Genomic DNA, 267,995 nt, shown 5'->3' on the forward strand with positions numbered 1-267,995 from the left:
AAAATACATTAAAGGACTTTTTTCTTATAAAAGTACATACCAGTCTTGATGGAAGGAAATTATGGCCTGTATCTTGCCATTGCCTCAACCACATTGCCAGGGTGGCTGCCAATATCCTATGAAACTAATTGCATCTAAAATTTCTTCATATGGAAGTTGCAAATCAGTAAATAATTCTCAGCAATTTGCCACCAGATAGCTAGGAGCATTGCAATATTGTTACTTTCCTAGAGCCCAATGAGTGTACACAAACAGGCTAATTACCCAACCCTTACATTGCAAAATTACCACCTTTCTGTTCTGTCCATGGAAAACAAAGGGCATTTCCTGTTGATTTTAAAAGAAATGTCTCATTGAGAGCTTGGTGTCTTAGAGATAGTATTTAAAAAAAAACAAGTCATTTTCAAGAATTTTTTCAACTTAAATGAACACATCATTCATTATATTTGAGTGTTTAATGATATTTAGGTGCTGGATGGAACAGTTAAATTTAAAAATGTAATAATGGCTAACCATGTAGGAAAAATCTGCGGTATTTGGATTTCATTACAGGAAAATATGGAGTTAGTTGATTTAGACCCAAAAAGAATATTACAATATTTCTCTGGTGAAAATCCCAGATGAAGCAGAGTTCATGTGTCCTTAGTCAATAGAATACCATGGCAGAAGCATAAAATGCAAAGAAAGATGAATGGAATGCTTTGTATCCGGAGGACACGGGTAGGTAAAAGTTATTCTATTCTGATCACATCACTCCTGGAGCATTTTGACCAGAGCTGGGGACTGAAAAACTGTCTACGATATAAAGAATACACATTTTATTATTGTCTGAATAAAATGCACAAACCTAGTTTACATTCCACAAATGCTTAGATGGTTATTGCCCAATTTCAACAGATTATGACTTATTAATAATATTTGTTTATAGAAAAAAAATGGCTGCATGTGTTTGGAAAACACCCAACAGCAATTGATGCAGAATTTAATGTTTCATCTAAAATGTATAGGTTTTGTTAACCAGTTGATTAGCCATTTTGCCATTAAATGGGAAACTGGTCTGAGGAGAAGAACAGTTCACCCCTGATATTAACTCAGGTTTTTTTTTGCACGCTGACACAGATATTGAAAAGCATAGCAAAAAAAAAGTATTATTCGCGAGCATTCTTTTCACATGAGAAACTAGTCATGGATTCGTGAGTTGAACTTTTCTTGCAACTTGGTGATATATTACCCTTGATGTGTATCCACTCTTTGCAAGGTGGTTTGGAGTAGCATAAACCAGTGGTCAAAGGTAACTTGGTTCTTTGCATTTTAAAAATCAAATCAACAGTACAAATTCCTCCTCTAGGTGTCATCTTGGTGCAGTTGGTAGCCCTCCCCTGGGCTTGAGAGACTGAGCCAAAGGGATTCATGAAATAACAGAATGACTGCTTATCAAATGCTCGAACAATGAAAGCAGCTTGGCAGCGCCTACCTGTTGCAAGGGGCTAGGAGATACTCCGGCAACATTCTTTGCTCAATCACCAATAGAATAACAAAATTATCAATCTTATTCATGAAACATTTCTGCATAGAAACTGTTTGTGAAAATAGGAGCTGCAGCTCAGAAATAGTTGATTCTTTGATATGTTCTGAAATTCTTTCTTTCTTTCAAAAATAATGGCAGTTACAAAATCTTGCAAGTGGAACACTCCCCTGTAGCAACACTTTGCAAATCAAATGTTTGGCTGGTTAAACATTTGAAATACTTCTGGGCAGCTGTGGACTATGGGCCCGAATAGGAAGACGTAGCTTTGTTTCCTCTCGTCGCAAGTGTAATGACAGATGGTGACTGGAAATTGTTAATTTTATCCCAGTTGTGTGTCTTGGAGCCTTTCACGATTCAATAATTCACCCGTGTTTTCAAAGATAAAAACAATCTGCCATTAAAAGTCGTGTATCATATACAAATAAAATAGATGATTAACAGAAGTCGATCAGTCAGAGCATATGTTGTCCTGTGTAAATGAAAGGGGAAAGAAAAACATTTATATTCTGCCGTGTTCCTGTGGGAAAAAAATTTTCTCTCTCACTGACAGTAGATGGTGCTCTATCAATAATTTCATTTTTTTACATGCATGAATCAGAATTTATTGTCATGAAATCCAGTATTTTGTAGCAGCGTGGTAGTGCAAACATTCATATTATAACCATCTTACGACATCACCCTATATATAAAAAAAAAATTAAAATAGTGTACAAAAAGTAAGGAATCTGATGGGAGCGGGGACGATGATGTCCTTGTGCCATTGAGTGCTCGTCTTCAGCCTTCTGTACCCTTTTCCTGATGATAGAGTGAAGAGGATGTGACTTGGGTGGTGGAATCTTTGAGCATCTTCCTGCAACCAATGCAAATGCTTTGTGGGATATGTTCACAGTCGATGATTCGTCTGCTACTGGACATTGAATGGCTGAGACTGGAGGGGAAGCCCTCAAACGACTTAAGGGTGCATCATTTCTCCCTCCCCTCCCAACCCCAGGGAGCCACAGATGTGTGAAAGAAAAATGGTAACACATTTGTATACAGAACCTCAATGACATTCAGAATACATGGAGCAAATGACACCAAAGCAAAGAGCTTTTGCACTTTTTATTTGTATACATTTTGTTATTATGATTAAAGTTTATGTATGGGAACAAAGCTCAAATTTTTTTGAGCAAAAAGACGTTTTATATTGAAACACCAAATGATTTTATTGCAATTGAGTCTGATTTCTCAAACCAAGCACAACCTGCTGGAGGAACTTAGCAAGGTTGAGCAGCATCTGTTACAGAAAAGGGATGGTTGACGTTTCAAGGTGAAACTCTTCAGGGAAGTTGTACAGGGGCAGTGTAAAGAGGACAAGGTGGGAAGGGTGAGACAAGGCCCCCACTCAGGATTGGCCAATTAGGTAGAGGGAGAATATGATGGACAGCACCAGAGGACTGGCAGGTGCAAGACAATGGGGGGGGGGGGGGGAAGAGAGAAGCAAGAAAGGGTCAGGTGGATGAAGATGAGTCACATAGGTGGAGCAGTTGATTAGAAGGAAAAGGCTGCCAGAATCTGATAAGTAGAGAAGATGAGGATCAGGTTATAATGATAAACCAGATGGAACTGAGGAGGAAGGGGTGCAGAGGGTGAGAGCAGAATCCAGTGGAGATATGGGGCTGGGGGAAGAACCAAAGAGAAAGGAGAATGACCTCCTCAGGGGTACTGTGGAGAGCATTCTGGCTGATTGCATCACTGCCTGGTATGGAGCCACCAACTCTCAGGACAAGAATAAACTCCAGAGGGTTGTTAATTCAACTCGCGACATCACGGGCACCAAACTTCACTCCATCGAGGACTTCTACATGAGATGACGTCTTAAAAAAGCAGCCTCTATCCTCAAAGACCCCCACCATCCAGGCCATGCCCTCTTCACCCTGCTACCTTTGGGGAAAAGGTACAGGAGCCTAAAGATGACTACTCAAAGGCTCAGGGATTGCTTCTTCCCTGCTGCCATCAGATTCCTGAATAATCAATGAACTAAAGATGTTGCTTTACTTTTCGTGCACCATTGTGTTCTTTTTATATAGGGTGATGTCGTAAGACGGTTATAATATAAATGCTTTGCACTGTGACGCTGCAGCACAATACCGAATTGCATGACTTGTTCAGGACATTAAATTCTGATTCTGTCTCTGAATGGGTGGGGGTGGGGGTGGGGGTGGGGGTGGGGGGGGGGCTAGGTGGTGGTTGTTAATATTTCTGAATTACATTCCAGCTGGTCTGGAACAAATTCTGCAGTTACAATGCAGTGATCCACCTCATTTGGGTTACAAGTGGGAAAGCAGTCTCAGTAGAAATACACATTCACTGAGTTTGGGTACAAGTCAAGTGGAGAAAATAAGAAATTCCTGCCACGTGCTCCCAATTCAAGCAATCTTTTCTTCTTTGGCTTGGCTTCGCGGACGAAGATTTATGGAGGGGGTAAACGTCCACATCAGCTGCAGGCTCGTTTGTGGCTGACAAGTCCGATGCGGGACAGGCAGACACGATTGCAGCGGTTGCAGGGGAAAATTGGTTGGTTGGGGTTGGGTGTTGGGTTTTTCCTCCTTTGCCTTTTGTCAGCGATCTAACTGCACATTATACCACGTGCAGACAAATCACCCTCTACGAGCTTTCTAAGAATCCATCTTTTCTGACCATTAGCATCTCTGAAGATTTCTGAGGACGGAGCTCATGTTTAACCCAACTATTTTATACCAGGATGTTCAATATTACAGCTCAATACAAAAAGAAAATCCAGAGGGTCAGATATACCTCTGCCTATCTCTTTCTGCCCTTCTCTGTCATCTTCTGTCCATTTCTCTCTGCCCTCACTTTTCATACATTGGCAGGCTTTTGTTCTCATTTTTTTAAAACCAAAAATAGACTTTATTGACAATAAATTATTTCCAATAAAAATCATTCATAGTCTCTTTGCGCCCTTAATGTCATGGACATACATTCCCATCATTGTACATTCTTATGTAAGCTCTTTATTAACACCGTTGCCACCACCATGGCACCTAGTCATTACTCCTCATTAAATGATTGAGGGGCTTTCCCTCAGTCTCAACCCAATGCCCAGTGATGGAAGTATTCTAGACTCTGATCCCTCCCCACATATAAATCAATTAATTACTATTATAACATAAGGTAGGATAATTATAATTAAACCCAGAAATCCACTTACTAAAAAAGACCTTAAAACTAATCTAACCCCCTCCCTCTAATCAAGGTTACAAAGATTGATCAAGTCACGACCTCCAAAAATGTTACACTTTTCACAAAATGGATCAACATCCGCATAGAAATATAAACTCAAATATTAACTTCAAAAGACATGGGTCCATTTATGGAATATTGCCATAATTTAAAGAATGAAGGTGTGTTTAGATGCTCTGGTGCTGTGCGGTCTGGTTCCAGGTTGATGTCACTTGGTTCCCACATATTTTTTTTAAACCTTGGTCAGTGGTCGAGGTTTTGATTTATTTTTCTTATTTTTTGTTTGGGATTTTAAAAAATTATGCCATCAACTTTTGTTCAACTATGAATAACGTAAGCATTGATAAAATTATTACCGAAGGAGAAGAGAAGGAAAGATTGTAAACCATTTTTTTAAAAAACATTCTATAACTTTCTTGAAATGAATTTATAATTTCATCTTTCTTTCCTTTGTTTTCTCCTTTTGGTTGAGTTTTTTGATATTATGCTTTGATATACTATTAACAATGTGCTCTGGATTTTTGAATAGTGTTCTAATTTGGGAAAAAAATCTTTTAATTACATTGCACATTGTTCAATTGTTTATACTTCAAATATTAATTAACATTTTTAAAAAAGAAAGACAAAATCAGCGACTTAAATCAAAACAAAGTAAATGCTGAGGATTTGTAAATGAACAGTGGCTACCACGTACACAAAGCCCAAATAGGTGATGGTGGGAACAGGAATGGGGTGATGGAGGTATATGGGCAAAGGAGTTTGGAGTTAGTGATGTTTATTCTCCTCTGCTATCTTTATTTTTCTGAGTGAGGGAGCATCAAAGTACATTTGGCAATACATTGTAATAGGGATTTAGGAACATTCTGAAATGCCAGGTGCATCCTCTTAAATCTGGTTGGGTGGTGCCTGAACAACAATCTTGATCTCAATGGCATCAAGACCAAAGAGATTCTTGTTGATTTAGGATGCACTGTGGAAATAATACTGGCTGGTTGTATTAGAACCTGATGGCAACTCAAGTACCCAGGAATGCAGAAGGTAGAAACATAGCCAGGCCCATCACTGGTTCTCATCTCCCATCTATTGAACTGTGTGCACCAATGCAATTCACTTTTTTTTCCACTAAAATTATTGTGAATATTTATTATCTATGTATTTAATGTCCCTTTTTATTTAATGCAATAGTTTGCTATTATAGTATTTCTTTCTAAGTACCTGTCTGGCTGCGGCAAGTCAGAATTTAGGTGCATATGGACATTGTACAAGGTGGATGACAATAAAGTCATCATTATAGATCAATGGTTCTCAACCTTTTTCCACTCACATCCCACTTTTTAAGTATTCCCTATGCCATCGGTGCTCTGTGATTAGTAAAGGATTGCTTAAGGTGGGATGTGAGTGGAAAGAAAATGGTTGAAAACCACTATTTTAATCGTCCCTCATTGACTCGTTATGTGCACGGTTCCAGAGTTCCAAAGGAAATGGGCCAATGACCATTTTTCTCAAGCCAGTAACAATTGGATCTAGAGCAGTGATTCTCAACCTTCCCTTCCCAGTCACATCCCTTACTAATCACTGAGCATTTGTGGCATAGGGATTATTTAAAATGGGATGTGAGTGGAAAGAAAAAGGTTGAGAACCACTGTGATATAGATGATGTGGATCAGGGTCAAGAGAGGGCAAATATTTAAGATAGTGTTTGGAGTACTAATCTAGGCGGCTTGGTGATTTCAGGCTTCAAATGTATTGCTACAGCTATCTATGATGCTTGTTCCATTATATTTTTAACTTGTGTCATAGATGGGGTAAAACATTTGCAAACAAGAGGTGATTCACACTCCACAGAATACCCATTTCTCCCTTGAAATCATCGGTTCCTGGGTTTCTGATCAGAGGTGACATTGTTCAAAGTCCAAGAGATGACGCTTGTGTTGCTGGCCACCCGAATGTTAGTTGCTGTTTAACATCCCAAACAGGTGTTGTCCAAAAGTTGCAGAGTGTGGGGGTGTGGATTTCTTCATTGTCCAAGAAGTTTCAGAGAGAATAGAAAATTGTGTAATTTTCCAAAAATGTCATGACATCTTCATCTTATGATCTAGGAATTATATCAGTGAGGACTGGTGACCCTGTGATATTGTCTAAAAGGAGAGCATTAATGTCCAAAAGTTGTTCAAAGGTTCGTGAGACAATGTTAGAACATAGAACACTACAGCACAATACAGACCATTCGACCTTCAATGTTGTGCCAACCCATATATTCCTTAATAAAATTGCTAAACCCTCCCTACCTCATAACTTTCTATTTTCCTTCCTGTCATGTGCCTGCCTAGGAGTCACTTAAATGCCCCTAATGTTTCTGTCTCCACCATCATCCCTGGAAAGGCATTCCAGGCACCCACAACTCTTTTTTTTTTAAATCTTACCACTGATGTCTCCCCTAAACTTCCCTCCTTTCACCTTCTATGGATGTCCTCTGTTGTTTGGGCGCCTGTCTACGATTTGCTGATACCTTAATGAAAGGTTCAAACCCAAAACATTGGTTATGCTGCTAAGTTTCTCCAGTAATGTGTTTATGTTCTGTAAATAGTTGCTTTTGCAGTCATTTGAAGAATGACATTGTATATATAAATGCTCATTAGAATCCATCAGCCCTGGAAAATTGCATAAACACTTTGTTGTAAGTATATCTTTTATCTTTTAATGGGCCTTTACTAAAAAAAAATGTTTAAAATTCACAAGTCCTTGATCTACGTTTCATGTTTTATTTCCAAAAATTATGTCATGACACAATTTTCTATTCTCTCTGAACTGACTTCAGATGATTGTTCTGGATGATGCTATGGTTTAACACATGTTAATACTGAAAAGAAGACTGGTTTTGGCACCACACCCTATGGATAAGGATCAGAGAGATAAAACAGTAAGGTGTTTAATTCGGGAAGGGTGAATTACCATAGGATGAGCCAGGAACTGGGGAGAGTATATTGGGAACACATTTTCTTGGGGAAAAGGTCAGAAACAATGTAGAGTATGTGTCAAAAGATGCGAGACAGCTATTTAAATGGAAGCATATACAGTATAAGGTTTAGGGACCAAAAGTCAGGAAGGGCTCATTGTAGAGCTCGTCGAAAGAACCAAAGACTTGTTGATCCAAACCAAGGCTTTTATTAGCAAAAGACCGGAGCTCTTCACAGGTGGCCGACCAGTCCGGAATGATCCGACCTGGCTAGGGACACAGCCCTTTAAGGCCCAAACAATAGGTGTGGCTTAGCTCTCAGCCAATCGCTGTAAGCACAGTCTAGATACAGTAACTATATACACTATGTACATTGGTGATAGATCTGTACTATCACACTCATATAGTTATCAAGAAGGAATTTAAGAAAGGACTTTGAAAAGCTAGAAGGCGGCATGAGATTAGGATTAAATGGGATTAAGGAGAAAACTCTGAAAAAGTGGAAAGGTTTTGGAATGAACTGAGTTTATGGCAAATTATGGAGATAAAGATTCCAAAGGATCCAAGAATATTTTTACTTGGAGATATTTATGAAAAGGATATAACATTGAAATTGGACAAATACCAAGAAAAATGTTTCAATATTGCAATAACAACTGCAAAGAAATGTATAGTGATATCATGGAAGGATAATAGAGAAGTGTTATTAAGTGGATGGTATTACGAGATGTGAAATTGTGTTCCTTTGGTAAAAATTATGTACAGTTTAAGGAATCGAGTTGAAATTTTTTATAGTATTTAGAAACCATATATGGATTTTATGGATAATTTTCTATCCACCTCTTCTATCTTATCCACTCCTCTTAATTAGTAAGTTTCATAACAATTAATGATTGTCTATGTGAATATTATTGTATATTAAATGGTAGGTGTTTCTTTTCTTACCTTTTACTTTTGGGTGGGGGGGGATGGGGAGAAAATATATAAACGTACTTTTTTTGTATCATTGCGATGGATATTTGATTAATGTTTTATTCAGGTTACTAAAGGAATCAAGGAAAGAGGATGCTGGGGTGAAGGCAATGATCTTTGCATCCTGCCTGGCCACATGGGGAGGTATCAGAGGACTGGAGATTTGTAAATTGTTTTAAAAAGATAATAAGGAGAATCCTGGGAATTATAGTCAGTGAGCCTTATGTCGGTAAACTATTGGTGAGGATTCTTAGGGACAGGATTTACGACCATTCAGAGAATTATAGTCATCTTGGGGACAGTCAACATAGTTTTGGGAAGAGTAAGTCATACATCATAAGCCAAATTTTGAGGAAGTAACAAATGAAATCTATCCAGGTAGGGTGGTAGATGTGGTGTATATGGATATTAGTAAGGCATTTGACAAGCTCCCCCATGGTAGACTCATTCAGAAAATCGTGAGGCATGGGATGTGTGGCATGATTTTTCTTTAAGGAAACAATGCTGACTTGGGCCTATCTTTTCAGGCACCTCCAGCTATTCCGTAATTTCATCTTTGACAGTCTATTGCAATAGCTTCCCAATGACCGACATCAGGCTAGAAGGTCTATAATTTCGTTTCTGCTGCCTCACTTCCTTCTTAAACAGCAGAGTGGCATTTGCAAATCTCCAGTCCACCAGAGCCATGCCAGATGCCATTGATTCCTGGAAGATCATTACCAATGCCTCCACCATCTCTACAGCACCCTCCTTCTGAACTTGAGGGAGCATTCCATCATGTCTGGGAGACTTATCTACCTTCAGACCACTTAGCTTCCCAAGTACCTTCTCTCTTGTGATCTGGACTTCACTTACTTCTGAGAGAGCTATGAGACGCCAGTGTGCTACTAATGTCTTCCACCATGAAAACTGATCCAAAATATTCATTCAGTTACTCTGTCATCTCCTTGTCTTCCATTAGAATTTCTCAAGCATCATTTTCTATTGATCCTATCATCTATATTGGACACTCTTTTATGTTTAAAAATCTTTTATTATCTTTGATGTTACTTGCTCATCTTTCATAATTCATCGTTTCCTTCCTAATCACCTTCTTGGTTGTCTTTTCCCAGCCCTCGATCTTCCCACTTATTTTTGCTTCCTTGTCTGCCCTCTCTTTTGCTTTTATGTTGGCTTTAACTTCCCTCATCAGCCACAATTGTCTCACTTTTATATAACCATATAACAATTACAGTACGGAAACAGGCCATCTCGGCCCCTTTAGTCCATATTGATTTAAGTGAACTCCAGTAGTCATGCCTACCTGCTCCCTCTCCATAACCCACCAGTTCACTCACATCCATGCACTTATCCAACCCTCTCTTAAATGACAAAATTGACCCTGCTGCAACCACCTCTTCCAGAAGGTCATTCCACTCAGCCACCGCTCTCTGAGTGAAGAAGCTTCCTCTCGTGCGACTCCTAAAGTTTTTCCCCCTAACCCTTAACTTATGACCCCTCGTTCCAATCTCTCTTACCCTCAGGGGAAAGAGCCTATTCACATCTACTCTATCTATTCCCCTCATTATTTTAAACACCTCTATCAAATCCCCCCTCAACCTTCTACGCTCCAATGAATAAAGACTCAGTCAACTCAACCTTTCTTTGTATGCTAGATACTGCAATCCAGGCAACATTTCAATAAATCTTCTCTGCGCCCTCTCTACCTTATTGATATCCTTCTATTCACATACTTATTTCTTTTTAGTATGTGCTTGTCCTGCACTTTCCTCATTTCATGCTTGAACTCTATTCATTGCTGATCGGCTGCCTTCCCCATGAGTGTGATTTCCACTCGACTTTGGCCAGATCCTCTCTCATGCGACTCTAGTTTCCTCCGCCCCACTGAAACACCGACACGTTGGACTCTTGCCTCTCCTTTTCAAATTTCGAACTGAACTCAATCATGCCTTTACCTTAAGCTCTCCAACCACTTCTGGTTCATTACAGTACACAGCACCCCAATCCAGAACAGCCGATCCCCTGGAAGGGCTCATCAACAAGCTGCTCCAAAACACCATCCTGTAGGCATTCCACCAACTCTCTCTCTCCTGAGGTCCCGTACCGACCTGACTTTCCCAATCTACTTTCATGTTAAAAATCCCTATAATTATCTTAACGCTGTCCTTCTGACATGCCTTATCTATTTCCAGTTGTATTTTGTAATCCACATCCCAGCTGTGTTGGGGCCTGTATATAAATGCCATTAGTGTCCTATCGCCTTTGCCATTCCTTAATTCAACCCATTGCGATCCTATCTTTTCAAATCCTATGTCCCTTATTTCCAATTAATATTTTTGCTTACCAGCAGAACCATGCCGCCCCCTCTACCTACCTGCCTATCCTTACAATACACCCTGTATCTCCTATCACTACTGCATGCCTCTTTGCTCTCTCCACTACCGACCCATGTTCAGTGCTCGTGACCTGGTCCCTATGGTCATCCTCCGTCAGGTCATCCTCCCCAAAACGATAAACCGGTTGCTGAGGGGGATGGCCACAGAGTTTTTCTCTACATACTCTCTGTGTCTCCAATTTATCACTCCCTGGCTCTCCCTAATATCATCAAGCTGCAGTTCCAGTTCCTTAACATGGTATCTTAGGAGGTGCACCTGGTACAGATGTGGGCATCGGGGTGTCTCGGAGTCTCCCAGGGACCCCACATCTGACATGACACCGAGCACTAAGCCTAAAGTCATAATACCTAATCTTTTAACACTAATTAGTGTTGAACAATGTACTCACCCACTATAACCCTCACCTCTTGTCTGTTCTTGCTGATGCCTGTTAAGACAAAGGTTTACCTCTCTTCCTTAGACCACTCCCTCGACGACCGCTCTGCTACACGGCTCCTCGCTTCTATGGCTCTTTACAACGGGTCACCTGCTTACACCTCCACCAATCACCTGTCTGCTTGCTTCAACTGACTTTTAAATGTTGCAGATCTGTAAAACACTGGTTAGACCACACTTGGAATATTGTGTTCAGTTCTGGCTGCTTCATTACAGGGAGGATGTGGGAGCTACGGAGAGGGTGCAGAGGAAATTTTTAAGAATGTTGCCTGGATTGTAGAACATGTCTTGTGATTCTTTGGAGCAAAGAAGGATGAGAGGTGTCTTAGTGGAAGTTTACAAGACTATGAGAGGCATTATGTGGACAGCCAGCATCTTTTCCCCAGGACAACAGAGGGGATGACACTTTAGGGGAGACGACAGGGGTATGTTTTTTTACAGAGTGAGTGCCTGGAATGCATTGCCAGGAGTAGTGATGGAGGCTGGTACAATAGGGACATTCAAAAGACATTGAGACAGGCACATGGATGCAAGAGAGAATAGAGGGTTGTGGGTGCGAGGGAGGGAAGACTTAGTTTGTTGTGTAGGTTTAAATAGATCGACGCAACATTGTGAGCTGAGGGACTGTACTGTAATGTTCCAGGTTCTACCTGGCATAAAATACATGTGGCATTAAAAATAGAAAAGGCAAATGAATAATCTTGAAATGTGGCAGTTTTGCTGAGTTTGATCTCACAGCAGATGCTGCAGACTTTGGCGGGAGACCATTAAAATGTAAGGGTCAATTTTCTGCTCACAGCACATCTCAATGCTGTGAAAGCTGAGCAGATCAGCTAACGTCTATGGAGAACTAAGCGCACTAGCTCTCAGGAAATGCATTGAGACAGCATATGAATTGGTTACAGGAGTCATGCATTCACCTCCCAAGCTGCACCACCATCAATGAGATCATAGCTGCTCTGATTATAACCTTAATTCTATTTGTTCCTATGTATCCCTGATAACCTTTCATTGTCCTTCATCAGGAAGCCATTAATACCATTGTACATTGCAAGCTCTGTAGCATAGCAACATTAGTTCCACCCCTCCCCCCCCCCCCCCCCCCCCCCGCTTTCTCCGTGGCCTTGCACATTTCCTCGCCATTGAAGGCCACAATGGAACCATCATCTCTGACATTTGCAAACAGTGGATTCCACTTTCCAAACACACACCACACACAATGTTTACCTTTGCATCACTTGTAATTCTCTTCCCCTTCATTGCATACCTATGTCCTCTTGTGCTGGATCCCTCCACCAATGGGAACAGCTTTTCACTATCCACTCTGACCAGACCCTCCTTAATTTTATGAACTCATAACAAATCTTCCCATATCATCCTCTTTAAGTGAAATGGTCCCAGGCTCTTTAATTTATCCTAGAAACCATTCTCTTGTCCTTTTGGGGACTTTCTCAAGCCTTCTGATGTATGATCAGGAACTGGAGGCTTTTGTTAGCAAGAGCCATGAGTTGTTGGCTCACACTGACCTGGGCTTGAACTGGAGGCAGGGTTGTGGCATGGCAGCCTTTATTGGGGGATAAAGGGGAGGAGTCACGAGCCGGCCAGTGAGAGCAGGGTCAAACACAAGGCCGTGGCATTTACATACACAAATGGTTTCCCCACACTTTCATATCCTGTGGTGACTAAAACTGAGCACAATACTCCAGTTTAGACCAGAGTTTTATTTCTATCGATGAAACCCTGATTTCCGTATGCCCTATTAACCACGTTCACAACCAGCCCCACCAATTTCAATGAGGTGCACCCAAATCTCTAAGAACCCTCCTCATGTTCTGTAGAACAGTATCCTTTATTCTATATATTTTTTCTAAAAATAAATTTTATTAAACAGTAAAAGTATCGACAAAGGAAAACAGGGCAAAAATGTTTGATATTCTTCATGTAATATTGCCATTTAGTTTATATACGTTGTACATTGTGGTTGAACATCTTGTTGAAAAAGAGTTTTTAGGATTAAACTACCAATGCTCTCATTTGGGTTAACTGGAATTTAGCAACTACTGACTTCTAAAAATTACGAAGTTAGAAGATGCTCGCTGATAATTGTGTGTCTTCAAATCCATTGGCATCTCTTCATATGATGAAGGCACATGTACAGTAAGATCCAAATAATGTCCAATTACGGGCTGTTGAGTGGCTGCTGCAAACATCTGCATTTGATGACGGTTTTGTTGTTGTACTGTTACGAGCTCAGAGGGCCCCCAAAACCCAGCAGCAAGACAAATGGTCACTTAAACAAAAGTTGCTTTTAATTATCTTTAAACATGAAATCAGGATCAAATGCTAATATTAACTTCACCCCCTTCTAATTCTAAGCACATGTGTATGCAATGTGTATACAAGTTCCCAAAAAAATTCTTTGATTCACAATCCAATCTCACTTCTCACACCTCCAAGTTCACTGGTTGCAGGCAATTATTCTACTCCACACAGTATTTAACATTTGTCAGGCTTTGGTGCTTAAAAGTAAATGGTTAGCCCTCAGGAAGGTTCTTGTTGGTTTCAGAGAGAGATTTGTTGCTCATTGGACACAAACTGATTCCTTCCAATCAGCCACGTCAGTGTCTTGCCAAAGAAACTTGCCCCGTCAAGGTTTTCCAGATGATGACTGCTTTCTTTCAGGTCACCACAGAGTTCCATTTTGTTTCCCCTATTTCAAGTGAAACATTATACAGCCAGCTATCTCCTCTTGTATGGACCACAAGAGCTTTGACTAGGCTGAACTAAGAACTCGCAACCTGTCTTCAAAATGGGGTTTTTCCACAAGCTTGCCAACTTGTCCTGTTCTAGTCCCATCTGCTGCTGAACTGTAGAACTGAATTCTCTCTCTCTCTCTCTCTCACACAGAGAAAAGCCATGTGACCCTCTTAGACAGCAAACTGCACTCAGACAGCGGTACCGGACACAATCTTCTGAGTTTGTTCATCTGTTGCTTTCCAAAACAATAATCCATTACTCCACAGCATAATCCATCACAGAATGTGCTTGTTCTGTGTATGAGATATCTACCAGTTTGATCTCAAAACAACCTCTATCACTACATTTTCAATGCATATTACAATAAATTAACTTGAAATCTCCCATATATTTTTTGTATGTGGAAGGATGGGCTCAGATTACCAGAAATTTAATTGTTTTGTTTGTGATCTACAAGGTACAAGGTTGACGAAGCCCGCTTCACTTGCCAACAACACATTGTCCCAGGAAAAAGAGCCTGCTAAATTTGTATTCCATCCAGAAATGAATTTCAAATACAAAGGTTATCTGCAAATTTACCAATGACACCACGGTCATCGGCAGAATCACCGACGGCAATGAGGAAGTGTACAGGAGGGAGATGGATCAGCTCGTTGAGTGGAGCCACACCAACAACCTTGCACTCAATGTTGGCAAAACCACGGAGCTGATTGTAGACTTTGGGAAGACATCAGGAGAACACGAACCAGTCGTCATCAAGAGGTCATCAGTGGAGAGGGTCAAGAACTTCAAATTCCTGTGTGATAACATCTCTGATCTGTCCTGGTGCCTCCACGTTATTGCAATCATGAAGAAAGGTAGCCAGCGGCTATAGTTTGTGAGGAGTTTGGGGAGAGTCGATATGTCACCGAAGACTCTTGAAAACATCTACAGGTGTACTGTGGAGAGTATTCTATCTGGTTGCATCACTGTCTGGTATGGAGGTGCCAATACTCAGGACAGTTTTAAAAGAAATTCCAAAGGGTTGTTAACTCTGTCTGCAACAGCATGGGTGCCAGTCTTCACTCCCTCAAGCACATCTATTAAGGGCGGTGTCTTAAGAAAGCAGCCTTTATCCTCGAGGACCCTCACCACACAGGCCAATCCCTCTTTACTCTATTACCATTGGGGAAAAAAGTACAGGAGCCTGAAAATGAGCAGCACAAAACCAGCTTCTTCCCCTCTGCCATCAGATTTCTCAATGAGCAATGAACCACAGATGTACCTCATTTTGTCTTTTCCTTGCACCATTTTATTTATTTTGAAATATGGTTTATTGAAATGTTTACACTGCGCTGCCGCAAAACATTGAATGATGTGGCATGTTCACGATAATAAATTCTGATTCTGAATCCTAAACATTTATTCCTTCCACCAACGTGCTATGGGTGGAGTCTGTAACATCCGTGAGGTGCACAGAGTCGTTTACCATGGCTTCCCTGACCGAGCCTTCCCAATCTCAGACATCTACCACCTGTGAGGCAGGCATATGGGAATGATACCACCTCCAAGCTCCCCTCTAATTGACAATCCATCCTGAAGGGAAATATACCAGACTGCCTTCATTGTTTGTTTTCAAACTTTCAAAGCTCTAACAACCTTCAAGTACAAGATTTGCAGCTCAAGAAGTAAATGAAGTGCCTTGTTAAAGGTGCTCACTGGGAATGAGTGAAGGAACAATATCTGGAAAAAGCTTTCTTCACAATTATCTCCAGAATATTGCAAAGAAATTACAAGATGCTATGCAGTTCATTACAAGATCCAAAGTGGTGAAAGAATGCTAAATGCAATGCTTCTGAGAAGACAAATCATTTATCCGTGTTGATGTAAAGTTCCAAATGAGTCATTAAAACAGGTCTCAAATAGTCAACACAGCCAGGTCTGGGTATCTAAAGGACCTGCAGTTGCTTGACATATTTACATAAATACCTTTTTTCTAAGAAGAGCAGAATTAATTTGAAATTATTTGATTACCCACTGAACTACGGAACTGAAGACCAGTTATGCACATATTTCTGGAAATTTGAATATTTCGGAGGAGAAAAATAAGGAATTGCAAATGAAGTTTGATATCGACAAAAAGGAACACTAGAATGAAAAAAAAATCCTTTGAAATTTTGTTACTCACACTTCAAAGTAAAAATAATTAATATTTCACTTTGTCTAATAATATACACAATGCAATAAAACATTGTTGTCTTTTCTTCCAGTGCCCTCTTATGGTATTATGTCCTTTGTTTTTAACATAATTGGGAAGGAAAGGGAGTCATCACAAATAATTACTCCATTATCTAGAAGAGGACATAATGGCTTCCTTTAAAAAATGGTTTATTTATTCATTTCTAGGAAACAGCCTCAAAGGCAAAAGCAGCATTTACTCTCTGTTCCTCATCTTGAGTTTTTGTTTAAATTTCAGATTTCTGGCATCTGCAGCACTTTGTTTTACCAGAGGGTTATTTGTGTGTTCAATGGATATCAGGCAATGATTTATGACTAAAGTGACTGAGGGAATGGTCGTGTGATGAAGAATGAAAACTACATTGCATTTGTGCAATAAATCATTTTAAAATGGACTAGGTTAAAACATTTCCTGTATTTTACAAAATAAACATAACATTTGAAGCCATACATATTTTTGAAAATTTTATTTATTAAATCAAAATGAAGGCAGTCTGGTACATTTCAAATCAACTTGCTATAACATTAAAAAATAGATACTAAATAATTTTCATTTTTCAGCCCACCTCTCACCATCCCTCACCACTGCAGATAGAAAAAAAGATAGAAAAAAGAAAAGAAAGAACACACTCATCATAATAATTATATAACCACATTAATAATACCATAATATTTCTTGATGAAAATACCATATTTTCAGGGAGGGGGGGATTGAATTAGAAGGTCTGAATTAGACTATATTCATAAATCTCATATAAGGCTCCAATACTTGACAAAATTGATCATAACCATCTCTCATATTATAAGTATATTTTTTAATAATGGGAGATGATATTTTATTTCATTAAACCATTCTTCTATTTTAAGATTATTTTCCAATTTCCACGTTTTAGCTACATACTTTCTTGCCTTTTAGCTGTTGCTAAACTGAAAAGTCTCGTTATATTTATCTAATTCCAACTTAATATCTTCATATATATTGCCCAGCAAAAAAATTATTGGATCTAATTTAACTTACACTATTAATATCTTCTCTAAAATAATATATATTTCTCTCCAAAATTCTTTTGCCTTTTCACATGACCATACTGTGTGCATATTCAAGAGAAAAATGTCTGTATGTATTTTGGTCAATATGCTTTATTGTGTAAAAAAAATTTTTAAAAATTAAAAAAGAAAGAAAAAAAACCACATTGAGCAGAGAGATTCAAATGAAATTTATTCAACGTATGGTGTATAATGCATTTGATGTAAAATAATTATATCGAACCATTTGATATCTAGCATTAATTGTAGTAGATACAATATCTCTATACAATTTCATCCATACTTCTTAAATTTGTATATTTAAATCCTGTTCCCACTTCAATTTAGTTTTATACAAATCCAGCCTATACCCGCACACAATTTGGTGGTAGCCAGCAAACATTCCTTTTGCCCCCATCAAATCTTATACTGATCAGCCTTTACATATAGCATCAGTTATTTAACTCCCTACCCTTATAATTAAATAAAAGTGAGATAAACACATAATCTTTCTGTTTTACTGTCAAACCAAACAGTATACCTCTTCACCCCTTACTGCCCATCCTAGAAGGTTACCCCTTACATCCCATCTTAACAGGCAAAGATTCACAAAAAGCTTTGGCTTCATCAGGATCTGAAAAAATTATGCTTATCATCAAGAAAAATTTCATGCAGTGCAGCAGGATATCTCAAAACAAATGATATCCCTTCTTCCACAAAACATTTTTAACTACATTAAATTCCTTTCTCTTTTTCAACAGATCAAAACTTGTATCCAGATAGAAGAAGATCTTGTTTCATTCTAGATCATTGGGGTGGGTCTTGCCTTCACTTGGCTTTGCTGCTAATTCCAACAGTTTCTGTCTCACCACATAGTGAAGGAAATAAACCAATATTGGATGAGGGTTTTGACCTTCTTGCGGTTTTGGTTTTAAAGCTCTATGTGTTCTCTCTCCAGAAACTGCTGTATATCACACATATACATTTTGACCTCCGAAGCCAATGTGACAGAATATAAATATGTTTTTGGGAGATAAATTTGGGGAAGGTTTTTAGTGTGTAAGAGTATATAGAGGTGTTTGAGAGAAAAAATTGGGAAAGGTTTGTTAAAGCAGGTCACACACAAACACTTGAAAACACAGAATTTTTACAGGAGCTTTTGCAAGATGCTCAGAGACTCGTTATTGATTGTTATTTGCAAAATTCAACAAATGTAACAACAGGCAGTGGCAGCTTTGTCTGGAAAACAGAATTTACTGTCTGGAAGGTCATGTGATCTTTGCAGGCAGAGAGGAGAAAAAAATTCTTTGCTCTCAGAGTTGGAGGGAATGAGAGAGGAGAGACACAGACAATGGTTCGAGAGGGGCAAGCTTTGGAAGACGGCCTGATCAAAGGAGAGGACTGGCTGTCCGGTGTTTCCCTTGGAATAGGAGAAACAGAAAGGAACTCTGTGGTGGATGTCCAGGAACAAGAAAAACTCTCCTTCTGAAAACCAACAAGAACCCTTCTGAGTGGTAACCATTTACTTGTTAGGCACCAAAGCCTGGTGAACTTTATTAATGTTCTGTGCACAGTACAAGAATTGCCTGCAACCAGTGAGATTGGAATGTGAACCAAAGAACTTTGCTGAACTTACACACACGTGTGCTTAGAGTTAGAAGTGAGTCAATATAGATAAGTTCAAGTTTGATTTATTTTCATGTTCAAAGATCATTAAAAGCAATATTTGTTTAAGTTACCCTTTGTTGTGGTGAATATCTATTGCTGGTGGGTTTTGGGGTCCTCTGGACTTGTAACAAGTGTAGGTCACATACAAACATTTAAAAACAGATCTTATTTAAAATATTAGAGCTCTGCTCATGCTAGACATGTTGGGGCCAACAGTCTTTGCAAAAGCTTTGGAGAGTGCCCAAGAGACTTCACTAATGGATTGTTGTTTACAAAAAGGCAACAGATGAAAGAGCTTGTCAGAGCCCCATTCTGTCTGGAGTGGAACTTGCTCTTCTAGGAGGGTTATATGGTTTTGCAAGCAGAGAGGGTAGAAAAGGCTCTCTCTCTCTCTCTCTCTCTCTCTCTCTCTCTCTCTCTCTCTCTCTCTCTCTCTCTCTCTCTCAGAGAGAGAGAGAAACACAGATCAGTTCTTCAGTTCAGCAGCAGCAACTGGGACTGGAACAGGACAAGCTGGCAAGCTTGTGGAAAACCCCATTTGGAAGACGGGTTATGAGTGCTTAGTTCAGCCTGGTCAAAGCCCTTGTGGTCATGCAAGAAGGGAGGATTGGCTATCTAATGTTTCACTTGAAATAGGAAAAACAAAAAGGCACTCTGTGATAACCTGAAAGAAAGAGGTTATCATCTGGAGAACCCTGAGGGGTCAAATTTCTTCAGCAAGACACCGAAGTGGCTGATTAAAAAGGAATCAATTGTGGGTGTCAGTGTACAACAAAACTCCTCTGAAAACTGACAAGAACCTTCCCGAGCGGTAACCATTTACCTTTCAAGCACTAAAGCCTGGTGAACTTTATACATGTTAAATTCTGTGCACAGTATGAGAATTGCCTGCAACCAGTGAACTTGAAGGAATGAGAAGTGAGAATGAACTGTGAACCAAAGAACTTTTCTGAACTTGCACACACATTACATATACGTGCACTTAGAATTAGAAGGGAATTAAGTTAGGTTGGTTAAGTCAATAGGGATAAGTTAAAGTGTGGTTCTATTTTCATGTTTAAAGATAATTAAAAGCAACTTTTGTTTAAGTAACCATTTGTCTTGGTGAATATCTATTGCTGCTGGGTTTTGTGGTCCTCTGGGCTTGTAGCGCCAACAATAAAGTTTCTTTGCCAACCTTGTTCTGTGTCCGATTCAACTTCTACATCTATTAGCTCTTCACTGGGTTCTCTCCCCCACACCACCTCCCACCACCCCCCCCCCCCCCCCCCAGGAGCTGTCAAGTTCAGGATATTTTTTTTTAAAGTTCCTCCGATTCTTTTTTTCTTCTTCTCTGCACAGTCCCTTTTCTGCACAGTCGCAAGGAGTCATGCTTATGCAGTAGATGCTCTTCTTCAGTTGCCAGCAGACATTGCCATGGGAGACTCTGAGTGAAAGAACTCAAGGTCCCTCCTACTCCCTGCCATTCACTGCGGAGGACCAACCTACGAACAGCTCCAGGCTCCTTCTTTGAGGTAGGCCTTAATACTTTCTCCTTGTCTTTTTCTTTTTCTGATTCCAGTGTTGTAACAAGTTTTTCCTTCTTTGGTGGCCTCCCGTTCTTTTCTACAACTTAACAGTTCCTTTCGCTGTCCTTTTAAACTTCTCTGTTTTTTTGGGACACTTTAAAAAAAACTTTTCCGAGGAGAGTTGGGATTACATTACTAACTCCACGTCATCACATGACATGCCCCCCCCCCCCCCCGCCCCAAGGAAATACATTCTCTGACTAAAGTACATCCAGAGACTATGAGTAAGTTTGAAAAGGAACCATGGAATGAATACCCACATGGATACAGAAGGGGGACATAATACCTGGAGTTGGGCTGTTGATACAGACGTATCTTGTGATCTCATTGGGCTAATTCTGAAATGGAGAATTCCCCCTTGGAGGTGAAGAAGCAAGCATCCTATTCCGTGGCTACCTCCCACTAGTATTACGGAAATAGAGTCAAGAATCTAAGGCATAAATAAGAATGGGTTCAAAATACTTAAGAGATAGTCAATTAGTACAAAGAATTGTATCTGATGCCGAGGTTCAGCCCTTTTTGCTGGATGCTGGCAGATACACTGAGATCCTCCATCAGTTTGGTTTTTTTTACTCCAGGTTCCAACGTCTCACATGTTCTTGGAGGCATTTAGTGTCACCCAGCAGATTGGAAGCTTAATGAAAGGCTGGCTTTCACTTTCACTGGCAGTGTGGCTTAAAAGTTCTTCTTTAAAGGTCTAACTGTGGCCCATCGACCCAATCCCAGGAGGTATTCTCTGCATGCATTGTTGTCTGCTGATGTTATGGACCATGGACGCACCCATATAACCATAACCATATAACCACTTACAGCACAGAACAGGCCAGTTCAGCCCTACTAGTCCATGCCGTAACAAATTCCCACCCTCCTAGTCCCACTGACCAGCACCTGGTCCATATCCCTCCAGTCCTCTCCTCTCCATGTAACGATCCAGTCTTTCCTTAAATGTAACCAATGATCCCGCCTCAACCACGTCTGCCGGAAGCTCATTCTACATCCCTACCACCCTTTGCATAAAGAAATTTCCCCTCATGTTCCCCTTATAATTTTCCCCCTTCAATCTTAAACCATACCTTCTAGTTTGAATCTCCCCCACTCTTAATTGAAAAAGCCTATCCACATTTACTCTGCCTGTCCCTTTTAAAATCTTAAACACCTCTATCAAGTCCCCCCTCAATCTTCTACGCTCCAGAGAAAAAAGCCCCAGTCTGCACAACTTTTCCCTGTGGACCCTTTGGACTGTCATCATAAGGGATAGGATTCTGGTGCAGCTGGGTTGAGCCACACAGACAGAGAGAGAATAGCACATTCAGAACGGCAGTTGGAGCTTCTGGAGACTAACTAGGAAAGGTGTGTACAAGGCACATGACTCATGTTAACGAAGGGATAAAAACTACAATTTCAGAACCAAGGGAAGCCATCTAGGGAGGCCTTGCCAAAGGATACGTAATCTTATGGCAATTCAACATCAGTCATTTCTCTCTCCAGCGTTCAGTACGGCGTCCTATTGTTATTCATTTGGGGGAACTGAATTTGGTCATTGAGCTTTGGGATTGAGTTCTGTGGGCTGTATTTTTGGACTGGCTTACTTGACGGACTGACCTGGGTTTTTGGGGGGATTTTTCTCTTTTTGAATATTGGGCATAGACTGTAATGATCTGGGTTATTTTTTTTTTACTTACACACTCTTTATAAAGATATGATATCTGTACATTTATTATCAAATTTAACCCTCTTCAATTGCATCTTTTGTTTGCTGGTTTGTGGCGTAACAAAGAGATCCAGGTTATTTTGTGAAGAATTTCAACCTGAAGTATTGACATTTTCTTCACCCCACAAAAAGTGCTTCTTGAATTGCTCAGTTCCTGCGGCAAACTGTCTTTTGCCATTTCCAGCATCTGCAGTTTCTTTTGTGTCCAAATGGCAATTTGTGCTATTTACATTAAACTAGATACTTGTAAGCCCAATGCCTGCTCTATATGCCCATGAGTCTGCTTCCAGCTCTTTGTCTAGTTTGGATAGAAATGCTACTCCTCCCGTTCTGTCACAGTCAACAACTTTAACATAGCTAAATCGAATCATAGAGTTATATAGCATGAAAACAGGCCCTTCAGTCCAATTTGTCCATGCTAACGAAGCTGTCTACCTGAAACAGTCCCATTTGTGTGCATTGGGTCTGCATTCCCATCCTTGTACCTGTCAAAATGTCTTTTAAAGGTGGTAATTTTATATGCCTCTACCATTTACTTTGGTAGCCTGATTCATAAACCCACCACCCTGTTTGGGAAAAGTTGTACCTCTTTAAATCTTTCCCCTTACCTGAAAATCTATACCCTTCAAGTATGGTTTCCCCTACCCCGGGGAAAAAGGCTGTGTTCCTCATAAGATTTTATATGCCTCTATAAAGTTTCTAAGGACTCCAAAGCTTGCGGAAAAAAGTTACAGCCTTTCCAGTCTTACCTTGTAACTTAAGCCCTCCAGTGTTGGTAGCAGCCTTTTCTGCACTAATTCCAGCTCAAATGATATCGTTCCTATTAGCTAGGCAACCAGAACTGCACACAATACTCCAAGCGTGGTCTTACGCAGTTGTGATATGATGTCCTGACTCTTATACATAGTTGTTACCATGCTTGCCTTCGCCTGACAGGCACTACTGTGTTGGAAATCTCTTCATTATCCAGCAACTGCAGCCACCGTGCATTTCCTTCACAGTGCACACTCCTTACAAACAAATAGGGGGAGGGGCATGCATTAAAATATCAAACCTAATATTGAGATCACAATCAAATTATAAACATGGAACATATGAGGAATATTTTTCTCTTACTTAAAAGCTGAGGCTTCCCTCAGTGACATGAATTGCAGAAAATATTGACCAGCAGTACACAAATTAATTATTTGAGCTCAAGTAAGTTGGGCTAATTGAACTCCTGCAGCAAATATAAGTAAAATTATAGACTGTCCGCAGGACAGCTTTTTAGAGCAACTTGTGGCTGATCTGACTGGGGAAAAGGCAATCTGGATTAGGTGTGTGTAATGAACCAGATTTGATTACCAAACTTAAGCTAAACGAATCCTGGGAGGTAGTCATCAAAATATGATGGAATTCAACCTGCAGGTTGTGTGGGGAAACTAAAATCAGATTGATCAGTAGACCAGTGGAATAGAGGGGACAAGAGCTGGGCAAAGTAGAATGGAAGTGGACGCTAGCTGGGATGACAGTAGAGCAGTCGTGGCTGGAGTTTCTGAGCTCAAAAAGACACAGGATAAATTCATCCCAAGGATGTAGAAGGGACATAAGGGAGGATGAGGCAACTGTGGCTCAAGGGAAGTCAAAGACAGCACTGAAGCAAAAGCGAGGGTGTACAACAGAGCAAAGACTAGTGGGAAGTGAGACGATTGGGATGCTTTTGAAAACCATCAGAAGGCAAGTAAAAAGCCACAAGGAGAAGATGAAATACAAAGGTAACCTATCTAGTAACATAAAAGAGGATATGAAGAGAAAAAGAAAGGCAAGGGTGGACATTGGAAAATAGTAATGGGGGACAAGGAAATGGCAGATGAACTCAATAAGTTTTTTTGTTAGCTTTCACTGTGGAAGATGCCAGCATTAGATGTGAAAGGGGAGTATCTTTCCATGTCATCGCTCACACCAAGATAGGAATCAAATAAAAACAATAAATGAACATTAAGAAAACAAAAACACTTAATCGGATGGGTCAGAAAAACAAAGAGAAAAGGTCAAAGATACAATGCTCAAACAGTCCATTTCCACCAAGTAATTTTTCCTCCTGCCAGTTTTGTTGACTTCTTTTACAGGCACATTAACTGTGGCAAAGTGCTGTAGTTGACAGGCACGCCAACTGTGGCAAAGTGCTGTAGTTGACAGGCACGCCAACTGTGGCAAAGTGCAGTAATTGACAGGCACGCCAACTGTGGCAAAGAGCTGTAGTTGACAGGCACGCCAACTGAGGCAAAGTGCTGTAGTTGACAGGCATGCTAACTGTGGCAAAGTGCTGTAATTGACAGGCACGCCAACTGAGGCAAAGTGCAGTAATTGACAGGCACGCCAACTGTGGCAAAGAGCTGTAGTTGACAGGCACGCCAACTGTGGCAAAGTGCTGTAGTTGACAGGCACGCCAACTGTGGCAAAGCGCTGTAGTTGACAGGCACGCCAACTGTGGCAAAGTGCTGTAGTTGACAGGCATGCCAAGTGTGGCAAAGTGCTGTAATTGACAGGCACGCCAAGTGTGGCAAAGTGCTGTAGTTGACAGGCACGCCAAGTGTGGCAAAGCGCTGTAGTTGACAGGCATGCCAAGTGTGGCAAAGCGCTGTAGTTGACAGGCATGCCAAGTGTGGCAAAGCGCTGTAGTTGACAGGCACGCCAAGTGTGGCAAAGCGCTGTAATTGACAGGCACGCCAACTGTGGCAAAGTGCTGTAGTTGACAGGCACGCCAAGTGTGGCAAAGCGCTGTAGTTGACAGGCACGCCAACTGTGGCAAAGCGCTGTAGTTGACAGGCACGCCAAGTGTGGCAAAGCGCTGTAGTTGACAGGCATGCCAAGTGTGGCAAAGCGCTGTAATTGACAGGCACGCCAACTGTGGCAAAGTGCTGTAATTGACAGGCACGCCAAGTGTGGCAAAGCGCTGTAATTGACAGGCACGCCAAGTGTGGCAAAGTGCTCTAATGTGTGAAACAGAGCATAACTCCATTAATTTGAACATTTGTCATTTATTGGATGATTGGAAATAGTTATGAGAAACAATTAAAGAATTTTGTGGTCTGGCTTTTTATGGAATTCTTGGACACTTTTTTCAAAATTTAATTCTAGAAGAAAGTGGACGTCGGTGTCTAAGTCTCCTTTCATTGAATTAAAATGGAGCTGCTGTGCAAATACATCTGTGTGCAGGGATTTCTCCAGGTATCCTATCTCCGAAAGAGAAAGCTTACACTATAATTAAGATCCTTTGGGCTGCACAGTCCTTTGAGAGCTCTGCCTGGCACTGATAGCTCTTCATGTGTGGGCCTTGAATAGCTGGGGGCAACTTCCAAATAAACTTGCCAGAGTCACCAGTATGGGCAAGCAAATCCTATGGGTCTGGAACCAGCACAGTACTTAACCCAGAATAAAAGCAGATTGATGTGCAGTCATCTTTTGGTAATAAATTTAAATTACCATGCAAAAACTTGCTCTGACAAAGTAAGATTGGTCCTTTGAAGCTGAATAATTTTTTTTTAATCATGTCTTTGATAATTATCATATTAAATGCTTTTATTGAAATGCATTAATATTATTCAATTTTTGCTTTTAATTAAAATAAACATATCAGAATTAATGTGATTAAATGTGTTTTAAAGATGAGTTTGGGAATTCAATTTAATATGGCAGAAGTGAAAAACTCCAGCACATTTTAAAATTAAACAGATGTGATTTTCCCCAGGGTCAAAGCTATAATTAATCATTTATATAACAGTTTATACATGTGGATTCTATTTACCCAGACTCCAATGTTTTTGATGTTTTAATCTAAATTATTCGACTGGCCATCTATAGATCTGTTCAATTTATCACTGAGTTGGTAAAACAAAATAAATAGAAATTCACTTCTATTTTAAATATAAGTATATACTTATTTCTAATTGAAGTTCATTACCGAAACTGTTAATTGTTTCAGCTATTGTTACAGTTTATAGATTTTGCACTCCAGCCCTCTGACAAAGTGGATAAATTTACTGGGCATGCAGTACCCAGTAAACCATTCACACTAGACCATGTTTTAGCTGGTTCATCTGGATCTCTTGGATTTGAAGAGGAGGAGGGTGGGGGGGGGGGGGGGAGGGGAGGTGGGAAGAGTCCCACCTCCAGCAGTAACGTCATGAGAGATGTATTACACACTCTCAGGGCAGTGAAATCATAGGGGGAGTAAAGGACACATGCACTCAATGTATAAAAGATCGTGGGGAAATCTACCACATTGGGCTTCAGACTGTTCAAACTTAGGACAAACCCATAGACCATCTTGTCATTAATCCCTAAACAATAGAGTATAACAACTATTTACATAGCATTACATTGTATTAGGTATTTAAATCTTCTCAAGATTACTTATAATACTACCTGACTGACGTCACTAATGGTACCTGGTCGAGCACTCACACCGCCACAGAGTGATTAGTGAGTTAACTTGGCCGGGATCTGATACTTCCCCCCCCCCCACCCCCCACACCCCCACACCCCCAAGCGAGAGACAGAGCCTGGTTGATTTTTACTCATCTTGCCCAATTGGGACTTTTCACAGCGCCAGATTACCCGCTAAATTGGCCAGTTTAACTCACTTTATTTGGTGGTGTGTGAAACCTTGCACTTTGAACTTCGATGGTTAGTGGAGTAATGTGCGCCGTGGGCAACACAATATCCTGCACTAGCAGGTGCCTGGGAATATAGGTCTTTTCGCTTCAGCAAACCTGAACTTGGCATATCTACTGAAAATAGTCACCACCACCCACCCTCAAAAAAAAATCAGAGCAGTTACCCATTTTGTTTATTTCTACGGATCTAACCTTGATTGGCCGATAGGTTTTCTTATATAGTCAGGACAACGTGAACTATTTTGTAATTGTGGAAGGATACACCCTTCTCACTGTAGTAACTGTGTTGCACCACTGTGGGGTGTATGTGTGTGTAAGCAATTTCCTGAAATGGTGGAAGGCATCAGTAAGTAAAGTCTCTTCTGTTATTTGAATCTTGCACCTCTAAGTTATTTAAGAAGCCTCCCAAGTAACACAAAGACATAACAGGTTCATGAGGATATTTCCATTCTGAATGCAATAGTGTTTGGTCCATAGACTGTGAAAACAGAGATAATTATTTAATGAAATATTATGCCCTTTCAAGCTGCCATGTAAACTGGGGTTAACCGGGCAAGTTGAAAGGGTCTGACCTGCTCAGGGTTATCCCAATCCAACCGGGTCCCTACCCTACCTTGGAGGTAGTCAGGAAACCCAGTAATACTCACCTAAGTCACGTCCTCCTGCAGCTTGAAACCGTAAATGGCCAAGCCGATTGTTCTGGTGACATCAGTGTTTACACGCTGGCATCACAGGGAAACCCCAGGTGAAGTTCCTGCCATGATCGGGAGGGGAGAGAGAGGTCACTGCCATGGGGCCAGAGGGGGTAGATGGTTGCTGTCGCGGGGCTGGGGGGCGTGCCACGATTAGTGGGATAGGGGTCACTGCTGCAGGGTAGGGGAGAGTGGTCAGCTGCCGCAATTGGGGGGGGGGGTGGGAGACTGACAACTGGAGGGGGAGACTAGTGACATATCACTTACCTCGACACCATGGGGGCTGGATTTAAATCGCTGGGTTGGTGATTTACTGGGGCTATCCCCCCTTAGCTTAAAAGGTGCTGTGTAATCGCACCTGGGTTCCAAGGAGGGCTACCTGGGTGCTGCAGTTTAAAAACACTTATTATCTGATCCTTCTCTTCCATTTCTGCACCTTTCCACACTGGCCTCGGGAGGCACTTTCAGGTGGCCAATTGCCCCGCTTGTAAAGCCGCATATTTTGGCAAAATGCGGGTGTGGGAAGGCCACCCGAATGTGCAAGAAGCGAGCTTGGTAACCCTCCTCTGAGAGGGCTAATCCCCGCAGCACAGTGGCCTTCCCACCCATCAGAAGTGGCTGCATTCAGATGACAGTCAGCACCTCTCCCAGTCCCCACACTGTCAGGCAGCCGGTGTGGGCTCCATGCGGTAGGGAGTTGGCCCCTTTCTAAGTTCCTTGGCTCCTAGAACGCTTCCACCAGTGTTGTCTCCGCTCCATCCTCAACATTCATTGGAGCGCCTTCATCCCTAACATCGAAGTACTCGAGATGGCAGAGGCCGACAGCATCGAGTCCACACTGCTGAAGATCCAGCTGCGCTGGGTGGGTCACGTCTCCAGAATGGAGGACCATCGCCTTCCCAAGACCGTGTTATATGGTGAGCTCTCCACTGGCCACCGTGACAGAGGTGCACCAAAGAAGAGGTACAAGGACTGCCTAAAGAAATCTCTTGGTGCCTGCCACATTGACCACCGCCAGTGGGCTGATATCGCCTCAAACCGTACATCATGGTGCCTCACAGTTCGGCGGGCAGCAACCTCCTTTGAAGAAGACCGCAGAGCCCACCTCACTGACAAAAGACAAAGGAGGAAAAACCCAACACCCAACCCAAACCCACCAATTTTCCCCTGCAACCGCTGCAACCGTGTCTGCCTGTCCCGCATCGGACTTGTCAGCCACAAACGAGCCTGCAGCTGACGTGGACATTTACCCCCTCCATAAATCTTCATCCGCGAAGCCAAGCCAAAGAAAGAAGTTCCTTTTGCAAGGTGATGCCGAGCCTGGAACAGAGGGTGTTGGAGTCAGAGCGGCTGGGATCATGTTGGAGACGGGAGAGGGCTGCAGTGACACGGAGTCTGTTGGGGGGTGGGGGGGGGCAGAGACAGAGAGATTGTGGGGAGTCAGAGACAGAGAGAGATTGGGGGGGACAGAGACAGAGAGAGATTGGGGGGGGGTCAGAGACAGAGAGAGATTGGGGGGGTCAGAGACAGAGAGAGATTGGGGGGGTCAGAGACAGAGAGAGATTGGGGGGTCAGAGAGAGAGAGAGAGATTGGGGGGGTCAGAGACAGAGAGAGATTGGGGGTCAGAGAGATTGGGGGCAGAGACAGATAGATTGGGGCAAAGACAGAGAGATTGGGGGGCAGAGACAGAGAGATTGGGGGCAGAGAGAGAGATGGGGGGGTCAGAGACAGAGAAAGATGGGGGGCAGAGACAGAGAGAGATGGGGGGCAGAGACAAAGAGATTGGGGGGCAGAGACAGAGAGAGATTGGGGGCAGAGACAGAGAGAGATGGGGCAGAGACAGAGAGAGATGGGGGGGTCAGAGACAGAGAAAGATGGGGGGGCAGAGAGAGATGGGGGGCAGAGACAAAGAGATTGGGGGGCAGAGACAGAGAGAGATGGGGGGCAGAGACAAAGAGATTGGGGGGCAGAGACAGAGAGAGATGGGGGGTCAGAGACAGAAAAAGATGGGGGGGCAGAGACAGAGAGAGATGGGGGGCAGAGACAAAGAGATTGGGGGGCAGAGACAGAGAGAGATGGGGGGTCAGAGACAGAAAAAGATGGGGGGGCAGAGACAGAGAGAGATGGGGGGCAGAGACAAAGAGATTGGGGGGCAGAGACAGAGAGAGATGGGGGGGACAGAGAGAGATTTCGGGATTGGGGAGAAGGGGGCTGGAGCGGCCGGCGGGGGAGAAGGAAGCGATGCCCCAGCCCCGTGAGTGGGGAGAGAGCGGGGCAGCGCGGGGGACGTCCTGCGCTGGCTGGCCGCCCGACAGTGTGGGGACTGATTTCGTGAGCGGGGCAGGGGGATCAGTGTGGGGACGTCCCGCGCTGACATCCAGCCATCCTGACTTGACAGCCCAAGGGACAGGAGCCGGAATGCGCTCAGATGCCTTGATGTCCTTTCAGGTGGCCCAACGCTGTCACCTGAACGGCAATTTAAAGGGGCCGCTTCTGCTTCTTCACGCCCATTGGGGGTCGCCCATCTCATGGTCTGTTGCCACTCTCCGACTTGATCCCAGCGCCTTTTAGACATTAGAAAGGACACGTTCTCTGCAACAAGTCGCTGCATTTCAAAGCTGGAGGGTAAGATAAAAATTCGCGATCGGGGTTAATTGGACCCCACAATCTGGATTCATTGTTACTGGGTGGGGAGGAAAGTTGAGTGGCTGCAGGATCTTGGAGGAGGAATTAACCCTGGAATCCCAAACTTTCAAGATGACTTGCGGGCAAAGTCGGGGCGGTGCGACCCTCGCCAGCCCCCAGCACCCGCGCCCAGTTGGAAACTCACACTCCACATTGCCCCGGAAAGAGGAACAAGTGAACTCCAGCTTGTTCTGGGCTTCCCATCTTCCTGACAGGCGAATAAGAACAGCAGGTCCAGTAAATGCCGGAGGAGCCCAGCCGGTCTTTTCAGCGTCCATAGGAGACAAAAAGACATCAGGTCTCTGTTAATTACAGGGGGATTCTGCAGCTTTAAGGGTTGGACACGAATATATAGGGAGATCTGCTTCGGCCTGAGCTTGGGTTCCGTGCGGCGAGGGTCGGGGCTGGAACCGGACTGCGACCGGGACCCGGACTTGACGCTGGACCCCGACTGGCGCCGGGACTGGGGCTGGAACCGGGAACGGGGCTAGACTGGACCGGGATCGGGGCTGGACTGGACCGGGGTCGGGGCTGGACTGGGGTCGGGGCTGGACTGGACCGGGAACGGGACTAGACTGGACCGGGGTCGGGACTGGACCGGGGTCGGGGCTGGAACCGGGATCGGGGTCGGGGCTGGACTGGACTGGACCGGGAACGGGACTGGACTGGACCGGGGTCGGGACTGGACCGGGGTCGGGGCTGGACTGGACTGGACCGGGAACGGGACTGGACTGGACCGGGGTCGGGACTGGACTGGGGTCGGGGCTGGAATGGATCGGGAACGGGGCTGGACTGGACTGGACTGGGGTCGGGGCTGGACTGGACTGGGGTCGGGGCTGGACTGGACCGGGGTCGGGGCTGGAACCGGGACGCAGCGGCCCAGGAAGGTTCCTTTCAGCAGTGTTTACTATAGAAAACACGGAAGCGGAAGTCCAGCAAGAAGTTGGGCAAGTTTTAGTCACTTCGGATGTTCACTTTGCGCCACAGACGGTACGAAGCCCGGGCCCCATGCGGTAGGGAGTCGGCCCCTTTCTAAGTTCCTTTTGCGAGGCGATGCCGAGACGGGACGGAGGGTGTTGGAGCCAGAGTGGCTGGGATCATGTTGGAGAAGGGGAGAGGGCTGCAGTGACACGGAGTCTGTTGGGGGGTGGGGTGCAGAGACAGAGAGATGGGGGCAGAGACAGAGAGATGGGGGCAGAGACAGAGAGATGGGGGCAGAGACAGAGAGATGGGGGCAGAGACAGAGAGATGGGGGTAGAGACAGAGAGATGGGGGCAGAGACAGAGAGATGGGGGCAGAGACAGAGAGATGGGTGCAGAGACAGAGAGATGGGGGGCAGAGACAGAGAGATGGGGGGCAGAGACAGAGAGATGGGGGGCAGAGACAGAGAGATGGGGGTAGAGACAGAGAGATGGGGCAGAGACAGAGAGATGGGGCAGAGACAGAGAGATGGGGGCAGAGACAGAGAGATGGGGGCAGAGACAGAGAGATGGGGGCAGAGACAGAGAGATAGGGGCAGAGACAGAGAGATGGGGGCAGAGACAGAGAGATGGGAGCAGAGACAGAGAGATGGGGGTAGAGACAGAGAGATAGGGGGTAGAGACAGAGAGATGGGGGCAGAGACAGAGAGATGGGGGCAGAGACAGAGAGATGGGGGCAGAGACAGAGAGATGGGGGCAGAGACAGAGAGATGGGGGCAGAGACAGAGAGATGGGGGCAGAGACAGAGAGATGGGGGCAGAGACAGAGAGATGGGGCAGAGACAGAGAGATAGGGGGTAGAGACAGAGAGATAGGGGCAGAGACAGAGATAGGGGCAGAGACAGAGAGATGGGGGCAGAGACAGAGAGATGGGGGCAGAGACAGAGAGATGGGGGCAGAGACAGAGAGATGGGAGGCAGAGACAGAGAGATGGGGGTAGAGACAGAGAGATAGGGGGTAGAGACAGAGAGATGGGGGCAGAGACAGAGAGATGGGGGCAGAGACAGAGAGATGGGGGCAGAGACAGAGAGATGGGGGTAGAGACAGAGAGATGGGGCAGAGACAGAGAGATGGGGCAGAGACAGAGAGATGGGGCAGAGACAGAGAGATGGGGGGCAGAGACAGAGAGATGGGGGGCAGAGACAGAGAGATGGGGGTAGAGACAGAGAGATGGGGGCAGAGACAGAGAGATGGGGGCAGAGACAGAGAGATGGGGCAGAGACAGAGAGATGGGGGTAGAGACAGAGAGATGGGAGCAGAGACAGAGAGATGGGGGCAGAGACAGAGAGATGGGGCAGAGACAGAGAGATGGGGGTAGAGACAGAGCGATAGGGGGTAGAGACAGAGAGATAGGGGCAGAGACAGAGAGATGGGGGCAGAGACAGAGAGATGGGGGCAGAGACAGAGAGATGGGGGTAGAGACAGAGAGATAGGGGGTAGAGACAGAGAGATGGGGGCAGAGACAGAGAGATGGGGGCAGAGACAGAGAGATGGGGGCAGAGACAGAGAGATGGGGGCAGAGACAGAGAGATGGGGGCAGAGACAGAGAGATGGGGGCAGAGACAGAGAGATGGGGGCAGAGACAGAGAGATGGGGGCAGAGACAGAGAGATGGGGGTAGAGACAGAGAGATAGGGGGTAGAAGAGAGATGGGGGCAGAGACAGAGAGATGGGGGCAGAGACAGAGAGTTGGGGGCAGAGACAGAGAGATGGGGGCAGAGACAGAGAGATGGGGCAGAGACAGAGAGATGGGGGTAGAGACAGAGAGATAGGGGGTAGAGACAGAGAGATAGGGGCAGAGACAGAGAGATGGGGGCAGAGACAGAGAGATGGGGGCAGAGACAGAGAGATGGGGGCAGAGACAGAGAGATGGGGGCAGAGACAGAGAGATGGGGGCAGAGACAGAGAGATGGGGGCAGAGACAGAGAGATGGGGGCAGAGACAGAGAGATGGGGGCAGAGACAGAGAGATGGGGGCAGAGACAGAGAGATGGGGGCAGAGACAGAGAGATGGGGGCAGAGACAGAGAGATGGGGGCAGAGACAGAGAGATGGGGGTAGAGACAGAGAGATGGGGGTAGAGACAGAGAGATAGGGGCAGAGACAGAGAGATGGGGGCAGAGACAGAGAGATGGGGGCAGAGACAGAGAGATGGGGGCAGAGACAGAGAGATGGGGGCAGAGACAGAGAGTTGGGGGCAGAGACAGAGAGATGGGGCAGAGACAGAGAGATGGGGCAGAGACAGAGAGATGGGGCAGAGACAGAGAGATGGGGGTAGAGACAGAGAGATGGGGGTAGAGACAGAGAGATGGGGGCAGAGACAGAGAGATAGGGGCAGAGACAGAGAGATGGGGGCAGAGACAGAGAGATAGGGGCAGAGACAGAGAGATGGGGATAGAGACAGAGAGATGGGGCAGAGACAGAGAGATGGGGGCAGAGACAGAGAGATGGGGGCAGAGACAGAGAGATGGGGGCAGAGACAGAGAGATGGGGTAGAGACAGAGAGATAGGGGCAGAGACAGAGAGATGGGGGCAGAGACAGAGAGATGGGGGCAGAGACAGAGAGATGGGGGCAGAGACAGAGAGATGGGGGCAGAGACAGAGAGATGGGGGTAGAGACAGAGAGATGGGGGTAGAGACAGAGAGATAGGGGCAGAGACAGAGAGATGGGGGCAGAGACAGAGAGATGGGGGCAGAGACAGAGAGATGGGGGCAGAGACAGAGAGTTGGGGGCAGAGACAGAGAGATGGGGGCAGAGACAGAGAGATGGGGCAGAGACAGAGAGATGGGGCAGAGACAGAGAGATGGGGGTAGAGACAGAGAGATGGGGGTAGAGACAGAGAGATGGGGGCAGAGACAGAGAGATAGGGGCAGAGACAGAGAGATGGGGGCAGAGACAGAGAGATAGGGGCAGAGACAGAGAGATGGGGATAGAGACAGAGAGATAGGGGGCAGAGACAGAGAGATGGGGGCAGAGACAGAGAGATGGGGGCAGAGACAGAGAGTTGGGGGCAGAACAGAGAGATGGGGGCAGAGACAGAGAGATGGGGGTAGAGACAGAGAGATGGGGGTAGAGACAGAGAGATGGGGGTAGAGACAGAGAGATGGGGGTAGAGACAGAGAGATGGGGGTAGAGACAGAGAGATGGGGCAGAGACAGAGAGATGGGGGTAGAGACAGAGAGATGGGAGCAGAGACAGAGAGATGGGGGCAGAGACAGAGAGATGGGGCAGAGACAGAGAGATGGGGGTAGAGACAGAGCGATAGGGGGTAGAGACAGAGAGATAGGGGCAGAGACAGAGAGATGGGGGCAGAGACAGAGAGATGGGGGCAGAGACAGAGAGATGGGGGTAGAGACAGAGAGATAGGGGGTAGAGACAGAGAGATGGGGGCAGAGACAGAGAGATGGGGGCAGAGACAGAGAGATGGGGGCAGAGACAGAGAGATGGGGGCAGAGACAGAGAGATGGGGGCAGAGACAGAGAGATGGGGGCAGAGACAGAGAGATGGGGGCAGAGACAGAGAGATGGGGGTAGAGACAGAGAGATAGGGGGTAGAAGAGAGATGGGGGCAGAGACAGAGAGATGGGGGCAGAGACAGAGAGTTGGGGGCAGAGACAGAGAGATGGGGGCAGAGACAGAGAGATGGGGCAGAGACAGAGAGATGGGGGTAGAGACAGAGAGATAGGGGGTAGAGACAGAGAGATAGGGGGCAGAGACAGAGAGATGGGGGCAGAGACAGAGAGATGGGGGCAGAGACAGAGAGATGGGGGCAGAGACAGAGAGATGGGGGCAGAGACAGAGAGATGGGGGCAGAGACAGAGAGATGGGGGCAGAGACAGAGAGATGGGGGCAGAGACAGAGAGATGGGGGCAGAGACAGAGAGATGGGGGCAGAGACAGAGAGATGGGGGCAGAGACAGAGAGATGGGGGCAGAGACAGAGAGATGGGGGCAGAGACAGAGAGATGGGGGTAGAGACAGAGAGATGGGGGTAGAGACAGAGAGATAGGGGCAGAGACAGAGAGATGGGGGCAGAGACAGAGAGATGGGGGCAGAGACAGAGAGATGGGGGCAGAGACAGAGAGTTGGGGGCAGAGACAGAGAGATGGGGGCAGAGACAGAGAGATGGGGCAGAGACAGAGAGATGGGGCAGAGACAGAGAGATGGGGGTAGAGACAGAGAGATGGGGGTAGAGACAGAGAGATGGGGGCAGAGACAGAGAGATAGGGGCAGAGACAGAGAGATGGGGGCAGAGACAGAGAGATAGGGGCAGAGACAGAGAGATGGGGATAGAGACAGAGAGATGGGGCAGAGACAGAGAGATGGGGGCAGAGACAGAGAGATGGGGGCAGAGACAGAGAGATGGGGGCAGAGACAGAGAGATGGGGTAGAGACAGAGAGATGAGGGGCAGAGACAGAGAGATGGGGGCAGAGACAGAGAGATGGGGGCAGAGACAGAGAGATGGGGGCAGAGACAGAGAGATGGGGGTAGAGACAGAGAGATGGGGGTAGAGACAGAGAGATAGGGGCAGAGACAGAGAGATGGGGGCAGAGACAGAGAGATGGGGGCAGAGACAGAGAGATGGGGGCAGAGACAGAGAGTTGGGGGCAGAGACAGAGAGATGGGGGCAGAGACAGAGAGATGGGGGCAGAGACAGAGAGATGGGGCAGAGACAGAGAGATGGGGCAGAGACAGAGAGATGGGGGTAGAGACAGAGAGATGGGGGTAGAGACAGAGAGATGGGGGCAGAGACAGAGAGATAGGGGCAGAGACAGAGAGATGGGGGCAGAGACAGAGAGATAGGGGCAGAGACAGAGAGATGGGGATAGAGACAGAGAGATAGGGGGCAGAGACAGAGAGATGGGGGCAGAGACAGAGAGATGGGGGCAGAGACAGAGAGTTGGGGGCAGAACAGAGAGATGGGGGCAGAGACAGAGAGATGGGGGTAGAGACAGAGAGATGGGGGTAGAGACAGAGAGATGGGGGTAGAGACAGAGAGATGGGGGTAGAGACAGAGAGATGGGGGTAGAGACAGAGAGATGGGGGTAGAGACAGAGAGAGATGGGAGGGTCAGACACAGAGAGAGATGGGGGGGTCAGACACAGAGAGAGATGGGGGGGTCAGAGACAGAGAGAGATGGGGGGTCAGAGACAGAGAGATGGGGGGGCAGAGACAGAGAGAGATTGTGAGTGGGAGCAAGTGGCTGGGTGTGAGTGCCAGAGAGTATGTGTGTATTCATGTGGGACGGTGAGCAAGTGTATCAGAAGTAGAGTGTGAGTGCCCCACGCTGTCCCGTTCATGCTGCCAACCCTGCTCGGAAAGCGGGTAAAATTACCGGGCCTGCTGCACTCAGGAGCTTTTCCCACTGCACCACGATTGACCAGGTTAATCAGCACCCTGGCATTTTAAGGGCCGGGGGTCCCACCTCTGGCGGCGACCATGCGAGAGCAAGTGGTGCTTTCACACCGCCAGAAGTTAACTCGGCCGGGCTCTGCCCCTTGTCCCCGCCAAGTGTCGGAGGGGGTTGAATTTAACTCGCCCTGCCAGATTGGGACGTTTCACACTGCACAATGACTGGCTACGGACCCGCCACCCAGTTCATCCCACATGTAATTGGCGGTGGAGTGTGAGTGAAGCACGATTGTGACCTAGAGATTCTGTGTGCGAGTGACCGATTAAAACTGAGACAGACTGAGAATAAGAGACTGTGTCTCAGGGAGAGGAACAGGGAGAAGGGGTCTTAGAGTGATGGCAATGCAGTCCATCTCAAAAAGAATGTCTTAAAGAAATAGAAACAGAGAGTGGAAAGACAAATCCAATGGAAGTCTGAGAGAGACCGTATGAGTCTTGGCGAGGGAGCGAGACCAAGTGATAGTGAGGAAATGTGAGGGGTAAAAAAAGATGCAGTGGGAGAGAGAGTATGAATGAGTTAATGGGGCATGTGTGAGTATGGAGGGAGATGGTCAGCATGTGTGAGAGGCAGCTTGCGTTAGTGAGTGGGCACCAGAGTGAGTGTGAACAGAATGAGATAGAAACGGTGAGTGAATGAAAGGGAATGGCAGTGTGTGACGGAGGGATTCTGTGGGAGTGTAGCAGAGAGCTACTGTGAGTGACACAATGAGACAGAGAGAAGGTGTGTGTCAGAGACCTTGAAAGGTGAAATTTTGAGAGTACAGCTTGGATGTTTCTGTCAGGATTAAAGGCAAGGTTAGCAGGCGTAGAGAACCCTGGTTTTCAAGCGATATTGGGGGTCTGATTCGGAAGAAGAGAGAGATGTCTAGACAGCATGGAGCAAATGAGGTCCATAAGGAGTATAAAAATTCAAGAAAAACCTCAAGAGAGAAATCAGGAAGGCTAAAAGAAGACATGAGGTGGTTTTGGCAGACAATGCGAAAGAAAATCCTAAGGGTTTCTACAGGTATATTAAGAACAGAAGTTAGTAAGGGACAAAATTGGTCCCCTTGAAGATCAGAGTGATTGGCATGTATTGAGCCAAAAGAGATGGGGGAGATCTTAAATGTTTTTTTTTCATCAGTATTCAGTCAAGAAACAGGAACGAAGTTGTGGGAAGTAAGAAAAACAAGCAGTGAGGTCATAGAACCTATACAAATTAAATAGGAGGAGGTACTTAATGTCTTAAAGCAAATAAGGGTGGATAACCCCCCCCCCAGGGCTGACAAGATGTCCCCTTGGACTTTGAGGGAGGCTAGAAATTGCAGAGGCTCTGGCAGAAATATTTAAAATGCCTTAGCCACGGGTGAAATGCTGGAGAATTGGAGAGTGGATCATTGTTTAAAAGGGGCTTCAAAAGTAAGCCTGGAAATTATAGGCCGGAGAGCCTGACATCAGAAGTAGGTAAATAATTAGAAGGCGTTCTAAGAGATCAGATATACAATTATGTGAATAGGGATGGTCAACATGGCTTTGTGTGTGGCAAGTTGTGTTTAACCAATCTTTTAGAGCAGTGGTTCTCAACCTTTCTCTTTCCACTCACATTCCCCCTTAAGTAATCCCTATGCCATAGATGCAATCCCTATGCCATAGATGCTCGATGATTAGTAGGAAATTGCTAAAGGTGGGATGTGAATGGGAAGGGAAGGTTGAGAATCACTGCTGTCGACCAAATGTTACTGAAATATTTTGCTTGTGAAAAATTGTCATTGACCCATTTCCTTGGGGTTCTGAAACCGTGCACATAACGAGTCAATGAGGGACGATTAAAACAGTGGTTTTCAACCTTTTTCTTTTCACCTACGTAACACCTTAAGCCAAGGGTGTCAAACTCAAATTCACGGAGGGCCAAAATTAAAAACTTGGACTAAGTCGAGGGCCGAACTAAATATTTATTGAAAATTTTCAACAACATCTGCGTGTTTTCTCTTCTTTCAACATATGTAATGTTAAACTTTTTCTTATTAAAATAAATGTTTAATAATAGTTTTGGATAAACTCTTTCCAGAAGCATTAACAAATGAGAAATAAAATATTCAATAAATAATATTTCTCTATAGAGGATTTGTCAAATGTTGCTAGTCGTGCTGTCGAATAGTAAAATCTGAGGGCTATTGAGAATGTGGGAGAATAACATGATTCCTGAAACAATCAAATGGTGACTGATTGTGGGCATGAACTCTAGCAGGGTTATTTGCCATGCCCTTTTTCCATTGGTACAGATATCCTTTGATTTACACACTTTCAAGTTTTATGCCTAATGAGCTTGTATCCAGGTGCAGGACCATTTTTAACCAGGAATATATTTATCACTGTGACATGAAACTATTGGAAGATCGTTTTATCCTGAGATTAAAGTTCTTAATCCTTACTCAGGCCTGTGTGCGGGAAGGGCGGGGTTTGCGGGCGATCGGGTTGGACAACGACAGTGCGGGGGCATCGGCTCTCGCTGCAGGGCGGCATCTCGGCGGAGCAGCGGCCCCGTCACCGTGAGTCACGGATTGGCCTGCGGCAGGGAGGGGGAGTGGTGGGCAACGGTCCTGGCGAGGTCAGGCCCGAGGCCTCCGGTTTCCGGGTGCTGGGAAGTGGCCTTGGCTTCCCCTGACACCGGCCAGGCCCCAAAACCAGAGTCCACGGTGAGACCTGCAACGTAAATAGAGGAGGTGGGGGCGATTAGCTGGCTGACACAATGCATTCTGGGATTTGTTGTATTACTGTGCATGCGCTATACTGGCGCGGCGGCCAGCGGGCCACCTCTAATACATTTTCAAATGATCTTGCGGGCCAAATATAATTATATCGTGGGCCAAATTTGGCCCGCGGGCCAGAGTTTGACATGTGTGCCCTATGCCATCGGAACTCTGTAATTAGTGAGGGATTGCTTAAGGTGGGATGTGAGTGGGAAGGAAAGGGTGAGAATCACTGCTCTAGACCCAACCCTGCACATGACGAGTCAATGAGGGATGATTAAAGCAGTGGTCTTCAAACTTTTTCTTCCCACCCACAGACCACCTTAAGCAATACCTTACTAATCACAGAGCACCAATGGCACAGGGACGCGAGTGGAAAGAAAAAGGTTGAGAACTGTTGTATTGTGGTAACTCCATATCTGATTAGGTTAATTGTTAGCAAGTGGTCAGAGAAGGACCCCCCCCACCCCAAGAAAGGCTTAAATCACAGGAACAAAATAAGCTTCCGTCTCACTGCTCCCAATCTTACACACAGTCCTGATGTGGAATGTGGGTCGCAGCTCCATGTTCACCTGAGTTCAGGTGCTGTCTGTGTGGAGTTTGTACGCTCTCCCCTTGTCTTGGACAACAGGTCGGGTCGCCTGACCGAAGGCATCCCGAACCCCCCGTTGAAACGCTGGCGTCCGGGGCGGTGGCGGAATTGGCTGAGAAGAGCGCGTTGCTCCACCCCCCTCCCATGGTTGGAGAGGGATTAAACTGCGATCTCACGGCGCCGGGCTCGACTCCAACAAAAGGAGCGGGAGGCAGGGTCCGTCGTGCACGGAGCGAGGGGGAAGGCATCGCCCGGCGTCGCCGCTGAAGCGCAGACCCAGCGAGGATGGTCCCCAACTCCAGCCGCATCTGTGTGTCCGGGAGCCAGGCGGGCTGAGTGCGGCGCTCCGATCCCCGGGATTCGGGACTCTGAGATCCACTCCACACCTCCGGCGTCTTCATTTTCACCTTCAGTGTGCATGCGCTATACTGGGCGCGGCGGGCCAGCGGGCCAACTCTAATATATATTTAATATGATCTTGCGGGCCAAATATAATTATATCGCGGGCCAAATTTGGCCCGCAGGCCAGAGAGTTTGACATGTGTGCCTTAAGCAATCCCTTACTAATCACAGCGCACCGATGGGATAGGGATTACTTAAGATGGTATGTGAGTGGAAAGAAAAAGGTTGAGAACCACCCTTCTAGAGTTTTTCAAGGAGAAAACAAGGAAAGTTGATGAAGGGAAGGTTGAGGATGTGTCTACATGGACTTTAATAAGTCCTTTGACATGGGAGTTTAGTCAGGAAGGTTCAAATGCTAGAAAGTAGTCAACCAGATTTGACAATGACTAAATGGGAGAAACAGAGATCAGTGGTGGATGATTGCTTCTCAGACTGGAGGCCTGTGATTAGTGGTGTGCTTCAGGATCGGTGCTGGGACAATTGTTGTTTGTCATCTCTATCAATGATCTGAATGGTAATGTGGTAAATTGGATCACAGCCAGAGATGCAGCTGGCACTAAGATTGGAGGTGTTCTGGACAGCGAAAAAGGTTTTCAAAGCTTGCAGAGGGATCTGAACCAACAGGAAAAATGGGCTGAAAATGGCAGATGGGATTTAATGCTGACAAGTGTGAAGTGTTGCATTTTGGAAGAACAAACCAAGAAAGGACACACATGGTAAATGGTAGGGCATTGAGGAGTGCAGTAGAACAGAGGGATCTAGGAATACACATACATATTTCCTGAAGAGTGGCGACCCAAGTGGAAAGAGCTTTTGGCATATTGGCCTTCATAAATCCAAGTAGTGAGTTTAGGAGTTGGGATGTTATGGTAAAGTTGTATAAGACATTGGTGAGGTCAAAATTGGAGTATTGTGTACAGTTTTAGTCACCAAACTATAGGAAAGATATCAATAAGATTGAAAAAGTGCAGAGAGATTTACTAGGATGTTACCCAGACTTCAGGAACTGAGTTACAGGGAAAGATTAAACAGGTTAGGACTTTATTCCCTGGAACGTAGAAGAATGAGGGGAGATTTTGATAGGGGTATTTAAAATTATGAGGTGGACAGACAGAGTACATGTAGGGAGACTTTTTCCACTAAGGGTAGGTGAGATATAAACCAGAGGGCGTGACTTAATAATGAAATTTTTTTTGGGGGGGGGCGGTGACACGAGTGGGAGTGTGGAACGAGCTGCCATTCTGAAGTGTTGAATGCAGACTTAATTTTAACATTTAAGAAGAATTTGGGTATGTACATGGATGGGAGAGGTATGGAGGACTCTGCACTGGTGCAGGTCAGTGGGACTAGGCAAATAAAAAAGAAAATGGTTCGGCACAGACTAGAAGGGCCGAAGGGGCCTGTTTCTGAGCTGTAGTGTTCTGTGGTTTCTCTGAGTAATACAGAGAGAGAAAATGATGAATATCAGGGAGAGGATGAGGAGTAAAAAGATTGTAAATAATGAGGCAAAGAGAAAGGGATGAGATTCAAGCAAGGGAAACTGGACAATGAAGAAGTGAAATGGGAGACTGATGGGGGGGGAGGAAATGAGGTGGATTAAACCAGGGATTAGAGAGCCCTGGAAAGATAATAGGAAGAATTTAAATGGGTGGAGAATAAGTGGGACAGTAAAATATAATTGGAGAGAAAACCAATGTGGATTGAACAGGAAAGGGAAGAGAGGGACTGGACTGAAAGTTATTGATAACAGTGAAATGTTTTTTTTAAAAAAGATAGAGAGAAATTTAAAATACAGACTAACTTAGGGAGGTGAAGAACATTGCAATTGGGGTCATGGAGAAACCTGGGAATAAGAAAAGGAAAGGAGAATACAGGAAAAATGGGGTGGGGGTGGGAATTAATTTTGAGGAGAGAATAAGTGAAATCAATAGGCCATTTCAGGTGAAGTTTCCGCCTTGAGGCCGGCGACAGGAGTGGATTGAAAACTACGAACTCACCTGTCGGACACCAGCTCTAAAAGGCTGCTCCAACATCTCATTCATAGCCTTGTAGCGTCCTCTGGATCTGATGGAGGTGGGGAGACTGGTGCCGCAGCGCCACCTGTCATAAATATGCGGCATAACAATGGCGGTCTTCCCTACCCATTATCCCCCATGCAGGTGGAACCACTCTGTGTTTCCCAGAACAGTTCCAGCTGCGTGGGGCATTAGGGTAGGGAAGACCGCCATTGCTATGACGCGCTGTGAACCGCAGAGAGTGACCCTAAAGACCTAAGTGCCCAGTGAAGTGTCACAGCCTGCAGTGCCCGCTCTCCGAAGTCCCCCGCCGACCACCCCTATCCCGACAGCCCACGGCCGCCTTTGCCCCAATGGCCCCCACTGATCTCCCCTCCCCAGTGGGTTGGGGGACTGTCAGTTAGCGGGGAGTTGGGTCATGGCTGATGGAGTCATTGGCCCGCCCCTAAACAGCCACTTAGCCATACATTCGCTCCGCCAATTATCCTTCCCCAAGGAGGGTTGGCATTGGCATTCAGGTAGCTAAGTATTTAGCCACAAGGGGGTACAATCTTCACCTTTACACAAGAGCAATTAGACCACCTGAAAGGGCCTCATATTAACAGAGTGAAAAGAATTGTAACTGGAAAACAGAATAAGCATTCAATACTGGGGGTCTTTTTATAAAAAAAGAGAGGACATGGGGGAGCTGAAGACTGCAAGGAAGAAGACTGCTGAACTCATGAAGTCAATTAACCAAGGGGAATGAAAATTTTATATTTAAGTTAGTGGAAGGACTAAGTTTCACTACAGTTTATTGAGGCCTGGGTACAGCTAGAATAAATAGAAGTTAAGATTTTTTTTTGAGAAGAGATAAAAGTTTAAGTGAGCACTGGAATAGGCAGGTGTAAAGTAATCCAGACAAGAATCACCAGAGGAAGGCAGGTTGGGGTGAGGGATGGAGCTTTGGTCCTCGTGGTAGAGAACCATTGGGACGATGAGTTTGGAAATGGATGGAATGCCAAGTAATCTGGATCTGGTGGCTACAATGAGAAAGGGCGGCTGGAAATGGATTTGACAAAGCTTAAACATGGTCTTTGGAAGGTTTAGGAAGTAAAAGGGAAAATGGGAGACCTCTTACATGGGTATCAATACTGAAAAATTGGGATATAGAATAACGAGGGGGAAAAAACAGGGAATAGGTAAGAATTCGGAAGGTGGGTGTGAAAAGATAAGTAGAGAAGGCAGCAAGACTCTTGGGAAAGTGATAGGTTGTGGGAGGAGGGCTGAGAACAGGATAATAATATAACTGGGTCAGAGAAACTGGAGGTAGAGAACACAAATGAGAACTGTTGGAAATGGGGTGGGCTGATGGAAAAGCCAGTGGAAAAAAAGCAACGTTACCTGTGATGACATATATATATATATATATATATATTTATATATATATATATATATATATTTATATATATATATATATATATATTTATATATATATATATATATTTATATATATATATATATATATATATTTATATATATATATATTATATATATATTTATATATATATATATTTATATATATATTTATATATATATATATATATATATATATTTATATATATATATATCTTGGGATTTTCCTTTATCCTACATGCCAGCTGGTCTTAAAATTCTCACTGATGGTCACTTCAGACACTTGCCCTACCTAGTTCCCAAAGATGAGATACAGTGTTGTGCTATCTTTCGTAGGGCCCTCAGTACATTGATTTATGAAGCTTCTTGGACACACAAATTCCACCACGTCCAAGCCCTTTGTGATTCAGTCAATCTTAAGGAATTAAAATCTCTCATTTAAACATGAGTGGTTTTTATATTGGGCACACCAGTGCACACAAAGGGAGAATGAAATGGGTTACACCCCGGAATCCTTTCCACAGTAAGATAACTGAACTGGAATGGATCAGGCCTTGAGGAAATAACATTGAGCCTGGGAGTGGTCAAAGAACGGCAGTAAAATGAATTGAAGTTCAAAACTTTAATATCCTAAAGATCACATTGAGCCTGGGAGTGGTCAAAGAATGGCAGTAAAATGAATTGAAGTCCAAAACTTTAATATCCTAAAGATCTGGGGACCAGAATTCTCAACATTATAGGTTTTACTCTTAACTACTTTAGCACAAATTGCATTAGTTTGGCTTCCAAATAGTTATAATGTTGAAGGAAACAGTTGGTTCTCATCATTTTATTGAGTTTGCTGCAGGGAATTCAACTGGCCATTCAGATCTTTGCCACGTAGAATTGAGCAAATGTTGTATAAGGCTAGTTTCGTTTGAAACTGAAATTGTGAAGATTCCATTTACAAGTTTTTGTTGTATTGGGCATTTAAAGTGATGAGGCACAAATAATGTTGAAAACTCCCCCACCCCGCCACCACCCCACTCCCACCTCATCTTTGGATAAATATGTTTGTATATTAAACAATCCGAGATAAACAAAATCTCCGAAAGGTGGTTAATACACACTGGTGATGTGGTCATTGTTGGATTGGAGTTGCATACACAGCTTTCAATAGAGTGTATTTTGATATAGTACAAAAACATTTGTACATTTGATAAAATTTTCACTTAATCAGCTTATTTGGCTGATTTCAGGCAGATTAGCAAAACCTCCAGTCTTTTAATACTTGGTCATTTTGGTTTGTTTCTGGGGTTTTATATTAAATTTAGAGATTAGATTGTTCAGAAATATTAATACTTGATTGCAATTATTATCTTCAATAACTGTTAAATAAAATTCCAGTCGTGTTTGTGTGATATATCTGTATATATGTTTCAAAATGTGCCATTTCCCTTTTTGAACCATCTTAATATTTTATATCGACACGGACATTTGCTCAAGTGCTTATGCATTTTGAGTATGGATTTAATTTTTGCCCGTGAAAATTTTTGATCACCATTTTAAAGAGGAAACTCTCAACATTTGCTGTCATGGTCAAAAATGTCTGGTTCAAAATATGCTGATCTGTAGTTGAATCATTCAGGAACTTTGCAGTTTCCTCCTTCTTGATTCCCCTCAGCATTCTATGAAATTCATATTCTGGCATTTATCACCCAGTCCCATTGTCTTGGTGCTTCTCTGTACATGCAGTATTACATGACAAGAACGGATACTTGAATTTAAAAATTGTTTGAAAATTTGTACTAACCTTTAGTTGAACTGGTTTTGTGTTGTTTATTTTAAATCCTTTAAAATGATGTGTATCTTTCTTTTCTTCTTTGGCTTGGCTTCGCGGATGAAGATATATGGAGGGGTATGTCCATGCCTGCTGCAGGCTCGTTGGTGACTGACAAGTCCGATGCGGGACAGGCAGGCACGGTTGCAGCGGTTGCAAGGGAAAATTGGTGGGTTGGGGTTGGATGTTGGGTTTTTCCTCCTTTGTCTTTTGTCAGTGAGGTGGGCTCTGCGGTCTTCTTCAAAGGAGGTTGCTGCCCGCCGAACTGTGAGGCGCCAAGATGCACGGTTGGAGGCGAGATCAGCCCACTGGCGGTGGTCAATATGGCAGGCACCAAGAGATTTCTTTAAGCAATCCTTGTACCTCTTCTTTGGTGCACCTCTGTCTCGGTGGCCAGTGGAGAGCTCGCCATAGAACACGATCTTGGGATATATATATATATATGTAGGTGATTATTATGTGCTGGAGAGAAGCTGTTTCATTTGGTTGCATATATACAGTCAGAAGGTAATGAACTAATGAACTTGAACTTGTTCTACCCTAGTTGACTTGATAAATGCAATGAGGATTTGACTTTCACTTAGATCTTGCACTATAACTGAGATATGCTTTGCCATCTGCCTTATTTTCCCCAGGCAAACAGAGGAATATGACATTCGAGTTGATTTATCTTCCTAATGTGAGCAACAAACTCCTACGTTACTGCAGATAATGGGGGTAGACAGCCTAGTTTTAAGCCACTGCTTATACAAGTGGTCTTGGATGAGCAGATCAATATTTAGTAAAAACACAGAAATGCTTGGGGAGCTCAGCCAGTCTCGCAGCGTTCATAGGGGGTGAAGATGTATTACCGGCATTTTGGGCCTGAGCCCTTCTTCAAGGTATGAGCAAATATCAGGAAGGCATCTGAATAAAGACTGAAGAATGGCAGGGGGAGGGGTCCAGACCAACAGAGGGTGTTTATTGGATGTGATAAGAGGAAAAGTGAGAATTGATTTTAGCTCTGTGGATGGAGACGGAGAGAAAGGAGAGAGAGAGAGAAAGGAGAGAGAGAGAGAGAGAGAGACACACACACACACACACACACACACACACACACACACACACACACACACACACACACACACACACACACACACACACACACACACACACACACACAAGTGGTGTTTTAATGGAAACCAGAGACATTGACGTCTGGCAGTGCCAGCAAGGAAAAGGGACAGGGAGTTGAAATGGATGGCCACTGGGAGATTTATTGGGGCAGACAGAGCTGAGGTGCTATTTAGTCCTTTGCCTAGTGAGGAAGTCCTGCTCTTGGATTAATGTAATCCATAAACCTACAGGAATTAGAAGGTGACCAGTTTGATGGGAACAGCATTTTTACTTAATTTGTGATGTGTTGGTTTTCAAGCAAAATGGTACAATCTTGTCAACCTGGAGATTATAGCTCAGGAAAGAGAGTTCAGCTCCCTTTGCCGTGAAACATCACTGTGGTCACTGGTAATGCTATTGAGATCCACTACAATAAATTATGATGTTGACCATCATATTTAGTTTGCATGCAGAACTCAAAACCTGATAGGGCCCACTTAAATTCCATACAGCCCTAATGCTCTGAAGCAAACAGAAGGGCACGTTTCTCATGGAAGCCATACAACAGAAATACACATCATGAGTGCTCTGGTGGTTAAGTCAATGGCTTTCTAACTTTTTCTTTCCACTCACATACCACTTTAAGTATTCCCTATGCCATTGGTGCTCTGTGATTAGGGATTACTTAGGGTGGTATGTGAGTGGAAAGAAAAAGTTTGAAAATCACTGTTTTAATTGTATCTAATTAACTCGTTATGTGCAGGGTTTCAGAACTCCAAAGGAAATGGGCCATTGACAATTTTTCTCAAGCAAAATATTTCAGTAACAATTGGGTCTAGAGCAGTGATTCTCAACCTTCCCTTCCCACTCACATCCCATCTTAGGCATTCCCTTACTAATCACAGAGCACCGATAGCATAGGGATGACTTAAGGTGGCATGTGAGTGGAAAGAAAGAGTTTGAAAACCACTGGTTTAGATAAATGTCATGCCTTTTACAGGATATACCACCGTGATCTGCACATCCTGTTTAAAGCAGCAGAGTGGAATCCTCACATGGTCGGAAGGTCTGATTATTAACCTGATGTATTCTCTCCTTTTACCTCCAAAGATGGTACCTGACCTCTCCAGCAATTTCTGTCTCATTTCAGTTCCAACAAATGCAGTTTTGTTTTGGTTTTTGAAGGTTCTATTCTGGTTTAAAGAATTTTGGGGCTGACATAATTTGTTCCCCATTCAACACTGTTTCTTCTCATCTTGGGGTCACGCTTGAGTTGCTTGCATTCAGGTTTAGAGCTGACTGATGAGGTCAATGTGGGAACTGCAGACCCTTCTGCAGATGAGGGAGGAGGTGCCTGATATGGAAGCTGGCAGGAGGTTTGTGAGTTTGTACACTTCTGCCATTAATGTTTGAGTTTCTGTTTGCTTCCCATGCATTAATTTGAGGTTGTCAATGCAAGCCTGAGAATCCCTGCTCCACTTGGAATGGTCACAGGCCAGTAATTCCAAAAAGACAGTGCAGTTTTCCAAAGAGGCTGTGAGCACTTCCATTATTTTTTTTCCTTTGTCCGCCAGGTGGTCTCTTCCCTTGATAGCGCTCAGATGGAAATGACTTTTTCAGAATTCAGTGATGGGCTTGAGAATGACATGGTCTGCCAACGGCGCCATATGAGTGTAGCTAGAGTTTATAATTAGAGATACTGGTCGGGGAGAAGACATTGCTTTGTTCCTAGGCGGTGGTCACTGTTATGTCTCTTGAGTTAACTGGGAGGCTTCTTAAATAACTTAGCGATGCAAGATTCAAATAACAGAAGATCTCACCATCTCAGGAAACTGTTCACACACACATATACATACGCTCCACAGTGAGCACTACAGTTGCTACAGTGAGATTCTTATGCAGTTACAAAGTAGTTCACATTATCCTGACTATATACCAGTCACCACTGCTAAATAGTACACGAGGTTTTGGCTTGCAGATCTTCAAACACTCTTTTTTGGCAGCCAATGGCTGTGTGGGTACTGAAGATTATGGTGAATTTCATCATTGCTGTTTGCCTGTCCCAAAAGATGGCTTCCGAACTTTGGAAGTAGTTCATGATTTCCAGTATCCAGGTGTGATGCTTTTTTTTAAATACATTTTATTTATAAATTTAAAACTACAGAGATTCACGTATTTTCCAATAATACAAGTCCATTTCAAATACATGTAGTATATATAAGAAAAAGAAAAGAATGAAAGAGAAAGAAACCCCTCCCATAAACCCCCCCACCCTCTCCCTCTAACCTTCTACAAAGAAAAAAAAAGAATGGGTTAAGAGATCTTCAACAGGAACACTCCTTACTAATATACAGAGACCTTTAGGAGAAAGGGAATGTCTGAGATTCATTGAAATAGTCATAACCACAGTTTATAAATATGGGCTCCATATTTTCCAAAAAAAGTGGTATTTATCTCTTAAGTATAAGTCATTTTCTCAAGTGGTATACAACTCTGGATGGGTCACGTCTCCAGAATGGAGGACCATCGCCTTCCCAAGATCGTGTTATATGGCGAGCTCTCCACTGGCCACCGTGACAGAGGTGCACCAAAGAAAAGGTACAAGGACTGCCTAAAGAAATCTCTTGGTGCCTGCCCCATTGACCACCGCCAGTGGGCTGATAACGCCTCAAACCGTGCATCTTGGCGCCTCACAGTTCGGCGGGCAGCAACCTCCTTTGAAGAAGACCGCAGAGCCCACCTCACTGACAAAAGGCTAAGGAGGAAAAACCCAACACCCAACCCCAACCAACCAATTTTCCGCTGCAACCGTGTCTGCCTGTCCCGCATCGGACTTGTCAGCCACAAACGAGCCTGCGGCTGACGTGGACTTTTTACCCCCTCCATAAATCTTCGTCCGCGAAGCCAAGCCAAAGAAGAAAAAGATACAACTCTGAACTTGCACATCCATTCCCAAATCTATATCAGACTTTCAATTGCAGCAATACATTTTCTAGTTATTGCTAAAGCAATTTGAACAAACTTGATAGATACTCAATTTTAATTTTGGTTTAACCCCTCTAATATCACTCAGTAAAAATAACATTGGATTGTGTGGAATTTAACCCCAATTATTCATTCTAATAAGTTACCTCTTTCCAATCAAAAAGGTTTAACGTTAGGAGACGGCCAAGTAGAATGCAAAGATGTACCAACTTCCTGTCCACATCTGAAGTATAAATCCGAACTAGGTGTGATACTTGATAGAAAATTGTGTTGTGCGAATTGATAGAAGCCATTGTTTAGTTGAGTGCAAGGCTTATGGTCTTGTAAACTTCCATGAATTAATTCATGATGGGTTTGTGTGCAAAAGCTGCATCAGTTTGAGATTGAGGTGATTCTTGATCAGGAGGTCTGCTGCTGTCTCAGGAGTTTGATTCCACATAGAGGCAAGAAAGATTGGTGCAACATTTTCGACAGTCATGCTCCTTTGCTTGATGCCAAGCCTTCATTGAGATTGGCTCTCTCAGTTAGGTTATGGCTTAAGATGGTGACAAATTTCTCCAGTCAACTGAATTTGAAGGGGTAGCTCCAAGGTTCCTCCCAAATGATGGTGTAGAAGGTTTTAGTGAAGTCCAAAAAGGCCAACGATCACCTGGTCATTTAGGAAAAGGCTTCAAAACAGAAATGAAAGCTCATTTGAATAACATGAAAGGGATGGGAACACCATGGGAAGGGATATGTTTTCATGATAGAGAGTAGAGGTGAAATGCAGCAGAGAATCTGGGATATGTGTGTGTTATGGGGTGTGTGTGTTCTGGGGTTGTTTCTCTGGGGTATGTCTGTATGGGGTTTGTGATGTGTGTGGGAGTTGAGTTGTATGTGCGTGAAATTGTATAGTGTATGTATAATGGAATCATTTTATTCAATGTTGGTCATACATAACTTTTTGTAAAGTTACAACTGGACTCTTGTTACAGCAGTATCTTTGAAGTTTGCATCAATATGAATGAGTTTGCCAAATTCCAATGAATATTTATGATTAGATATAGAATGCTTTGGGTAGTCAGAGTTGTCGTTTCTTTCTGTTGCTTCTCAAACAATGAATCATATTGTGAACAATAAACACTTAAAACCTTAATTTTTCTGGATAGAGAATCATCCAGTTGTACAAGTCAGATAATATACAGGTTCTTTCTGCATATTTACTCACAGCTCAATAGTTCATATGTCGTGAACAACTTTTTAGTTGTTCAGAAATGTTTCTATTTGATACAAAAGGCTGTTTAATAGGCATGTTAGCACCCTGTCATTTTTGTGTTCAGTGCCATCGGATCATAGAGAGGTACAACATGGAAACAGGCTCTTTGGCGTATCGAGTCCTCAATCATCCGTTAAAGCTAATCTCACATTAACCTCATTTTGATATGAATCCAATTTTTTGTTATTCTCTTCATATTTGTATTAACTCTCCCATTCCTCTCAGATTATGCGACTGATCTACAGTGGGGAACAATTTACAGTGGTTGATTAACCTATCAGCCCACACATCTTTGGGATGTGGGGGAAAAAAAACCACAGCATCTATATGAAACCACATAGTGAGAAGGAGAACATAGCAACAACAAGGCCCTTTTATACTTGTGTCCCAGTAAATTGGCCGTTCAGTGTCCTGGTTAGGGATGGCATTTTTGCTGTTCCCACTTGGCCACCCTTAACCAGGACACTGCACGCTTTCACACTGAGAAGGAGCCGTCCTGGGGGTAGGACTGTTCTACCTTCAATCGCAAGTGTCCGAATGCAATTTTCAGTTTCACACTTGACTGATTGAAACGCCGGCTTCAGGAGACACTGGGCATTGCAGTAGGGGTCGAGTCAGTCTATCCCTGATGTGAGATTATGCCGTTTCACGCCGGCGTTCAGACAATTTTGCATTCCCACTTGATACTTCTCCAGCCAATTGGCCGTTAATTCCTGGAACCACATGCAAGTATGAAAGGGGCTACACATAGACAGAATCTGAGGTCCAAATTGATCTCTGGCTCTGCAAAGAAGCAGCCCTATTGTCTATGTCCATTGTGTTTACCCACCTGCCTCATGCTTATTCAGAATACCCCAATGCATGGTCCTTTGGTTATTTAGGTGAAGTACCAAATCACACTTTAACTTATCACTATTAACTTACTTAACCTAACTTCTAATTCTAATTCTAAGCGCACGTGTGTGTTTAATGTATGTGTAAGTTCAGAAAAGTTCTTTGGTTCACAGTCCATTCTCACTTCTCATTCCTCCAAGTTCATTGGTTGCAGTTAATTCTTATACTGGGCACAGTATTTAACATTTATAAAGTTCACCAGGCTTTGATGCTTGAAAGGTAAATGGTTACCACTCAGGAAGTTTCTTGCTGGTTTTCAGAGAGAAATTTGTTGTTCTAGGACATCCACAACTGATGTACTTCCATCAGCCTCTCCAGTGTCTTGTTGATGAAACTTTCCCCTTCAGGGTTCTCCAGATGATAACCTCTTGCTTTCAGGTCAACATAGAGTTCCTTTTTGTTTCCCTTATTCTAAGTGAAACATTAGACAGCCAGTCTCTCCTCTTGCATGAACCACAAGGGCTTTGACCAGGCCATCTTACAAAATGGGCTTTCCATTAGCTTGCCAGCTTATCCTGTTCCAGTGCCAGCTAGTTCTGCTGGCTCTAACATTGTAGAAGAGATCTCTGTGAGTGTGTGTGTGTGTGTGTGTGTGTGTGTGTGTGTGTGTGTGTGTGTGTGTGTGTGTGTGTATGTTTCCGAGGGATATTGGTAAGTGAAGGTAAAGTTTATTTCTGATTAAAGGAGGGATGTCATGATAATGAATATGTATGAGATGTACCAGAAGTCACGTGGTATGAGGGAGAGATAAGAACACAAGCAGGAGAACAAAGGAAACGGGAGAATAAAGACTCAAAGAAGTTTACCTGATAAAACTTGTATTTAATGTTTTATTAACTTCACATTTCGGGCCACAAATGTGACATGTATGTCTCTCTCTCTCTCTCTCTCTCTCTCTCTCTCTCTCTCTCTCTCGCTCTCTCTCTCAGAGAAAGCCTGTTTGTCTCTCTGGTTGCAAAATCACATGACCCTCTTAGAACAACCAGTTTCTCTTCCAGTCAATCTGGAAGATCTTTCATCTGTTGCCTTTTATAAACAACAATCCATTAGTGCAGTCTCTCGAGCACTCTTCTAAGCTCTTGCAAAAACTGTGAGGCCCCAATCTGTCTAGCATTAGCAGAGCTCCAGTATTTCAAATAAGATCGGTTTTAAAGTGTTTGTATGTGACCTATTCTAACAAACCTTCCCCATTTATCTCCCAAAAATATATCTATGTACTCTGTCACAAACATAATAAGTGAAAAGGATAAGTTTTTAGTAATATTTATCCAGAGGGAAGATGGTGCTATGTTGCAATTAAAGAGGGTTGTAGTTGCTGTGCTCTTAAATGTGAAGTACAATACTTGCACTCAGTGGGTGGTTTTATTCCCCTGGCTGATCCACGCCCTATAATAAGGAAAATGAATCATCATGGAAACTTTTCAAAGTATTATAGGAATTAAATTGCTTCCATTGCGATGATACAATCACTGGACTGTGTGTGATTGCCTGCCCCTGTCCACTCTCCTGTACTGCGTACTGCAAGGGGCAACCCATCGTACCTGCAGAGAGGTAACCTGGGAGACTGGCTCCACAGATCACTGGCCACGTACAAAGGCTCACACTGGCCCTTGGGCAGGAACAGAGCCAGAAGGGGTACAGAACCGTGTGTGCAAGTTTTAAGCTAATTAAACCTCGTCGCCTTGGTAGTTTGCGCTCAGTAGGTTCACACTGCCGCGTACCACATCAATATTTTAATTTTATTTTGAATTTGGTTGCAGGAAAATTCGACATTAGCTGTCACCTCAAGATGGTCTCAAATGTTCCACAGACCAAAAAAAAGATGGCTTTAGACTGACTTGCAATTGAATTTTCTTGTTGTTTTTCATTTATGACTTTTATGTCATTTGAGAAATGTTTGGGGGGGGGGGGGAAACTTTAGCAAAATGTTATTGTAGGACATAAAACTTATTTCTGAAGAAGGCTTGGTAACATGTGAAACAAATGGTCTGCTCTAACAGTGCAAGGGTCTAACCCTTGTGCAGTTTGTACTGGGGTGGCCAAACTTGCTTAATGTAAGAGCAACATACGATAAATGTCCGATGTTTGAGAGGAGCAAGACATGAAAAAAAATTACATTCACGGGTTTTACTCTTGCATGCACATTTTGTTGCAAATATGAGTTCAGAGGACATTCACAAGCCTAATATCTAGAATGGTTGGGTTGTTAAATGATGGAAGATTGGACAAGCTAGGTTTGTATTTACTCGAGTTTATGAATGTATGCAATGCCCTATTTGATCCTAATGGGTCTTGAGAGGAGGGATCCAGAGAGGATATTTTTCCAGCAGGTTATTTTAAAGGGCGCTACTGATAAAGTTATGGGTATTTGTTTTGTCTGGTGGTGGTGAGTCTTTGGAGCTCCCTTTTCCAAATTCAGATTTATTGTCAGAGTACATACATGACATCACATAAAACCCTAAGGTTCTTTTTCCTGAGGGCAGGGCAGAATTTCTACTTATTAGTAATGCAAAAAAAAACTGTATACAATGTACCCATGTAAACAGATAAAGAAATGTAAACAAGCTTTGCAATACAGAGAGAATAAAAAAATCAATAAAGTGCAAAAGTAGGAGTCCTTAAATGAGTCCTTGATTGTGTTTGTTGTTGAGAAGTCTGATGGTGGAGGGGGAGTAGCTGTTCCTGAACCTGGCGGTGCAAGTCTTGTGGCACCTAGACCTCCTTCCGGATGGCAGCAGTGAGGACAGAGCATGTGCTGGGTGGTGTGCGTCCTTGATGAGCGCTGCTCCTGCTCTCTGACGGCAGCGTTCCCTGCAGATGTCCTCGATGGTGGGGAAGCTTTTGCCTGTGATGTCCTGGGCTGTGTCCACTACATTTGTAGGGCTTTACAAGCGTAATAATGACCACTACCTTTTGCAGCACTTTACAGGCCCATACCAGACCGTGAGTAGAAATTTGCCAGTGTTTCTGAAGTCAAACCAAACCTCTACAAACTCCTGAATTGGTAGAGGTGCTGATGTGCTTTCTTCACTATGCCATTAGTATGTTAGGTCCATGAAAAGACCCCCTGAGATAGTGACTCGCAAGAACTTAAATTTGCTCACCCTCTCCCCCTCTGATCTCCCAATGATCACTGCATCATACACCTCTGCTCTTTCCTTCCTGAAGCCAAAAATCAGTTCCTTAGTTTTGGTGATATTATGTGAGAGGTTGTGTTGGTGGACCATTCAGCTAAGCTTTCAATCTTCCTTCTGTATTATGACTGTGTTGGAAGCTGGGGCTTCAAAGATCTTTGAGATCAACACATTTAAACACTGGTGAGCAAGAGTGAAATATTGATTTGAGATTACAGTCATATTGATTGGCAGTCAGACTTGAGGGAGGAGAACTCCTGCAACAAATTTGGCTGTGTAAATTTCCTAAAGAACAAGTCAAATACCTGAGAAAAGGCAGACTACTTATAACATGGAATGGAGTTGTTATTTAACGAGAACAAACTTGAACAAAACAAACAATGCTCCCAACCACATGCATATGCTGGAGTATGGTTTTATGCAAGATTAAACCAGTGGATTCAGGATCTACAAATAAACAACATGAATCCTGGTGGTTGTGCAAGATACTGGAATCTGGGGCAAAAACACAATTAAGGGAGGATTGTTGTGATGCAGAGATTTATTTGCATGGATCTTGAACCTCCAGGAAAATTTCTACATTTAGAAATTAAACATTTAATTTTTTGCATATTTGATTATATCTTACTTGTTCTGCTTGGATTATACATGCTATTTTTGTGGTTTAGCTTTGGTATTAGGGTGGCCATTCGCCATTCCAAAGCAGGATATGGTCATAGGTTACCATATAATATATATGTATGTATAGTCAATATATAAATTATATTTAAAAAAAAAATATATATATATCTTTGGCTTGGCTTCGCGGACGAAGATTTATGGAGGGGTATGTCCTCGTCTGCTGCAGGCTCGTTGGTGACTGACAAGTCCGATGCGGGACAGGCAGGCACGGTTGCAGTGGTTGCAAGGGAAAATTGGTGGGTTGGGGTTGGGTGTTGGGTTTTTCCTCCTTTGTCTTTTGTCAGTGAGGTGGGCTCTGCGGTCTTCTTCAAAGGAGGTTGCTGCCCGCCGAACTGTGAGGCGCCAAGATGCATGGTTGGAGGTGAGATCAGCCCACTGGCGGTGGTCAATGTGGCAGGCACCAAGATATTTCTTTAAGCAGTCCTTGTACCTCTTCTTTGGTGCACCTCTGTCTCGGTGGCCAGTGGAAAGCTCGCCATAGAACACCATCTTGGGAAGGCGATGGTCCTCCATTCTGGAGACGTGACCCACCCAGCGCAGTTGGGTCTTCAGCAGCATGGATTCGATGCTTGCGGACTCTGCCAGCTCGAGTACTTCGATGTTGGTGATGAAGTCATTCCAATGAATGTTGAGGATGGAGCGGAGACAGCGCTGATGGAAGCGTTCTAGGAGCCGGTAGAGGACCCATGAGTCGGAGCCAAACAGGAGCATGGGTATGACAACGGCTCTGTACACACTGATCTTTGTGTGTTTCTTCAGGTGGTTGTTTTTCCAGTCTCTTTTGTGTAGTCTTCCAAAGGCGCTATTTGCCTTGGCGAGTCTGTTTTCTATCTCTTTGTCGATCCTTGCATCCGATGAAATGGTGCAGCCGAGGTAGGTAAACTGGTTGACCGTTTTCAGTTCTGTGTGCCCGATGGAGATGTGGGGGGGCTGGTGGTCATGGTGGGGAGCTGGCTGATGGAGGACCTCAGTTTTCTTCAGGCTGACTTCCAGGCCAAACATTTTGGCAGTTTCTGCAAACAGGACGTCATGCGTTGGAGAGCTGGCTCTGAATGGGCAACTAAAGCGGCATCATCTGCAAAGAGTAGTTCACGGACAAGTTTCTCTTGTGTCTTGGTGTGAGCTTGCAGGCGCCTCAGATTGGAGAGACTGCCATCCGTGCGGTACCGGATGTAAGCAGCGTCTTCATTGTTGAGGTCTTTCATGGCATGTTTCAGCATCATGCTGAAGAAGATAGTAAAGAGGGTTGGTGCGAGGATGCAACCTTGCTTCACGCCGTTCTCAATGGAGAAGGGTTCGAAGAGCTCATTGCTGTATCTGAACCGACCTTGTTGATTTTCGTGCAGTTGGATAACCATGTTGAGGAACTTGGGGGGGCATCCGAGGCGCTCTAGTATTTGCCAAAGCCCTTTCCTGCTCACGGTGTCAAAGGCTTTGGTGAGGTCAACAAAGGTGATGTAGAGTCCTTTGTTTTGTTCTCTGCACTTTTCTTGGAGCTGTCTGAGGGCAAAGACCATGTCAGTAGTTCCTCTGTTTGCGCGAAAGCCACACTGTGATTCTGGGAGGACATTTTCAGCGACACTAGGTATTAGTCTATTAAGGAGAATCCTAGCGAAGATTTTGCCTGCAATGGAGAGCAACGTGATTCCCCTGTAGTTTGAGCAGTCTGATTTCTCGCCTTTGTTTTTGTACAGGGTGATGATGATGGCATCACGAAGGTTCTGAGGCAGCTTTCTTTGGTCCCAGCAGACCATGAAAAACTCATGCAGTTTGGTATGCAGAGCTTTGCCACCAGCCTTCCAGACCTCTGGGGGGATTCCATCCATACCTGCTGCTTTGCCACTTTTCAGTTGATCAATTGCCTTATATGTCTCTTCCCGGGTAAGGACCTCATCCAGCTCTAGACTCAAGGGTTGTTGAGGGAGCTGGAGCAGGGCGGATTCTTGGATTGAGCGGTTGGCACTGAAAAGGGATTGGAAGTGTTCTGACCATCGATTGAGGATGGAGATCGTGTCGCTGAGGAGGACTTTGCCATCTGAGCTGTGCAGAGGGCTTTGGACGTGGGGTGAGGGGCCGTACACAGCCTTTAGAGCCTCGTAAAAACCCCTGAAGTCGCCAATGTCGGCGCTAAGCTGGGTTCGTTTGGCGAGGCTAGTCCAGCACTCATTTTGGATCTCCCGGAGTTTGCGCTGAAGATGGCTGCATGCAAGACAGAAGGCTCGTTCCTTCTCTGGCCAGGATGGCTTCGCAAGGTGAGCCTGGTGGGCAGCTTGCTTCTTTGCCATCAGCTCCTGAATTTCCTGGTTGTTTTCGACAAACCAGTCCTTGTTTTTCCTGGAGGAGAAGCCCAGTACCTCTTCAGTGGATTGCAGTATGGCCGTTTTCAGCTGATCCCAAAGGGTTTCAGGAGATGTGTCCATGAGGCAGTTTGCATCCTCGAGCTTTGCCTGGAGGTTTTCCTGGAAGTTTCCTCTCACTACGTCTGACTGCAAGTTTCCAACATTGAACCTCATATATATATATATATATATATATAGATAGATATAGATAGATATATCTATATCTATCTATATATATATATGGCTATGCATAGATATTGAAATAAATGACAATATAGATAGAGCTAGATATATAGATGCATAAATAAATGATTGTATAGAGAGATATAGAAATAAATGACTATATGACCACACACACACACACACACACACACACACACACACACACACACACACACACACACACAGAAAGAATTATATTATCTTTACATACAGTGTATTCATCTGTGAAACATAAAGAATGTGAGTTTGGTGCAAAATAATTTAAGAATTTGCTCCAATCATTGCTACTTCAAAGGAAAGCTGAAACACGAATCTAAGCAATGAGTCCCAACAGACTATGAACCTTTTAGGGACTTGCTTCATAAAGCTCAGTCTTATGGAGTAGCTCACATTAATGGTTATAACTGAACAGTTATTTGAAGCTGGGGCCTACTTGATCTTTAATTGTTCCCCAGACTGTAGTCTTTTTTTGAGGCAATGTGATTGAACTTGGTCCTATCCTACATGAATGCTCAGTGTTACATTTACTTATCAAGGAGAAAGCGAGTGAATCATCAGATCTCTTTTTCAAAGTGTTATCCACCAAGGAATGGCTTGTGGTAACAGGTTTGTTTACTTCCGAGCCATATCTAAATAAAATGAATGGTAAAATTTGTTTGAAATTCAGTCTTGGTGTAATGTGGACCCAATTCTCAAAGCTGAATGAAACTGGCTTTTTCCAGTTATGATTAATAGACGATAAAAATCCATGAACATTTGAGTACGCTATAGATCTAACTCCAGGGAAATCTCTTTTGTATCCATGCTGGTAAGTAATAATAATCAAACAAGGATTGGGAGTATTTAGTCAGCTATTACTAATGTTCTATTCTCTGTTTGCTTGTGTTGGAAAACATTGGACTTGATCTAAAAAGCATAGTAAAAAGGCATTTTGAAATGAACATGCAAAGGTGTCTTTTTGTCAAGAAGAGATTTGTATAATAAAAAAAACATATTACTTCACTGCTAAATTAAATAGGGCTGATTCAGTGTACATTTACACATGTATTTTGCATGCATCATAATGGACTTTGAATGGTGCAGCTGTCTATCCAGGTTTTAAGGCAAGGGGTACTGGTTATCAAACAGGAAAGTCTGCAGATGCTAAAGTTGTGTGAAGTGAGCAAGAGTGCTGGAGAAATCCTGTTTTTCTTTCTTTCTTTGGCTTGGCTTCGCGGTCAGCTGCAGGCTCGTTTGTGGCTGACAAGTCCGATGCGGGACAGGCAGACATGGTTGCAGCGGTTGCAAGGGAAAATTGGTGGGTTGGGGTTGGGTGTTGGGTTTTTCCTCCTTTGCCTTTTGTCAGTGAGGTGGGCTCTGCGGTCTTCTTCAAAGGAGGTTGCTGCCCGCCGAACTGTGAGGCACCAAGAAGCACAGTTTGAGGTGAGATCAGCCCACTGGCGGTGGTCAATGGGGTAGGCACCAAGAGATTTCTTTAGGCAGTCCTTGTACCTCTTCTTTGGTGCACCTCTGTCACGGTGGCCAGTGGAGAGCTCGCCATATAACACGATCTTGGGAAGGCGATGGTCCTCCATTCTGGAGACGTGACCCACCCAGCGCAGTTAGGTCTTCAGCAGCATGGATTCGATGCTGTCGGCCTCTGCCATCTCGAGTACTTCGATGTTGGTGATGAAGTCGCTCCAATGAATGAATGTAGTCACACAGCATCTATAGGAAGGGGGACCAGTACTTTGGGCCTGAGCCCTTCGCTCAAGGTGTGATCGGAAAAAAAAACCCCACAGGTGGGTGGCTGAATGTAAAGGTGGGGGAGGGGCAGAAAAGCACAGGTAACAGGTAAATCATAGGTGGATACAGACGTGAGGATAGAAGAGAAAAAAAGCTGAGGAGTGATGCGGGAGGAGGTAGCTCCCTGATGAGAGAAGGAAGGGGGGGAGCTGGGGGAAAAGGAGACAGAGGTAGGCAAAGAGGGTGACTCGGGGGGGGGGGTGGGGAGGGGTTAACTGGCAATCAGAGAGGTCCATGTTAATGCTGTCTGATTGGAGGGTGTCCAGGAATACTTGTGAATGCTTTGCCAGTGATTCCCACAGCATTTCACTTTGAACAAGAACAGAGAATGTGAGTAGTTTGTATTTTATTTCCTAATCTTGGACCATCTTGCCCATTGCACAAAATGGTTGTCTCTTTAACAACAGTGGCTCCTTTGACATCCTTGTGTCACCCATGAAGGTGGGGCTGAAGCAGACATGAGACTGGGATCACAACAAGCAATCAATTATAGAGAAAGGCAAAGCCAGTTTACGATCCTTGCATCTATTGTCAAAGTATTTGATGACCAGAAGAAGCATGAAACTATAGCAACCTTTCCTAATAATAGAAGGATTAATTTCTCCAGAAAAGTTAGAATGAATGGGGGGGACAGTTACCCACATACATAAATTCAATTGCCGTCACTCACAGCCTCGCGATTGCCTGGCGTATTCATTGCTACTGGCTGTGCATGGCAATCTCGCTAGATGTGGCTTTTAAACAATACTAGTTTTTATGCAGTTGACTCCTTGATTTATTCTCGCTGGGCATTGCTGATCAGAGAATGAGAAAACATGAAAGGTGGAAGTAGTCCAGTGGCTTAGGTAGATGTTTTGGATTTGAGACGTGGTTTAAATTCAGCCAAGACCTCTTCTAGCTGTAAAGTTTCATTTACTTGCACTTAATTTTTAATGTGATAATGTGGCATAATTTGGTATGAAATTTTTAAAAGCAATTTTAGACATGCAGCACGGTAACATGCCATTTCGGCCCACGAGTCCATGCCACCCAATTAACTTACATCCCCGGTACTTTTGAACTGTGGGAGGAAACCGGAGCCCCTGGGGAAAACCCATGCAGACACGGGGAGAATGTACAAGCTCCTGACAGCATGGGATTTGAACCCCTATCCCGATCGCTGGCGCTGTAAAGGCATTGCGCTAACCGCTAGGTCCCTCACCAGAGCAAACACATGTATGTATATATAACATGCAAACGCAGTGCGGGATTCAAACCCCTATTCCCGATTGCTGGCGCTGTAAAGGCGTTGCGCTAACCGCTAGGCCCCTCACCAGAGCAAACACATATGTATATATAATATAATTGTGTGTGTGTGGGACCGAGAAAAGCCATCATGCATTGAATTTTTAGCTTCAGTTGGGATTGCTCTACTACTTGTAATTGAGTTGGAAGAGAGATCATTACTCTGCAGTTAATTTTGGTAGACCTGCCTGCTTGATGTGAGGTCTGATGTCCCTTTCTAAGTGTTAATCCATAAAATTATAATTTTTTTTCCATATCAAGATTACAAAGTCATCTCCAGCCAATAAAGATTGGATAATACAAGAAAGAGATGACTAAAATGTACTAGCAAAAGGAAACTCTATTTCTAATTGTAGTGAATGCCTAAATTATTAAATGTTTATTGATGTAAAACACAGAATCTGTGGACAATGCGGTTGAAGTAAAAACACACGATGCTCAGCAGGTCAGACAGTGTCCTTTATGTAGTAAATGCAGAGATCCAGAATGAAGTTTTAGGCTTGAGCCCGTCATCAAAGTATGAGAAAATGCCAGTGAACGTCAGAATAAAAGCGTGGGAGGGGAAAAGGGGTGGGAGGGGAAAAGGGGTGGGGGGGGGTGACAGGGCAGGAGATGATGGGTGTTTATTGATGATTGCTGAGCAGGCTGGGAAATAAGGCAAGTCCAGTGGAATGTCTGAATAACTGCTCATAAAAGGCATTTCAATTGTGCTCCATGGTAAGTCATTTGTTCATTGTTTTTGTCTGTTTAGCATTGCTATTTGGCCTGAGGCAAGCACTTGCAGAAATTGTGTCTGAGAAGTGGATTATGATTTAACTCGGCCGGGCTCTGACATTTGCTCCCTCCACGTATCAGAGCCTAGTTGAAATCTACTAGCCCTGGTCGGTTAGGTCCTTTCACCCTGCGCGATGTGCACAATTTGACCCGCAATATTGGCGGGTTAAGTCCGACGTAATCGGCGGTGTGAAAGGCCCTATAGATACTTTGAGTCAGAGGGCATTCCTTCTGCCATACCTGTGCTATCTCTCTTTTTTTCAAAACTTTATTAATTTTAACATATGAAGAAAGTAAGTAATTCACGTACAGAAAAAAATACAAAATAAAGTAATACAAGTACAAAGTAACATAGTTAATACAGTACCAATCTCGGCATCTCCCCCTAACTAAACCTGTGCTATCTCTTTGAAAGAGTAACTGCATTCAGACCTTCATGCCGATTTATTGTTCATAATGCCCTAAGTTCCTTATTTGTAAAGAGCTGTATATTGGGTTCCCTTTCAAAATAATGTTATTTATATCATCATCTCCAGATTTCCATGGAACATTTGCATTTGTAATCACTTCCTTGCATGGTGTAATTCCAAAAGGACTTTCATGTATTTTCAGAAAGATTTATTAACTGGAGACTTTTGCTGTGATTTTTAATGAAACATTTCAGGAGGAAATGTAACATTTGATGAGAAAGAGATTCAGTTTCGTGGTTTCGATTATATATTGTTTGTTGTCGAAGGAGAATAAAGAAAGCCAAAATTTAGATGTAATCTTTCGCATCCTTTCAGAATGATCCTCGGAGCTTTTTTTTCCAGCCACAAAAGCCCTTCTGAGTATAATGAAATTGTACATAGTTCAATGTTGCATTGGAAATTTGACACTGATAGGGGTCACAGGAAAAGTACCAGTTTTTTTCCCCAATATATATTTGAAAGGAGGAATAAATGCAATCCAGTTCATCCTTGGGAAGTGGTTTGCACGTGGCCTGTGCTTTCTGCAAACGTATCACTTCCAGCATGAAGTCCCTGTTCCTTTGGTCGATAATGTCGCATGGAATGCTAACAATTGCGGTTTCTCATTACCACTTTTGATACTTAACTTCGATCAACTTGTTTCTTTTTTACACAAGACTACCGTTTGTGGTCCCAGGCAAGTGAATCACGTGCCTTTAAAAATGGCAGGGCGATGAACTTGGAGGAGACTGATTGCAGACAGAATGTATTAAAATGCATAAATTAGCCCTTGTGAATGCACGAGTGGAGCAGGCTTTTTCAGGCTCCAGGAACATGGATAAACAGGTTTACCTGGGTGACAGTACCTTCCTCTCCCTTGCTCCGTCCACACACAGGTGATTTGGCAGCTTGTACCTGTTGTGCTGTTCAATAAGATTGCCCCCCCCCCCCCCCCCCCCACCCCACACAACTGTTGAGAAGGAAAAGCATATTATACAACCCTACAGGAGGGTGACCAGGGCGGCGGATCAGCAAGGGGCTCAGCAGCGGATGACCCACATAGACTGCAGGCGGGTGGTTGAAGGACTCCCACACTTGGCAGGCTGCTGGAGGCTGGCACATGGGGGAGCCAGGTGCTGGAGCCGGGATTCAAGAGGGCGCTGAAAGCAAGAAGGGCCTCAGGCGCTGAAGGCTTCCTGATCGCATCAGTGGTTTGGACCTGGAGCTTGGGTCGCTGATGGTTTGAGCTGGTGTCTGTGTTGCAGCAGAGGTTGTGGGAATGCTAGACACTCGGGTCTCTGAAAAGGCTCTCTTTTGCATCTCTTTCTCTTATTGTTAGGGGTGTCGAGCAATGCTCATGGTGACTCTCTGTCTGCCTATGGCAATAAAAGCAACGTTTGAGCCATTGAACCTTTTGATCTTTATATAACACCACTTTCCTGCTCTAAAATTGTTTGACTCTTCTCTTAATATGCAGAAATTAATCTCTACTCAGAATAATTTGAGAATGCAACCAATATGGTCTGTTTGTTTTCATCTATATCCCCCTCTCTCTAACTATTCTTTCCCCCCACCCTTCCCAGTGATCTGTCCCTCTACCTGTTTCTCTACCTCTGGGCCCCTCCACTTGCTTCTTCCCCCCCCCCCCCCCCCCCCCACCGGAGATGGATTATCACTCCCTATCCTTTACCCTCAATCCAAAAAGTTAACTGACCCCTTCTGTGCATGAATGCTGTCTGGCCCTCTTAAGTTTCTCCAGCAATCCTTTGCTCGAGATACTAACATTTGCAGCCTTTGTGTTTCTCAAAACACAAGGATGATTTTCAATTCTCGAAGCCATCATCATTCTTCCCATTCCTATTTTTTTTTCCAAATGACCCTAATACCACTTACCCAGTTAAAATGTTACGAGCCCAGAGGACCCCAAAACCCAGCAGCAATAGATATTCACCAAGACAAATGGTTACTTAAACAAAAGTTGCTTTTAATTATCTTTAAACATGAAAACAGAATCACACTTTAACTTATCACTATTAACTTAACTAACCTAACTTAACCCCCTTCTCATTCTAAGCACATGTATATGTAATGTGTGTATCAGAAAAGTTCTTTGATTCACAGTCCAATCACACTTCTTGTTCCTCCAAGTTCATTGGTTGCAGGCAATTCTAATACTGTGCACAGAATTTAACATTTATGAACTTTACGAGGCTTTGGTGCTAGAAAGGTAAATGGTTACTGCTCAGGAAGGTCTTGTTGGTTTTCAGAGAGAGATTTGTTGTTCCTTTTTAATCAGTGTCTTGCTGAAAAAACTTGCCTGTTCAAGGTTCTTGATAACCTCTTTCTTTCGGATCCTCACAGAGTTCCTTTCTGTTTTTCTTATTCCAAGTGAAACATTAGACAGCCAGTCCTTTCCTCTTGCATGAACCACAAGGGCTTTGACCAGGCTGTCTTACAACTGGGGCTTTCCAAAAGCTTGCCAGCTTGTCCTGTTCCAGTCCCAGCTGCTGTTGTTCGCTGTAACACTGTACAAGTGTGTGTGTGTGTGTGTCTCTCTCTCTCTCTCTCACTCTCTGAGGGAAAGCCTGTTTGACTCTCTCTGCTTGCAAAACCACATGACCTTTCAGAACAGCAAGTTAACTTCCAGACATAGCGGCTCCGACAAGCTATTTCGTCTGTTGCCTTTTGAAACAACAATCTATTAGTGACATCTCTTAAGCTCTTGCAAAAGCTGTGGAGCCGATACATCTACCATGGGGCAGAGCTCCAGTATTTTAAATAAGATCTGTTTTAAAATGTTTGTATGTAACCTACTCGAACAAACCTTTCCCTATTTGTCTCCCCAAAATATATCTATATACTCAGTCACAATAGATTCAAACATTTTTTTCCTACAGTACAACTCCGATCCTCCGAAATCCTCAGTTATTGAAAGTATAATTTTTTTTCGGATAAACAAGGATACCTGAAATTCTCACATCCAAAATTTTTGCAGAGCCAAACTGACTGGGGACGTCGGGCTCCTGGCGCTGGTGGCAGTGGATCTTGGGCCCCGGCGGCAGCAGGGATCTCAAGCTCCCGGGTCAGGAGCGGGACCTTCAAGATCCTGGCGGGTGGGGGGAGCCCTCGGTGAGGAAGTGTCGGTGATCAGTGGTGGTCAGCGTTTTTTTTGGTGAGAATTAAACTTTATTTTAATGCTTAAAAAGCCTTCCCTTGTAGTTTGTTGTTATATAAGAACTGTTACAAGTGATTTGCTGTTGCTACTGGGCTTCTTTTAAAAAAATTATCAGTTCTCCGAAAAAAAAAAATGTTTATCCGAAATGGGCCCGGTCCCAACCATTTTGGATAATCGGAATTGTACTGTATTATGTAATTGATTCCCTTTTTCTCTCCCCCACCCATTTAAAAAAAAAGCAGGGTAAAGTTTGTCACGATCCATTCTGTGGGTCCCATTCTGGAATTTATGGAATTTTGAAACACAATACGTTCACTAACCCCACAGCAGACATATTTAATAGCCTTAAATGGAAACCATCAGGTCCTGGAATCTATTGGCTTTCAGCCCTATTAATTTCTTCAAAGATCTTTTTTTTTCTCTCTAATGCTAATTTATTTACAGTCCTTGTACCCAGAACTGTAGTATACTACAATTTATTTTAACGCATCGGTCTCTAATTATCCAGAATTCTACTTGCTATGCCAGGGACCCTGCCTCAGAACGGGAGGGAGGGAGAAATGAGAGTTGAGAAAGGTGAAAAGACAAGCCTACTAAGTTGCAGAGAAGAGGGAGGGGCGGTGAGAACAAAGGCAATGATGGCATGATGGTGTTACTGCCTCCTGGATTCTCTTTAGCCCCTTTTTACGTTGAGAAGCCACCTTATTGCTCAACTCAAGATCTATGTTAAAGAGAAATCTGAAAGGTGGATTCAGCATTTATGTTGCTGAGTCCTTTCACCTAGGGATTGGGATTTCCCAGGGCAAAAGTGGCAGGATGTGAGGCACACCAGGGTCGGCCTCTGCTGTCATGTAGAACATGCACGCCGGGAAGTGAAATAATGTTGTGGGCTGCACCAGGTACACTGACTGTCTCTCTGTCGGAGTGGGAGAAAGGGAACAAGGGTGTTTTAAGTTGAACATTTTACTGTTTGGTGCACCGGAGGAAATGTTTATGAAAAGAGATATTTTTATATATAAAAAAAATGAGAGCAGGAACTGGTTTTCTTGGTTTTGCATCTTTGCGGCATTTGAGATCAAGACCGCACACAGATTGGAGCAACAGTTCACCCAACAGAAAGCACAGTGCAACTTTCAAGATGGCATTGGTGAGGCCAAATTTGGAGTACTGTGTACAGTTTTGGTCACCAAATTATAGGAAAGATATAAACAAAATAGAGAGAGTGCAGAGAAGGTTCACGAGAATGTTGACAGGATTTCAGGGTCTGAGTTACAGGGAAAGGTTGTGCAGACTGGGGCTTTTTTCTCTGGAGCGTAGAAGATTGAGAGGGGACTTGATAGAGGTGTTTAAGATTTTAAAAGGGACAGACAGAGTAAATGTGGATAGGCTTTTTCAATTAAGAAAGGGGGAGATTCAACTAGAGGACATGGTTTAAGATTGAAGGGGGAAAATTATAAGGGGAACATGAGGGGAAATTTCTTTATGCAGCGGGTGGTGGGGATGTGGAATGAGCTTCCGGCAGACGTGGTCGAGGCGGGATCATTGGTTACATTTAAGGAAAGACTGGATCGTTACATGGATAGAAGGGGACTAGAGGGGTATGGACCGGGTGCTGGTCAGTGGGACTAGGAGGGTGGGGATTTGCTACAGCATGGACTAGTAGGGCCGAACTGGCCTGTTCTGTGCTGTAAGTGGTTATATGGTTATATGGGATTGATTCTTAGCTATTCTCTAAATGACGTGTAACCTTTATTTGAGGCATTTAATGTGGCAACAGACTGGAATAGGGTGGGGGGTGGGGGTGCGGTGTGTGTTAAGGGCATCAAAAGACTCGCTCTTGCAGCCTATTGCTTTCAAAAGATCAAAGTTTGTGACAGAAAACGGTTTTCAGGGCCATTATGTCTCTCAGCGAACACAACCCTCTGTCCCCCTGATCATCATTCTGCCCTGAGCATCGCTCTGGCCTGAATATCACTCCTGCCTGGGGACTATGCCACCCCAATTGATTAGACCAACACTTCGTGCTTCTCCAAGTAGCTTTGCAGTTTTTTTTTGCACTTCCAGACTTCGGTCACAGGCTGAGGATGTCATCGTGACGTCGTCAGCCATTCCCCCTTTCGAGCGGCTTTCAATGCTTGTTCATTTAGGCAGGAGGTGAAGCGACTTTGTTACCCCTCTGAAACTAGGTGCCTAGGTGGAGGGAACCCGGAGGGAAATGGACACGGTGATTTTCCCCCCATTTTTGCATTCACGTAGGTAGGTGAAGCGTCAGAAATTCCGAGAATCTCTGTCTTGAAGCCTCTATGCAAAAGGGGCTTTTGATGGTGAACAATAGTTGAGAGTTGACCCAGCTGCAATATTTGAGTGACTAGGAAGAGAGGAGAGAATAGCCCCTTTCACACTTGAATCTCACTAAATTGGCTGTTCAGTGTCCCCGGATAGAAAAGAGGATTTGACTTTTCACACTTGACCACTCTTAACTGGAATACTGAACACTTTCACACTTGCAAGGAGCCGTCCCCAGGGTTAGGACTGTTCTACCTTCTATTGATGACTCATTGAGCGATGATGGACCTGCCCTAAATCCTCATCAATGTATTATTATCTTATATTTGAACAAAATTAATCATGCCTAATTATGACATAATTAAGCTTGAATTTAGAAGAATGAGAGGGGATCATATTGAAATGTATAAATTATGAAAGACATAGAAAAGACAGAAGTAGGCAAGTTGTTTGCATTTGTAGGGGAGATTAGAACAAGGGGGAATAGCTTCAAGATTCAGGGTAGTAGATTTAAGATGGAGATGAGGAGAAACTGCTTTTCCCATAGGGTGGTGAATCTGGAATTCATTGTCCGCTGAAGCAGTGGAAGCGACCTCTTAAATATATTTAAGAGAAGGTTGGATAGATTTTTTTCATAGTAGGAGAATTAAGGGATATGGGGAAAAGGCAGGTAGGTGGAGATGAGCTGGTCATCAGATCGGCCGTGATCTCATTTAATGGTGGAGAAGGCTCGATAGGCCAGTTGGCCAACTCTTGCTCCTTTAATATTAGTATTTAGACATTCAGCATGGAAACAGGCCATTTTGGTCCACGACCAACTCTTGCTCCTTTAATATTAGTATTTAGACATTCAGCATGGAAACAGGCCATTTTGGTCCACGAGTCTGTCCCACCCAAATTTACACCCCACCAACCTACACCCCCAGTACATTTTGAACGCGGGGAGGGGGGGGAAACTGGAACCCATGCAGACACAGGGAGAACGTACAAACTCCTTACAGACAGCACAACACTCGAAGCCTGGTCCCAATCACTGGCGCTGTAAAGGCATTGGTCTAACCAGTAAGCCAACCGTGCCTCCTACTTCTTAAGTTTTTGTATGTGTCCAAGAAGGATTCCTGACGAAGTATGTGGACAAGCGAACCGGAGGAGAGACCATACTGGAACTAGTACTGGATAATGAGCCTGGTCAGGTGACAGAACGCTCAGTGGGGGAGCAATTTGGAGAGAACGACCACAACTCCCTGACCTTTGGAGTAAAATATTAAAGTCTGCAGACATCATGATTTTTAATTTTTTTTAAATTTTTCACACTATAAACCATATTGATCAAGATACATACATTTTCCTTCTTAAATATATACAGTGTTGTTTTCTCCCCCCTTCCCTCATCCCCTCCCTCCCTCCCTCCCCTCCCCTCCCATTTATTTAAAGTTCAGAATATAAGATATATTAAACCCATCAAACAATGTGGTCACTCAATAAAAATAAACAAGAAATTCCACTGAGTCAGTTCTTTTCATTATCTTCTTCTTCTGTCATTTTAGGTGGTAGATGTCCACGGTAGTTTTTCTCTATTGTGTTTCATGTATGGCTCCCATATTTGTTCAAATATTGTAATATTATTTCTTAAATTATATGTTATTTTTTCTAATGGAATACATTTATTCATTTCTATATACCATTGTTGTATTCTCAAGTTATCCTCTAATTTCCAGGTTGACATAATACATTTTTTTGCTACAGCTAGAGCTATCATAACAAATCTTTTTTGTGCTCCATCCAAATCGAGTCCAAATTTTTTGTTTTTTTATATTACTTAGGAGGAAGTTCTCTGGGTTTTTTGGTATATTGCTTTTTGTGATTTTATTTAGTATCTGGTTTAGATCTTCCCAAAATTTTTTCACTTTCTCACATGTCCAAATTGCATGAACTGTTGTTCCCGTTTCCTTTTTACAGGGAAAACATTTGTCTGATACTGTTGGGTCCCATTTATTTAACTTTTGAGGTGTGATGTATAGCCTGTGTATCCAGTTATATTGTATCATACGTAACCTCGTGTTTATTGTATTTCTCATGGTTCCGGAGCATAGCTTCTCCCATGTTTCATTCTTTATCTTTATGCTTAAATCTTGTTCCCATTTTTGTTTGGTTTTACCATTTGTTTCCTCGTTCTCCTTTTCTTGTAATTTAATATACATGTTTGTTATAAATTTTTTGATTATCATTGCGTCTGTAATCACATATTCAAAATTACTTCCTTCTGGTAACCTCAGACTGTTTCCCAATTTGTCCTTCAAGTAGGATTTCAGTTGGTAGTATGCCAACATTGTATTGTGAGTTATATTATGTTTATCCTTCAATTGTTCAAAGGATAATAGTTTATTTCCCGAAAAACAATTTTCTATTCTTTTGATCCCTTTTTTCTCCCATTCTCTAAAGGAAAGGTTATCTATTGTAAAAGGGATTAGCTGATTTTGCGTCAGTATTAGTTTTGGTAGTTGGTAATTTGTTTTATTCCTTTCTACATGAATCTTCTTCCAAATGTTGAGCAGATGATGCAATACCAGAGAATTCCTACGTTGTACCAATTTTCATCCTATTTATATAATATATGTTCAGGTATCTTCTCCCCTATTTTATCTAGTTCTAATCTAGTCCAATCTGGTTTTTCCCTTGTTTGATAAAAATCTGATAGGTATCTTAATTGTGCGGATCTATAATAATTTTTAAAGTTTGGTAGTTGTAAGCCTCCTTGTTTATACCATTCTGTTAATTTATCTAGTGCTATCCTCGGTTTCCCCCCTTTCCATAAAAATTTCCTTATTATTTTCTTTAAATCCTTGAAAAATTTCTCTGTTAAGCGTATTGGTAATGTCTGAAATAGGTATTGTATCCTTGGGAAAATGTTCATTTTAATACAGTTTATCCTTCCTATCAGTGATAGTGGTAAATCTTTCCAATGCTCTAAGTCGTCTTGTAATTTTTTCATTAGTGGATAATAATTGAGTTTATATAGATGGCCGAGGTTTTTATTTATTTGTATATCTAGATAGTGCATTGCTTGTGTTTGCCATCTGATGGTGATTCTTAAATTTTGAGAAATCTGCATTATTCATTGGCATTGCTTCACTTTTATTTGCGTTAATCTTGTACCCCGACACTTCTCCATATTCCTTCAATTTCCTATGTAATTCTTTTATTGATATTTCTGGTTCAGCTAAGTATATTATAACGTCATCTGCAAATAGACTGATTTTATATTCCTTGTCTTTTATTTTTATCCCTTTTATTTTATTTTCTGTTCTTATCAGTTCTGCTAGTGGTTCTATGGCTAATGTGAACAATAAAGGAGATAGTGGGCATCCCTGCCTTGTTGATCTGCTTAAGTTAAATTGTTTTGATATATATCCATTTACTGTCACTTTCGCCAATGGCCCCTTATATAATGCTTTAATCCAATTAATATATTTCTCTGGTAAGCTGAATTTTTATAGTACTTTGAATAAATAATTCCATTCTACTCTGTCAAAGGCCTTCTCTGCGTCTAAAGCAACCGCTACTGTTGGAGTTTTATTTCCTTCTACTGCATGAATATATTAATAAATTTAAAGATATTGTCTGTTGTTCGTCTTTTTTTAATAAATCCAGTTTGGTCTAGATTTACTATTTTTGGTACATAGTCGGCTAATCTGTTTGCTAATAGTTTAGCTATTATCTTATAATCTGTGTTAAGTAAAGATATATGACGCTGGTGTAAGTGGAGCTTTCCCTGTCTTTGGTATTACTGTAATTATTGCTGTTTTACATGACTCTGGTAAGCTTTGTGTTTTATCAATCTGGTTGATTACTTCCAGAAGGGGAGGAATTAATAAATCTTTAAATGTTTTATAGAATTCTATTGGGAATCCATCCTCTCCTGGTGTTTTATTGTTCGGTAGTTTTTTTTATTATCTCCTGTATTTCTTCTATTTCAAATGGTTTTGTTAATTTATTTTGTTCCTCTGTTTGTAATTTCGGTAGTTCAATTTTAGTTAAAAATTCATCTATTTTATCTTCTTTCCCTTCGTTTTCAGCTTGATATAGTTGTTCGTAGAGTTCTCTGAAGTTTTCATTAATCTCCGTTGGTTTATATGTGATTTGCTTGTCTTTTTTCCTTCATGCCAATACCATTCTCTTAGTTTGTTCTGTCTTAAGCTGCCACGCTAGAATTTTGTGCGTTTTTTCTCCTAGTTCATAATATTTCTGTTTTGTCTTCATTATGTTCTTCTCCACCTTATATGTTTGTAGTGTTTCATATTTTATTTTTTTATCTGCCAATTCTCTTCTTTTAGTTGTATCTTCCTTCGTTGCTAATTCTTTTTCTATATTTGCTATTTCCCTTTCCAACTGTTCTGTTTCCTGGTTGTAGTCCTTCTTCATCTTAGTTACATAACTTATTATTTGCTCCCTGATGAATGCTTTCATTGCATCCCATAGTATAAACTTATCTTTCACTGATTCCGTATTTATTTCAAAGTACATTTTAATTTGTCGTTCAATGAATTCTCTAAAATCCTGCCTTTTAAGTAGCATGGAGTTTAATCTCCATCTATACATTCTTGGTGGGATATCCTCTAACTCTGTTGTCAATAACAGGGGTGAATGGTCCGATAATAGTCTAGCTTTATATTCCGTTTTCCTAACTCTCTCTTGCATGCGAGCTGATAACAGGAATAGGTCTTTTCTTGAGTATGTTTTATGTCTGCCCGAATAATATGAATATTCCTTTTCCTTTGGGTGTTGTTTACTCCATATATCCAAAAGATGCATTTCTTGCATCGATTTAATTATAAATTTGGTTACTTTGTTTTTTCTATTAATTTTTTTTCCAGTTTTATCCATGTTTGAGTCCAAATTAAGATTGAAATCCTCTCCTATTAGTATGTTCCCTTGCGTGTCTGCTATCTTCAAAAAGATATCTTGCATAAATTTTTGATCTTCTTCATTAGGTGAATATACATTGAGTAAATTCCAAAACTCCGAATATATCTGACATTTTATCATTACATATCTCCCTGCTGGATCTATTATTTCCTCTTCTATTTTGATTGGTACATTTTTACTGATTAATATAGCTACTCCTCTAGCTTTTGAATTATATGATGCTGCTGTTACATGTCCTACCCAATCTCTCTTTAATTTCTTGTGTTCCACTTCAGTTAAGTGTGTCTCTTGTATGAATTCTATATCATTTTTTTTCAGTAAATTTAACAGTTTCTTCCTTTTGATTTGGTTATGTATTCCATTAATATTTAAAGTCATATAGTTCAACATAGCCATTTCATACTTTGTTTATCTTTCCTTTCCGTTTTCTCATCATCACCTTTCCTTCTTATCCATTTCTACTTTATTTTTTTGAACACATTATAAGACAACATTTCTAAAACATAAAATATTTCCATTATTCTCCTATCTAAAATTCCTTTAACCCCACTATCCCCTCTCCTTCCTGAGTTGCCCTTTGACCCTTGTCAGGTAACCACATCTCCCCTCTCCATTTGGATTTGCGAAATCACTCGTAAGCGTCAACTGATTTCGCAGTGACCATAACTCCTCCCCACCCAGCCCCCCCCGAAAAGATTTTAATTTTCATATATAACAAAGGTCACTCTCTTAATTCCCTCCTTACTTCCTTTCTTCCCTTACTTTCTCTTCTTAGTTCTTATCTATACTCTATTTTTTTTAAAATCTACATACACACATATACACACATATTATATGTACATATATATATATATACCCATATACACACATACATATAGTTTGTGGTCATTTTTGTTCTCGTTACACGTCTTCATCTCTCTGTCTGTTTTGTAGTTGTTCTGCAAATTTTTGTGCTTCCTCCGGATCCAAGAATAGTCTGTTTTGCTGCCCTGGAATAACTATTTTAAGTACTTTAGCGTAAATTTATATCCTTTTTTCCATAGGATCGTTTTTGCTGTATTAAACTCCTTCCTCTTCTTCAGGAGTTCAAAACTTATATCTGGATAGAAAAAAAAATTTTTGACCTTTGTATTCCAGTGGTTTTTTGTCTTCTCTTATTTTCCTCATTGCTTTCTCCAATATATTTTCTCTTGTTGTATATCTTAGGAATTTTACTAGAATGGATCTTGGTTTTTGTTGTGGTTGTGGTTTAGGGGCTAATGTTCTATGTGCCCTTTCTATTTCCATTTCTTCCTGTAATTCTGGTCTTCCTAGGACCCTGGGGATCCATTCTTTTATAAATTCTCTCATATTCTTACCTTCTTTATCTTCCTTAAGGCCCACTATCTTTATATTGTTTCTTCTATTATAATTTTCCATTATATCTATCTTCTGAGCTAACAGCTCTTGTGTCTCTTTAACTTTTTTATTAGATTCTTCTAATTTCTTTTTTAAGTCATCTACTTCCATTTCTATGGCTGTTTCTCGTTCTTCCACCTTGTCCACTCTTTTTCCTATATCTGACATGATCTCTAATCTATTCATTTTTTCTTCTGTACTTTTTACTCTTTTTATTTCACTGAATTCTTGTGACTTCTGTTACAATATTACAGACAGTGAAGGATTTAAACTCTGGTCGATGGCACAGCCAGAGTTGTGCTCACCACTAGGTTAACCCTGCTGCTTAAATTTGTGAGAAAATGAGTGAGGCCTGCTATTAGGCCAAGTAAAGGGAGGACTGCCCGGTTTCTGTGATATGTTCTGAGAATGTCTGTTGAGCAGTTTTTGGACAATGCGTCTGTAGACACTGTTAGGATGTTCTATGTATTGTTGATGGGAGCTGCAGTTAAGCTGTGTAATTTCGTACAGTGTCTTAATAAATCTGCTAAAGGGTTGCTCTCAACACCTCTGCAACTATCAGGAGTCCATCACCAAATTAAATATCATGTTTACCGCATGAAAAACTTTGTTTTGCCTGCTATCTAGGCAAGTCAATCTATCCTTGAGTACAAATAGGTAGTGAAAATAAAAATAAATTACACACAACTTCACAAAGAAAATGCAATCACTGGAGGACACTTTCCGGCCATTTCACACCAAGCAGCCTTTTGGAGTTTTCAACTTGGAAATGAGAAATTATCTCTCTTCCAGCCTTTGTCAGAGGTGGGACTTTATTGTCCCTGCCAGATCTTACCAAGAGATCCCAGATGGTCGCTGGGAATGGTTCTTCTCTACCCACCAGCGTCAGGGAGTCTACCTGCTGCATCCTGGACTTGTAGTTGGAAACGGCTAGTATCATTTTGGTTAAGATGCTATTGTGTGCATGAGGACCCAAAATATATTTTTTCTCCTTCTCAAAGCATAAACCTCTACACTTAAAAAGAAAATACTGTTTGCTGGGAAACTATTCCCTAAAAAAGGATCTGCTTCTTTAAAAGGGAGATATTGAGGAATATGCGACGGTGAGGCAGAATAAATGAAGGACAACTTTTTTTGTTTTCAACAGTAACCAATTGACACGTTGACCATTCACTAAAATATGCATATATACTGGTGCTCCTTTTCAATGACTTTCTGTTAGCTTAATTTGGCATGGTAACCCAATAGGCATTGTAAGATATTGCAATAACATTTCTTTTATCTGGGATAGCTATTTTTTTTCTCTCTCTAGTGTATTCCAGTGTGTATTTTGTGGTTCCCACTCAAATGTGATTTACATTTAAAGGGAAAGGTCATGTTATCTAATTGAGAGGGGCCACTCTATGTTGCTTATCTGTATTTATCAAATTCTCATGCTTGCCCGTGGGAATACTATTTTTTTGGTTTCAGAAAATGCATAAGGGAAACAACTTGGAGGAGTTTGCAACAGCTACATAAAATTGTTTCAGTGCCGGATGTGAAAGGGCCTGTATGAGAAGATTGCCTGCAATATGTGCTTATTTTAATTCTAAAAGACAAAATGTGCTGCCATGAGAAAACTAGTTTAGTTATTGCTGACTGCTTCAGATATCTTGTCATTTCAACGGTTCCTTATTGTACAAAAGGAATGAGTACAAGAAGGTGCCTTACAGTAGTGGAGTCCTATTGGGAATGATCAAGTATTCCCATTCTGAGCTATTAAAACTCAACCCCAGAACCATAGAATCAAACTTTCCTATGAATAATGATGTCCTCAGAACATTAGCAGACCTCGCAATTGCAGAAAAGGCAGACGATGCTCAGGCAAGTTAAATACTGTGGGAGTTTCAAAGAACCAGCGAATGGGCCATTAAAGTTTTGTGGGAGTCACAAGCAGTGGATGCTCAGTCCATTTTAACATCACAGGAGATTTAAAAAGATATTGTATGGATCATTTCAACACCGTGGGAGTCAACACCAGCCGACTCGTATTTAAAGAAGATCTGACTGCATGGACGCATGTTTGAGGGGGGGGGGGCAAAGGGTAAAGCTAAGATGCTCGGCCCTGAACCTTCTGCTCCCTACCATCCTCCTGGTCAATATACAATCCTTGGAGAACAGACTCTGTGGACTCCGAGTCGGATTACAATATCAGAGAGACATCAGGGAGTGATGATGTGCTTCACAGAAACATGGTTAAATGAGGACATTGTGGACAAGATGCTACAGCCTGATGGCTACACCCTTCACCATGCTGAGCGGAGACCAGCATCAGAAGGAAGCGAGGGCGAACACCATAGATGGCTCTGATGCTTTACGATCTGATGAGCTGAACACCTTCTATGCCAGCTTTGAAGAAGGAGAACCCAACAGTACCTACAAGAATCCCTGCAAAGGCTGAGGATCCTGTGATATCTGTCAGAATATCGTTCAAGAGGGTGAACCCTCGCAAGGCATCAGGCCCTGATGGCGAACCTGGCAGGGTTCTGAAAATCTGGAATGCTCACGGATATTTTCAACCTCTCATTGCTGCAGTCAGAGGTTCCGATGGCGTGGCGTGATGGCTCGGAGTGGGAGACGTGAAAGTGCACCTCTCCGGGGAGAACTAATTAATAACTGACTTTAAAATTTTTTTTTTAAGATTAATAAGCTTTAGGAACTTACCTGCAACGTTTTCAGTATTGCTTCAAAGAAGGGGTAGGCACAGATAAGCAAGAAAGGAGTTGGAAAGGAAGTCAGAAAACTTGATGTTGGAGACGTGGGCTCAAGTTCCTGCTCCTCCTCGGTTGACCTGAGCTGCAGCGGCCCATGTACAAGTGACACCTGCATCATTGCTCTGCGGAGCCGGAGAAGATGGCGCCGGAGTCCAGAAGAGAAAAACCGATCTGCAGCTCCTTCGAGAAAGTTTGCCCACACGCAGAACTAAACAAGCTGTTACCCTATGGGGATCAGCTGAATAGACCAAAGCTGCTGTCAGCAGCGATGCACAGCAGGCTCATCCTCTTGTAGATTCGAAGGTAGAGTCTGAAGTTCATAGGTGTGATTTAATAGAAGAAGAAGAAGACCAAGACAGGGAGGAGAAGGAGGAAGAAAAAGAAGGAATAGAACATGAAGATGAAGAAACCCAACTGGTACTAAGTATTGAAACCATGCAGGTTATGATTCCTGAGGGAAGAGGTCAAGAGCAAACTTCTATATTGAACCAATTGCAATTAATAAGAAGATTTTTTTTAATTTTAATTTTTAAAAATTTTTCACACTATGAACCATATTGACCAAAATCCACATAAACATTTCCCTCTTGAATATACACAGTGTCATTTTCTCCCCTTTTCCCCCCTCCCTTCCCACCCCACTCCCCGCCCACAAAACGTTCAAGATATACGATACATTAAACCTATTAAACAATGTCATCACACCATGAAAATAAACAAGAAAATTGTGTCATCTACTTTTACACACTGGGTCAGTTCATTTCGTCTTCTTCTCCTTCTGTCATTTTAGGGGGTGGAGGTCCGCGGTAGGACTTCTCTGTTGTGTTCCATGTACGGTTCCCAAATTTGTTCGAATACTGTGATGTTATTTCTTAAATTATATGTTATTTTTTCCAATGGAATACATTTATTCATTTCTATGTACCATTGCTGTATTCTCAGGCTCTCTTCTGATTTCCAGGTTGACATTATACATTTTTTTGCTACAGCAAAGGCTATCATAATAAATCTTTTTTGTGCTTCATCCAATTTGAGGCCTAATTCTTTACTTCTTATATTACTTAGAAGAAAGATCTCTGGATTTTTTGGGTTTGTTGATTTTTGTGATTTTATTTAATACCTGATTTAGATCTTCCCAAAACTTTTCCACTTTCTCACATGCCCAAATTGAGTAAGAAGATTGATTTGCAATTTGTATCTGGAAGACGTGAGGATAATACACAATTTGAACATGTTAAAGGGGAAATTAGAAATATTAAGGAGGAAATGAAAAGAATATACTAAAGCGGTTGATAAAAGTTAAAGTTCAGACAATTGAAGAAAATATGCAAGAGTACCACGATGAAGTGGGACAATATGCAAGAGTACCGCGATGAAGTGGGACAATGTGCAAGAGTACCGCAATGAAGTGGGACAATGTGCAAGAGTACCGCGATGAAGTGGGACAATGTGCAAGAGTACCGCGATGAAGTGGGACAATGTGCAAGAGTACCGCGATGAAGTGGGACAATGCAAAGATGCCATTAATAAAGTGGAAGACACTGTTACGGCATGGAACATAAGGAAAGAGCTTTCACAAAAAATTGATATATTGGAAAATCATAGCCATAGAAATTATGTGAAGATTGTTGGGTTGGTTGAAGATTTTGAAGGCTCTAACCCTGTACATTTTTTTCAAAAATGGACCCCAGATGTTCTGGGTCCTGAGAATTTTCCGAATGGAATTGAATTGGATAGGACATCTACAAGAGGCGGTGTCTTAAGAAAGCAGCATCTGTCCTCAAGGACCCTCTCCACCCACGCCATGTCCTCTTCACTCTGCTACCATCGGGGGAAAAGGTACAGGAGCCGAAAAACAAGCACTCAGCGGCACAAGGACAACTTCTTCCCCGCTGCCATCAGATTACTGAAAGTTCATGAGCCAAAGACACTGTCTTTGAATATTTTAATTTTTCCAAGATTTGTATAGAAAATTATTACATACATCATATAAATAGTATTTTAAAATTACAGTGTCAAATGATTGCCCAAATCTCACCCCCCCCAACTGCTAATATTAAAAAAAATCCAAAAAAGTAGGGATGTTTGAGCTGCTTTCATTAATTAGCTCATAACTTGATCTTCATGAATTCAATGCTATGAACCTAACTATATTATTTAAATCAGTGGTTCTCAACCTTTTTCTTTCCACTCACATCCCACTTTAAGTAATCCCTATGCCATCAGTGCTCTGTGATTAGTAAGGGATTGCTTAAGGTGGGATGTGAGTGGGAAGGGAAGGTTGAGAATCACTGCTATAGACCCAATTGTTGCTGAAATATTTTGCTTGAGAAAATTTTCATTGGCCCATTTCCTTTGGAGTTCTGAAACCCTGCACATAACGAGTCAATGAGGGATGATTAAAACAGTGGTTTTCAACCTTTTTCTTTCCACCCACATCCCACCTTAAGCAATCCCTTACTAATCACAGAGCACCGATGGCATAGGGAATACTTAAAGTGGTGTGTGAGTGGAAAGAAAAAAAGGTTCAGAATCACTGATTTAAACCTTTTTGGGGAAGTTAATTATATCCTTAAGCCAGTATGATTCAAACAAGGCTGCCAAATTTTAACAAGCGCATCACATTTCTTTCTAAGATTATAATTGATCTTTTCCAGGGAGGGACAGCTTTGCATTTCCATATTCCATTGAGTAATAAGTAGGGGGAGTTGGACTTCCGTGTAACTGTGATACATCTCCTGGTTACCACAAGCGCAATCCTCATGAATTATATTTGATAGTTTTGTGTGAATAACCGTAGGTTTGCTCAATAGATACAGTTCCAATGGAAAATTCACTTCTATAATTTTTGTCAAACTTCTGCCAAGTCATACCGAAAGGATCTTACTTTCACCCTAGCCAGGTTGTTTATTTAAGTGTTCCAACCTCTATACCACACTTAAAACACGAGTCTGGAATTTCAGATTTTAAACCTTGCAATTTTTGCCGAGCGTTGACTTCCTGTGCACTTATTTATTTATTTTTGTAAGGTGGCTTTATGTGAATGTCTGCAAAACCACAAATTTTGTGACATGTTCATGACATGACAATAAATTCTGATTCTGTATCTGGTGAATGACCTTCTCATTTTTACCCACACCCACTTAATTAGTGCTTTGTTGGCAATGAGAAAATTATTAGTATTGGCAAAATCAATTTTGATAAGTCCTAAATGCTTTTGAAGAGACTGGCTTGTCAGATTACCTCAATAGCCTGCCAAATGTCAGCCACCAGCTTGTGAGTCCAGTGTTCCAGGACTTTCTACCCCAAAAGCCATATCTTGTTGGCTGTGGCTAACCATGTAAATTCTGAGCTACCCCATGCACACTGTGTCATAGGACGGGCTTGGAGGACCAAATGTGCCACTCCACCAGTGGAGTCCTTTGTACTGGGGGCGGAGGGGGGGGGGGGATTGCCCCTTAAATGCTCTATAAATCAGACTAGGAGGGCTTTGAGACCATTGATTTCCATGGGAAAATTGGGAAGCACCATTTCAATTATTTGGCTTCAATAAACTGCCAAAATGTTTGGCCTGGAAGTCAGCCTGAAGAAAACTGAGGTCCTCCATCAGCCAGCTCCCCACCATGACTACCAGCCCCCCCACATCTCCATCGGGCACACAAAACTCAAAACGGTCAACCAGTTTACCTATCTCGGCTGCACCATTTCATCAGATGCAAGGATCGACAATGAGATAGACAACAGACTCGCCAAGGCAAATAGCGCCTTTGGAAGACTACACAAAAGAGTCTGGAAAAACAACCAACTGAAAAACCTCACAAAGATAAGCGTATACAGAGCCGTTGTCATACCCACACTCCTGTTCGGCTCCGAATCATGGGTCCTTTACCGGCACCACCTACGGCTCCTAGAACGCTTCCACCAGCGTTGTCTCCGCTCCATCCTCAACATCCATTGGAGCGCTCACACCCCTAACGTCGAGGTACTCGAGATGGCAGAGGTCGACAGCATCGAGTCCACGCTGCTGAAGATCCAGCTGCGCTGGATGGGTCACGTCTCCAGAATGGAGGACCATCGCCTTCCCAAGATCGTATTATATGGCGAGCTCTCCACTGGCCACCGTGACAGAGGTGCACCAAAGAAAAGGTACAAGGACTGCCTAAAGAAATCTCTTGGTGCCTGCCACATTGACCACCGCCAGTGGGCTGATAACGCCTCAAAGCGTGCATCTTGGCGCCTCACAGTTTGGCGGGCAGCAGCCTCCTTTGAAGAAGACCGCAGAGCCCACCTCACTGACAAAAGGCAAAGGAGGAAAAACCCAACACCCAACCCCAACCAACCAATTTTCCCTTGCAACCGCTGCAACCGTGTCTGCCTGTCCCGCATCGGACTGGTCAGCCACAAACGAGCCTGCAGCTGACGTGGACTTTTTACCCCCTCCATAAATCTTCGTCCGCGAAGCCAAGCCAAAGAATGAGCATGTAAATTTTTGAATCGTTTTGAAATTCAAATAACGTGCTTTTATTTCACCCGTTCCTAATGACATATCCACAAACTTAAATTCAGTACTTTGACAGCATTGGGAGTTCGCCCCCATCATTAACTGACTGGGGGGGTGGGGGGGGGGAGTTGGTGAAATAGGATCTCTACATTCTGTTGTTATTTCTACCAACAAAAGGGACAGAGAGATCTGCCCTCCTTCTCTTGTCTGGGTGACTGTGGGCACGTGGAACTGTGGACCGTCTAGCAAGTTCCTTCGCAGCTGTAAATGCCGAATCAGCATTACCATTATTGATTCCACCTGCGCATTCCCAAATTTATTTAACAAGCAGAATTCATGCACCTCAACATGATGGGATAATCAGTTCGGTGCCTCTCATTTTGTAAGTTAACCAATTATACTCCAGGACGTACTCCAACTGTGCATCATGTGATGAAGGAATTCAGTGCCTGGGCTGAAACGATTCACTGTATTCTGGTATCTTGTTAACATGCATTGGATCTGAGGATACAATAGAATGGATGGAGGTCAAGTTAGCGGGCAATCATAACCCTAGACTTGTACTGGTGATTCAGAGTGGGAATTGGAAGTCTATCACTGTTGCTTGGGATGGGAATTCAGTCATGATATGAGTCTGGAATGAAATACAAGCTACCTATACTTAAAGGGGAGAGGGAATTCTACTGTCCTTGTATCATCTGGCCCACCCTCCGAGGGGCTGAGAGGCTGAAGGACCCAGACCCACGCAGGCTGTGGCCGGTTGGTATCTTGCCCTCGACGGACCCACGCAGGCTGTGGCCGGTTAGTGACTTGCCGTCGAAGGACCCATGCAGGCTGTGGCTGGTTGGTGACTTGCCGTCGAAGGACCCATACATGCTGCGGGCTACTAGAGTGAAACATGAAGCACTGCAGATGCCGTGAATGTAGTAAAAATACAGAAATGCTGGAGAACTCAGCAGTCTCGCTGTGTACATAGGAGGTAAAGATGCCTGAGCCTTTCTTCAGGATATGAGTAAAAAAGCAGGGGAAGGAGTACAGTTCAACAGACGCAAGTGTTAATTGGATATGAATGGGCACAGGAGAGAAGAAAGGTGAGAATTAACGGGGAGGCGACATTGTTTTTTTGGCTTCGTGGAACCCGAACTGGGGGAAAGGAGACCGAGGGAAAAGGGGAGGGGGAGAGAGAAGGGAGACAGAGGGGACGAAGGGGGGTGGGTTGGTGGGTGGTGCTAACGGAAACCAGAGAATGCCATCCAGTTTGAGGGTGCCCAGATAGAATATGAAGTGCCGTTCCTCCAATTTGCAGGTGGTCTCTGTCTGGCAATGCGCGAGATCATGGATGGACAGGCTGCTGGGGATTGGTTCGTGGGAACCAGGTATCAGAGCCAAGATTTCGGGTGGTGGTGGGGGGTGCTGAGGACAAGAAGGGCTCCCAAAGGGCCTTGGGTCATAAAAAGGCTTCCTGATAGGGTTTGGATCTGGAGCTCGAGTGCTAGGGGCATCAGCCAATGCTCTATGTTGCTGTCTACATTACAGCAGACAAAAGCTGAGGTACGTCATGTATATCACATTTTTAACATATTATATGACTATTAAAAACTACCTTTGAACCTTTAATGGCGTTGACTAAAGTAAAGATATTTGCCCAATGATTGTTATGTCAGATATTCAGTGCCAAGTTCAATTTGGTATTGGAAAGAGAACTGAGTAATGCCTGTCTGTTGTGAATGAATAAAAACAATTGAACTGAGATGTGGAGAGATTTGATTAAATTTTCTGAGGAGATGATTAAGTGTACTAATGAGAGTAGTGTAGTTGATGAAGCTATGTGGATTTCTGTAATGTCATTGACAAGGTCCCAATTGAAAGACTGATCCGGAATGTGAGCCTGTAGTTGTGACAGATTATAGATATGTTTTTAGGAGATAAATTGGGGCAGGTTTTTTTTTATTGTCGGTCACATACAAATGCTTTAAAACAGACCTTATTTAAAATACTGGAGCTCTGCTCACGCTAGGCATGTTGGCCCCAGAGCCTTTGCAGAAGCTTTGGAGAGTGCCCAAGGAACTTCACTAATGAATTGTTGTTTACAAAAAGGCAGCAGATGAAAGAACTTGTCGGAGTCACAAAGTGGATTGGAACTTGCTGTTCTAGGAGGGTCAAGGGGTTTTGCAAGCAAAAAAGACAGGTTTTCTCTCAGGGAGAGACAGACAGACAGACAGATCAGTTATGCAGTTTTACAGTCAGCAGCTGGGACTGGAACAGGACAAGCTGGCAAGCTTGTGGAAAACTCCCATTTGGAAGACAGGTTGTGAGTGCTTAATTCAGCCTGGTCAAAGCCCTTGTGGTTCATGCAAGAGGAGAGGTCTGGCTGTCTAATGTTTCTCTTGAAATAAGTTAAACAAAAAGGAACTCTGTGCTGACCTGAAAGAAAGAGGTTATCATCTGGAGAACCCTGATGGGGCAAGTTTCTTTGGCAAGACACTGAAGTGGTTGATTAAAAGGAATCTGTTGTGGGTGTCCAACAAACAACAAATCTCTCTCTGGAAACCGACAAGAACCTTCCTGAGCGGTAATCATTTATCTTTCAAGCACCAAAGCCTGGTGCACTTTATAAATGTTAAATTTTGTGCACAGTATGAGAATTGCCTGCAACCAGTGAACTTGGAGGAATGAGAAGTGAGATTGGATTGTGAACCAAAGAACTTTTCTGAACTTACACTCATTACATACACGTGCACTTAGAATTAGAAGGGGGTTAAGTTAGATTAGTTAAGTCAATAGTGATAAGTAAAAGTGTGACTCTGTTTTCATGTTTAAAGACAATTAAAAGCAACTTTTGTTTAAGTAACCATTTGTCTTAGTGAATATCTATTGCTGCTGGGTTTTGGGATCCTCTGGGCTCATAGTACATAGAGCAACTTGAGAAATTAGAGCCAAAAGTGGCTGGATTGAAGAGTGATGATTGGATAATATTTCTGAGACTGGAAGCCTGTGACTGCTGATGTGTCACAGGGATCAGTGCTGGGACCCTTGCTTAGTTATGGAAAAGATAGGGAAAAGTAAAGAGAGGATTTTGGAACTTCTAGGGTCAGTAAAAGTGGATGTCTCCTGGTCCTGATGGGATTTTCCCCAGGATTTTAAGGGAGGTCAGGGAGCAAATAGCGGAGGCACTGTCAGTGATTTTTCAACGATCAATGGAGGAGGGTGTGGTACCACAGGATTGGAGGGTCGCTAATGTAGTTCTGTTGTTTAAAAAAGGCACGAGATGTCGGCCAAGTAATTATAGGCCTGTAAGGTTGACTTCGGTGGTAGGGAAAGTTATGGAGGGTATTCCATAAGATGGTGTGTATAAATATCTTGATAAGCAGGGATTGATCAGGAGCATCCAGCATGGGTTTGTGAAGGGGAAGAAATGTGGACGAACCTTGTTGAGTTTTTCGAAGAAGCGACGAGGAAGGTGGATGAAGGTAGGGCAGTTGATGTAGTCTATCTGGATTTTAGCAAAGCTTTTGATAAGGTTCCACATGAAAGGTTAGTAAGGAAGGTTCAGCCACTAGGGATTAATAGAGAAATAGTAGGATGGATTCAGAGGTGGCTGGAGGAGAGACAGCAGAGGATCATGGTAGACAACTGTCTCTCAGGATAGAAGCCTGTGAAGAGCAGAGTACCTCAAGGATTGGTGTTAGGTCCCCTGTTGTTCATAATTTATATTAATGATTTGGATGATGGGGTGGTTAACTGAGTAAGTAAATATGTAGACGATACAAAAATAGGGGGAGTGGTGGATAGTGAGAAAGGTTTTCAGAGATTACAGAGGGATTTGGTTTGTCTGGAGATTTGGGCTGAAAGATGGCAGATTGAATTTAATGTAGAGAAGTGTGAGGTGCTTCATTTTGGTAAATATAATCAAAATAGGAGATATGTAGTGAAGGGGAGGACATTGGGGAATGCACAAGTACAAAGATCTTGGAGTTATGGTGCAGTGTTCCTTGAAGGTGGATTCCCATGTTGACAGGGTGGTTAAGAAGGCATTTGGTATGTTAGCCTTCATAAAAAATTATAGCATAAAGGAGCTGAGAAGTGATGCTGCGACTGTTTAAGGTGTTGGTGGGGCCAGGTTTAGAGTATTGTGTTCAGTTCTGGTCTCCATACTATAGGAAGGATATAGATAAGGTGGAGAGGGTGCAGAGAAGATTTACAAGGATGTTGCCTGGCTTAAAATACCTAGAGTACAGAGAAAAATTGAAGAGGTTAGGACTTTATTTCTTAGAACATAGACAGTTGAGAGGGGATTTGATAGAGGTGTTTAAAATTATGAAGGGAATAGATAGACTAGATGCAAGTAGACTCTTCCCCCTGAGAGCAGGGGAGGTTAAAACAAGAGGACACAAGTTGAGGGTAAGGGGGCAAAATTTTAGGAGAAACTGTTTCTCCACTCAGAGAGCGGTAGCTGAATGGAATAATCTTCTGGAGGAAATAATTGAGGCAGAGTCAATTCTTTCATTTAAGAGGAGGCTGGATATATACATGGATTGGAGGGGATTAGAGGGTTAGGGGCAGAGGATAGGCGGGGGCATCTAGCAGAGTTGTTTGAGTGAACCGACATGGACTTGTAGGGCTGAGATGGCCTGTTTCCATGACATAAACTGTTATAGGGTTATATTTGTACATGATAGCAATCAGGAGATATGATGAATACCTTTGCAGATTACTTCAAGGTTCATGGTGTTGGGGAAAGTAGTCTTCGGGTAGAGAATAAATCGTTGAACATTACGGCTCATCGGCCGCTCTATGTAAACCTGCTCCAACACAATCTAATCATTCCTTACATCGCACCGTATGATATTAATCAGTCAGAAAGATGAGCAGAGAAGTAGCAGGTGAAATGTAATCCTGAAAAATTAAGTGATGTCTTTTGGGAGGGCTAACATTGCTAGGATAGAGCTAAAGAATTGTGGGACCCCAGGAAATATTGATGGAAAAACAGTTGAAAATTGAGATTTATTGTCAGAGTACCTTTAGTCGGTGTCGGTGGCGCACATTGCTCAGCAAAAGGAGGTGTAAGGCACTCTTTCCATCTGTTAGCCTGAAGGTCACCCTTGGGCAAGGTGCAGCACCTGTTTAGCTTCCCAGTCAGGGTCACATGAAGCCATGGAGTGCAGATGGTGGATGGGTTTTACAAACATATTTGACAAATTGGAATTTATAGTTGTAAAACCAAAAAATGCTGGGCAGATGAATCTGCTGATCAATGGCTAGGGCTTCCATCCAGTGGGAACACTGTCACTGAAGAAGACAATGGGAAACCACTTCAGTACTTTTCCCTTGTAAAATCATGAACTCAGCATCAACTACAGTCTCAGCTCAAAGTGGAGCCTTCACCGAAGGAGAACAAGGGAGGCAACAACTACAATTCGGAGAGTGCTTTTTTAAGAACCACCCTCCGGAGTTTATTCTTGTCCTGAGAGTTGGCGCCTCCACTCCAGAGAGTGATGCATCCAGCCAGAATTCTCTCCACGGTACACCTGTAGAAGTTTTCGAGAGTTTTCAGTGATATACTGAATCTCCTCAGACACTTCACAAAGTACAGCCGCTGGCGAGCCTTCTTTGTGATTGCATCAACGTGGAGGCTCCAGGACAGATCCTCGGTGGGTGGTCAAAGTAATGTCCTGACGCTTAACACAAATTCAGCACCTGAAACACCACGGCATAAAAGGCCGCAGGCCAAGTGCTGGAAAATTGGATTGATATATAACCATATAACCATAACCATATAACCATTTACGGAGCGGCAACAGGCCATGTTGGCCTTTCGAGTCCGCACCGGTTCACTGATTTTGTGCGCCCTCTTCAGGCATTGGTCCCGGTAGATCTTCATTCAATAACGATGGACAAATTCAATGCAGATGGAACTTCCAACAATCCAAGAATAGTGAAGTCATCAAGCAGGCGATATGATTAGGTAACTAACATCCAGCTTGGATATGGTGGGCTGATGGGCCTGATCCTGTGTTGTATGATTTTGAACTGCTTTTGAATCAAGTGGCCAGTTTGGATGCTTTATTCATTTGTTTCTTTCTGACCATTGACTTGTTTCATTAAACTGGCAGAGCCCTACAAAGGTCAAAAGAAATAAAATAGTGAATAGAACGGCATTCATATTTGTATAGCATCAGATCACAGCTCGGACCAGAACAAGTACAATCGCCTTTTTGTGCAGGCATATCAATTAAAGGACCACTGAGGGTTTATATGGAAAGAAGGCAGAATGCCAGGGCAGATCTGTTCAATTAACGACAAAACAGAACACAGAAGGATAAGGATAAAGCACTTTGAGAAGAAGTATTTAGCTGACCAACCCAAAACCACAAAATTAATCTAACCCTCAGCTTCTCAGATCTTTTTTGGTTAGTTTTTTTTTCAATAGCGTTGGTTAGGTGGAGACACACCCACACACGCTCTTCCCCGTGCAGTGGCGGGGGAAACCGAGTTTATACTGTTTAAAGTTTTATCTTGAGACATATACACATAGGTGATACTGTTTCTTCAGTTTCGTTCCCTTTTTTCATGCTACTGCATATGTTATTAAAACCCATGAAAAAGACTGAAAAGGAATTGGTGTTTTGCAGCTTTCTGTGTTTTGTCAGTTTATCATGTTCCTAGATACAAAGCAACATTTTGTCTATTTCAGGATTATGTGAAGCATTCTCCTTTGAACATTGGAGGGGGAAAATTATAAGGGGTACATGAGGGGAAATTTCTTTACACAGAGGGTGGAGGGGATGTGGAATGAGCTTCCGGCAGACGTGGTCAAGGCGGGATCATTGGTTACATTTGAGGAAAGACTGGATCGTTACATGGATAGGAGGGGACTAGATGGGTATGGACCGGGTGCTGGTCAGTGGGACTAGGAGGGTGGGGATTTGCTACGGCATGGACTAGTAGGGCCGAACTGGCCTGTTCTGTGCTGTAAGTGGTTATATGGTTATATCTGTATTCGATCTCCCCAACGAACTGGAATATGTATTATACTTCTCAGTATCTGGAATTCCAAAAGCACCTCGTTTTTTTTCAAGAAGTGAAAATACTTTATCATGGAAGCAAAAATAATTTTTATGTTCTGGAGTGTTGACATTATTTCATGTTTACCCTTTTATCCATTGGTCGGAGTCAGCAACTTTCTTATTCTTTCATAAGGAGTTCAAGACTGGCCCCTCATGGGTTTCACTTCTGATCAGCCAATCAAATTCAGTAAATATGCAAATTTTGCTTCTGCAGTTGGTCAACTGGACTGACTACAGGAACTTTGAAATTTATCTAGAGTTCAATCTGTATAGCCCTGATCTGAATGTATTCAGTTCTTATTTCTTATTTTCTTACAAAGAGTCCGTCAAGTCTTTGCCGGTTCCATGCCCCCATTATTTTATTACAATTATTTCTCTTGCATGCCCATCATTTGTGCTCTGCCACCCTTTGCCTTGCCATTCTCTCATCACCCAGCAACACTAGAGATCACTTCAATGACTAGTTCACCTATCAACTAGTGCATCAAAAAGAGGAATAAGCAAATTGGTCAGAAAGACACCACACCAAGTCAGCATGAGATAAGGGCCCCTGGAATGGGGCAACCCTAATTCTATTTGCTGTGCATTCCTCTTTTTTGCAAATCTGCCTTCCAAAAGACGCCTGGTTTTGGTCACAAATTCTCTTTGAAAGTTGTGGAAATTGCTTCAAGCCAATGACAAGGAGAAGCTACCCAACCTTTCCACCACCAATCTCTTCACAGTCTTACAGCGTGGATTTTACTTAGTGATTATCATGCATATTGTAATCTTAGTTAAATATTCATTTTAAATTTAGACACACAGCACGGTGAGAGGCCTTATTGGCCCATGAGCCCGTGCCGCCGGTACGCTTTGAACAGTGGGTTTACCAGGAGGAAACCCACACAGTCACGGGGAGAATGTACAAACTCCTTACAGACAGCGCCACATTCAAACCCAGGTCACGAGCGTTGTAACAGTGTTGCGCTAACCGCTAAGCTAACTTTGCCACCTGCAGATTCATTCGACAACGTTCCTAACTCATTCTACAATCTCCAATGACACATTTGCCATCGACTGTTCTTGCGCCAAGGCAGGCATCAGGTCCAGGCAGTGGCTTTTCAAAGGGTTCCTCTGAGTTGACAGTCTGTCCCTCTTCCAAGGACATGTCTATCTCCCTGGATGTCTGCTGATCCTCTGGAGATCTTCTGTGACCAGTGAACACGATAGGGACTGGAATATGTTGTGGTCAAGATGAGAGTATTTTAATTTGAACATTTTCTGAATGTTATGTCAGAATGGCTATGATCATCGATGGCCATTATGACGATGAGTTTATTGTTATACACTGTATACATGCACCAAAACCTTTGCTTGCTCTACCACATGATTTGTTTCTACTCTGAACCTCACCTTAGGAAAGTCTAGGAGCACCTCCTTAAGGATGCTCTTTGACTTGCTTCTCATCAACATAACATTAGGCCACAAATTTAAATGGTATGGTTCATGTTAATGTTCTCAGGATCTCCCTCGTTTTAGAAAAGGCTGCGATATTGAATTAGTTGATCAGACGTAGAAGTTTCCAATCATGGATTCACTGTTTTCACCTGCTCCTGTTCTCACTCTCCTCTCAAACCCCTCTGTCTCCCCTCACCTTCCTCCCTGCCGCCATGGTCTTCTCCCGACCTGTCACTCCACCTATGTTTGTCCATTATCCTATCACCTCATGGCCCCTTCCTTACGTTCGTTAACTCCCCTTCCCACTTTAGTGTTGACAAGGGGTCCCAAGCCAAAGCATTGACTGATCATTTCTGTTCATGGAAGCTGCCTGATTTGCTGAGTCCTCCCAACTTCTTATTGTTTGTTTCCAACATCTGCAGTTCTTGTGTAACAGCTATTTGATGTCAGACCTTTTACATTAATATTTCCAAACTCAGGCACTATCTCAATTTCCCAATATCTTCCTTAAAGATGTCATTTCGTGAGGCACGAGAATGAATGTATAAAGCTGAATTATCTGCTGAGGATATTTATAGAACATTACAGCACATATAGGCCCTTCAGCCCACTATGTTGTACTGACCACACTTATGTTGTACACGTGATTCCAAAAGCATTCTTATTGTTTATTAACTGTCAACAAGATTTACTCTAATGTTCCATCTTTATATTTTTTTGAATATTTTATTTAAGTTTTAAGAAAATACAGAATATAGGATTTGATATAAAAACCATAATACATTGAATATAAAATCATAGAAAAAACATTCATAAACTCTGGGAAAAAAAAAGATAAAAAGGAGAGTCCCTCTTCTCACAGAGCACCCATCCCCTCCCCCTTCACCAGATTCAACGGGGAATAGAGGAAGATAAAAAGGAAGAAAACAGAAAAGGAAAAGCAACAGTGTAGGAAGGTTCGACATCTCAGAGTCACATCATTTCAAAAGTATTAAATTTCAAATAAGGAGTATACTAATTGACAAATATCAAAATAAATTATACAGTCTGGGCATTTAAGTAGTCTAAATACCATCTTTTTACATTTGAAAACAGTTGTGTTATTTAAAGGAGGCAGAAGGATCACATTTAAAGCAATAAATAAGATAATTTTGCTGAAAGGAGTTTTACAATAAGATGCTCTCTAATTACAACCGTTATCACTGCAGTATTTGTACTTGAAAGGAGTTTTATATTTTATCTAGCGGAAAAAATTCTTCTGTTCCTGTTGATCAGTGACTTGTATTGGACAACAGTGAATTTCCTTTCAAACCAGAGCAAAAATCCATTAAGACCGCATTTTCTGAACATGTATATGTTGTGGTGTGAGTGTTATTTCATTCAGGCAGTCAGCCAATGGGGAACTGAGATTGTTTGGAAAAATAGGAATCAATTTATTGTGGGAATGACTTACAGATTGCTTAGTAGAATTGTGTTTATTCTCTAGCTAGGCAGTGCAGTTGGTGTATCGTGGTCAGCACAGCGCTGTTCACAGCGGCAGCAATCCAAGTTCGCATCTGGCGCTATCTGTAACAAGTTTGTACATTCTCCCAGTCTGCGTGGTTATGCTCTGGGAGCTCTGCTTTGCTCCCATATTCCAAAGATGTACAGGCTCATTGGTCATGGTTCATGGGTGTATAAGGGAGGCATGGGCTTGAGGACCTGTTCTGGTGCTGTACCTGCAAGTTAAATTAAATGTCAATATTAGTGAAATTTGTGAAGTCTTTTCCAAGCCTTGTATTTGAGGCATTATGATTCATCTGATGAAGAAAATCAGTGATCTTGAAACTCCACATTGTGCGTGCCATTTGATTTTATAAACGTTGCAGGGTTGTTTTTTTTTGCTCTGGGCATTGTGGGGTCATGAGGCTTAAACTTGACCTCAACGGGACAAGAGGAGGCTTTTCTCTAATTGTATGCATCTGTTCGGTTACTGTATTTTCCTTGTTCGGTTGCTGTTCAGAATGTAACAAACATAACATTTAGCTTTGAAGAAAGCTCCTTTAAAATGATTAATTAAATTGCACCAGATTATCTGATTTGGATTTATTACAAAAATCACCTTTTAATCCAAATATTCACCAAGCTGGGGGAAGCAAACTTTAAATCAACCATCAGCTTCATCCTGATGTTACGACATAGACCACCAGCAATAAAAATTCACTGAGACAATAGTATCTTCAAAACAAATCTCATTAATAGCTATTAATATAGGCACAGTTCTGAAGAGAGGAGTCTTGGAAATATTTTGTGTTAAAACTCAGTTTTTGAACTGTTGTTCAGAAGTTCTCAAACTCACGAATATTTGTAGATTTGCTTTCAGAGAGCTATTTCGTTGTACGAATGACTTATTTTTTCAATTCCCCACTCTTACATGGAGGTTGCGGAACTTGTGATTTCCACGATGATTTCACAAACCCAGGCAAGGGTTAAACAAAGTGACTAATCCCATCAGTAGTACTGATCTCTCTTGGCCAAAAGAGGCAGTCAAAGTGGCCCTTTTCTGCTTCTGTGTTCCTTCCCTGACAAGGGTGAACGGAACAGTACCTTGCTCACTGAAGGTCACTGACTTCAGATGAAGACTGGTTCAATAATAAAGATGCTTTCTTGAAGTGTCCCAATCACATGACCTGACATCACCACTGATTCTGTTTGAAGTTATAAATCATAACAGTTGTTTATACAGGCCATCAAACAAATGGCTGCTTGTTTGACCAGGTGTCTTTTTAGCAAACATTAATTGTTTTCAAACTTTCAATAGAACAATCCACTTTGCTTTTATGACTGTGCCAACTTCAGCCAAGCAGTCTCCAAAACACTCATCTGCCCTCACGAATGTGTGATCTGTCTTTGTGTAAGTGTACTTCTTTCCAAACCCACAAAGCCTTTACTGAGAACATATTTATACCCTAAAGATTAATAATAACATTTCTGTAACATCTGAAACCCACTTATAATGGCCAAATGAGTTGAAGATTAGGTGAGAGGCTGAGCGCTTAATTTTGTGCCTCTATTTGGCTTAGATTACTCCAAACATTTCATCTCTTTTGAATTCTAATTGCTACCTGTCGCATTGGGAAGGGTATCAGGTTCAGTGGGTTTACAGAGAGATGAGTCTGGCATAAGTGTTATAATCACATGTAACTTTTATTAACACGTGAGAAACAAACAGGGAAAAAGATTAAACAATACTTAATCACTATTTCACCTAAGCAATGATGTAGACATTACCTTGGACTTCAGTTCGACTCTGCTCACGTACTACAAAGAGGGACCTTACACACATATCCAGTTCCCTGACCAACGGGGTTGTGGCTCTCTTTGAGTATCAACCTCTAGCAGTACTAATGGTGCAGTTTCAGTGTAGAGCATACCTTACCCGTGACACTTCCAGCGATGTCCACAGTAGTGACCTGGCACGGAACGATGTCCGGGCCTTGGACCATGAGACAGAGAGAAAGAATCTGCTGTGCGTTGGTGTTATATACAGAGCTGATCTGTGCTTCTAGCCAATAATGACCCTAGGTGATTTAAATTAACCAACGCCAAGGTGTGCAGTAATGGGTGGCAGGAATCCAACCTTGATTGACAGGTGATGTGACTTCCAAATAAGTTACAGATGGGGAGGACACACACATTCCAGACAGGCAGGGAGGCCACCAGATAGAAGGAAAGGAAGGTTCTCTTCCCAGCTAAGGTGCACCATTGCTAAGTAAGATCAGCAATGTTTGAGGCTAATCTTCCTTTCCCCGCCAGCATTTTCTTTTCCAGCCCAGCCTCCAGAGCACTGTTCCCTCTAAGCTCTGCGCGTGCACACCCACGTTTTGCAACTAGCGCACAAAGGAAATTAGTGTGCCCACAAAAGGTTAGCTACCTAAAATAATGTAGTAATTGATCATTATACTTATTGAAAATGATCATTTAGCTAACTGTTTCTGTTAACATGCCAGCACAGTTTTATTAGCCATGAGAGATGGGCCTTGCCAAAAAGATCTTGAAACAATTTCAAGTGAGCACTTGGCACAGGCATTCAGTCCATACATGTTTTTGACACAGGGAAAAAAAAATGGCACAACATAAGATCATTCTGTTTTCTTCTGGCATTTTAAGCCACAGTGTTTAGAGAGTTTCAGTAAGTTTGATTCAATGAAATAGTAGAATTTCTGCATGTTCTTTTCTGGACCACAACACACTAAGCTCTGAGAAATGAGAAACATTGCCACCCAAGTCTGTAGTTTCTGGGAAGCGAAATGCTGTCTCGTTTCAACGAAGATTATGTACAAGGGGATTGCCTTTAGGTGTCTGAGAATGTTCCTTCAAAGTTCAGGTAGAGAATAAAAACTTTTTTCTCATAATCCAGAATGACACATGGATTGCAACCATTCAAGGAAGCCCATTACACTTTTCCAGGGGGAAATTAGGAAGGGGCGGTGAATGTTGATCTTGCCAGCAGCAGAGATTGCCGATAAATTAATATTTTAGAAAAATTTTTTTTGCTACTAATGGTTTGGTCATCTTAAGAATACCTCAAAGAAATTTTATTAAAATGTTTCCATTCTGATGCAGGCACTGTCCATTTATAAAGCAGCAGATGGTTAATGCTCATTCAAGATATTTCTTGGTTGCGAGCTGGAGTTTTATTGAAGGTCTCATTCAATTTTGCTGATGGTCCTTCTGGTGATGCCACATCTGGAGCACTGCATGCATTTCTGATCCTTTTTTGAAGAAGGATGGGTGCAGAGGAGGTTCACCATGTTGATTCCAGAGATGAGGGGAGAGATTGAGTTAGAAGAATGGGAGGAGATCTTATTGAAACATAACACCATGAAAGGCATAGATAAGATAGATGGAGGAGACTAGAACTAGGGGACGTAGCCTCAAGGTTCAGAGTAGTAAGTTTGGGAATGAGGAAGAACTGCTTTTCCCAGTGGGTGGTGAATCTATGGAATTCTCTACCCAAGGAAGCAGTGGAGGTGACCTCAGTAAATATATGTAAGACAAGGTTGAATTGATTTTTATGGAATAGGAGAATTAAGGGATATGGGGAAAAGGCAGGGAGGTGGAGATAACAATGACAGCATGGAAACAGGCCATCTTGGCCCTTCTAGTCCTCACCGAACCAAGCACTCTCCTCTAGTCCCACCTACCTCCACCCTGCCCATAACCCTCCATTCCATATACCTATCCAAATTTTCCTTAAATTACAAAATTGACCCTGCCACCACTATTCCTCCTAGAAGCTCATTCCACACCACAACTCTCTGAGTGAAGAAGTTCCCCCTCACGTTGTTTCTAAACTTTTGCCACGATCTCACTGAATGGCAGAGCAGGCTCGACGGGCCGGATGACATTGCTTATGTTCGAATGTTCTAATCATCATTCTGAACTATAATTCTGAATTGCAAATGTCTGAAAATCCTGAATAGTCTGTATCGTGATGTGAAATTGGTCTCTTTTTTTCCTGTTGGGTTTGAATTATGGCCTTGCTAAATTTTAACTAAAAGGTAGTAGTACTGGATGAAGTAAAAATAAGCAAGAGTGTAGATTCAGTAATTACTCAACAAGTTTTGGTTATTTAAAAAAAAGTGTTTTTAATTATTTGAAGTCAAAATATTTCTCATGGTTAAAATGTATTACTAGCATTTAACTCAACAAGAATATCTCTACCTGACATTGGAAGTAGCACATTAAGTAAACGATCAATGTCTTTTTCTAGCGCCTGTAAATAACTGACAGCTGTCAACTGCAATACACAAATGTGCGGGAGAATGTACAGCAGGTCAGGCAGGATCCATAGGAAGTAAAGGGTAACCAACATTTTGGGCTTGGACCCTTCGTCAGGTATAAGCAAAAAACAGGCTACCTGAACATAAAGGAGAGGAGGGGGAGGGAGGAATGGGCAGGAGGCGAAGCAAAGGCTAACAGATAAGAGCCCATGGGTAGATACAGATGGGGGTAGAAGAGGAAAAGCTTAGAAGTGATGACTCCTAACAGCTGAGGTGATCACTCCTAACAACTGCCAGCATTGACTCAATATTAGAGGTACAATCTACGCTCTGAAGAATGTAATCCATTACAACTCCATGAAGTGGAATTTTCTCTATGGTATGAGATGTGGCCAAAAAATAATAATATTTTTAAATTCAGGTAAATGAAAGCTTGATGGTATCTGAAATAATTTTGCCTTTTCATATATGAACAATTATGTAGAGAGAGAGAGACACCCTTGAAAGTTTAAATAAAGGTGATCTAAATGATGCAACTCAGAATTAGCTGGAGACTTTTTGCTTTCAGGTCATTGAATGAGGTTATGACGACATTATTGCGGACCTGTGCCCATTTGCCACTGTTCAAAAGATTACATCTGTCATCTAATATTATTTATTGGTGAACTCTGTGGAAGTTAAGTTTACAAAATGTGGGTTTGTACGTTTGACAGACTCTCTGAAGACATAATTTCTTGGTAACCAATATTAGACTTTATGATATAAATGTTCTATTCCCTTGGCATTCTCCGGTCCTTTTTTTTTCCTACTTTTTTCTTTCTTTGTTTTAGTGGTTTTGGGGGGGAGGTGGGAGGGTGGGGGGGGGGGGGTTATACCAACTTTTGAAATAATTTGAATTCGATGTAATATAATTACGATTGTAGTTTAAAATTTGTAACTAAAATATTTTTTTTTAAATTCTGTGGAAGTCAGCCATTGCTTCAGCTTTGAGAGGATGAAGTATTTAACAAGATTAATTGCTTCTTTAAAAGCTGCCTTTATGAAGCTTTAAGTCTATCTTGATTAACTCAAAGTTGGACTGTCTTGCCAAAATCATCCTAACAAAATCCAAACATTTAAACAGACTAAATAATACAAGAGGGAACTTTTGTATGGAGTGCTCAAAAAATTCAAACTAAAATATTTGAATTAAGGAAAATAGATTAAGCTTGTGTTTTTCTTAAGAAAACAAAACTTATAACTGTTTTGTGACTTGAATATTTAGTTACACGAGAGACTTGGGGGCAGGAGCTGGCATGGTCCCTAATTTAATGAGCTAATTGTACATCCTTATCTTCATAGGATATGATTTCTTGGGTTTTTTTTAAACCTCCTTAAAGAATGTTCAGCAGATAAAGAGCTTCCATTTTCTGTGAAAATGCATATCAACTCAAAACAAATCACAATAACTATGTATTGGACTGGGATCCTTTGTGCAAGAGGGGATAACATAGAGCCCGGTCTCTGCTACAACCATTGTAACAGGCTATTGTGCCCCACAGCCCAGATATTTAGAGGAGTTTCAAAAGTATTTTGAAATTTTTTTTTCTCTAGCCCCTTTTCCACTGGCACCTTGTCCCAGGAATTAATGGGGAATTAACCAGTTAAGGGACCAGTGGAAAAGGAAGGCAATCTGCGTGCCAGCGTCAAATCACGCCGGGGATTGTCGCCCTACTCAAATCCCCGGAGCCAGCATGCTGATTAAGCCGGTGGAAAAGGGACATCCATGCCATTCCATTCGAAGGTCAACCCGGGGATGAGTTGTGTCCGGTGGGAAAAGTAGACAGTTTCCCAGTTAAAGGTGGCCCAGTGGAAACAGGACCAACGGCTTCCTATCCCGGGACACTGCACGGCCAATTAAGTGGGATGCCGGCTACTGTGTTTTGAAAAATGAATACATCAATAACAGCTAGTCTGAACTACATCATGGTTTTATGAGCAGAAAAGATTGTGAACAGCACATTTTTCTTTCTCCAAAACCACTGAACAACCGCAGATTGTATGCTAACATGAAATTTAAAACTTCAAATAGTTAGATGCAATATCTGTAGTTTCCATTGCAAAGCTTAGTGAGTTGCACCATATTTTTTTAGCTGAAAATATATATTTTCTTCAGTTATACTTTATTATATCTCGTATTTATTCTGCAAAAAATTCTATTCATTGGAGCTACTTTAATACAAGCAATGCGTAAGAGCAGGAACTGTGATAATGTTCAGGAAATGTCTGGAGAACCTTTGAATGCAAAATAATCCATTAGGCTTTTCTCCAAGGCAGCTTTGCTTTGATCTGCTACAAGGCTCATGCTGGTCATTGTGAAGTAGACTTAATTTCAAGCAGGTTCAAAGCTGATTCCATTACTCCTCTGGTTTTCTACACCTAATCCCAATATTTAACTGAGGCAATGAACTTGAAAGCCCAATTCGTCCTGTGACGGGTTATATCATATTTTATATTATATATAAATATGCCTTTTAAAGAGATAGATTTAGAGAGTAGGTCACTTCACAAGTAAACAATAACACTTCACAAAAGAGAACTCAGTTAAAATGCAAGAGCTTTGCTCAAGATGGACATTCCCAGGCACCAGTGATTTTGCAAAAAAAATATGAGACTGCTTTGCTAAAGAATTTCAAAAGCAGATGCTTTTGAAAACCAGGCTCAAGAGGCTGATAAGATCTTTCAAAGATTGGGCCTGGAGCCTTGGGACCCTTGGGAGCCATGAGGTTTTGTAAGCAGAGAGAGAAACATGTGATTCTTTGGAGAGAGGGAATTTGGTTCTGCAGTGGCTTTTGAGACTGCAATATGACAAGCTGGCGGGCTTGGTTGAAAACCCCATCTTGAAGATGGGTTATGAGTTCTGAGTTCAGCCTGTTGAAAAATCCTTATGGTCCTTAAAAGAGAAGATGGCTTGCTAGATTGTTTCTCCTGAATTAAGGGAAACAAGAGGAACTCTGTGGTGGCCTGGAAGAAGAAGTTATCATTTGGAAAACGCTAATGGGGCATGTTTCTTCGGCAAGACACTGAAGTGACTGATCAGAGGGAATCAGTTTGTGTGTGTGTGTCCAACGAGTAAAAAATCTCTCTCTGAAACCAACAAGAACCTTCCTGAGTGGTAACCATTTAACTTTAAGCATCAGAGCCTGGTAAAAATTCATAAATGTTGATTTCTGTGCACAGTATAAGAATTGCCTGATACCAGTGAACTTGGAGGAGTGAGAAGTGAATGATTGGACTGTGAATCAATGAACTTTCCTGAACATATACACATTACATACATGTGCGCTGAGAATTAGAAGGGGGTTAAGTTAAGTTAATAGTAATAAGTTAGGATTTGATCCTGTTTAAATGCTGAAAGAAAATTGCAAACAACTTTTGTTTAAGTAACCACTTGTCTTGGTGAATTTCTATTGCTGCTGGGCTTTGAGGTCCTCTGGGTCCATAACAATCCATTTACTTGTGGCCTTCAAAACACCTGGGAAATAACAAAACTTCACAACTGTAATTTAAAATCTGACTTGCAAATATCATCGTGTTACTGTGGGGTTTTTTTGATGATTATTGCTTGTAAAAAAAATGTATTTATAGATATAGATATATATATCTATATCTATATATATAAATCGCTAAATCGCGGACTTGTGCGGACCTAGGAGTGCAGAAACACAGCGCTACTCTGAAGGTTTCAACCACCCGGTCCTAATGGCGATGGTACCATACAGGCGTTAAGTGGCCTGTTAAGCGAGCTGCTGGTGTTTGTAAGTAAAATCCTGAAACCATAGAGGTCTTTACGCAAGATGGTGGTGCCTAATCTCGGTAATGACCGTGAAGCATTGCAAACTCTGGGGGAGCAGCAGGCACCAGAAATGGGGGGAACACCCCCTGTTGAGAAGAAGTATGGGAGATGGCCCTACAGGATGGTGATCATGGCAGCGGACCAGCAAGGGGGTCAGCGGCTGAAGGACCCTAAAGGGTAGGTGATCGCGGCAGCAGACCAGTGAGGGGTTCAACGGCCGAGAGACCCACACAGGCTGAAGGCTGATGGCGACTTCCACGGGCTGCTGGACACTGGATCATAGGAGTCAAGTATCCAAGCTTGGATTTGAGAGGGTGCTGAGGGCAAGAAGGGCCTCCGAAGCACCTTGGGCCCTGAAGGCTTCCTGATCATATTTTTTTTGAACATTTTATTTATCATTTGCATAAATATAAACATTAAACTCAATAGAAATGATATAACAACATAATACAAAATGATACAAAAATGTTTCCATTTGCTTCCCCTCCCACCTCCATCCAAACCCCCGCAAAGAAAAGAAAGGAAAAAAACATCTAAATCTATTCATTTACCATCATAGTTATTTTATTTTCTAACCATTAAATTTTAACTGAGAGGAATGGGTGATGTGGAAGGCATGGATGGACTTTTATTCATGAAATTCATATTCGGTTCCCAAATCTTGTAAAAACTCCCGATCTGATTCCTCAAACTATAAGTAATTTTCTTTCTAATGGGATACAGTTTTGCATTTCAATATTCCGTCGATCTATTGTTGCAAAATTCTCCATTTTCCATGATATTGCCTGCACATTTCTTTGTTGCTGCTTTTGCTCGACTCAAACATTATATTTGATATTTATCCAACTTCAACTTTGCATCTGCTTCATATATATTACCAATTCTTGGATCATTATGTATTTTTATCTTCATAATTTGTCCTAATAATATACTCAAATCCTTCCACTTTTACACAAGGCCAGACTAAATGTAAAAAAAAAGCCCCTCTTACCTCGAAAACATTTATCAGAGTGATTGAGGTTAAGTCCATTTAATTTATAAGAAGTATAATATAGTTGATGTAGAAAATTTGTATTGAACCATTTGATATCTGGCATTAATTGAATTTGTAACACTCTCTGGACACAATCTTGACCATACATTTTCTTGAATTTGTATATTTAAATCTTTTTCCCACCTTTGTTTAGATTTATATAAATCCTTTTTCCCCTTGGTATCTTGCACTTTTAGACAATAGACAATAGGAGCTGGAGTAGGCCATTTGGCCCGTCGGGCCAGCACCGCCATTTTAGATCATGGCTGATCATTACCATCAGTACCCCTTTCCAGCCTTATCCCCATAACCCTTAACTCCGTTACCCACAAGAGTCTTATCTAACTCTCTTTTGAACATAGTCAGCGAATCCGCCTCTACCACCCTCTGTGGCAGAGCATTCCACAGATTCACACTTCTCTGGGTAAAAAAATGCTTTCTCATCTCCGTCCTAAAGGGCCTACCCTGTATTCTTAAACTATGCTCTCTAGTCCTCGTCTCCCCCATCACTGGGAACAAGTAATCAGACTTCACCTTGTCTATCCCCCTGATGATTTTGTATACCTCAATCATGTCCCCCCTCATCCTTCTAAACTCCAATGGATACAAGTCCAGTTTTTCTAGCCTTGCTGCATATGACAACCCTGCCATCCCTGGAACTAACCTTGTAAATCTGCGCTGCACACCTCTATAGCTAGTATGTCCTTCCTCAAGTTTGGAGACCAGAACTGGACGCAATACTCCAGGTGGGGTCTCACCAGGGCCCTGTATAACTGCAGAAGGGCGTCTCTGTTCCTATACTCCAATCCCCTCTTTATGAAAGCCAACATTCCATTTGCCTTCTTCACAGCTTTCTGAACCTGCATGCTAGCCTTCAGTGACCAGTGAACCATTTGCACTTCCCCGCTCCCTAGCTTGTCTCCATTTATATACATATTGGTAATAAATTTATCTGTAATTACATATTCAAATTGACTTTGCTCTGGAAGTCTTAAATTCATACTTAATTTCCTTTTTAAATCTGATTTGTTGATAATATGCAAAAATTGTATTATTTTGTATGTCATATTTCTCCTTAAATTGTTCAATGGTCGTAAAACAATCTTTTATCCTCTATATACCTTTACTAAACCAACTATTAAATAAATAATTATTCAAAGGTCAAGGAGTCAGTTGATTCTGTCTTAACATCCTTATAAGTATTTGATCATTTTTAATTCCTCTCTCCACATGGATCCCGTTCCATATCTTCAATAAATGTTGTAAAATCGGTTCTTCTATTTTCCCTTTTAGTAATTCACTACTTCACTTCTCCGGAAATTACTCTGAAATAGTTTCTTCAACTGTATTCATCTCAATCTGAAGCCAAGCTGTTTCCTCACCAATTTGATAACAGGAGGACAGGAATCTTAATTGAGCTGCTTTATAGTAATTTAAAAAAATTGATAATCTCAGTCCTCCTTGTTCAAATTTCCAAATTAGTTTTTCCAAGGCTATTCTTGGGATTTTACCTTTCCAAATAAATTCCTGTACGTGTTTATTAAACTTTTCTGGTACAGAAATGGGTAATGATTGAAACAATTATTGTATTCTTGGAAAAATGTTCACCTTAATGCAATTTACACACCCTATTAAAGTTATTGGTAAATCTTTTGAAATCACCCTCTATCTTTTTTAATAGTGTTAAATAATTTAATTTAAATAAATTGTCTAAATTTTTATCAATTTTTATTCCTAAATATTTAATTGCTTCTTTTTGCCATTTGAACTCCATCTTTTTTTAAATTTTGTGCATAGTCAATATCAACCATAGGCATCACTTCACTTTTATCAGCATTAACTTCAGGACCATATACTAAGCCATATTCTGCTAATCTTACCTTCGTGATGCCATCATCATCACCCTTTACAAAAACAAAGGCGAGAAATCAGACTGCTCAAACTACAGGGGAATCACGCTGCTCTCCATTGCAGGCAAAATCTTTGCTAGGATTCTCCTAAATAGAATAATACCTAGTGTCGCTGAAAATGTCCTCCCAGAATCTCAGTGCGGCTTTCGCGCAAACAGAGGAACTACTGACATGGTCTTTGCCCTCAGACAGCTCCAAGAAAAGTGCAGAGAACAAAACAAAGGACTCTACATCACCTTTGTTGACCTCACCAAAGCCTTCGACACCGTGAGCAGGAAAGGGCTTTGGCAAATACTAGAGCGCATCGGATGTCCCCCAAAGTTCCTCAACATGATTATCCAACTGCACGAAAACCAACAAGGTCGGGTCAGATACAGCAATGAGCTCTCTGAACCCTTTTCCATTAATAATGGTGTGAAGCAAGGCTGTGTTCTCGCACCAACCCTCTTTTCAATCTTCTTCAGCATGATGCTGAACCAAGCCATGAAAGACCTCAACAATGAAGACGCTGTTTACATCCGGTACCACACGGATGGCAGTCTCTTCAATCTGAGGCGCCTGCAAGCTCACACCAAGACACAAGAGAAACTTGTCCGTGAACTACTCTTTGCAGATGATGCCGCTTTAGTTGCCCATTCAGAGCCAGCTCTTCAGCGCTTGACGTCCTGCTTTGCGGAAACTGCTAAAATGTTTGGCCTGGAAGTCAGCCTGAAAAAAACGGAGGTCCTCCATCAGCCAGCTCCCCACCATGACTACCAGCCCCCCCACATCTCCATCGGGCACACAAAACTCAAAATGGTCAACCAGTTTACCTATCTCGGCTGCACCATTTCATCAGATGCAAGGATTGACAACGAGATAGACAACAGACTTGCCTTTGGAAGACGACACAAAAGAGTCTGGAAAAACAACCAACTAAAAAACCTCACAAAGATAAGCGTATACAGAGCCGTTGTCATACCCACACTCCTGTTCGGCTCCGAATCATGGGTCCTCTACCGGCATCACCTACGGCTCCTAGAACGCTTCCATCCTCAATATTCATTGGAGCAACTTCATCCCTAACATCGAAGTACTCGAGATGGCAGAGGCCGACAGCATCGAGTCCACGCTGCTGAAGATCCAACTGCGCTGGGTGGGTCACGTCTCCAGAATGGAGGACCATCGCCTTCCCAAGATCGTGTTATATGGCAAGCTCTCCACTGGCCACCGTGACAGAGGTGCACCAAAGAAGAGGTACAAGGACTGCCTAAAGAAATCTCTTGGTGCCTGCCACATTGACCACCGCCAGTGGGTTGATATCGCCTCAAACCGTGCATCTTGGCGCCTCACAGTTCGGCGGGCAGCAACCTCCTTTGAAGAAGACCGCAGAGCCCGCGTCACTGACAAAAGACAAAGGAGGAAAAATCCAACACCCAACCCCAACCAACCAATTTTCCCCTGCAACCGCTACAACTGTGTCTGCCTGTCCCGCATCGGACTTGTCAGCCACAATCGAGCCTGCAGCTGACGTGGACATTTACCCCCTCCATAAATCTTCGTCCGCGAAGCCAAGCCAAAGAAATAATCTATAATATCATCTGCAAATAAATTAATTTCATGTTCTTTATTATCGATCTCAAAATCTTCAATTTCTTTCTAATTGTTTCCGCCAAAGGTTCTATAGCCAATGCAAATAAAAATGGTGACCGGACATCCTTGTCTAGATGATCTTTCTAATTAAAAAAAAGGTTTTGATATTTGTCTTTTTGTAACTACTTTAGCTTTAGGTTGATTATATAATGCTCTTATTCAATTTTTAAAAGCATTCAAAATTCCAAAAGTATTTAAGATTCTAAATAAAACATCCCATTCTAATCTATTAAATGCATTCTTAGCGTCTAATGCAACCACTACTGCTGGCTTTTTTTCTGTACTACACTTATTAGATTCATAAATTTAGCCATATTGTCTACAAATCATCTATTTTAAATAAAACCAGTCTGATCCATATTTATTAATTTTGGTAAATATTTAGTTTGTAGCGGTAGCTACACTGCAACTGAAAGAACACACAACCAGACGGGTTGAGCTCAGTGAGCAGAACTAATTTATTACAGGTTGCTGGGCTGGACTTATACTCCCAGCCCGGACCTGGCTGAGAACCGCAATGGGGGGCACCAACGTCACTCAGGTGTCACGTGGTCCCCCAGCGCAGGCTTTTGAGCCCTGTGCTGAGAAGAAGGGGAAATCCCCGATGGCGCCATTTTGGCCGGCTGCCCCGCCGCATGGATTACAAGCGGGGCTGGTTCACCTGCCGAGTGGTGTGCTACCACACAGGCCCCCACCCCCCCCAGAACTGGTGCCAATGTCCTCCTTTTTAGCTGGGTGGCCTCACTTCTTGGGCTGGGCCACAGTCACTGGTTCAGTTGAGTCAAGTTGCGCTGGCTTCAGCCTGTCCACAGTAAATAGTTCCTGCCTGCCGCCGATGTCCAGTGCGAGCATAGACCCTGAACGCTGGACAACCTTGTACGCGGAGAGGCAGCAGAGAACTGTGCCTTGAGGAGGGTCGGAAACTCATCCAGGATTCGCTGGAACTCGTCTCTGGGCGTGCTGATCATGCCCATCTGCAGCTGCTCTGTGCGGGAGGTGTCAAGGCGAACGGCCTGGAAAGTATGGGTGTCCACCAGGCACCTACCCTGAATGTCCACCAGAAGCCCGTGGGCAAGAAGGAAGTTGGCACCCAGGATGGCGGTTGGAAGGGACGAGACGGCGAACCTCCATGAGAACTTTCGTTAGCCGATTTGGAAGTGGACTGTCTTATCTCCATACATCCGGATCTCTGTTGCGTTGGCCACAGGAGGGGAGGTCCTCGAGGTCGGTTCCTGGACTCAATGGCCGTGGCCGGGATGACGTTGATCTGGGCCCCAGTGTCGACGAGGAACTGCCAGCCGCTGACTGAGTCCCACAGGTAGAGGAGGCTGTGTCCTTGGCCAGCCACCACAGCCATTAACAGCGGCCGGCCTGCTCATTTCCCTGGAACGAGCAGGGCTGACGACACTTGCGAGCCTTGGCTCCTCAACGCTGGTGGTAGAAGCAGAGGCCTGAAGCGGATGCCGTGCCCCTGGTTATGCTCTTGGTGGCCCCTGCAGGGGCTGGATGCTCTACCGCAGCACTAGGGGCAGGCTTGGCGTGGTCATGCCCGTGCCTTATGACCTGCTGGACCACCGAGCCCTCCAGAAATCACTCGAGCCATAGCTCTTGGGCCTTCTGAGTGATCCTGCTTGGGTCGGTAAAGCTCTCTTGGGCCAGTAATGGCCGGATGTCCTCGGGCAGATGGTCGAGGAAAATGCGCTCGAAGAGTGGACAGTTGGTGTGATCACCCATGAGAGTGAGCATCTCGTCCATGAGCTCCATCGTGGACCTGTCCCCCAAGGCATCAATGCGCAGCATCCGAGCAGCACGCTGGTGTCTGGATAGTCCAAAGGATCTGGTGAGCACTCGTTTGATGGTCTCGCATTTGTCTTTGGCGGGTGGGGGCTGAACGAGGTGCACCACGCATATGGCAGTGGCCTTGTCCAGGGCGGCGACCACATGGTCGTGTCAGATGAAATCTGGCGGAGGTGATACTGATATTGAGCCTCCGCGTGGCCAAACCAGGTCTCTGGCTCCTGAACCCAGAAGTCAGGAGCTTGACGGCTATAGCACTGATCCCACGTTCGCTCACGATGGGTTTAAAGACATTTAAACCAGTCGGGGTCACCAATTGTAGCAGCAACTGCACTGTTACTGAAAGAACAGACAACCAGACGCATTGAGCTCAGTGAGCAGAACTGATTTATTGCAGGCTGCTGGGCTGGACTTGTACTCCCAGCCTGGACCTGGCTGAGAACCGCGCTGGGGGGGGTGCCGACGTCACCCGGGTGTTATGTGGTCCCCCCAGCGCGGACTTCTGAGCCCTGTGCTGAGAAGAAGGGGAAACCCCTGACGGCGCCATTTTGGCCGGCTGCCCCGCCGCTGGATTACAAGCGGGGCTGGTTCTCCTGCCTAGTGGTGTGCCGCCAAGCTAATTGATTAGTTAGTGACTTAGATACAAAATTATAATCTGTATTCAATAATGATATAGGTCAATAAAAAAAGAGACTGTAAAAGATTTTTTCATTTTTTTGGATTAACTTATTAATGCAGTTTTAAAGGAATCTAGTAAGTCGTGTACCTCTTTCATTTGTTCTAATACACCCATTAAAACAGGAATTGTAATTCCTTATATTTTTTATAAAACTCCGGGGGAAACCATCTTCTCCGGGGCTTTATTGTTTTGTAATGACATCAAAATCTCATAAAACTTCAGAAAATGAATTAGATAATTCTAATTTTTCATCTATTTAAGCTGTTGTGAATATTCCTTTTTTTCCATCTTTCAGAGATTCTGATAGATATAGATTTTACATAAAAATTCATAAAATTATCATTTATTTTCTTGTAAGTGACTTTGCTCTTTCTTCGTTGCAATTATTGTTTTGAAAACTTTTTCAGTTTTTAACTGCCGTGCAAATACTCTTTGAGCTCTTTCACCTGATTCGTGACACTTCTGTCGCGTTCGCATTATATCCCTTTCTACCCTATTGGTTTGTATTGTTTTAAATCTCAATTTCTTTGATTCCCATAATCTTTTTTTACCCATCATTTTCTTTGCATATGTAATTCCTTCTCTAATTTCAATATTTCATTTTCCAACCAATCTACCTCTTTCATATGTTTTTTATTTATTTTCGAAGTATAACGTTATTTGACCTCTTAACTATCCCTTCATAGTGTCTGATATTGTAAACTTATTCGTTACTGAGTTGCTGATCAAGTTGATGGTTTGGATCTGGAGCTTGGGTTGTTGATGAATTAAATAAGAGTCTGTGTGGTTGTCGAAGCTGCGGGAGCGCTGGAGGCAAATCCACGGACATTCAGGCGCTCTGAGTGGACTCTCTTTTGCTTTTCTTCCTCTCATACTGTAAGGGGTGCTGGGCAATACCAATAGCGACTCTTTGCGGCACACAAAAATTAAAGTATACCATAGATGTTACATTTTTAATCTATTATTACATGACAATAAAAGGAACCTTGAATTGGTAAATCAGTAATTTCATTATGCAGGTCTTAGAGGTGAATGTTTTACGTTTTTAGGTGGAAAAAGGCTTCACCCTTTATCATGCAAATATCTTTCCTCATTTGTTTTGATATTTTAAACAATCATTACTACCTTTTAAAGTGACATTATTTAATTGTGTGTTGTGGCGGCTCACCACAAGGCAGGCAAACCGGCCCCGCTTGTAAGCCACGCGGAGGGGCAGCCGGCCAAAATTGCGCCGTTGGGGGTTTCCCTTCCTACCAGCTCGGGGCTCAGAAACCCGCGCTTGGGGACCACATGACGCCCGGGTGACGTCAGCGCCCTCCAGCGCGGTTCTCAGCCAGGTCCGGGCTGGGGAGTATAAGTGCAGCCCAGCAGCCTGCAATAAGCCAGTCTGCTCACTGAGCTCAACCCGTCTGGTTGCGTGTGTTATTGCAGGAGCAGAGGAGCCGCCGCGACAGTGTTTTATTTTTCTCATGTTGCCTTGCAAGTCAGGCAGAAACTCCAAAAAAAATGTTCTTGTTTGCTCTGGATCTTCTCCAGTGGAGCTAGGGTGATTTTAATTGCATTTTATCTTATGGAAATGAAAGTTCCTTCAAGGTGGCCTCAGTCAGGATTTGATTGGAGTATTAAGTGCATCTCCTTCTCTTTAAAATCTAATTAACTTGCGTTGAAAGACTGTTTGCACTAATAATCGCCGTAGCGAATTATAAATAATGTCCAAGGCCTCGCTGCAATGATAGTTTGCAGCAGATGCTTTGTGCGGGCACTCACCAGAACATAGGAATTGGTGTAAACGATCTGGGTCTTTGAGTCTGCTTTGTCCTTCAGTAAAGTTACCCCTCAAGTCCAATTTTCCAACAAATCCTCATTCCTTGATTTTCTTTGCAGCTCAAGCAGGATTATATTTGTCTGAACTTCGTACCACTCATTGTACTGCAGCTCTCTTGACACTCTAACCCTCTTGAAATTTTGGCACCAATGTATTTGTTAACTCTGAATTTCTGTGCTACATAACTATTAATTTTCTACAAAGAGATGTGCATTTAGACTGCAGCTGCTGGTCTGAAACCAGTACATTTTTGAGTGAAACTTTTGTTAATGAAGAGAGATCCCCGCAAAGTTGTGCCATACGATTGGCCCAACTTGCATACAGCGTAATCTAACACACAAAATTTACTTGATTTTCTTGAGTCCCATCTCAATACCGAGCTAGATCCAGTGCCAATATTATCCCAGTCGTGTGGACTTGCAGACTCGCCGATGTCATCAATCCAGTCACACTCACAAGCGGGAGAAGGGTGGGACAGGTGGGAGAAGTGAGGGCAGTGAAATCCCTACTTCCATTGTTATCCAGATCATGAATGAAAACAATATGCTCCTGTATAAAGATACATGCAACATCTTGACAAGATAATAACAATTGTGATTTCAGACATAAAAATGCAATTGGAACTCTCAAATTTTAAAACTATTTTGTTGACAACAGGTCAACATTGTTCTAAATTATGACAATCGGATTTTTTGAAACTCGGAAACCTGTTACTGTATTATTATGGTGGCTTAGTCTTTGCATTGGCAAAGAGTGCTAACTATGCGGTGTGGCATATTGGATTTGTGCAAAAACTCGGGAACTCTACTGGCACTTGTTCCGATTGTTTTAAATGTTAAATAGAAGCTCTGTTGTTGATGTTTTTTGAAGTAAAGATTAAGTTTAGGATTGTTAGCCAAATGGAATTGAGGAATTGCATATGGTAAACAGGATTTTGCTTTGCTTAAGTCATTAGGCACTTGGGAGTAAGGCTCTGATCTCAAAGTAGAAGCAGAATTAAACCACCCAGCTCATTCTGCGTATAATGTCACAATGTCATTTACCTCTTCACCACTTTCCTGCCCCAATCACATATCTTTTGATTTTCTTAATATCTAAATATTTCTCAATCTCTTCCGTTCATACTTTGCAACGAAAACCTCCACAGCCATCCCGGGTCGAAAATTTACCAAGATTCACAGTCCTCTGGGTGAAGGAAGGTCCTCCCAGCCCCGATCCTGAAAGATTGACCTCTCATTTTGAGACCAATTGCAGGAATCCTCTCCAGGGGAAGCATCCCTGCATCAACGCTGTCAAGCCCTCTATTCTGTGTGTTTTCATAAGATTAAGCTCTCATTCTTCTCACCTCAAGGGAGTATATGCTGAGTCTATTTAATCTTATGGGGCAATTAGTAAGTAGTAAATTTCTAATTCTTTTGCCTGATATGGATGCATTGGAATAAAGTTACACGAAGGTAATGATGTTCTACTTTCACTGTCTGTTTGGATTATAAACTATACAAATGATTCTGCTAAAGTCTGGATGTAGCTCTTGGAAATTGTCTATTCTTCCTGGCTTTAATCTTTCCCATCAACATGTCTATCAATCTGGAAATCATGGCTGTCAAATATTACTAGCCTCACATCTGTAAGTTGTAAAATCAATGTGAACGAGAGTGTGATGAACCAGCTACTCAGTGTGTGGAGATCGTGGACAAGCTTCCACCTGAGCTCTATTTTCCTGCCTGATACCTATATCTGTGATTTTCCCCAGATTCCAAAAAAAGTATTCAGTCTCGGCCGCCACCAAACTGCAATTCTGTAGACTTGTCCTGCAAGAGCAGGCCACTGATGCAGCAGGTAAAGCTGCCACTTGACACTTTGGTTCGATCCCAACAGGATCTTATAAACTTGGATTGAGATGTGGAGACTGCGAACGTGAGTGTGTAGTGAACCTGGCTGATCTGATTTGCCTGTACATAATTTGTGTCTTTCCTGTGAAGCAAAGACAAAGAGACTAAGAGCTGACTTTGCCTTCAAAGTTATGGAGGGTCTGATAGGGTAGGTAGGGACTGTCGAGAGCCAGGACCATAAAATAGATCTAACAGGGGATGTGGGAGAGACTTTGCCTGAGGGTGAGGAAGAGGTGCAATGGTAGAGATAAATTGGAGAGATACATTTTACAAGAAAACAAGGCAAACCCTCCAGGAAGGAAAGAGCAAAAAAAAAAGTGCCAGGATGATGTGTATGTGAGAGTGTATGATGCAGTTTGGATGAACTGGGCTTAAAAGATAAGAATGTGAGAATTCTAGACCTATATTCCAAATACTTCCTTGATTGAAGTTGTGTGCTATTTTACACTTGGGAGGAGAATACTCTTCGCTGTGTGGGTAAACCCATTCCAAATTATTCCATATGCAAATTTTTGTTTAGTTGAAACTAAACTTTATTAAACTTTATCAACTAAAGAAGTTAAGAGTAAACTGATCTTAAGAAAGTTGATTATTGTGCAACAATTAAGAACATTTATCCTAAGGTCTATTTCTGATCTACTTGGCCTACTGGCTAATAATTCAGAGAATTATTAATTTTTAATAGCAGTTAAGGATTACCAATCTCACCTTGTTTTTTGTAATACAATGCAAAGTGTTATTTCAACCTGTGTGATTTAGAAATCTGGACTTTGATGATTTTGGTCATGCAGAATTTGCCATTAAAATTAACTCTGCATTTGTAAGTGGTCCTATTGCAACTTTCGGCATGACGGGCAGTGGTTGGGACGACCATATGCCTAATGGCTTCATGGCCAACATTCCTGTGCAAACCTATGTGACCGTTGAAGGCAGGATGTAATTGTGCCTTTCTCATTCCTCGTGGACTCATTAGTTTGAAATCAGAAGGGCCTAATGATTTTTCTGAAGAGGACAGACTGTTCGGTAATGAAAGCAAGTTTACCGAATAAAATTCCAAAGCTGTTCAAAACAAATGAAAAGCACCTGCTATTTGTTTGGATTAGGGGTCACTTTAAAACGTGCCCTCAGTGAAATCACATCACTGTTGGCTGTCTTTTGCAGAAATCTGCAGCCTCAACTCCATTTTTCGGCTTTATCTGTTTTTGTGAATATGTTATAAACCATATAACCACTTACAGCACAGGCCAGTTCGGCCCTACTAGTCCATGCCGTAGCAAATCCTCACCCTCCTAGTCCCACTGACCAGTACCCGGTCCATACCCCTCTAGTCCCCTCCTATCCATGTAACGATCCAGTCTTTCCTTAAATGTAACCAATGATCCCGCCTCGACCACGTCTGCCGGAAGCTCATTCCACATCCCTACCACCCTCTGCGTAAAGAAATTTCCCCTCATGTTCCCCTTATAATTTTCCCCCTTCAATCTTAAACCATGTCCTCTAGTTTGAATCTCCCCCTTTCTTAATTGAAAAAGCCTATCCACATTTACTCTGTCTGTCCCTTTTAAAATCTTAAAAACCTCTATCAAGTCCCCTCTCAACCTTCTACGCTCCAGAGAAAAAAGCCCCAGTCTGCACAACCTTTCCCTGTAACTCAGACCCTGAAATCCTGTCAACATTCTCGTGAACCTTCTCTGCACTCTCTCTATTTTGTTTATATCTTTCCTATAATTTGGTGACCAAAACTGTACACAGTACTCCAAATTTGGCCTCACCAATGCCTTGTACAATTTCATCATAACCTCCCTACTCTTGAATTCAGTACTCCGATTTATGAAGGCCAACATTCCAAATGCCTTCTTCACCACACCATCTACCTGAGTATCAGCCTTGAGGGTACTATTTACCATCACTCCTAAATCCCTTTGTTGCTCTGCACTCCTCAGTTGTCTACCATTCAATGTATATGACCTATTTAAATTTGCCTTTCCAAAATGTAGCACCTCACATTTATCTTTATTAAATTCCATCAGACATTTCTCAGCCCACACCTCCAGCTTTCCTAAATCACCTTTTAATCTACGGTAATCTTCCTCACTGTCCACAACACCACCAATCTTTGTGTCATCCGCAAACTTGCTTATCCAATTCTCCACCCCTACATCCAGATCGTTAATATATATAACTCAAAACGGTCAACCAGTTTACCTATCTCGGCTGCACCATTTCATCAGATGCAAGGATCGACAACGAGATAGACAACAGACTCGCCAAGGCAAATAGTGCCTTTGGAAGACTACACAAAAGAGTCTGGAAAAACAACCAACTGAAAAACCTCACAAAGATAAGCGTATACAGAGCCGTTGTCATACCCACACTCCTGTTCGGCTCCGAATCATGGGTCCTCTACCGGCATCACCTACGGCTCCTAGAACGCTTCCACCAGCGTTGTCTCCGCTCCATCCTCAACATCCATTGGAGCGCTTTCATCCCTAACGTCGAAGTACTCGAGATGGCAGAGGTCGACAGCATCGAGTCCACGCTGCTGAAGATCCAGCTGCGCTGGGTGGGTCACGTCTCCAGAATGGAGGACCATCGCCTTCCCAAGATCGTGTTATATGGTGAGCTCTCCACTGGCCACCGTGACAGAGGTGCACCAAAAAAAAGGTACAAGGACTGCCTAAAGAAATCTCTTGGTGCCTGCCACATTGACCACCGCCAGTGGGCTGATATCGCCTCAAACCGTGCATCTTGGCGCCTCACAGTTTGGCGGGCAGCAACCTCCTTTGAAGAAGACCGCAGAGCCCACCTCACTGACAAAAGGCAAAGGAGGAAAAACCCAACACCCAACCCCAACCAACCAATTTTCCCCTGCAGCCGCTGCAACCGTGCCTGCCTGTCCCGCATCGGACTTGTCAGCCACAAACGAGCCTGCAGCTGACGTGGACTTTTACCTCCTCCATAAATCTTCGTCCGCGAAGCCAAGCCAAAGAATAGTGGACCCAGGACCGAACCCTGAGGAACTCCACTAGTCACCGGCCTCCAATTGGACAAACAATTTTCTACCACTACTCTCTGACACCTCCCATCCAACCACTGCTGAATCCATTTCACTACCTCTTTATTTATACCTAATGCCTCCACCTTTTTTCCTAACCTCCTGTGAGGAACTTTGTCAAAAGCTTTACTAAAGTATTAAAGTGGATAATGTTACAAATGAGCCTGTGTAAAGTATGGAAATGAGGTAGCATTCAATTATGATCATTTAATACTTGAAGTGTGACTTAACCAAGCTTAAATGCATATGGTGCTTGCGTAGGTTTGAACAGGCACCGATGAGGGTACTGAGGAGCAGTCAAGTTGATTTGTCATTAAATCATGTAGAATGTTTAAGTGTTTAAATCACTGTGGTCCTGATAACCTGTTACTTTGCTGTGTAAGACACTTAACAGAGTGCCACATTTTCAGTGAAGAAAATTTAGTAATGGCTGCCTCCTTTCATTTCCCTGTTAGTGTCAGGATACTGAATTAAGGCATTATCAGGATTAAGAGTACTTTATTGAGTAGCAAACCGCAGGCTGAACTAGTGGTACGTAGTGAGCAAGAAACATTCATTCATAATGAACTACGGAGGTTAGACAGGATCCATGGGTAGAAAGGGTCGGCCACTTTGCCTTTTGGTGCGACCGAGACACTAACTACATTTCGGTTTTGGGTCCGGAACCTTTAACAAGATTAAAAAGAAAATGGGGGTGATATTATGAAGGGGAAAGAACCCGGAGGAGGGGCCAAGAGGATCAGGAGCGGTTAGAGGGAGAGGTGGAGAGACAGGTAGAGGGAGAGACTGTTGGTAAGGGAGAGAGGGGGAGAAGAGTTAGAGGAGAAGGAAAGAAATTAAGAAAAAAAAATCAGAACAAAGGGGAGGATAAAGAAGAGCTGGAAATGGTTCTGAAACAAATTCGGACCTGAAACATTGACTGACCATTTCTACCCATGTTTGGTATCTGATCCATTGAGTTCCTCCAGATATTCTTTGCTCTTCAAGATTTCAACGTCTGTAGACTTTGTGTTTCTCTTTTCATTTGTAGTCAATCTGATTGACTTAATTTGTGCACGTATGTATTTGTTGTTTGTGGTAATGCAAAGAAAAAGGACTGAAAGTTATCGACAGAAGTCTTTAAAATGGAAGAGGGTTGATGGGTTAGGGAGTGGCTTGTGCTAAGGCCCATAAACAGAAGAAATCTGATAGGGAACAATGCATAAGAGTCAGAATGATGAGAGAAAGTTGGGGGGGGGGGGTGGTGGGGGAAGGGGTTGGAAGTTTAAAAAATAAGAGAAAAGGGGAGGGTGTTACCAGAAATAGGAGGTTGATATCGATGCCGTCTGGTTGGAGACTGAATGCAAGGTGCTGTTCATCCAGTGCTCCCATTGTGGCCTCTTGTACATCAGGGAGACTGGATGCAGACTGGAAGATTGCTTTGTTGAACATCTTTACTCTGTCAACTCCAATAGAGAGGACCTCTCACTAGCCAACCACTTCTATTGCACATCTCGTTCCCGGACTGACCTCATGTTCTCACAGGTTGAGGCCACATGCAAGTTCGAGGAACCACACCTTGTGTTCTATCTTAGCACTCTCCAACCAGACAGCATCAATATCGACATCTCCAATTTCTGGTAACCCCCCCCTTCTCTTTTTCCTCCCACCTACCCTCCTCATTTCCCTCATCCCTCTGATCCTTTCCTTTTCCCCCATCATCCACACCTCTATTCAGAGAGTGCCTTTCTCAACCCTCTGCCTCTCCCCATCACCTCTGCCTCCTTTCCTTTATTCCTCCTCCCATCCCCCGAAGGGGCTGGCTCGAGTCTTTATGCAGGCCGGTGATTGACAGCAGGCAGGTGGGGCCAGCTTCCCAGGTTGCCCACCTGCAGGTACAGTGGTTGCCCCCTGCAGGTGGATGGTAGGAGTACGGCCAGTGTAGTGGTTGTGTCACCACAACCTGTAAAGCTTGTGCTCGTCTCTCCACCACCCCCCCACCCCATCTTCTTCTTTGGATTTTTGCCTGATGTTGACATCCCAAGTGGAGAGCTGAGGCCCGAAACGTCGATAGGCCATTGCTTTCTGTGGATGCTGCATGACCTGCTGAGCTCCTCCAGCACTTTTGTGCATCATCCCGGCATCTGCAGACTTTTAAAATCTGGTAGGAAATTTGGAAGGAACTTCTTGACTCAATGCAGAGAGGAGGTAGAATTGCAGGGAGAAATTATATAGCTACACTTATATGGAAACTAGATAAGCTCTTCAGGAAGAAAATGACAAAATTGTGTGGCAGAATGATGTGATTGAATTGTTTGATGCAGGTTGGATAAACTGGCTGTAACGTGAGAATTTTACACGTTTCATTTTATCAAATGCTTCTTTGATTTAAATTCTGTATTATTTCCTCTCAGCTGGAGAATGATCTTCCCTGCATGGGGAAAAATTGTTTGAAACTATACCATTGGCAGATGTCTTTTTCTCAGTCGCAGTTACTGGATGGAAACTGGATGGTATCACGTACACTTTATCAAGTTGAAAAGTTATGAGCAAACTGATCTGAAGAAAATTGATTGTTGTGCAGCCAGGGAAGTACATTTACTCAAAGGTTTACTTCTGATCTATTAGTTAATAATTCAGAGAGTGGTTAACATTAATATGTGGCATATGGTGATTGTACAGTAGATTTCAACCTTGCCTAATTTTCTTAAAGCAGGTAAGTATCAGCAATCTCATCTTTTTAATGACGCCTCCTTCTGCAATTGGATTCTCAGCTCCCTGACGGGGAGACCTCCAAGTACACCAAGCTGAGGAGGCCGGCCCCCCCCCCCCCCCCACCCCAGGGCTGCGTGCTCAGTCCACTACTGTTTACTTGACTGATCCACGGTCGTGGAGCCAAACACAGCTTGAACCGCATCATCAAGTATGCTGACGACACGACAGTGGTGGGCCTTATCAGTAAGTCCGAGGAGGGAGCAGACAGAGACAATGTACAAACACTATCAAACTGGTGCAGAGCAAACAACCTGTATCTGAATGTTAAAAAAACAAAAGAGATGGTTGTTGACTTCAGGAGGGCCCAAGGAGATCACGCTTCACTGACCACTGATGGTTCGACCATTGAGGTCTCAAGAGTTCCTCGGAATGCACCTGGCGGAGAATCTCACGTGGCCCCCCTTAACACCAGCACCACAGCCAAGTAAGCCCAGCAGGTCCTCTACTTCCTGTGAAGTCTGAGGAAAGTCCATCTCCCTCCCTCTATCTTCGCTAGATTCCACAGAGGATGCTTTGAGAGCATCCTGTGCAACTGTATCACTGCCTGGTTTGGAAGCTGTACCTCCTCAGACCCCAAGACCCTGCAGAGGATAGTGAAGTCAGCAGAAAAGACCCATTGGGGAACTTCTTCCTAGCATGGAGGACATCTACAACACTCGATGCAAGCGGAGAGCAATAAACATTGTGAAAGACTCCACACATCCCACATGCCATTTGGTAGGAGGTACCATAGCACTCGGGCCTTTACGTTCAGAGAGGGAAACAGCTTTTCCCCCAAGCTATCAGGCTCCTGAACTACCAGGACAGATGTGGATAATGTACCATGGACTTTCAGTGTATATGTCTAAATACCTTAATATTTTAATGTGTTAACTGCTTTCCTAACTTATATTTATGTAAATATGTTCTATGGTCCTGGAGAAATACTATCTCATCCTACCATGCAAGCATGGTGTGAACGATAAATAAAGTTGATTTGATGGAAGAGATGGGTGGGGATTAATTGAAAGTTCCTCTAAATTGCATACTACTGTATGTCTAATATCAGCATGAACTTGTATCTGTCCAGATCTGTGGCACTGCCACTTACCTTGTTGTGTGACTGAGATACCAACTACATTTCAGTTTTGTCTGGTACAAAATGATTAATAATTAATTAGTGAATCATTTAAATACCCAGTCTGAAATGTATAGCAATGTATGAAATTCATGGCAATGTTTGTAATTTTCAGGAATTACATTCCTTCATTCACTAAATATGGAAGAGAAGGTAGATATTGCTGGGTCTTCAGGAGTTGAGTTACAGGGAAAGATTAAACACGTTAGAACTTTATTCCATGGAGCGAAGAAGAGCGAGGGGTGATTTGATAGAGTTTATGTGTAGTATGGACAGAGAGTGGATGCAAATAGGCTTTTTCCATTTAGATTGGGATCATAGTTTTAAGCTGATGAGGGAGAGGATTAGGGGGAAGTTTTTCACTCAGAGGGTGGAATGGGAGTGTGGAATGAGCTGCCATCTGATGTGGTGAATGCGGGCTCAATTTTTAAGAATAAATTGGATAGGTACATGGATGGGAGAGGTCTGGAGAGTTATGGAATGGGGGGAGGTCAGTGGGACTAGGGAGATGATAGTCAGCACAGACCAGAGGGAGGGGCCGATTGGCCTGCTTTCTGTGCTGTAGTGTTCTATGGTGCTCTGTGGATATAGAATAGGCAATTTTAATTTATTCTTGAATTGGTCGTTCTAATATTGAAATAATTGAAACCAGGAACAATGTTCTAAAATGTTATTAAAAGTTGTACCCTTGTTCAGACTAAGTTCTTCTTCACTGACTGCATTTTAACAGACTGGCCCTTCAGCCATATATGGGCATTGTTATGTTGTGAATGATTCCATTATTTAAGGCTAACAATGTTGCTGTATATTGCGCTCTGAATCTAAACTTGTTAACGTCTTCAATGTATTGAATTTCTATCCTTTTTGGAATAATGTAATACAATATGTACTTATTGCAAATGATCTGATCTTTTTGCTGCATGGCTCAGATGCTTTTACGTAACTAAGAATTTTTAACATTTTTAAGTAGTGAAAAGACGGTTTCTTTGTAATTACATGTTACAGTCAAGCAATTAGTAGAACAAGGATCACAAATGACTGGTATGAAGTGACCAATTTGTTCCAAGGTTTACCTAAAACATGTTTTCCAAGTAGCTTGTATTTTCTCAAGGTTTTTGATGATATAACTTCTCCTTCATTGCTCTATAAACACCTGCTCTTGCAAAGATGGGAGCATGTGCTTGCAGTAGAGTCAATAATTGCATTGTGTGATACTATATTGATCAACGTAGACAGGGAAGTTGCTGGTGCATGCAGCCTTAATTACTCCAAGCAAAGTTGGTGCTATTGGCCTCAACCTTCCCAGAGAAAGAGACAAGAAAGTTTACTCATGGATCCAACTTCAATTTCTTTTTCATTTCCTTCTGCTGGGTGTTGGTGTGTATGATCTGAGGCAACTGTTTTCTACCTTAGGACATGAAAAATAATCCTTGGGAAAGGAGTGATGAGGAAACTGTGGCCAATAAGAGAGAATTAATCATGTTCAAATAGCTTGTGTTCAATCTGACCTTGATCACCAACTCATCTAAATAGTCACCTGAAGGGTTGCAAATTACCCAGTAAAAACACAAACCTGGAGAAACTCAACAAGTCAAACAGCATACTTTACATAGCAAAGATAAAGATTCATTACCAATGTTTCATCAAGGTATGAGCAAAATGTAGGCAGGTTAGGGGAGGATTAGAGTTGTTACAAGATACTGCTGTGCTAATCTGGAAATGTGGATGACAGGGCTAATTTATTCAACAGGTCAAGCTCAAAACTTCTTCAAATGATTTACTTTCTCCACTTCTTTGAGCTTCTGCATTTGTACGTTAATTTTCCTTGAAGGATTGAGTGAAGAAGTACTGAGTTACAAATGTATTTTTGCACAGAGAATTCCAAAGCCTGGGCCGTTTATGTGCATAATTAATACGTGTTCATGGTGGATCACTGAATGGCAATCAAAGGAGGGCAATTAAAGATGAGGTGAAGTTGATTGGCACATGAGAGAGAATAGGTTATAACATTGGTTCTCAACCTTTTACTTTCCACTCATATCCCACTTTAAGTCATCCCTTTGCCATCGGTGCTCTGTGATGAGTAAGGGATTGCTTAAGGTGGGATGTGGGTGGAAAGAAAAAGTTTGAAAACCATTGGTTTAATCGTCCCCGATTGACTCGTTATGTGCATGGTTTCACAACTCCAAAGGAAATGGGCCAATGACAATTTTTCACAAGCAAAATATTTCAGTAACAACTGAGTCTAGAGGACTGATTCTCAACCTTCCCTTCCCAATCGCTGACTAACCACAGAGCACCGATGGCATAGGGCTTACTTAAAGTAGAATGTGAGTGGAAAAAATAAGATTGACAACCACTGGGTTATAAGAAAACAAGAGGGTGGGATGGGACTGATGGGAATGATCTGAGATAAACTTGGTGGGCCAAACTGTAGTCTTGTGGTTTGGAGGTTTGGAAGAAAATAATTGTGAGGAAATTCATCCTGATCTAAAATGTCTTTTGATGTCCCCTTATTCCACTTCATGCTGTTTTATGATACCATGTGAAATGCTTATTTTAACTTGAGATATAGGTACTTAGATTTAATGGTTTTGGTTATGCAGAATGTTCCATTAAAATTCACTCCTCATTTGTAATTGATCTCTGATCTCTGAAATGTGCCAAATGGCGATTTCTCAGGATTTTGCATAAGTGCTTCCTACTGCCATATATTTAATGGACAATATTCCATGCAAATATATATATATATAGCTTCTGAAGGTAAGATGTGCCTTTCTCATTCCTCATTGGCATCATTAGTTTGAAATCAGACAAATCTCCAAATTTTTCTGAGGAAGAGAGACTGTGCAGTAATGAAAGCAAGTTTACAGAATAAAATTCCAAAGCTGTTCAAAACCAATGAAAAGCACTCAATTTGAAGTGCGTGTTTAGCAAGATCTCAGAGTTATTACTTTGTCTTTTGTACATCAGCTCCATTTTCCTGCCTGATCTGTTTTTGGCAGTGTATTAAAAGAGATAAAATGTTTTTGTGTATGTGGTTGTGTAGAGAATGCAAAGCAGCTGGCAGTGTTGCAGTGAACTGTGCTTTTACTGTTCATGTCGGTATATAAAATGGTATTTGAATCTTAACAAATCCAGGGGCCATCTGATATGCGAAATGTAAAATCCGAACCTTAACAGCAACATCTCAACGCTCCCCCATGGGTCCATCCGCCCAATCTGACTGCCGTCTTATTAAACGGCCGGTTAAAGAGGCCAACGGTGGTTTATTTTAAAATAGGTGCATAAAATTTAAATCTTCACTGGGTGATTTGCTTTAAAAATATTGCGATGGCATCACTTCACTGGTCAGTGGTAAGTGCCAGACATAGGATAGTCTTGTACAGCGAGTATAGCTCAAACCCTACATTTTAAGTGGACATTCTGGAGGGCCTCGTCTTATACATGAGTCGTCTTGTACACTGAAATATATATGGTATACTTAATGCTTGAAGTGTGAACATTGCAAACTTAATATGGTACCTGTGTCATATGAACAGGGAGTGATATCTCTGGGGTGCAGCGTCAGTGGAGAAAGCATCCTTTGTTAATGTTTAAGCAACTTAGTTTTTGTCATCCATCACTGTGGAGGATATTTTTGCTCATTCATTTCTGTATATTACCTACATTCATGTGCAGTAATGGGGTGAAGAGAGAGGGGATGAAGTTAAGCTAGGTGTCGATAGAGCACATTTGGATGTCGATCCTATATTTATGGATGAATACCAGAACCCGAATCTCATTTAAATAATTGGAGTGAAATTAAGTAGGAATAGCAGAAGCCGAATAGCCTGAATATACATGAGATTGTCTGATCTAAGCAGGCTCAACCCTGGTCAGTACTTGGAGGGAAGACCACTTAGGAACACCAGGTACTGTAAGTTTCTGTGAGGGGGGCTGGACAAAGTGGAGACTCTCTGTCTGCCTTAGGGTAGACAGAAGAATTTCATGATTTTACATTCTAAATGCAGTATTATGTGACAATAATGGAACTTTTACATTTACCTTTTAAGTACATTTTTAAAATACTTTTAATTTGCTTCTGGAATGTGGCCTTTGTTCATCGGGACATCTATTGCACAATCCCTAACTGACTCAAATCTGGGCCATCTCAGAGGGAAGTTAAGAGTTGTTCATGTTCCTGTGGGTTTGGAGTTAAACAAAATGAGGAGAACAGATCTCTTCCCCCACATGAATTAGTTACAAGCTCACTGAGTCACTCAGTAGAGACACAGACCGTTCAGCTCACCAAGCCCATGCGAACTGTCAACCACCCACACATCACATATTATTCTTACATATTCCTGTCAACTTCCCCCACATTCCTTCACTCCCTTCCACATCGGGGACAATTCTTAGCGATCAGTTTACCTAACAAACTGCGTGGCTTTGGCACATGGGAGGAAGTCACCCTGTCACAGGGAGCCCTTGCCGACAACAAAGGTAAGGATTGAACCTGGGTTGCTGGAGCTTTGAGGCAACAGCTCTATTATTGGCATCATTTGTGCCACTCTAATTAACAATAGGTCAACCAGATCTTTCTTTAAAGCTGAATTCTATGCTGTAATATTTACTTCATTAGACTTTTAAATTCCTTAACCATTATGTTTGGATTTGAATGTCTCCAGATCATTTGTCCAGGTTTCAGAATAATGTAAAACAGTGATTCTACTTGAATGACCAATCAAATAGATTCCAAAAATACACATCTATACAACAGCTAGTCTTCTATGTGTCTGTATTACTATCGGCTTGGACCACAAACTGATGTTGGTTCATCCTCTTCACACTAAAGAAGTCACCCATCTTTCTCTAAGTTTGTGCCGTAGGCGATGGGGATGATTTGCTTCTACTCTGGGCTCTGAGATGACTGAAGAGGAAAAGGTGGGAGTCACAGATTCTCTCAATTATTGTTCAGGAAGTGCCTGATGTGTTTTATGAGGTGACGCACTTGTTCCACTCTGCATATGCTGGGGAGTTGTGTTTCCACGGCATATGTGAGATTATCTGCCACCTGAGCGCTTCAGGTCCACTCTGAGTGCTCATAGGCTAGAGCAGGGCCAAACTTGCTTAACGTAAGAGCTGCTTATCATAAACTTCAGATGTTTGAGAGCCGTAGCAATCACGTGATCTCAAGCCACACCCACCTACACAATCGTTAGCCCCTTTCAGGTGGCCATAATACCCCAATGTAAAGCTGCCTAAAATACGCGAATGCGGCTGTCGGGAGGCCACCTGAAAATGGAGAACCCATCCCTGAGGTGTACTTACCCAACCCACCTCAGGGAGGTATATTCTCTGCTTCCGAGCACTCCCCCTAAGCACCTGAAAGCAGCAGCCTGAAAGCGGCCTAGCAGCTTTCAGGTGCCTAGCAGGGGGCGGGCTGTCGATAATCAACTGGCGACCCAACTCCCCACGCCTGGCAGCCCCCTACCCACTGCACGGCGTTCCAACTCCCCGCTGCCTGACAGACCCCCCCCCAAGCAGGACATCAGGGCGGGCGGCACAGGACTACAGGGTTGGGGCGGCCGGCATTGGAGGTTGCCCACCCCAGTACTATTTTGTTGGGGGAAAGTATTTTCCAATCCTTGTCTTGCAAATCACTATCTGCTCATACACTGCAGCTAGTGAAGAAGCCCTGTTTCAAAGGGAGCAATTTTGCAAAAGATTTTTTTCTAATCAAGTCTACACACCAAACGTTCCCCCTAGGCACCTGAAAGCAGCAAGGCAGCTAGCAACTTTCAGGTGTCTAGCAGCAGGCAGGCTGTTGACAGTCAGCTGGCAACCCACCGACAGCCACTCTCCCCACAAGCTGCACATTACATGTCAAAGAGCCGTATGTGGCTCGCGAGCCGCAGTTTGGCCACCCCTCGGCTAGAGCTTCCCAGGAATTAGTTGGGACATTGCACTTCTCAAGGAGTGTAGTGTATCAAAGTTTGGTGATGACTCTAAATTGTGTGGAAAAAGCATTCTGCGCTGAGGATGTCCTGAGTCTGCAGAGAGATATGGTAGGTTAAATGAGTGGACAGATGGGGTACAATTTTCATAAATGCAAGGTCACCTACTTTGGGAAGAAAAATAGTAGATTATTATTTAAATGGTGAAAGATTGCAGCATTTTGTTCTGTAGAGGGACTTGGGAGTGCTTGAGTGTGAATCGCAAAAGATTGGTTTGCAAGTGCAACAGGTCATCAAGAAGGCAAATGGAATGATGGCCTTCATTACTGGAGGGAATGACTTCAGGTGCAGAAGGTCTGCTGCAACTGAAGAGGGTTCTGGTGAGGTCACCTCTGAAGTACATTTAGCAGTTGAGGTCTCCTTATTTGAGAATGGATATACTGGCTTTGGAGGTAGTGCAGGATGTTCACCAGGTTGATTCCGGAGATGAGGGGGTTAGCCCATTAAGTTGCTTGGGACTGTACTCATTGAAATTCAGAAAATTTAGGGAAGGGATAGACAAAATGGAGGCAGAAAAGTTGTTTCCACTGGTAAGGGAGATGCAAAGTAGGAGACAGAGCCTCAAGATTTGGGGAAGTAGATTTAGGACTGCTTTTCCTAGAGAGTAATGGATCGATGTAATTCTCTGTCCAAGGTAGAGGCTGCCTCATTAAATATATTTAAGACACAATTACATAGATTTTTGCATTGTAGGGGGATCAAGGGACATGGGGAAAAGGCAGGTAGGTGGAGCTGAGTCTATGGTCAGATCAGGCATGATCTAATTAGATAGGGAAATGGGCTTGACAGGTCAGCTGGCCTTTTCCTGCCTCTGTTTCTAATATTATGCTATGTTGGTCTCTTGCCATGTTAATATTTAAAATATAGTGTCTGTTTCAGGAGTCTTGTATCAGGCTTGTGAATAACATAGCCTGCTCGAGAGAACCTGCTGAATATAATTAAATGTTGGAAATATTAGCCAGTGGGAGAATGCTGACATTGGCCCACATATCCTTCCAGGGAATTTAAAGGGTTTTGCAGAAACAGTCCCACTCTAGATAGTTCATATCACAGAGGTCACCATTCACTGCAGACAAGTACATCAAGCTTTGGCTGGGCTTGAGATCTTGGACTTCAGAAGCTCTTTCCCCTCAATCAAAGGCTGGGCTGGTGTGTTGGTGAATTTCATCATCCATGTGTGCTGAGAGATTGCATCTGAGATGTGAGAAGCCATCCACATTTTACGGATTCATCTCATGAACATTTGATATCCGAGAGCAGCCACATTTGTAAAGACGTTGTTCTACAGTCCATGCAATTGATGGAGTCAAAATCTTTACTGAAGTCCAAAAAAGGCCACATATTGTGGTTCTGATGCAACTCCTCCATTTTTCTTGGAGTTGCTGCATGGTGAAGATCTTGTCCCCTGAGTACCTCAGCGGATGGAATCCACACTGTGTTGGTACCAGGAGGAGAAGAAATACCAGGAGTGGAAGAACCACTAGGAGTGCAAGAAACACCAGGAGTGTGCAGAGTGAGAATCAGTTAATAGCAGCTGAAAACATGGAGAGTTTAATGATGACTGATGCTGTAAATTGGATTGGAAATGTTGACCACGAGTGAAGGGTGTTCAAATATCAATTTATGCTGTACTTGCAAGCTATTGGTCTTGATAGCAAATCTAATGCACTGAAGATTGTACTGCTACTTACTGTAGTGGGACCTGAAGCACTTGAGGTTTTCAACACATTTATTTTTATCGAGGCAGAAGATCAGGGCAAGTTCGACAGGGTTATCGAGATGTTTGATGAAACTGTTCACCAAAGGAAAATTAAACCTTCGAGAGGTACGTGTTTCACTCGCGCACGCAGCTGCAGGGAGAGAACATTGATACTTTTTTAACGAACGTAAAACTAAAAGCAAGAGCATGCAATTTTGGATCACTGCAAGATTCAATGATCTATGATCAAATTGTTTTCTGGATTATTGATAAGAAAGTGAGAGAGTGGTTTCTGCGAGAGGCAGAGCTTACCTTAGCTGCACACAAAAAAGTTTGGTCATAGTGCAAAAGCCAGAGAAAATGAAGGCATAGACATAGCCAAAGTGTCTGGACGCACAAATAAACAAAAAATGAGGCATAGGAAACAACAAAAATGTGGAGAGACATTCAATTGTTAATGATGTGGCATTCAACATGCAACAAAACAATGCCCTGCCTATGGAAACGTCTGTAACAAGTGCAAAGGGCAGAATCATTATGCAAAGCAATGTTTTTCCAAAGGGAAACAAAACAGAAGTGAAAGTGTGCACACTGTACACCTTATAGAAGAAACTGCTCTCAGTGATGCACTCTTCATTGTCATGCTAGTGCAGAAAGGCTATAAACCAACAGACATTGAACAGTCAAGCATGAACAGAGTTGAGCAGGATAAATGGACTGTGTTATTGCATACAAATGGAACAAATATTCCTTTGAAGCTGGATAAAGGGGCAAAGGTCAATTTGATCTGTGAGCGCAACATCAGGGCAATGAAGATAAAGCCATACATCCATGCAAATCCTGTTCAGCTCAAAGCCTACAATGGTCAGCGCATTGACACAAAAGGTACATGTAAACTCAAGGTGAAAGTTAAAGATAAAGAGCACCACCTCAGGTTCACAGTAGTCCCAGATGGACATAAATCACTGCTTGGTGACAAAGCATGTGAAAACTTAAGCCTGATCACTATTAACAGCGTCAGTACACGGAACAGCGTAGAGGAAATACTGGACCAATTTCCAGATATCTTCAAGGGGTTTGGATTTCTACCATTCACCTATAAGATAAAATTAAAAGAGGACGCACAGCCAGTTGTGCATCCTGCAAGGAGGGTTCCAGCGCCACTAAAAGAAAAGCTCAAGCGGGAACTCGACTGAATGGTGTCACTAGGCATCATAAAGAAAGTGGAGGAGCCCACACAATGGGTGAATTCAATGGTGTGCATCAAAAAGAACAGTAACCTACACATGTGCTTAGACCAAAAGACTTGAATACCAATATAAAGAGGGAACATTATCAGACTACAACCAGGCAAATAAAACTGTATGAATATTGCACAAAGTTCTGCACATTTAATACACCATTTGACAGATACTCCGGTCTGAGGATGCCTTTTGGAATTTCCTCATCTCTGGAAGTGTTCCACAGGACAATAGAGCACATCATAGAAGGAATAAATGGGGTACATGTGTACATGGATGACAGGATCCTATAGGGATCCACACAAGAACAATACAATGAGGGGCTCATCAAAATTCTACAACACATCCAGAAGTATTGACTAAAGCTAAACAGGGAAAAATGTCAGTTTGGTGTGAAGGAAATCATCTTTCTGGGAGATAAACTGTCAGAGGCAGGTGTGGAGCCAGATAAGAGTATGGTGAAAGCAATTTTAGAGAGGCCCAGACCCACTGACAAACAGGTGTATATTGAGAGTGCTGGGAATGATCAATTTCATTGGTAAATTCATAAGACTATTCCAACTACAGAATCAGTGCTACTAACATTCTTTGACGCATCCAGAAGGACAAAAATATCTATGAACACTTTAAAAGATGGAAATGGTGCCATAATACTTCAGGCTGTGGGAGAAGATTGGAGGTCAGTAGCACATGCATCAAGGACGATGACAACATATTAATATTGATAAGCGCAGATTGAGAAAGAGGGTCTAGGTCTGGTTTCTGGACGAGAAATTCCACAGTTACCAACGTCCATGGTAGAGACAGGTCCACAGGCTATTAATAGCAATAATCAAGAAAAATCTCAGTGAAATGACACCATGAATCCAAAGACTGATGATGAAGCTACAACGTTATGACTTTGAATTGGTGTGCACACCAGGGAAAACATTGTATTAGCTGATAATTATCCAGAGCAATGCTGCAGAGTGAAGCACACAATGAGAGTTCCACAAAAATAGATGTGATTCTCCACGTGAACCTGATCACTGAATCCCTTCCCGCATCTGGCATGAAATCCAAGCAGATCACAGCTGAAACAGAAAAGGACACAGTTCTACAGAAGGTCATCAAGAATCTGAATGAAGATTGGCCTAGAGGTGAATGTCAGCAATAATACAATATCAGAGCAGAGCTGAGTGTTGTCAATGGGCTTCTACTCAGACAGAACAGAACTGTCATTTGTCGATCACTGCAACAAGAAGTGCTGAAAAGGGGCACCTTGGGATGGAAAAATGCAAAGTGAGGGCCAGAACTGCTGTTTATTGGCCAGGGATAAATGAGACCTGTGTGAAACATCACACAAAAGAGCCAAAGTAACCCATGACCATAACTGACTTACTGGAGGAGCTATGGCAGAAAGTTGTGACTGATCTGTTCCACCTCCTGGTTATTGACTATCTATCGAACTATCCTAAGATGGAACTGGTTCCTAACATGTCTGCTGGTTGCCTGATCAAGTGTATGAAATCGATCTATGCTCAAATCGTCTACAGTGAAAATGGACATGACATAGTTGTAGAGAATTCCATAACTTTGCAGAAGAGTATGATTTTCAACATGTGAATTCAAGTCCTCTGCATCCACAGTCAAAAGGTAAAGCAGTGAAAGGCCACTGAGACAGAGGTGCACCAAAGAAGAGGTACAAGGACTGCCTAAAGAAAGCTCTTGGTGCCTGCCCCATTGATCACCGCCAGTGGGCTGATCTCGCCTCAAACCGTGCACCTTGGTGCCTCACAGTTCGGCGGGCAGCAACCTCCTTTGAAAAAGACCGCAGAGCCCACCTCACTGTCAAAAGACAAAGGAGGAAAAGCCCAACACCCAACCCCAACCCACCAATTTTCCCTTGCAACCGCTGCAACCATGTCTGCCTGTCCCATATCGGACTTGTCAGCCACAAACGAGCCTGCAGCTAACGTGGACTTTACCCCTCCATAAATCTTCGTCTGTGAAGCCAAGCCAAAGAAGAGAAAGAAAGGAGTTCACAGAGTTAAACAGGTGCTCAAGAAAGCACAGGTCAGTTGCTCAGATCCTTATCTAGCTCGGTTGAGTTACCGAACATCACCACTTGAACGTGGTATGTCATCTGCTGAACTTCTGATGGGACGCAGACCACATTTCCTTACTCCACAGACCCAAACAAGAAAAGAGATGTCAAACGGAAACAAAAGCATCTGCAATGGAGACAAGAAGCAAACCATGACAAGTCAGCAAGAAGCTTAGGGTCACTGGCATAATTACGACACAGGGAGAGTCAGAGATTCCAACACTTGAGACAGAAACGTTACTGTTCTGAAAGAAGCAAATCCAAGATCCTACACTGTCAGAACAGAGGAGGGTCAAATAGTGAGGAGGATGTGAAAATGCAAGAGACATTGCAGGAACAGACAAATGCAGAGGGTCCAGCCTGCGCAGCGACAGAGGAAACACCACCAGTGCTAGACAGTAGTGGAATGTGTAACATCTGTGGCCTCATACTTCTCTCTCAGTCTTAACTGAGAGAATTTGTTGTACCATCTACTTATTTAGGCTTTACTCTATCCCTTCAGGAGAGAGGAGACCCAAATGTATATACACCTCAAATCTCGATTTTTACCAATGAATTTTCAAGGTTAAATCATCCCGTTTTGTCTTGTTGGCTACCCATGAAATGCACTGTTCTACTGATAAGATTTGTAGATAACACTTGGTTTACTAAATTCTTTCCACCTTTGCAGTAGAAACACACATTCCACATATTCTGTTTGTATTTGATTAAAGTTAGTGACCTGTAAAATCCTGTTGAATTGTTGTATCGATGCTGACCTACTGTGTTTTTATTCTTCTACGTATTCATTACTTTGCAATTAATCACATTAAATATTTAAGTTCATAAACAGTGTAATCTGTAAAACGTAAGATGCTAAGCCCAGCCTTGTAGTTCTAGATTTTGTCATTGTAAATGTTTATTGTTGAAGAACCATTTTCAGTTTCATGCTATTTGTGTTCATTTTTTCTTATGATAGTTTGGTAATTGATGACCTAGGAAAATAGCACAAGAAATATTGTGATCAAGTGTCTCATTGGTTCTGATCAGGTTTTCATTCAGCATCCTGCCTTCTGTGTCTTGGATTAAACAGGACAATTCATTTAAATAAAGGACTCCTGCTCTGGTAGGTTGCCGATTACTCGTGGTGTTCCACAGGGGTCGGGGTTGGGGCCCTTTCTTTTCACAATGTATATTGATGATTTAGATTATGGAGTGAATGGCTAAGTTTGCAGATGAAACCAAGATAGATGTTGGAGTAGCAAGTGTTGAGGAAAGTGTTGCAGAGAGAATCGGACAGCTTAGGAGAGTGGGTAGATAAGATCCAATGTTGAGAAGTGTACGGTTGTACATTTTGGAAGAGGAAATAAACAGGCTGATTACTATTTGGATGGGGAGAAAATTCAAAATTCGGAAGTGCAAAGGAACTTGGGGGTCCTCGAGCAGGATAATCTAAAGGTTAACCACCAGGTTAGATTAGCAGTAAAGAAAGCGAATGCCGTGTTGGCATTCGTTTCAAGAGGAATAGCGTATAAGAGTAAAGAGGTGTAGATGAGACTCTATGGGACATTGGTGAGGCCTCTTTTGGAGAACTGTGTGCAGTTTTTGGCACCTTTTCTTAGAAGGTTGCTGGAGAGAGTACAGGGAAGATTTACAAGGATGATTCCTAGAATGCAGGGGCTAACACATGAGGAATGTTTAGCAGCTCTTGGACTGTATTCATCAGAGAATAGAAGAATGAGAGGGGATCTCATAGAAACATTTCGAATGCTGAAGGGATTGGACAAAGTCAATGCGAATAAGGTATTTCCCTTGGTGGGTGAATCCAGGACAAGAGGGCACTGTCTTAGAATTAGGGACCCATTTAAAACCGAGATGAGAAGAAATTTCTTCAGCCAAAGGGTCGTAGATTTGTGGAATTCGTTGCCACATACAACTGTGGAGACCCGATCACTGGGGAAGTTTAAGGAGGAGATTGATAGGTATCTCCTTGGTCAGGGTATCAAGGGATATGGGGAAAAGGCTGGAACTAGATTTGCAGACTCGATGGGCCAAATGGCCTACTTCTGTTTCTTGATCTTGTGATTACTATCTTATTTCTGTTTTTAAATAACCACACCAACATTATGTCTTGCTTGGGCTTTGGATTATTTTGAATAGCTTGCAGATTTGAAAGATTTTATTTTATAAATAAACAGCAGATGTTTGGCACTCTCAGGCTATTATCAATCACAAATAGATTCCTCTCAGAAAATGTTTATATTGTGTATTTTGTGGTAATTAAGTGATTGTTGTGAGTGTTTTAATTTTAAAAGCAAATGTTTTACCTCTACTAAATGTAGTCAAAATATTTAACTAAGCATGTGGCATGAATCTCGGGAATTATCAATTGTTATGGCAGAAAATTGAAACTTTTTTAAACTCTAAGTGTGACAGGATGTACAAATCTCCAAGGTCTTTCTTGAATGTGAGAATCTGATCCATATTTGCCAACTAATGCTTAAAAACAAAATGATTTACTGTCAAAGAATTTCATGCCAGGATAAACACTGTTTCGAGCCCAGAGGACTCCAAAACCCAGCAGCAATAGAAATTCACCAAGACAATGGTTACTTAAACAAAAGTTGCTTTTAATTTTCTTTAAACATAAAAACAGGATCAAACTTTAACTTATTACTATTAACTTAACTTATTACTTTTAACTTAACCCCCCACTTACATAAGTGCACGTGTATGTAATGTGTATATGTTCAGGAAGTTCGTTGATTCACAGTCCAATCTCACTTCTCGCTCCTCCAAGTTCACCAGTATCAGAGTTTAACATTTATGAATTTTGACCAAGCTCTGGTGCTTAAAGTTAAATGGTTACTGCTCAGGAAGGTTCTTGTTGGTTTCAGAGAGAAATTTATTGCTTTTTGGACACACAACAATCTGACTTCCTCCAATCAGTCACTTCAGTATCTTGCCGAAGAAACTTGCCCCATCATGGGTTTTCTAAGTGATAAACTCTTCCTCCAGGTCACCATAGAGTTCCTCTTGTTTCCCTTATTTCAGGAGAAATGGTCTAGCCAGCCGTTTCCTCTTGTAAGGACCACAAGGGCTTTGGATAGGCTGAACTCAGAACTCACAGCCTGTCTTCAAAATGGGGTTTTTCAATAAGCCTGCCAGGTTGCCATTTTGTAGCCTCATCTACTACTGTAGAACTGACTTCTCCCTCACTCTCTCTCTCTCTCTCTCTCTCTCCAAAAGAGAAATCATCCTGTTTGTTTTTTTTTCTCTGCTTGTAAAATCCAAATGACTTCTTACAGGGCTCCAAACCCAATCTTAGAACGATCTTATGAGCCTCTGCCTGTACATGATCAACATTCTGTTCCATTCACACCTTCTTTTGAAGTCCTTTCCAAAGCAGTTCCATTGTCTCTACAGAGTCTCTTGGAGCCTCAACGTCCAGCTTCAGCAAAGCTCTAGCATTTTTAAATGAGATGTCTTTTGTAAAGTGTAACTCTGTGGTGACCTACACTAACCCCCCACAATCTATCCCCTTTAGAGATAATATTTATCCGTGACCATACTAATATACTTGTAACAGCACATTGAACTCTGGACCAGTTAATTAATCTAATTTAGCAGTTCTGCAACTAGTGTCTGCCTCTAACCAGCGCATAACTTCTGCGCCAAAAAAGAATCATGTCACTGTTGACTTTAAGAGTGTCAGCTAAATCACACCATGGATGTATCAGTTATTGGGGATTTCTTGTTCAAATGTCCTAGATTTTCTTTTGATGGAAAATGCTACTTTTATTGCTTTTACTGTGGGCCTTTTGGGAAGTCTTTCCTTTGGTAATTAAGTCCACAGGCCATTTAACAATTGTTGATGGCGGGCCATCCAATTGGCCCGTGGCTGTGATGTAAGCAATAGTGAAGTACTGTCATAATGAGATGGTGGAGTGTTTCTTTTTCTATTTGGCACAAATAAATTTTAGTGAAAACCTTTGGATCTGAAGGATAGTGCTATAGCAGGTATGATCGACATGTAGGGACGACTGCTTTGCACCTAAAAAGAAACTTTTATCAGTCAGTCTAAAAAAACTGGCCTTTGTAAGTACATAACAGTGGCAGAGAAACCCAGCAGGTCACATATTCCATATTCTTGATGGAGGACTCAGGCCTGCCTGAAATGTTGATTGCCTATCTTCCTATGGATGTTGCATGATCTGGCTAGTTTCTTCGGCATCTGCAAAATTTCTTTTGCAACTTTACTTTGTTACCCCGCACTTTTTAATCAGATCAGGTTTGTCCATGTACGGTGGGAGTGTAATTTACTTTCTGTATTTCCTGTGTTGGTTGCAGTGCTAAACTATGCAGAAATGGAATTGTACACGGAAAAAATTATTTGTGTTAAAGTTGTGGTGATACAACCACTACACTTGCCGCACTCCTACTGGCCTACCGCAGAGGGGCAACCACTGTACCTGCAGGTAGGCAACCTGGGAGGCTGGCCCTAGTTAATCACCAGCCCGTATAAAGACTCGAGCTGGCCCCTTCGGGGACAGTCAGACCTGTGGAGCCAGCAAGATCCTGAGAGCTGGTGTGTAGAAGTTTAAGCTCGTTAAAATCTGTTGTGCAGTCTGCGGACTTGGTGTCAGAATTATTTGCACGGCAGTGCTAAGTTAAAACAAGCTTGATCCATCGGTGCTCTTTAACTCAAGACAGATTGTTATCCAGACCTTGTATCGGATTACAAATGGAACTAAACATTGACTGAGACGCTTCACTTTCACACATAGTCATATTATTTTTAATCCAGGAATGAAATCAAGACAGCAGACAGTTAATCTCACTTTCACTTGGGCTGACCATTCAGTGTGCCACTGTCAAGATCAGATAAACAGATGCTAAAAGTGGGGCTATAATGAACCTGAAGCTTGGAACCCAAGCAAAGGTTGAGCAAGAGCTCTTCAATGATGCTTACCAGCAATTTGCTTTCATCCAGCTCTGTGGACAGGGCACAGTAAAGATTTCCACGTTGTTGGATGAATACTGGAATAATTTCTTTGGAAGGTATATTTCCCGCAAAAAAGATAATGTGTGCAATTCATAAGTAAACTATTGCCAAGCTCTTAGCTGTGGAGAGGAAGGAGTGGAAATCAGAATGAGCAAATGAACATGAATGAAAGATGTGGATGTGTGCAAGTTTGCATGCTTTCACATGCCCTGGAGCAGTCCACAGGCAATAATGTGCTTTTGAAATGTCATTACCACAGCAGAGTAGAAAATGTTCCAGATAATTTGCAAGGAGCAAACTCCTTGGCCAGTAGCAAATATTGCAAGTGTGAATATTGGCCAGATTATCAGGTGTTCTCCTCTACTTCCAAATAGTACAGTCTAATCTATTATGCTTTATCATCTCCAAAATGATACCTCAGCCTATAACATTGCAGCAACATTTCTTATGGTTTTTTTTTTTTACATAGCTGCTGTATTCCGGAAAATTATTACCAATTTTCCAGAACGCAGTCTGTGTAAAAAAAAAAATCTGAACAGGAATAATGGACTCATTCCCATTCTGAAATTTTACTTTCTGGATCCCGAGTAAATTTCCAAGAATGCCCGCAGTCTAAATTTAACTGAAGGCATCCGGAAACAACTGACTAATGAATAGCAAGTATTTGCAAGTTCTGCCTCTTTAATTACCACACTTCCAGTGTTCAGTGTAAACTGACGTAAGGAAATGGAGATTTTGAGTTTTGGTCGTTCGTGTGTGAATGGCCATTCCGGAAAGCAGGGAAAAAAATTTTTGAATGGGGAAAAAAGCGTTAATTCCATGTGCCAGACACAACAAAGTTTTGGCCAAGATTTATAGTTCAACTTTCTGGAGTGGGATTTCAGAACACAATTGATTTGGGGGCAAGAACACTATTAGTGGAATCTGAATGATGTATGGGGGGGAGTGAGTAGGGGGTGGAGAGTGAGTCGAGGGGTGGGGGTGGGTGGAGTGGTGGGGGTGGGTAGTAGGGGATGTTAGTGGAGGGGTGTGGGATAGGGGTTAGTGGAGGGGTGGGGGTGTTAGGGGAGGGATATGGGGGTGGGTAGAGTGGTGGGGTGTAGGGGGGTTAGTGAAGGGGTGGGGGTAGAGGGGGTTAGTGGAGGGGTGGGGGTAGAGGGGGTTAGTGGAGGGGTGGGGAGCTGGGGGCTTAGTGGGGGGGTGGGGAGCTGGGGGTTTAGTGGGGGGGGTGGGGAGCTGGGGGTTTAGTGGGGGGGGTGGGGGTTAATGGGGGTAGGGGGTTAGTGGGGGTAGGGGGTTTGTGGAGGGGTGAGGGGTCGGGGTTTAGTAGAGGGAGGTGGAGGAGGAGGGGGTTAGTAGAGGGATGGGGGTTAGGGGGATTAGTGGAGGGAGGGGGAGGGTTAGGGGGAGGGGGTTAGTAGAGGGGTGGGGGTAGGGGGTTAGTGGGGGTAGGGGGTTTGGAGGGGTGAGGGGTAGGGGTTTAGTGGTGGGGTGGGGGGTTAGTGGGGGGTAGGGGGTTTGAGGGGTAAGGGTTTAGTGGAGGGGTGGGGGGTTAGTGGAGGGGTGGGGGGTTAGTGGAGGGGTGGGGGGTTAGTGGAGGGGTGGGGGGTTAGTGGGGGGAGTAGGGATTTGTGGAGAGGTGAGGGGTAGGGGTTTAGTGGAGGGGTTGGGGGGGTTAGTGGAGGGGTTGGGGGTGTTAGTGGAGGGGTTGGGGGGGTTAGTGGAGGGGTTGGGGGGGTTAGTGGAGGGGTTGGGGGGGTTAGTGGAGGGGTTGGGGGGGTTAGTGGAGGGGTTGGGGGGGTTAGTGGAGGGGTTGGGGGGGTTAGTGGAGGGGTTGGGGGGGTTAGTGGAGGGGTTGGGGGGTTAGTGGAGGGGTTGGGGGGGTTAGTGGAGGGGTTGGGGGGGTTAGTGGAGGGGTTGGGGGGGTTAGTGGAGGGGTTGGGGGGGTTAGTGGAGGGGTTGGGGGGGTTAGTGGAGGGGTTGGGGGGGTTAGTGGAGGGGTTGGGGGGGTTAGTGGAGGGGTTGGGGGGGTTAGTGGAGGGGTTGGGGGGTTAGTGGAGGGGTTGGGGGGGTTAGTGGAGGGGTTGGGGGGGTTAGTGGAGGGGTTGGGGGGGTTAGTGGAGGGGTTGGGGGGGTTAGTGGAGGGGTTGGGGGGGTTAGTGGAGGGGTTGGGGGGGTTCGTGGAGGGGTTGGGGGGGTTCGTGGAGGGGTTGGGGGGGTTCGTGGAGGGGTTGGGGGGGTTCGTGGAGGGGTTGGGGGGGTTCGTGGAGGGGTTGGGGGGGTTCGTGGAGGGGTTGGGGGGTTAGTGGAGGGGTGGGGGGTTAGTGGAGGGGTGGGGGGTTAGTGGAGGGGTGGGCGTTAGTGGAGGGGTGGGCGTTAGTGGAGGGGTGGGCGTTAGTGGAGGGGTGGGCGTTAGTGGAGGGGTGGGGGGTTAGTGGAGGGGTGGGGGGTTAGTGGAGGGGTGGGGGGTTAGTGGAGGGGTGGGGGTTAGTGGAGGGGTGGGGGGTTAGTGGAGGGGTGGGGGGTTAGTGGAGGGGTGGGGGGTTAGTGGAGGGGTGGGGGGTTAGTGGAGGGGTGGGGGGTTAGTGGAGGGGTGGGGGGTTAGTGGAGGGGTGGGGGGTTAGTGGAGGGGTGGGGGGTTAGTGGGGGGAGTAGGGATTTGTGGAGAGGTGAGGGGTAGGGGTTTAGTGGAGGGGTTGGGGGGGTTAGTGGAGGGGTTGGGGGGGTTAGTGGAGGGGTTGGGGGGGTTAGTGGAGGGGTTGGGGGGGTTAGTGGAGGGGTTGGGGGGGTTAGTGGAGGGGTTGGGGGGGTTCGTGGAGGGGTTGGGGGGGTTCGTGGAGGGGTTGGGGGGGTTCGTGGAGGGGTTGGGGGGGTTCGTGGAGGGGTTGGGGGGGTTCGTGGAGGGGTTGGGGGGGTTCGTGGAGGGGTTGGGGGGGTTCGTGGAGGGGTTGGGGGGGTTCGTGGAGGGGTTGGGGGGGTTCGTGGAGGGGTTGGGGGGGTTCGTGGAGGGGTTGGGGGGGTTCGTGGAGGGGTTGGGGGGGTTCGTGGAGGGGTTGGGGGGGTTCGTGGAGGGGTTGGGGGGGTTCGTGGAGGGGTTAGGGGGGTTCGTGGAGGGGTTAGGGGGGTTCGTGGAGGGTTGGGGGGGTTCGTGGAGGGTTGGGGGGTTCGTGGAGGGGTTGGGGGGTTCGTGGAGGAGTTGGGGGGGTTCGTGGAGGGGTGAGGGGTTCGTGGAGGGGTGAGGGGTTCGTGGAGGGGTGAGGGGTTCGTGGAGGGGTGAGGGGTTCGTGGAGGGGTGAGGGGTTCGTGGAGGGGTGAGGGGTTCGTGGAGGGGTGAGGGGTTCGTGGAGGGGTGAGGGGTTCGTGGAGGGGTGAGGGGTTCGTGGAGGGGTGAGGGGTTCGTGGAGGGGTGAGGGGTTCGTGGAGGAGTGAGGGGTTCGTGGAGGGGTGAGGGATAGGGGTTTAGTGGAGAGAGGGGTGGGGGTTGGGGGTTTGGAGGGGTGAGGGGTAGGTGTTTTGTGGAGGGGTGAGGGGTAGGCAGTTAGTGAGGGTTGGGGATAGGGGTTTTGTGGGGGGTAGGGGGGTTGGAGGGGTGACGGGTAGGGGTTTAGTGGAGGGGTTGAGTGGTTAGTGGAGGGGTGACGGGTAGGGGTTTAGTGGAGGGGTTGGGAGGTTAGTGGAGGGGTGAGGGGTAGAGGTTTAGTGGAGAGTTGGAGGGTAGGGGGGTTGGGGGTTTGGAGGGGTGAGAGGTAGGGGTTTAATGGAGGGGTATGGGTTTAGTGGAGGGGTGAGGGTTAGGGGTTTCGTGGAGGGGTGAGGGTTAGGGGTTTCGTGGAGGGGTGGGGAAGTTTAGGGTTAGTGGGTGGTGGGGTGGGGGGGGGTGGATGGAGAGGGTGGGAGGTGTTTAAAAGACATAAACGTCTCCCTCTGTTGTCAAGAAGGAAACGAACCATAAAAGCAGGAAGTGTCTTAACTGTTGACAAGGGAAAAGTCGGCCAGTTCGCGCTGCCGCCTGAATTCCGCGGGACCTGGGTGAAGTGGCGGCGACCTTGACTGGTCACTCGACTGAAGCAGAGGGGCGGGAAGAACTTTTTTGGGCGCCTTTTCTGGATGGACGGTAACGCTGGGAAACGCTACAATGAGCGTCCAGACGCAGCTGATACGGGGGTAACATGGTCAGGTAAGTTCCATCCCGACATTTCGCGGGAAGACCACCCCCCCCCCCTCATGAACAGCCCAGGAGGAAGAGAAAGAGTTAAGGTTGCGAGGACGGCTGTGAAGAAGCTGTTTGGCATCTCTCCAGGGGACTCGGGTAGCAGCGGCGCTGAACCCGGGACCGGTCTCCACTTGCTGGGCTCGGAACCCCCCGGCTGGACCCTGGAAGGGGAGCAGAGAGCGGGGCTGGTGGCTCGGACTTCTCTGTCCCTGCTCCGTGTCCTGGTCGGAGCGGCCGAGGTACGTGGGCTCACTTCCTGAACATTGAACCAGAATTAACTGGCCAAGGACGGGGACGGGACGGGGGTCGGGGACGGAGACGGGACGGGGGTCCGGGTCGGGGACGGAGACGGGACGGGGGTCCGGGTCGGGGACGGAGACGGGACGGGGGTCCGGGTCGGGGACGGAGACGGGACGGGGGTCCGGGTCGGGGACGGAGACGGGACGGGGGTCCGGGTCGGGGACGGAGACGGGACGGGGGTCCGGGTCGGGGACGGAGACGGGACGGGGGTCCGGGTCGGGGACGGAGACGGGACGGGGGTCCGGGTCGGGGACGGGGACGGGGGTCCGGGTCGGGGTCGGGGACGGGGGTCCGGGTCGGGGTCGGGGACGGGGGTCCGGGTCGGGGACGGAGACGGGACGGGGGTCCGGGTCGGGGACGGAGACGGGACGGGGGTCCGGGTCGGGGACGGAGACGGGACGGGGGTCCGGGTCGGGGACGGAGACGGGACGGGGGTCCGGGTCGGGGACGGAGACGGGACGGGGGTCGGGGACGGAGACGGGACGGGGGTCCGGGTCGGGGACGGAGACGGGACGGGGGTCCGGGTCGGGGACGGAGACGGGACGGAGACGGGACGGGGGTCCGGGTCGGGGTCGGGGACGGGGGTCCGGGTCGGGGTCGGGGACGGGGGACGGGGGTCGGGGTCGGGGACGGGGGTCGGGGACGGGACGGGGGTCGGGGACCGGGTCGGGGACGGGACGGGGTCCGGGACGGGATGACGGGGACCGCCCGTGTTATTGGGAAGGGGTCGGTGTCTGGTCTGGCGCGGTGTTTCATGCTCCAAGTGGCTCCTTTACTTTTTAACTGAGGGAAAACAGCGGTGTTTGTCGTGAAATGCGGATCCTCAAGGTTAAACCCCCTCTCCATTAAGTTTTCCACTGCAGATGTTTTGTATTGAATATCGAGGGCAGTTCTGTCATGACTTGTACTGTGTGTCAAGTCCCCTTGCATGACCATACTCGCAAGGTAAAGACCACAGAGCGTTTCTCCAGGACCATGGAGCATACAAGTTAGAACAGAAGTTAAACCCATTGAAATATTAAACATTTCTATGTACTCTGTCACAGTATACAGTAAAAGTTCACTTATCCACATCTGTTCTGGGAGTTCATGAGCCTGATGGCTGGGGGAAAGGTTGCTTTCCCAATCTGGATTAAAGGGCCCGAGTGCTGCTGGACCTCTTACCAGATGAGTTTACTGAGGGGTGCTGGAGCCCTTCCCAGTGTTTATTGCCTTTTGCCTAGTGGCCTTCGTGGTAGGGAGAGGGCTCACCGCTGACTTCTCTATCCTCTGCGGGGTCTGAGGTGGTGCAGGTTCCAAACCAGGCGGTGAAGCCCTCGGTCCATCCTCCCGTAGAAGGTAGCGAGGGTGGGAGGTGAACTTTCCTCGGTGTTTGCCTGAAGGTAGAAGCGCGGCTGGGCTCTCTTGGCTGTGGAGTTGGTGTTGAGGGACCAGGTGAGATTTCCCCGCCAAGTGCACTCCAAGGGACTTGATACTCCTGCCCTCAATGGTCAGCAGAGCGTGGTCCCCCTGGGCCCTCCTGAAGCTGACCGCCCTCTCTTTTGGCTCTGCACCAGTACATCTTGGCTTTGCACCAGTACATTAGCGACTGCGCCTCAGCTCTCTAAGCTGACTCCCCATTCTCACTAATAAGGCCCACCATGTCAGCCAACTTGATGACATGGTTTAAGCTGTGTTTATCTGCACAGTTGTGGGCCAGCAGAGTGAACAGAAGTGGACAAAGCACGCAGCCCTGTGCTCACTGTGATAGCCTGGGAAGTGAACTGCGTGAGGGCTCCCCAACAGAAAGTCAAGAACCCAATTTCAGAGACAGGTGTTTAGACCCAGCAGGCTCAACTTCCTTAGCAAGTACTGAGGTATGATTGTGTTGAATGCCGAACTGAAGTCAATGAACAGCATTCGAAGATACCACTCCTTATTTTCCAGGTGGGTGAGGGCTAAGTGGAGGGCAGTGGTGATGGCATTGTCCATAGAGTGGTTGGATCTGTATGTGAACTGCAGTGTGTCCAGTGGTGGGGGCAGCAGGAGCCCCATGACGAGCCTCTCAAAACACCTCATGACAATGGAGGCAGGACACAAGATGACTTCTTCGGCACGGGGACAATGTCGCCTGTGGATTTCCACTGCTCTCCTTCCCAGAATGTATCTGAGTAAAATTAAATTTCCACCTTGCGGAGGGTATTTTCTTTGCCAGTATCTCCAAAAACATGTACTTGCCTAGAAAATAAATAAAAGCTGATAACTGATAAAGGATAAATAATGGACATTCAAAGTGTAGTAGGTCTTGGGTTTAGATTTGGACTTGAAACTTAACTTTCAGATATAATGATAATTTCATCACTTAGGGAATAAATAAGTATGCTTGAGTCTGAAAGTCTGTTCTATGTTGGCCTTTTGAGAATTCATTGTTGTTGACGTGGCAGCAAAAAACCCAAGGAATAAAAAAATTCAATTGATTCTAAGGATAGTTTATCAATTTACTTCATTAGAGCTTATACAGTATGCAGCAGATACTGTTATACCAAGGCAGATCCGATGGGTTGAATGGCCCAATTCCACTCCCAATTTTTTCTGATCTATGCCCTACCTGGACACCTCTTGGGGAGAAGTAAGGTTTTGAAGGCACGCTCCCAGGAAGTTTGTTCATATTTAAATTAGTGATGCAGTTACATGCGGTAGTGACTTGATATCACAGATTTTTTTCCAACTTGATGAAAGGGGAAAGGAGGAACCATTATCCCACAGGCGACAGGCACTTCATTTCCTTTTAATTCTCATCAGCTGCTCTCCTCTTCCCACAGCACTGCCATTTTTATCATGCTTCTGGATTTTGTACAGAGATCTTTTGCCCATTTGCAAGTGTTTGCACCTTCCTCCCCCCCCCCCCCCCCCACCCACTTGTTGCTATCAAGGAGGTACGTTTTTACCTTTTTTTAAAAAAATCCTGGATTTTTACACATTCTGCTCCATTTCTTCCTGATCTCTCCCCTCCTCGATTCCCTGTCTTCCTCGTTATTTCTCCCCATTCTTTCCCCTCAGTCTGGCACTTCTCCCCCCCCCGCCCCTTCTCTTCAACAAATTGTTTGAGCAGTTTTCCTCTTTAAAAGTTAGAAACTTTTTCCCCCTCTCCCTCAGTTGCTTGTCCTGTTTTTTTCCCCCACCCCAGTCTTGCCTTTAACATTGTTTAAGGCTTCCACTGAAATCTGATAGGATCCATTGTAATAGTCAATGGCTAAATATATCTGTGGGTGCAAATTCCTGAACTCTTTAAGAATTCCTGCCTACAACAAGCAGCTGCTTTGAGTTGTTTACAGTGGCTGGCTGGGGCAGGAGTCTGGGAGCAGAGCTCAGGGCTGGGACCAGTCTGCATTGGATTATGTTTGCAGGAATGGAGGTGTGTCCAAAGCAGAGATCTTGATCATCTGATTTTGATCTTCACAATCCCTGTCATGTAACTTTTGTGTAAAATATAATTTGTATATTGGATATTATTAATGGGCTTTCTGTCTTTGCTGTGGTCAGTTTTGAATTCTTCATTTAGAAGCTGTAATACTAAAAGTAAAGGTTCCATTATTATCATGTAACGCTACATTTAGAATGTAACATACATGAAATTCTTTTAACCTTTGTCTACCGTAAGAAAAACAGAGAGTCACCACTTTGTCAAGCGCACAGAAATGAGGCCCCAGCGAGGAATGAACTTGTGACCCCTGTAACCACTGAGCTATCGGAACCTCCTAAAGCTACTTTTAAAGAAATGATAAGGCGATCGAACTTGTAGATACCAAATGGTATTTAATGTTTTACTTTCTTTGATGACTCATTAGATTCAGCGAATGATGCCGTGACGTAATCAGACAATAAACTTTTCCCATGTATTGAAATAAGTAGCATAAAGCAATCCTTACCCTTAAAATGATCAGAAAATGTGACTGGTTCTTTAAGGTGCATAACTTCAAGGGGCTTGACAGCAAATAATTTGATAATTAGCAGGTTGCTCAATATTAACAAATTATATGAAACCCAGAATTGGCTAACAAATGCATGTCACATTTCTAAGAAATTGTTGAAAGCACTTCGTAGGCAATAAATTACTTGAAGAAAGCAATGCCAGATGTTAATGTCGGAGGCAGCCGTTCTTCACACAATATCATCTCCGAAATAGCAGTGAAGAACCAGTAAATCTGTTCTGCTGCTCTTCTTCCGGAGAGCTGAATCTGGAATCTTTTCAGAAGGCTATTTTTTTTCCATGTTGTAACTCTTGACGCAAAGGTTTGTGACATAATTCTACTGCTAGACCTCCTTTATCATTGCGCACCTGAAATTAAGCCGAGAATGATGGGCAGGGCAAGGCATCCTCAAGGAACATGCAACAGCTAATATTTTAGATGGATGGCTTTAAAATTACAAAAGTGAAATGAAAAATCATTGACCTGGAATATTAAGTTTCTCTCTCTGCACAGCTGCTGCCTGACCAACTGAGTCTTTCCTGTTTTTATTTTAGCTTTCCATCATCGGCAGTACTTTGCTTTTGAACCAGAAAGAACCTGGTACTTTAAATGCCAAATGGTAAGACAGCAGGATGTTCTGTCTTGCTGGAGTTTAGAGAAAATTAGATCTAATGTTCAAGGTAGAATTGGAGAAGATATGGCGCCCTAATTTGATAACTTGGGCTCTGGGGGTTTTCCGCCCGACATCCGAGAGCCGATACTCTATTCTTTTACAATTTATTTGCTGGTGACCGTGTTTAGTGGGAGGCATTAGATTAGTATTGGGGAGGGGGGGGGGAGATTTTTTTTCTTATTCTTGTTTTTTTTTTAACAATTAGAAGAGATTGGTTTATTTAGATGATAACATAACATAACATAACAATTACAGCACGGAAACAGGCCATTAGGCCCTTCTAGTCCGCACCGAACCAAACACCCCTTTCTAGTCCCACCTCCCTGCACAATGCCCATAACCCTCCATCTTCTTCTCATCCATAGACCTGTCCAACCTTTTCTTAAATAATACAATTGACTCCGCCGCCACTATTTCTCCTGGAAGATCATTTCACACGGCTACCACAAAATTCTCAAGGATTTTCACTTTTTCTGAGAATTATATAAGACAATCTATAGTTTACATATGACCGTATCCTGTATTGCATTATATAAAGCTATATATTTAATTAATATCCAAACAATATATGCATGTAATATTTCTCTATCAAATTAATTAGAATATTTTAAAAAGGGGTGGGAAGCCAAACTGTTCTGATTGTTCTTGCCTTTCTAATTGCATTTTTCCCTTCTACTTGCAGGTAGGAAATAAATAATCAATATGGAAGAGACAGTTCGATCTGGATGTGCACATAGCTGGAAAAATGCTAACGATAAGAGGAAGGCATGGGCAAGAAGCAGAGACTCTTGGCAAAATTCTGAGCCCAATGATGGCTGCCTCGTCACAGAGACCATGGAGGACGACTGCCCCTCGAACTTAGAACTGTCAAGAACCTCGGCCGAAGGTATGTTTCTCTGACATCTAATGTGCAAAGGATGTATTTCCATTGGTGAAGGAATAATAATTACATGGCAACTGTCGGTTTGGTGTAGCCTGAAGAACTTTTTCTCCCCCCACATTCTTTAAATTGTTTGTCGGATATGTTAACTTGTGTAAATGTTTGTTCCTGTGTCCCAAGCATAATTTTCTGGTCCCACATAGTAGTTAATCCTTCCAAGGCCAAGCAAACAATTTAGTTATCTCTGGGCAGCTAAGAATGGACAGCAATTTAATTCCTGACACTGCCATTTGTATCCCAAGAGTGAATGGAGATGGGTGTGGAAATCACATTTCAATTGTTAGCATCTTGAGGGGCTGGTTTGCTTCTTGTCAAAATTCAGTGAAGGTAGAAATCTGCTCCCTGTCCCCTAATGGAAGGAAGCCAACAATGTATGTAAATAGCAGTCTATTTTGACACTTGTGGCTTTTCGACTGCAGGCCTGTCACGGCACAATCAAGAAATTTTGCCGCTACACGGACAGTCTAAGAAGGAATGTGCAGGAATTTTGAGTCAATTCCTCCACTGTGATTTACCCTGCAAGGCCCGTACAACAGTGTAAATTGTACCGGAAAAATTTGTTGATGTCTACTGCACGTCAAATCCCCTGGGACTATTGCATTCAGGGACTTGCAGTCTAAAAAAACGCCCAATGTGAATGACCCCACGGGCAGTAATTATGTTAATTTTTTTCTGCATTTTTTTTCCCTCACATTGCAGTCTACAAACCATAACTGATAGTGGCCTGGAATTGGGGCTCTCATGCAGCTTATCTTAAACCAAGAGATAAAGCAGGTGCAGGGTATGGTCAATATACAAAAGACGATAGGGTAATTATTCAATAATGTCATGACGTAATTGAAAACTGCAGCCTCTCAGTTACAGCAACCTAGCTTCAGGGTAGACTTTCCCTGTGACTGCCCTGGTTTCTTCCAAGTGCCCTGGCTTTCTTGCACACGCGGTTAATTGGGTTGACTCGAAGCCATTTCTTTTCAGGAGGCCATCAAGCAAAGCACCCAGCACTTGTCAATGAGTGGGCTACAGACTGATGAAGGGGCTGAATGTTAGTGAGTTTAAATGGTGGGGGGTTTCACTTGGAAGTCATTCAGATTGAAGGTGGCAAGGTGGATGAGGATTGGAAATAAAAGGCTTGAGGTAGAGAAGGGAGCAAGAGATGGTGCAGAAATTGATCTATTTGCCCCTCCAACCTATTCACCACTCTTTCGACTCAACCACTTGTATATTCTGGCATAAACTGATTTTCTGATGACTTCTTATTTTTATAAATGACCTAACCCCTTGGGTTCTCGCTTATTTTGAGAATGGAAATACCAAGACGAACGAAGATAGCTGTGAGAAAGTCATTTCCAAAGTCCATTGGGAAAACTTTAAAACCTGAATGATTCTGTGCAAAGATAAAGTGTGCAAGATGGCACCAAAGAATAGCATGGTCACTTTTGAATGGTGCATGATTTTATTGTCTTGGGTCACCTTCACCATCATTCTTGCTTAATTTTCTACATCTCCACAACTACCATTTAAAGTTCCAAATTTACTCCTGTCTGATCACATTTTCCTGAAAAGGTCAAGCATATTTAAATTGTTCTGATCATTTTCATTCAGCAAAAGAATTAATTGGATGACAGATCAGATGATTGTTCGGGTAATTATCTATGGCAATGTTTCATGTTGACATTCCTTTTCAAATAATGCCAGTAAAATATTGAATGTTCTGATGTAGAACCATAGAACACTACAGCACAGAAACAGGCCCCTTTGGTCCTTCTAGTCTATGCTGAATCATTTTTTTTAAAACCGTCCCACTGACCTGCACCCATCCATGTACCTATCCAAATTCCTCTTAAATGTTAAAATTGAGCCAGCATTTATCACTTCAGCTGGAATCATGTTCCCCCTAAACATTTCCCCTTTCACTCTTTACCCATGTTGTCTGATTTTGTATCTCACCTATCCTCTGTGGGAAAAGCTGACCTACATTTACTCTGTCTATCCTTCTCGCAATTTTAAATACCTCTATCAAATTTCCCCTCATTCTTCTACGCTCCAGGGGATAAAGTCGTAACCTGTTCAACCTTTCCTTGTAACTCAGTTCCTGAGGTCCGGGCAACATCCTAGCAAATCTTCTCTGCACTCTATCTTATTGATGTTTTTCCTGTAGTTAGGTGACCAAAACTGCACACAATCCTCCAAATTTGGCCTCACCAATGTCTTATACAGCTTTGACCTAACATCCCAACTCCTGTGCTCAGTACTTTGAGTTATGAAGGCCAATACATTCCAGAAGCTGTCTTTGCAATCCTATCCACCTGTGATGCCACTTACAGGGAATTATGTATCTGTATTCCCAGGTCCCTCTGTTCTACCACTCTCCTCAGTGCCCTACCATACACTGTGCACGTCCTTTCTTGGTTTGTCCTTCCAAAATGCAACACCTCACACTTGTCTGCCATTTTTCCACCTGACCCAGATCCCTTTGCAAGCTTTGAAAACCTTCTTTGCTGTCCACTCTTAGTGTCATCTGCAAACGTGCTCATCCAATTAACCACATGATCATCCAGATTATTAATTAAAGATGACAAACAACAGTCATCCCTGATCCGATCCCTGAAGCACACCACCAGTCACAGGTCTCCAGTCTGAGAAGCAATCATCCACTACTACTCCCTGGCTTCTCCTGTCCAGCCAATTTTTGAATCTACTTCACTATTCGGTTCCATGTCGGTTCCATGTCCACACTGCTTGTGTTCCTTACTTTCCAGAACTCCATGCCCATTTCCTGAATGGAAGGGAAACATTTAAGATCTTCCCCATCTCTTTTGGCTCCATACAAAGTCGACCTCTCTGATTTGCAAGGGAACCAATTTTGTCGCAAAATATTCTATTGCTTTTAATATACCCGTCGAACCCCTTAGGAATTTTCTTCACATTGTTTGCAAAAGCAACCTTGTGTCTTTTAGCCTTCCTGATTTCTCTCTTGAGGTTTTTCTTGCATTTTTTTAATACTCCTTGAGTACCTCATTTGCTCCATGTTGCCTATACCTGTTATACACCTCTCTCTTGTTCCGAACCAGGTCCCCGATATCCCTCGAAGCCCAAGGTTCGCTTTGCCTGCTAACCTTTAACCCTGACAGAATATAGAAACTCTGTGCTCACAAAATTTCACCTTTTGTGAGAGAGTCAAATGGATTGAACATTGGCTGAAAGGGAGAGGCCAGAGAGTGGTCTGTCAGGTTGGAGGCCGGTGACCAGTGGTGTGCCTCAAGGATCTGTATTGGGCCCATTGTTGTTCGTTATTTACATTAATGATCTAGATGATGGGGTGGTGAATTGGATTAGTAAATATGCAGACGATACTAAGATAGGTGGAATAGTGGATAATGAAGAAGGTTTTCAAGGATTGCAGAGGGATTTGGGCTGCTTAGAAAAGTGGGCTGAAAAATGGCAGATGGAATTTAATGCTGATAAGTGTGAGGTGCTTCATTTTGGTAAGAAGAATCAGAATAGGACATACGTGGTAAATGGGAGAGCATTGAGGAATACAGAAGAGCAGAAAGATTTAGGAGTGACGGTACATCGTTCCCTGAAGGTAGAAACTCACGTGAATAGGGTGGTGAAGAAGGCTTTTAGTATGCTGGCCTTTATCAATCATTGCATGGAATATAGGAGTTGGGAGGTGATGTTGAGATTGTATAAGACGTTGGTGCAGCCTAATTTAGAGTTCTGTGTGCAGTTCTGGTCGCCTAATTATAGGAAGGATATAAACAGAGTGGAGAGAGTGCAGAGAAGGTTTACCAGAATGTTACCTGGGTTTAAGCACCTAGAGTATGGGGAGAGATTGGACAGATTGGGTCTTTATTCTTTGGAGCGTAGAAGGTTGAGAGGGGATTTGATAGAAGTATTTAAGATTATGAAAGGGATAGACAGAGTGGATGTGGATCGACTATTTCCGTTAAGAGGAGGAAAGATTAAAACAAGAGGACATGAGTTAAGAATTAAGGGGCAGAGGTTTAGAGGTAACATGAGGGGGAACTTCTTTATTCAGAGAGTGGAATGAGCTTCCAGGAGAAATAGTGGCGGCGGAGTCAATTGTATTATTTAAGAAAAGGTTGGACAGGTATATGGATGAGAAGAAGATGGAGGGTTATGGGCATTGTGCAGGGAGGTGGGACTAGAAAGGGGTGTTTGGTTCGGTGTGGACTAGAAGGGCCTAATGGCCTGTTTCCGTGCTGTAATTGTTATGTTTTAAGGTCCTCCACTTACCTTGCACAACTTATCCTAATCCATGCATTCTAGATCCTTTCTCATTTCCTCAAAATTGGCCTTTCTCCAGTTTAGAATCTCAGTCCAAGGCCCAGACCTATCCTTCTCCATAATCAACTGGAAACTAATGGCCTTATGATCACTAGACCCAAAATGTTCCCCTACACATACTTCTGTCACCTGTCCTGTATCATTCCCTTTTAGGAGATCCAGTATTTCATTCTCTCCAGTTGATACCTCAATATATTGATGTAGAAAACTTTCCTGAACACATTTGACAAACTGCAAGCCATCCAGCTTTTGTACAGCATGGGAATCCCAGTCAATATGTGGAAATGTGACAGGCTGCCGCCACAGCGATTGAGCCAGCGCTCCGGGCAGCAGTACTGGCCCCAACAAGTGAACTGGTGGATGAACGGCAAGGGCTGCTCAAAGGCCAGTGACCCCAAAATGACACTGGCCTTGCTGTGCAACCAACAGGCGGGGACAGCGTGCAGGGAAGAGGGCATTGTTATATAGGAACGTACCCGCGTGCGGGAAACCCATTTTTGTTATGCTCGTTGTGACGCCAGCCAAGGAGGGGCCAAGGTGGGAACAGTGCAAGTATAAAAGTCGGGCCTGTGCCCTAATAAAACTCCGAGCTTAACCTGACTACACTGCATGTGTGTGTCTTTTTTCGAGAAACACGTGGTGACAGAAAATTAAAAATCTACTATTACATCCTTGTTTTCTGCAGCTGTCTGCAATCTCTCCACAGATTTGCTCCTCCAATTCTCTTTAACCATGGGGCAATCTATAATACAACCCCATGAGTGTGTTCATAGCCTTCCCTTTCCTCATCTCCATTCCCATGGCCTCAGTCGATGAGCCCCCTGATCTATCCTGCCTGAGCACGGGTGATATTTTCCCCAAAGAACAATGTCACTCCTCCCTGTGACAGGATAATGAAGTGTGATCAAGAAATTATCAGTTCTCTGCTTCCAATTTCGTGATCCTCCTGTAAACTAGACTATTCCAGTTCTAATTAGTCTGATTTTCATAGATAAATATGTTAACTGCACAAATATTGCTTGGCAAGCATGGGTGGTTGAAAAAAGGAAATGATTTAGCCGCAAGGCATTCATTCTATATTTCAGTCGAAGTGTCAGCAGTGAGCATCAAGAAAATTTGCAGAAGCAGCCAAATGTACTAGCACCTTGCTCCACCTGCACTTTGAATTTCCCGGGACGTGGTGATGAACTCTGAGTTCCTAATGTGGGTCAAATCAGTAACTCTGAATATTCTCTGCACTTCTTAAAAGCAAAGTGTTTTTAATTGGTTAGGGAATCACCAGTCTTTGTCGCAAATTGTTCCAACTCTTCAGTCCGATGTTTTGATTCTGATTTTCTACTTTTACAGTAATCAGATTGTTGCCATTTTTACTTGCTTTGTTAAAAAGCTTTGTTAAATAAATGTAAAGGTGCATATTTCACTAATTTAATCTCTCCGCTTGGCAGAGAATGGCATATCGAAGAAGAAGATTGAAATTTGGCTTCAAGACTGTGGGTAAGCCTGTTTCTATTTTGAACAGATTAAGATGAACTTTTTTTAAAAAAAAAACTTCAATCCTGTACACAATTTAACCTCGAATAATGCAGCAACATTTCAGGCCCTTTGGCCCTTGATGTTGTGCCCACCCATTTATTCCTTCCTTTCATTAAAAAGTACTAAACCCTCCCTACCCCATAACCATCTGTCTTTCATCCTTGTGTCCAAGAGTCTCTTAAATGCCTCCAACGTTTCCGTCTCCCCCACCATCCCACAATTCTCCGTGTATAATTTAAAAAAAACTTACCCCTTGATGTCTCCCTTAAATCTTCCTCCCTTCACTATGTACAGATGTCCTCTGGCGATTGCTATTCCTGCCCTGGGAAACAGGTTCTGGCGTCCACCCTGGCTAGGCCTCTCATATTCTTGTAGAGCTCTATCGTCTCCTCTCATCCTTCTACACTTTAACATCCATTCCAATTGGGTGGTAAATCAGGAAAATAGAGATAGTGTAACAAATGTAATCCAGGAGTCATGGGGATACTTTTATTGACAGGATAAACCAAAATAGCAGGAATGGAGTGGAGGGAGAATTCATGGAATGCTCATGAGATGATGTTCCAGATCTGTACGTTGAAACACCAGAAAGGGATAAGGCTATTTTAGATCTACAATTGGGCCATGAGGAGGGGCTCATTGATAATAACTATTTATTATTGTGCATTTATGACAAATAATTAAAAATTACAATGATCATTTGCAGTTTCCCACACAACACTCGCATCATAACTGTTTGCTCCAAGACTTTTTTATCTCCGTCAATAATTCCCTGTCATGTGACCCTGCTCCGGGCAATCGCGGGTGATGCCGCACTCCAGGTTTACTTCTTCCTTTTTCATTGCTTCTTCAAACCAAACATTATTTCTAGATGAAATAGTAATTAGCGCCTTTGGAAGACTACACAAAAGAGTCGTGATGCTAACAATTGAAACCTCACAAAGATAAGCGTGTACAGAGCCGTTGTCATACCCACACTCCTGTTCGGCTCCGAATCATGGGCCCTCTACCGGCATCACCTACGGCTCCTAGAACGCTTCCACAGCGTTGTCTCCACTCCATCCTCAACATTCATTGGAGCGACTTCATCCCTAACATCGAAGTACTCAAGATGGCAGAGGCCGACAGCATCGAATCCACGCTGCTGAAGATCCAACTGCGTTGGGTAGGTCACGTCTCCAGAATGGAGGACCATCGCCTTCCCAAGATCGTGTTATATGGCGAGCTCTCCACTGGCCACCGTGACAGAGGTGCACCAAAGAAGAGGTACAAGGACTGCCTAAAGAAATCTCTTGGTGCCTGCCACATTGACCACCGCCAGTGGGCTGATATCGCCTCAAACCGTGCATCTTGGCACCTCACAGTTCGGCGGGCAGCAACCTCCTTTGAAGAAGACCGCAGAACCCACCTCACTGACAAAAGACAAAGGAGGAAAAACCCAACCCCAACCAACCAATTTTCCCCTGCAACCGCTGCAACCGTGTCTGCCTATCCCACATCGGACTTGTCAGCCACAAACGAGCCTGCAGCTGACGTGGACATTTACCCCCTCCATAAATCTTCGTCCGCGAAGCCAAGCCAAAGAAGAAAGAAGTAATTTGCCACCTTTTCTATGGCATTTGGTGCTTTCATGTAGTCTCTTTGCAAATTGGTTTTCCAGAAAACATTCCCTCAATTTGCAAGGATTTCAATTTGCTTTCGTCTTTAATTATTCATCACACTCCCAATCTGACCTTTAATTTAGCTCCCACAATGCCCAACATAAACCTGTCAGACAACCTGTTCTGTTGTGAATGTAACAATTCAAACAAACTGTTTTCTCTCTCTCTCTCTCTCTCTCTGTTTCTCCAACTGATGGCTTTAAAACAATTCTTGTCTTGAAATTTTGGTCTGAATCCTTATCATTGATATTCCTCATGTTACCTCCAGAACTCCCCTCTCTGCATCTTTAAACCCACCTGTATTTTTTTTCTCACTTTTCCAATTCTGCTCAAGAGTCCTTGATCTGAAACAATGACTTGGCCCTAATGCAATTTGGCCTGCTCACTGCTCTGCCATTTTCTGTTTTAAATGATTGTGATGGGTTATATTATATTTTATATTATATATAAATATGTTTTTAAAGAGATTGTGGGTAGTTCACTTCACAAACAGAAACACTTCACCAAAGGGATCTTATTTAAAATGCAAGGTAGTGAGATACTGAGGTACCAAGTGCCTTTGCAAAGACCTTAAAACTGTTTTGGAAGGAATTTTAAAAAGCAGGTGCCAATAAACAATCCAGACTCAGTGCTGATAAGATCTTTCAAGGATTGGGTTAGCCCTGCAAGAAGTTCTGGTTTTTACAAGCAGAGATAAAGTTTAAAAAAAATAAACAGGATTCTTCTCTGTGTGTGAGAGGGAGGGAGAGGGAGGGAGAGGGAGGGAGAGGGAGGGAGAGGGAGGGAGAGGGAGGGAGAGGGAGGGAGAGGGAGGGAGAGGGAGGGAGAGGGAGGGAGAGGGAGGGAGAGGGAGGGAGCGGGAGCTGGGTCTGGAATATGGCAAACTGGCAGCTTGAGGAAAAACCCCATTTTGAAGATGGGTTATGAGTTCTGAGTTCGGCCTATTGAAAACCCTTATAGTCCTTACAAGAGGAAATGAGTGGCTGGAGTGTTTCTCGTGAAATAATGGAAACAAGAGGACCTCTGATGACCTGGAAGAAGTTATCATTTGGAAAACCCATGATGGGGCAAGTATCTTAGGCAAGACACTGAAGTGACTGATTGGAGGAAATTAGTTTGTGTGTCCAACGAGCAACAAATCTCTCTCTGAAACCAGCAAGAACCTTCCTGAGTGGTAACCATTTAAGTACCAGAGCTTGGTGAAAATTCATAAATGTTAAATTCTGTGCACAGTATAAGAATTGCCTGATACCGGTGAACTTGGAGGAGTGAAAGTGAGATTGGACTGTGAATCAAATAATTTTTCTGAACTTATACACTTATAATTAGAAGGTGGTTAAGCTAAGTTATATTAGCATTTGATCCTGTTTTCATGTTTAAAGAAAATTAAAAGCAACTTTTGTTGAAGTAACCATTTGTCTTGGTGAATTTCTATTGCTGCTGGGTTTTGGGGTCCTCTGGGCTTGTAACGATAATATGTTAATTCAGGAGCTCGTACTAAAGATTGATCATAATCTGATGGAATCTTATTTCAAGATTGGAAGTGGGTTAGATTAGTGTTAACTCTAAGCAAAGCAAAACTGTTTAGTGTGAAGCCTGAGAGGTGGCAATAGATTGAGAATCTACTTTACAGCAAGCAATGGTTGACATTTAAAGAATTAACGTGTAGTTTACAACAGTATGTTATCTTTTGAAAACAAGATCTTGGGAGAGTAGGTAATCTAGCTGTAGTTACCAAAAAAGTTTAAAGATTATGTTTGATCAAACATGTTGTGAAAAGGAACAATAACCCTGAGGACCAAGAAAATAATATAAAGCAGTGGTTCTCAGCCTTTTTCTTTCCACTCACATCCCACTTTAAGTATTCTCTATGCCATCGGTGCCCTGTGATGAGTAAGGGTTTGCTTAAGGTGGGATGTGAGTGGTAAGGTTGAAAATCACTGCTCTGAACCCAATTGTTACTGAAATATTTTGCTTGAGAAAATTGTCACTGGCCCATTTCCTTTGGAGTTCTGAAACCGTACACATAATGAGTCAATGAGGGACGATTAAAATAGTGGTTTTCAACCTTTTTCTTCCCACCCACATACCACCTTAAGCAATCCCTTACTAATCACAGAGCACTTATGGTTGTATGTGAGGTTTTCAAAAAGGTTGGCCACCCCTGCAATAGACAATCTCGCCACAACATCCTCCCTTTCTGCAGCTGTGATGCTATCCTGATTGGTAATGCTATTTCCTCCCCCCACTTCACTTTTCCCTCCTTATCCCTTTTGAAACCTCTAAACCCTGGTACTTGTATCATCCAATCCTGTCCTTGCATCAGTCAAGTCTCTATAATGGCCTCGACATTATAATTCCACATACTGATCCATGCAATCCCTGGATCTCTGCTGATGGCGAATGCTCGACACGTGAGCATCTGACAGACTCCGAGATCATCTGTGATGTTAATATGTGGTTCCTGAACCACAAGGAGGACGACAATGAGGAGCCTCCACCCCCACCCCAGAAAGTGTCCGAAGCAATTGAGTACCTCGAGGCTAGCCTACGTTGGCTGGAGGCCCAGGATGTGACCACGTAAAAGTCCTATAGCCCAGAAGCATTTTGGATTTCACTCCCAGCCAGTGACCTGCTGCATTTAGGTGATGAACATTTGATTGCTTTTTTAAAACAAAAATTATGATTGTAAGAAATAAAAAGACGGTTGCAAATGCAGGTATTGTACATGTTCTTTATAATTTTGAAAAAGCTGCTTTTCGTGACCCCAATTTAACGTGACCCTGCGTTTAAAATTATGAGTGGCATAGAATAAAGGTAGGTTTTTTTCACTGTGAGTTGGTGAGATACAAACCAGAGGACGTGGGTTAAGGGTGAATGGGAAAATGTTTAGGGCGAATATTAGGGCAAACTTCTTCCCACAGAGAGAGTGGAGGGCTGAGCTGCCAGCTGAAGTGGTGAATGCGGCTTAAAAACATTTAAGAAGAATTTGGGCAGGTATCTAGATGGGAGAGGTATGGAGGACTATGGACTGGGTGCAGGTGAAAAGGACTAGGAAGAAAAATAGTTCAGCACAGATTTGAAGAGCCTGTTTCTGTGCTGTAATATGCTATGGTTCAATATTTCTAAAGGACGACTTATCCAGGAGCCACACCACCACCTCATCAGTTAATGCAGTGCTTACGTTTGTTAAGGAGATTGAAGTGGGCAAGGCTTCCGGCTATCGTCCTATCAATGTCCCGCAGGTGCATAATTAGATGTGTCCTGGCTGACTGATCTATAGAATGGTATGGCAGCATCAGATCGGAGGTTAGCGCAGAGGGTGATTAAAACTGCTGAGAAGATCCCTTTTCTCTTTCAACGATATCTGCGGGGAACAGTGCCTAAAGAAGACTCGGAGAATCATTGAGGACCCTTAAGATCCAGCTGGCAGTATCTTCAGGAAAGAGGCACAGGAGCATAAAAACCAGGTCTGCCAGGCTGGGAAAAGGCAGCTTCTTCTTCCTGCAGGCAGTGAGACTGTTGAATAAGCCAAGAAAACTGAATTGTTTGTGTGTGTAACATGATTTGGATCGCTGTGTGTGCACGTGTACTGTGGTCTGGAGACCTGCTGTTTTGGTGGGTGGTAAATGTGCAATGAGATGACAATAGACTTGAACTTTCAGCTTCCTACCTAGCTCCTTGTATTCTCTCTTCAGGACTTCATCCTTTTACCCACTGATAGCGTTGGTACCAATATGTGCCACAACCTCTAGTTGCTCACGCTCCCTCTTCAGGATGCTATGGACCCGATCCGAGAAGTTCCTGACCCAGGAACCTGTGAGGCAGCAAACCATCCAGGTGCATTTTTCATGTTCATAGAATCTCCTGTCCACTTCCCTACATCTCCTTCATCGTTCACCAATCCTGCACTGGCCCTTGTCTAGCCCCTTGTTATACTGGCTATCTCTTCTCCTCAGTTTCCATCTTGATGAAGGGGCTCAGGCCCAAAATGTCGGTTATATAACTTTACCTTCCACGGACGCTGCGAGACCTTCCGAATTCCGACAGTAGTTCTGTGTTTTTTTTTTTAACTACATTCACAGCATCTTCAGTTCCATGTTTCACTCCATACACCATAACCATCCGATCAACTCTTCTGTGAAACTGGTCCTTTGCAGGGTAATTAATCAAAATATTTTTGCTGAACAACTAAAAAAACAAAATAAATTCATTCTTTTATTAATATCACCAGCTATTTACAGAAGAGAATAACATTATTTGGTGTATTTTCCAGCTTTTTCTACCATATGCATTTGAGATAGTGTTAAGAATTGGAACGGGAGTCGATTACTTTGTTATTCATCACTTTGCTGTTCATGAGATTGGGGCTGATCTTCGATCCCAGCTTCACTTTTCCTACACTAACCTTATATTTATCTAAAAATCCATTGATTTTTGTTATGTGTTTATTTCTGTTAATTCACCCATTTTTTGTTCATTGAGCAAGAGAAGTCGGACATTCTAATGCTGAGGTAAACAGGAAAATATTCATTAATTGTCAGTTCTAATCATGTATTGAGGCATTGAATTTATTTTCCTGGTGTTCAATGCTACTGATATTGTTAGCGAATGAGGATGATGTAAGGTATGCAACCTTATTACTTAGAAAGAATGAAACCCTCCCATCATTGCAATGTGATTGAGAAGCAGTAACAATGCTCAATAAGCTCTTTTTTTTCCTCATTTTCTCCAAGTTCTTTTGGAGTATGATGTTGTTACTGGTGTTATGGTCCTTGGACAATTTTATTTTTGACTGAGGACAGGATTGAACCTACTGCGGGGGATTTGACAGCTGCCAGAAGGTGTAATAGCACTGGGCTACCACTAGGGGACTTTGACAACTGTCAAATCATGGGAACCACATGCTGGAAGTCCGTGGGCTCGCAGGAGAGCGACCCTGCAGCTGTTCATCTCTCTCCCCCAATGGGGAGAGCTGGAAGCATGCACTGGGCAGTTTAAAAAGACCAGCGCGCTGGTTTTGAGGAGGTTAGTCGTGGATTGGATTGCAGGCAGTCGGTCTGACTGTGTGCTCACCCAGCAGCTTCAGCAAGCTACACGCCGAGTTGCTTCATTCATGGGTGCTAGCACTGCCGTCTGGAGCTATATGTCAGTGTGGCTCACCCAGTAGTTTCAGTGGGAAAAGGAAGACTGAGCTACTTTGTCCACGGGTGCCAGCACTGTTGTCCTGACAGCAGTTTGGGGACCTCTGATACCCAGAGTGTGTGTGGGACTGACCAGAGCCTGTCCCGTCCCCTTTCAAGAGGAGGACTTCATGTGACAGGAGTCACAGGACCACTCAAACAGGGTATCCAAAGGAGAGGACTTGTGTGACGGAAGGTCACTTGTTAACCCTAAAGAGGGCTTCGGAGGAGTGAACCTCATGTGGTGACCAGGAGGTTATGGTGAAAATTCCCCGGGTGAAGGAAGAAAAGGTGATTGTTGCCACATTCAAAACTCAAGTCAGTCTCGTGTTCCGCTGATAGGGTTGAAAGTCTATAGGGACCACAGTCATCTGGATACCGCCTCAATCGAAAAGAGCAGTGGGCAAGGAAAGAAATAATCCCAAGCCTGGAGACCAGATCCCTGAGCTGATCCTTTTGAAGTGGTTTCCCATTGCCTTCTTCAGTGACAGTGTCCACACTGGACGGGTAACCCTGGCCATTGATTAACAGATTCATCTGCCCAGCATTTTTAGTTTATAACCAAAAATTCCAATGTATAGAATCTGTTTGTAAAAACCATCCACCATTTGCACTCCATAGTTTCACACGACCCTGAATGGGAGACTCAACAGATACTACACCTTGCCCAAGGGCGGTGTGTAAGCTATCAGATGGAAGGAGTGCCTTACACCTCCTTTTGCTGAGCAATTGCACAGCACTGACACCGGCAATTAATACACCTGCATTAAAAATACAGTGTTTAAAAAACAAAAGGCAGTGCTAAATGTAAAGTAATTAGAAAAAGGTCAGTATTGTAGTCTTTAACTACGTAAACTTCACTTCTATCAAGTAATTCCTGTAACTTTACAAAATTTATATTTGAACACCGGTCGTTAACGCTGTAACAGCGTTTCTCCAGCTGCTACGCCAACAGTGCTGCCGTCATAATTAACACCAACTCCCCCAAGTTTACCAATTAAAGCCTTACTAATATAATACTAATAAAATACTTTGGGAGAGTCACCCCAGCTGCGGGTGGCACTGGCCGGCTCTTCATCCTGGGCGCCACCATTTTATTCAAACGCAACTTTATCAAAACTTTATTCAAACACTGTTGTGGTTGAGGCAGGTCTGGGGTGCTCCATTGGCTGAAAGTTTGCTCCCAAGGGTTTGTGTGTCACTTTGGAGAATATTTACTTTTGCACTTTTAATTTAGAACTTTATTTATTTGTTTAGTATTTTTTTAAATTTATTTCCTTGATTTTTGTTGCCGGTTGTTTGAGTTTCCCATTGTTGGAATGCCAGATAATGGGGATTTTACTGTACATTAATTAACCAATTCCAGATTTGGTTTTGGAAAATAAGGTACCGATTTTTTTTTTTCCTTTATAAATAGAAGCTACAAGATATTCTAATGTATTTTTATTGGTAGTGTATGGATTTATTGAAATTAAAAGATAAATTTAAGTAAATTTTTTTTGTTCACTTACAGTGGGCCATTAGGGGCATCCTTGGATGAACAAAGCCACCTGTTGAAGGGTAAATATAACCATATAACCATTTACAGAGCGGAAACAGGTCATGTCGGCCTTTCGAGTATGTTTGCTTTAAGTGGATGGTTTTTTACATTGCAAAGTATGTGTCTGTTTATACACATCTAAAAGTAGTTATTCTTTTGGATGGGATTGTATTCTTGTTTTTCCAGATCAATTTTTTTTAAACGGATGTAACTTTACTAAAATAATTTATGGAATTGATCGGTGAAATGGAATTTTAATGACAATTAACAGCAGTTATTAAAGCATGTGGTGTCTCAACAGGCGCAGTTTCAAAACATGGATTCAGTTTTGAGGATGACTTGTCACTTGGTGCAGAAGGTGAGTTTTGTGATGGAGGGGATCCAGTGCTATTTTCACTCATTGTCTCGAATCTTGATAGCCACTTAATTCTGTAGATTGTATTTTAAAAACTTTCATTTGTAACTGTTGCATATTTAAATCCAACTTGTTGCAGGGATATGTTTTGGTTGTTCAATAGGCATTTTTTAATTGATGGGCAGCATATGAATATTAGTGTCAAATGATCATCGATAACAGAAGGGAATTGTCTAGACCACTCACTCAAATATAACTTGGGTTATATTATATCATAGAATTGGGTTTGAAGTTTGAAAGGATATAGTTGTCCTATGTGTACCTATCTTTATTGCATGTGAGAGATTGATTTATTTTCATGTGAAGGTACAGTTGAGATAAGAAATAAGTGTTGCTAGGTCATTTAGACCTTCAACCTTCAAACCTGCTTTGCTATTAAATAAAACCTTGAGGCACTCTGCACTTCCTTGTTAAATTTCCATGTTCTCCTGTGTTCCAAATCTATCACTTGATTATGGTCAGTGACTGCACGTGTAGAGAGATTGAAAACCTTCTGAGCTTTTTCTTTCTCAAAGGGTGGTGGATCTTTGAATTATCTATGGGACATTGCGCTAATTATTCAGACCTGGATATCTGACCTCTTATTCCAGGATTATTCTGGATTCCTTAACTTGTGTAATTTACCAAGACCCTGTCATAATGAGATCATTGTTCTAACACCAGGAGAATATATTTGGAGGTGATTCATCCTTGTAAGGTAACTTTCTCATTCTGGCTGCCCCAGATAAGGCAGCACTCATCTTTGGGAGGGGGAGCTGGAGGACTGCTTTGTGGACGATCTATATTCTGTCTGGAGACGCGACTTTCCTGCTGCCTACAACTTTAATTCTCCATCCCACTCCCACCTTAACACTATCTGTATACCATTCTGCACTAGTATAACAAGGACCAAGGAAGACTTGAAGAATGACACCTTGTCTTTTGCTTGGATGCATTGCATGCTTCTATACTCTATATTCAATAACTTCAGGTAGTTCCCTTTCTCTGTCTGCATTAGAACAAGGTGCGTCATTCATCCGTGACTGAGTTACTTAGATGTTACTCTGTCCATAAGCACAGCCTGACCTGCTGGACATCCCAGGAAGGCTCCTGTATTTCACAGCTCCTGCATTCCTATTTCTGGTGTCCATTTCTAACCTCCCATATTTCGTAGCTATGTTCTCTGACCCCATCCTTTACGTCTCGCACACAGGACAACCCTATTCTCTTTGTTCCATTCATCCCTCCCCAACTTTTCTGCAACTTTAACTTGTTCTCTCTCTTCCCAGTTCTGATGAAGGACTTCAACCTGAATCACTAACCCTCATTGGTTTTCGTGCAGTTGGATAACCATGTTGAGGAACTTTGGGGGGGCATCCGAGGCGCTCTAGTATTTGCCAAAGCCCTTTCCTGCTCACGGTGTTGAAGGCTTTGGTGAGGTCAACAAAGGTGATGTAAAGTCCTTTGTTTTGTTCTCTGCACTTTTCTTGGAGCTGTCTGAGGGCAAAGACCATGTCAGTAGTTCCTCTGTTTGTGTGAAAGCCACACTGTGATTCTGGGAGAACATTTTCGGCGACACTAGGTATTATTCTATTTAGGAGAATCCTAGCGAAGATTTTGCCTGCAATGGAGAGCAGCGTGATTCTCCTGTAGTTTGAGCAGTCTGATTTCTCGCCTTTGTTTTTGTACAGGGTGATGATGATGGCATCACGAAGGTCCTGAGGCAGCTTTTCTTGGTCCCAGCAGAGCTTGAAAAACTCATGCAGTTTGGCATGCAGAGTTTTGCCGCCAGCCTTCCAGACCTCTGGGGGGATTCCATCCATACCTGCTGCTTTGCCACTTTTCAGTTGTTCAATTGCCTTGTATGTCTCTTCCCGGGTGAGGACCTCATCCAGCTCTAGCCTTAGGGGCTGTTGAGGGAGCTGGAGCAGGGCAGATTCTTGGACTGAGCGGTTGGCACTGAAAAGAGATTGGAAGTGTTCTGACCATCGGTTGACCTCAACTAACCCTATTATTCCTTCTATAAATGGTGGAAACAGTTAAGAGGGCTGCATTTTCTCATTTTGTATTCTGTAAATTTGGTTTGTGAAGCTTGCTTGCTTTTGTTGAACTGCAACAGAGTTCTTTCTTGGATAGAAAGACTTCTGGTGGAGGACGTCCACGTGATGATGTGGGGTTAGGATGCTGTATCCTGACCCTCTTGAAAATTTGGTTTAAAAAGAAGTACCTAAACACTTCAAACAACGGGAAGGGGGGTAGAAATGAAGGATAAAAGCTGCCTGCACAATGCAAAGACAAGAAGAAACGAGTGACGAGGCCTACACCAGCTCCCGAGCTGGGGACTAGCACTTCAGCAGTCCCAGATATGGGTGAGCAGCCTCCGCTGTCGCAACGAAGTGCGCTGCACCCGGTGGAACGGGATGATGGTGGCGAAGGTGAAGAAACCGGAAATTGAGCAGGTCCGTCCAAATCAGCGCCGGAGTCTTCTGACCGTGACCAAGGAGATGAAGACACAGAATGGACTATCCCCAAGAAAGTGAGTAACGTGGATATATTTCAGGAGCTTAGAAATAAGAAAGCAAAAATAAGTTAAATTAACTGAAGTTTTAAATACTATGAAAAAACATTTAGATCAAACTAAACATGAAGTTAATAAACTCAAAGAAGATGTGGAACAAGTTGAAGATAAAATGTCTTGAATGGAAAGGAATGAGACTGCTCTGACCATTTTAAATCAAAAACACTCTCAAATTTGGAAAATTACAGCAGAAAGAAGAATATTACAATTGTGGGTTTGAAAGAAGGGGTGGAACAACAAGATAATCCCCCATTTTTTTTCAAAAATGGACACCAGAAGTACTGGGACAAGAATATTTTGTTGGGGAAATTGAAATGGAAACCACCCCCTGAACAAAATCTGCATTCAATGTTGGTAGAATTCTTGTGTTGTCAGGATGGAGAAAAAGTATTGAGAATAGTTGCACCAAAAGCTCATCAGAGACAAGGGCCACTTGAATATCAAGGGAGCAACATTTTATTTTATCCAGATATCAGTGAAGATCTTTTAAAAAGAAGTATTCAATCCTGTTTTTTTTTTTAAAAATAGGTTTCACAGGAGAAAGGGTACCGCTCCTTTTTACAACACCCTGCGACCTTGAAAAAAATTTTCTGCCAAATAGACAAAGGTTTTTTTCTAAACTATGAAGAGGAATTTGCTGAAAACTTGGCCAAGACAACAGTCAGGATGGAGACCTTGAGGGCGAAATGCGATGTTTGCTTTTCTTGTAGAATTGAACAGGAGTTGAACTGTGGCTACGAGTTTTTTTAATTAAGGAAATGTACGAAGAGTATCAGAGGGGTGGGGAGAGGTGGAGAAGGTTGCTGACCACCGCTGATTCATGTGTGTATCTGTGACTTCGATCATGGTCCGCACAAGGGAGGTTGATAGTGTCGCTAAGGGTTGCAGTGCGCCAAGGAGTTTTCTCTCCTTTATTCTGTTAAACTATTTAGTAGTGTGTCTTATTCTCTTTTTACATTCTTTTCTTGTGTTTAGATTATCAGGTGGGCCGAGGGAAAACACAGGGGATGATGAATTATACAATTAAGCAGTGGAGATTTGTGGGAAAGAGTGATGGAAATAGGATAAAAATCATAAGTAATGAGTAAATCGGTAAAACCCTCAAAATTTAATATTAATGGGACAATCAAATGGAAGTAAATATTTGCACATATTTTTTTTAAAAAATGAGTGTAGATGTAGCCTTTGCTCAGGAGACACATTGGATAGAAAAAGAACACTCAAAACTGAAAAGAGACTGGGTTTGGCCATGTTGCATCTTCCTCATTCATTTGGAAATCAAAAGGAATAGCGATTTTCTTTAACAAAAGTCTTCCAATAGATATCCAACATGTCGAGACAGATCCAGCAGGAAGGTTTATCATGGTTCATTGTCACATTTATTTTGAAGTATGGACCCTTTTGAATATTTATGCGCCTAATACAAACGATGAGAAGTTTATACAGGAAACTTTCCTAAATTTGGCAAATGCCCACGAGAATGTAGTGGTAAGTGGAGATTTTAATATTTGTTTAGATCCGCTATTAGATAGGTCTTCAAGAGGAACCAACAGAAGTGGAGCATCCAAGACAACCTTGACCTTAATGAAAGACTAGATCTTGATAGATATATGATGAAGGTTACACCTGTTACGAGCCCAGAGGACCCATAAACCCAGCAGCAATAGATGTTCACCAAGATGAATGGTTACTTAAACAAAAGTTGCTTTTAATTATCTTTAAACATGAAAATAGAAACAAACTTTAAACTTATCACTATTAACTTAACCCCCTTCTAATTCTAATTGCATGTGTATGTAATATGTGCGTAAATTCAGAAAAGTTCTTTGGTTCGCAGTCCAATCTCACTTCTCATTCCTCCAAGACATTCTTATACTGTGCACAGAATTTTTTTTCTTTCTTTTTAGTATGTTATTTCATAATATTAACATGATTGATTTTATCTTTGGGGATGGAGTTAGAGAGGGTTTTAGTTTTAAGGGGAGGAGGTGTAAATCTTTTGTCAATCTGTACCAAAATGATAGGGTAAATGGAAGTTTATACACTACATGTATGAAATTTTTAAAGTATTCAAAAAAAGAAAGATTTTTGATGTGTATATTACCCCCATCTTTAGGATGGTGACATTAAATAGTTAACAGTCTCCTGATTAATGCATCATGTTTGCACAATTGAATGGCTTGTGTTTGGGCCTTTTAATTGATTTCCGCATAAGGTGAAACCGACTTGAGCTTGTGAATGCAGAGCCCGCAGTCTTCTCCTAGTTTCTCCTCCATTCAGTTACTGAATATTGTTGACGCAAACAGTATTTAATTTGGTGAGAAGAAGGGCTTCCGCTCATCGACCGGTGACTGAAGCAAGTGCAAACAAGTTATCTGACTGAAACTGTGAGGTTGAACATGTGATTTTTTTTTAAACAAAAGATGTTTAATTACCAGCACAATGCGTGAATATTACAAATGTTGAACTTGCATTTGGAATTAAACTATCCAAAGATCTTCAAGCTTAGCATTTTATTTGAATGACCGTCCCTGCCATAGTCCATCTTCAGTGCATGTGTACTTGAGAGACTCCCAGATAAAAGTGACACGGCTTAAATCGTCTGGAATTGAGTCGATATTTTTGATTTCACCTTTCAGTTCTTTTGAAAATGTGTAGAAAGACGATCAGGCAGTGTGCGGTGGCACAATGGTACACCAGTCTGTGTTACTGCCTGGCAACTTCACATCCCCGGTTCAATCCTGAAATCAGATGTTGGTGAGTGGGGTTTACATGGTGGCGCCATAGCTGCTAGGATTTTCAAGTGCTGTGGATTCCCTGCTTACCATAAGCACATGCTGATAAGTTGACCGATTGCCTCGACGCTAAATTATCCCTTAGTAAGTGGAAAAAAGAATCCAAGGGCAAGGTAAGGGAGAACAAGTTCCAGGAGGAATGGGGCTGCTGGGATCAGCAAATTGAGAGGGACGTGGACCTTGAGAGCTGAATGGGTCCTGCCAGAGATGATAATCAGTAGAGCATACCTCGACTGTTATGTGCACTGATTACCGAGGGGTGGGGACAGGGAGGAGCTGTGCCTGGCGTTCTGATAGAAGGGAGTGGTTAATGCTTGTCCTCTGAGAAGATGTCAAAACAGCTATCTTTTTAGAAAAAATTTTTTTTGGTTCAAAATGTTGCTTTTGGAATTTACATCGGAATAAAAGAGCACACAGTTTGAGGAGCTTCAAAAAATGACTGCATTTTAGGAAAGGATAACCATCTGATCTTGCATTATGTGATTTATTATGTTTTACTTCCTTTGCTGTATATCATTATGGTTACAGGATGCCCAGTGGTCCCTGGAGCTTATACTGGTCCTGACGTCCTTGTTCATAGAGTGGTACTTTTTGGTGACTCTTCTCACAGGAAACATCAAGCATTAGCCTCTTTGCCCAACATGTGACTTGCCCTGATTGTTGGGATTTTTTTTTCTCAGCAACCCTTCTTCTGATCTAGATACCAGACAAGCTTTGTATTGTCACCTTTTAAATAAATGCATCGAGAACAGTTCGTGATTTTTTTTTTTTAAATGCCTTTTGTAACTTCCAACAAAATATTTGCTGGCTTCTGTATTTTTATTCCCGGATACCTTTTGTCTTCAGCCCACTTTGGCTGACTCATATGCAGCTTTGCTGCTTTTTTAATACTTATAAATACTTTTTAAAAAAAATATTGCATCTGACGTAATACTTGCATCTTTTTTAACAAAAATAGATTTAAAGCAAATTAAAGGCATCCCACTGATTTTACAAGGATGGGAAATCTTGTGCCTGTTTCCATATGTGGAAGCTAATTTTCTAACCATCCCATGCAACATGCTCTATAATTTCTGATGTACACTTACGTAGGCGGAAGCTTTCCGTCAGGCAGGCGAAGCCACAAATCTATTCTATGAGTCATGATAACGTGAGTCAAAAGATTTAGCAAGTCTGTGCAGGATTCGCTTTATTTTACTTCTTTGTATGTGCTGGGGAAAAAAAAATACTGAGTAGATCCATTGTCAGGGTGAGGCCAAACACACACAAGTTCTTCCTGCACAGTCTTAAACCTAGTGATATGAGCATCGTTTTTTTTCTCATTTTAGGTAATCTTCACCCTCATTTGATTTGTACGCCCATTTTAAAAACAAACGTTTTTCCCTCTCTATAACTTTGCCCCCCCACCAGCTTTCCACTCTGTCTGTCTCTACACCTAACACCTTTGTGCCCTTCGTCCAGCTTCCTTCCCCGTTAATGGACATCATTTCAGCCCCTCTTCCCTCGGTCTTAATAAAGACCAGGAGCATTGACTGAATGCAGTCTGACTTCCTAAGTTCCTTTAGGTGTGATTGCTGAGCTCAAGCTCTTTCTGAGGAACATCGGTACTTCTAGTGATTGATTAAATGTAGCTGCGAGTAGCAGTTATATTTTTATTATGAAGCTGAATGATTAAAGATATCATATTGTTCACTTTAGATCTTAAAGCTATTTTCTTTGTAATGTCAATCATTCATAAACTGTATTTTCTGCCCACAGCTAATTATCTTCATCCACATAGCAAGTCAATGCTAACACCAAGGTTAGTTTAGTTTCCAACAGACAAATGTATTTCTCCACTTCAGTCAAAGAAAAGACCTTTGCTAAGTTTCAAATCGATGCTTTTTTGCTCTGTTGCAGTGGGACACCAGCTCAGGTAAAGCGTAACCAGTTTTATCAAATGGGAAACAGCATGAACTCCACTGGTTCTGGCAAGAGCAATACAACTGTATCGAGGTAAGATGATGTTTAAAGTTTCTGTTTGCAAAACACTGCCTTGATCATTCTTCTTTTCTTTGGCTTGACTTCGCGGACGAAGATTTATGGAGGGGGTAAAAAGTCCACGTCAGCTGCAGGCTCGTTTGTGGCTGGCCAGTCCGATGCGGGACAGGCAGACACGATTGCAGCGGTTGCAAGGGAAAATTGGTTGGTTGGGGTTGGGTGTTGGGTTTTTCCTCCTTTGCCTTTTGTCAGTGAGGTGGGCTCTGCGGTCTTCTTCAAAGGAGGCTGCTGCCCGCCAAACTGTGAGGCGCCAAGATGCACGGTTTGAGGCGTTATCAGCCCACTGGCGGTGGTCAATGTGGCAGGCACCAAGAGATTTCTTTAGGCAGTCCTTGTACCTTTTCTTTGGTGCACCTCTGTCACGGTGGCCAGTGGAGAGCTCGCCATATAATACGATCTTGGGAAGGCGATGGTCCTCCATTCTGGAGACGTGACCCATCCAGCGCAGCTGGATCTTCAGCAGCGTGGACTCGATGCTGTCGACCTCTGCCATCTCGAGTACCTCGACGTTAGGGGTGTGAGCGCTCCAATGGATGTTGAGGATGGAGCGGAGACAACGCTGGTGGAAGCGTTCTAGGAGCCGTAGGTGGTGCCGGTAGAGGACCCATGATTCGGAGCCAAACAGGAGTGTGGGTATGACAACGGCTCTGTATACGCTAATCTTTGTGAGGTTTTTCAGTTGGTTGTTTTTCCAGACACTTTTGTGTAGTCTTCCAAAGGCGCTATTTGCCTTGGCGAGTCTGTTGTCTATCTCATTGTCGATCCTTGCATCTGATGAAATGGTGCAGCCGAGATCGGTAAACTGGTTGACCGTTTTGAGTTTTGTGTGCCCGATGGAGATGTGGGGGGGCTGGTAGTCATGGTGGGGAGCTGGCTGATGGAGGACCTCAGTTTTCTTCAGGCTGACTTGATCATTAATATTTAATAAATATACGTTGTACACAAGAGTGTGTTCTCCTTTAATTTCTAAAAAAGAGTTCTTTTGTGGGGGGGTGGGGAGTGCTGGGCAGATCTGTGAATTATCTAAGGATACTCAAATAAACATTGGAAATTAAGCTTCATTTACCCAGTGTTATTTGAGAAGACTGACTTTGTTATTCAATGGAATGACTCCTCAGATGTATATGGTCCACTTGTGCAAACTTTCAAGTTTTAGCAAAAGCTTAGCACTGCGCAACAAATTTGATGTCATGTTTATTTGTACATTTCAGTGTCTCAGAATTATTGGACCTTTATGAAGAAGACCCTGAGGATGTCCTTTATAATCTTGGGTTTGGAACAGAAGAACCTGACCTTGCATCTAAAATTCCATGCCGGTTTTTCAATGCCTCGTCATTTGCAAAAGGAATAGATTTTAAGCTGTTTCTAGATGCTCAAATGCAACGTATGGAATTGGACAATCCAAATTTTGCCCTCACTAGTAAGTCCTATAATTTTTCATTTGATTGGAATGCATTTCAAGTCCACAAATGGAACGTTTACTTGTTTTCAGTTTTCAGAAAAATAAGATGTATAAACATTGTGTTTTCACATTTAACAATCTTGCAGTGTGATTTCTATTCTTGCAATATTTATTTACTATAATCCTTTCCCCAATGCACTTTATTAATACAGAATTTCTAACAAAAAGGACTGTCATATTTTGAATCACATTGTGGAAGACCTGCTTGTGTTGCAGAAGCAAATCTGAAGGATGGTTGTCTATTTTGCAGTTGGTTTTCATGAAACCTTTGCTATTTTTGTTTCAAAGCTTGAATGCTTTGCCCTGGTCTTTTATTAGCCGGGTGGTGTGAAGTATCTAAACATGATATATCAATGCATAAATTACTTAAATAATCATTATTGTTTTACAGTGACCTTGGATAGTGTTATTGAGTTGCACTTTATTACAAAATGCGCTGTGCAATTTAAAAAAAAAAAAAATGTTTCAACTAACGTAATGAGGTTTGCAGATTCTTCGTCAGGTCTTGCACAGGCATTCTTCTGTTATTAGCTCTTGGCTGGACTGGTTGGAATCTGGGAGAATGAGGGGGGAATCTCATCGAAACATTTCCAATGTTGAAAGGTGTGAACAAAGTAGATGTAGAAAGGCTGTTTCCCAAGGTGGGAGAATCTAGGATAAGAGGACGCAACTTCAAGATTGAAGTGTATCTGCTTAGAACAGTGCTGTGTAGGAATTTCTTCAGCCAGCGAGCGGAATACCTGTGGAATTTGTTGCCACAGGCCCATAGGGTAATGATAGTTTCTTGATTAGTCAGGTCATCAAAGGTTATGGGGAGGCTGGGAAGTGGGGCTGAGAGGGGAAAGGGTTCAGCTCATGATTAACGTAACTCAATGGGCTGAATGGCCTATTTCCGTCCCTAGGTCTTATGGTTTGATGAGCAATAGCTGGAAATGGAGAAGATTTATTCCAAGTACGTAGCATTTCAATCACTCTGATGTCAAAGAGAAAGGACTTTGATGCATCAGAGTATGTTAGCTCTTTGATGGTACTGATGCTTTTTCAATTTTACTCAACCTACTTGTCAAATAATAACTCTTGCTTTCAATTACAGGTCGGTTTCGTCAGATTAAAGTCCTCACTACAGTGGCTAATGTTTTCTCCTCACTGTATTCACAAGTTTCTGGAGCTCCTATAAAGAGGATTGGTAGTGTGTCTGAAGTCCCAACTGCAGGCCAAGGTAATACTGCTGGAAACAACACCAGTAGACTAAAGAAGACTGTATCAAAACTCAGCTTATTTGGAGGTCAGCAGGTAAAAGCAACTGACACCACTAATCCACCAGTTCCAGCAGATATAGAAAATTCAAAAATGTTGCAGCCACCTTTTGACGTTGAGAAGAAAGTAGAGGACAAAGAAAAGAAAGAAACCAGGTTGCAGAAATGGCGAAAGTTGACTGACTCTTCTCTGAAGTCAGTAACTGAGGAAGTAATGACTGGACATGAATGTCCTTTCTCTCCCTCAGAGTTTATTCCTCCGGAACCTGCACCCTATGTAACAAATGACTGCGTGGAATCCAAGCCCAGTGATGCTCCCCACAATAACGAAAGAGCGGGGGGTAGATTGGACGATATAAGCGACGTCTCAGACTCTACTCAAGACCTGAATGCCTTCACAGAACTCGAACACCCTGCCGTCCCTGAACAGACCTCTGCTTCGTCACAGGAAAATATAGCAATTGAATGCTCACCTCCAGTGTGTTCAACCCCAGAAAAAGGGCGGTCTGCAGCTGTGCAACATCCATCGATCAGCAGCTTGATGGAGCAGAAGGAATTTTCATTTGACTTGGAAGAGGTAACTTGTTACTGTTCAGATGTGTTAAGTTTTTAGAACGGCTACGTTCAGTGTTATTTCCAATATGAATCCACTGTTTGGGTAACCGTTTCTTTAAGTTTGAAGTTTCAAACACGATCTTCCCCGAGGCAGACATTTCGGTGGGGTTTGGGTCTGCCCATTTCTGTTGACAAGCGGTTTGTCTCTGCTTCCTTGTGGTAGTTTGATTGGTCTCATGGATGTGCTGACAGCTTTCTGTCAAGCTGATCTAGTGTTGGATGAAGTTCAGAACTGTAAGGTAAAACATCATGAGATGGGAATGTGTAAGGAGTTACCCTGTACAGGGCTGTAACAAGATGTGAATGCATCCTTGTACTTACAAGATAAGAGAGACATTGATGGATTGAGAGGCAGGAAGCTAGCAGGGAAAGGATAGCAACAGTTTTAGTCATTGGACAAGTAATGATATGATGATGTTCTAAGCACGTATCCAAGGGTATAAAAAATCACCATTTTGCTGATAACGGCAGAATGCATTCTCCGACTAACATGGTTAGTTGCAAGTGTTACAATCCGGTAATAAAGAACAAAGAACCCTGATTTCGACTCAGTCTGGTGTTTGTCTCACTCATTCATGAACAAAGCAGACCTAACAGAACCCAGCCTGACATTTTAGCTTTTTTTTTTGCATTGCACCACATTCCTTTTGAATATTGGGCCAACTAAGTGGGAATAAAATTTGAAAATATCAGGAACAAATATGAACAAACTTCACATCATCCCATCCTCTTCAATGACATTTTTAATCTTGTAATCTCTAGTTAAGGTTTCGTTCTTGTTCTGGTGGATAGTGCTTGGATAAAATACTGGTTATATTTGTAAATTTAGCAAGAGGTTTTTAATCCTTCGGTGGGAGGGGGGGAATCTTATGAATCAATGGCAAAAGTTAAAATTTAGTTAATTGTGGGAACGATTTTCAAAAATCTCTTCCGTATTAGGATGACGCCAACCAGAAAAGAAAAATGAATGAGCTTCACGTTCTACTGACTCCATACGTTCAATATCACATTGTAAACTGGGTTGTCCCCATGAACGAGGGTCTTGATAAAAACGGGCCACGTGGTCACGCTCGGCTCTCCACGAGCCTCCTCTAAATCAGTGACGCTGCCTGGATGGTAGGACTCATGATGGACTGCAAACCAAATAATTCTAAGTTACAGTGTAAGATTATGATCTGATCAGAAATCTGCACTTCAGGATATTCCATGTCAATTCATGCTCTCTGTGGGGGGGGGGGGGAGGGGATCATAGAGAGATGCAAATACTCAAGGAATTAGGAGTGCTCCTCTGGATTTCCATACTTTAAAACCATACAATAACAAGACCAAGCTCTCCTTTTCCTTATGGCTGTCAGCAGAGCAGAAAATGCCATTTAACTTTGGGATGCTGAAGCCCGTTCACTGGAGCTGGGGTAGCAGATACCTCCATTGTGTTTATGGGTTACACATCAAATTACTAAATGTTCCATACTGTATTCCTGCTCATCAGAGCCAAAATGTCCACCTGTCCACACGCCACAATTTGTATAATGCGATTTGGAGATTGCCTTAACCTGGGAAATTAATGGCAGGGATTGGCTTGTGAAGACCAAGGTGTGAAAAGTTCAGGGAAGGTCTCGTTGGAATTCCATTGGAACAGGTAAATCCTATGGTAGCATTCGGCGTCAGAATGTGTGTCGAGCTGATGCTAATAACCGTGAGGTTAAACAGACTTTAAGTGAGCTCAAAGACTCGAGAAGCAGTTCAGTGCAGGCATTCTCTGATAATTCAGTGTGTACCAGCTGACAGCAGTATGATGGGTGTAGCACTGAGAAATGTCCTTAACTCTGTAACTGTGAGATACTACCGACTTGTGTGGCAGAACAGGGTGTAAGGAGACTGGAGCCATAGAACTGGAAAAACCATGTACAGTGTATGACATCAACACTCATTGCAGATTGTGAGTCTTTCAAACTCTGGGTTATCTGATCGGGGCGTTTTACACAGCTGGTGATTGCCTTCTAATTGCACAAAAACAGGCTATTGTTTTGGGGTTTATTTCCAGTGTTTTGCCCCATTTAATTGTTTTTTTCAACAAACATGAGGAAAGGGAATATTCACTGAGGCCCAGTTCAGACTTGACCTCGTTCCCATTTATCTCCTCAGTGTGTTTCCCTTTCCATAGCTCGGGTTACCCGAGATGGGTAAGTGATTTTGTTTTCCACCTGGGTCCCTCCTCCTCCTCCACCCTTCGTAAGCTTCAGGTTATTATGTTGCTTCGTGTTATTCCTGCCTAGCAACATACAAACTTAGAGAGCTGATGGTAGGATCAAGATTGATTCTGCTTTCCCTTGTCTTTCCTTGTGTGATTTCAAAGGTCACCTTTTAATTTGTAACTCCATTCAATAGGTTCAAAGCAATGAAGGCGAAGGACCCAATGTGCCAGGAACCAGAAATCCTGTTCCACGTGACCGAAATTCAGCAACTAATAAAGGCAAGTCCAATAATATTGCTCTCTTTTCATATCTCGACGAATATTGCAGTACAATAAAACTTAATTGATTGACTTCAGTAAAAGTGAAAAGGTTTTTTTATTAAAGAGAAACCATACCTCAGTTTTAAAAATAAGGTATTCAAAATTTATTTTCAGCCCAGCCTGTCCGTTCTGAGCTCTGGCAAAGCATGCTTTCACATGCTTCTCCGTTCTCATTCTTTTTACCCTTGGCCATGTAAGCAAAGGATCAGGAAATATCCGGAGTATGTGCAGAGAATAAACTGGCTATTGATGAAATGCATTGAATTTATGCTTCCCTCGAAGTTAGTAGTGTTATTATTATCAAGCTGTAAAACCTGGCAGTGAAGACTTTCAATCATGTATCTATAATTCTACACTTGGAAAGAGGAGTATGTACCAGAGGTCTGGAGATGCCATGGCCGTCTTCAAGGAAAAAGATGTTCAACTTGGCGAACTACAATGGGTCCACAGGGAAATTCATTGTCATGGGTCTCAACAACCTCTTTTCAATAACCAAACAGCTGCTGCCCACATTGCTGTGTGGAATCCAGTCATCTAAGTCAGGGGTCCCCAAACTTTATAGACCATCGACCCTTTCATGGAATACTTGATCCCTCATCAATCCCCCCAGGCATGGAATCCTGGCACTGGATGGGAGGTGGGGTGGTAGTTGTGCTGGACAGGGCGCAGGAGAGTGGCAGCACTGGACAGGGTGGGGGGGGGGTGGAAAAGAGTGCTACCAAATGTACAAAGAACACATACCTCTTCTATGCTCAGTCTGTCCTCCCGTTCACTCGCAATGTATTTGAAGGCTGAAGCCAAATACAACATGGTGCCCACCAAGGCCCACTCTTGCGAGAGGTTCGCTGCCACTGTCATCGGGGCTATTTTCTGTTGATCCACCCCTGACCCTGATTTCTACTGCAAATGTTCAATCGACCCCTCCCTCTGGCGTTATCACCCCGCCCTCTGACCCCCTAGCATTTATTGACCCCCCTTTGGATAGTCCCATTGACCACCTCCCCCCTCCCCCCCACAGAAAGACCCCTGATCTAAGGACGCTTTCTTCATTGAGAAATTCTGAGAAATGCAGGGAGGAGCAGCAGCCACTCTATGTGGGAGAGAGGGCACAGCCTTTAGAACAGGGATGATGATGTTTCTTCAGCGAGAGGGCAGTAAATCAGTGGAATCTGTTGCAACAGATGGGAGTGGAGGCCAACTCATTGGGTAGATTTAAAGTAGATAGGTTCTTTATTCGTAATGACGTTGAAGGTGATGTGCGGAAGGCAGGAAATTGTAGTTGCAAGGAAAATACACCAGCCATGATTCAAATGGCGGAGTAGACTTCATGACCTAATTCTGCTCCTATGTCTTATTTACAATGTACATGGCCTTTTTAGAACTTGAGCCCTTGACTCGGGAACGCGCTTCTCAAATTCTCAAACTTTTTGGCAAGCCTTGATCCTACAACAGAGCTGATTTTAATGAAGATCAAAAAAGTTGGGCCTTCTCTCAATGCTCTTTGCTCAAGTTTTCTTGTTATGATGTTGGACTTCACCTTCGACGGCTTCCTTGCATTGGAATTAATCTTCACAGCTAACAGGAATCTGTTCGAACTGTAGCTGCTGCACTCCAGCAGCCCAAGGTGACCCACACCTCAAGAGTCTGGCTGTAGATGACATTTTCAGTTACGTAAACTTGGATGCCAGGCTCCAAACCATCATTCACTGTTTCATTGAAGCTTGCAAGAGAATGGGGTCCTATAGAGAACATCTGCAAAGCCAAGGTCATCAGTAATCTGTCATCACTATTCCAAACTGATCTTTAGCAATAAGCATTCACAACTGGACTCTGGAAATTATGGATTATTTTCAAGAACCACCAGCGATGATGAATTTCTCCACTATATAAAATGTGCATTGGGTTGATTGAGGAAAAATGTATTTGAAGATTGAGACCTCAGACTTGACATAAAGCCTCGATCTCTAATGGGCAGTGGTCATCCCTTCTGAGACCTGGTCTTCCTGCAACAGGCACTGGAAAAATGAAACCAATAGTGCCTCCACCAAAGTCTTTCAAATTCACGGGAAGGATAAATGCTCTCATCCAGGCCCAAATCGTTGAGGCTCTTGCCACACTTAATCAATTACACTTGAACAAATCAAGTTATTCAGGAACCCTGATGCCCGACCCTGAAGCTGGCAACGTGCCACCCCACACCCAGCCATCACAGCCTGTCTCCTCCGCGATAGTCAGCACTTACCACGTTCGCACTTCAGGATCCATGAGACGCGAGTGAAGTTCGTCGTCATTCCCGGGGAAATTCAGGAGAAGGGGATGGTCCAAAATACACAGAATTGTCATGGAGCAATAAGGCTCTTTGAAGCAGAGCTTTCAACAATAAAGAGCTTTCATTTCTGGTCTGTTCTCTCTAAACCGGTTCAGTCAGCTGACAAGTGAATGATGAGGCACCAGATTAATAATTCAGTTGATTGACTAACAAATCTTGTTATGGTAGCTGTTGAATTTATAATCAGTTAATTAAATAATCTGGAATTAAATTAAAAAGAATGTTGGCTACAGTAATTGTGACAATGGAATATTATTTTGCTGGGGAAAAAAAAAACATCTGGTTCATCAATGTCCTTCACTAATGAGGCACATTCCCACAATGAGCAGAGAAAGAATAAATGGCTCCCTGGATGATGAAAGAGGTACTGAGGAGGACGGAACAAAATGTGTCTGCTTATGAAGAGCATCGTATTGGAAATACCAATGAGAACCAGTTAGTTTGCAAAAGAACTGGAGAATTAGAGAGCAAAGAACGGTGCCAATTTAAATGGAGATCCAGGTGTGGTCTGCGTGGCTTAAATGTAGAGAAAGGATTGCACATTGAGGTGTATGACCTATCGAGCACTGTTAAATGACTAAATAAGTCTTTTTCCACTCTCTTCATCAGGGAACAGGGCATTTGCAGAGTTGTAAGGGGGGGGGGGGGAAAGAGCCAGTTGAGACAATGGGTACGTTAAGAAATAAATGGCATTGAGGTATTGGAAAACTTGGCTAAACTTAATCTAAATAAATCACTGGGTGCATCCATGGATTGTGAAATTGTGACCCTGATCATGATCTCTCTAAACTTTCTGGAATGTAATAGATTCCTTTGCTCAAAAGTGAGAAAGGATAATCCCAGCGATTGCAGAGAACATCTGCAAAGCCAAGATCATCAGTAATCTGCCCTTAGTGGTGTGGGCTAGAAGTAAAGGAAATTTTACTTAATCTTTATTCCATTTGAGTCAGACCAGACTTTGGTTATGTGTTCAGTTTTTTTTTTGTTTCATAGAAAGGAGGTGAAGTGAAAGAGGGAATTTGGAGAACATTGACCAGGAACTATTTTCTTTGGAGAATTCTTTGAGAAAGTGTAGGAAATCTGAGAGAGAGAGGGAAAAAAAAGATGAGGGATCGAGACAGAGTGGGGGATTATCCTTTTGGTGGAGGGATTGAAGGTTACTACAGAAAGAAAGATGGTTAACACAGATCATTTATGCATAGGTTTGGTTGTTATCTGGATTGTTTTGTCTGGAGATGTGGTGTGGGCAGGTTCCATCTGGCTGCTCAAGGAATAAATACACGAGGAAGAAAAGTTTGCAAGGCAACAAAAGACTGGGGCGAGGGAATGGAACTGATGTGTTGCTGGGGTAGAGGGTCTGTGTGAATATGATTGATCTAATGGCCACCCCTTTGGTTTAACTATACCATGACCCTATGGTTCTGAGGACAAAATCATCCACGCTTGACTGGTTTGGAGTTTTTTGTGACTCCAGATTGATCCTGGTTCCACTGAAATTGTGTAACCAATTGTATCAAAATCCATAATGTTATCTGGCTGGTTTTTTAAAAAAGAAATACAGTAAAATCCCTATTATCCGGGATCACGGATGTCGAATATACAAATTTTACGGTTGACTGAGGCACACTCTTACAATGCCTATCTAATACACTTGCATTAAGAATACACCGTTTAAAAGACAAAAGACAGTGCAAATTTTAAAGTAATTTGAAAAATAAATCAGTATTATGTAAAGATCACTGCTGCGGAACCACTGGCCGCGGGGTGCCCAAAGATATCGCACAGAATGGTGCCTTCACCGCTCTGAGTCAGGGGTTCTTTGAACCGCAGGCCAGTGATGGAGGTTTTGAAGCCCCTCGTCTCCTCATCAGCTTCCTGGTCCCGGGCGAGCTGGTCGAAGTTGAGGCCAGGCGTCAGTGCGCTGATGGCCGGTCGCGAGAGTGCATCGGCAATCACATTGTCCTTTCCCGCCTTGTGCCGAATGTTGGTGGTAAACTCCGACACGAAGGAGAGGTAACGTTGCTGGCAGGCTGACCAGGGATCCTTTGCTATTGCAAGCGCTTGGGTGAGGGGTTTGTGGTCAGTGAAGATGGTAAAAGTCCTCTCCTCCAAAAAATAGCGGAAATGCCGCACCGCCAGATACATGCCCAGTAATTCGCGGTCGAAGGCACTATACTTGCGTTCCGGCGGGCGGAGCATGCAGCTGAAGAATGCCAGTGGCTTCCAATGCCCATTCACCTGCTACTCCAGGACGGCACTGACGGCTGTGGCAGAGGGATCGACAGAGAGTGCCATATGCAGGTCGGTGTGCAGATGGGCGAGCATGGCGGCCTTCGCGAGGGCGTCCTTGGTGGCCTCGAATGCAGTGCAGGCTTCTGGATTCCAAGCTTGGCTGTGATGAGGGCGAAACACCCCATGGCGCAGTGGGGCAGTGGAGAACTGTGGCTTGAGGAGTGTCGGGAACTCGTCTCGTGGCCATCTGCGGTTGCTCCGAGTGGGAGGCATCGAGGCGAATGGCCTGGAAGGTGCGGGCGTCAACCAAGCGCCTACCTCGAATGTCCACCAGAAGCCCGTGTGCGAGGAGGAAGTCTGCACCCAGGATGGCAGTCGGGAGGGACGAGATGGTGAACCTCCACGTGAAATTCTGTTGGCATCTTGTCTCCATACGTCCGGATTGCCATTGCGTTGGCCTCACGGAGGGGAGATCCATAAGATCGGTTCCTGGATTCGATGGCCGGGATGACGCTGCTCTGGGCTCCAGTGTCAAAGAGGAATTGCCGGCCGCTGACTGAGTCCCGCAGATAGAGAAGGCTACCACCAGGTCATTTCCCTGGAATGAGCAGGGCTGACGACACTTCCGAGCCTTGGCTCCCTAGCACTGGTGGTAGAAGCAGAGGCCTGAAGCGGATGCTGTGGCCTTGGTTATGCTCTTGGGGGCCCCTGCAGGGACTGGGTGCTCTACTGCAGCGCTAGGGGGGTGCTTGGTGTGGTCGTGCCCGTGCCTCGTGACCTGCTGGACCACTGAGCCTTCCGAGAATCGTGCGAGCCAAAGCTCTTGTGCCTTCTGGGTGATCTTCCTCGGGTCAGTGGAGCTCTCCTGAACCAGCAGCGGCTGGATGTCCCCGGGGATATGTTCGAGGAAGATGCACTCAGAGTGGGCAGTTGGTAAGCTCACCCATGAGCGCGAGCATCTCGTCCATCAGTTCCATCGGGGACCTGTCCCCCAGGACATCGAGATGTAGCACCTGAGCAGCACGCTGATGTCTGGATAGTCCGAGGGACCCGATAAGCACTCACTTGAAGGTCTCGTAATTGTCCTCAGCGGGTGGGTGCTGAACAAGGTGCAGGATGCATCTGGCAGTGGCCTGGTCCAGGGCAGCGACCTCATGGTAGAATTTTGTCATGTCAGACGAAATTTGGCGGAGGTGAAACTGGGCCTCCACATGGACGAACCAGGTCTCCGGCTCCTGAACCCAGAATTCAGGCAGTTTCATGGCTATAATGCTGATCCCAGGCTCGCACATGATGGGTTCAAAGACGTTTGAACCAGTTGGGGTCACCAATTGTAGCGGTGGCTACACTACTCCTGCAATAGCACACGCCACCAGACGGGTTGAGCTCAGTGAGCAGACTCGTTTATTGCAGGCTGCTGGGCTGCACTTGTACTCCCAGCCCGGACCTGGCTGAGAACCGCACTGGAGGGCGCTGACGTCATCCGGGTGTCACGTGGTCCCCAAACGTGGGTTTCTGAGCCCCTAGCTGGAAGGAAGGGAAACACCAGACAGCGCCATTTTGGCCAGCTGCCCTGCCGTGTGACTTACAAGCGGGGCTGGTTCGCCTACCTTGTGGTGAGCTGCCACACTGGCATATCTTCTACCAAAGCATTGATTGATCAATTCTGATGACTGAATTGTGACCAGGTGTACTAGAGGAATGGCATTCTTGAATCTAATTATTGGTATTAAAGCGTTTAAATACCCAGAATCATCCCTTCAGGCCATTGGGTAGAAAAGTATCTATTGTTTCCACGTTGGAAAAACGTTGGAAGAGCATCAGTTGGGTCAATTAACTGGCTAGAAGTTCTTTCCCCAGTTGGAATCATTCAACCACTAGAAGCAATGACAGGGAGTTGTACTTTGATCTAATGACATCTATTGATGCTGCCTGTCAACGTGACAAAACCACTTCCTGTTACATCACTTTTTAATGTTGGAGGCAAATTATTATGTGCTACTGTTTGAACCAATGAAATCTATTCCAATATTTATATATTCTAAAAAACTAATTAAATAATAGGTTTTTCATTTGGGTAGGCAGATTTTAGTATGCATCATTTAATTCAGAAAGTGAAAGGAGGAGGAAATTTGATTGAGAAATCAAACAGATTTCAATTGACCAGCTCGTTACTGAGTTACCTGAATCAGCTCTGAACCCTTGCTTGCATTACAGCTCTTACTGAGATATTTACAGCTCATCAAACCAAACATATCCGGGTAGTCAGATTCAACCATGCAACGAGTTCATTGCATTAAAAACCAGAAAATGTCGAGCATTAAGATTCAGCAATGAACTTGATATAATCATGAATGCAGAAATTTCTTTGAAACGTCGAGCAAATGTTGTGAATGTGAGAAAAGCATATGAAGTGGAACTGATCAGAAAATAGTTTCCTTGATGTTTATTAGATTCCAAATTGATCATCCATCAACATTTCTTAATGTCCTGCAATGAGCCTTGCTTGAGAAGACAGTTTTATTGATTTGTTAGTGTCATGTCTGTTGACTGATCATTTCCAGTGCTTCCTTTAAAATGAAGTGATCAGCTGTGTAAAATTACAAATCTTTAAACTCTCCTCTTCTCTCCTTAACTCCACGCCCTCTTAAAATTTGACATTCCTGCCCTTGGAAAACTAATATGATGACTATGACATCGAGCCTCATCTAATTTTACAATTTCCTCTTAGCCTCCAACATTCCAGAGAAAAATGATCCAAATTGGTTCAAAATCTCCTTGTGGCTAATACTCTCAATGATGTAATGAGTTTATTTTCATGCCGAAAAGTACAATGTACACATCCATCAAAATTCTTTCTTGGTGCAGCCACACAAGGGCATAGGATGCACCAACAACAACTGTATGGCTTAAATTAATGAAGAAAGATTTTTTAAAATCTTCACCGTTGCATTCGGTGTAAAGAAAAGTTGTGTTATCCGGGCATCATCTCGATGAACCTTTTTTTGTGTGCTCACCGAAGCCACCACATCTTTCCTGTGATGCGGCCACCAGAACTGCACACAGTCATCGTGGCTGTCCCTCGAGGTCAAGGATGATGGTCTTCATTCCTTTGGCCTCTCAAGTGCCTTATGAGTCCATTCTTGGAAAGTGGCCCACTGAACGAAGACGCCTGTGCGCCTATTTGTTTAACGTGTACTTAATGTTGCAACCCAACTCACAAATCGATCACTATTTTCAATGGCATGAAACCCACGATGATTAGAGCTGATGGATTTGTTGCAACCTTCGAAGCCGTTGAATTCAGAGCAACTTTGTCTCTGCCTGTTCCACCAATGAGGACTTGGTTGGATTGTTCTTTGCCAGGGACCTCCCCACCAGCACAGCTCCAGATGGCATCACTCTCGGGATCTCCGGACCACACAAGCTTTTCCCCCATGACAAAGTGACAGTCCACAGAGAACTCCAAGTGTGCCCTGACCAAAGTTGTAGAGAGCTGCAACGTGACTTCCCAACTCTTATTCTGAGTGCCCCGGATATCGAAGGCAAGCAGGCGGTATGCCTTCCTTCTCACCAAACTTGCCTCACCACTTTCAGGAAGCCATGTTTTTGCTCCTCTATGTCCCTCGTACATCATTGTTTCGAAGACTCCTGGCATTTACTTGTGTTCTTTCTTTTACTTTTAACCTTCATAGTCCTGATTAAATGTTATGCATCATTTCTCCACTCATATTTTCAACTACTCTATGTCCTGCTGTTCCCTTTGACAAGCTTCCACACTATCTGCAACACTGACAATTATCTGCTGTCTGTGAGTTTACTAATCAGCCCACCTACATTTTCCTCCAAATCATATCATGTAAATTACAAATATCGCAAACGACAGGAGTCCTCAGATTGATTGATGGCGAACTGTACTCGTCATTGACCTCCAGTTAGAACAACACCCCACTACCACTCCCCTTTTTATTCAATGGCAAAGTCAGTATTGAATGCAATCTGCCTAGCCTCTATGGATTCAATCTTCTAGCTCAGCCTATCCCTATCATGCTTATCCTACCATCTCTTGGCCTCTCTCCTAACCTCGCCTCTCCCATTTAATTCTTGCTTCTCATTTCAGTCTTGACAAAATCCCCAAGCCAAAAGTGTTGACTGGTCATTCCTCTTTCTGAATGCTGTCTAGCCCACTGACACCTTCCAGCCTCTTAACGCTTGCACCAGATACCAGCATATGCAATTCTCTGTTTCTCTTGGAAGCTTTAGTAAAAGTCCACATTGAGAAGATCCACTGGCCTACTCTCATCAATCATCTACACTACCTCCTCCAAAAAAGCTCCATTGTTTGCCCTGTGTAAAGCCAAGTTGACTAATCCCTAATAAGTCCATGCTTTTCCCGACGTAAAATTCATCCCCAAGATCTTCTCCAGACATTTCCCCATCACTGATGCTGGAACGGCAGCCGGTTTTGTACTGAGTCACATAGTGAAATACCATAATCATGAAATTCGCAGCATCTTTTGTGCTGTATTTAACTCCACATCCATTTTAATTTAGACACACAGCACGGTAACAGGCCCTTTCAGGCCCACAAGCCCTATCGTCCAATTACAACAACCCCTGGTGTATTTTGAACAGTGGGAGAAAATCCACGCAGACATGAGGAGAATGTACAAACTCTTTGCAGACAGTGCGGGATTCGAACCCTTTTCCCGATAACTGGCGCTGTTACAACGTTGCGCTAATGCTATGTTAACAGTGCCGCCTCACAGTTGAAGCATTTGTAACATTTCATGCATAAGTAAATCTCATTATAATTTTGACATTAAATTATGCTCAATTTTGTCATAAGCAAGGCAGGTTACTTCAGAATATTCATTTCATAGAATTTAGTTCCATTTGGACAATATATCAAATATCAATAATGTGCAGAAAGTAAGAGCATGTCTGGGCATGGACCATGGATGAAGAAGAGTTGCTGGCTATCTAATACTTAAATGGCAGTTTGATTTTTGTACTGACATGACTTTGTGGATTATGTTGAGTTATACAAAGTGATAAAAATTTGTGTGTGGAATTTTTCCATTGTAGAATATTGCATGGCCAACCATTAGACAACTTGTAGTTTTGTAGTGATCATATATTTCAGATTTGCCTGTGAATACGTGGATTCTTATTCTATGTTGGCGACTGTTTGCGGAAGGAACAAATCTGATGCTTTAATCTAGAATAAATGATCTAATTTATGAAAAGGGCAATTGCATCTGAGGATCTGCAAAGTTATTTAATAAGAAATTAATAAAATTAGCCGGTACTTCCATTAAACTAATATTATTCAGACCATGAGTTCCACCAAGATCATCAACAAAGTTGAATTTGAAATTTTCAACTATATAACCAGATAAAACAAAGCCACAGATATAAGTGAAAAGTCTCTACTGCTTAGCATTAATTCAAGATTTCTTTAAGATTTAAAATTGTCACATTTATTTCCTTGCTGGTTTCAAAACAAATTAGATGTCTGCATAGATCATTAGCTCACACCACGTTAGAAGATCTTTTGCTTCTATTTCAATTGAGATTAGAGCTTACAATAGGCATTGAATGTATCCAGTAGGATTCCAGAATATTTATCCACATTCTAGGCAGTTTGAGACAAACTCGTTGTTGAAATCGCGAGATAACTACTTTTACAAAGTGCAATTTCTGGCTACAGCATAACCAAGATTCCATGAAATCAAATGCACTCGAGAGCAGGTTCCTGGTTTACAACCATGATAGCTTTGTGGATGCTGCCACCACTTGGTTGAAGTGCAGAAGGATGTGAAATTCGGATAAATGTTGTCAAAGTCATGGGCTGTAAGGAAATCACAGCTCCATCCTGAAATTGTTTTTGTTTAATGTCACCCATTTGCCAATCATTTTAATTTTGCAGTTCTCACCAAAAATTAAACAGCTGGCAATCATATTCTGTAATGTGGAGAAATTCCGCCGCTACTGTCCTGGCCACAGGGTGAACTAACGCTTAACACCGATTAACCCAAGAAGTGGAGCAATCATTTAAATAGACCAGTGGTTCTCAACCTTTTTCTTTCCACTCACATAAGTATGCCATCGGTACCCTGTGATTAGTAATGGATTGCTTAAGGTGGGATGTGAGTGGGAATCACTGCTGCAGACCCAATTGTTACTGAAATATTTGGCTTGAGAATAATTGTCGTTGGCCCATTTCCTTTGGAGTTCTGAAACCGTGCACATAGCGAGTCAATGAGGGATGATTAAAACAGCGGTTTTCAAACTTTTTCTTTTAACTCCAAACATGGCAAGTGCCAAAAAAGAGTTCTCTGCGGTGTTTTTTTTTTGTGAGTAAACCAGAGCTAATAATGTTTTTATTCTTTCTTTTTAAAACATTTTATTAATTTTAATAAAGTACTTATACAAGTAAAAAAATTCAATAAGATGATATGGACAGTTACACAAACTAAATAAGGCATTCTGTATAACACTAACATAAATTAAATCATATCCATAGTCCATATTCTAAATAATATATACCTTTTTTTAGAAAAAAAACCCCTCAAATAATACAAAAAAATAGCAAGAAGAATATAGTAAAGGAGAAAAATTCAAATCCCTTCATGTTAAGTTTTTATGAACAGACCCTTGCAGGCTGTGGTTGGAGAATGAAGAGAAGTTGTGCATGTTAATTGATTTGAATGTAACTGGCTGGTTCCCTTTTTGAACGTGAACCTGATTTACCAATATCACTATTTAGCACAAGAACTGTGATGCTTGTTTAGCGTGTTTTGATGTTAGTAACTTGTTTAGTGAAAAAGGAATCTGAACAGATGGCTCCAATAATTATGGTGCAATCCTGTTTTGTTTAAGAGGTAAAGCAAACTTTGGAACAACATTGAGATGATTTTGACTGCAACCTAGTTGATAATTGACAGATTCCTTTTTGCAATAGATCAGATAACACCAGGTTGGACTTTAACCAGGAAGCAAAATTGTGTCACCTGGGATATTAGTCATTTCAAAGCAAGGAATTAGGAAAGTTGTTAGAAGTTATTTTACATTAATCTGTTAGCAACCTACAATTTACAATGCAACAAATGCTACCAAGAGGGGAAATAAATGAATATTTAACTATTGGCGTAGTTATAACCTGCTCTTCAAATGACGGCAAATTCCCAATTGGTTCTAAGCATCTTTTGAACCAAATGTGCCAGCCCGTATGAAAATACTTGCAGATGCTGGGATTTGAAACAAAAACAGATACCACTCAGTTCGAAGACCTGCTGTCGCAACTGGGAAAGAATAAAAAAGCAAATTGGAAGGCTAATTCCTTTTCCCTCTTCTCTCAGTTCTGCTCAAATTTATTTAACCTGAAATGTTAACTTGGCTTTTCATTCCACAGATGCCACGTGTCCTGCTGAGTGGTTCTGGCATTTTCTGTTTCTGTGCCAATTAAATCTGCAACCCTTGAGTGACAAAAATACATTGATCCCTCTCTCCATACATGATCTTACTCCCTCTGTGGGGAGGAAAGGTGGATAACATGATAATGAGTTTGTCATAAATATTGTACAATATACATCTGTGCTAAAAGTCTTACTTGCTGCAACCGTAAAGGTACTTGTAAAGAAAACTATAATATTAAAGTAAATGAATTAAATTAAGAAACAATAAATACATAAATATTCACTGAAATTCTAATGCAAAAAAAAAGTGCTTTGCAGTCCTATTGCAGCAACCTACGATTAGTGTGACAAAGGAAGGTTCAAGAGTCTGATAGCTGTTGGAAAGAAACTGCTCTTGAATGTAGAGGTGCCTCTTTTCAGGCTCTGTTCCTCTGGCCAAAAGTGGCAGTAAGAATAGAATGTGGGTTTCTTTATGATGTTTGCTACCTTCTTGAGGCAATGCCTCACATAGTTCTCTGCAGTGGATGGGAGATGATAGCCTGATTTGGACCTGGCTGTGTTTGTTACCTCCTGGGCACTTGAATCCAAGTGATGGATGCAACCAGCCAGTATACTTTCCACCGTACACCTGCAGAAGGTACTGAGGACCTCCCAAACCTCTTTAGGAAGTTTAGATGTTGGTGTGCCTTCAATACAGTTGCCTCATTGTGCTGACTCCTGGAGAAATCTTCCGAAATACAGTTTTGCAGGGCTTGAAGGTTCTGACCCTTTCCACCTCCTTCCCACCAACCTGCACAGGTGTGTGGTCCTTCAGCCTCCTTGCTAAAATCAGCAATCAGTTTGCTTGGTCGTGGAGAAGTTGAGAGCAACCTGCTGTTCTGCCAGCACCCAGATGGATTCTCAATCTCCATCCTGCAAGCTGATTGATCATTTCCAGTTATTCAACCAAAGATGATGGTGTCGTATGCAGATTTGTCGACCGCGCTGCAGCTGAATTGGGCTGCACATTCATGGGCCTACATTGGGTAGTGGACCAAGTGCACAAACCTTGGTGTGCCCTTGCGTTGATGGTCGTTGAGGAGGAGGTGCTGATCTGCACTGATGGAGATCTACCGATTAATGAGGTGAGGATACAGTTACAGAGGGACAGAGAGAATATTTATAGCAGGTGACACTCTGCACAACTGAACATGGTGAAGGTTAGCTGTATCTTGCAGACCAAGAGAATTCCAACTTCATTGGTGGTAGTTTTCTGTATTTGACATCTATCGCAGGTTTTCATGGGGGTTAAAAAAAACTGACAACTTATTATTTTTCAGTGTCAGTTACTGGAGCTGTATAAATGTTCATGTCAGGATGACTAAAAATCAACCATCAATTTGGTTCTCTGTAAGGTTGACTGATGAATAGTAAGGAATTCCCCATGTGTGCTGAGTTGCCATGCAATTAAGAGTGTATCGGAAATGTTTCCTCTTGGGGTAGCATTTTTGTTTTTGAGTGGGTTCAGAAATTTGGGAAGTGCAGAATTAGAATATGGTGAGAAGCATATCCAAATATCTCTTTGGACAGAAAGTTCAAAGGGACCATCACAGCAGTTAGAGCAGAGGTTCTCAACCTTTTTCTTTCCACCCACATCCCACTTTAAGTATTCCCTGTGCCATCGGTGCTCTGTGATGAGTAAGGGATTGCTTAAGGTGGGATGTGGGTGGAAAGAAAAAGTTGGAAACCTCTGGCTTAATCGTCCCTCATTGACTCGTTATGTGCACAGTTTCAGAGCTCCAAAGGAAATGGGCCAATGACAATTTTTCTCAAGCCAAATATTTCAGTAACGATTGGGTCTAGAGCAGCGGTTCTCAACCTTCCCCTCCCATTCACATCCCACTTTAAGCAATCCCTTACTCATCACAGAGCACCGATGGCAGAGGGTTGACTTAAGGTGGGATGTGAGTGGAAAGAAAAAGGTTGAGGACCACTGAGTTTGAGTAATACAGGTATTAGTGATATAGACGCTGGCAAGATGAGAGATTTGAGGAAAATTGTCAGGTGGCTGCCTATTCGGGAAGGCAATTTGAGAATTAGCGCACCACTTCTTGGCCCTCCATTACTGAAGGGAAAAAAACAGAAAACAAAACATTTTCTTAACAGCTTTCATGTGTAGGAAACTTTATTGTTTAGCTATAAGGAGCTATTAGGCCTCATAATGATATGGAATGTGTTGCAATCAAGGTAAGAATAGCCTTTAGTTCAAAGTAATTTTCCTTCAATCAATGAATTATGCAGGGCTTATTTTGGCTGGGGGGGGGGGGGAAATCAGATGCTGTAAATGTTTTACCAAAACTCTATCTGAAGTGCGACTCTGCAGATATCAAACTAGAAGCAGTAGCAGAACAATTAATTAATGGAGCCTGATCCAACTCGTGTAGCCAATTTTATTCTGGTTTATGCAGTACTTTCAACTTGGCCATTATAAATTCTCCAGCAGCTGTTTCCATTTCCTGCTCTTAATTTGTGCATGTTGTAAGTTAGGTTGTGATCTAATGAAAGACGTTTGTATTTCTCAGAACATTTTACCAGAAGCACCAGTTCCCATTCTGATAGTAGTGGGTTTGCAGAGGACCCATCCTCCGACATGACTGGACATTCTCAGGTAGAAATTTTTAATCTATTACAACAAAGTTTTAATTGTTAAATGTTCCATGGTATTCAGAGGGAGGGAACATTTGCAAAAAAGAGGATAAGCTACAGATTTAAGTTTTAATATAGGTCTTTACTGAATCACCCCGGTCCCATATTTATTCCTTGTTAAGAAGGATTGCTGCTTGAACCAACTAGGCAAACATGGCTTCCAGTTAAGGACATTTCTTCCGCCATCATCGCTCTTCTATTCATTTTCACAGTTCCAAGGGGTCAGCTATTGCACCTCTGCGTGGGCGTAGTAGGTTTGCGGAGGAACATTGCAGTGCAGAAAACTTCTGTCACGCACCTTCCTGCAGAATTTTCCGGTAAACAGCAGTTAGCAGCAAACAAATTAAATCAGCTTGTGGGAGACATTTCTGTGCTGAATTAATTTTAAATATGGGAAGTTTGAAGTCTGCTTTTAGCTGGAACATCGATCTCTATGCTGTAACTTTTTTTTTGTTAAATCACCTTTTGGGTTCATGATGTGCTTGCTCTCTATATTTCCAGCCGCACTTATGCTCCATGCACGCAAATGTTTTCAGTAGCTTTCACTGGCACGGTTTTTGGAACCTTATGGGATCTCCTACCACATGCTAGCAATTCCAATTTCCCGCTTTCTCTCCCCACCATCTGTAAATTTCAAAGCTTTTTTTAAAAAAAAAATCCCAGAGTTTGCTGTATTTTTTCACTAAATTTGCAACAGTTCAATTAATTGAATTTAAATCTCCTTTTACAAATTGCTAATTGAAATTTAAGGACCAGAGGTAAGCAGTGTGCCACAGCAGTGAGCTTACAAAATATGTCCCAATCTACATTGCGCATCCACTTTAAATTACCCATCCAGAAAAGGCTCAGTATGTCAGCAGGTGTCAGATTTCTAATGCATGACTCGTAAGACCATCTTTAATGTCTAATAAATCTGTTCTAACTGCAGTTGAAACGTATATCTATGGATACTGTTGACCTCTTTGCTGACTGAGACCAAGCAGATGCTATAGGTCATATATCCAAGATCTTTAAAAGCTGAGGAGGGGATACTTGCATTTGTAAAATAATCGACATTGATTTTTAAATTGGACAGCTGTATCCCCTATCGCATCCTTTTGGACTCGGATGTTATGTTGCTCATCTGGTGTCATATTCAGATTCAGTGGACCTTGCATTATTCATTCTTCTTTGTACTTTGAACCTAATGTTTTGTCACTAAGAATGCTGTTCTTTTCAGTAGTTTAGTTAACATTATGATTACTTCTTATATATTGCTCCTTGTACATAACGTTGGATGGGTAGATTACTTCAGATTAACCATAAACGAACATTTTCAGGTAGCTGTCACAAATATATTTTTTTTAAATTCTTCCTGCTTCTTTTCTGATCAAACTCTCAAAGATAGGGGACTCCCTACACATGCTTATCACTTTAAAAAAAAACTACTTTATTCTAATTACCAAAGGATCATTTAAAAGTACAGAAGGGGGAAAAAAAACGCGCACGCACACACACATACACACACACAGGAGTTGGCCTCATTTTATATCAAACAAAATGCCCACCCATCCAGTGCCTTTCTCACCTCTTGGATTGTGTCATTTTAACTTGATAGGACTTCATTCTAAATTGTTCAATTTTTGTTATAATTTCTTCACATGTCCTGTTTCTTGGAACGATCTACATTTGTCAAATGTAGTCTAATACTAGACTGCAAATCGCACAATTAAGAAGGACCTTTTAATTTTACATTTTATACTCTGGTGGGGGGAAAAAAAATCAACATAATTCTTATTCTAACCCTCTCCTATACCTTATGTGGTGCCAATTTACAATATTTTTCGATCCTTGGCTTAAGCACACATCTTGGAATCAGGGACACAAGTTGCAAAGCATCCTTTTTCTCTACCATCCCAACAGTTACCATGCTGCTGTTGTACACTTCACAGATACCAAAGGGAAATCACAAAATGCCTTTCGTAAATGTTCTCTACTTGTTGATAGTCTCTGCTTCTCTGTCTGCCATAGTTACACAGTTTTCCTATTTATTGTGCATTAAAATTGGTATTGCAAATAAATAAGTTATTTGAAATTTCCTAGTACTGAAGATTAGCTGTCCGGATAAAGAGTGAATGCGCGTGATCAGTGGCAACTGTTGAGGTGGTTTAGGTGTTTATGAGGAAGGTCATCAAAGCTTCCCGCTAAAGATGAATTTGCGTTTTATTAATTTTTAATATTTTCGGAATTGCCTGCAGCTTACCCAACATGGATTTTATTTTGCCCCTAGTGTAGCTTTGGTATAACGGTCCATCCTCTCTCAATGTCTGAGCTACATATGCGATTTGCATTAAAGGCGCAGCTTAATCCACGATATCAGCAATATCCTTAAAAAGGATGCCCAAGGCCAGATTTTAAAAAAAGATAGCAGGCACGCTGAGTTATTGAGAACTGCTAGTTTTACTAGCAGCCAGTTTACCAGACTAACAAGAAAATAATGTTGCGACTGTAGTTACTGAAATGAGACCTGTCCATTGGTTTCCAATGGTTCCAGTATTTTCCATCATGTTTTAAAAGTTAAATTGACACGTAGCAGCTGAATAGTTTGTGACAAGTGTCTATTAGAAGTCTGTAATCGGTCGCAAAATGGGTCGTTTATGTTTCTTGCATATTTGAATTTCAATTTTCACTTTTTTTTCTTGAAAATAAAAGCAAATAGCTAAAGGGATATAGTCATATTTTTAAATCAATCAGTAATGGGTTGATTCGATGTCTAAATGAATTGTTTTTTTTTCCCCCATTTCTGCTTTCTCCAAAGGGGCCAGATGGTTGCCTGCAAGCAATGGGGAGCAGCGCCGACAGCTGTGACAGTGAGACCACAGTCACCTCCATAATGGATGACCTTAAGACTCCTTTGAGTGGTGACCAGAAATTTTTCACTCCATCTCAAACACCAGTGAAAGATTTGACGTTGGACTTGAAAGGAACCGCATTAGATTTGAATGTGGAGTTGGCTTCCACTACTGTAGTTGATTCCTCTGAACAACAAGGAGTTGTGGAGATGGACTGTGAGTCAGGTACTGGCCTGGATGGTTCCATACAATCAGCTGACCAGACCGCATTAGGCTTTACTGATGGTGAGGTGAACCTGAAAGGTGAAGGTGAGGAAGATATTCCAATGTACTCTGTGCACTGTGGGCATGGACAAAGAAGGAAGAGCATAGACTCTATCCTAAGCTGGCATTCCAGACCTGATAATGCTACTTCTAAAGCCGTGGACTTTTCCTCCTCCTCAATAGACAAGGTTAGCACGGTACTCGAGAGAGCAAAAACACAAACATATTCTGTCTCTATCACCTCTGGAAGATCAAGGCGTCCAATGACCAAAGCAAACGATCGAATCATGAGAGAAGGGGAGATGGCCTCGAAGAATGACACGGTGGCAGAGTTCAGGAGATCTTCTTTTCAGAGGTCCAGCTCCCTTCCATTGAAACTGCTCAATCCAGCGCGGGTGGTGTCATCGCTGAACGTCCAGTTGACACCAGACAGCAGCACGAAAGGCAGTTCGCCAAGTATCACCTATAGATATTGTGTTCAGAAGGAAGGGGAATTTCCCAGTGATGACGAAAGTGAGCAGTCCGTGTGCCGATCCATGCTTTTTATCCCATCTGGGAAAAAAGAGAGAAATAGGAAACGGTTCATTTTGAATAAGCAGGAGGAGGCACCACAAATGTTTGGCTCGCAGCCGCTATCAGTGCCATCACATTTGACGCAGTCTTGCTGTTCCCTTCATTCGCTCCCCTCAGATTGGCACGACCAGCCTCTGTATGGTCACTTGAGAACCAGAAGTATGTGCAGCATTCCCAACCTCATGGAACCTACCTTCGCATCAACTTTTGGATCTGTGTACCCTCAGAGACCCATGGCACATCCTTATCGTCACAGTCCAATAAATCCTCCATCTGCTATTGAATCACAGCTTCGCAGAGTCCTTACTGAGATAAGGAACACAGTGCAGAATCTTTCTCGGGTAATGAATCATAATTTTCTTTCAAGAATTGGGGAAATAAATTTATTACTGGATATCTCTGAGTGAGTGCCATCTCTGGACTTGAGATCCCATAGTTGCTTGTTATTGGCACGGTACTGATGTCTAGATCATTTGAATCTCTTGTCTGTGATTGACGCAGTTGTATTATAAATCACAAATTTTTTTTAGAAGCAATTTTTATTAAATTCCCGATAATTTCAGTCCCTTGTTAAACAAGATGTTGGTTTTGCTTTGCAGATCCCAATGTTTCAGAGCTCTGAGCTATCGTTCCCTTCCTATCCATCAGCGAGATGTGGACTTTTGCCTATATACGAAGTAAGTTGTTTTCTGAAACGTAATCAGATCATTGTGGTGTGCCCCACAATCTTTCAGAAGTTTGAACTGGACGATGGAAATTATTCACTGCAAGGTTATTTATCGAACCTCTTTACTATCATCCTGCCTGTGTCACCAGTGGGAAAACTTGCCACATCCATGCAAGTTGCATTTCCATACAATGATGCATCTAAAATATGGTTAAGCTTCTTCTCCTCACATCACTATGGGAGATATTTGCCAAGATGAAGAACCCAATGTGAGAAATCATTTCTGATGCATTTCAGATTTGTGGCGTAATGATGGAGCAAATCAAAAGTTTTATCCTCTCTGTTGTGGGAGTCCCAATACCAAATGCACTCATGGTTAGACAACGGGCAATAAATGCACACCTTGAAGTGAAACCTGTATTCCAAGGTTTCTTTTCTTTCTACTCTAAATCTTGTCTAAGACACAAGCTGGATGCAAAGAAAAATGTTGCTTTAAAAACGTGTTGCAATTTGAAAACCGTAGTTATTTCTAACTGCAAGAGTGGGAAGCTGGGCTGAGCAAGGTTGCTGTCCTACTAGAATTGAGTCCCTCTTGTGAATCTACTCTCTTTAGAAATAGAAGCTATAGATATTCACGGGATCCTGCTCCTCAGGGGTCTTTTGTGCAATGGGGCTATGACCCATTTGTTTCATTCCCATTTAGGGCAGTGAGAGTTGCTGGATTTTTTTTTACATTGCAGCAAAGAAAAAAGGAGATATACTTCCAGGTCAGGGCATTATGTGACTTTAAGGACAACCTGCAAGTGGTGCTACCATTGTCCTTCTGGGTGATGGAGCTTGTGGGGGGGGGTTTGTTTGTGCAATTGAAGGGCAAAGTCTGATGTTTCTAGTTGCTGTAGTGTGTTTTGCAGATGGCAAACACCGTAGCTATTGTGCGGTGGCAAAGGAAGGAGTGAATATTTAGTTACATGGATATGATTGCCAGTGACATGGGGTACGACAGCTGTATGGCAGGGGTGGCCAACCTTTTAATTTTTAATTTAGACATACAGCACAATTATAGGCCACTTGGGTCCATGAGTCTGTGCCACCCCATTAACCTACACCTCCCCCAATATGTACTCGTGGACCGAAATGGCCTGTTACTGTGCTTGTGTCTAATTTAAAAATTGAAAGGTTGGCCACCCTGCTGTATTGGTATTGAGCTTTCTGTGTATTGTTGGAGTTTCATTCATGCAAGCAACTGGAGAGCAATACTGACTTGTGCTTTATAAATGGTTGAAAAACAGTGGTGTGTTGAGAGTCGATTGTTGCAGCATACCAGTTTCACCCGATCTCTGGATTGGTAAGGAAGTGAGGCAGTTAAGTTTCTTGCCAGTTGTTCAGTGGTAAAGGTAGGTCTAGGATAATGCCATCAGATAACCAGTCCAAGTGGTTTTTAGAAATAGTCATTATCTGGCCATTGTGGGCGTAGCTGGCACTTGCTTCTTTCGTAATAGGAATGAACGTTGCCCATTTGACGCTGCCCTTAGCGCATACTGTTTCATTACCTGAGAAGTTGCAGGTGATCTGTGCGGCAAACACTTCCACTTTTTAATGATGCAGGGAAGTAGTCAGATTTTGTTGCTAAATTGACATCTGCAAATTACGTTGCAGAATGAGGGGTTCTGCACCGGGGTTAGATTTTTAGGAACACTTGACCCTCACCGCGTCATTGAAACCAACACGAAACCTGCTGATTGTGCAACAGTAAATACAAACTCTGGAGTTTAAGCAGGAAGTTCGAGCAAGCTTGTCATTAAAAGTGTCTCTTTAATGGTGGGATAATTGTAATCAATCTGTTAGATCAAACTAACTTCAACATTTTTTAACTTCTTCCAGAAATTGTAAAGGCTTCAAAAGTATTTTTGCTAAATTTGTCTGTTCACTTTTTCAGTCTAACATTAAATTCACTTATTCTAATATACTAATGGGTCATTGGTGTTTATTTCTTAACTCTTCAATCTGTTTGCCCTTTTTCCTTGATGTCTGATGTGTTACTTTGTTATTGTCAGCTTGCACATTCAGGCAGTTTTGGAACTTGAATGTTCACAGATAAATCTACGTTATGGCAGCTGCCTTTATGTGGTTTGCTGGAGAAAAATCTGAGCCAACACAGTTTATTTGCCAACTTTCATTAGTCTTTTTTTGCTGAACTTTTCAGAGCACATATCAAGAGCTGCAGATAATGAGAAGGAATCTGAACTTTTTTAGAACTCAGATGATGGACTTGGAATTCATGATGTTGAGGCAACAAACGATCGTTTATCGACACTTAACTGATGAGGAGAGGTGAGCTTTATAATCCTCGGAATTCATTTTTAATGGAGAAGCAATATTTTCACTTCACATTACATTGCTCAATTATTACTAAAGGATCCACATAATTTTGCAACACCTGGATCCAGCAGGGAGACTCTCTACAAAACGTGGTTTTGAATGTTGACAAGTGAAGGATAGAATTGAAGGAGAAATGTTTGGTATTTTATGATCAAGACTTTTTTTTTAAAAAAAGGGTCATCTTTGCTCTTCAGCAAAGTGCGAATGAACTTTGTATGTTGTTTTTGTGCTGAGGATGTGTTGATATGTATTTTTTCCAAATTAAATTCTGTAAAGCGATTTCAGGCTGGAGGGATTGCAGATGCTTGATTGAATGGGTCTGTATAATCCTCTTCAGATTCCATTCTCGATTTATTTTTAGAATGTGTCTAATTTAAACAAACACAAAGTCCTGTCGGATGCTGCTATTTTAAGCAAGTCGTTCATCATAATTTGTACTACAAGCCATATATTTGTTGCTTCATTCCTTCCTTTGTGATGCCAAAGTTCACAGACTCCAAACTTCCTGTCGCCTGTCTCTTGAATTCTTCTTCAGTCTGATCTCTTCATCAGTGGTCTTTTGTACTGTTTATAACAAGGTCCAATGCACGTGGGAGAAAGAGCACTTCACCTTTAGTCTGGGTGTATTGCAGCCTTCTGGATTCAATATTGAATGCTCCAACTTCAGATACCTCCATATCAGATGTTTTTCCTGCAAGTTGTCTATCTGAGATATTAACTCAGATTTTCTACCCCTCCAGCACATCATGGCCTGTTATTCACAATACATCACATTACTTTCTCACCCTCTAAATGCATCATTAACAACTCTGATCCCTGTGGTTTGGTCCTAATGCGTCACATATATTCTCTCCCTGTGCCTTCTCTCCACCTTTTTAAAAATAATTATTTACCATTTGCATCAAACATAAATCTTATATTTCTTCATCTTAAACAATACATTAGACATGATGCAAAATGAGACATAATTTTGTTTTATCCCCCACCACCACAAAATAAAATATGGAGGGAATTTTTTAGAGATTACGTATCTAAATCTTATATTTTAAATCAACTCTAGATGCTAAATTTCAATATATCTAATATTACTCCTAATTAATCATTTATCTATTAAGAATCTCATAGCTCTTCCATCAACCAATTTAAATTCCGCGTCAAATCAATTCTCTAAAGTAAAATGAAACATCAAAGTAACTCCATTCATAAACATATATTTAATAATAGAACTCCCTCTATGACATTAAGGAATATAACACCACCACCCTCTATCATTACGAGATGTAAGTCATTGCCACAAACAAGCCCTGAAACAGTGGCCGACGGACTCCAGTACCTTTCAGCTCCCAAATATTACATCAGAACAAAGTCTCTAATTTACTAATCCATTGCCCCATTCCAAATAATTCTTTCTCATTTACTCAGCCTATTAAAAGACAAACCTTCTCTCCACCTTAACCCAATTCTTTTACCTTGTTCCCATTTCTGATGAGGGTTTTTTGACCAGAAGTGTTAACTCTGTTTCTCTTTGCACAGTTTGCTGCCTGATGCGAGTGTTTTCAGCATTTTCTATGTTTATTCGTGTCATGTTTTGTTATTAAAACCGTTTGTATGTGAACTGCTCATTAAGGAATTGGTAACAAATTGTGAATTTGTTCAGAATGTGAAACAGGAAGGAAGTCAGGCAGCAAGAGTTGAGATAGTCAGTCAACATTTTGGGTTGGGCTCCTTATTGAGAATAAAGTAAAAGGGAGGGGGGGAAGATGTATAGATGAAGGAGGAAAGGAGCAAGGGTGTTGGACAAAAGGTGGGAGAAATGGAGAGACAGGAAGAGGGAGAGACCATGGTGGGAGTGAGGGGAATTGGAGACAAAGGTATGGAGGAGTAAATAAAGAAGAGAGGGAAACAATTGGACCAGATAGAATTAGAAAAATTACTGTTCGTGCCATTAGGTTTAAGGCCGTCCTTGAGGAGTATGAGTGATGTTCCTCAATGTTGTGTTTAGCCTTGCCCTGGCAATGGATGAAGCTGAGAACTGTCATGTTCGTGTGGGAATGATGAATGGAATTGAAATGGTTGGCTCGACCACAGTGCTGATGTTTGGTGAAGCAGTCACCTAGTCTGTGTTTGGCCTCACCAACGTGGAGGCCACATTGTGTTCCTTGATATTTAAATTGTATGATTTTTTTTTAACCAGTCCAATGTCCTGCAGCCTCACCTGTGGTTCAGTTGGTACCACTTTTACCTCTGCGTCAGAGGTTGTTCATAAGTAAACCTGCTCAAATAGAAATGCAGCTCTTCGGAGGGAACACCAGATCGAGGGATCTGCGTTCCCTCTCTGATGGGCATTGAAACTTGTAATGGTGTGAGTTACAAATGGGTGATTTACTTGTTAAGAAATTAATCATGTACTTTGTGCTAGCTCATTGAAATGTTATGTCGATGCATGCTCTGAGCATTCAAACAAGAAAAGGCAGCTAATTTATTCTGTGCAGGCAAGAGGCTGACCAACTGCAAAACCTTCGGAACTATGTGCGTATGGAGCTGCAGGAGTTGGAACTCCAGCTGGAGGAGCGCTCGTTCGCGCTGGAAGAGCAGCTCAAAGCCCCAAGCCAGTGCGCTGCATTCAGAATGCCATCTCGTGCTGTGAGTTCATTAAACGTAATTGCAATCGTCCTTGGATGGCACGGTCAAACAATGGATTTGTGTTATAAACCCGCCCACGTTGTCATAATGAAAGGGGTGTTAGGCAAATTTTCTTTTTCCTTCCTCCAGTCTCTGGTGTAATGCCTTTTTTATCTGAGAAAACGTCATTTCGGACCATGACCAGAGACAATTTAAGCAAATTGATGGGTTGGTTGGTGGAAAGAATTGGGTCTATTTTCGATTATGGAGAAAAATACCTGTGGGGAGGGCTGTATAATTTGGTTTTGGGTGGTCAATTTTATTTCATTCTTTTAATTTGTTCTATCAAGTCATTATTTTCTTCCGTATTACAGGAAACCTTTGCAAATAATACAGATGCTATGTCTTCCTCGTCTCTCAACGTAATGGAGCCGGTAAATAAGTTTGATTTTTTTTTTTTTTTTTTGCAGAACATTGAAACTCCACTGAATTATGCCATTAGGTTGTACAGAAACCTGACATCTTTTATATGCATGAAATATTAACCCAAATTACATGTTGTCCATGTTGCTGCCATTAGATCATCTACAGCTCAATGGTATGAACATTGAGTTCTCCTATTTCAGGAAACACTTACCTCCTGTATTTCCCTTTTTCCCTCCTCCCTCCGTTTATCTTTCCTATCAAAAAGACAGGAGGTGAGCAGATCTGGCAAATGAGGAAATCAAATCCTTTGCAAGAGGATGCTTGTGGATAATGTTGAGAAATTTCAGGGGTGAAAAGACCCTGATCAGAGTTACATACAGGCCTCCAAATCACAGCCAGGATACACAGGATACAAATTACAACAGGAGTTGTAAGAAAGCAATTTAAAACAAAAATTGAGACATAGAGCACGGTAACAGGCCACTTCGGCCCACAAGCCCATACCTCTCAATTTACATCCCATTAACCCACACCCCCCTCTGCCGGAGAAAACACACTCAGACACAGGGAGAACATACAAGCTCCTTATGGTCAACGCGGGATTCGAACCCTGGTCCGGTCCCGATCACTGGTGCTGTAAAGGCATCGCGCTAACCACTACACCAACCATGCTGCCCTGCTACACCAACTGTGCCATTATGGTAGTTGGGGGAAATTCAAGTAAGACCATAACTAAAAGACGTAGGGGCAGAAATAGGCTGTTCAGGTAGACAACAAAAATCAGGTTGGTGCTAGATTACAAGAGAAGGGATTTATAGACTGCCTATGAGATTTTTTTTTAAAGATCAGTTTGTGGTTGAGCCCTTAAGTGAAAAGGCAATTCTTGATATGCACTGAATTTGATGAGAGAGCGTCGGCAAAGGAACCATGAGGGGCCAGTGATCACAATATAATAAATTCATTCTGCAGTTTGTGAGAAACGAGATAAAATCAGATGTGTTGGTCTTACTGTTGATTAGAGACATGGGAGAAGAGCTGGCCAAAGCTGATTAGAAATGGACCCTAGTAGGGAAGACAGCAGAGCAGCAATGGTAAGGGTTTCTGGGAATGTCGAAAGATGCAGGATTGTTTCATCATCCCCAAAAAGAAACCATCTAATGGGAGGGCCGGGCAACTGTGGAAGACAAAGGCAGCATAAAAGCAAAAGGAAGGGCATGAACTTGGTGGGAAGCCAGAGGATTGGGTAGTTTCAGAAACCCACAAATGCAACAAAAAAGCAATAAGGGGAGAAAAGATAAAAGGTAAGCCAGCTGATCACGTAAGAGGACACTGAAAGTTTTTTTCCCCCCCTGTTTTACAAAGAGAAAGAGGTAGGTAAGAGTGGGTGTCGGACTGCTGGAGAATTGGTAATGGGTACAAAAAGAAATGGCGGATAGACTGGGTAGGTGTTTTGCATCGGTCTTCACGCCTGTGTTGTGTAAGAGTTGGGGCAGAAGTTGGTGTAGTTGCTATTACCAAGGAGAAGGTGCTTGGGAAGTGAAGAGGATGAAGGTGGAAGTCAAATGGCCTAGTCCTGCTCCTAAGTCCTATTATCAAGTGAACTCTGTACCTCTCATTTTCATTTCTTTTCCCCCCTCTCAGTTCCAAAGACCTACCATCGACATGTTTCACACACTGGAACCCCTCCCTAAATAGCTACATCTACCCTTCACAGTTCCCCAAATGGTTGCCATTACCATCTTCCAGCACTCGTAGTCCTCGGAGCTTCACCACCTTATTTCACCCAACCCAGTTCCTTCGCTCTGCTTCTACCAATCGTCTACATGCCTCTGTCTGCTAATTCTACCTTCCTCCATGTGGATCCATCTGCCTGTCATTCTTCACAACTCCTCGGTTCACCAAACACATATTGGGCCCTATCTCTCCTTTCCCCTTTTATACTGGCCATCTTCCCTCTTCATTCTCAGTCCTGATTAAGGCCTCGACCCAAAGTATTGACAATTCCTTCTCCTCCAGTCACCACAATCTTCCCTCACCCACCCCCACCATCCTCTCCAATTGCCTGACTTTCTGAGTTCCTTCAACTCTTCATTCCAGCATCTGCAGTCCAATATTCCATGCCATATTCATCCATTGTGCTTGGCATCTTATTGCATCTGTATAACTTCCTGTGGTAAACATTCTAGCTCTCATCTACTCAATCACTTTATCACTTGGATCACTAAAGATCACATTTTTCCATTGATCGTCAAGACTGCATATTGACTTAGTCGCCAGAAAATGATGTCAATTATAGATTCTCAATATCTGTTTATTTTTGGTATTTATTTCAGTTAATAACTTATCTGGTAAAAGGATTTACAAGATAGCAGTAATTGTCTTGTTAATCAATAAATAGTACAACTCCTATTATCTGAAATGTCGGGACCGGGCCTATTTCGGATAAACAATATTTTCGGATAACTTTTTTTAAAAAAAAGCCCAGTAGCAACACCAAATCACTTGCAACAAAGTTTAAACAATAACAGACAACAAGGGAAATCCTCAATTATCCGGAAAAAAAAAAAAAAAAAAAAATTTTTGGAGCTAAGCGGATAACTGATAAAAGTGTTGGATGACTGAGGATTTCAGATAATCGGAGTTGGCTGTATTTTCAAATCTATTTCCCACCCCCCCCTCCCACCCAACAAGATGCAGAAAAATGCTGAGTTTTATCAATTATTGGTTGATTTATGAACTCAGCTGGTTAAGTACTTGTGGATGACAGTATATTTTATTAGTCTTAACTAAGTATAATGCTCTGGCATTCAGCAGTTGTTCTAGGCTTCAGATTTTTATATGTTGAAAGATCATTTTTGACATTCAGAAGTTTGCTGCAGTTGATGAGGAACAGATTCCTGGCATCACGCCTATATGCAGGAAGCTGTGGCTTCTGCAGTTCTGAAGGGCTCTTTTTTTTTTGGAAGGAAAGAACTAAAAGCTACAAGGAGCTATGGAACACCAAATATTAAAGCCGCAAAAAGGGATTTTTTAATGAAATTGAGTAAGATAGATGATTGAAAATTATAATCTGGGGATGCAGGAATCTGGAGCAATAACAATCTGCTGGTGGGACCTGGCAGGCTGAGTGGCATTACTGGGTGGCAAGGGTGGTCAGCGTTCAGGGCTCCACCTTCCCCCAACACAGATGAAGGGCTCCGACCTGAAACACTGATAATCATCCCACTGCTGCTTTTTAACTGCTCAGTTCCTCCTGCAGATTATTTTTTTGATTGTGTGGCGAGCCCAGAGGACCCCAAAACCCAGCAGCAATAGATATTCACCAAGACAAATGGTTCCTTACATAAAAGTTGCTTTTAATTATCTTTAAACATGAAAACAGAATCACACTTTAACTTAACTAACCTATATTAACCCCCTTCTAATGCTAAGCACATGTGTGTGTAATGTGTGTGTAAGTTCAGAAAAGTTCTCACTTTTGAATGAGTCCAATCTCACTTCTCATTCCTCCAAGTTCACTGGCTGCAGGCAATTCTTATACTGTGCACAGAATTTAGCGTTTATAAAGTTCACCAGCCTTTGGTGTTTGAAAGGTAAATGGTTACCGCTCAGGAAGGTCTTATCGGCTTTCAGAGAAATTTTTGTTATTCCGGGACATCCACAACTGATGTACTTCCATCAGCCATTTCAGTGTCTTGCTGACGAAACTTCAGGGTTCTCCAGATGATGACCTTTCTTTCAAGACACCACAGAGTTCCTTTTTGTTTCTCCTACTCCAAGTGAGACATTTGACAGCTAGTCCTATCCTCTTGCATGAAACACAAGGTCTTTGACCAGGCCATCTTCCAAATGGGGCTTTCCAAAAGCTTGCCAGCTTGTCCTGTTCCAGTCCCAGTTGCTTCTGCTGGCTATAACACTGTAGAAGTGATCTCTGTCTGTCTCTATCTCTGAGAGAAAGTCTGTTTGACTCCCTCTCTGCTCGCAAAACCCTCTTAGAACAACCAGGTCTCTTCCAGACAATCTGTGGCTCCAACAAGATCTTTAATCTGTTGCCTTTTGTAAACAACAATCCATTAGTGAAGTCTCTTGAGCACTCTCCAAAGCTCTTGCAAAAGCTGTGGAGCTGATATGTCTGGCATGGGGCAGAGCTCCAATATTTTAAATAAGATCTGTTTTAAAGTGTTGCTATGTAACCTACTCTAACAAACCTTTCCTAATTTATCTTCCAAAAACATATCTGTGAACTCTGTCACAGTTGAAATTTTTTTTTAAACCTGGTAATGCTTTGAGGTTTTAAAAAAAAAAATCCATCTGAAATCTAAAGCAACTAAATAATTCCACTGTATAGCGTACAATTTTGGCATGAAAAGATGAAAGCTTTTTTTTAGTTGTCACGAAGTAATGAATTAAAGATGTTGCTTTAAATATTGCAATTTTAGGGTGGTGGATATATCTTCTAAACTAAGAACATTTTTCATTTTAGAGATGCTAAGGATTTTCCATTTACTTGCATTAAATTAGGTATCTGGCCTGGCATTATGGCATGCAGCAAACCTGTTTAAATAAAGAGGAGGTGGGTGGGACTCAGTAGTACAAGCAACATCCATGGAGAGAAACCAGCCAGTCAGTGTTTTGGGTTAAGAATATTTTGGCAATTTTCAGTATAACATTGATTTATTGCTGGTTGAACTGCTTTGACTTTGGTTACATTCAGGTGTCTGAGCTTTTAAGGGAACAGTCATATCTCCGATCTGAACTGGGTATCTCTGAACATTTTGGTGAAGACTATGACTACCCACACTCCTACTGTGGCCCCTACACTAACCTGGAGTCATGCTCCCGCTCTTCAAGCCCAGGCTGGATGTCTCGGTGTTCAGCACCAGGCTTTTTAAATCATGGTCCTCCAAGTATGCCATGCACTACTGCGCCACATGGTAAACCAGTGAATCAAGCTACCTCAACACCACTGCAGAGCCGGCAAGTGTATCGCTCTTCTGTTCAGCTGACTCCCTCACAGCCGACACGAGCCGCCCAGGGGGAGTCTTTTACAGAAAATAAATCGCCATCAGGAATTTCGGACCAGAGCCCAATAAGCCAGATGTTGGATCCACCTGAAGCTGAAGAGGCTTCTCCATCTAAAGGAACAATAAGCCATATTGTAGAGCATCCAGCATTCCACGATGTTCTCCAAGAGGTTAGTGATCATTTATTAAAAGCTTACTAAATCTCAGTAGGGTCCCTGAAATAGGTGACTGTGCCACTCATAGTGAATCACTCGTAGTATAGAATCACACACGTCCGGTCTACTGTTCGGGAGTAAGATTTTGGCAGGGTGTTTTTGATTTTTCTCAAAATGTCCCAAAAAATATTGTTCTCTTTGAGTGATTTTAACTTTCAAGTGGAAGGTTGGCTATCTTTTTTTGTTCTGCTGGGCATGGGTAAAGAACCAACATTAGAGTTGAAGAACAGACATGGGGTATGTGATTGAAGGTGAAGCCTGGTACCCTGGGAGTTAGGGGCAGGTCATGGCACTAAATCGGGCAGAAGCTTGAGGAACATCTGTGTTTTCTGGTCTCGTATAATTTCATAAGTAAGTCAAAAGAAGGTCTCACTGCATCAGTGGGAGAAAAAGAATGGTAGGAATTTTTTTCTAAATATTGCTTTGACAGTGGGGAACATTAGACCATCCAATCAATCACTATTTCCTTGACATGGCGTTTCATTTGTTAATTCTGCATCACCTTAAAGTGATAGGTTTGCTCTGTTTTGTTGATTGATCTTTACCTTTAGTATTCACTGTATTGTGTACTTCTATCCATTTTTCTTCGCTCGATGATGCTATTTAAATTACTATAACATTTCTCATTCACTTTTCATTTGATTTAGTATCAGCTTCTTTCAAGGCATGACCTATTATAGCAGTTCATGGTCGAGCTGCTTCAGATGGATTTTCTTTCTATATGCTGAGCCAAATACAGGGTTTTGTGATTGTTACCTTTCTACACCTGCCGGTGTAACATTCTACAAGGTTATTGTAACCAACTAAAAAAAATTTTGTTATGCGCTAACAAGGTATCCACAATGCAAAATTCACCAGATAATGGTATATTCAAAATAATATTTGTAATTGAACTATTAGTAACATGTCTTATTTCTGTCTAAACTTAACCCCACTCACTATGCGCAAATATATATGCATATGTGCGCACACGCGCGACTGATTAAACCCCAAACTATTACAGTTGAAACTTGATTCTGGAAAAAGTCAATTTTAAAGTCCAGTTTCAAACATCTTGTTTGAACTTGAAGATCTTTTTAAATTGAGTTTCAGAAGTAATTATGAAACAAGAGTGAAGCATCAGATTTTCTTTAAATTGTTGCTCAGAAGTAATAATGAAGTATTTTGAAACATCAAATCATCAGACTTCTTTAAAACTCACACTTTTGTAGAGTCGCTTTCAACACCATGTTCCTTCATACGAACAAAATTCTTCAATCACGAGTGGTTTTTTTTCCACAAACTTCCTCCTATATTTCCCTAGGAGATACAGAGTCTGTATCTTTCACAATGATTTCAAACTTAATCAAAAATGACCATTCCTCTGGACACATGAAGCTGCCTCTTGTTTCTTAAAAGACCAGTCTGAGTGGCTCTTTTCTTTTAAAATACCATTTCTTTTAATAAGGCCATAGATCCTTTTCAAAGGATTTTGAAACTTCTCTTGACAGAGAAAGCAATCCTGTATTCACAGGAGGTACGATTCCTTCCAACTGACTCATAATGTCTGATTTCTTCAGTAATAGCCTTTCTCAAAATCATGTGACATGACAGCATCACTGATTCAGTTTCATTTCTTCAAAAATATCTGACCTCAATCTTAGTCCAAAACTATAGGTGCACAGGTAATTCAAATGGTACTTGAGTTTTGAAACAGCTGCCAGCATACACAAAAAGGCTTTTAAGAACCACACATAGTACTTGAGTATTTGGTTAAGACCACTTCAATTCTTCTATAGCTCTACCTTTCCAAGGCATGTCAACTCCAAAAATGACCTCACTTCTGAGTGTATTATAAATGTGATGTGACCTATGTGTAACCCTGTATCCAGCCCACAAACTTACTGTATATTTTATAATGAAAGATCCATTACAATATAATGTAATGTTCCTGCACCTCCTGAGGCTATCCCAAGGACAACATTATTAGGTCTCAGATCCTTGGGAGCAGCTACCTATCCACCTGAATGTAGGAATGTTTGAGGATAACCATTACCAGGAAAAACATAGAGGGGATGTTATGGCCTTTGAATTGAATGAAGATGGTGTACCACTAATACAATTTCCTTTTATTCTCATCAGATAAAGGAATCAATTGTTGGAGAAATAAAGCGTGAAATTATGGGTGGACTTCTAGCTGCGATATCACCATCTGGTAAAGATGTTGGGCATAAAGAAGAGTAGCTGTAACTACAGTGAGTAACTAATCAGTTCTGAAAGAAGCTGGAAACCTGATGTGAAAATAAAAATCTGGGAAGTACTCTGCTGGTTTTTTTTTCAATTTAAAGAAAGATCTAAACTCAAATAATTTAAATGCGTAAATTAGATAATACTTCCCTTGCAGACGTTCCGAGTGAGCATTTTGTGCTGTTACTTATCTAGATTTGAAATCCACTATTTAAAGATGTTTAATCAGTTAGATCTGTCAGCATTTTCATCGGTAGACATCTACCATAACACATTGTATTTGCCTGGTCATTGAGGGGAACAGTGAGCAGTTCCACCTGCACTTCAATGGAGGGTTCCTTACCAAGCCGGGCAGAAAGCATAGTGCAAAATCTAAGATACACATTCAAGAGACCATGGGAAATAGTTAACTGACATCTCCTAAATTATTTGTGTTTAAAGGTTTTAACTTTGGAAATAGTTTTATTTCTCCTTAAAAATTGTAACCATCTCTAATATCCTTTATTTGTTTGAAAATCTTTTGAATTTTGGGTAACGTCTGCTTTATTCAATACCCAAATGTCACATAGCATCCATGGAAGCCAATAGGCAGTCGACTCAGGCTCGAAACGGGTCGACTGCCCAATGCTCTTCTGTGGAGGCGGTGTGACCTTCTGAGCTCTACCAGCACTTTTGTGCATTGCTCTCGGTCTCCCGCACCTGCAGACATCTTGTCCTCCTCGGCTTTATTCAAAGTGTTGGACAGGCGTGTAGTGCAATTGGGCTGATCGGCTGAACCAGCCAACAAAGATTTTTCTTGCCTATCTCATGGGCAATGTTTGATTTGGTTATTCCCACCCCTCATGTCGCAGCATTTTTAAGGCAAGACTTTGTTGAGCAGAATGGGAATTGTGCTGGTATTTAAAACGATGCCATGTGATCCATTAAAAGTTGGACAAAATAAAATCATAGAAGAAGTATATTTTAAATGGTGAGAGTTTGAAAGGTGTTGGTGTTTAAAGGAACCCGTCCTCTCCTATGAATCACTAAAAGTTGAGTTGCAGGTACGGCAGGGGATTGAAAAGTGATTTGCCCATTGGCCTTTGTCACAGAAGATTTGATTACAAGAACCAAGACACTTTGCTGCAATTCTATGGAGCACTGGCTAAACCATCAGGAATATTCTTGATCTCCCTACACGAGGAGGGAGGAAGAAATTAATTACAATTAATTGGCCAAAGAGCAGGTTTGTTGTATGTGGAAAAAGTGTAACAGACTGGGTCTTCACTTATTAGAATTTTGAAGAGGGGGAATTTGATCTAATTGATGCACACACAATTCTTGTGGTGTGGGCAGGATAAACACAAGGAGAATGTTTTTGTTCATTGGTGTATCTAGGCCCAAGGATCATAGTCTTAAAATAAGGATTTGGCCATTCAGACAAATCAGAAGTTGTTCTTCACCTAGAGGAGAGTAGATTTTTGGAATTCTCTCACTGAGAGATTTGCCAGATGTATTTGAGACATCGATTTTGCAGGAGGTGACCCGTCAAATGGTGTCAGGGCTTTTCAATATAGATTTCTAGGTATGAAGAGACTTGTGGCATGTGGAGTTTGTCCTGGATAGTACTGCTGAGCTATAAAGAGTTCGCCTTGATGTTACTTGAAAGGCAGAACAGGCGTGAGGAACTAAAGGGGCGACTCTTGCTTCGATTTCTTGTGTTCTTATAAGTGTAGAATTATTGTGTAAATTAACAGTGAGCACCAGTAGTGTGCTCTTGGTAGAATGTTTGTGCCATTAAAACATTGTCATATTTGTACAACACAGCAATAATCCCCTCATACCACCACACCTATTATAAAAGGCAAAATTACACTGGAAAGGGTGCAGAAAAGATTCACAAGGATGTTGCAGGTTCTGGCAGGTTTGAGTTACGAGATGTAAAAGGTTTGGGTCCTTTCAACCTGGGTGGCAAGAGACTGCTGGGTGACCATTTTGAGGTAATAATATGAGGGGCATAGATAAGGTGAATGTGTAGTACCAATCTTATTTTTCTAAGACCTACAGCACAGTTACAGGCCCTTCCGGCCCACAAGCTCGAGCCGTCAAGTACATCAATTAATCTACAAACTCTGAACATTTTTTGGAAGGTGGGGGGAACCCTTGCCAACATGGGGAGAACTTGCAAACTCCTTCCAGACAGTGGCAGATTGGAACCCTAGTTTTTGGTGCTGTAATAAATTTGCACTAACTGCAACACTTCTCCGTGCCGCCAAGGGTAGTGGAGACTAAAACTAGAGGATGTGAGTTTAAGGTAAGAGGGGAAAATTTTAAAGGGACTGGAGGGGCACCTTTATCACGTCGAGGATAATCGATATGGGGAAACCAGCTGCTTGAAGAATCCAGGGAGGTGGGGTCCAGTGACAACATTTCAGAAAACGTTGAGATAGGTCTGTGAATAGGAAAGGTTGAGAGGGACACAAGTTAATATAAGGAATAAGCTTATGTGGGTGGCATGGACAGGATGGGCTGATGGGCCTCTTTCTGTGCAGTAAAACTGTGACTCTGTCACCTTTAATGTATTTAATTATTTTTGCGACTTTAAATATATTGGAATAGTTTTTAAGTATCTGTCAGAACCTTTAAATACTTAAAAAGCCTTTGCAAGGAGGCCAGCCATCAAATGACATCAGGCCCCCTTCAAGATCAAATGTCGGCATGCCCCAGTACTCAGTCTGCTTTGTGGGACGCCTCCCTAAAGGAGTATGGAAAGCTTACTTCGCTCTGTACACAACCAGAGAAATTAAATCCAGGTGTGTGGTCACTAGACAGAGCCCTGTACAATCCAGCATCCAGGAATGCGATCTGATCTGTTCTGTGGCCCTGCATTTTCTGCTTTTCTAACTTGAGGCCAAATCGTTTGAATATATTCAAGAGAGGGTTAGATATTGTTCTCTGCGCTGGAAGATTCTGGAGCAAGGCGCTGGATTTAGATGATATTGAATGGTGGAGCAAAGTGAAAGGCCGAATGGCCTTTGGGTTTTTTTTTAAATCTTGGATTTGCATCGCTTGTTCTCTTTCCATTTTGAGAGGAATTAGAGAACGAATTTTAAGTCCAACCAGACAATCTGATTATTTTTATGGATGCTAGAACAATATTGATGAAATTAAATGAGAGCAATTTTGTTGAATTTTTATAATTATTTTTGTGGAAAATAAAGCAGATAATGATTAGTTTGAAGATGTCCCCACCTCTGGGGACAAAAAGATGGAGCACGTTCCGGTGGAGCACAGCCTTAGAGTTCATACAAAGCAGAGATCTGACAAGTCCGATGCAGGACAGGCAGACACGGTTGCAGCGGTTGCAAGGGATTATCTACCTATTAGGCAAACGCAGGATTTGGAGGGAGTGCAGGAAAATGGAGCCAAGTTAGAAGCTTACCAGTGATACAAGCAGTGGCAAAGTTGGAGCAGGCGTCAGAAGGTCTACTCCTGAACCAAGTAAGGATTTCACATGTGGGCATTGTTTTCTGATACGTTGGTTAACAAATGAGAGGGCATTGAAACACAAGATATTGAATCCAAATTTGTATTAGTTACGAGCCATAACACTTGATTTAAATATTTTTGAATTGACTACCTGGTTATGATTTTCAATTTGAATTAAAATTACTTTGTTTTTCTCTCAATGTTTTCAGGGATGAATTGCTGAAGAATCTCTCCTTGGCACAATGTAATTAATTCCCGTTTTACTTGTTTACTGGCTTCTGACCACTTATACTGGTGGAATTTGCCTTTCAAGTCCATTCTGCTTAGATATGCAGAGCTGCCAGGAGGCACTTAATTTGGAGATGTATCTAGTGAACTTTCACAGCTCCTCGTGCTTTGTACACTGATTAATTGCTTCATCTAACTAAGTGCCTTCAAAATGGTTACCCCATCTAATGCTCAGACATATGTAAAACTTAAAATTGGTTGTATGCTTTGTAAGTGGCCTGCTGTTGGGGTCTTAACACATACACTGCGGTAAGGTTAAAACTTGAAATTCCACTTTTACCTAAAGTTACTGTACTTAAGTTAATTATATTTGCTGTAACACTGGCGTAGAAAATGTAACATTTTCTTCTCAAGGCACGGACCTCTATGAGGTGCTTCCTGTGCAATAACTGTATCACTTGGCAAACTTGAAGACTAATAGATCGTTACTACTGCTTTATAATGACAACATTCCTAAAATCTGTGAAATCTTCAGTCTACTACATTTTGAGAAGACAAAAGACTTTTGTTATTAGATTTGCTTGGGAGAGGAAATGAGAATTTAAAGGACAAGTATCTGAATACCACAAACTGGTTTGGGGTGGTCTTAAAAACACTGTATTGTATAAATTCAATTGATAATTGTGAATTTTTGGTAATTTTGAATAGGATGCAGTCATGGGTCAAGATTCATAAAGATGTTAACACCTAAGGCTTTTTTCTAAATTTGTACTTTATATATAAAATTGTTCTATTATGGATTTATATGCTGAAGAAAATTGTATAATAGTTTAACTTGGGATGCATGTGGAATATATTGAAATCACTAATAAATATTTATTTTAAATATTATCAGGATGTGAGTTTTTTCTAAAAATCCATTCTGTTGTCCAGAATCTTTTTTTGTGGCCTTTCTGGGATAATGTCCAGCCTATTGTGTGCTTGTATCGTTGGGCACGTGACATATGTGAACACCGCACGTCAGGAGGGAGGCACGGCAGGGAAACACAAGAGCAGTGCAGGTTAGGATTTTATCATGAGAGGAGATTTAATAGAGGTTGAGAAAATTATGAGAGGTGTAGACATAGTAAATGCAAGTAGGCTTTTTCCGCTGAGGTCAGGTGACATCCGTTAAAGGTGGAAGGGGAAAAGTTTGGCGGGGGGGGGGGACTTCTTCACACATCACACAGAGTGGAGGGTGTGTGGGATGAGCTGGCCAGCTGAAGTGATGAATGTGGGGTCAATTTTCACATTTAAGAAAAATTTGTACAGGTAGATGGGAGATGGGAGGGGTATGGATGGCTATGGACTGGGTGCAGGTCAGTGGGATTAGTCCACTGGTTCTCAACCTCCCCCCCCCCCCCCCCCACTCACATACCACCTTAAGTAATCTCTTGAGGCATAGGACACGATAAGTGCTCTGTAAGGGATTGCTTAAGGCATATGGAGGTGGTACAAAAAGGTTGAGAACCACTGGACAAGGCAGAATAATAGTTTGGCATAGACTGGAAGGGCTGAAGGGTCTGTTTTCTGTGCTGTAATGTATCGTGGTTCTATAGTTCAATTAACCTGTTGTTGTTGACTTGCAGTTAAAGCTAATGACCAATCAACTGTCAAACAGTGATGGTGTCCACCAAGAGATCATCATTCAATGATATTTCTGGGTTGTCATCGCTGAACAAAAACTGGATGTACTCAGTGAAATAGGGACACTTAATAACTGCTAGAGTACAGCAGGTGACTTGCTCCTGGCTCAACAGTGCTTTCTACCACTGATAGAATGGACGAGGACAATCCTAACTGCTTGCAAGAAACCTGCAGATACTAAGAAACAGCAAACATCTTTATTGGTACCCAAATGCCCATGCTACTGATCCTGCAGGTTTTTACGCTGTAGAACTACATTGCTTTCTTTAGCCGAAGGAGCATGGTTTATTGGGTGTGTGCAGAAATGGGGGGGAAAAAGACTGCATTTTTCAAACAGGTAACTGAAAAGAGTAATTTAATTTGTTAAGATTTATTTAATGGGCCTCTCAAATGAGGTGCCCTTGAAATAAATGGACTTGAGCAGAGGTGTGGAAGGGAAAGGCTCGATAACTCTGTCAGTCTACTGAAGTTCACAGGAAACTTCAAGAATGAGTCATAATCTCTACTCAGAATCGAGCTGTGGCCACGGTCACCCACCTGGGTTTTCTGGGACAATTAATTTTGTCCTCATCAACGGTCATTTGCCTAAATTGGGAAATTTCAGTCGCACCTTTGCTCAGAACTAAAGGTGAAGTGAAAGAGGTGCTCTCCTTTGGTTGCTTTTTTAAAACTGGAACTATTCAAAAGGATCAGCATTTAAATGGTCAGCCAACACCAGTCCAAAGGGAAGATAATGTTAGGTGGTTTTTACCGTGTAGCTATTGTTTTGAGGACGTTGATGTATTCATATTCAAACTCCTAAAATCCATGTAGGGTTTTGGGATGGCCCTAATGATGCAAGAATGTTCTGAAAATCTGTTTTTAAAGCAAAGCTGCCTATTTTCAATAATTCCGATCCTTTGAGAGAGGTCCCAAAAATTAATTTTCATGTGAGAAATTACTCTTTTCAGTTAGTTGTTTGGAACAAAAAAAAGACTTGTAAGGATATAGATGTTAGGCTTGAGTTATTTTGTTAAATTTAATGGACTGAAAAATCAGATGTTCTCATCAATAAAACTCCATATCAGGCAAAATATCAACAATTTATCCCTTTCACTCCAAAAGTGCCACATGTCGCTTTTAGCTATGACCCTATGGAATTCAAACCAATCCATTTGTTTAAGGGGTCTGTTGTTCAGTGAAAGGACTGGAAGGGTAAGGATGTTCAGTGGAGACTGGAAGGGTGAGGATGTGAGTGAAAATAGGGCAAAAAAAAAACTGAAGATTTGTTTTGTTTTCAAATAAAGAAAACATCTGAACTTGACAGCGATTACTAAATTCCCAATATAGAAAGATCATTTTTGGAAGAGAGAGAACCAATTTTGTTGAAGAAATAACAACTGGGGAAAATTAAAGCCGGCAGCTGAATCAAAAACGATACAATGCGAGTACCACTGAGCAGATTCATTAAAGTTTTAACAAAACAACTTTACTTTCAACAAAACCATGTCCTGAAATTAAATTCCTGAAGCACATTTATAATAGAGTGGGTTTTGGAAAATAAATGTTTTTTCCATTTAGTGATTGATATTTGCAGTCCCAAATAATGATTTCAGAAGACAATGGAACAAAATTATTGACCACTAATAGCCTGAAACCTGGAATGTAACTCATTGAAAGTGGTGCAAATTTTCTTGTTTTAGAAATTCAAATTTCAAGGCATATTAACTGCAGACGAGGGACTATAATAGATAAATGGTTGCCCTTTAAGTTAGAGAAATGACCTCGTGTTCAATGATTACTATACACAAGAGAACACTTTTCTAATCTGAGGGTCAATCCCCAGGATAAACCTCACGACTACAACAATCAATTGAAGTCTGTATGTGTATTCCATACGATGATTTTGCTTTAGCAGGATGGTTCCTGGAAAGCAGCACGTTGACATCTTCGATTTCTCTGATATGTAGAGCTGATGCCGTTGCTTTTAATCTGACGGACTTTGCGTCTATGATGCACACTTCACGTACGACGAGCTGGCTCTTCTTTGTCATCTTTGGCTTGGCTTCACAGACGAAGATTTATGGAGGGGGTAAAAGTCCACGTCAGCTGCAGGCTCGTTTGTGGCTGACAAGTCCGATGCGGGACAGGCAGACACGGTTGCAGCGGCTGCAGGAAAAAATTGGTGGGTTGGGGTTGGGTGTTAGGTTTTTCCTCCTTTGCCTTTTGTCAGTGAGGTGGGCTCTGCGGTCTTTGAAGGAGGTTGCTGCCCGCCAAACTGAGGCGCCAAGATGCACGGTTTGAGGCGATATCAGCCCACTGGCGGTGGTCAATGTGGCAGGCACCAAGAGATTTCTTTAGGCAGTCCTTGTACCTTTTCTTTGGTGCACCTCTGTCACGGTGGCCAGTGGAGAGCTCGCCATATAACACGATCTTGGGAAGGCGATGGTCCTCCATTCTGGAGACGTGACCCATCCAGCGCAGCTGGATCTTCAGCAGCGTGGACTCGATGCTGTCGACCTCTGCCATCTCGAGTACTTCGACGTTAGGGATGAAAGCGCTCCAATGGATGTTGAGGATGGAGAGGAGACAATGCTGGTGGAAGCGTTCTAGGAGCCGTAGGTGATGCTGGTAGAGGACCCATGATTCGGAGCCGAACAGGAGTGTGGGTATGACAACGGCTCTGTATACGCTTATCTTTGTGAGGTTTTTCAGTTGGTTGTTTTTCCAGACTCTTTTGTGTAGTCTTCCAAAGGCGCTATTTGCCTTGGCGAGTCTGTTGTCTATCTCATTGTCGATCCTTGCATCTGATGAAATGGTGCAGCCAAGATAGGTACAACGAGCTGGCTAAAATGTGAGCATCTGCCTGCTAGTTCCTTGAGTCTGAACCATTAATAACTCTGTGATTGGTGCCTGGGAAGACTTTTGAAACTCCGAATGGTGCAATGCGATCACAGGCTGACTTTTGCTGCGGGTTCTAATTTTATTTTTAGGATGCGGATGAAAGGAAACAGCCAAGTCGTGTCGGTTGTGATGTTTAAAATTTTTTGTTTTGAAGGGAATGGAAGTCTGTGTGTTCTCAGAAGTTTTATCTGGAACTTCATTTATTGTTTTCTCCCCGTTTCCATATTAAGTGACTCCCCAGCACTAAACTTTCATAACCCAACATGTTGAAAATACATCGGAAAGCATATTAGAAAAGCAAGTAAAGAGCAATGTACAAATTTAAAATAATGCAGAATTAACATTCCATAACTCTAGACCTTACTATATTAACAAAATGAAATATTAAAAAATGCTTTTGTTATCTTTACTCATGTTAACTTATATACTGCAATAAATCAATCTTATTTTGTGGGATGCTACAACTGAACCATATTTTTGATGAGTTTGCCAGAATTGTCAGTTTTGGTTCATTGACTTCTTTAAACACACCTTTTGTTTAATTCTCTTAAACTTGGCAAACCCTCCTGTAAATGAAATCTTGCTCATTTTTCTTTTCTGGAGAAAGGAATGTTCCAGTTAAAATAGTCTATTTATCAAAACAAAAGGCATTAGTCCCCCAAGACCGTGCAAAAGTAGAATCCAGGTGAAAGCTTTGCAAGACCATCTGTAAACCTTAGCTGTCTAAATACAACTGCAAAATGATTTTAGTTCGGTCATGAGGATTCCCTGATAATTTTTAAAAAAATCCAAATCAATGAAATGGGGATTGGAAGTCTTTTGATGTCAAATTTGTAATGTCTGTTGAGGTGGGTATGATGAACCCTACATGCATGGATGGTTTGTGAATTGAATAAATGAGATGCACATCTTCTTTGTTCCTTTGTCATGCAGTCAAACAATGGAAACTGGCCCTTCACTTTCTGTTATTGTCCTAACCAACTGGTCTTTCCTGTACAATAGGTTCCAATGCCATGCCATTTCCATAAAATGTTGAATCTGGCGTGTGCATGAAGAGGTACATAGAATACATGTTCTATCCATACATAGAATGATGTCTAGATTTGATTCCAAATGTAATGAGTTCTGAATTGCACACTCCATGAGAACGTACTTTAATATCGAGGAAACCAAAGAATAATTATAGAAATTGGAGGACTTCTTTTTGTAATCCTAAACTGCATGAAAAATCTGCAATGAAGAAATGTGGGATTCGGGAGATTCTCTGCGATCACAGTATGTGGTTCGTCTGTAACTTCTGCACCTCCTTGAGCTACCCACTGTGTGACAAGTTTGACTCGGGTTTAATCAACGAATTAACTTAAAGTTACTCTACATGCAGGATCTTATTTTTGATTCTGCATGCTAATTTCAATCGTCCTTGGGGATGGCATTAAGGAGCGTGAAAGAATAATGAAGGCTAGAGTTCCGAAATTGAGTGGATACACACAGGTGAAACTGGAGCAAACTATGGTGATGGATGCAGTGAGATTCATCCAGTTTGAAAGGTCAAATGTTTTCAGTGTCAGGAAGGGTACCATTTGGCAAACATCTCAAACCAAGGCAACTTCATCCATCGGTGTGATTTCTTCACAAAATGAACATTGCCCAATGAAAAGATGGTTATTACCAGGGTGATCAATTTAACAAATGAAATATTGGTCAGCACACAACAGTAAACTGCTGAGTCACCAATGGCTCCAAACATGACAGAGCTATATTTGCAGGGTGGAGCGGAAAGGAAGAGGTGAAGACAGAAGCCTTTGCAGCAGCAGCGACTGGAGTTCGAATCCCGGAGTTTGTACTGCGTGGGTTTTCTCTGGGGGCTCCGGTTTCCTCCCACCGTTCAAAAACGTACCAGGGGTAAGTTTCGTGGTCCAAAATTGCCTGTTACCATGCTGTCTAAATAAATTAAATAAAAAATATGGCTACAGCTGTGAAGATAAACAATTCAATCATAACTGGGTTTGTTTTATCATTGAACAAACCTGAAACTTTGATGTGGGATGTTGGACTGATCTTCTTTCTTTGGCGTGGCTTCGCGGACGAAGATTTACAGAGGAGTAATGACCACGTCAGCTGCAGGCTCGTTTGTGGCTGACAAGTCCGATGCGGGACAGGCAGACACGGTTGCAGGGGAAAATTGGTGGGTTGGGGTTAGGTGTTGGGTTTTTCCTCTTTTGTCAGTGAGGTGGGCTCTGCGGTCTTCTTCAAAGGAGGTTGCTGCCCGCCGAACTGTGAGGCGCCAAGATGCACGGTTTGAGGCGAGATCAGCCCACTGGGGGTGGTCAATGTGGCAGGCACCAAGAGATTTCTTTAGGCAGTCCTTGTACCTCTTTGGTGCACTTCTGACATGATGGCCAGTGGAGAGCTCGCCATATAACACGATCTTGGGAAGGCGATGGTCCTCCAGCTACAGCTGGTTTATCTACACCTTACAAAATGTGTCAGTCTAGTTTGGTTATTGGTACTGTAATAATGTTTTTTTTAAATCAGATGAGATTTAAATCTTGCTGTGAATCTATTTTAACTTCTGGTGAGAGTGGCTCTTAGTACATGTGGTTCTCATGTTAATTAACAAATAAAAATGCTTGTCAGAATTATTTTTCAGTCAAATTACAAAGCAGAAGCTTTCGTGTTTCACGTGGAGAATGGCAACTCAATTTTCATTACCAACATGTACGATATAAAATTAAAATAAATGGCAGCCTTTCCTTGATCAATTTCCAATACCACTGAGTCTATTCCGAGTCACGCAATAACATGCACGAGCTAAGTGACTGTCCTTTTAAATATACAACAGTCTCTGGTAGAGCAGAGATATTAAGATAATTTTCTGGCCTGTGAAACAGTGCAAATCCAAAGCTATTTCCGCTGCTGTCTCAATTATAAGAGGTAGGAGAGGGAAGTTGCTTTTCTGCATCTGTTGCACGAGATAAACTGTCAGCACGAAAGTAAAAATCAAAATCTTTCCCCACTGGTGAAAATGCAGATCCTGTGCAACTTAACTAAGGGAAAGGACCACATTGCAAAGATGACAATTTTTTTAATTAACCTTTCCTTTGTTATAATTTTGAAATGAATTTATCATTTCAATTGCAATTTCTGTTTGGTAAACAGGGAAAACTACTTTAGGCCAATGCCTTATGCTATAATCAGTAACCAGAATTCTACTTTCCACTTCAATGGATTTTTGTTCTACCAAACATCTGTCCATTTGCATCATCTTTTCTGTTGCCTACAGGTATCATTTTTCACAGCACTGGGAGGGAATAAATCTTTTATTGTTTGTGCAATAGACCATTCTGTGACATGATATCCATGGGTCATGAACTTTATTGGACAACCACATTAAAGTTTAGAAAGCCAGCTACAAGGCTATGTTCCATTTGATGACATCAGATTACTCTGTGTGGATGCACGTGTCATTAACAAAGTTCAGCTTTGTTTATGCTTAGCTTTTCATGTTTATTTGCAATGATGCAAAATAGCTTTGCATGTAAGTAAATGGATGTATCCCCCACAAAGGTACTTCATTATATTGTGAAGACATGTTAATCATTAAGAAATGGTGCTCCTCCTGTGATTGTGTGGCTATTTTTTGTAGGGAACGTTGTGGTGCTGTAGTGTTTTAAACAGACAGTTTTTTTGATTTAGATCCGATTTCAGAGACTGATAATCTATATCTTAAAGATGTATTGGCTTTGATGTTGATGTGTTTTGCACTTGCTAAAGCCGTAATAATGACCCTACTCCATATAGACCTGGAGCTCATGTGCCTCCTGTAATCCATCTAATCTCTCTTTTCAATTGCTGAGAAAGATTTGCACTAGGCAATATTATACACAGTTCAGAGATCAGTGCAGTTTGGAGCAGCTGAGGGGTGTGAGAGTGATTCTAATGGGTTTTGTTCCCATCTGTTGTACACAATAGGATCATTCTCATATTTCTGCAAAAAGGTGCACAGCCTTCTGTTCCTAAGAAAATGATCCACTAATTAATGCTGAAAAGGATTAATGGACAGTGCAGAGCTCAGCAGTGGAATACTTAACCGTGACTACCAATAGGATAACGTAGAGCTAATGTAAAACAGAAAGGCCTTACCAAGCACATCTCTGCTTTCCGCAGGGACCCCTCCCTCTGTGACTCCCTCGTCCATTCATCCCTTCCCACTAATCACCCCCTTGGTACCCACCCCTCTCACTACAGGAAGTTCAACACTTGTGGCCACACCGCCTCCCTCACCACCATTCGGGGCCCTAAATGGTCCTTCCAAGTGAACCACTTGGGAATCTGCGCAGGTCATCTACTGCATCCAGCACTCCCATTGTGGCCTTCTCTACATTGGAGATCACTTCTCTGAGCACCTTTGCTCTATCTGCCGCAACGTTAATATTAATCCATAATTTAAAGTTAAAACTATATTTTATCTAGATATAGTTTAATAAGTTAGTTTGGGTGGTTACAGGGGCACAAAGGCAACAAATTAACATTTTAAAAACACATGGTTCCTTGAGACGGAAGACCGAAGTCAGTTTGAGATGAAAATGGCTGCCGATTGAAGTTGGAGTCAGAGGGTGAAAAGGATTTATGATGGTTTTTCAGATACTGAAAACAATAGGTGTTATTTCACAGCACCTGTGAAAACATGCAGCTATTTTGTTGGTAAAATCCAGACAGTTTGGAACGAGAAGAGAACCATCAAACATTTGATTCTATAAGACCTTTTGAACTTTAAAGACCGAAATGAATATCCACGTCAGCTGCAGGCTCGTTTGTGGCTGACAAGTCCGATGCGGGACAGGCAGACGCGGTTGCAAGGGAAAATTGGTGGGTTGGGTTGGGTGTTGGGTTTTTCCTCCTTTGTCTTTTGTCAGTGAGGTGGGCTCTGCGGTCTTCTTCAAAGGAGGTTGCTGCCCGCCGAACTGTGAGGTGCCAAGATGCACGGTTTGAGGCGATATCAGCCCACTGGCAGTGGTAAATGTGGCAGGCACCAAGAGCTTTCTTTAGGCAGTCCTTGTACCTCTTCTTTGGTGCACCTCTGTCTCGGTGGCCAGTGGAGAGCTCGCCATAGAACACGATCTTGGGAAGGCGATGGTCCTCCATTCTGGAGACGTGACCTACCCAGCGCAGTTGGATCTTCAGCAGCATGAATTCGATGCTGTCGGCCTCTGCCATCTCGAGTACTTCGATGTTGGAGATGAAGTCGCTCCAATGAATGTTGAGGATGGAGCGGAGACAACGCTGGTGGAAGTGTTCTAGGAGCCGTAGGTGATGCCGGTAAAGGACCCATGATTCGGAGCCGAACAGGAGTGTGGGTATGACAACGGCTCTGTATACGCTTATCTTTGTGAGGTTTTTCAGTTGGTTGTTTTTCCAGACTCTTTAGTGTAGTCTTCCAAACGCGCTATTTGCCTTGGCGAGTCTGTTGTCTATCTCGTTGTCGATCCTTGCATCCGATGAAATGGTGCAGCCGAGATAGGTAAACTGGTTGACCGTTTTGAGTTTTGTGTGCCCGATGGAGATGTGGGGGTCTGGTAGTCATGGTGGGGAGCTGGCTGATGGAGGACCTCAGTTTTCTTCAGGCTGACTTCCAGGCCAAACATTTTGGCAGTTTCTGCAAAACAGGACATCAAGCGCTGGAGAGCTGGCTCTGAATGGGCAACTAAAGCGGCATCGTCTGCAAAGAGTAGTTCACGGACAAGTTGCTCTTGTGTCTTGGTGTGAGCCTGCAGGCGATTGAAGAGACTGCCATCCGTGCGGTACCGGATGTAAACAGTGTCTTCATTGTTGAGGTCTTTCATGGCTTGTTTCAGCATCATGCTGAAGAAGATTGAAATATATTTTCAAAATGGAGACAAAAAGTTAGTTTAAGGAAACTCACCGTTCTGTTCAGATGCAGAACTAACCAGCAGTAATTTTTTTTCCTGAAAAAGGGAAAGAGTTGCCTGTGTTACACCTAATAAGGGGGACACAGAATAAGTAGATTTCAAAAGAGAAGCCTACTTCTGACTGTTTCTTATTGATAGTTTGGTAAATTTCAAATAATAGTTTTTATTATTGTCTCGTGAATTTTCCATTGCTGTTTCTTTGTTAGTACTAACAAAGTCCCTTTAATCTCAAACCAAATTAAAAGAGTTGTTAGTTCATTACACGGGTTCTCCCAGTGGCCAACCATTTCAATTCCATGCCCCACTCTGACGCCGACATGTCTGTCCATGACCTCATATACAGCTAGACCAAGGCCACCTTTCAATTGGAGGAGCAACAGCTAATATTCTGTCAGGGAACTCTCCAACTGAAAATCGACCTCTCTGGTTTCCGTTAGACCACTCCCCTGCCTCCCTCTCTTCCCCATCCCTCTGTCTCCTTTTCTCCAGCTGTCTACTTCCCCTCTCTCCCTCCATTCAGAGACCTATCCCCTACCCCTTTCATCTTAGCTTTTTAACTCTCGTGCCCTTCCTCCCATATCCACCTGTGATCCTGCCCCTTTCTCTTCCCTGCTCCCCTCTTCCCCACTATTTTATTCATGTGACTGTGTACATTTTCCTCGTGCCTTAATGAAGGGCTCAGAGCCAAAACTCTGGTTATGTATCTTTCTTTGCTACACAAGGAATGCTGGGTGACCTGTTGAACTTCTTCAGCAATTTTGTGTAAACTAGAAAGACTTTGCTTGCTGGCAATAAATGTAAAATTGGCATTTTTCCAGAAGAGTAGTATTGAATGAAAAGGCATTTAGCCAGGTATGAAGATATTCAAAGGCACTTGGACAGGTATGTGGATAGGAAGGGAGTAGAGGGCTATGGGGCTAATGTGGGCAAATGGGATTAATGTAGATGGCTTTCATGATCAGGGTGGTTGGGGTAGGCTGTTAGGATGAGTTTCTATGGACTTTATGATTTTACAACTCTAATTAGCACCTAGTAATGTAGGAAAGACCGAAGAGACAAATTAAAATAAAATATTTGGGGTGGAAAAACAGTTAATTGGGAGAGATCTTTCCTGGACCCAACACACCAATGGCACCGTGAATAAAGCACGCTATCGCCTCTACTTCCTCAGGAGTTTGTGGAGTTTTTGGTGTGACACCAGAAACCCCCGGCAAATTTCTACAGAGGTGTGGTGGAAAGTGTGCTGACTGGCTCCATACCACAGTCTGGTATAAAGTCCTCCAAAGGTTTGTGGGCACAGCCTAGGCCATTACAGGCAAAGCCCTCCCTTCTATTCAGTACATCTACAGGAAGCACTGCCGACGGAGGGCAGCAGCAATCGTCAAAGACCCACACTACCAGTACACGCTCTGTTCTTGCTGCTCCCATCAGGAAAGAGGTACAAGTGGCATGAGACCACCACCACCAGGTTCAGGAACAGCTGCTGCCCCTCCACCATCAGAATTCTCAATGACAGTCAATCAGAGACTCACTTAAGGACTCTTGTGCTCTTTATTGATTGATTTTCTTTGTTCTCTCGGTATTGCAGTTTGTTTACATTTGTTAACTGTTTACAGTTTTATTTGTTTACATGTTTATGCTGTGTACAGTTTATTTTTTTCTACTACCAATTAGTGGTGATTCTGCTGCTCCGGCAGGGAAAAGAATCTCAGGGTTGTATGTGAACTCGTGTATGTTCTCTGAGAGGAAAGAATTTTCAATCTTAATAATTTTGTATTGCTTCAAGCACGGAATCCAAGCTTATCCAACTACATTGATATTCAACCGGTCTAATGTTCATGAGTATGAAGGCCATCACACAGCTGATGAACTTGTGGAGTTTTTTCAGGTATGAAGCTTTTACCTTGAACATAACAGCACAGTACAGGCCATTCAGCCCACAATGTTGTGCTGATGTATATATGCCTACCAAAACTGATCCCACCCTACCTCAACCCTCCAGATCTCTTTCATCCATGTGCCTGTCTAAGAATCTCTTAAATGCCCCTATCTTTCCAGCCTCCACCACCACCCCTGACAATGCAACTCTCCACTACAACTCTGATCTCCAGGCAGGATACTTTCCACCACTACTACTCTCTGCTTTCTATGCAGGCACGTCCATTCTGAATCCACACAGCCATGTCTCATGACTTTGTGAATGAGTATCCCATGGAGGACCTCATCAGTTGGCTTAATAAAATCTATGTACACCTCATCAATTTCTTATGTCAGCCCCTTTAAATACTCTTTTAAGCTTGTGAGGCACCACTTTCCAATCCCAAATCCATACTGACTAGCCCTAAGAAGGTTGGAGTTCTCTAAATGCTTGTAAATCCTGTCCCTAAGAATGATCTCCAATAGTTTTCCTATCATTGATTAAGACTCACTGTCCCAGGATTCTCCTTATTACATTTTTTTTTCAACATTTTCCATTTCCCAATCCTCTGGCTCCTTCCCTGTGGCCAAGCAAGATGCAAAGATCATTGCCAATCCTCCCCAAAGATCTCTTCCCTCCCTTCCCATAACAACCTGGTGTAAATTTTGTCTGATCCTGCAGTCTTATCAATCCTAATGATTCAAAGAAGATCCAGCATTTCCTCCTCCTTAATCCCAACATGGTCCAACACATAAACTTGTTCTATTCTGACCTCGCCTTGATCAAGGTCCTCTTCTCTGGTGACTACCGAAGCAAACTATTCATTTAGGACCTCCCCAAACTCCTCCACCTCCAGGCACATGTTGCCTCCGCTATCCTTAAGCGGCCCTTCTTTCACTTTCATCGTTCTTCACGCATGAGTAAAGCAGCTGAGGGTTTTCCTTAATCCTACTTGTTAAGACTTTCTCATGGCAACTTCCTACTCACCTATGACCTTTCTTAAGTTCCTTCGTGGCTACCATAATAATTCTCATGACCCCAACCTGCTTTTTGCTTTCTAAATCTAGTGCATGCTTCCCTCTACCTCACCTGTTTGGTCAACTACAGTTCTCTTTTCCTACCATCCTTTTCCTCTCTTAATGGGACAAACCTATCTAGAACCCTGTGCAAATGGTCCCTCAACACCCTCCACATTACTTCTGTGTTTTGCTCCCAATTTACACTCCCTAGTTCAAGCCTCATCCCGTTGTAATGAGCCCTACCCCAATTAAGCGCTTCACTATTTTGTTTGCTTTCACTCTTGTCCATAGCTATGCCAAAGCTCAATGAGTAGTGGTCATTATCCAGGTGACCTGTCACCTATCCTGTCACTTGACCAGGTTCATTGCCCACTACTTGATCCAGTTTGGCCTCTCCTCTAGTCAGCTGGTTCACATAATGTGTCAGGAATCCTTCTTGGACACACCTGACAAATTCTGCCCCATCTATCCCTCTTAGTAAGGAGGTGCCAGTCAATATTTGGGAAGGAAACTCTTCAGTCTCCATCCAGGGATACGGCAACTTCACCAGTTAACTATGTGCCTGGACAACTGGCCCTGTAACAGTCATAATTGTCCTGAGATCATTAGATAACCAAGCTGATGGTTGCATGAATCTTGTAAAGATTGGACCATCCATAACTGATAGCAAAGGCAGCCCATCACAATATAAATAAGGAATTTTCAGACAAAATATTTTTTTTAAACTTTGAAAAAATGGGTTACACATGCTGAAACTTAATGACTAAACTGCTTAATTCCGTTAATTATTTAAATCAAACCGCTTGCCCATAATTTATCTGCTAAAGAAGAAGCATTTTGACACTAGAATTCAGCTACTTTATGTGCAGTTCGTGAGAGCTGATCCCTTGTCCAAGCAAAGCCTTCGAACCCTCAAATACAGCTGCTGCAGTGGTGTTCCAGTTCATCACACTCCAGACAGCAGTGTGATCGTGGTCAGAATGAACTCGTACTTAAGACATGACCTCACTGCAATTCATCTACTGTCACTATCCCTGTTGAGCAGATGCAATCTCACTCAGCCCTGGATCACCTAGACATCACGTGCTTTTCATCAGCTTAGCTTTTAACACCATCATCATCTCAGTGTTGGTCATCAAGCTCAGAAATCGGGGCCTCTGCACTTTCCTTCGCAACTGGATCCCCAACTTCCTCGTCAGAACACCAGTCAGTGCAAATTGGTAACAACGACGCCTCCTTACTGACGTTCAGCGTGTGCACCTCGAAGACATGCTGAGCCAACTGCTCTACTCTCTCTACACCCACTAGTGTGTGGCTAGGCATGATTCAAATTCAAAATTTTCCAATGACACCGTAGGCATTAGCAGAAACAGAGCCAGCACTGAGACCAGCTAGTTCAATGGCGTCACAACTCAATGTTATCAAAACTAAGGAACTGAATGGACCACAGACACTCTCTGTAATTTATAGCACTTTTGCACCTGTGATGCTGCAAAACAACAAGTTTTGTGACGTGTTCCTGACAACAAATTCAGTTCCTGATATCAGTCTCGGACGTGCTCAAAGCTGCTAAAATAATAGCAATGTGTAGATTAAGAAAAAAATCTGGAAATGTTTTAGAATCTTGTGTGGCACCTTTGGAAGAAGAAACATTCAATGTTTCAGGTTGATAAAATTTCATTGAAACTGGAAAAAGTTTTTAACCAATATTTGAGTGGCAAGGAAAGGGGGAAGGGAATGTGAAGCAATAATGAAGATTTGTGAAATAGGAAAGAGTTAAAGGGACCCCTGGTCTGGATTAAGAGGAACGGGAGGATTTCCAGAAGGTATTTAACAATGAGCCATATTAAAGATTACTGCAGAAAATAAAATATTGTAAGAAGTACGAAATTGGTGAGATTGGATGGTTGGTTTGCCGACAGGAATCTGTTACAAACCACACTTAACAAGCAGCAATAGGTAATGAACCGGACAGGGTTTCATTTTAAAACACTAATTTTATTTCTAACGCTTGAACTATAGTGTTCACTTGTAAACTATCCTTAACACTAAATCTACCTCAGCTATGCGCAGGTGTCTTGTGTGTGTGTGTGTGTGTGTGTGTGTGTGTGTGTGTGTGTGTGTGTGTGTGTGTGTGTGTGTGTGTGTGTGTGTGTGTGTGTGTGTGTGTGTGTGTGTGTGTGTGTGTGTGTGTGTGTGAGAGAGAGAGATTTACCCAAATCATTACAGTCCAGGCCAAAATCTAGAAGATAACTTCAAAGTTTAGTCTTTTAAATTCAGTGTTGAAGTGTAGACCTTTGAAATTTGATGCCCAGAATTAATGTTGAACTCATGGGAAGACTGGAGTTGTGGCTGCTACAAACTCATGAGTTCTTCTTGCATGGCCTTTGAAGAAATGTCCATCCACACAAGCTGTGGTCATAACACTTCTGCTCCTTTTGTAGACAAGACTTGAACTGGGCGGCCTCCATGAAGCTTCCAAGACCCTGGCACCAGACTCTCCAAGTAACTTCACTGCTAGTCACACTAAAAATGAAGCCGACTCTCAAAGTGGTCTTCACTGTTGGTCACAATTAAAATGAAGCACTTTGCTTCCCAAAAGAGCCTCCTGCCGTAGGTCAATCTACCAGAAAGGCCCAGCCATTCACAGAGCACGCTTTGTTCTGAATTCCACAGAGCTGCTTCAAAAGGCTGTTTTCTCTCCAGCAGTCAGCATGGTTCTCCCTGTCTTTGGAGATGTATCAAATTCTGGGACAGACTGTGACAAACCTTCCCTCAGTTCTTCCAATGTATTGAATTATCGCTGGGCTGTGACTTGTGTTGTGCTATGTGAAATGTTAAATGTTAACTGTGATCAGTCAGTCCTCCAGTCTATACTATCCCATACGGTGTTAATCCTATTTTACTGAAATGGGAGTTCGTAATAAAAGATAAATGGGCCAATTTTCTGATGGCATGATTGGGCAATCAAGTTCAACAGATAAGGCTTTGGCTCAACAGGCTTCGGCAAGAACAGGTAAGAGTCGGGGAATAGTCAGAGTTGAAGTCTGAAAGAGCCACCCTATTTGAGGAACAAAAAGGATTCAACAAGTTGCCACAGGTAAGGTCAGGAGTTTTTTTGTTCCTCTAGTCATAGTGGGAATGGCAGCCAAGGCAGGGGAATGGTCCTCTGGCAAAAAGTGGGTCATCAGGGAAGCCAGCAGTATCCCTGACGACTTTGTCTGGAGAGGTGCATCCAGCTGCAGCTCCTGACAAGTTGAGTTAAGGAATTGGAGCTGGAGTTGGATGAACTCCAGATCATTTGGGAGGCAGAGGGGGGTGATAGACAGGAGTTACATGGACTCTATCACACTTGGAAGGCAGGAAGAGAGTAGATGGGTGACAGCCAGGAGAGGGAAAGGGACAGACAGATAGTGTAGGCACCCCTGTGTCTGTACCCCTCAATAATGAGTATACCATTTTGGATACATTTGGGGGGGTTGGAATATGACCTACCAGGGAAAAGCCATGGAGATCAGGTCTCTGGCATGGAGTCTGGGTCCCGTGGCTAAGCAGGGAAGGAAGGAGAAGAAATGAGCTGTAATGATAGAGGATTCCATAGTTAGTGGGACAGATAAGAGATTCTGTGGAAGAGATCATATCCCGGATGGTACGTTGCCTCCCTGGTGCCAGAGTCCAGGATATCTCAGATCGAGTTTACGGCATTCTCTGAAGGGAGGGTTATCAGCCAGATGTTGTGGTCCACGTAGGGATCAATGCATGGGTAGGAAAGGTGAGAGTTCAGGGAGTTAGGCACTAGGTTGAAGGACAGGACCTCCAGGGTAGTGATCTCAGGATTGGTACCTGTGCCATATACTAGTGAGGTTAGAAATAAGAGGATAATGCAGCTTAACTCGTGGTAAAGATGTGGTGCAGGAAGGAGAGCTTCAGGTTTCTGAATCATTGGGCTCTCTTCCAGGGAAGGTGGGGCCTGTTCTGACGGGGTGGTTTGCATCTGAACTAGAAGGGGATTAATATCCTTGTGGGATGGTATGCTTGTACTGCTTCAGTGGGTTTCAATTAGATCTTCAGGGGGTTGGGAACCAGAGGACCAGAGGAGAGGAGGAGAGAAAAGAGGATGTGAAAATTGCATGCATTGTGAGAGGTCAATGGGTAGAAACATTCTCAGGTGCATCTATTTCAAGGCAAGGAGTATTGTAGGAAAGGTAGACGAGCTTAAATCATGGATAGGCACGTGGAATTATGAGTTTGTGACCATTAGTGAAACTTGGTTGGAGGAGGGGTAGGACTGGCAGCTCAATGTTCCAGGCTTCTGTTGCTTTAGATGCAATAGAATGAGATTGGTTGGGGGGGGGGGGGGGGGGGGAGGGAAGAGATGAAATGAGGAGGAGTGCCATTGCCCGTCAGGGAAAATATCACAGCTGTGGTCAGGCAGGACAGTCTAGAGGGCTCATCTACTGAGGCTATATGGGTGGAGCTGAGGAAGTGGAAATGGATGACCTCACTCATGGGATTGTATTATAGACTGCCCAAAGTCAGCAAGTATTGGAGGAGCAAATCTGTGGAGAGATAGCAGGCAGCTGCAGGAAACATAAGGTTGTGATAGAAGTAGATTTTAACTTTCCACATATTGACTGGTACTCCCATACTGTAAAAGGGCTGGATGGCTTGGAGTCCATCAAATGTGTTCAGGAAAGTTTTCTAAATCAATATGTAGAGGTACCAACTAAACAGAATGCAATATTGGATCTCGTATTAGGGAACGAGACAGGGCAGGTAACAGAAGTATGTGTAAGGGAACATTTTGATTCCAGTTTCAATGGAGGATAGGTCTGGGCCTTGCGTTGAGATTCCAAACTGGAGAAAGGCCAATTATGAGGAAATAAGAAATGATCTAGAATGCATGGATTGGAATAAGTTGTTTTCGAGCAAGGATGTGGGAGGTAAGTGGAGACCCTCAGAGGTGAAATTTTGAGAGTACGGACTTTGAATGTTCCTGTCAGGATCAAAGGCAAGTTTAGCAGGCAGAGGGAACCTTGGTTTTTGAGGGATATTGGGGATTTGGATCAGAAGAAGAGAGAGGTGTATAACAGGAATAGGTAACATGGAGCAAGTGAGGTACTCAGAGTATAAAAAAAAATGCAAGAAAAACCTCAAGAAGGAAATCAGGAAGGTTTAAAGAAGACGAGGTTGCTTTGGCAGATAATGTGAAGGAAAATCCTGAGGGTTTCAACAGTTATATTAAAAGCAAAAGGATAGTAAGGGATACAATTGATCCCCTTGAAAATCAGAATGGTCGGTTTTGTATGGAGCCAGAAGAGATTGGGGAAATCTTAACATTTTTTCATCAGTCAGTACAAGGACAAAGTCATGGAAAATAAGGAAAACAAGCAGTGAGGACATAGAGCCTATACAGATTAAAGAGGGGGAAGTGCTTGCAGTCTTAAAGCAAATAAGGGTGGATAAATCCCCAAGGCCTGAAAAGATATTCCCTTGGACCTTAAGGGAGGCGAATGTAGAAATTGCAGGGGCTCTGATAGACATATTTAAAATGTCCTCAGCCATGGGTGCAGTGCCATTGTTTAAAAAAGTAATCCTGGAAATTATAGGCCTGTGAACCTGATGTCAGTCGTTGGTAAATTATTGGGTGGTTTTCTAAGAGATTGGATATACAATTATTTGGAAAGCCATAGGCTGATTAGGGATAGTCAACATGGTTTTGTGCATCGTAGGTCGTATTTCACCAATCTTATAAAGTTATTTGAAGAGATTACCAGAAAAGTTGATGAAGGAAAGGCTGTGTATGTTGTCTACATGGACTTTATTAAGGCTTTTGAAAAGGTCCCACATGAGAGATTAGTCAAGAAGCTAGGTTATTCATGGTGAAATAATAAACTGGTCGGGAGAAGCAGAGAGCGGTGGTGCAAAATTCCTTCTCAAACTGGAGGCCTGTGACTAGTGATTTGCCTTAGAAATCAGTGCTGGGACCTTTGTTGTTGTCATCTATCTCAATGATCTGGAATATACTGTGGTAAACTGGATCAACATGTTTGCAAATGGCACTAAGATTTAAGGTGTTGTGGAGAGCAAAGAAGGTTATAAAATCTTGCAGAAGGATCTGGACCAGTTGTAAAAATGGCAGATGGAATTTAATGCAGATAAGTTTGTGGTGTTGCATTTTGGAAGGACAAACCAAGAAAGGACATACACAGTGAATGATAGGGCACTGAGGATTGTGGGAGAACATAGGGATCTGGGAATACAGAAAATTAATTCTCTGAAAGTGGCGTCACAGGTAGATAGGGTTGTAAAGAGAGATTTTGGCACATTGGTCTTCATAGATCAAATTATTGAGTACCAGAGTTGGGATGTTATGGTAAAGTTGTATGAGACATTGGTGAGGCCAGATATGGAGTATTGTGGGCAATTTTGGTCATCATACAACAGGAAAGATATTAATAAGATAGAAAGAGTGCAAAGAAGATTTACTAGGATGTTGCCCAGACTTCAGGAACTGAGTTGCAGGGAAAGGATAAACAGGTTAGGACTTTATTACCTGGAACATAGAAGAATGAGAAGAGATTTGAAATTATGAGGGGAAAAGACGAAGTAAATGTAGGTGGGCTTTTTTCACTGAGAGTAAGTGAGATACAAACTAGATGACATGGGTTAAGAGTGAAAGGGAAAAAGTTTAGGGGGATGTAGAGCACGTCCAAAGAACCAAAGACTTGTTGATCCAAACCAAGGCTTTTATTAACTAGAAGACTGGAGCATATCACATGTTGGTCGACCAGTCCAGAATGACCTGATCTGGCTAGGAGCAACCCTTTAAGACCTGCCAGTAGGCGTGGCTATGCTCTCAGCCAATCACAGTCATCCTACACTACAATTTGTACATATACACATTGGTGATAGAATCTGTACTATCACAGGGGAACATGAGGGAAAGCATCTTCACACAGAGTGGTGGGAGTATGGAATGAGCTGTCAACTGAAGTGGTGAATGCAGGTGTGATAGAATCTGTACTATCACCTATATATATATTATATATATATATGTACAGATTGTAGTGTAGGATGACTGTGATTGGCCGAGAGTGTAGCCACATCTACTGGCAGGTCTGAAAGGGTTGCTCCTAGCCAGTCCAGGTCATTCTGGATTGGTCGACCTACTTGTGATACGCTCCAGTCTTTTAGTTAATAAAAGTTTTGGTTTGGATCAACAAGCCTTTGGTTTTTTCGACGCGCTCTACAGCAGGCTCAATTTTAATAATTAAGAGGAATTTGGACAGGTGGATGGATGGGAGAGGTATGGAGGGCTATGGACTGGGTGCAGGTCAGTGAGACGAGCCAAAAAAATGGATTGGCACAGATAGGAAGGGCCGAAGAGGCCTGTTTCTGTACTGTAATGTTCTATGGTATGAGAGGTATGGCGCACAATGGTACTGGGGTCTCAGCACTTTCCAGCACAGATCTGAATATCAGCACTGAACATATGTGACGCATGGTGAACAGTACTGACACCCTTTGCTGTTTGTAATATAAATGAATGAATGGATGTGGATGTGAGAGGCAGGATCAGTAAGTCTATGGATGATAGGAAGATTGGCAGAGTTGTTGATGGCGTGGGAAGTCGGATGCACAGCAATATCGATGCAATGGTGAAATGGGCTGAAAAATGACAGGTGGAGTTTAATCTGGACAAATACGTGATGAAATATTTTGGCAGTATTAATGAAGGTGAGACATACACCATGAATGGTATAGTCTTGGGAGTTTGGAGGAACAAGAGCACCTTGGAGTATAATTCCATAGAGGAATTGGGGGATATGGGGAGAAGGCAGGTAGGTGGAGTTAGGTCATCAATTAGATCAACCATGATCGTATTGAATGGCGGAGCAGGCTTGATGGGCCATTTTTGGCCGACTCCTGTTCCTACTTCCTATGTTCCTATCCTTGAAGGTGGACAATGTGGTTAGGAAAGCATGGGGACACCATACTTCATTAGCTGAGGCATTGAGAAGAGAATAGGGAGGTCATGCTCCAACTTTGTAAAACCTCAGTCAGATCTCAGCCAGCATACTATATGCAGTTCTGGTCATGGTACTGGAAAGCTGAGAGAGCCTGGAGAGGGTGCAGAAGAAATTCACCAAGGGTTTGCATGGCATGGAGCACTTCAGTTACAAGGAGAGATTGGAGAGGCTTGGGTTATTTTCTATGGAGCCGAGAGGTTAAGAGATGACATGATTTTATCAGAGGAAGATAAAATATAGAGGACATAGGTTTAAGATCGAAGAGATTTGAGGGAGACACGACAATGATCTTGTCAAGTTCAAATTTATTGTCAGAGTAAAAGCATGACATCATACACCACACTGGGATGCTTTTTCCTGCGGGGACAGGCAGAATTTCTACTCATCGGTGGAGTAAAATATGCTCAAAAATAAGATACATCTATAAAATAGAGAAAACTAAACAAAGTGATATAAAACTATACAAATGCAGAAAAAATCATTCAGTAATAAATAATGTGCAAAGAAAGAGTCTCTGGTTGATGGTGGAGGGGTAGCAACTGTTCCTGAGCATGGAGGTGCCGAGTCTTGTGGCACCTTTACCTCTTTTCTGATGGCAGCAGTGAGAACAGAGCCTGTCCTGAGTGGTGTAGATCCTGGATGATGGCCGCTCCTTTCCAGCGGAACACTATGATACCCTGAACTATGTCCACTACCTTTTGCAGGGCTTTCTGTTCAGAAGAATTGGCGTGTTCGGACCATGCCATGAGGCAGCTGACCAGCTCACTTTCCACTACACCTGTGGAAGTTTACCATAATCATACCTCCACCAACTCCTGAGGAAGTAGAGGCCCTGGTATGCTCTCTTCACAGCAACATTAATACGATGTGTCCAGGAAAGGTCCCCTGAAATAATAGCTCCCAGAAATTTAAATTTGATGCCCCCTCCACCTCTAATTCCCCCACTGGTTTCCCCTTCCTATAATCCACAACCAGGTTTTTGCGACGTTGTTGTTAGTATGACATTCAGCCAAGTTTTCACTCTTCCTCCTGTATGCTATCAAGAGCAAATTTGTAAATAATGTTGTTGTAGACACTCATAGGGAGTAAGTCGAGCAGGAGGCTTAAGTACACAGCTCTGTGTTTCTCTGTTACTGATAGAGATTGTCACCCAGGACATGGTCTTTCACTGCTGCCATCAGTTAAGAGGTACATGTAGCACCAGGATGAGGTACAGTTGCCTACCTCACCACCGTCACACTCCTCAACAACATACTCAAACCAGAGACTCATTTCAGGTCTGAATTTGCACATTACTTAGCATTGAATATTTTTTTTTTACTGTACTGTTAATTTGCACTTCTTCCTTGTTTACATTTTTCTTTGATATACATACCTTTTCTCGAGTATAGTTTTTTTTTGTTGTTGCACTATCAATAAGTAGAAATATTACCCGGCCCGCAAGAAAATGAATCTCAAGCTCATATGTGATGACCTGTGTGTACTCTGACAATAAATCTGAATGTTGAACTTTGGAGGAGATGTTCTTGCCAGTCTGCACTGACTGGGGTCTGGAGATGAGGATCCAATAACACAGTGGAGTAGCCACCCCCGCTGCCTCTGTAACCACCACCGCCACCACTACTCGTTCCCATTGTCCCTGCATGTTGTCCATTGACTGGGGGCCTGCAAACACTGAGCTCAAACTCCGATATCCTGCTGTCCACAGTGCCTCCTTGACTCCTGGCCCCGATTTCCCGAAAGCTGGTGGCGCCTGAGGCCTAATGGAAGACTTGTAGCTGCCAGGCCCAAGGGGGAGCTTACCTTAAGCAGCCACCTTCACTCAACAAAGATTACTTGAAAGGACTTCATCAAAATGGAAACAAACCATGAAATCTGCCTTGTCTCATAATATCACATATTCAGGGCAAGATCTGCACAAAGTTCACAATAAACTTCAGAATGCAATGTCCTTGCATCTTGTGCTATGATTTAATCGCGTTGTCACCTCAGAGTAACTACGGATATTGACCATTGAAATCTGAACAATTGTTGGTGGATGTGTATGGGTCCTAAGAATAAATGAACATTGAATGAACATATTGTGCTTGCCAAGCAACCATAGTATCAAACTGATAGAAAGGGCTATAGGTTAATCATTGATTTTGCAAATCAACACTCTTGTAATTGACCACAGCTACGGCTGATTATCCAAAGTAGAAACTGTCAGTACCTACATCCATTAAAGCTACGACCACAGGGCATTATCATGTCTTTACTCAGCAAACAGTGAACTTGTACAATGAACTGTTATAAAAGTGCTGAGGCCGGTGAAGTTTCTCTAATAAGCAACAGGAGACTTCTGGGAAATAACTGAATGTTTTCCATCCTGCAAGCAGATTTTGTGACAAAGTGATTAAAAATCCCCCAGCAACCCCACACCCCCCCCCAAATAATTAGCATGGTTCTTTTAATTAGCATGTGGAGAGTTGTAATGTTGCGTGTTAATTCAAATTTTGTACATTTCCTTTTGTAAGAAAAATGTATTTCCCCTTTAAGCTTGTGTTAGGCCCTGAGCATGCCCAGTATATGGGCAGCGGCAATAAGAAAGTGACCTTCATTCTTTGTCGTGAGTCTGCCTAATTCATTGCCAAGTAAGGTGAAAAGAAGTGGTAATTGGATAAGGAAACGATCAAAATATGTGTATAAAGGAGGTTCCAATTACTGGAAACAGAATAATTATAGGAAAATGCAGAATTTACTGTGGCGTTTAGAAAGTTGTAAGATTCCCATTTGAAAGGAGTTCCTCCTCTCTTGAGTTTTCACCGAGTGTCATTAGAAAGGTGTACCTTGAAAGTAGTTAGAGAATGAAAGTGACAAGATTACTCTTGTCATGATAGTTCAGCATTTGGTCTCCCCAATGTAAGGAATGAACAGGGTCTATGAGCCTGTCATAAACCTCAGCCTGAAACAGACATGCGCCTTGTTCCACCCCGTTGTCCACAGTTTGCCTTCTCGGGTTTTATGGAAGGGGTTTCAATCTGAAACATGAAATACTTCTCACATCAGATTAGATACTATATATTCTCATGTGATAAAACCAAAATGTAATGTTACACAAAATTGCCTTCAAGCAATTCGCCATTAGCATTGCCTTTAAGGCAGAGAGTCCCTACAGAGTAATTGAGTATCTGTGGATTCACCTCACCGCTGCCACACAAGACTCCAGTTCGCTTCAAACCATCAGCAACCCAAGCCTGCATCCAAACCTTTGACACGATGAGGAAGCCTTCAGCACCAGGGTCCTTTAGGAGCCTTTCTTGCCCTCAGCACCCTCTTGAATCTTGGTTCCGATACCTTATTCTCATGAGCCAATCTCCAGCAGCCCTAAGCCTGTGTGGGTCCTTCATCACAGAATTCATCACTGTGGTCACCATTATTGGGGTCGTCTCCTTCTCCACGGTGGGTGTTCTCCCTGTTACTGGTGCCGTGTGTCAGTCCACTGCTTCCCTGGAGTCTGCAAATCCTCGTGCCAAGCACAGGCACTGCCTTCCTGAGCCCAGACCCCATGGTCGCATGCTTTTATATAAAACACCATTGGCTCCTTTAACAGGCCATTTAAAATCTGTACAGTAGTACTGGGTAGTAGGACCCCATGGGGAAGTGCTGAGTGCTCCATTCCCCGCTCTCCCCATGTTCCCGCCATTTTCACCACATATGCTGTCTGATGTGTTGAGTATCAAGAACATTCAATTTTAATTTAAATAAAACTGCAGATACTTGAACTCTGAAATCATAAAAAAAAACAAGAAATGCTCGAAAAAAAAGCTCTAAGTCCAGATTGAGTCAGTACAGTGAGAGAAACAGCTAATGTTTCAAGTTGATGAATTTTGATCAGAGCTCGTCTCATAAATATTTTACTAAATTGGAAGCGTTACAAACTAACAACCCTTTCAATTTATTTTTGTTTGGAACTAGTTAGCATTAACAAAGGAACAGCAATGGAAAATTCACCAGACAATGGTAAATTCAAAATAACAGTTTTTATTAAACTATTAATAACATATCATAACATTTCTTACTTATCTCTAAACTTAACCCCACTGTGCGCAAATGTAAAATGCATCTGTGCAATAAAGTCCCACTCTGAAAAGTCCAATTTTAAAACTTCAGCATTGTTTTAGTTGCTTGAAGGTCTTCCATTCCCAGTTCAGAAATAATTATACAGAGCTTTTAAACATCATATCTTCAGGCCTCTTTACTCACAATTCTTTTGATGAGATGTCTTGAGAGATATTCTTTAAATAGAAGTGACCATCTTTTGAGCCACCAGTGAAAAGAAGAATACAATTCCTGTCTTTCCAGTGTCACATCTTCCTATTTTTACCGAAGATTTTGGAATCTGTTTTCTACATGAAGAATCTGCCCTCTTTTCAAAGAGAAGCAAATGTGACTATTTTCTTCCATGATAAATTCACAAACCCAGACAAGGGTTAAATGAAGTAGCCATACAAAAATGGACCCAGTAGAACTTTGTCCTCATCCAAAGAGACAGCAAAATGGTCTTCCTTATTTCAAAAGCCACTTATTTTGTGTTCCCCTTTTCCCAGGACTATCACACAACAGCACCTATTCTGTTTTTTTTGTAATTCAACCCTGTCTTTCACAAGGTTCCAACCCTTGTGTGCGTCACAAGGTATTGACGTCTGTACTCTCCAAACTGAACTGATCCAAAAATATCTGAATTTGATAGTATATTTCCAGCCCATTCTCATGTCACATGGTATGTGACATAACTTCTGTCTTTGACACAAAGGTACAAAAAGCATTTAAGTCCACTATGTCTCGGAGAAATCTGCTTTCCTCAGAACTAAAATGGCCGTGTGTTTATGCAATTGCTTCTGAACTAACACCTATTGTTTTCAATATCTCACGAACCATCATAAATCCTTTTTATCATCTTGGCTCCAATTTCAATCAGCATCCATTTTTGTCTCAAACTGGCTTCTGTCTTCTATCTCAAATAACCCTGTGTTTAAAATGTTGATGTGTTGTCTTTGTGCCCCTGTAACCACCTAGACTAACTTTTTAAACCATTTCTGGATAAAATATAGTTTCAACATTAAACTAAAGATACATATTAACACAAATCTGTTACATAAGAAGTAAATCATTGTTTCAGTTGGAAGGCATGTTTGAAGCCATGAACTTTATATGTATAACCATACAACAATTACAGTACAGAAACAGGCCATCTCAGCCCCTCTAGTCCATACCAATTCAAGTGAACTCCACTAGCCTCACTTACCTGCTCCCTGTCCATAACCCTCCAATCCCCTCACATTCATGCTCTCATCCAACCTTCTCTTAAATGACAAAATTGACCCTACTGCAACCACCTCTCCGGAAGGTCATTCCACTCAGCCACCACTCTCTGAGTGAAGAAGCTTCCTCTCATGTTACTCCTAAACTTTTTCCCCCAACCCTTAACTTATGTCCCCTCATTCCAATCTCACCAACCCTCAAGAGGAAGAGCCTATTCACATCTACTCTATCTATCCCCCTCATAATTTTATAAACCTCTATCAAATCCTCCCCCCCAACTATCTACACTCCAATGAATAAAGACCCAGTCTATTCGATCTTTCTACTAAGTGAGGTGATGATTTGGAAGATTCGAGAGTGGAGTAGCAATCGGGAAAGAGATGGTACCCTCAGGCCAATTGAAGAAGAGGAAAACAATATGTGTTGGCGTTATTCTGTTGGAATTGTTGAAAGGGGCAGGGAGTACTGGGTTCAGTATTGTGGGGTGCAAGGGGGACTGTAACTTGGGACTGGAGAAATAGAAAAGGAGGAAGCATAGAAATGTGGAAATAGGAAAGAACATTAATAAAGCCTTGGCTTTCCTCTTTGAGATGTAATCCAATCTCTGGGCAAAATGTGCAAAGTTAGGTCCTATAACTGCAAAAATCTTCTGTCATGAACAAGAGAGAATGAAGCCGGATAATTACTTGGTGGTGACCTGTGCTGAATGTTTTCTTCTTTTAATTATTAAGAGAGGCACAAACGCAAAGCAAACAGATGCTGCAAATAAGAAAAAAAAAGCTGAACACACTGAGAAAATAGTAAGCTTGCGTGGAAAGAAAATCAAAGTTCAGGTTGGTAACTGTTCATTTATATGTTCCAATCCTGTGATGATACCTGTAGTCCTCTCCAGAACTTTGTACACGGTGTACATCATTGGATAAAATGTCAGTGAAGTAATTTTACAAAGATTTTTGTTTGATGAGAAGATCTATATTGAAAGATGTGTCGGTTGTATTGGCACGTGCTTAATCTAACATCTAACTTCTTTTAATTGCATGTTTATCACCTGACTGGTTGGGCTCCTGCACCTAGTTTTCAATTGTTATTATCTGTGAGTGAGTCAATGCAATTAAGGCAGATAATAAATGTACAGGCCTGCATTTGGTTTCACTGAAGTGCTGCTATTAAAAGTACTCAAGTGTTCATTAGCCATAGATTCTCTAGAAATACGATGCTGCAGTACCCGCGCCAGTGGCAAATACCTCATGCTCATGATCTGAAGTAGACTTGTAAAGTGTTTCTCAGGAAAAGTGAACTAGGTGCCAATGTAGATTGTTACCCATCCCAGAAACAGGATGAGGAGGCCATCTAACCCCATGCGAATGTTCATGGGCGATCTTTAATCTCAGCAACATTTTCTGAGAATAAACCAATACATCTTGATTGCATTAATATCAAAAATCTGTCTTGAATGTATTCAATTCCTGTGTATTAAGCCTACCCAAAGATCTACAATTCCCTAGATGAAGATATTTCTTTTTAATCTTGGTCCTGAACGGCAGCCTCGTTATTTTTGAGATTAGAGGCCTCAACAGTCCGTTAAGGCCCATGAGAATTCTGTATGATTTAATGACATTATCTCTCATTTTTCTAAAATCAAGAGCATTCAGGCAATCCCCAGTTTATGAATGGGTTCGGTTTTCATGGATGTCTGTAAATTGATTATTTTCCTTATGTCGCTCAATGTAGTGACCATACTTATACAGTGTGGTAATAAATTGCATCAAAAGCACAAAGGGTTAATAAGAAAGAACAATGATTAAAAATGGAGGGAGAGAGAAGAAACTTGTTCTGCCATTCATAGGAGCAAATGTTGGACATTTGAAATTAATAGCATTCTGAGGAGCAACCACCCCCCCCCCCCGCCCCCATCCCAGGAATTAATTTGGTGAAATCTTTGTTGCAAATATTTCCTTTCATGGCTGGGAGACTAACCCCGTTCACATTCCGTATTTGATCTCACCAGTGTCTTATATAATTTCAATAATACAGTGAAACCCCTGGTATCCGGAATTCAAGCAACCAGCAAAAAACATCATCGAAGAAAATAAATTAAAAAATATATATAAATAGGAATGAGAATAAAATAATAGGTAAAAATAGAGACACAAGTTTATGTGTAGAAGCAAATGTTCCCCGAAGTAACACATAAACCTTTGGTAAAGGCGGGAGTAAATGTTCAGCCAGCGGAGGGCCTGGTCATGCATTGCTTGAATAAAGTTGTGTGAATCGGTTCAGGATGAAGAGCTGATTTTTTTTTTTTAATTAAATTTTTTATTTTTCACACCATAAATCACAATAGCCATGATATACACTTTTTCTTTTTCACACATTTACAGTGACTTTTTCTCCCCCCCCCTCCCTCCTCCCAAGCCACCCCCCCCCACCCCCCCCCCTCATCCATTTTAGGTATACAATCTAGGTTGCATTAATTCAGTCAGACAATGTTGTCATTCAACAAATGATGCTACTTGCTGTTGACGTGACTTTCCTAATGTGCCTGCTCATCCCTGCTTATTAAGAGTTGCCCTGGCCATCGGGTTTATCTGTAAACTTGGGGGAGGAGGGGGCTAATTATCTATAATGTTGTTGTTTGTCTTTTGGGCGGCTTTGTGCACGGGAAGAACCTGCAGATGCAGCGGCGGTTAAATGTTTTCAAAGAACGTGACTGAAAATAAAGTAAACTGCTTTGAAGTTTATATACCCATGCAAGTGAAGTTTGTCCAGTGTAAGTACAGTATTGTACTTTTGTCTTTTAAACTGTTTATTCTGAATTCAGGTATACTAGTGAAAGTAAATCTCAAACAATTTGAAAATATACTTACCTGGCATTTAACATCGTCATAGGTGTGGATACCAGAGGTTTTACTATTGTTAGGTAAAAACATCATGAGCTGGGAATGTAGAGGGAGTCACCCAGTGCTGGGCCGTAACAAGATGCAGTTGTGACCTTGTACTCTCAAGATAAGAGTGGGGATGACAAATTGATGTGCAGGAGGCTAGCAGAGAGGGACAGCAACAGTTTATTCATTGGACAATGTCATGGTATGATCATTTACTAAGTACGTATCCTAAGGTATATAAAAAACACCACTTGCTGATAATGGCAGAATGCGCCTTCTCCAACTAACACTGTTAGTTGTAAGTGTTACAATCCGGCAATAAAGAACAAAGAACCTTGATTTCGACTCAGTCTGGTGTCTGACTCACTCATTCATGAACAAAGCAGACCTAACACTATCCATCTTTTCTCTTGACCTTTGAGAAAATAATGACCATGCTGTATGAAGAGGAGCTTTAAATGCAGTATATTTGGATGTCTAGAAGTGATTTTATATGGTGTCACATCAAAGATTGTGGGGGGTGGCTTGGGAGGAGGGAGGGGGGGGAGAAAAAGTCACTGTATATGTGTGAAAAAGAAAAAGTGTATATCATGGCTAATGTGATTTATGGTGTGAAAAATAAAAAATAAAAAAAAAAAAAAAGATTACTACATCAGGGAAAACACAGGCCCGTGGATAACCTACTGGTATGAATAGGGGAGTGATGGACTTGCAGAAAAGGCCGGATGATTTTTGTATTGGCAATTGGTAACTGGTGTTGTGCCACAGAGATCAGTCCTGGTGTTTAACTTGTTTGTCATCCATAGTAATAACTTGGATGAAGGAACCAAGTGTATTGCAGCTTAATCCACTGCTGATATTAAAAGAAACCCACAGGTGGGTTTGCAAGATATGAAGAGGACACAAAGAGCATGTGAGGGGGAATAATGGTCGCAGATCGAGTAATAACCTGACAAAATGTTTTCCACTTCAGAAAGAAGAATGGAAAAGCAAATGATCATCTAAATATTATGAGATTACAAAATATTGTGGAACAAAAAGAGTTAAAGGGCCAAGTACATGAAAGCTGGAAGGTGAATAGAATATTGGCCTTTGTTACAAAGGGTAAGGAAGTTAATGAGAGGAAGTTGCGATGCTATTTTACAGGATGCTGGTGAGTATCCACCTGGATATGGTCTGCAGTTTTGCTCTCAATATTTACGAAAAGATGTGCTTCCATTGGAGGCACTGGAATAGCTCATTGGGCTGCTTTCTTGGGTTGAAGGAGTTGTCGGATGAAGTGAGGTTGAAAAGAATGGGCCTGCACACATTTGAGTACAGAAAATTTTGATGTGATGTATTGAAACAAGGATTCTGTGATAAATTGGTGAGTTGGCTGGTGAGAGGACATTTTCCTTGATGGGGGTATCTAAAATGGGTGAATATTTTCAGAATAAAGGACAACCCAATCAAATAAAGATAAGGAAAATTTTTGGCTGGGGTTAAGGATGTTTGGAATTATCTATCCCAAAGAGTTGTGGAGGCAGAACTATAGTCAATGGGGGAGATTGACAGACATTTAAACTTGTGGTGGTCCACCATCGGCCTACTGCAGGGGGCAACCTCTGTACCTGCAGGAGTGTAAGGGGACAGGCTGTCAATCAGTCAGCCTGAAGGGATCAAGCCCCACCCAGTCAGGTGTCAATCAGATATAAGCCTGTGCCGGCCTCCCGAGGCCTCACTCAGAGTTGCTGCAGCTACAGCCAGCCTGGCTCTGTGGAAGTCTTTGTGGATTAAAGTCTGTTGTACAGTCTTTATCTTTGTGTGTTTCTGATTCTGGCTAACAGTGCACCACAATTTAATCCACAAAATTTTCCCACGGCGGCTATGGAAAAACTCCTGTGTGCAGGGAGCCTCGAGGTCGACCCATGCCACCCGGAAGCCCAGACATGCTTCGACCTCTGGCAGCATGTGGTCGAGGCAATCATCGAGGCACACGAGGGCGACATCCTGGACTCTGATCGGAAGAGGATGGTCCTACTCTGGTCAAAGCTGAGTCCCCACGCCTTCCAGGTAACCAAAGGCTGCTCCACGTACAAGAGTGCAATGGACACTCTCGAGAACTTGTACAAGCCCTCCGTGAATGTGGTCTGTGCAAGGTACCTCCTCAACACCCGAGCCCAGCAACCCGGGGAGACGGCTGAGTCTTACCTGGGACACTTGCGAGAGTTGGCCCGACCGTGTCTGGCTGAACCCGGGGTAGGTGTAGATGAGGTCGAGAGGCTGATCCGGGATGCCTTCATCCAAGGGCTAAGCTCGAGAGTCATCTGGCAGAAGCTGCTGGAAGTCAACATCTATGCCCTAACCAGGACTGTGGAAGTGGTCCAAACCCTGGAAGCAGCAGCCCTGCACGTCGAAGCCTTCGATTCCAGGTTCGTCCAGGCTCCCTCATGGCCCTCTCACACTGCAGCTGCAGCCCCAGGCCGAGCTGAGCAGGCGAACGTCGCTGCAGCAGGCGCCCGGCGCCCTTGTAAGTATTGCGGGCCCTGGTGTGGGTCAGATCGATGATCGGGCCAAAACTGTCCAGCTAGGAACCAGTATTGTTCCTGATGTGGCAAGAAAGGCCACTTTGCAAAAGTGTGCCTCTCTAAACCTGCCGGCAGCTCAGCGGCCCTCTATGTCCTCCCCACCTCCCCCACGGACCCCACCACATGCGCGTGCCGGGTGGCGCCATTGTCCCCGCAATGACTTCCTCCTTCCCCAACTTCGACCGCGCGATATCTGGCCCCGCCAGAGCCATCACAGCGTGTGCCCCGAGCATCTGCACCAGCCCCCGCCCTCACCGGCGCCACTCACTGAGAACTACAATGACGTCACTTCTGGCTTGCGGCGTGACGTCATTTCCAGCTGACATAACAACGTCACTGCCGCTGGCCATGATGACGTCACTTCCCCCGGCACAGCGGACACGGCTGGGGAAGGAGGCCAGCCACGCAGCAGCCCCCCCATGTGCCACCGCCATCTTGGGCCAGGCAGCACTCGACACGTAAGGCCCCCGACAATGTTGAGAATGATGTGGTCAACACAGGCGATGACCAGGCCGCCCTATTGACACTCCCCATCCCTCCGGATAGTGACGACTCCAACTCCGAGATTGACCTGTCTGCCACCATGCTGACCAGGGACATCCCCCATGATCTCGGGCGCTCGATGATGGACGTGCGAGTCAACGGGCACGTAACAAAGTGCCTGTTGGACAGTGACATGTATGGACACACAAGGCCAATGCCCTGGGAGAGCAGGTTTTCCTCCTTAATGCAAAGTATAACTACGCTTACATCAGGTTCAGCAGTGGAAGGGAGGACACTGTCTCAATCAGGGACCTGGCACCAGCAGGAGCATCCACCACACCACACCACATTCCAACCCAGGATGACGCTGACCGGGCATACATCCCCGTCCCCAGACAGCTATGGGGCACGCAGGGCCTCCTTGACCACCAGGAGCCCGCTTCAGCCTTAGGAGACGAACCCGCCCCCCTACCCATCCAATACAACCTGCATACGTCGACCCCAGCCCCCCTGGCCACCCCTCCGCATGACACCATACCAGCCACACACACCCCTGCCGTCAGCCCCTCTGACCAGTGACCAAGAGCCAGTCCTACAACCTTCACAGAGACCCCGGCGGCCGCCGAATCGTCTCAACCTGTAAATATTGTATGTATATTATGGGTGCAATTCCCTGTTACTGCCCCCCCCGGACAATTTTAAAGAAGGGGGTGAAAGTGGTGGTACTCCACCGGCCTACTGCAGGGGTCAACCTCTGTACCTGCAGGAGTGTAAGGGGTCAGGACAACACCTGGCCGGCTGTCAATCAGTCGGCCTGAAGGGATCAAGCCCCACCCGGTCGGGTGTCAATCACCCTCCGGGATATAAGCCTACGCCGGCCTCCCGAGGCCTCACTCAGAGTTGCTGCAGCCACAGCCAGCCTGGCTCTGTGGAAGCCTTTGTGGATTAAAGCCTGTTGTACAGTCTTTATCTTTGTGTGCGCCTGATTCTGGCTAACAGTGCACCACAAAACTGGAAAGTAGTCATGGGATATGGGGATAGAGCAGGGAAGGGTGGTAGAGACCAATTTTTGCACATTCTTATTGAATAGTCATCTAGTTTTAATGGACAAACTGGCCTACTCTTCCTCTTGATTATTATTAAAACTTATAGATATATTCCAGAAATCATGAATACAGAATAAATGGTCATTTTTGGAGCTGGATCTGTCTGCTTGATGCTTTAATTTTGCCCTACTGTTCAGTAGCATCAGGGTCGATCTTCTGCCCGAGCTTCACCTTCCCACTTTATGTCGTATTCAAAATTCCCATAGTATCCAAAATGTTATTTTTTTGTCCAGAATCTGCTAACACTTTGGTGATGAAAGATCTCCTCTTCCCAGAAAATATCAAAATTACAAGCTCTTTCCCAGTTCTGACAGCGGGTCGTTGACCTGAAATGTTAACAGTTTCTCCAGATGCTGCCTGACCTCCTGAGTGTTTCAAGCATTTTCAATTTTCAATTTCAATCCCTCTTAATTTATGTTTCTGTTGACAACATAGCAAAACTTTGAAAAATAAAAGAACTTGACATTATTATTACTCCTTTAGATGCTTAAAAAAAGTCCAGAAGAGTTCAATGGCTAATTTTAGGAAATGAGACTTTCTGTTCTATCCTGCTTCCGCCTTTTCTGATTTTTCCTTGAAGAAGGGCTCAGGCCTGAAATGTCGGCAATATATTTTTGTCAAAAAGATCCTAGATGCTGAACAAACCAGCCGATTTCCTACAGCATTTTGGAGTTTTTGCTACAATCACAGCATCTGCAGCTTATTGTGTTTCTACCAGTTCCATTACATTGAGAGATACAATTGCCTTACATGTAAACTTTATTATTTGCATCACAATGAATGTCCTAACTCTGTGGTTCCCAATCTTTTTCTTTCCACTCACATACCACTTTAATAATCCCTGGGCCATCGGTGCTCTGTGATTAGTAAGGGATGACTTAAGGTGGGATGTGAGTGGGAAGTGAAGGTTGAAAATCACTGATCTAGACCCAATTGTTACTGAAATATTCGGCTTGAGAAAAAATGTCTGGCCCATTTCCTTTGGAGTTCTGAAATCGTGCACATAACGAGTCAATGAGGGATAATTAAAACAGTGGTTTTCAAATTTTTTCTTCCCAACCACATCCCGCCTTAAGCAATCCCTTAACACAGAGAACCAATGGCATAGGGAATACCTAAAGTGGGATGTGAGTGAAAAGAAAAAGGTTGAGAACTATTATTCTAACTGCGTTTCCAGTAATAAAGCCTTGGTTGTATATTTCTTTCTTTTTCTATCTTTTTTTTTATTGGTTTTTACGTTAAATATTATAAAATGAAGAAAAGGGAACAAAACTGAAAATACAATATCGCGTATGTATATAAATCAAGATAAAACTTCAAACAGTATAAGCTCAGTCCCTCCTCCACTGCACTGGGTGAAGACAGAAAAAAATATTAAACATACATATATTTTTAAAAAACCCACCTAACCTACTCAATTAAAAAAAATTAACCAAAAAAAAATTCTGAGCAACTTATCCTGAGAGTTACATGTATTTTGTAGCTTTTTGATACATATCATGTATCAAAAAATCAAAGGTAAGACTATATCTCATCTGGAAGAGTGAGTACATCTAATCACATTAAAAATATTTCCATCAAATTAAAATAAGACATAAAAGGTCACCACGTATCTTCAAATTTCACCGATGAATCAAATGCATGACATCTAATTTTTTTTCTAAAGTTGTTAAACAGGATGTAAAATGAGAGAACGATTGAACCATTGTTGGAGGTCTAGGGTCTTTCCAGATGTATAAGATAGCTCTTCTAGCTAACAATGTAAAGACTACAGGTACAGAAAAACTCCTTATGTAACCTCAAAAGAGCAGCGATTGGATTGGCTCATAGTTCCACCCGAAATACAGCTGAAAAGATATTAAAAATTGCTTTCCAATAGATTTCTAAGGATGGACAAAACCAAAACATATGTGCCAAATAGCAGTATCAGATTTGCATCTGTCACAAGTAGGGATAATATTAGAAAAGATACAAGCCAGCTTATCTTTGGACTTGTGAACCCGATGCACCACTTTGAATTGGATTAATATTGAAGCTGTGTTCACCACTTTAAGAATCTTGTCCCATAGGTCCTCCGAAAAGGGTCTTGCAAGTTCCAATTCCCAAGCCTTTTTAATCTTATCGTTGAGTACTGGGCGTAATTTCAGTTATCTATCATATATAATTCCAATGAATCATTTCTGAGAAGGATCCAATTGAAAAATATTATCAACTAGATATACAAATGGAAAGTCTGATAATATAGTTTAGAAATCTCTAATCTGTAAATATCTAAAAAAATGAATATTTGATAAGTCATATTAACGTGCCAGCTGTTGTATCATTAGGTTTATAAAATTCAACTAAGGAAGCTTTATGGAATATTATTTGGAAAAAATAACCTTAAAAAGTTTACATTTGTAGTGATTTTATTTAGTGTGCATTTGGCTCTGCCCATATTTTTTATATATTTTAGGGATTGTGAAATAATCTCTCCGATTTAACAGGTGCAGTCCCAATTCATTAAAAACGATGTCAACACTAAACTGTCTACAGAGTTTCTTCTGGATGTTGAACCTTTGCTCTGACTGGAAGCGTTACAACAAATTAAACAGTAATAGTGTTTTTCTAACCCTGGAGTTAATAAGTAATGGACTCATTGGTAAACATGGCTCATATGTTGGTAGTCACCGCATGCCTGTCTCCACTTCTATGTGCAATTTGCACTGGTCCTGCAGAAACCTGCGAGGGAGTGATTGGAATTGCCCTTAGGTCTAGTGTGGAGTAAAAGCCCAGTATCTTCCTCAGCTTGTGAAATGGGGATGGAATATACCTGGACGAGTGAAGCAAGCTGAGGAATCCAAATACATCAAGCTATTAAAAAAAACCAGACTACATTTAGAAAGGTAGAAGGTTTTGTAAGCTCCTTGACTTGTTTCAGGTATAAACCTATCATCAGTCATGTATGACCACTGACCTCTTTGCTTGTCTTCTCTGTTCACTCTTGCCTCATGTCATTGAAGCCTATGCTCCCCATTTTGAGATTCGTCTCTTTCTCAAAATCAGAATGGTGAGATAAAATACATATTAAAGGATTGAAACATTTCATTTCTGCTTGAGACCTTGTTTAATATATATGTCGCAAAAGTACAGACAGAGGTCTAAATGTTCGGCAGTGTTTTCTATTAGGATTCCAAGGTGTTTGAACAAGATTTCCATTTCTGCAGTTGTTTAACATTTTCCTAAATATCAAAACAATGTTAAACATTTCTCATAGAAAAATAAAACTCCTGTCAATGTTGAGATAATCATGATCGGATTTTGAATCCAGACTCTTATCTGTTTTATATCCAAACATTCTGAAAACATTGTCAGTGATATAAATAAAAAATAAATTGGATACATGCCCTTTTGATGTGCAATATGAGACACATTTTGCTCATCTTTACGGACTAAACAAAGTAAGGTTACTGTTCCAAATTTAGGTGTAAGTGGACCATAATTTCATTGTCAGGAACATTAATCAATTATGTTATAGTCTCTGAATCAGGAAACATTTGAATCCTGCTCGGTAGCAAGACTTCACAACAGAGGCCATGGGTTAATTGTCTGCTTTACGGTTTCCTTTCACTAGCTGAATTTAAGCTTAACACCAAGGAGCATCTGCCATGAGAGCAGGTAATTCCTGGAATCAGGACAGGGGGACCGCAAGTGCAGAAGTAAGTAAGCCTGAGGAATTTGGGATGAAGGCCAGTTCAGAATTGACCAAAGTATGAGCGCATATAACCCTCACAGCACAGATTTTGCAATTATTGGTCATCCTCTTTGGGTTTCCTTGAGCAAGAGAATAATACTGTGGTGGCATTAACTGCTTTGGAGATGATCAATACAGATGAGGTGACACTAAGACTACTAACTCTCAAGTCGTCGTTGTTGTTCATCCTTTATAGTCGAGGATGACCATGGCTTCAAAGTCAAATGGATGATTGGTGGCTGTGGGTCTGGAGGTGACTGGTGAGGCCAGTCTGGGTCCTGAAGGATATAAGTGGCTGGGTGCTATCGTGGCAGTGGATGCTGCTCGGACCTTGTGCACAGCACACTTTCGTTCCTCCTCGATGATGCGCCTGACTTCAGCTGCACGGGCTCCTGTGGTGATCTTGCTGCGCCAAGCTGGACTGTCGAGGTCATGCATCTCCCACGTGTTGATGTCGACACCCAAGCCTTTGAAGGACACTTTGAGGGAGTCTTTGTAACGTTTCTTCTGCCCCCCCCCCACCCTGACTGAGCGCTTACCCTGACACAGTTCTCCGTACAGCAGCTACTTAGGCCATCAGCTGTCTAGCGTTCTGACCACATGTCCAGCCCACCTGGCTTGGGGTTTCAACGCTCAAGCAGGGATGCTCACTCACTACCCTTGGGCACTGCCACCAGCCAAGGCATTTTGTTGATGGGCAGGGGTGTTGAAGTGATGGAGGCCTAGTTCTGCAGCCAGAAGTGGGATGATTGATTCATGATACTTGAATAGTAGCTTCAGCTCTTTCAGGGTGACTCTGTAATGTAAAGTGCACAAGCATTAATGTTATGTATATATTTCTATAACAGTGTAAAACTAATAAATATAACTTATGTAATTAAAGTCTAAGTTATATTTCCAACCAGCCCATAGAAAAACTTAGACACAAAACAAACACAAAACACACAAGACTCACAAAACTTCGATCTCAACCGAAGCAAAGATCATAAACAAAATTCCATTTGTTTGGTAAACTGAAGCCAAAAGATCTTTGAGAGAGAGAGAGAGAGAGAGAGAGAGAGAGAGAGAGAGCACACAAAATTCGAAGTGGTCTTGTGTTGCTTACAGAGAGAGGAACAACTGGTTTGGACCGGATCCTTCTGACTGCCTTTGGAATGTTCATCCTTTTTGGAATCCCAACATTCTAAACTGTCCTCAAGACCATGACTCATGCTCTGGGCCTCCTTCCACTCCACAGCACCCACAATGGTGGTTTATCATCCAAGTCCAGAAATTTTTAGATCATTTTCTGCACATGCTCAGTCCGTCTCCCACTCTCTCAGCAGTCCACCTTCACCTTGGCTCACTAAGGCAAACTGTCACTTTTTAACATAAAACCACACAACACAGAGGCCAATACACAACACAGAACTCTATAACAATAGTACAAGTTAGACAGGGTACATAAAAAATACAGAGTTACAGAGGGAGATCAGTTGGTATGTAGCAAATGCAACATAAAGGTGAGTGGTAGGGAACCTTAAATTCTGTTGTTTAGAATTCAGAATTTATCTGTGTAGTGATGAATTTTAAATATTTCTAAAAATATTTCAAGTAGACGGGGGTGGGGGGGGGCTGAGTAATTTGATTGGACGGATAACCAAGTTGATCGGATGGTTAAGAAGGTATATGCTGTTCAGGTCTTCATCGGTCGGTGAATTGAGTTTGAGTCATGAGGAAATGTTGCTGCTCTATAAAACTCTGATTAGACCACGCAAAGTGCATTCCATTTAGTTCTGGTCACTTCATTAAATGCTTTAGAGAGGGTGCAGAGGATATTTACCACGATGTTGCCTGGATTAGAGAAGGTGTCACAATGAAGGAGCATGAGAGATGAATTATTAAGGGTATATAAGATTGTGAGGGACATAGATAGGGTGGATAGACAGCACCTTTTCCTGGGGCGACAATAACAAATACCAGAGATCATCTGTTTAAGGTGAGTGGAAGGAAGCTTAGAGATGCCAGAGGTAAGTTGTTTTTGCTCAGAGAGTGCTGGGTGCCTGGAAAGTATTGTTGGGGGTGGTGGTGGAAGCTGGTACAATAGGAGCATTTTAAACATTTGAATAGATGTAAGGAAACTAGAGGGTTATGGGTGTGAAGCAGGGAAGGATTATTGACGTGGAATAGGTTAACATAGGTCAGCACAACACCATGGAATTACGTGCTCCCATTTTTCAGTCCATTTTCATTTGTGTGGGACTGTCACTTTAAACGAATAGGTTTAACAAACCCTGCAAGCTTTGGAGTGTCTGTAAAACTGACTGCAGGTGGAAGACCGCATGTCCCTAAATTAGATACATTTTAAGAGAAGCAAGGCAGTGACCCTAAAACTGAGGTGCAAAGATGATGTGACCAACAGATTAAGACTAGTACACAGTGTTGCTCTGGGGCCATTTTAAGGAGACAACACATGAGTAATCAGCTCTTGGAAGAAATACTGTGCTGGATTGGGACTCATGTATGGTTATAGACTATCTGTCTGTTAGAGAGGAATGAGAATAGCACTCTGTGACCAAAAGAGTGCTGGTCACTTCTGTTCAGCTGACACACATAAAGTGTTCTGAAGACAGAAGAAATATTACATTAGGATAGTGACCAGAGTGAGAGTCACTTGAGTTCGGCTGACCCACAGAAAGGGTTCTGGAAACTTCTGAGCATCACTTGTGAGGCCAAACAAGAGGGGTGTTTCGGTTGGCACTTAACTAAAAATTACATTTTGCTGGAAGCACCTCAACAAGAGTTTCATGAGTTAATAAACATTCTCTCAGGCCCAGTCTCTTTCACCCACTTCATGAACTGCTAATTTCATCTAAAGCCTGTGTGTCTCATCCACCTAAGGCCTGCGTGTCACATCCATCTAACGGCTGCTTTTCGCATCAATTTCAAACCTTTGTGTCAACACTTAATTTCCGAAACTGATTTTTGAACTGCCTTCTGGAATTGTGCCCTGAGCTGTAGTGGCTTGGGGTAACTAATACTATTTTAAATGTCTGGACTAATTTCTGTAGCTGCTGCCTGGTACGTAACAATGGGCTAAAGGACCTGCACTGCAATGTTCTATGTTCATAATTTTACATCTAATGAGTATTGTTGAAATGGAGAGCTTGTGCACTCCTGCTGCCAAGGCCCACCAATCATCATGTCACTGTGGGAATGATAACATGTCAGATAGGGCTAATTAGTCTGAATTTTCTAATCACAGAGACACATACCCAACATAAAACACGTTCTTCACAGTGATGCCAACCATCCATTCTAATCCCATTCACCTGCACTGGTTCTGTCACTTTCAATGCTTTGGTGGCATTACAGCAGTTCATGTCTTCCCATAAAATGTTAAACTAAATTGCATTCTGTTCCTTCAGAAGGATGTAAAGATCTATTTTGAAGGGCAATCTTTATTACCTGATACTTTGTTTGGCTTATTCATGATAAATGATCACAACTGGGTAAAATAGTTTTAAAAATGTAGAATGCTGGAAAAACTCAGCAGGTCAAACAGTGTCCTTTACATAGCAAACGTAAAAATATGCACATTTAAGCAATTTGTAGATATATCTTAATTATTCTGTGCTACAGGGTACAGTTTATTCTCAATGTCGCTCCTGTGAGTCTGTGTGCAAATCTTTCTGGGCTTAAATATTCTTCTTGAAAGTTGTATCCAGAACTATGTTGCATGCCCACTAATGCCTGTTTTATACCAATGGACAACAAATCTTTTCAAAAGGTTTGCTTCCTGAAAAACATTGGAGATTATGATAAACAACTTTAAGCTGAACACAAAGATAACTTCAGATTTGCTGTTATCACATAGGAAGTTGGACAAACATTCAATTAACTTATATTGAATTTATCATGTTTAATCGCATACTGATACTGACACGTTGGGTTAGTTCAACTGACCTAAAAATGATTTTTATTTGTACTCAGCATCTGATGCCTCTCATGTCAGTGTCCAACAATAGTTGGCCAACTTTGACAGTTTCCAGTTGTCCTGATACTACTTTTCCATAGTTGCAATGTCCTGGTGAAACCCTTCACCACGTTCGTCACTGACTGCACCAAGAAGTCCAAGTGAGAGTCCAGAAAACAAATTTTCTTGACAGGTTTCCCTCCATGCCTGAACCATATTATCAATCAGCTGTAAGTAGCATGGTGCTCTCTAGATGCCAAGAAAATTCTCAACAACATCTTGGAATGCATTCCATGCCATTTAGTTTTTGCTTTTGATAAGCCTAAATCCCTGACCAGGTCATTTAATTCTGTCAATGTTATCAGATGAGGATTACCAGGCATAAACAGTTCAATATGTGGATCAGTCTCATTTTCAACATCTGATTCATGCATCTGCCTCATCTCACCTCATAGGTGCTCTGTGATTAGTAAGGTGGTATGTGGGTGGAAAAAACAAAGGTTGAAAACCACTGTTTTAATTGCCCTAATTGACTCGTTATGTGTATAGTTTCAGAACTCCAAAGGAAATGGGCCAGTGACAATTTTTCTCAAGCCAAATATTTCAGTAACAATTGGGTCTAGAGCAGTGGTTCTCAACCTTCCCTTCCCACCCACATACCATCTTAAGCAATCCCTTACTAATCACAGAGCACCAATGGCATAAGGATGACTTAAAGTGGAATGTGAGTGGAAAGAAATTGGTTGAGAATCACTGATTTAAAAGATGCAATGTAAATGGAGGAAAACATTTTTTTACTTAAATCTCTGTTGGCAACTACTTCTTCCATCAAAAGCAACTGTGATCTTGTATGTCTCTAACATTATCTCTTCTGAATCATCTTTGCCCTATGGAGACTTGCCTCAACTTCTCCATTGTGATCTTTAGCTGAAATCCATCATCCAGTAAATCCTTGTTGTCCCATCTCTTGGACCTCCACATTCAAGCTGTACACCAAGGTGTAAGGTGTCCAGTTGAATCTGTACATTATTAATATCTTGCATTAAAATGTTTAAATAATTTGAATTCTTTTGATTATTCATCTTATTTATTTTGAAGTCAGAAGCATTCAAAACTCTTAATAGCTTTGGCTATTACTGGAGGTACACCCAGAGGCAGGGAACCTTGGACCAGATCTGGATTTGCATTTCTACCCATTGGCCTTTTGGATATGAAGCAGGAAAATCCATAATTAAAGTATAGCCTCCAGGCAGCAAGGAACAGGGCAACAGATTTGAAATAACTGGAAAAAGTTAACAGGTAAAAATATAAGAACTGTGATGGTAGAAACTGGATGTCCCAAATAATTTAAAAAAGGAACTGGACTAAACTAATGACGTTGGAGTAGAAGTCCAACCCTAGTAGTTTCCAATTGTTCTGAAGCTCTGATCCAGTGACTTCAATCCAAGAATCTGAGAGGTAAAACCAGGGGAACAGGATGAACTTCCACTGGGCTTTAAAGTGCCAACCAAAAATCTAGTCTGAATGGCCTCTTCTGTGAGATGCCACGATATCATTTTAAACTTTTCCTTCCCATGGCTACCTTGTGCCTGTTCTGGCCACAGGTCCCTGTTTAACACAATTACCCTTATGCAACATTCAGTTTATTGCCTTCCCAAATTCTGCTTTGAATCATTGTTTTCAGTAGATGAATCTAAAGAATTTTCTAAAATATTAAAATATTAAATTGGTGCGGACCAGAAGGCCTGTTTCCGTACTATAATTGTTATATGTTATATAAATGTTAAAAATAAATTATGAAGATCCCCTATTGTGTTAACTAATTTGTGTGAAGTTTTTAATTTAATAAAATGATCACGTTTCACTTGTACTGTTTTTCCACTTTTACTGTAATGGTTTATTGGAAATTGGGTACTGCAGGGAATCTGACATCGATCCCAAGAATTCTGCAGAAGTGTGTAGGACATATGACACCTACAGATCACCGATACCCAATCCGTTATTGCAATGTATGTATAACTCAGTGGCTTGTTAGTGGTCTTGTAATCTAGAGGCCGAGCCTTTTGATCCTGAGATATGAGATCCAATCCAACATAGCATCGAGGGAGCCTCAATTCAATATTTTAAATAAATCTGGAATAACAAAAACTAACTGTAATATTGCAACCAAGAAACTCCTGATTCAAGTCCATTTGGTTCACTAATGCACTTCAAGAAAGGAAATATATCAGCCTTGCCCTACCTGGTCTCCAAGCACATGGACATATTGTTAACTCTTAAATGCCCTAAAATATAGCTTAAAAATGCTGCAGAATAAATGAGGATGGGCATTTTTTGTTTGCAACGTGCTAATCTCCTGAATAAATAATTGTCATTGGAATCCCTCAAGGTTGAGGATGATGACCTTGGTTCTGACAGAGATACAGAGTGCCTGTGCATGTATTTGTTTAACATGTACTTGGTGTTGCGCTCCAAGAAGCACACGATATTTCACAAACCAACCAACTCGTTCCAATGGTCTGAAAACCACGACGACTGGAGCTGATGAATTTGTTGCAGCCTCAATAACCTTCGTAGCCGTTGAGTTCAGAGTAACTTCATCTGCCTGTTCCACTTGGTGGACTTGGAGGACTTAGTCAATTGTTCTTTGTCAGGGGCTTCACCCTCGAACTTAGCGCCATGGGTGAACCTACCAGGAGCATAGCTCCAGGCAGCATCACTCTCGAGATCTCAGGACCACACAAGCTTCTCCACCACGACAAGGTGACAATCCACATAAAGGTCCTGAATGAATATAGCACTATAAGGGTGATGGGGGCTTTTTTCCTACCACAAAGGACACCTACAACTCTCGATGCAGGCGAAAGGCAATAAACATTGTGAAGGACTCCACACACCCCTCGTGTAAACTGTTCACCCTTCTCCCACCTGGTAGGAAGTACTGCAGTACTAGGGCCCTTACGTCCAGACTGGGCAATAGTTTTTTTCCCCTCAGGCCATCCTGAATTCCCAGAAGATGTGTGCATAGAGTACCTTGGTACTGGGAACTCTCACAATATACGTCTTTTATGTGTTTTCCTTCTAATTATGTAAATGTGCTTCATGGTCCTGGAGAAATACTCTTGTCTTTACTGTGTGAGCATGGTATGAACGATAAATAAAGGTGCTTGACTTGGTGGCACAATGCTATTGGGCTATCTCTTTTGTGCCATATCAATATAACTTGAGCATCAGCCTATATAAATAATTTCACTTTGGGGGGAAAACACTTTGAGTTGTTTTTTTTGTTACATTTTCATCTGAAATTAAAAATCGGAGTCCTGTGCTAGACATGAGGAATACGATCAGGCAGTAAAGGCCAGTCTGAAGTTTTAAGAATACATTGTTTCTTATGTTTTTTAATAAAATTCAATATTAGAAAGTAGCTAAGCCTGGCGACAGTATCACTCCTTTCTCATAATGTGAACAATCCATGCTGAGAGGAGTGAAGGATGAAATGTGAGGACTGACCTGGTGAGCATATGAATATTTGGAACACACTGCCCTCTGGTGCAAGTTACTGTTCGAGGTTCCAGAGCTCGAAAGGCAGTGTGCAGACTTGTAACAGTGTGCATTCTTCTGCAAATGCAGACTTCACATCGTTCAACAGATCACTTTTCAGACCAACTGCATCTATCCCAAGCATAAATTACAAAGTACATGCCAGAATTCGTATGCAGAGAAATGGAGGATTACTGTAGAGAGTACATGTGCTCCATTGAGCAAGGACCCGAGGGGGAGTTGTTGAGTCAATTTGTCTCTTACTATATTTAAGAAAATCACTAGTATTTATAAAAATTATCGCACAAAATAGCCAATAACATGACATGTTTATTAAGATTATAAATCGTTATTTATGATGATAAGTAAAGGGGGAAAGGTTAATCGCCCATTTTCTATGTCCAACCTGTTCTTAAAAGCACTGCATATTTGCAAATGTGAATTTCTAGTCAAGTTTCTGTATAATGAACTGGTTAACAAATCAGAGTACTCTAGTGTATTTTGATAACATTGCCAAGACATTGAAGTGGCATATTTTCCCTTCTGTAATTCAGCAAATTCCAGTGTAAAGCAAGTGAAAACATGTCGTTCAAACCACCATCCCTTTTTAAGGTCTCAATTGCTTTAACAATTGTTTCAGCTGATTTTCTGGCATCATTAACTTTGAGATCAGCTGATCCACGTCGTAAAATTTATGGCCACACTACATACATGACATCATGTACAACCCTGAGATTCTTTTTCCTGCAGGGCAGGCAGAATTTCTACTATCAGTAGTGTAAACGGTACTAAAAAAAAAGATACAAAAGGGAAATGTAAACAAAGAAAGAAATGTAAATAAATGGTGCAAATACAGTCATAAATAATGTGCAAAAGTAAGAATTCAGAAAGGGGTCCCTGACTGAGTTTGTCGTTGAGGAGTCTGATGGTGGAGGGGGAGCAGCTGAACCTGATGGTGCGAGTCTTGTGGCACCTGTACCTCTTTCCTGATGGCAGCACCGAGAACAGAGCGTGTGCTGGCTGGTGTGGATCCCTGATGATCGCTGCTTGCCTCCCAATGACAACATTTCTATGTAGATTTTCTCAGTGGTGGAGAGGGTTTTGCCTGTGATGTACTAAACTGTGTCCACTAACTTTTGCGGATTTTCTACTCGGAGGTACTGGTGCTCCCATATTAGGCATTAATGCAATCAGTCAACACACATGAAACTAGTGTGGAGGAAATTAGTCCATGATAACATTTATCAGTAGTTGACAGCAATTAAATTAACAAACTAGTGGCCCTGTAATAAAGTGCTGGTTAGCTGCATTGTACACATCAGTCTATTCCAATATCTGCATCTTTGCAGCACAGGGGAGACATACAGTGGAGGACAGGTAGGAAAAATCCTAACTCCTCAGTTTCCCCAATGTAATGCGCTGAGGGACTGGATACCATATGCACCTGGCTCCTCAACTTTATAACCATGAGTTTCATGATTTTTTTTCTAAATTTTAATTGAAGCATTAAATAACGTTGAATGCTATGAGGAGGTTGGGGAGATCCTAAATGAATATTTTACGTCAGTATTCACGAGAGAAGGACCTTGATCACGGTGAGGTTGAAATAGAACAAGCCTGTGCGCTGGACAATGTGGAGATCAAGGAAGCAGAAGTGTTGGATCTTCTTATCAACATCAAGATTGAGGTCCCTGAGGCCAGATACGATCTACCCCAGGCTGCTGTGGGAAGTGAGGGAAGAGATAGCTGGGGCAGTAGCTAAGATCCTTGAATCCTCTTTGGCCGCAAGGGAGCTGGAGGATTGGAGAATGGCAAAAGTAGTCCCCTTTTTAAAAAAAATAGGGAGAATTCTGGGAATTCTACACTGGTGAATCTGATGTCAGTGGTGTGCAAACTCCCTGTGCCCTGACTGGGGCCGCCGCCTCCACCTCTCTGCCCGGACCGGGGCCTCCGCCTGCCTCACTCGACCGAGGCCGGGGCCGCCGCCTCCCCCTTGCTCCTGCCCGGATCGGGGCCGCCGCCGCCTACCCTCTGCCAGTCAGGGCACAGGGAGAGCAGCGGTGGCCTCGGCCCCGGTCCGGGCAGTATGGACTGACCTAGGAGGGGAGGCAGACCCCTCCAGCCCGGGTAAGAAACCTGCACAGGAGAAGGCCACTCCGTTATAAAACCTACGACTCAAGGACCTCGCTGCCACGTCCCAGCTTGCTTGGCCACGGCACACGAACCATGGGTGGAAAGGGTGGGGCCAGTACTGCGCACACTGCACTCCACCTAAAAGCTCCTTTGCGCAGGCTCGAGGACAGGTCCACGTCCTCCCCCTCCACATCCTCCCCCTCCACGTCCTCCCCCTCAAAAGATGCTCACAAACTCAAGCTAGCATGCTGGAACATCAGAACCATGCAAGACAAGGATGACAGCCACCGACCTGAACGTCGGTTTGCCCTCATTGCACATGAACTCCTCAGACTTGACATCGACATAGCCACTCTCATTGAAGTCCGCTTGGCAAATGTAGGCAGCCTCCAAGAACGCGGCGCGGGCTACACACTCTACTGGTCTGGCAAGCCTTTGGATGAACGACGCCTCTCTGGTGTAGGCTTCATGGTCAAGAACTTCATTGCCTCCAAACTCGAAAACCTTCCGACAGGCCACTCGGACCGAATCATGTCCATGCGACTCCCCCTTCAAAACAAGCGTCGCATCACCCTCATCAGTGTCTATGCTCCAACCCTCCAGGCGGAACCAGCAGAAAAGGACAAGTTCTACACTGACCTGCGCAACCTCATCCAATGCACCCCTACAGCCGACAAGGTTGTCATCCTTGGCGACTTCAATGCTCGCGTCGGCAAAGACTCAGAAACCTGGCCAGGAGTCCTGGGCAAGCATGGCGTCGGCAAGTACAACGACAATGGGCGCCTCCTGTTGGAGCTCTGCGCAGAACAGCGGCTTGTCATTACAAACACCCTTTTTCAGCAGAGGGACAGCCTGAAGACGACCTGGATGCATCCCCGATCCAAACACTGGCACCTCCTGGACTACGTCCTGGTGCGAGAAAGAGACAAACGAGATGTGCCCCACACCAGGGTCATGCCCAGCGCGGAATGCCACACTGACCACCGGCTGGTTCGCTGCAAGCTCAACCTTCACTTCAAGCCAAAGCCCAGGAACAGTAAAGGCCCCAGAAAGAGGTTCAATGTTGGAAACCTGCAGTCAGACGAAGTGAGAGGAAACTTCCAGGCAAACCTCAAAGCAAAGCTCGACGATGCAATCCGCCTCACGGAATCGTCCTTTGAAACCCTCTGGGATCAGCTGAAGACTACCATACTGCAATCCATGGAAGAGGTACTGGGCTTCTCCTCCAGGAAAAACAAGGACTGGTTCGACGAAAACAGCCAGGAAATCCAGGAGCTGCTGGCAAAGAAGCGAGCTGCCCACCAGGCTCACATTACAAAGCCATCCTGTCCAGAGAAGAAACAAGCCTTCCGTCGCGCATGCAGCCATCTTCAGCCCAAACTCCGGGAGATCCAAAATGAATGGTGGACTAGCCTCGCCAAGCGAACCCAGCTCAGCGCGGACATTGGCGACTTCAGGGGTTTCTACGAGGCTCTAAAGGCTGTGTACGGCCCCTCACCCCATGTCCAAAGCCCGCTGCGCAGCTCAGACGGCAAAGTCCTCCTCAGTGACAAGATCTCCATCCTCAACCGATGGTCAGAACACTTCCAATCTCTTTTCAGTGCCAACCGCTCAGTCCAAGATTCCGCCCTGCTCCAGCTCCCTCAACAGCTCCTAAGGCTAGAGCTGGATGAGGTCCTCGCCCAGGATGAGACATATAAGGCAATCGAACAACTGAAAAGTGGCAAAGCAGCAGGTATGGATGGAATCCCCCCAGAGGTCTGGAAGGCTGGCGGCAAAACTCTGCATGTCAAACTGCATGAGTTTTTCAAGCTTTGTTGGGACCAAGGAATGCTGCCTCAGGACCTTCGTGATGCCACCATCATCACCCTGTACAAAAACAAAGGCGAGAAATCAGACTGCTCAAACTACAGGGGAATCACGCTGCTCTCCATTGCAGGCAAAATCTTCGCTAGGATTCTCCTAAATAGAATAATACCTAGTGTCGCCGAGAATATTCTCCCAGAATCACAGTGCGGCTTTCGCGCAAACAGAGGAACTACTGACATGGTCTTTGCCCTCAGACAGCTCAAAGAAAAGTGCAGAGAACAAAACAAAGGACTCTACATCACCTTTGTTGACCTCACCAAAGCCTTTGACACCGTGAGCAGGAAAGGGCTTTGGCAAATACTAGAGCGCATCGGATGCACCCCAAAGTTCCTCAACATGGTTATCCAACTGCACGAAAACCAACAAGGTCAGGTCAGATACAGAAATGAGCTCTCTGAACCCTTCTCCATTAACAATGGCGTGAAGCAAGGCTGTGTTCTCTGTGTTCTTTCAATCTTCTTCAGCATGATGCTGAACCAAGCCATTAAAGACCTCAACAATGAAGACGCTGTTTACATCTGGTACCGCATGGATGGCAGTCTCTTCAATCTGAGGTGCCTGCAAGCTCACGCCAAGACACAAGAGCAACTTGTCCATGAACTACTCTTTGCAGACGATGCCTCTTTAGTTGCCCATTCAGAGCCAGCTCTTCAGCACTTGACGTCCTGTTTTGCGGAAACTGCCAAAATGTTTGGCCTGGAAGTCAGCCTGAAGAAAACTGAGGTCCTCCATCAGCCAGCTCCCCACCATGACTACCAGCCCCCCCACATCTCCATCGGGCACACAAAACTCAAAACGGTCAACCAGTTTACCTATCTCGGCTGCACCATTTCATCAGATGCAAGGATCGACAACGAGATAGACAACAGACTCGCCAAGGCAAATAGCGCCTTTGGAAGACGACACAAAAGAGTCTGGAAAAACAACCAACTGAAAAACCTCACAAAGACAAGTGTATACAGAGCCGTTGTCATACCCACACTCCTGTTTGGCTCCGAATCATGGGTCACCTACGGCTCCTAGAACGCTTCCACCAGCGTTGTCTCTGCTCCACCCTCAACATTCACTGGAGCGCTTTCATCCCTAACGTCGAAGTACTCGAGATGGCAAAGGTCGACAGCATCGAGTCCACGCTGCTGAAGATCCAGCTGCGCTGGGTGGGTCACGTCTCCAGAATGGAGGACCATCGCCTTCCCAAGATCGTGTTATATGGCGAGCTCTCCACTGGCCACCATGACAGAGGTGCACCAAAGAAAAGGTACAAGGACTGCCTAAAGAAATGTCTTGGTGCCTGCCACATTGACCACCGCCAGTGGGCTGATATCGCCTCAAACCGTGCATCTTGGCGCCTCACAGTTTGGTGGGCAGCAACCTCCTTTGAAGAAGACCGCAGAGCCCACCTCACTGACAAAAGGCAAAGGAGGAAAAACCCAACACCCAACCCCAACCAACCAATTTTCCCCTGCAACTGCTGCAACCGTGTCTGCCTGTCCCGCATCGGACTTGTCAGCCACAAACGAGCCTGCAGCTGACGTGGACATTTACCCCTCCATAAATCTTCGTCCGCGAAGCCAAGCCAAAGAAGAGATAGTTTTTAGGTGATAAATTGGGGCAGGTTTTTTTTAGTATAGGTCACATACAAACACTTCAAAACAGAAGTCATTTCAAATACTAGAGATCTGCTCAAGCCAGACAGGGTGGCTCCTGGAGTGCCCGAGACTTCACTAATGGATTGCTGTTTTGAAAAGCAACAGATGAAAGAAATTGGAGGAGTAGTTTGGAGCTGCAGGCTGTCTGGGAGTGCAGCTTGCTGTTCTAAGAGGGTCATGTGGTTTTTGCAAGCAGAGAGAGCTGAACCATTTTTTTTTATGAGTGAGAGAGAGATCAGTTCTGCAGTTTTACAGTTAGAACCAGCAGCTGGGACTGGAACAGGACAAGCTGGAAAGCTTGTGGAAAAGCCCCGTTTGGAAGATGGGTTGTGAGTTCTTAGTTCAGTCAGGTCAAAGCCCTTGTGGTCCATACAAGAGGAGAGGATTGGCTGCCTCATGTTTCACTTGAAATAAGGGAAACAAAAATGAACTTTGTGGTGACCTGAAAGAAAAAGATTATTATCTAGAAAACCCTGATGGGGCAATTTTCTTCAGCACGACACTGACATGGCTGATTAGAAGGGATCAGTTTGTGTCCTGGAACAACAAATTTCTCTCTGAAGACCGACAAGAACCTTCCTGAGCAGTAACCATTTACCTTTCAAGCACTAAAGCCTGGTGAACTTCATAAATGTTAAATTCTGTGTATAGTATAAAAATTACCTGCAAGCAGTGAACTTAGAGGAGTGAGAAGTGAGATTGGACTGTGAATCAAATAACTTTTCTGAACTTACACACTCATTACATAAACGTGCGCTTAGAATTAGAAGGGGGTTAACTGTGAGTAGTTAAGTTAATACTGATAAGTTAAAGTTTGATCCTGTTTTCAAGTTTAAAGCCAATTAAAAGCAATTTTTGTTTAAGTAACCATTTGTTTTGGTGAATATCAATTGCTGCTGGGTTTTGGAGTCCTCTGGGCTCGTAACAGTCTACTCAAGGATCGTCAGCAAGGCTTTGTGAAGGGAAGGTCATGACTCATGAGCCTAATTGAGTTTTTTGAGGAGTTAACAAGAGAAATTGATGAGGATACGGTGGTAGATGTGACCTTCATGGACCTTAGCAAGGCATTTGGCAAGGTCCCCCATGGGAGACTTATCCAGAAACTCATGAGGCACATTAACAGTGGAACCTTGGCTGTGTGGATACAAAATTGGCTTGTAGAAAGAAAGCAGAGAGTAGTTGTGGAAGGGAAGTATTCTACCTGGAGGTCAATGACTAGTGGAGTGGTGCATGGATCTGCTCTTTGTGATTTAAATAGATGACTTGGATGAAGAGGTGGAAGTCAGTAAGTTTGAGGATGAAGCAAAGTTTGGAGAAGTTGTGGATGGAGCTGAGGGCTGTTGAAGGATACAGACAGAATGCAAATTTGGGCAGAAAAGTAACAAATGGATTTCAATCCTGATAAATATGAGGAGATGCATTTTGGAAGGACAAATCAGAAGGCTGAGTTCAAGGTTAATGGTGGATGAACAGAAGAATCTTGGGGGTTCAAATCCATGCATCCCCCCCTGGTCACTGCACAGGTTGATAGGTTAGTTGAGAAGGTCTGTGCGATGCTGGGATTGAATTCAGGAGTAGAGAGGTCATGTTACAACTCTACAGATCTCTGATGAGACCACACTTGGAGTATTGTGTTCAATTCTGGTCACCTCATTATAGGAAAGATGTGGAAACTATGGAGAGGGTGCACAGGAGATTTACCAGAATGTTGCCTGGATTGGGAAACAAGTCTTCTGAGGCAAGGTTAGCAGAGCTGGGACTTTTCTCTTTGGAGCGTAGAAGGGTGAGAGGAGACTTGACAGAGGACTACAAGATTATGAGAGGCATAGATAGGGTGAACAGCCAGCACCTGTTTCCCAGGGCAGGAATAAAACACAGAGGACATCTGTACAAAGTGAAGGGAGGGAAGTTTAGGGGAGACATCAGGGGTACGTTTTTTACGAAGAGAGTTGTGGGTGCCTGGAATGCCTTTCTAAGGATTGTAGTGGAGACTGAAACATTAGGGGCATTTAAGAGATTCTTAGACAGACAGATGAATGAAAGGAAAATAGAGGGTTATGGGGTAGGGAGGGTTTAGTATTTTTTTTAAGGAATATATGGTTTGGCACAACATCGAGGGCCTGCACCGTGCTGTATTGCTCTAGTATCAAGTTTAACTTAAAACAATTAAGAAACTCTTTCAATTGTTTCTCATTGATCCTGATCACTGAACTGTCCTTGAGCCAGGCCTTAGTTTCCACTGGTTGTCCTTGTGGATCACTCTGCCTCATCGTTTGACTAGCCCTGTTTCTGTTCTCAGGAAGGTGTTGAACACAACAGCCAGGTTAGAGTTTGCATGTATGAAATGAATGGCAAGAGTATTAAGCGCGTTATGAAGGTGATTGTTTTTCCCAAAGTATGTGTTTAGAATGTGGAATGTGATACTTGCAGGCACAATGGAGGCAGGTTTCACTTTGAGGAAATTGAATCAATGAACGGTGGAGAAAAAAAATTGGAAGACTATTGAGAAAGGGCTGATGAATAGCTTCTCCCTATGCTGTAGCCACTGTTTGTGCACTATTCCGTTCAAGCGCACACACACGTTTTACAGCCCGTATACGAAGGAAATTAATGTGCGCACAAATGAACAAAGTAGAGAAGAACATCTTAATTAAATCTGTGACTTCTTAGAATGAAGTTATACTTGTATTATATTAAAACATGTCAATACAGGCGGCTCTGAAAATGGCAGTGCGGACATGTTTGCAGCAGCCACTCTGATCATAGTTGCTGCAAGAACTTAGATGTTTGGAACTAGGAACAAATTTTAATCGGATGAAAATGGACGTTAGGGAGTTGTGTGTTGCCAGTGGAAGACACCGAGCGGGAGCAGATCCGAACGAATGTCGCAGAGTTGTGGAACTCACCTGATGGAGCTTCAAACATGGCTGAGAAGAGGAGGCCACGTGGTTGGAGGCCAGCAGTTCTTCGGAGCGTAATTGGAGGTGACTATTGTCAGGCTAAGTGGAAAGGAAGTGCGGGTGGAGTCGGAGATGGCACCTGGTCCGACGCGTATTGTGGAGCTGTGCAAGGGCTTGAAGGCCAGGAGAGATGTGCCTAGACCTCGTGGATAAGTGCCTGGGCCTCACGGGAGAGACGGCGCCAGAGGACTCGGGCTGTGTGAACCTATGACTGGGTGGTAGTTGGGTTCCCTACCACTGGTGAACTTAACGTCTTTGGAGGGGTTGGTAGCCCGATCTGTTGAAGGCTGCGCAAACAGAGCCCACAGCATCCCCTCAGGCTTGGGGAACGTTCCTCTTCACCCAAAACTGGTGGATGTTTATAACATCAATATGTAATGTCCTGTGGACATTGTCTGGTTTCTGAAAATTGATTGTATCATTAGACAGTTTTTGTACCAGGTCAGGGGAACGCTAGCTTGGATTTAATGCTCTATGGTGTTATTGTGACAAACAAACAATACCTGATACCTTAGTTTTATTAGCCATGAGAGATTGGCTATGCCAAAATTATCTTGATCCAATTTCAAGTTAACACTTGCGCAAACATTCAGTTCACACATACTTTTGTCACAGGGAAAAAAAAACCACAACATAAGATTTTTTGCACACGCTGACTACCAAACATTAAAGGGAACATTGATTACAAGTTTGTTTAATTGCCAGATTTTCCAATGCCTAATATTGTTTCTGTGAATTTCCAGTCTAGGTTCTGATCAACAAGCAATCTTAAAATGTAAATATTAGAGGACCTCGATATGGTTCAATATAATTTTTTTCATCAGTTATATTATACACCACATAAATTGAATGGACTTAATTCTAATTATCTGGATAAGTGTTTTCGATGTAACAAGGCCATATTTGATATGGTCCTGTGTGAAAGTGGAACAAATTTGAGTGTATTGTAAGGACAAATTATGAAGATAAAGATACAAAAAGATCCAAGAATATTTTTACTTGGGAATATATATGGGGAGGATATAAAATTGAAATTGAATAAATATCAAGGAATGTATAGCAGTAAAGTGGAAAACTGAGAGTTTGGCGAAAATGGACAGATGGCAGATTGAAATGCAAAATAGTCCACCTTTAGCAAAAAACTACTTAGAGTTTAAGGAATCGAATTGGAACATTTATAACATTTTGGAACCATATATGAATTTTATGAATGAAAGTCCATCCACGTCCTCCACTTTGCCCACCCCTCTCAGTTAGTACTTATTGAAAAGAGTCAGTGAATATTCTATATGTTAGTAATATTACATATGTAGAAGAAGGTGTTCTTTCCTTCTCTTTTTTTCTTTTTTTCTTCCTCGTTTATTCTTTCTTTTGAAGGGGAGGGGGGTTTAGGGAGAAAAGTTATTGTATCATTTTGTATGGTTTATTCAGTTACTGTATTATTGAATTTATACTTTGAACTGATACAAATGATAAATACAATTTTCAAAAAAAATCTTAGAGGGTCTAATGATAAAAATGCCAATTGAATGTCAAGTTGAAGGCTCCCTTGTTGGAGCAGGACCAAAAGAATTCTTGTTTTCAGCAAGATTTAAATAATCCCTTAAAGATGAGGCTGTACTTGATTTCATTTTATGATACTGGGCAGGTGGTAGAAGTGTGGGTGAGAAACTCTTTTTGGGAAAGGTGATCGTACCATGATGGTCGACTGTCCCAAACTGGGGAGGGGGCTGTGGAACAATCACCTTTATTCAGGAGTCTGAGAGAGGAGCCATAGGTACAGTTGGCCAATGACCATGCTCAGACAGTTAAATATACATTCAGTGGTTTAGCACAGTGAGGCCTCATGATCCTAAATTAGGGGAAGGCCAATTTCAATAATGTAAGGGACCGCCTGCCAAAAGTAGATGGACTTCTGATGTTTGCAGAAAAAAAACATCTGTCGCACTGGGACTCTCTTAAAAGAGAGTAAGAGTTCAGGACGCATTTTCTAGTAAGGGTGAAAGACAAACAGGGCAAGATTAGAAACCCTTGGATGACAAAAGATATTGAAGACTTAGCCAGGGAGACAAAGAAAAGGAAACATATGATAGGTGTAGGTCACTGCAGTCGAATGAATCATTAAACCTAGATTGTATAACTAAAATGGATGAGAGGGGGGGGGATAGGGGGGTGGCTTGGGAGGAGGGAGGGGGGAGGGAGAAAAAGTCACTGTAAATGTGTGGAAAAGAAAAAGTGTATATCATGGCTATTGTGATTTATGGTGTGAAAAATAAAAAATTAAAAAAAAAAAAAAGAATGAAATTAGGTGGGCAATAAAGAATATGCTTGGCAGGTAAGATTGAGGATATACTAAGGAGCAAGAGTGCAGCTAGGGAAAGAGTCAGGAGATTATGGATGAGATCCCCAATGACTACTTCTCAACTATGAGAAGAAATCTTTCTTTGGCTTGGCTTCGTGGACGAAGATTTATGGAGGGGTATGTCCACGTCTGCTGCAGGCTCTTTGGTGACTGACAAGTCCGATGCGGGACAGGCAGGCACGGTTGCAGCGGTTGCAAGGGAAAATTGGTGGGTTGGGGTTGGGTGTTGGGTTTTTCCTCCTTTGCCTTTTGTCAGTGAGGTGGGCTCTGCGGTCTTCTTCAAAGGAGGTTGCTGCCCGCTGAACTGTGAGGCGCCAAGATGCACGGTTGGAGGCGCCAAGATGCACGGTTGGAGGCGCGATCAGCCCACTGGCGGTGGTCAATGTGGCAGGCACCAAGAGATTTCTTTAAGCAGGCAGTCCTTGTACCTCTTCTTTGGTGCACCTCTGTCTCGGTGGCCAGTGGAGAGGTCGCCATATAACACGATCTTGAAATATGATGCAGCTAAAGGTGTAGAAGCTTTAGCCGCCCCCCCTCCCCACCCCACCACCACATCTGCAATCTAATACACAAGATATCTTTCAAAATTGGCTGAAGTTCTCTAAAGTCTGTGGGAGAGAATATTGCATTAAATCAATAATGTACAAGATAAAACACTAGTGTGATATGAAGCCTAATTTTTTCTGTCTCCGCTTTCCTGCTGAGAGACAAAATCCTATCTCTGTTCTTCACCCATTAATGGATCAAGGAAATATTCTGCCATTTTTGGGAGACCATCTCTCAATTGCAAAGGTCAGTATGCAGGGCTATTAGCACTCCATTATCTTTTCAGTAATGTTTGAAGCTACCAAGATAACATTTGCTGTTTTTATCAAAGGCACATCTGTGAACCAACAGAATACAACCAATACATATAGAAGCATCACTGACATAATTCTGTTCTAATTGCAGTTAGAGTTCATAGTTTATGTCAATGTAATTTTATATTTGAGTTCTATGTTGCGTAAATGATATATTTTCATTTATAAATGACCTACAAATGACTCTGGTGCCGATGGTTTTCTCAAGTGGAATGTCAAGGGACATATTTTTCATCTGAAATTGGAACTTTACTAATTAACCAGGCCAAGAGTCTTGCACATCATTTTTATGAAAATTTGTTCCTGAGATCAGTTGCTTACGTGAAACGAATGTGTGACCATTTCGATCTTTTTTTTGTGGACACGGGAAGCTTTTTAACAATTTCAACCCTTCAGTTGTACCTTGATGTTTAACTAATTGCTGATATTCCCCCCATCTTGCTTTTTTGAGATTTGATCACAATGTTCCAGAATCTTCTCTTTCGGCAAATAATGGTATTGTGAATCCAAAATGAAAATCGAAGCCATGTCGGAATAAATCATTGCGCTTCCCAACTTATCTGATTACTGCTTGCTTATCATTCAAAGCCACCAAGAAAGATCATCTGGTTATCAATTCTTTTTTGTTTGGATATTTGATTCTTTTATTTGCCTCCATTGTGAATAATGATTTCATTTTAAAAGTGAGCACTGTCTTTAAGGGCCCATTGGGCCACATGAGATGCTGAAGTAATCAGACTCTTCCTACCTTCATTTATCATAGCTGACCACCAGCCATCTTTGAGGGTAACTATGAAAGATCTTTGAACATCATTCATTTCTCACACTCCAACAAATACCAATTCTTGCCCTCTATCCAGCACCAAGGGACTATACATTGAATGCTACACTGTCTTTGGCAGAAGGTTTCCTACCTCTCTCTCCCTCCTAATTAGTTCATTATTATCTTCCTGCAATCTTCTTCTTCTCTGTGAACCATTTTGACAATTTTATTATCAATTTACAGATGCTTTATTCATTGCTCTACAAATAAGATCAAATCATTGGTATAAAACAGTCGAGCTAGTTCGGAGTCCCGGAAGATCCCATTGCATAATGGTTAAAACTTACCATCCACGATATCCCTTTGGTTTCTACTTTGGTTTTTGAACTGACCAGTGATTCTAAACTAAACGAATCTTGTGTGAGAGTAAGTAAATTTAAGTAACCTGTATGCCTTATGAAGAGTACAGCACAGGAACAGGCCCTTCAGCCCTCGTCTTCACTGAACGCAATGCCCACTGCTGCTTGATATATTCACATGACAACCTCTTAAACTCCATTATCATATCTGATCTAGCACTACTGCTGGAAGCCCCATTCTACACACCTACCACTCTGCATGGGGGAGGTAGGGAGGAGAATGCTCGCACAATTCCATTAAACTTCTCCCTTCTCCTTACCCTCATTTAGTTGAGAAAGATTCTGACTGTTTTTCCCATTTGATGCCTCTCATAATTTTGTTAACTCCTCAGCCATGTAATACAACCCAAGTTTCTCTATCCTCTTCTGATATTTTATGCCCTCTCATTCAGGTTGCATCCTGATCAACCATTTCCAAAGTCTCCACATCCATCTCGTAACAGGTGACAAGAATTGCACATAATATTCCAATTGGACATGAGATTCTAAGTTTTATATAGCTGCAACATGACTCCCTTACTTTTATACTCTATGCCCCACCCATCAAAGGCAAGAATACTATTCACATTCTTTACCACACTATTGATTTGTGTGACCACTTAAAAAGGGTCTATGGATCTGGATCCCAATACCTTGGCACGTCAATGCTTTTAAGAGTCCTACATTTGATTCTTTGTAAGCATTCTAATTCTACAGTGACACAGCTTCACTAAACTTAGTGTCATCTCCATAATTACTAACCTATTTTTTTCAAATTATTTAAGTATCTAACAAACAGCTGGGGATCCAACACTAATCCCTGGGAGGCACCATTGTTCATGAGCCCCCAGCCAGAACAACACCCTTCCACCACTACCCACTTTCTTCTATGGGACAGCCAGTTCCAAATTATTAGTTTGCCATGGATCCCATGCATCAATCTACCATGAGGGACCTTGTCAAATGCCTCACTGAAGTCCATTAGACAACACCCTGTTCCCTTCACCATCTTTAATGCTTCCTCAGATCACTCAGAGTTACAAGACATAACCCCACAATGCCAGGCTGAGTGCCTAATCTGATCATATCTTACCCAATGTGCCTAAATCCTATCACAAAGTATCCTTTCCAGTGGTGACCCTGCTACTGATGTAAGGCTAATAATTTCCTAGATTATTCTTATTTCTTGTCTTGAACAATGGTGCAGCATTGGCTGTGCTCCAGTCATACAGGACCTCACCAATTGTTAGTGAGGATACAACAATAACAGTTAAGACCCCAGCTATCTCCCCCCCCCCCACCCCACCACCATCTCTTTCAAGAACCTGGTTTATATCCCATTTGGTCTTGGGGACATACACATCTTGATGCTCTGCAAAAAAAGAAGCACCATCTCTTTCTTCATTTCAAAATGCCCCAACATATTTGGATTATCTACACCAGTGGATCCCAACCTTTTTCTTTCCATTCACATCCCACTTTAAGTCATCCCTATGCCATCGGTGTTCTGTGATTAGTAAGGAACAGCTTAAGGTGGTATATGAGTGGGAAGGGAAGATTGAGAATCACTGTTCTGGACCTAATTGATTCTGAAATATTTTGCTTGAGAAAAATTGTCATTGGCCCATTTCCTTTGGAGTTCTGAAACCGTGCACATAACGAGTCAATGAGGGGGCGATTAAAACAGTGGTTTTCAAACCTTTTCTTTCCACCCACATACCACCTTAAGCAATCCCTTACTAATCACAGAGCACCGATGGCACAGGGAAGACTTAAAGTGGTGTGTGAATGGAAAGAAAAAGGTTGAGAGCCACTGCTCTACACTATGCTCTCCATCACTGTCATGCCTTTCTCCATGCATAAATTCTCTATTTTGTTATTGATGCTTGTATAAAATTCCTTGGATTCTCTTCAATCCTGCTTCCTGTCCCAGCTCATTACATGGGCCACTTTGGCCTTCCTAAGCTCTCCTTGAGCTACTTCTTGCAATTCTTATTTTTCCAAGAACCTGTCTGACTTTAGCTTACAAACCCTTCCATACCCTTCCTATTTTTGATTAAGTACATGGCCTCTCTAGTTATCCAAGATTAGCTCACCTTGCCATCCCTGTCCTTTCTCCATCCTGGTCTAGGGTGGTTATTCCAAAGGAGGACATGCATTTTTTTTAAAACACAGTATATATATATATATTTATTTGCATTTGTTGTTTTTGCAATACCATTTAAATCTTATAAAAATATATTTTTTAAGCACTCTCTTTCTCTCTCTCTCATATATATATATTTATCTATATCTATAATCTACGACCATGTCCTATTTTGGACTGGCCACCCTACCTGGAACATGCTGGTAGTTCTGGACTTTAATTATCAGGTTCTTAAACAACTCCTACATGTCAGTTGTGGATTTTCCGATAACATCCTCTCCCAATTAACTCCCCACAGCTGCTGTTTAATAATATTATCATTTACCCTCCACCTATGAATTACAGACATGCCTTTATTCATAACTATCTTGAAACATAAGGAATTGTGATCACAATTTCCAAAATTGTCTCCCTTTGAAACTCTGATTGCCTGGCTAGGCCTATTTACCAGTATAAGGTCTAGTATGGCCCCTTCCCAGGTTGGACTGTCTTCATATTGCTTCAAGAAATCTACCTGGATGTACTTAACATGATCTACCCCATCTAATTGTCCGTCACTAAGAACATCCCAGTCAATATTGGGGAAATTAAGGTGTCTCACGACCAATCAGCTTTTAAACCTTTACATTATCTGTCTCTCTCCCAATGGTTATTGGGAAGCCTGAAATA

The 267,995-nt window shown here is 42.8% G+C and overlaps 1 protein-coding gene across 5 annotated transcripts; it reads left to right on the top strand.

The window, feature by feature from the left end:
* The first annotated feature begins 31,447 nt into the window (after window positions 1–31,447).
* Window positions 31,448–208,035, top strand: itprid2 (ITPR interacting domain containing 2). 5 transcript variants are annotated; one of them, XM_069935873.1, is made up of 19 exons: window positions 31,448–31,526; window positions 143,414–143,617; window positions 149,428–149,476; window positions 157,873–157,919; window positions 158,201–158,257; window positions 165,425–165,467; window positions 165,566–165,661; window positions 166,918–167,126; window positions 168,262–169,001; window positions 171,428–171,512; window positions 186,098–186,183; window positions 189,019–190,230; window positions 190,489–190,566; window positions 192,760–192,887; window positions 195,428–195,578; window positions 195,932–195,991; window positions 200,698–201,177; window positions 203,344–203,456; window positions 207,126–208,035. In XM_069935873.1, exons 2-18 carry the CDS (start codon window positions 143,434–143,436, stop codon window positions 203,443–203,445), a joined length of 3,807 nt encoding a protein of 1,268 aa, XP_069791974.1. In that variant the 5' UTR covers window positions 31,448–31,526; window positions 143,414–143,433; the 3' UTR covers window positions 203,446–203,456; window positions 207,126–208,035. The 5 variants fall into 5 exon arrangements, with proteins under 5 accessions (XP_069791974.1, XP_069791978.1, XP_069791973.1 ...); XM_069935877.1 differs by having other exon boundaries at window positions 31,460–31,503; XM_069935872.1 differs by lacking the exon at window positions 31,448–31,526 and adding an exon at window positions 137,546–137,772.
* Window positions 208,036–267,995: the final 59,960 nt, after the last annotated feature.

The sequence above is a fragment of the Narcine bancroftii genome, chromosome 4 (genome assembly GCF_036971445.1).
Source record: "Narcine bancroftii isolate sNarBan1 chromosome 4, sNarBan1.hap1, whole genome shotgun sequence".
NCBI lineage: Eukaryota > Metazoa > Chordata > Chondrichthyes > Torpediniformes > Narcinidae > Narcine > Narcine bancroftii.

Coding starts and splice junctions, on each gene's coding strand:
- itprid2 (XM_069935873.1), top strand. CDS start 143,434: ATGGAAGAGACAGTTCGATCTGGATGTGCACATAGCTGGAAAAATGCT. Junction 143,618..149,427: donor GTCAAGAACCTCGGCCGAAG/GTATGTTTCTCT, acceptor TCCGCTTGGCAG/AGAATGGCATATCGAAGAAG. Junction 169,002..171,427: donor TTTCATTTGACTTGGAAGAG/GTAACTTGTTAC, acceptor TCCATTCAATAG/GTTCAAAGCAATGAAGGCGA.